The following is a 241,217-nucleotide window of genomic DNA, read 5'->3' as shown; positions in this document are numbered from 1 at the left end:
CTCATGCCATTTGTAGCAGAACTGGGCAGCCAGCACCCAAAGAGACCACACTATTTTTGTTTCTTTGGTCTGCATGCACGGAGGAAGAGGCAGACACAGAACACTTGAAGGGTTGCACCTATTACCAGTCAGATGTGACAAGAGATAGGGCAAATGAAAATTGACTGGAAGGGCAAGTGCGAATTGAGTCCTATGTTTTGTTACGAAGAAGAAGTTCTATTGCAAGTATTTGTCAACATCCTCTGAAAACGTTGAAGTTTTTTCTGTCAGTTGCACTGATGTTTGTTCTTTACAGGTACTACAATGCATCCAAATTCATTTTATGATCTTGCCAGCTGTGTTGCAGTACAGTGATAAGTTTTAGCCCCAGCAGATCTGCCTGGGGCAGGTTGTTGGGAAGTGGCTCAGGAAGAAAGTACTATGTCTGCATAATATCAGCGCATCAACCTCCACCATGTTCCAGTCCTTCAAAGAATGAAGTAATCCAGCTCTTTGATCAACTCATCAGCACTGCTGACAGAATTAGAAATAGCTACATTGTCGCACCCTTGGTCCATACCCAGAAGAATCATGATGCTGATTGGTAACTGCTCTTCAAAGCCTTCAGCTGTCGAATATGACAAAGTTCGATCCTCTTTGCTGTAGTATCCAATATCCATAGGCAGCTTCTGGAACTTTGGACCCCACACTGACATTGGACTTATACAACATTGAGAATAAAAAATGCCTCCTACCATGTATGGCTAACTAAGAGAATGTACGCCATTCTCTCAGATTATGACCTGGCTATGATCATACATTCCTTTATTTATTCCAGATCGTACTGTTGCAATGCAATATACCAGGGGTTTTCAATCTTTTTTCATTTGCGGACCCCTAAAAATTTCAAATGGTGTTGTGAACCCCTTTGGAAATCTTAGACATAGTCTGCGGACCTCCGCGGGTCTGTGGACCGCAGGTTGAAAACCACTGTTTTATGATAACGACAGCCTTTCGTGGACTCCTTACAGATAGTCTGCGGATCCTCAGGCATCCATGGACCACAGATTGAAAATCACTTCAGTATTTCATGGGTTGAAAACATTATCCTTGAAAATGCAGAAACTGGTGCAGAATGCAGCACCTATCTCTTCAACAAAATTGGCTGCCTAAGAGCATTTCATCCCTCTGTATCACTTGCCCCACTGCTTCCCTAAAGAGTATCCCACCTTTTGGGCCTTCGGTGACTCTTAATATCTCTGCTTCTCAAGAACAATGAAACCGTCTATCTTGAAGGTAAGGCTCATGTGCTTATCCACATAGCAGCTCACAACCAATTAGTATTTACAGAATGCTAAATTTTTTTTTACTTAACCTGCTCCCCACAGCTGAGATGGATGGTGAGGAAACATTGTGGCATTAAGTCATCTTGTATGGTTTTACTTTAGAAAGCCTCAGTAAACTATGGGGATGGCTATGGTGTAAAAACCTAAATAAAAAAGAATCATGTACCAACTTTGGCGCTGTGGTTGTTCTTTTTCCCCTTACGTGCTGAGAATAGTTAATCAGTGTTAGTGGTACCTCACATTAGTTCCCTGCAATTACAAGAGAAAAATTGCATCTTAGTTCTTCATATCTTTACCTCTGTGATTTGATTTGATATTCATTGGATTTGCTTCAGTCGGCTATATGAATCCTATTAATCAGTGAATAATTTGCTTCTTGCCTGTCAGTTGCTGCACTACACACTGCTGTTTTTACAGATTTGTAAAAGTGTTGTATTAAACATTTTGAGGCCTTTTGAGGTCTCTGCACAGCCATTTGGAATCGATGGAGAAAATTTCAGTTTCTGTTGAAGGAATGATCTGAAAAATGGAGTCTCTCTGTTATAATGACACAGTGAAACTTATTAAACAAACCATAAAAATGTATTACTATAAACCCATTTGCTTTGCATATGGCAAGTCTCAAAGGCAAGTGTCTGATACTAAATTGGGAATACGGGAATTATTTTACTGGATCAGACCAGTGGTCCATCTAGTCTGCTACATCCTGTCTTCAACTGTGACCAGTACCAGCTGTCTCAGAAGAAGGTGCAAAAAAACCCAAAGTGGGTATTTATGGACCATAACAGTTTTTTCCTACCCCTTCCCTCCACCCTCAGTTTAGTGATTGACATATGCTGAGAAGTGTGAGGATATGTATCCTTTCCAAACTTCATTTTTTAAAATCCTCTGTAATTGTAACTATTGATGTTTTCATTATTTGTATAAATGTCCAATCCTTTTTTGAATCCTGCGAAACTCTACATTTCAATATCTTGTGGCAATGATTTGTATAGGCTAGTTGTCTGTTTTGTAAAGCAGTATTGCATTATTCAAGAAGCTCAGTTTTGTTCTTTCTAACTCCAGTTTGTGGGCATTTCAATATGATGGCCAGCAAATTTAAGTGCAGAACCTAAGAGTGTTCCTTGTTCCCATTTTGGTACTTGTGCGTTTTTCATGGAAAGTGCTTAGTGCTATACAGAATCAAGAGGAAGATGCTGTTTCTGCCCTGTGACTCTTGGAGTCTAAACATGTCATTGAAATGCAGCCTCTTGCAGGATGGTTCTTGGCAGTGAAGATCATTGCTTATATACAAGTTCAAGACAGGCAAAGAAAAGTCTTATCCAACTGAAACTGCAAAATGTACTTGTTTATTTATTGTCTGGCAAAAATTGCTATTAGATAGTTAAGGATTAGGGCAGATCAGGTCTTAATATGTCCCTTTTTAAAGATGATACTTCTGCACCACAGCAGTGCATAGCATCATGCTATGGCATTGGTGCTCTGTTAAGTAAGAATCACTAATATCATTTCCTTTGACATCTGGATTTTCCTTGTATTTTTCCCATCCATGTACTCACCAATTCTGTGACCCTAACCAGATCAAATCTCTGCTAATACTAGTGCAGGCCTATACTTGCTATTCACTGCTTGAACACCATTTTTGGATTTTGACACCACTAGAACACTCCACACTTTCAAAAAGGAATAAAGTAATCCAACTCTTTGAACAGCTCATTGCCACTAATATGAGTTTGCAGTTTCTGGCAGAAATACAGAATAATTCTCTTAAGGCAGCTGCCCTGGTGGCAACAGTATTTTGTTTTCTTAAAGAGCAATTCCCAGTTAAGAGGACACCATTTTAATACTAATGCTACTATCCAGGGAACTACAGAAGGAATCATGCTACTGCACAGACCATTGATCTTGGAGGAGCTGCCATTGACTTGAGATAGTATCTGATTTTACTTTCTTCTCGAAGTTGACAGCTGTCAAGTTTCTGGCAAGGAAGCCCAACATGTGTAGGTTGGGGGGTTCTAAACTAAGAATTGTAAGATCCAGTGAGAATTATGTAATTCACTATACCTGGGTCTGAAAGTGGAAGCAACACACGGAAGGGTCATTGTGTGCGGAAGGTGATGGCCCACAACCTCAGCAAGTCAGACAACCAAGAATACATCATTCTTGTGCTCTTCTCCCTCCATTGGCTTCCCAGTTTGCCTCTGATGCTAATTCAAGACATTGGTCCTCAATTTGGGAGCCATCAGTAGTCCAGGATCTAGCCGTGAGAGCTCCGTGTAGCTTGAAAGCTTGTCTCTCTCACCAACAGAAGTTGGTCCAGTAAAACATATTTCTTCACCCACCTTGTGTCTTTTGATATCCTGAGACCGACATGACTACAACAACACCGCATATCTTCCATGATCATCCAAGACAATTTATGTTATCCTGGGGCAGTGCAACTAACAAAACCTAGGACAAGTGTGAGGACCAGAGATAAAGTGTACTCTGCTGAGGGAGCTCATCTGTGGAGTAAGCTATTAGTAGAAATTAGATTAAGCCAAATTTTGACCACATTTGGATCATGGTGCAAAACCCACCTGTGCTAAAGCTTTCCCACCATAGAGAAAAAAGTAGAGCTTGTTAGAACTGGGAAGGTTGAAGAGCAGAATTCTTTATGAATTCCATTCAAGACACCATTGCGCAGTTCTAATATAGTTTTTTAGCACTCCTCACCAATTCTGTCAGGAAACTGGAGTAGAAATAATTTTCTATTTTCCCATTTGCCAGTTCTCGCAGATGCTGAATTGAAGCTTTTGAGGCTTTTGTTGAATACACTGATGAATTCTGAAGATTTCTGATCAAGGTGAGTCACTTTCATTTCATAGTGGGATGACTTGTCTTTCATTCTTACCAGTGGAGTGTTCCTGTAAAAGGCGTACGCCCTTGAGGGCTTCTAAATATGGTGAAATGTCCTGGACCCACAGCCTGAAGGTTGAAATACTCTATTTATATACAGAGTGGATACATTATGAGAAGTTGCAATGCTGTTCCACCAAATAGATACACATATGTGTGTCATTCTCCTTTTCTTTGATATTTCTGGTACCAAGTTTCAGTCTGAGATGTTTTTTTCCAGTTTAAGTGGTTGGTGCTACATCATTGGTGCAGTCACATTTTACTGAGATATATATCATTACTTATAGCTGACTTGCATTGTTTGGAAAAGGAACATGCTCTTCAGTTTGTGGTTATGCTTAAACCTACACAAACCAGATAAGCATATGTACTGTTTCAAAACAAAAAAGTCAGTATGCTCAACTGAAAAAGGAAGAGAAACCAAGTGTATTGAAATGACACATATTTTCCTCATGCTTACTAGTTTTCCAGGCTTATTGAACCTTTAAATCGTTGGAATTGAGAATTGCATAAGGGTAAGCTAGAAGCTGATTGGAAAGAAGTGGCGCAAAGATCCTTTTTCATCATTTCTTATATACTTCTGATTTGTGGAAACCTGAAATGGAAGAGCATCCTTTTTTGGAGCAGACCTTTCTATAGAGAGTTGCTTATAGAAGATCATTCAAACTGTTTATCCATATTGCTTTTCTGCATTTGTGTAAAAGGAAGGCAAAGGATGTTTCATACTATTATTGAATGACTTGGATAAGGAAGTGTGTGAACAGATACCTGTCTAACTTACAGAATATTTTAAGATAGTCTTTGGGTATTTTTCTACATCTGATCACTACATAACATCGAGTTATATTTGCTCTAGAGATAATATCTATAGAATGCGATATTGTCATCCTATCATTTCACTCACCATCGAACTACCACTGTCTCTATAATGGAAATACAACAGCAGTGCTCTTGGACAGAGTTTTAGGAGGGGAAGTGAAGAACTCCTTATCCAAATGAAAACACAGGAAACCAGTTAGACTTGACCATAACTACCTGAGCTGGAATTTGTCTGGTTTGGCTCTGACTTACAGTCATCTTCAGTGAGTGAGGCATCAACTTCAGTAACTGGCTGCATATTTTTTCTTTGGAAACTCAAAACCATTCCCAGTATGGCAGTTGTATTAGACCCAACCAGTTTCACCTACAGGTTATGGTGCAGTTGGGCCAAATTTATATTAAAAACAATTGATGAAATCAGATGTTAAAGGTGATCTGAAAAGTTTTTTTTTAAAATTAAAAACTGTTTAAGAGCCCGGGTTATTAACAGAACATTGCAAAGAAAAACATATAAATGATGAACCTGAGAAGCTCTTTTCAGCCTAGACCTGGATACAGCATTCTGTTTCTTCTCCCAAGAGTTTACAACATTAACACACAAATGGGACATGGAAGACAAAACTGCATGTCTTACCCTGCTTCATGGTGTTAGTGGCTTCATCACCTGTAGAAGGTGAAGTGAAGAACTCTGAGTGTAAATCTTAACAGGTAGGTAAAGCAGGAGATGACTTTCAAATACTTAGCTTTTAAATCTATACATTGTGATAGTGACTTGGGATCCTAAACATAATATTTTAAACGATGTTTAAACAAATATTTTAATTCCATTTTGCCAAACCTAGTACATACAATAATATTGGAGAGTGTTTGACCAGTATCCCTCACCAAAGTGCTAATCTTTGCAATATAGTTTCTGCTATATTAGAATGCTTATGCTATTAGTAGAAACATGGAAGACCCAGTTTTACTGACAAATGCCTGGACTGCCTTAATTTAATATTCCTTTGTAGGTGCTCAAAACTTGTGCTGATATTCTTGTAGGTGTTTGTTGCTCTGTCTGGGACTGGGATTTGCCAGCTGGGTCAACTTGCTACTTTGAAGAAAACATGGACACAGCAAACCTGTGTTAGCAGAGTTCCTTTTAAGCTATTATTAGCATCATACAACAATCAAGACTTTTCAGATAATGGCAATCAGATTACTCTGAAGCTTAGATTTCAAGTTAAATAAATTGAAAAAACTCCCAAGAGCTTGAAATCATTTCCATTGTAATTACATTTTTGTGTCTTTTTATTGCTTAATAAAGAATGTGCCTCTTTAAACAGTTACCTTTTACCTCATGAAAGCAAAAACCTTCACTTTCTTATGGAAATTATTTCAGTGGATTCATATTGTAGCGGTTTCAAGTAGTACCCAGAGTCCCCAGTCAGGATTTGGGTTCTCATTGAGTTGCATGCTGCACAAACATATAAGAAGTCATGTCATATCGTCTGCCCCAAAGAGCTTTACATTCTGCTGATATAAGATCTGCTATTACTGACATCTAGTGGAGAGTTTCATTTAACTTAGTCATTTAACTTTAGTGGCAGCTGCTGATTTTGGATTTCCAGGATCCTCAGTTAAATCCTAGCAAGAAACAAATCTGATGAATTCCTCACTGGCTCTCTGACTATGCCTCCTCTTGGAAGGCATGATTTTCAAGTGTAATGAGTAAATATTCTTATAGAAAACCTTGAAGATCTTCCAGCTGGAGGTAAGAATGATATTGTGTTATGCAATTATGTGTAGGAATTGAGCTGTCCTATGTTTATTTGATAAGACAGAAAGGGAACTTCTCACCCTACTAACTTTCTGAGATGAAATTGGACAGGAACAGTGGGGTGAATTAGTAGTTGCCATTGCGTGAAGAATATTCTACAAGATTCAGATGGAGAGGTTTTCTTTTTACTTTTGCATTTTTGCTGCTTCTAATGTGTTCTAATGTCAGAAGGTAACATCTGTGGAGCTTTTTTCTTTTGTCATCTAGAGTAAGGAAAGTGCTCAACCATTGAGTTTTTTGCCAAAAGCAGAAGAAAGCCTTTCTGGCCTCTTGCTCTAATGGCCAGCTCTGTGAAGTGCTGGTGGGAGAAGGATGCGAAGATGGACACAATGAAAGTAGTAAATAGAACAGACATCCTGGCTGCTAGTGAGATGGATGCTGTAAAAACTTTAGAGTACCTGTTACAGTCAGAATGTAGAGAATTTTATCCAGGGTGTTTTGCTGAAGCCATTATTAAAGGAAGCATGACTTTGCGACAGGAAGAACTAATTCTTCAAGATTTGTGGAGACGAAAGGCTCCCTCTCAGTTAGGGAATCTTGTGACTTAAACTAAACGGGCCTGATCCTGGAGGGTGTTGTGTCCTCAACTTCCATTGAAGTCAATGGAAACTAGAGTGTTCAATGCCTCCCAAGATCAGACCTGAGATCTCCCACAAAGAAACAACTTCTCAGAGTTGAGGCAAGGACATGAACTGTCTGAATAGGTATAGTGCAAATACATCGAGGCCTTTTTATTTAGTATTTGCATAGTGCTAACAGTGTGGTATTCATTATATAGACACACGTGAATGCAAAGACCCTTCCCCCGAAGAGTTTATAATCTAAATATTCCTTTTCTAGGAATATAAAGTGTTTGAGAGCCTCTTCCCTTCTGGGAACTGGCTGGTGTGGGGAAAGGGGAAGTCCTCACGTGAACATAGAATAGAGGCTTCCTTGTTCTTACTTGCAGATCTATATACTGTACTAAATCAGATTTGGACTCATTGCAGCAGCCATGCTTCAACAGAGCTACAGAGAAACATCCTGTCACCTCTAACTCAGCAAGTTTGTGAGGCTGTTAAGGAAGATACTAAGATTCTGTATAGGCCACAATGCCCACAGTATATCGACAGCACTCAGATCTCCATTTCCTGTTGGTTGATGATATGCCTCTGGACATAAGGACATACGAATGAAAAGAAGCTAGCTACATCTGGACAAAATAGAGATGATGGAGGTTGGCAAAGAGAAAACTTTGAGAAACTGGCAGAATTTGTGACTCCCTTCAGCTGAGAATATCTGCCCACTCCATCTCCCAATTGTTGATGTTGTGCAGCCTTGGGTTCTTCTAGATTCATGTTTACTCTGGGAATCCCAGACAGCAGTGGTCAAAATAATCTTTTATCCTTTATAGCTGGCCAGAAGATTGGACCCTTTTTCATTGGATGAGGACCATAGCCATGAAAGATCCATGCTTTTGTTGCCTCCTGTGTAGACCTGTTACACAAAACTATACAGGGGTTAAACATGACGGCCACCCAGAAATTAAGGCTGGTACAACACATAGTGAGCCACCTTGCTAGGCAAGAAAGTGTGGGGCATATCTACACCATTGCTTTGCACTCTATCAAAGCAATGGTGTGATATGCTCAGAGTTGCTTATTGAACTCTGAATCCACTTCAAGGTCCTGATGTCATTTACAAAGTCATAATTGTCCTGGGATCTGTCTGTCTCAGGGACTTGTGTCTCACTGCGTGACAAAGAAGGGCAGCTGTGTTCAGCTGGGACGCTTCTGTTATTAGTCACAGTTATGATTATAGAGTTTTGGATGGAACTTCCTTGATGGAGGGCCCAGAGTGGTTGAGTAATCTTTTGCTGGAGATTATCTCCTTCAGGGCACACTGAGTCTTGCCTCCTTTAGGGTATTTTCTAAGACCCTTCTCTTCGCCCAGGCATGTCCCGATGGAATCTGACCCTTTTGGTGATAAGTTATGCAAGAGGAGAAAGTAGCAAGCTGTGTTTTATTGAGGATAATCTGTCCTCATTTATCACAGAGAAAGGAGACTTAATACATTTATTAATAAATCAACACAACTAATGTGGAGCCAACAAGTATAGCAGAGCTGATGGGATTACACTCGCACAAGAGCTCAGCTAAAATGCTTGCACCAGTTGGGTTCTCGTCCTATAGAGGACTTGATGCTGAATTATATTTGTACAGCGAAAATTCCTTCTGCATCAGTTCTGCCAACGGTGTATTTGAAACCTCTTGTTTGCATGGTGTTGAGTCTTTTCTGCCTGAGACTTGGCTTTGTTATTTACTCTGGGTTCCGCGTCTTCTGCACTAACAGAGGTTTTATCTTGACAGCTGACAGCTTAAGGAAAAGAACTTTATGTGCAGTTTCCTGCCTTTTTGCTGTGTATGTGATTTCTCCTTTTCAAGTATTCTGCAGTGTTTCCTTTACCTCATTTGCCAATCTCATTGTGCACCAGATTAGGACTCTGAGGAAACCTCTTTGCGAGGTTGAGGACCTACTCATCAGCCTAGATCCTACTCACAGGAGACATATAGAAAGTACCTTTTTCTTTACAAAAATGAGTCTGCCTTGACATTCCTTCTGTTGCCTGGTGTAGCACAAGACACTGTTGTGGTATATGAGTTGATGCTTCCCTTTCTATGTTTATCAGTTATGTATGTTATGTAAAATTCAATAAATAAAAGTGAGGTGTTGAAATCAGTTGTCTTTATGCTCAGTTCTCCAGCTGGATCTGTACAGCCCAATATGGATTGGGTCCTTCATCTGGCATTCACATTTTTCAACTATAGTTTGCTTGTTTCATTCCATGCTTTTATTTTCTTCAATTTGTTACAACATTAAATTGTATGAACATGGAGAGCATTGAGTTCCATATAGTGGAGTACATGTAGGCTGCCTGCAAGTGAGTCAAGGTATTATCGCAACGTTGTGCACTAATTAGTTGACCTTCTGTAATGTATAAGTAGCACTTTTCAATATTAGTGGATTTGTTGTTCCCTAACCTTGATGTATTAATCCTGCTCACAAAAAGAAAAAGCTTCCTGAAATACTTGCTGGGCTAGAAGTGAATTAGGTTCAGTTAAAGCCGTTAGAATCATAAAAGGCTTTGTATATTTACATATATGTACAGTATCTGATCTCCACCTTCCACAGCAAAGGTAATTTCAGTAAGACATCCACTAACTAGTGGCAAAATGAAGAACGGGAAATGCTAAAATAGACATGAGAAATTGCAGCACCATGAATGGCAGTCTCTCCAAGAGCAGGAATTGGATTTTATTGTGCTGAGTCTGGTTACATTTCTACTAATCATAATGTTACTTAATTGTGATAAGGATGTGCATTTTGCAAATGGGTGAATATTTAAAATGCCATTTATCAGTGGTCTCGTGGAGGAAAAATGTACAGTTGCAATTAGCCTGTGCTGAGAGAAACCCAGCTTTGTCTTTTGTGCAACTACGGCTCAAAAATCTTCTTACTACTGTCTATGCTTATTGACACACTGCCTTTGAGCCTGGTTTATTTAGAGAATTAGCTGCCCCTTCTCCAACAGCAATCACTTTGTGATTTTTCAAGCCTTGAATCACACAAAGGGTCTCCTTCCTGCATCACCTCTCATGGTATTTTAACAGGAAGCGGACATGCCCTGCACTCAGGAGAGGTCATAAGGGTAAGTGTCTTCAGTGATGCTTCCCACAGACCAGTTTTAAGTTTCATCTGTGTGTTGAGTTGTACCTAAAAATTAAAAAAGTCATTCCCTTCTGCATGTTCCGCATGGGATAGAGGAGTCTGCGTCTTAAAGCCACAAGTGTCAGTATGCAGTTAAGGTTAATGCTCACTGTAATGTTTGCATATTTGGGGCCATTGATCGTCCAAAGCCCACACTGTGATTGGGCATCTGGGTTGATAACACTCCTGTGCTCTAACTCCCAGTAATACAGAATTGGGACCTCATCATGAGCTGCAGGATCCTCCATACACCTAGTTCTGTTAAACCTGTGCTGAGGAGATGACAAGAGTCTGAGAATGCCACTGTAAAGGTTTCTGCACATCACCATAGCCCTTACCTCCATACAGATTCTCACTAGAGCTGGGTGCATTTTTTTTTTTTTAATAATAGGTTGTTTTTGTCAAAAGTATTTTTCAGTGCTCTAAAACTTTGTGAATGTAGGTAAAATTGGACAAATAGATTTTGCTGAGGGGAAGTCAAAATGTTTTGACTTTTTCATTTTGAAATGTTACATTTTGACTTTTCATTTCAGAACAGGATTTTGAATTCAAATTTGTGCAATTTTGTTTTTTAAAAAAACACAAAAAAGGATGAAAATCACTCAAATAGCTGAATTGAAACAAAATAATTAAAAGTTTGTTTAGAAACAACCCAAAACATTTCAGTCAATTGAAAATGATTTTTTTTAGTTTTTTGATTTGACAGATTTTGGAAAAAATCAATTTTGGTTCAAATCAAACTGGATTTTTTCCAAATTTTTCAGGTTCGGTCCTCAAACTGAAGAATCCATTATTTGCTCAGTTCTGGTCCTCACTGCTGCTTTGTGTTCTGGTTACATAGGGCAATTGCATGCAATTCTTTTATATGTGGAGCCTGATTCTGCTTTCACATTGTTCTTACCCAGGTGTAACCCCATTTACTTAAGTGGATTTCTGTGTGAAAAGCAAAATCAGGCTGTAATACCTGCATTTGTTCCCCCCCCCTTTAATACTAGGTCATTATTTTGTGACTCATAGAAAATTCCTTAATATCTTCAGCTCCTTCCCTGCATGTGTTCAGGGCACTGATTTCTTAGCCCAGAGTTTCATTTGGAGTGGTAATCCTGGTGAAAACCTATTGCAAACGGAAGACCGTTCAACAGTACACTGAGTATAAAAGCAGGGTTGAATTGACACCAAATATACCACAAAGGCTATAAACACAACCACTCCAGTGTGCTGAGCTGAGCTGCCACATTGTTAGCCAAGTGATCCTTGCAGCACTGGCCCAGTGGATGGGGGACTGCTTCAAGGTTGTGGTTTTACAGCAGACCTTCTGTGACATTAGACACACAGCGAGTGGCGGTGCTCTGCACTTAATGCAGTGGTCCCCAAACTTTTTTGGTCTGTGCCCCCTCTTACGTGGTCTGTGCCCCCTAGGAGCCAGGAACTGGTGGCCAAGGCCGGGGGCAGGGCAGAGTGGGGCTCAGTGGCACTCCTTCCCTGACCCCCATGGAGGCCAGCATGGGCCCCACCGTGCCCCCCTGAATATAGGGGGGCACATCCCACAGTTTGGGGACCACTGACCTAATGGGATGCGTAATGCACGTGTTCTAGCACCATTAGAAGGCAGAGGCAGCTGCTCCAAGAAGGGCCTCCAGTGCTGTTAGCCCCCAGATTCAACTGCTTCCATGGATCTTCAAAGGCACTGACTGCCTCTCATAGTTACTGCTCTGTGGCTGATTGTTGGCTGTGATAACCTGATAGAACAAGCAGTGCTGTTATCTGATTGTTGGCTGTGATAACCTGATAGAACAAGCAGTGCTGTTATCAGAGGTAAGGTCTTATGATGAGGAATATCCTTCTGTCCCTCTTCACAGAACCCTCAAGTCCTTTGAGGCGTCTCTCTTCTATTATTCATAGTGAAACAGATCTTTACAGTTGCATTTCACATTCATACCACAGTAAAACCAAAACTTGTCTTTGCCTAACAACTGGCTTTGTAATGGGAGGGTGAAGAAATGGTGGTTTAGCTGTGCAGCTCCATGGACTGCCATGTTTATAAATCCGTTACCTGCTGTATGTATGAAAGAGTTGGTGCAGAAAGACCTTTTAAACTGCAGGTGGGACGCTCCTGAGCTTTTGCTTTTTGGCTGTGGAAGCGAGTGAGGCACACTCCTTCTGGCCAAATTGAACAGCCCTGTTAATGAGAAGGAGCTGGCAACATGTCCTGGAAAACTCAGAAAAGAGAATCCTAAGTTTGTTTCAATCATTTATTAACCAGGGGACACTTGTATAAAACAGATTTCTTCAGAGCTTGGGCTGCTGCTGCTTGCTACTCATTCTAATTCTCACCTGTGACACCACAATCTTCTCCACAGTAGCTGCCTTGTGCTGTGCCATTCAGAGGATTATTCTTTCTTGTGGGGAATGGGCTCTTACTAAAGAATGAGGCACAAGCACCTTGTTCATCAGCACGGTAACTACAAGGACCTTATACTGTATATTGATCCACTTGCCCATTCAGAAGGGGAAGCATTGGCAGCCAACATCCTGACAACTTAGCTGATACAGAAGATATTAACACAAACAAATCTGATAAGAATCCTGGAGCCAAATGTTAACAGATGTGCATCCAGATAAGTGCTGGCATATGGGTAAGTATGGTAATGTTGTAGTTTATCTTCCATTAATAATTAGAGCTCCATAAAATTTCTGAAATAGAACATTTTTCACTAGATCAAATGCTCCTGCTTTGGCCAGGCTTTTGCAGCAGTAGCTTCCAGTGCCATCAACACAAGCGCTCAGTGAAAGGACCACTGTTCATTGAGAGAATGATTCCTATTTCCAGATGCTGCCTATGCACTGCTGCTCCTTTGGAAATGTAATTGTTCTCAATTTTAACAGCGGTTGATAAAACAGGTTCAGGTAACATGACTGCTTGTCCATTGTGGAGAACAGGGCACCTACATTTGTTCTAAACAAGTCTTGCAATTAGGTCGTTTACAGTCCTTCTAAAACTATTGCGTTTTAAAAGTGACGCAGTGTCCACTCTGACCAGCAGTCACTGGCACAGTTATGACTGGAAGCCAATTTGGAGTTCAGTAGTTAGAAATACATAGTCAGTTTGACATGGACTCAACAACAAATACATTGAAAGATGTGATTAATATATTGGGAATGGCAATATCTGATCTCTAAAAGCAGATCATGGCTATTACCCACTTGCTCTTACCACTGCAGTGCCCAAGAGCTTGCAGTGCACCCAAGGGTAATTTAGTGAACTGTTAAAATTTACATTTTAGTATTAACAGTACACCTAAAATTCCTTATAAACTTGGAAATGTTGCTGTAGTTCTCTTGAGGTGCAATCTGCCAGAACCTCAAAAGAGTAAATACATTCAGCTAATGCACTGAAAACCTCTTTGCTCACCAACTGCCAAAGCAGACGATGCCGATTCCATGCTGCTGGGCCTAAATCAGAGCGGCAGTCAATGACATTTGTAAAAATTAATCGGTTGAAACTCTCCTTTGTAGTATTCACCCAAGACAAGAGAGCACTGTATTTTCAAGACTATAGATTCATAATAACCATTAATTTTTTGTACCTCTGATTTATTTAATGTGTTTATTTAATAAACAGTTACAGTTGCTCTATTTAAAGTGCAGTTTCACAGCACAAGCTGTGGGAACATAATAAATATGCACATCTTTTGGACTGAACCCACTCCACTTGTGGCCTTGTATGTATGTCATATTGCTACAAAGATGGGCATATCTGTCCTTCCTACACCCAGTTGCCTTATTCATAGAATCCACAATTAGAGATGGAAAATGTTTACTGGATTATCTAGTCTTATTCGCCTTCTACTGCCTGGGGACCAATGCAGGATTGTTCCCTACAATATATTCTTCAGCATTTTGCCCAGTCTGGTTTTAAAAGTAACATGTAAACATTCATTTTTATAAGGCAATGTATGTTTTATGCTTAAAGATAAATAAATAAAATTTCTTTCTAAAACAATACTTAGTTTTGTCCTTTTTCGAGCTGCTGCTTCTTTCTGCTTCAGGCTTCACTTAAGCACGTATGGATCTTGTTTTCTTTTATGGGGTGTAACCTTGTGCCTTCTGTGATTGCCACAGGAAAAAAAAAGTGATCCTGGCAATTACAATTTGACTTTAATCACTACTAAACTAATGGAACAACTGTTAAGAAAAACAGTTCTCTTAGCACCTAGAGAATATATAGAAACATGAGCAATAAATAGCAGTGAGGGAATTGTTTTAAATAATAAATCATTCCACGTAAACTTGACTGTTCTGATTGATAGAAGTACAAAATTAGTGGAGAAAGGGAGAGCCATAGATGTAATTTAGACTTGTGAAGTGTTTGATATAGTCTCCATTTTATCTAAAAAAACAAAGTCAAGTTGGTGTGGATATGACCCTGAAATGGATTGAAAATTGTTTGAAAATTTACCAGTTGTTATTGGTAAATTGCAAAGTATTGAACTCAGGAGAGATGTGTGTATTAGTGTTGCAGGGATCAATATTAGGTCTGATCGTCCGTTAGGAATATGTTGAAGGTGACCTTGCCTAGGGAAAAGATTGTGATTGTGTCCTTCACCCTCCTATCCCCACCTCTTCTTGTTCTCCTTTATAATGTATAAAGGCCTTGAAAGAGGTTGTGTTTTTCTTTTCTTAGAAATATCAGGAATGTCAGATCCAAGTTTCCCAGGTTTTGATAGAGAATTCATTGTGGGGTTTCAGGGATGTGTGGATAGTGAGCTTTCTCAGCCCTTAATTAGCGATGAGAATATTTAATATTTAACAAAGAGAGCTTTTCTCCCAACTGCTTGTAGAACATTGGAGTTAAATAGCTATTACTATATATAAAGTTTTAAAGAATCTGAATAAAAATAATTTCCTTACTCAAAACATATTTTTCTTCCATGGTAATTGTAATGTCATAATTCTACCACCTTTATAGTTTTCTAGAGAGATTTCTCCAGAACCAAGATCTGAACTGCTAGTATTAACAACCAAGTCAAGCTTCCTCCTCTCCAGCTTTTTTCTTTCAAAAACACTTTCGGGTCTTCTGTGAATCATAAAGAAGAAAAAAAAAAAACTTTTTTTGGGGGGAAGGGGCGAGGCATTGTTGGTCACCTTTGCTGATGTAGAAGAGGTGCTAAATAGCACCATGGGCACACTAAAAATACTTGAATCAAATTAAAGTTACAGATATTATATTGTAGATTGACATGCACAAACACCACTGAGAGGAGTGAAACGATACACAGGTTAGAAATAAGATCTGGAAATAGGATTCAACCTGCTAACATGCAAACTAATACAGCTAGGAGAAGAGGAATGTAAAATGTGAGGGTGGGACTATCGTAAGTGTTGAGCCTTGTCTCAACTCTGCTTCCATCTGAAATCAACAGTAAAACTTCCACTGATTTCACTTGGAGCAGAGTTAGGCCAACGCTGAGTCCTTTTGAAAATCCTACCCTAGATATTCAATAGGAAGGAAATAATTGAAAAGAAACTTGATGAGTCTGAAATGCACTCTGGTAGCAAAAATGGATCACAGCAGTTTGATGCTGCATGTGCAGACGCATCATATTGAGGCAGAACGCAGATAAGTGTTTCTAGGCAACTTACCCATATATCTTTATTGTGTCATGGAAGATATTGGCAAAACCATGAACTTAAGCACCTTCTGAGCAAAGTGTAAAAGCCACTCCTTTAAAGAGCCTTCCCACAAACATGTTGTCACACAAGCCAAAGTCCAGACCCTGCTGCTTGGAGTGGAGAGAGAAATATATCTGAACTACTACTCTTTCTAGTGTAAGGTGCTCAGATATCAGAACAAGCAAACACTAAGAATTTAGAAGGATTATGTAACTGTGATGCAATGGCATCTGGAATACTGTGTTCATTTCCATTCTTGTTACCAAAAAGATACTGAGAAATCAGAGAAGAACAAAAAATGGTTAAGGGGTGGGAGGGAATTGCCTTACAAGAAAACATTCAGTAAAATAGGTATACATTGGCCAGTTAACAACAAAAATAGGGTGGGGAGGAATATATAACACTTGTGTGCAGGTGTTTGAAGAATGATCAACTGGGAGACAGAAGGAATTGTTTTTGATGGTCCCAGGTAGTGTAACAAGAAGAAATGGGATAAAATTGAGAGAGAGGAAATATAGGCAGGCTATCAGGAAACTTTGAATGAAGGTATATTAAATGGGAACAGCTGGAGTCAGTCACCCAATAAGAAATAATCCTAGTATAAAAGTTCCAGAGGGGTAGCCGTGTTAGTCTGTATACAGCAAAAACAACGAGAATCCTGTAGCACCTTAAAGACTAGCAAATTTCTGCAGGCATAAGCTTTCGTGGGCTGGAACACACTTCGTCAGATGCATGAAATGGAAATCACAGATAGGAGGTATATATACACATCCAAGGGTAAGAAACAACAATGGGGAGGGCAAGTGCTAACAAAGTCAGTTCAGTTAGAGTAGATGAGGCCTATTCACAACCGTTGATTAGAAGATGAGAATGTGTCAACAGTGACAATTACTACTTGTAATGAGAGAACCATTCCAAGTCCCTATTCAGACCCAGTCTGATTGTATCAAGTTTGCATATGAGCTCATTCACCTGCACATCTACTAATGTAATATATGCCATCATGTGCCAGCAATGCCCCTCTGCCATGTACATTGGCCAAACCAGACTGTCACTATGCAAAAGAATAAATGGACACAAATCAGACATAAAAAATGGTAACCTCCATAAGCCAGTAGGAGAGCACTTCAATCTCTCAGAACACTCTGTAGCTGACTTGAAAGTTACCATACTTCTACAAAAAAAACTTCAAAAACAGACTTCAGCAAAAAATGGCAGAGCTGTAACTCATATGCAAACTTGATACAATCTGGGTCTGACTGGGTCTGAATAGGGACTTGGAATGGTTCTCTCGTTACAAGAAGTAATTGTCACTGTTGACACATTCTTATCTTCTAATCAACGGTTGTGAATAGGCTTCATCTACTCTAACTGAACTGACTTTGTTAGCACTTGCCCTCCCCATTGTTGTTTCTTACCCTTGGATGTGTATATATACCTCCTATCTGTGATTTCCATTTCATGCATCTGATGAAGTGGGTTGCAGCCCATGAAAGCTTATGCCCACAGAAATTAGTTAGTCTTTAAGGTGCTACAATATTCTTCTTGTTTTTCCTAATATAAAAGGAATTACAATTGGAAATAGGGAACAAATTAGTCTCATATGCAGACAGTGTTATAGTATTTGTTATGAAGCCAGCTCACACACTACTAGACTTCCAAACGGGAATCTTAAAATTTGTCAAAGTCAGGATTTAAAATAAATGACAGATCAGAACTCCTGGATATAGATAAGGACTCTGATCTTCAGAAATATATAAAAGATTAATACAGATATAAATGAGTAATTACTTCAATAAAACACCTGGGAATAAACATTTCTAAAAGATGGCAAGACTTTTATTAATTATTCTATAATTCTATTAATTATATATATTAATTATATTAAATCAAAACATCTGGAAAATTAGCCAAAATACGAAATTTCATGGTTAGGCAAAACTGTGGCAGTTAAAATGAGCATCTTACCCATGAATTAACTTCCTTTTCTAAGCACTCCCAGTTTTAGTCGCAGGAAATCTCTTAGATCAATGACAATCCACCATAAATTCATTTGTGGAAATAAGAAACTCAGAGTTAATCTATCTTCTTTACAAAGGTCATAGCAAAATGGAGGATTGGCGCTACCAATCAGTAAGTAATATCATCAAGCTGGTCAGATCAGAAACCTGATGTACTGGATAACACCAAACCGTAATAAACACTGGGTAGAGAGGGAACACAGATATGGTAGTGTAATCAAACTCTACATGATCCTCATGCTAAAGAAATCCTATAGGCCAAAATCAATATAAACCATCCTTTTATGAAAGCATCAATAGAAACTTGGGTTAATTTATTTAGAAAGCTAAACCCATACCAATCACCACTAATGCCAATATAAGACAATAGAGCATTTAACCTCAATAAAAGCCTAGGAAGTTTTGATATTTGGGAAATTATATCAAAATTTGGCTAGCTATTTAGAGACCATACATTTAGGTCACTTGATGAAATACAACTTGCAAAAGATACCAACATTCCAGTATATCAGTACCTGCAATTGAGACATTTTTCAGCCCACCCCCACAAAAAGGCAAATCTAAGCAGAAAATTGATAATTTGAAAAACTACATCCATGAAACATTCATTCTATCCAAAATAATCTTTGTTACTTAGAGGAAATAACTGCATTCATGAAAAGATGGAAAGCTGACATGGGCATAGACACTAAAACTAAGGAATGGGAGACCATATGGAACAATGGTCCCCACACCTCAACAAACACATTAATAAAAGAAAAATACATTAAAAATCTTTATCAGTGGGACCTAACTCCTCTTAAAATTAAATGAAGTTATGCTACAGGGGCGGGCAAATGCTGGAGAGAGTGTAATGAAATGGGAGGATTTCTCCATATATGGTGGATATACCCAAAAATTCAGACACTTTGGAAAGCTGTTGGAAACTTCATGAGAGATTATAGGGTGTCAGCTGTCCAAGAACCCCTTTGTATTTTTATTAAATTGTTCTGAAAACTGCATTGTATAAAAGCCATAAAGAATTGATTAGTCTCCTAGAACTACTACAGATGCTAGAACTATAATACCAAAGTGGTGGAAGAGGAGTGACTCCTGTAAATCTACGGACTGGTATAAAATGTGGGCAATTCTGGTTCTAGAAAAGTGAACTCATCACATCAGACTTTTACAGGGGATAAGGAAAAAAGATAACTACTTGGAAATCTGGTGGAACTTTTTGGAGTTTGCTGGAAGAGGATCATCACCTGCCACCAAATCTGATTGTTTGAGAACCTGTTTTTTAATACTAAGGAAAGGAGAAACTCTTTGACAATAGTCAAAGTTAAACTCAAAATAAGGAAAATAGATAAGAAGAAGAAGGAAAGCTTAATATCGCATAGATTTTTGATAGGGCAACTAATAAACAGGTTATACCTCTAATTGTAAGAAAAACAGAAGTTAGCACCTAAACATGAGATGAAAGACTTTAACTGACTATCAACTGAAAAAACAGAAGAGGAAGACAAAGAGTAGAAAAGCATTAACCACAATATGTGATCAGTATCACAAAGTGGAAGAAAGTGACTGACAGCTGGGCTTGTCATTAGAACTTTAAGGACTTCCATAAGCCGATTTATAATAGTGTATTTGTGTAATACTAAGTTTATCTCTATTTAGTTTGTAAAACAAGACACAAGATTTCTTTTATAAAAGAGTGGATCTCTTAATAAATAAAATAAATGGGAACAGCTGATCTAAAGGAACTGGTAGAATCCTACTGGACAGCATTGGAAAATATGCTGAGCCCTCAAGGATGCATTAAATGACAGATTATGAGGGTCTGACATTTCTATAGTGTCTTTCATTTGGAAGGACGCTGAAGTGTTTTACAAACTTAAATTGATCTACAAACTTTACATATGGATCACTTCATCCTTCATTGAAATGCAGGCATCCTGAAATGGAATATGGCAGCTATCCTGCAGCATAGAACAGCTCTGCACACTAGGAGTAGAAAGGTAAATCTGATTGAGTTGGGAATCTTTTAGAGTAGCCAGTTCACTGCCAACAAATCTTGTTCATTATCTGGAGTAAAGCAAAAACAGAAAAGCTTTCATATCTGTAAAAGTTCCCTTCCAAGCTATTGCATTTCTCCAAGCTGGATGACTGGATTGTCTTGTCTAAGAGGAACCTCATCAAGCTTAAAATAGGATCTATAAGTAACACACTGGCTTAGTCCATGTGGTCACATTTCACTGTTTTGGCTGCCACTAAAAAAAGTAACAGCCTGGAGTTACTTGGTGGTGGTTTGTCTGTTTGGTTCTGACAGTTTGGCTGTGTTGTCTATGTAAGTGGTAACACATTTGCCATAAATACAATTAAGGTGTAAAGGGTCATACTGAAGAAATGTTCCCTGTGTTTTCTGTGTGCTATGTTTAATTAATGTAATAGCTATAGCTGGAATAAATGCAAAAGTAAAATAACTGTTGAATGATCTTTATGGCAGGTATCTGGATTTAATCAGCCTAGAAGCTGGGTTGGGAGTGGGTTGTCTGCTTAGATGTGGGGGATGTCTAATTTTTTAATTTTGATCTTCTTAAATTCTGGTTTTGAAGGAAACAGGACAAGACAACGCTGGACTCATCACAAGTGATGGTTATCGCCTTCTGATTATAATTTTTTAAAAATACCACAGACATTTGTATGCAGTATGAAATTGATTTTTAATAAAGCAAATTTACAATTAGCATGTTTAGTTGAGTGTATTCCCCAGAAAATTTTCCTGCTGGATTAATTACAAAGCACTAAAGTTACTAATGTAACTAACAAGATGTGTCAATTATCACCCTGATCACTTTATTGGTATGTCATATCCCTTTCCTACACACTTCGTCTGTTTGTCTTTTTAGTTAGAAAAAGTTTTGGGACAGGGACCCTTCGTTGTGCTGTGTTCGGAAAAGGTCTAGAACATTGTGGGCACTACTAGAATGTGAAGAATAATAGAAGTGGGGAATAAGATCAAGATATAAAGAGTAGTGTGTTTTGTGGTTCTTTGTGTCACTCAGGCCAGCCCCAACAGGGTACAAATGTGTGACGAACAGCACCTGTAGGGTCCTGATTAGGGAATTGGTATCCTCATCCTGCTGCTTTCCTTCTCTCATTTGGAAAACATGGAAGTCTGCCTCAGTGGAACTCAACCTCCCAGCCTTTGAGCTGCTGCAGACTGCAGTGCAACTTCTAGGCAGCACCGGAGGGGAGGAGAGAAAAATTAGAGCACTTTCTGGTTCTCTATGCTAGTGGCTGCATTGGACCCCAGAGCAGCTTAGAATCAGATGGGTGCAAAAGTGGTTAAAGACATCTTTGCTCCGTTAGCCCTAGACTGCACCTATCTGTGCTGTGCTGCACCTTGTGGAGCTGTAGTACAGAATCTCAGCCTGTGTCTTTAAAGACTGGAAGAAGGAGGGACAGTAGGAATTAGTGTATCTATCTGTTTAGGTACAGTACTTATATGGCCCTGTCCCTAGTATCTGAGCTCACAGTAACTGTTTCAGATAGGGTTAGATAGGGCTTTCCTCAAAGACTTCAAATTCTGAGGAATGACAGGTGAGAGAAGGACCTTTTCCAGAATTCCCTATAAAGAATATTTTCTTCACTCAGGTGAATCAATCCCCAGCATTTTGCAGAGTCCTATGGCAGGGAGGTGACCTAAGGTCTCTTGCTTCTAATGCTGATGGAGCTGAAGTGCTTTACATTGGTGATGCTCTTCAGCTGTAGGAGCGAGAGCGCTCCTGAGAGTTACTGCTCCGACATCATTTGGGTTAGTAACCACAGGGTTAGTCTTGGCTATTCCCCTCCCCTTCTAGCTAGTGGAAATGTCCCCTGGCCAGCTATTACACCAACAGGAAAGAGGAAGGGATAATCTAGGCTAGTGATCTGTAAAGGCCTTTCCTGGTCAAATGCTGAGGAAGTGGGTGGTCACCTCCAGAAAACAAGAGTTTAACAAACGATTGCAAAATCACACTGCTCCAGGCCAAGCGCTTTGGTATTTACTCATATTTAGATTGTCTATCATCCACTTCCACTTTTATGAGCATCTAAAAAAGGCATAATATCTTTAAGGCAGAGCATTTTATCCCAGCAAACATGGCAGGAAAGGGGCAGCTCAGTCATACAGGAGATGGCTTGCTTCAGTTGTTAGCCTCAAGAGAAATGAGAATTCTGAGCAATCTATTGAAGCAAGCAAGAGAGCCATTGCATAGGACATTCCCACCTGAGCATGGCAGGCTGGAAGCACTGGTCCACTGGTGGACCACTCAGCTTTGGTTGGCAGTTACCAACCTGATGTTATGAAGTGGATGGAGGAAGAAGCACCTGGGAAAGGTGAAGTCACTCGTGGGGAGTTGTAAAATGCTTGGTGTGGGGAGACAGCTTTGGAGGAGCATGCTGGGTGGCAACAAAGGGCAGCTTAGGCTGCTGCTGCTGAATTTACGATACTAGGCAGGATTCAGAGAGGTAGTTAAACTTGTGGCCAACTTTAAGCATGTGCATAGTCCCAATGACTTCAGATTAGGCATATGCTAAATTCCTTCCAGAGTGGGGGCTACTGTGGCAAAGATTGTTAAGACATGGGTGTTTTTCTACAAAAAGTCTCCATCTGTCATCCCAGCCTGCCTGAAATTGATCAAGGTTCAAGCAGAGTGGGGAGAGTGAGGTGGGATTTTTAATAGTTTTAAATATTTCTTATTGCAAAATATAATGTATGTTTTCTCAAAATTACCTTTTGGCATTTTTCCCCATTGGTTTGTTGTATCTTTTACCATGACAAGCCACCAGCTTTAATTATCTTTCAGCTCTAGAGACAGCTCTAGAAAGGGGATCACATGTCACTGATGTCTGGCATCCTGTTTAGTCTGATATAGTAATTTTGTGAAGTTCTCAGAGAGCGAGATCTGCCAGAGCTTTGGGGGAGAGATCTAGGGCTACACCTTTCTCTGTCTCTTCTAGAAGAGAGCCTCCATAGCTCTTGGATTGCATATGACGCTCCTGGAAATGAGAGTGGTGGGTGGAGAAGTGACCTGGATCCCAGGGTGTGCAATGATCGTAAGTCTTTATACGTTCCACACAAAAAGCTCTACTAAAAGAACATCGACTACACCCGCACATAGAATGAAACGGCTCACAGCGGTTTTCAGTATTACCCGGAATGCATATCTACACTTTAGACTGTTGGGAGATATGACCAATAACACTTGTTAGTGTCTACGAAACTACTATGTAGGTGTGATGATGGAACAGGCCTTTCACTTGGCTTAGTAAAAGGAGCATACATCTCAGCCTATCCCATCACAGAACAGAGGAGGTATAGTTTGATTTGGAAAAATCATGGATGAAGGACTAACAGACCCTAAATTACAACCATCTCAACAGCGCTGGAACAAAAGGGAACCAAGGAGCATCTCTTTTATCAGTTAGGGAGGTTAAACGTGGCACCAGGCTGTTAAGGACATTTATGCCAACAGAAATACAAGTCAGCGCAAAGAGAGCCGGAACTTGGAGCTTAGTGTCATGAATTCAGTGAGTTTCCACCCCTGGGCAAGTGGCTGATCAAGGATGGCATTACAGGACAAATATCCGTTGCATTCATGGCAACTGATCATGGGGCTCTGCTCAGGTCAGCTGTTCTGCCCGCACTCAAGTCTCCTGCGACAGCAAGGGAGCGAGTCATTGGTTAGCAACCTCTTCTGCTAGACTATTTAAAAAATGCACCCTAAAAAGTACACTCATAGGTATGGATCCACTGTGCAAAGACTAAGAGGCGCTCTTACAGGAGGCAGCTGGGGAACCAGGAAAGGGACCCGCCTTCTCTCATGCCACCCATCTCCTCCATATGTTTCATTATGAACTCCATTGTAGCAATTACTGTTTTGCATCTGTCACAGGGGCATGTTGATTGTCCGGTTGATATTTGATGCAAATATATATATATACTTCCAAAGAGATGGAAAAACAGAAATGCTGTTGAGTGTAGGACCTCGCTTCTCTTTGCCAAGAATCCTTTGCCCTTTATTAAGACTTAAGAATCCTTTGCAATTATCAAGAATCCTTTGCCCTATATTAAGACCCTCCATCAGGGGCCCTATGGGTCTAAGGCAAGAGGCCTCATTTGCTTTGAGCTACAGAGTGTAACAAATGACATAAAATACTGGCAGTTCAAGTATGGAATAGCTAGACCTCACCAGGAGGGAGGCCATGCTTCAGACCAGATTAGAAATAGTCATAATAAAGGGTGCTATTGCTGTTTTGTACTAGTAAAACAATACCCACAACACAGTCTGGGCTCAACAGCTACTTAACTCAGGCTAGCCTCTCTCTGATCAGGCTGCAGCATAACATAGTCTTAGGTCTCTTCCCATGCAGATTTAACTCTGGAGCAGTTCTTGGAGGCAGCTGGAAGATTTAAACACATCTGGGATGTCACTGTCCAGTTTTGAAATGATTTTGTAAATGGGTTTCTTCCAGGAGGGGTCAGAGTCCTTCCCTGCCCTGACAGCACTAAAGAACTCCCGCAGAGTCAAGCTAGCAACCTCAAGGAAGCGATCAGGGACCTGCAAACACAGAGAGAGGGAGACTTAGGAGAACATGCTATGCTGGGAGTCCCATGAGGATGGTCAGCGCTGCTGCACACTGCCACACATACACAAGAAGAGGGGTTTCTTCTGGCCTCCCCTTCCCCACCCCCTGGCAGAGACAGGTACTGGCAGCCTTCCCAGCCACCCCAGAGGTGGGTACTCAACTCCCCAGCCTCAGCAGCTGAACCTCTCCCCAATCTCCCCTCCCAGCTGGTCACTCAGGTTAGCAGGGTTGTTGATTCCCCCACTTAACCTAAGCTACTGTCCTGTATTGTTTTTACCAACTAGGACCCCATTTCATCCTCAGACAGCAAGGACAGAAATCTGCTGTAGTTCCCCCATTTAGGGGAGAGGGTATGTTTAGCCCTGCCCTACAGGAGGGTGGGTGAGCACCCATAATGTTCCCACATGAGCCCGTGATTCAGAGCTAAGAGGATGTACTATTCAGACTGCCCCCTCCAAGTCCATGGTAATTCCCACGAGATGGCAGGTTGACCCAGACAGAGTACATGAGGCACTGCCCAGAACCCTTCATATCTTCATAACTTTCAGGACAGTTAAAGCCTTTGCAAAGAAAGTCAGAGTTTCATCTGGGTACATGGGGGTGATAAGTCACTCCTGAGACTTGGACACTTGGCTACCATGGCGATGGGCACTGGACAGGAATATAGATAATCAGAGGGAGAGGTCTGATCAAGCAGAATAACACAAGATGGGGAACCAGGAAGTCCCAGTCCCAGTGACACAACTCCCTTCTGGGGCCTGGTGCAAGTCACGTACCATGGCTATATTTTGGATTCCCCATCTCTATAATGGGGCTAATGCCTGACTCACATTCCTCGAAGCTGGGAGGAGCAATCCATTGATATTTGTAAAGTTCTTTGAGGAGAACAAGTGTGAAAGGGCTGATTTCCCAGCAGTCTTTGCAATCAATGGGAACTGCGGGTTCCCAGTGCCTGTGAAAATCAGCCTATAACTGACTTGCCTGAAGTTGTCTTTTTACCATCAAGTCCCTAAATCAAACCATTACAAGCAGGTCTGAGCACACACTAAATTGAGCCCATCACATGTGCCAGAATTAAGGCTGCAGGCCCATAGGCCTGGTTTTTCTATTCTTTGTAATTATGGTCAGAAGCTGTTTTCCCCTCTCTCTCTGGGTTCTGTGATGGAAGCTAAGGGATGGCACTGATCCCAGCTTGCACACCTGATGGCTATATGCACTCTGGGCCACCGTGAAGTTTCCATCCTGATTGAGCTCAGTCTTACCTCAAAGTCATTCCCCTTGTTATAGTGCATGTTGAGGACCCGAAAGAGCTCAGAGTCCCTGGAAACCATCAGGTGCTTGGAAGCCATGACTTCCTCCAAGATGGCTTGTCGGGCAAACTTCTCCATCTGGATGTAGTAAAACTCACGGAAGTTGCTGAACCACTTGATGAGCTGGGAAGTGGTGCAGCGATTGAACTATGAAAGGACATCACCAGAGGAGCAAGGGTTAAACATACCCCTGTTCCCATCAGACACCACGAGAAGGAACCAGATTTCAGCAAAGAAAATAAGTGCAGAAATCTCAGACAGCAAAGATGTGAAAGAACTCATTCCAGCTTCCCCAAAAACACAACCACCCGCCCCCCAACAGTTCACATGAAGAATGACTGGGTGACATTCAGTGTTTGTCTGCCAACCGAGAAGGAAAGATTTTGTTTGCATTTTTCCTGCTTTCCCTCCCTCCTGCCCCCAAGAATTGCTGAAATGCTGCACTGCACCTGAGGTCAGGTTCTCCATGCAGGAGTTCAATATAGGAGGGTGCAAAATGAATCAGCAAGCTGGGAGGAAAGTACAGTCCAGATAATGTGTCAGATGGTGCCCAGGAATCTGAGCTTGCACTTTCCTTTGATCCATCAGCCCTGGCAAAAGCATCCCATCTAGCCATGTTCCATGTCCATTACACAGGGACAAGTGCATGCAGGGGTAGCTAGTAATGCTACAGACTCTCATCCCTACCCAGAGATTTTGAACATCCTTCCCTCCTTTTAGGTCTATCCCCCGTGTACACACGTGCTTTTTGAAGCAGCTGCTGTCCCTGTACCCACTCTATCGCTGGCAAGGTAGGGAGCGCCTAATGAGAAGACCATGCTGCTCAATAATCAGCCATTAGGGGCCACTGAAGCACATACAGGACCTACAACATTGTGATGCCTGTGCCCTTCTAGCATGAGAGAGTGTAACCCTGGCTCTTAGGCCAGTTACAGTGTTGCTACCTCAGGTGATTTTTTTTATCAATTGGGCGACTTTTGAAAGGCCTCAGCAACAAACATTCATGGCTCTGTGGCAGGCAGCTTTTTAGACTACAGTGCGACCCCGCAGTGCAGACCACAGGGGCGTGAATTGTAGCCCAGACATAAGTGCTGTGCTGTAACTTCCCTGTGTGGACGCCATGGGCACAAACTAAAAAGAACCTAGTTTGCCTTATGTAATCCTGCTTGAACAGGATTATGTTAACGCAAAGCGGGCGTCTTTTAGTTCACATCCGTAGCCTCCACATGGGGGAGTTATGCACAGCACGTCTATGCGAGTTGCGGTTCACACCCTCATAATCTGCACTGCAGGGCTTGTGTAGACAAACCCTTAGAGCCCTGCTGCTCCCCAATCCCTGTCTCTTTGCTGCCATCTGGTGGCCTTTTGAATGACCAGTTATCGGGGCACATGCACAACTGGACCAAATCCATCTCCCCCTGCCAGCAGAAGCCACGTGCCGCATGCACCTTTGGGAACAGAGCCCCACTGGCTGTGGCAAAGCAGGGCTCCTTTTTGGCTGTGGGATGTATCCAGTCAGGTGAGGAGGCAGCCAATGGAGAGGCGGGGATGGGGTATAAATCCAGAAGCAGCCCAAATACAAGTGAGCAGCAGCTGCTGCACAGCAACACCAACCATGATGATTGCTTTTGAAATGGCAAAAATTGGGGTTTTTTGAAGCAAAGTGTCATTTGGTGACTTTTGGGCTACGTCTCACATGCAGCTGGCAAACACTCAAGCGTTGAGGTTAGCAACACTCCGCGGAGCTGGGGTAAGCAGTTGTACCTGGACATCACCGAAGTAGGTTTTTAACAGAGTGGAGCTGGGGTAGCGAGTGAAGAAGAACATCAGTTTGGCCTTCTTCAGGTGGCCAGGGGTCAGCGCGTCCTGGATTTACCCTGGAGTCAAGGAAAAGTTTTTCCTGTTCACCTTCACATACAAATCATTGCATTTGCACAAGGCCATGCACTCCTGAGGGTGCCCCCAGGGCTCCTGTCTTTACCCGTGATACGTCTCCTCTGCACAGATGCCCCACTCTCTGCTGTGTGGTAATGAGGGTGATGGAGAAGGCCCTCTAATGATCTGACACCAATTGATTATCTGACTCCACTAGAGAACTCTCCTCCCCTTGAGCATCCCAGGAGAGTCTCAGCCAGCAGGAGCCCCCTGGCTGGCTGACAGTAGTGTGGACATTTGTGGAAAATCTGTTTTCAGTGCCCGGCACATGTGGCCACCCAAGATTTAAGAGGTGGCCTGAGAATGGGACTGGGAGCCAGGAACTCCTGGTTTCTATTCCCAGCTCTGTCACTGACATCCTCTCAGCCTGGGGAAAGTCACTCCACCTCTATGTCTCAGTAGCCCCCCCCCTGTGTAAAATAAAGACATCAATACCCATTTACTCTACTTCAGAAGGGAGTGGAATAATACGTTAATGTGTGTAAAGTGTTTTGGCATGTGATGTACATTGTATGTGCTGAGCATTCGCATCAAAATGGGCCTTGTGCTATTCCACTGGGCAGTTTTGCTGAAAATTAGATGTGTTCACTCTGGGTGGGCAGAAAGCTTCAGTCCCTGGGTCTGTCTTGGGGAGCATTGGTCACTAATGGATTCTCTGGTGGGTTCAGATGGGGAGGCTCCTGCAGGCTGAGCACTCAGATTTTACCACAATGAGGTTTCCCTTGGAGTCTTTCAAATGAGCAGTGTTAGCAAATAACACCACCTTCTAGTCAACCAGGGGTAGTAAAAGTGAGCTCTGAACAGAGTTCAGTACAGCCGTCCTGAATGGAAGGGAGGGAGCTTACGTATTAAGCCTTTATGAGAGTTCAGATCTGAGTCAGCTGGTCTCGTCTGCCCAGGCCCCTCTGCCAACACAATGTGAAAGGGGAGCATGATGCCCTATTTTCTCACAATAGTACATGAAACCCTGTTAGCTAATCAGCCCCTGTACTATCTCTTATTCATGCAGGTAGGTGAGGGGACAGCCTTCAGAGCAGCCACTTGTGCTTGAGGTTCTAACTGCTGGTCTTTGATGGTCACTAAAGGATATATGTGCTGAGGAGAAGGACATCCCATCCATCATAGTCTGCAGCTCTCCACATTCTGCCTTCCTGGCTGGAAGAAGAGACAAACTTTCCATTTCAGCAGAGTTAAGGGACATTGGATATGGCTGGTGTCTCATGACTGATGACTTCAGTTTGACGGCTCTCCAAGGTAGATCTTGAGAAGAGCTATCTGGAGAAGAGGCAATTCTGTGAGGGCTGCTGTTCCAATGGCCATTTTGACTGTACTCTAGTAACTGGCTAAGAATCTGTTTTTCTTGAACTTGAGAAGTCGTGACCAAGGGATGATTCATATTAGGTACATGGCAAGGTTTTCTAGCCATTTTTGAACTGACTGAGTGAGCATAAAAATCTGGAGACTTCTCCATGACTAGCGACATGGCCTCTGCCTGGGCTTCAGTCAGTGAGTTTACCAAATTTTGGGAGGAAGCCTCAGGCTGCCATTTTCTGTGGGAGTATTCCTCAGCGGTGAAATCCTCTCTTCTGCCGTCTGGCACTGCGACGGGGAGGCTGTTGTACAGCTGAGCCAGATGCCCTGATGACTTGAACAATATTTTTTTCAAAACTGTGTCCACAGCCTGAGATACCACCCTGGCTAGCTCATGCTTTAGTGTCTCAGAAAATGTTCTTTTTTCAGAAGAAAGTTCACCCAGATCACCCATTGTCTTGTCTTCCTCTGACACTCTGTGGCCTTCCATCTCGGAGATGCTTCTCCAGAGAAGAGCTCTGTGTCGGACACTGGTAGCAGCCGGAATGCTCTCATCCAGACTGTATCCACATTTCCCCGTCGGTAACTGCGTAGTCTTCTCCATTCCTTCTTGGCTTTGATCTGAATTATTGAACTCGTAAACTTGCAAGAACTTCTCCTGAAGCTGCCTCAACTGCTGCTGCAAAACTTGAAGCTGTTCCTTCAGTTGGTGGCACTCTTCTGCCTTAGTGCTGCGCCTGCCTCTTTCTGCCAGCTGTGATACCTGTGGGCTTTGTTGCTGGGGAAGCTTCTGCTTTCTCTTATTCTCCCTGTAGTTCTCTTTTCTTTTCTCCACAGGGTGTTCTCTGTCTCTTTCCTCACTGGTACCAAGTGCTGTAGGGTTTGGTGACAGGCTCATACCTCGGATAATGCTTTCCACTCTGGCCCTCTTAGCTCGTAAGTGTTCATTATAGAACTGGTCTGTGTCACTAAAACTGGACATTGGGGTGTAGCACAGAGGGGAGGCCAGGGTTTGCGTCCCTTCCCTAAAAGATGGGCAGTCCCTGGGTTCTTGGTGTGATTCTGTTGTCTGGGAGGAAGGGAAAAGGAAGTTTGGATCCAGTCCCCTGTTAGCTATTGTCTGGTTGAGGAGCTGTGATATGATGGACACACTGGAGGAAGAAAACAAAGAGTCTCTTTGGAGACAGGGCTCTTCTTTCTGCCCACCTGAGTGCCCTGAATTCGAGCTATCTCCATCCTGCTCAGAGACACTGCTCCCATTCATAGTTTTTTTCCCCACTCTTAAAGATAAGGAGCTGACACTCAACAGTTGCCACTCAGCAATTGTTTTGATGATGGTACATGTAATACAGGAACACCCTAGGACTTGGGGACTGCTGATTTGCCAGATGTTTTATGTTCCTGATGGCCACGGAGCTGGAGCTGAGAAAAGAGCAAAAAATGTTACCTAGTGAATTCTAAGATGTCAGCTCTCCATTTGTGTGGGACCAGAGCTTCCTCACTGATTCCTGTGACCTCCCTGTTCAGGACCCACCAGTGCTGAAAAGCCTCCAGGCAGTTCAAAATGTGTGAGCTTACCTGTTATGCAACACGGGACAGCACGAGCACACCTTCCTGGTGCTCAGAACAGTGCAAGGGCTCCCCATTCAATGTCTGATCATTCCTGGTTCTGGTCCTAAACTTCAAATAGTTTGGGCTCAGGTTCACTCTGCAGCCACAATGTTCTGTACTGGCTGGCCTACCCAGGAACAGCGCCACTGTCAGCAGAGCTTTCTAAGCAGCCAGTCTGTAGTTTTGAATGCTCTGTCCTTCCACAAGAGGTTAAAATGATCACAAATCTCATTGCTGCCTTCAAGACAAAACAAGGCTCAGTTCCTTGCCAGAGCTTCCCAATAAATAATAATAATAAATATGCTATGCACCCTTCCCCCTCATCCAGAGGAAGAGAAGCTTAGGCAATGTGTGCCATGTAAATGCCTAGAGACAGACAGAAATAAAGAACAGCACTGAATAGACCACATAGTGGACCCAGGGAATTCTGTAAGGCACTCAGATACACTGGGGATGAGTAAAGTATAAATATCCAGATAGATTTCAGATCCAAACTCTATTTCAATCAAGCATCAGCCTTGGTAGAGGTTCTCTAGGGTGTCCCTTAGCTCAGGAAGGGGAGCTCAGGGCTGTATCTTAGAAGTTCCTGAGCTTGAGTTGGGGGTTGTAAAAGATGGCACTTACGGATATGCTTCAGCTCAGATGGTCCTGGCTTTACTTTCACTGCAGAAAACCCCTTCTGAATCACTCTGAACGGAGAACTCTGATTGCTTCTCATGAGCTTCACATCTTTGAGTTTCAGTGGTCACTGGTGCTGTTGAATACATCCAGCATTCACTGCATCCCTATATCTCACAAGGTTTTCCTACATCTGGGGCTGTGGCAACTGGAGAACAGACAAGCGCCTAGTCTCTCTGTGGTGACCTCACTACTCCATCCTTCCCAGGGTCTGGGTATGTGAACACTAATGTTCAGAAAGTGATTCTATGAGGATTTTGCATGTGTTTGCACTATCCTCCACATAGTGTAAGCCAGGGGACTTTGCCTTTGCCTGAAACATACAGGAATTAGACATTCCATTCCACTGAACTTGAGTAGCCAACTCCTCAGTACAGCCATTAGGAGCATATAAACATATCTGAGGATGAGCACAGATGATGCCTGGTTCTGCCTGCATTGGGCACCTGAATGCACACACGGAGGGGCACAGCTGGTTTCTGGGTAAGATCACTGTCAGCACTGGGCACGTAGGCAATAGGCACACACACATGCAAGCAGGACTAGTACTTTGGTAAGAGGGGTCTGGCACACACAGACAGAGACCCAGGTACTTCTGAGCAACAGGCTCAGGGAGAAGCTGCAGAGCTGGCAGCGCTAGCCAAAGGTTTCAGAGATCCAGAAGCAGTGACTCTCTTTAATGTTGCCTCCAGTTATCAACGTACATTAGAACTAAGGAGTTAAAACAATGTTTGCGTTTTATTTCTAATGGGTTGTTGGGTTTTTTTAAGGAAAATGAAAGGAGTGGGGGGAGGGGGAGGAGGGATTAGATGTGCAGAGCATGAGCCATTGACCTGGCAGTTAGGAGTATAAGAACTGCCATGCCAGATCAAAGCAGTACTCCAGCCAGTCCAGTACCTGTCTCCGACGGTGGCTAGTACCAGATGGTCCCAGGAAGATGCAAGAAACCTCGTAACGGACAATTGTAGAGTAACCCACCCATAGAGCTTTTTCCTTCTAACCCTCGTCAGTTCATGGCAGGATTATATCACATTTAGCCGTTTTAAAATAATATTGAATATGTCCGTAGTTGTTGTTGTTATCCTCAGAAACATCTGATCCTTTTTGGAATATTACTAAGCTCTTCTTCTCAATGCTATATTGAGTCCCACAGGTTAATTATGCATTGTGTAAAATGTATGTCCTTTAATCAGTTGCCACCTGGTTGACTTTCAATTTCTCTGAACATCCCTTTGCTCTTATATTATGAGAAAGGGTAAATTGGAGTGCTGGATTTACCTTCTTTGGACCATGCATTATTTTGCACACCTCTAGCATATTGCCTCTCAGAATTGAACAGTCCTGTTTTTTCAATCTCTCTTTACACAGAATCTTTCTTTGCCTCTCATTATTTTTGTCACCATTCTGAGCCCCTTCTACTTCTGCTGTATCCCTTTGAGATAGGGTGACCAAAACTGAACAGCACTCCAGGGAAGAGCATACTGTTGATTTACATGCCTTTCCTTATGCAGGCTAACATTTTTATTTCTTTTTTAACTGCCACTGCACATTGAACAGAGGTTTTATTAAGCTCTCTACAATAACATCTTGGTCTTTTTCCTGAGGGTTTACAGTTAGTTTAGGACCTACCAGTGTGTGTGAGTAATTCAGATCATTACTTACTATGTGTCAAAAGTGAGTTTCATTTGCCATCATGCTACTCGTTCGCTCAGCTGTTGTTCTGAAGTTTTTCCCTGTCTTCCCCTAGACTTGACTGACCTAAATATTTTAGGGTCTGTCCACAGTGAAGCTGGGAGTGAGCTGTCCAGCACAGGTAGACAGACTTGTGCTAGCTGTGCTTGAGCTAACATGCTAAAATAGCAGTGTGGACTTTACCGCAGACACTCAGGCTAGCCACCCAAACTCAGACCCAGAGTAACTTCAGCCCCACTAGGGCAAGTCTGTCTATGCAAGCAGGGAGACTTGCTCCCAGCTGCAGTGTAGACACAGCCTTTGTGTTATCTGCAAATTTTGCCACTCCACTGTTCTCCCTCTTTTCCACATCATTAATAAATATATTAACCAGCACTGGCCCTAGTATGGAACTTTGGGAGACTTTTTGCCCTGCTGGAAATTGACCATTTAGTCCTTCTCTTTCCTTCCTGCCTTTTAGCCAGTTTCTAAGCAATCAATGAAAATACTTTGCCTGTCACCCCATGACTATTTAGTTTTCTTCACAACCTCTTGTGAGTGGCTTTGTCAAAGTTTTTTTTAAAGGTCTATGTAAGTTATAGCAACCATTTCTCTTTTCTCCCCCTGCTGTTTTGTAGACACACTCAGAAATCTGTGCGGCTTTACAGATTTTGTATTTTGTCTTCTATTTTGTCCCCATCATATGCTCATCTAGGCATTTTATCATTCTGTCTTTAATGATCATTTCAATCTGTTTACCTGGAACTGAAATAAGGGTCATTGGTCTAATTCCCAGGATCATCCCTAGCACCTTTTTTAAAGATAGATTCAATATTTGCTACTCCTCCAGTCCTCTGGTATAGCAGCCAATTATAATAAAGCCATATATAATTCCTATCTTTGCATATTTCAGCCACTTTTCTTGAGCTTTTTCAGACCACATGGATGTATGGCATATGTTCTGGTGCCTTGTTCTTTAATGGAGCAGAAGAACACCCTTCTTTTGGCACTTCATCCTCTCACAGTGCCTCATCTTTTTTTACCTAAAAAGGTAAAGTCAAGGATCTTACACACTCCTTAAACTGAAGCTGTCTTGCTTTAGACAAGGTGATAAGCTCCTTGTAAATAAATACATAGCAGTTGAGTTGGCCATACGCTTTTAACTTGTCCAAAAATACTAGAACCAGCTTTACACAGATAACCTGAGCTGCTAATGCCCCACAACGATTCAGAGAGTGGGACAAACTATTTCTCTCCCTCCTGACAAGCTCTTTACACCTCCTTGTCTTTCTTTGGAATGAGAGGTTTTGTAAATGTGCACAGCCACTTTTTAAACTTGTATCAGGGAACTGATGGAACAGAGCTGCACTCTGAGTCCCCTGTGCATCCCAGGAGTGCTAGGTAGGGAAACTGAGCATTTGCTGATTGGTCTTGAAGGGGCCCTTTCTGGCTGAGATGCCTTTTGGCTGAATTTTCATGATTTTCTTCAGTCTTTCTGTAGCCCATGCGGGGTCTGGCACACACAGCAGCCATTCCCCAATGAGCTATGCAAAACCAAAAAAATTAGCCTCAGAAAGAGCAGCGCTGGAGGGATGAGGCCACAGGCTGCATCTCCGTGGCCTGGCAGAATCCCTCCATTCACCCACATCAAGGGGCCCTAGGGGCAAGTTGAGGAACATTTTCAGAACCCTCCCTCCAAAGCATCTGCTCTTAGAAGCAGGATGTACTCTGCACCCTGCTTTCCATGGCAGATGGAGACATCTTGCTCACGCCCTTCTCATTCACACACACTGGATTCTTCAGCAAGGAACGCTTCTTCTTCAGGGCCCAGGGCAACTGTGCTGCAGATGGGCATCTCTTCCACTGCTGCTGTGGATGGACCCAGCTCACCTCCCTTCACTGAACACACCAGCTTTTCTCAGCCTCTAGGACACAGGCAGCCTCAAGGGCCAGGAGGACATGCTTCAGGAGAGGGGAGGGTCTCAGGTTAGTGCCCTCTACCTCTTGCAATGTCCAAGTCAGTGTTTGTGGCAGTGGAGGTCCTGCCCTTAGTTGTACATTAGCTCTTCAGTGAATTGCTCCTGCCATTTCACAGGCTGGGCCCTCAGCTCCTTCATCAGATTACTTAGTGGATGTTTGTAAAGCACTTGGGTATGCGCTGAGTGTTACTATTAACTACCCAGGCTCCTTTACAAAAAGGGAAAGGGGAGAAAAAAAGCCCATAGTGAGGGTTCTCAGAATGCAGCAGGCCACCTCACTAAGATCAGACACTCTCTCAACCTCCCCAGAACAGACACCCCACATGGCCAGACTACCCCCAACACCTCCTGAAAATAGTCTCCTTTCTACAGATTGTGCCCCAGACTTCCCCAACAAGCATTTGCAAACCTCCTCAAAAGAGCTAGGCTCTGCAAACCCTCCCCATATAAAGAGACTCCCCAAAACTGCCAGATTTCAATGAAAACCTTGAACAGGAACCAGCCTAGTGTCTCTCCTCCCCTGGCAGATAGTGCACTCACCTTGGTCCTCCTTTGTGGGAGGAGGGGGGTGCAGGCACCTGCAGGATACCCTGTGTTCCCAGAGTGGCTGGAGAGTGTGTCGAACAGGAAGAGGCACTGAAGCACTAGTGCTGGCACTGAAGAATCCTCTGAGCTTGGTCCCCCGCTGGGGGGATGGGGAGGCCAGTAGCAGCCAACCAGCTTCAAGGTGCTTCTGAATATGCAGATGAAAGAAGAGGTCAGGGTCAGAGCCAGGGAGCAGGGAGACCTTCCATCTGCAGCTGGGCCGCTCAGGTGCGCAGGAAGTCAGCTGTCTCAGAGGGTCTTAATGTGTGAAATCTGCTTTTCAGATTGGGCCGTGCCCAGTGGAAGGAGAGCTCTGTGCACTAACCCCTGGGTTCTAACTTGTTGCAGGTCAGGATATCTATGCATTGGCACGGCACAGCGGTGTATGGGGAGGCCAAGACAGGAGAAGCAGGAGCTGCCATGTATCAGGATCGAACGGTAGGAGCAAATCATTGAGGAAGGGGAAGCAGGACTGGAACTGTGGGCTCCTAGAGGAACCCCAGGGCTGTGGTGCTGAGTGATCACTCAGTGCTTAAGGAACTTGCAAGAGCTCTGCTTTATTCTGTAACCAGTACCAGCTGGCAGTGCATAATAATGAGCTTCATAGCATCCTGTTCAGACTCTCTATCTGAGAAGCTTAGCCCTGAATGGCACAGTCCCCAGTACCACAAGGGCCATTGTAGCCCAGTATTCCACCTCTGCCATGTCAGATCACACCGTCAATTCCTCTAGGCCAGTGTAATAGCTGCTGTGTTTCAGAGGAAGATGGAATCCCCCATATAACACCTGGTCAGGTATGCACTGCTGCACATGGGGAAAATGCCTTTCTGACCCCCATGATAATTATCTGACAATCCAAGATCCTAGAGAGAGCGCATAAGGACTCAGGAGCTTTGTGATAATACTGAGGTTGGCTGACAGCTTCTTTCTTGAGCCATGTGAGGAAGAGAAACAAGAGGCTGCCTCTCTGTCAGAAGAGTCCGAATGGAAAGGACTGTGTTTTCCTGCAAAGTTGAACACAGCAGAGCGTTGCACTGTCCTAGGAAAACCATAGTAATATGGAGACGGGAAGACAGCAACATCTTACAGGATTTTGGAGCTTGAATCTGGTTTGGGAACATGCTGTTCCTCAGTTGCTGTTGTCCTCACATCCATAATGATGGAGAAAGGGCTCATGAGTCTTGCTCACATGCTCAGGGTTTAACTGATTGCCATATTTGGGGTCAGGAGGGAATTTTCCCCCAGGGCAGATTGGCAAAAGCTCCGGGGGGGGGTTCGCCTTCTTCTGTAGCATGGGGCATGGCTCACTTGCTGGTGGATTCTCTGTACCTTAAAGTCTTTAAACCATGATTTGAGGACTTTAATAACTCAGTCATAGGTTAGAGGTTTATTATAGGAATGGGTGGATGAGGTTCTGTGGCCTGCATTGTGCAGGAGGTCAGACTAGATGATCATATTGGTCCCTTCTGAGTCTATGAGATAACAATGCAATTCTCTCACGTTAAGGCTTCCCCAGCAGAAGCAGGACCTGCAACAGCTAGTAAAGAGTCCTGGAAGAGAACACTGGCCATCTATGGATACTGGGGGAAGCTGAAATTCCAGATATCCTCAGAAATACATTGTAGTGACCCACCATTTCTAATGTGAGAGTCCAGCTCTGGTGACAATGGGAGATTTTGCTCTTTACTGCAGCTGGAGAAAGCTCTGAAGTGTACGTGACACCTAGGAAAGGAGTAATGTGTAAAGAACAATGGTACTTAGTATTTTACATCTTCAAAGCACTTTGCAATCAGTAACTTGAACTAATAGTTCACAGTAGCTGGTAGGTAAGTGTCTTCCTGCTCTCAGAACTGGATGTAAATATACTGTGGAAAATAATCTATCTGACCCCAGGAATGGACACCAAAGAGTGACCAAAGAGTCTTTCACCTCTCACTCATGGGGGAGTATGATTGATCAATAAAAGCTTTTTCAGATGATGTCAGGTTTGTATCTCGTTATCTTGCTGGAGGACTTTGATGTGGATTTTCCCTGGAACCAGACAGAATCCATCTGCTCAGCTGAATTAATCTATTACTCTTAATAAAATTCTTATTTTTCCAATTTGCCTCCAGATTCTTAAATTAGAGAGGTGCCTACCATGTGTGTTTTTTTCTTGGTAGCAGGCATCTTTTGTTAAGGGCAGCTGTTTTCTGGTGGTCTTGCTCAAGGACAGCAGCATTCCAGTGAAAATAATTGAAAATTTTCTAGGTGTGGAGCTTTATAGGCTCTATTTCCATTTTTTTTACAAGCCAGCAGTTTCAAAGCCTTGGAGATTGTATCTGATTGATTTTTTTCTCATCTTTTTCCTTTTAAAAATCCCTAGGAAATTCCTTGGAAAATTATATTGCGAGTGTTAAGGTTACTTAGTTAGACACTCAAAAGCTAGGAAATGCCTAAATTATGGTGGTACATGCAATCTCTCCCCTTTTGAGCAGATGCCTCATTACAATACAGTCTTTTATGCCACGATCACAGACTACAGCATGCTTTAGTTCAGGGATTCTCAAATTTGTAATAGAATTCACCACATGTTAAGAGGGAGACTTTTTCATGCATCTTTCTTCCCATTTGCAATTGTGCAGGTGACCTTCCCTCCCATTTCTAACCAGGTAACATCCCTATGGCAACTACAGCAAATTGTTTATATCAAATGTAATATCTAGAAAGTAATTTATTCTAGCTGTCTTTAGTGTGATTAGAGCACAGGATCTGGGAATCAGAATTCTTGGGTCCTGTTCCTAGCTAAAAGAGAGCGTGTGAGTCAGAGTCAGGGTCAAGGCTCCATTCCTTGCTCAGTCACTGACTCTCTGTGATGTTAGGCAAGTCACTTCACTTCTGAGTCTCAGTTTCCCCATTTGTAAAATTGAGATAATGTTTTTATAGGCCTTTGGGATCCTCCTAAAGAAAAGAAAGTACTTGTGGTTATAAATCATAAATATTTTCCTCTTCTCTAACTAAAATTGTTGTCCAGATTCTATTCTATTCTATTCAGGTTCTTATATCACTCTCATCTCTGTAGTATCTGAGTACCTTCCAGAAGTGCAGTGAGCTGAGTGACTAGCATCTATCGTGTGTTTCTTTCTTTCTCTCCTCTTCACTCCAGGGAGTAATTGTGTTGGGAATGCAAGGGTAGGGTATTTCTATTTGTATAATAAGGTAATAGAGGTACACTATGTGTGCTATGTGTTTATATTAGGAAAAGCAAGGTTGCAGAAATACTCATTGAACTCAGAATGGAAGGTGGTGAGATTTGTGATGGGTCTCAGTTGCTGTGGGAGTTTGTTCCATAGTCTTGGATTGGCCCCAGGAAGGCTCTGTCTCCTGCACAGACGACCTTTACCCTTACTTTGTTCAGTTCCATTATCCCTTGTCTTCCATCCTCCTAACTATAGCCTTCTCCTCTCTGACACGCATATTGCGCCCTTTGGTCCATTCAAATTATGACTGCTAAGATCACCGTCCTGGCCTGTCGCTGATCACAGCATCGCCATCTCTGTAAGGGCTCCCCTCATGTCACCCCGTCATGTTCTCACTTGAATGGCTCTGCCCTTCCCCTATTCATCCACCTGTGACCCTGATTATGACCCCAACCCCCCTCTGCTCCCCCAACCATGCCAGCCTCCTCCGCTTCTCACACAAACCGCTCCTTACATCCCCGCTGCCCTCCCTCAACTGATCCATCAGGCCCCTGCACGCCCCTCTGTCCAATCCTGCTCCCATCCCACTGCTGACACCAGGCCTGCGAGAACTCAGCCAGACAGGGGTGGCTGGGGTGGGGCCAGTTATTCATTGACACACGGAATCCCCCCACCCCCTGCGGGTGTCGCTCTGCTTCTCGGTGTGGGTGCTCGTCCGTGTGTGTCCAGCACCGGGGCCCTGCCCTGGGCATGGCTCTGCCCCCCGGCACCGCACCGCTGCCAGGCGACTAACAACAGGGTGACCCGGCACCACCTCAAGGGAGGGACCCATGGGGATAGTTCAGTCCCCACACCCCCTCGGCGTAGTTTAGTCCTCTCCCCATCCCCTTCTGCCCCCACCAGCTTAGCCCCTGTGGTTCAGTCCTGCGCCCCCTTTAGCGTAATTCAGTTTCTCTGTCCACCCCCCCTCCCCCGGCTCCGTGTTTGGTATGATCCCCTGTGCCTCCCCTTCCCCCCATCTGCACCCGCGGTTGGTCCGCCCCGGCCCGCTTCCGGCCTGCGCCGGGCCTGGTTCCGGTGTCTGCCCTCCTCCGGCTCCTCCCGCCGTCGCCGCCGCCGCGATGCTGCTCTTGTCCCGGTCCCGCTGTCTGAGCCGGGCGCTCCGCCGCTCGCTCGGCGCCCTCCGGCAGGTACCGCCCGAGGGGGCAGCAGGGGGTGACCCGTGGGCGCGGGACGGACGGACGGACGGGGGGCAGCGGCAGCGCCAAGGGCATCGGGACACGGGGCGAGTCACGGGCTCACCCCGCCCCCGGGCCGCCTCCTGGAGAGAAACCCCTGTGACCGCACCCCCCCCCCCCGCGGGCACCCCGGCCCGGCCCCACCCCACCGACCGCTCCCCGTGGGGCCCCGCGGGCACCCCGGCCCGGCCCCACCCCACCGACCGCTCCCCGTGGGGCCCCCGCAGGCTTCCTGCCGTGCCCACCGCCAGCCTCCGGGGAGCGTGATCCGCAGCCCCTCCCCTAGCTGGGCCTCCTGTCAGGGTCACTGCAGACAAGACAGAGGCGGGTTACAATCCCTTCCCCCACAAATCCCTCGGGGCGGGGGGGGAGCTGTCGGGGGACCGGCCCGGAATGAAGACTGGGGCTGGCGCAAGTCCCACACCCCAGCCCCCTGTTCACCTGCCAGTCTAAAGCAGGAGTCCTAAATGGCGAGGGGTATCTGTGCGCAGACCCAGCAGGGTGGGGCAGGTCCTGAGCATTGCCCTTTGGGCCACGTCAATCTCACCCTGATAGGGAGCTGAGAGGACAAATGCAGCGCAGGCTGACACAATCCTTGTGGCTCATATCGGGGGCAGGCAGCTGTTGCAGCTGTTACAAGCTGTGAATGCTGGAGGAGCCCTCCTGAGGAGGAGTTACAGGAACAGCTCTTTGTTCACAGGGGCAGTGCTGCTGTGTGGAGGTCATCCCACAAAGGCATAGCCTATGCAACTGTAAACACTTCCATAGCTGTCTGATACCAGGATTTTTTGATACTTGCTGATATCCGGCTCTCTCAATACAGATTCCCTTTGGTACACAGGTATTTCCCCTGGTTGTATCAGCTCTCTCTCTGGTTTCTATGTCTTCCATTGGTATTGTTACCCAGAGATGCTAGTAATTTCTACAGCACCTTAGGTGTGCATAACACTTTGCAGGCACACAAGGACTGATCTCTGCTCCAAAAGGAGTATTGTGGGAAGATTTGGTAAGGCAGGAGAAGTTGGCAAAATGTAAGTGGAAGTTTAGCAGAAGACAAGGGAGAGGCAATTGAATGCCACAGTACTGGGTAAGTAGTTAGGGCAGAGAGATGATAGTAAGGACGAGGCATTTGTACTTGATGTAGAACGAGCCAGGAAGTCCATAGATGGGGGATGTGTTTGGGGTCAGGGGTGAACAGAGCATTGGGCAAGGAAGATAATTTTGGTTAGTGGGTTGAATATACCAGAGAGGAGAGAAAGCCAAGGAGGTCAAGGAGGTGGTGGTCATCCAGACAAGAAAGAATAGGGACATAGAAGAAGAATATTGACATTGGGAGTAGGGAGGAAGAAGCAGATTTTGGAAATTCAGAGGGAGATGCACCAGGATTTGGTGGAAGTCTAATGTGAGGCGTGCTGGACCTCAAAGTTGTGGACTTGAATGACTCGGAGGATAGTGGAGTGGTCAGCAGAAACAGAGGAAGGGGAAGGAAAAGAGGTTTGGGTTTTGACATGAGGAAGAAATAGGATGTGCAGGAAGCGAAGTTGAAGAGTCAAGCAGCACCGTCGGGTTGGGGAAGAGAGAGATGAGCTATCAGCATAGGAATCATAGGAGTGTGCAAGTGGTGAGTGAGGGGGAAGAGGGGAAGAGGATTCATGACTGCCACTTGTGCACAACAGTGAGTAAAAACAGCCACTTTTGGAGTGGTTGAGCAGTTAGGTCCCCAGAAACTCACAGAGGAGAGAGTCTTAAGAAAGATAGTGTTGTATACAGCACTGAAGGCAGCAGAGTTCAAGGTGAATGAGACCTTTGGATTCATCCAGAAAAAGGTAATAAATTAATTAGTGGAGAGGTTGGCAACTGCATGTAGGGGATCAAAGAGGGAATTAAAGGACAAGTCAGTCTGCCAGTTTGGTAACCATATCTTCTATCTACTCAGTATTACTGTCTGTATCTCATCTTAGCACCTGTCTTTACCTACCTGATGCTATGTGTAATTACTGACTGTCGAAACCATTGAGTAAAGTGGAAGAGGTCTCTTGTGTGCAGCAATGAGTTGTGCTGGCACTGCCTGTTAATGCAATGACTTCTCTGCTGTAAGCAGCTTTTCTGCCGCTTCCTATGTGTGGGCTGCAGCCTTCCTAACAGAGCTGATTGCTGCTTCACTGGTTCCTCTCTTCTATGATCTCCCTGTCATGCCATTTCCAAAGCTGTCCATCCTTTAGATTCAGTCTAATGCAAGTTCCACTTGGGGCTATGAAACTGGTTTTGCCTTGCATGGTTCTGTTCTCTCAATGTTCATATCTGAACTGGAACTTTTTTCCAGAGTAGGAATGAGGAGATGGTAGAGAGAATTTGCAGACACACAACATGCCCATAGCCATCTAGGGGTTTATGTATTCCATAGAGAGGGGTTTCGAACGTGCTCTGGTGCGTGGCAGTTCCCTAAAGGGTAGGGTGTAGGAGGTGGGCCTCTGGTATCAGACAGATTGCAGCATGTTGAATGGTCTTGAGAAGTTATGTGGAGGTGGGGTGTAAGATTAAATAAATTGGTAGCTTGAATTGGGAAGGTATTAGTAAAATTTTGTTAGTGATTCACTCTTCCAAGTTAAGATTGGCTCTCTTAAGAGTCCCATTGTGCTAATATCAGCTTGCTAGATCTGAAGCTGTTGTTTCCTGTTCAGGCCCCTTCTTTCCTGTGAAGGGTGTGCCAGCATTAGTTGTTCGATCAGACATTAATGCCAAGTGCCCCCAAGAGTAGATACAGTCCCAGCAGATTTATTCTGGAAATGGGATGTTGCCTGTGAATGACTCCCCTACCAAACACACTCTGTTGGCTGTGTGCTCTGGAATACTACCCGAGGGACAGAAGCAAGAAAGCCCTAAGCAACTCAGGGCAGTGTATAGAGATCCTCAACATCTTGAATTAGAATGGCTTCCCGCCTCTGTCTTCACACAACGCATGGTCAACCTATGGAACTCATTGCCAGGGGATGTTGTGAAGGCCAAAACTCTAATAGGGCTCAAAAAAGAATTAGATAAGTTCATGGAGGACAGGTCCATCAGTGGCTGTTAGCCAAGATGGTCAGGGATGCAGCCCCATGCTCTCGGTGTTCCTAGACCCTGATTGCCAGAAGCTGGGACTGGATGACAGGGGGATGGATCACTGGATGGTTGCCTGTTTCATTCATTCCCTCTGAAGCACCTGGCATTTGCCACTGTCAGAAGACAGGATACTGGGCTAGATGGACCGTTGGTCTGTTTCTATGTTCTCTTCCCTCACTGTAAGGCCCTCTGCCTCTTACATAAGACTTCAGTTCTATAGAGTGGGGTTATAAAGCTGCACTAGAGCATTTTAGAATTTCCCTGAGTATAGGGCAGCTCTTAGAACACACACAGACTCAGCTCCCATGGAAAGTACTATCTGTGGGATTTGGTTTTCCATGGCCACCCATTGTAGCATGGGCTTCCCAAAGTCTACACTATAGTGAGCCGAATCATAGCAGTGCAAGGTCTCTGCAGGCACATATAGGAGCCTGTTGCACTTACAGAATCTGGGACAACACAACCTGTTCCTCCACAAAGATGCTGACTGGGATGCTAGGATTACCCCTGTCATAAAGTACCCCGAGAGACATCAGTGAGCAGAAGGGAGTTCACTTTGCTCAGTATATTAGATATTTATATGAATGTTTAGGGAGCCATGTAACATGAGGCTGTAAATCCATCAGGGAGTTCTCCTGACTAAACTGTGAAAGCTGCAGAGCTCCAGTCATCAAAACCCCCGACTGAGTTTCCTTGTATTACATTCTGCCAGTTTTTCACAGTATAAAATGTTCAATTTATATTCCATATTCTACAACGTGTCAGTTCCTGTGGATTTTGATGCATCTGTAATATCTCATTAATCCTGGCAGTTTGTGTTGTCTGATCTATAAGACTGTTCAGAAATATGTATATGTGATGCATAATGTCCAGGAGTCAGTGCCCAGTTATAGCTGATATCATGTATCTTGGTGAGGTTGAAGAGTTTCATCTGTAAACTCCCCTCTCCTTCAGAAGTTGATATTTAACTGAAATAGGGTTCTTTCATTCCCTTCCTTGACTAATGAGTAGTAGTGCTCTGAAGTACTGAGTAGCAGTCATCTCCCATCCCCGAGTTGGCTTCATTTGAGTGGTGGTTGAAGTGATCCTCGTGTATAGTTTGTAGGAGCTTTGGGGTGCTCCAGTTTGGAAGTCTCTATATAATTGTAAGTTACAATACTTAGTAAGGCCAGGATCTCATATAAGTGCACCTTGAAATTTGTTTTTGTTTTTAAAATAAAGTTGAACTGAGTTAGGAACGTTTTTCGTGGCTTCATGGGGATTAAATGGAAGATTACAAAGTATGAGATTCTGGCATCATTGAAGTCATTGGGAGTTTTGCCTTTGAATTCAGTGGGGCCAGAATTTCATCCAAAGGCTCCTTAACTAAAAATTAAAAAATGGGCACCAAAAATTGGAGCTGTTCAGGCTATGGGAGCCAACAATTTGGAGTTGCCACTTCCAGCAATTCTAACTTTGCTATCGGTTGCCTTATCATGCAATGGCAAATCTGAGGTGCTTGGGGCTTTTAGGAACCCATTCCTTGTCAAGCACCTCCAGGCATCCCTTTTCAAGGAAACAGCAGCAGAAGATGCAGGTGGAAGCCAAGGAATCTGAGTTTAATTTCTTGCTTCCCACACCCTTTTCTATGGAAAAGGATGTTGGAGTAGTGAAAACCAAAGGGGGCGGTATTTGAAAGATTGTTTAGTCACCTCTCTCGTAAACTAGAGTGTGCTGTAGTGTAATAACATGCTTACATATTGGGACATGTGAACTGTCTCCCACCTATTGGGTTCAGGCTATAGCCCGGAATGGGGAAAGCTTAGTCCCTTCTGGAGCTGGTTCTGCCCCTTGTTTGCAATTCTGATAGTGTCCCTCTTCTCTCTGACAGGGGAACTGTACTCTGGGGAGACGCTCTCTATCTGGTGAGTCTTCTGCTTGGGATTAACAACTTGTATTTTATTTCATTTCATAACTGCATAGGCAAAGGTAAGAGAAACTAACAAGAGCTTGACAATAGACATAAACTGGAGAAATCAGAGTCGGATATATCTTCAAAAATCATCATTAAGCCAGTTAATAAAGAAACAGTCAGTTACAAATTTAAATCAGAAGCGAAACAAACTATGTGTTTCCACAGGTGTCTGATGAGTTAGTATAAATCAGCGGTGTCAAACATACGGCCCGCCAACCTTTTTGGTCTGGCCCCTGGCGGCAGCGCGTGCTGCTGTGACATCTCGCAGCGTCGTACTCTTTGGGGATGTCGCACGCTGCCGCCAGAGGGTATGATGCTGCGAGATGTCACGATGTCGCGTGCTGCCACGAGATCTGTGTACTCTGGCAGCAGCGCATGGAGTGCTGTGTGCACGAGACACAGTGCTCCAAAAGTGCCTAGTATTTCGATTTATGGTATGTATGGCCCACTTGTAGTACATTTAATTCAAATCTGGCCCGCCATAGCAAATGGGTTTGACACCCCTGGTATAAATGATCACCAGTCCATTCAACTATGTTGAAGATTCCTAAAGGCTACAAGAGAACCAATCAGGCTGCAACTTTTGAAAAAGGTTCTGTTACAGAGAGATTGAGTGTAATACCTTAATAAGGTCATTGGAGATGAGGGTGGTGATCTTAAAGTTTACATTTTTTAAGAATCTAGTGTGAATAAGTTCCTCAGAGCTCTTCCTGTTGGCCTGAACTGGATCACAAAGAGCTCTTGCTCTGGGCCACACAGTCCGTGTCCACCCTTCCATTTTTCGAGTTCTGCTTTGACCGTCAGTTAAAGCTACTCAGTGTCTATAGTCATAAACCTCAAGCTTTTGATCTTTAAAGGTAATATGTATTTTAGCAGGAAACAGAATGTCAGAGTTGCAAGCTGCCTCCTCAGAATAATTTTCCAGTCAAATGATCTCTTCCTTCTGTATTTGCATAGCTCTGAGGAAATCAATATGTTATCAGATTGTTATACCAAGCCTCCTTAATCTAAAATAAGGCCACAATCTCAATTACCCAGTACCTCAGGAGAGAGAAAGGTCAAAATTCCAGTATGTGATAAAGGTTGCCTAGTCTTTGGCCCCAAACCACAGAGCATATGAACATGGTGGGGCCTACAGGTTTTAAGAAATGCTGAGAAATTATTCAGGAGGGAACAAACCTCCCCTCCAGTGCTTTTTCAGAAAGCAATTTTCTTGATGGGAGATTTTCCCTTCTGTGAGTCTCACAGGACCACAGGTTAAATTCAGTGCCTTCCATGTCTGGAACAGGGCCATAGGCTTTCCTGTGGGTGCCTCTTGGGGATTGAGGGGCCTCTTGTCCTATCCTTATTTGGAGCCCTCTGTTGCTAATACCAACATGTATGAAGTTTTAGCAGTCCCCAGGGAAAATCCTTGCCAGGGGGTATTTGGTTTAGTTTCTCTCTCTCTCTAGTTGGTCATTTCCTAAATTTTGTAGCTCTGGGGCAGCTGCTGGTTTATGTTGTGCCCTTTAAAATTGATCCAAAGGAGCTTAGATCCCAGAGCAGGAGTGTTTTTTCTTTCGTTAGAAATCTAAATGAAAACAAAGCTGCTGTTACACTCTGACAGGCTCTGAGTGGGGCAGCTGATATAGAGGTGCCTCTGTACAGCCTCCAACTGCACCCTCTCCCAGCTGCAGCCCCATGTTCAATCAAGATAGGCAGCAATGGCAATGGGCCTTGTTTAGGCTGTTAACATCTGAATAGATTCCACTGAGCATGCTCAGAAGGGTCTTTGAGTTGTTTCTAACCTTATAAACCCTCCCCTTTGTGGTGGTGTGTGGCTGGGTAGCTGCCTATAGGATAATGAGGTTTTCAGTTGAAGTGGTTTCTACCTTGCAGGTGTATCTCGGAGCCAGGGGCTGGCTTACACCAACAGCAGCAAGCTTGTGTAAGTATCCATGGAAAAGCTAAGGCCTGCTGCAGCATGTCAAAGGGAGGGGCTGCCCTAGCCCTGGTATCTGGTGGTGTCCGCTCTCATTGTCATAAACTCTTCTGCACATCATAGGGGCTCAGAGCTAGTCTCACCAAAATACATGCGCTCTGGCTTTTGTGGGCCAGGAATTGAGAATGTTACCTAAATATGTGCTGGTTAGATCTGACTATTGGGACATGGAAGAGAAAGGAATTAAGAGGCCAGTGGTGAGGGGGAGAGGATGATTAATTTATCTAACTGTCCATGTTCTTACTAGTACTGCACCTATCACTGTGGTATTTAGTGGTGGCCTCTCGGCAGGGACTTATTGGAAACACCTTGAGACAGATTCTCCTTGAGGAGAAGCAGGATGGTTCTGGAGTAAGTGATACTAGGACAAGGCCTGCACTGCTGGGGTGGTCTTGGTACTTCTTTCAGACACAACATGCCTCCCTCCCATGGGAGCCCACAGCATTACATCCTGGACCCTGTGTGTTGAATTTGTGTGGCCTGCATTACAAGAATCTGTGGTAGTGTTAGAGCATGTTCACTCTTGCTTCCCAAATGTATTAGCTCTTGATGGGAATGATACTTCTGCACCATCTCTTTAGAACACTTGGGATGTCTAACTTCCCTTGAAGGGAGATGTCAGAAGTGTCTGACTGCTGTGGCCGTCAGGCTGTCTGTGATAGTGTCTGTCTTGAAGCACCCCTTGTAGTGCTGATGCTCCTGAAGTAGAGACAAACAAATCATTATTGCATTAGCCAAGGGTCTGGGATTGGACTGCTGTCAGCTCTTTGTCAGCTTCTGAAGCCCCAAGACGTCTGTCTGCTGATCTGTTTAACACACCCGTTACTGGGGTACTTGTTTGGAATCAAATTCTGTAAATGCCTGTTGTCCCTGGACTTCTAGGCTCCCCAAAGGTAGCAGGCTGCTGAGTTTTCTTTGAGTGCTTAGAAGGGTCACTACAGCATAAACCAATATGTAAATGTCTCTTGGAGCAACTGTGTATGCATCATCAGGGCAGCTGAGTGGCCTTCGGAGAAATTGGAGCAAATCAGTGTGAATTCTGCACCTCACTCAGCTGTCCTTGGGAGGCCTGGGCTGACCACACACTGGGCTTTTTCATTCTGTGTTCATCTCTCTCTCTTTTTCCAGAGTAAACACCTCCAGTGTCTTCACCGTCCGTTGCTTCAGAATCACAGCAGTGTGCAGTAAGTAGCTAAGAGCCCGGAACCAATGGTGCTGGTTGGACTGCTCCCTTCTGACCGGAGTGCATGTGGCCCTGAGCCACAACTAAATCCACCTTTCCACCTGCTTCACTCTATCCTCCATGAGTGGGGGTTGGGTTTGTGCTCTTGGCCCTATTATAGTGTGTGGCTTTCTTGTGTTGTGTGTTACCAGCACTTTGTGACTTCCTGTGTATGGGAAAATCTCTTTCCTGTGTGTCTAGCTGTCAAACAGTATGTTGCTGGCCATCTTCCTCACTTAATCTGACAATCATTGGGCTGCCCCCTTTCCAGGCAATTCCCAGTGTCCAAAATTGAGAGGTGTTTAAGCGTGTGCATTGAACTCTGAATATGTGTGCTAGGCTCTCTCTCCCTCTCCCTCTCACAGGGGATGACATGATTACAGTTAACACGCCAGCATTTGCAGAATCAGTCACAGAGGGAGATGTCAGGTGGGAGAAAGGTAAGAAGTTGTTCCCTCCCTATTGGCTTTGCATTGCTGCTGCATTTTTTCCATGCTTCCATTGGGGTTTTCCATGCTTCCATGGGGCAGTCCTGGGGACAGTTCGTAGCTGATTGGCTGAAGTTCTGCTTCTTAACGTCTTTCAGCCTGGAGAGAATGAGGCAGCAGTGTGATAACTATATTTTCCGCTAGGGCAAGGAACTCTTGGCACTATCACTGCCTGTCTAAGGGCCACTCTGTCCATGGTGTAGAAGGATGAGACTGGAGAGAGAGACCTTAACTAGGATCAGGAAGATCCTGAATGTGTGCAGTAGATTTCTTCAGCTTAACACAAGAAAAGTCATGTGGGTCTAGTGAGAAAATTCTGGATTGCTGGGAGGCTGTGCTGTGGGTGGAAGGGGAGGCCAGAGCACAGTTCCATGCTCACAGTGGTTCTTGTATTGTTCAGCTGTTGGAGACACAGTGGCAGAGGATGAAGTAGTGTGTGAGATTGAAACAGACAAGGTAGGAGTGTTCCATGCTGGTCCCCTTCTGCTCCCTCTTCCCTGTCTCTGTTCCACAAATCTGCCTGTGCCCCCTGGTCCTTTCACAGTGCAAAACCTTCAGTTTAGTATAAATGCTGACTGTATCTTAAATTAGTGAAATCCTTGCTAGTTTCTCCTCTCTCTGGTACTTTGATGTTGCTGGTGTCTCCCAATGGGGGCTGCTATTTTGCTGATACTTCCCATCAAGGATTCCAGTCTACATAGCAGGACTCAGGACATCTGCTTCTGTTTAAATACAGGAGAAACCAGAGACTGTGGAGGGTAAGTTCAGATCTTAGAAAAATGGCTAGTTTGTTTGTCACTTCAGTTCTTAAATTACCCAGAATAATTTTTAAAAGAATTCTCCTCAAACACTTTTATTTTAAAGTGCTTGTTTTCCCCTGAATCCGTGGGAGCTGTGTTTCCTGTGTCATTGTCAGGAAGATAGCTTCCTGTACTTCAGCCCCATTTCATACTGTAATGAGGCAGAAGGATCAGGCTGTTATGCTGTTTGTTTCTGTTAAAGGCTCAAAATCACTGCAGTTTTTTTAAAAAGGTGAAAGGAGCAATGCAAAGCTCTGGTTCTCACCGTGGTGTGAAATCTAGGACACAGGATGTCTCCCTTCATGCCCCCTGTTATAGGTGGGGTTCTCCTACTTGGATATCTGTTCTCTTTCAATGGTCAGGAGGGATTTCACTCCTCTCCTTTCTGCAGACATCAGTGCAGGTTCCATCCCCAGCGGCTGGTGTGATTGAAGCCCTTCTAATACCCGATGGGGGGAAAGTGGAAGGAGGGACCCCTCTGTTCAAACTCAGGAAAACTGGAGGTAAGTCAGGAGAATATAATTAACGCAGAGTTTTCTGACTTTGTCAGCTCCCTGGAGATGGAGGGGGTGGACGTGAGACATTAGAATCCCTTTAGCATTCCCCACCCAAGAGCTCATAGCCAGATCTCTTTGGTATTCCGTCTCCTGGGCAGTGATAAGACCCATGCATTGGAGGGATAGAATGTGAGAATGTGCAGTGGCACTTTGAGGTGCATGCTGCATCTTGAGATGCACTCTGAAGGGGACAGACAGTACCATGGTTATTCTCTGAAGTGATGTCGCTCCTGGGTTCTCCAGGAAGGGAGAGTGGAAATAGAGGAGGACAATGAGGATGAGTAGAGGCATCCAGTGGAAATGGGGGGAGGGGTCCTCTGTTGTATGTGCATAGGCTGGAGATTAGTAGATTCTAGGTGAAAAGGAGAATAAGTGGAGAAAGAATGTGGATATACGATAAGGGTCGGTCTCCTGCAGGCATATGAGTAGTTACTGTCTCCCGTCTTTTAATACAAAACGACGAGCATTCAATTAGGTTAAAAGAAGCAGATTTAAATAGGATGAAAATATAATTAACATGTGGAACACTCTGCCCTGTGGTATAGGGGACTCTGAGCACTACTGTACCATAAATATTTGAGGCCTCAGCATCAGCCTGGGATCCATGTAGTTGTTCCTGAGCTGGAGGGAGCATCCTCTAGTTTTTATAATACTGAAATGCACTCCTAGGATTGTGAAGGGTTAATGTTGATAACCTGCCAGATGGGGCTTGTGAGGACAGGACAGAGTCTGCACAAGAGGCCCCTGGATATGGCCGTCTTCCATTCCAGACTGCAACTGTACTTGTAATTGTTATTCTTTTGTCTTTCAGCTGCCCCCGCCAAGGATAAACCAGCAGTGGCCCCTCCTGCTGCAGCTCCTGCACCAGAGCCGGTGGCTGCTGCCGTTGCTCCCCCGGCAGAGCCAATCCCCACTACAATGCCTCCAGTGCCCCCTGTGTCAAGACAGCCCATCGATACCAAACCTGGTGAGCTGCAGCCTGGCTCAGTGCTCTTTTTGCAAACCCTGCCTTTGGGTGGGAGAGGAAATAAAGTTAAGGGCAGCAAAGCAAATCTCAAAGGTTGAGGTGGAAGCTTCTTTGCTTTGCTGCCGTGTAAGCACCAGGCCTGAGATCTCCAGTTCAGCCATAATCACAAGCCACGGTTCACTTCTTTCATATCCTGTAGGCTGAATACGGAGCTCGGAGGGGTGCTATAATCAAGCTGTCGTTGACAAGGGCCTGGCTTACCCGATTTTAAGATCCCTTCTTGACATATGTATTCTCTGCTCTCAGTGTCTGCGGTGAAGCCGACTGCAGCTCCAGTGGCGGCTCCTGGTGTGGAGACAGGGGCCAGCAAAGGTGCCAGATCAGAGCATAGGGTAAGGTTCAGGGGACCAGGCTTCTCAAAGCGCCTTATTGGTGGGTAATGGAGGTGATGACTGGCTCCTGAGGAGCCTGTCTAAACTGTCTGGGTATGCTCATGCTCAGGTGTGTTGGGAGAGAATGTTCACACACAGATCAATTAGGGCTTGTAGTGGGTGGGGAAATGCTCTGGCCCAGGTGCTCCATAAGGGGCTAGGCTGTTTTGAGGGTGAGGTTAAGGAGGAGCCTGCTCTCAGGTTCCTTAGGGGCAAGGGCTTCTAGACAGGAAAAGGGAGTCTCAAGCTGTGATGTTTTGCCACTAGGTAATGGCTGAGCACAAGTGGCTTTGTGCTGCCCAAGTGTCCTCAGCAGAGATCAGGCAGTGCTGCTGCCAGGGCCGTAGGTGTAAAACCTCAGGGGAATGTGGCTGAGCTGCCCACAGAATAACTGGTCTCAGGAGCACTGGTCTGTGGCTTTCTCTGCCGGTTGCTGTTCTCACGCTAGCCCACCCACTTGCTCTGCCCCAGGAACTTTCCCTTCCGCAGAGCTTCAGGGGGGCACAGATCTGTGCCGCATTCTGCCTTTGTCATGATTCAGTTTTGTTTTTCTATCAAACCATTTCCTGAGTCGGGAAGCCTGTCTAGTGAGCTTGTGGCAGCTCTCTGGGCCCATTACACTACAGGTGATGGGTCCATCTCACCCTGCCTAGAGTGATCAAGTAAATAGCTCAGCCCAAGACACAGGCTGCTTATCAGGCAGGAGGACTGAGGGCCCAATGGTTTTCCTGTGCCCATCTCCCCTCTCTAGTAACCCCATGACTGCCCTTGCTCACTGTCTCTTCAATTCCAGGTGAAAATGAACAGGATGCGTCAGCGCATTGCTCAGCGCCTGAAAGAGGCTCAGAATACATGTGCCATGCTGACCACCTTCAATGAGATCGATATGAGGTGAGGATCATGCCTTCCCTTCTGCCCTAGCAGGGTGGGGCCTTTCCCCCAATGCACCCAAACCAGCAGCAAAGAGCTTGCTGAGCATGTTTGTTAGGCAATGTTACTTTGGGGCTCCTGTGGTCAGGTTTCTCATTGCAATCATCTGAGCAGTGTCTTCCAGGCCATCCTGATTTCCCAGTGTGACTAAAGGTCCTTGGGACTCCATGGGGTCTCTGCTGCTCACAGGTAACAGGAGCAACCTGGCACCTCTTTTGTGAAGTTCTTGATTGAGGACTGAGTAGTGCTGAGCTGAAAAAGCAGGAGGAGCTTATGTTCTGGCTCCTGGAGATATGAAGCAGTCTCCTGCTTCCTCTTAGCCCAAAAGGTAACTGCTGGGGAGACTGGAATGTGAGTCACCTCAGGACAAGTAAGGTCCAGGTAGCTCACCCTACAGGAGTGGCGTCCCACCAGCAGTGCCCTGCACTGTGAGCAGGCCTGGCATCTTCTGGAGCAGCTTTCCAAGATGGTCAGCTCCCTCCACTGTCTCTTTCATCTGGGTTGGTGGGGGTCTCTTGACTGGAGGCGAGTGCTTGCATGGGCCAACCACACTAATGGGCTTGGAGGGTGGGCAGCTTAGATTTCAGTGCATTAAGGGAAATTGTGCCCAAATTGAATTGCCCAGTGAAATCCTACTCTGCTTCTTAAGACAAAACATGTAAATATTTGGGGCTCAGAACGATAAGGTTGGCAAAATAGTCTTGATTGGAGGGGAAGTGCTGCAGCTTTATCTCCTCTCAGAGGCTAATCGAGGTGTCGCTTTACACTGGCCTCAGGCTCTTGTTGCAGCCAGTAATCTGGTTTGGATTGATTGCCCTTCTAGCTGTATGCCATGCTGCCCACTCGCAAGGGCCTACACTGAGGCCTCCTGCTCCCCAAGGGGGCTCAGCGTCTGAAAGGAGGAAGCCATAATGAGCAGGTTGCTCAGAAAACCTCCTCCTCGCTTCTGCAGCCCTTGTGTCTTGGGAGGCCCTAATGTCTTTGGGCAGTAATCCTAGCCCTAAACAAGGTTAGACTCAGGAAAACAAACATTCTAATCCCATTGAGTCTCCCACCCCCTGCTAAAACTGCCTCTGCAAAGGCACATGGTCTATGGAGGGGGCAGGGCAGGGGGGTGCAATTCCAAAGTATCTGGTCTTAGTCCAGAATGGGCAGAGCAGAGGCTATGCTGCTCAGTTCAATTTGTGTAATCGGTTTCTATGACTGGAACAGCTGTTTCCTATACCCTGATCCAGGATGAGCAGAGCCGACACTGTGCTGTGTGCTCAAGCCATCTCGATGGCATTTGGGGAAGGCCTGTTACCGAGGGGGATCAAAATCTCCCATGCATGCAGTCTGTCAGCACCAAGCAAGAGGGCCAGGTCTTGGAGCACCAACACGTGGGCTAGGGCACCAGAAACCAGCACTGAAGCTCCTTTTGTCCTGCTCAGCCACTGAGTCTTCTCTGTCCCTTCACCCCTGACACTCTGTGCTATCTGGTCCCCCATCCCCCAGTGATTGCAAGGCAGCCCCTGAAGAATCTCACAGTGCTGGTGATGCCAGAGACTCAGCTGTCTGTAACAAGCGCCCTGGAGCGCTGATAGATCTGGGGCACAGTACATTCCTGCCTGGCAATGCATCCTTGGAACTGCAGCAGATCTACGCTGCTTCATCTGGTTTTGCTGGATTTGTGGTTCTGGATTGAGTCCTAAAAGATCTTCTCTGGCAGATATCTTGAAACAAGCTAAAAGTTGCCCAGTCTGTGAAGCTTGGGGCACAATTTTTCAGCACATTTGGGATAGAAAATCATTTGTAGGTTTGCCAATTTGTTGCTGGTTTGTTGAACAGGAAATCTGTCATTTATGGCAGAAATGAGTAATCTCTTTTCCCCTTCACCCTCCATTCCTGGTGGTAATGGTTGTGGGTTTTTGCAGTAACATCCAGGAGATGAGAGCCCGGCACAGAGACGCTTTCCTGAAGAAGCACAACATGAAACTGGGCTTTATGTCAGCCTTTGTGAAAGCTGCAGCCTTTGCCTTGCAGGAGCAGCCCATCGTGAATGCAGGTGAGTGTGCCAGCCTATGTTACTAATGTGCAGCGTCAATGGGCTTCCTGAAGCATGTGCCAAGCCTGTAGGAGGCTAAAGGCTCCAGAGATCCATATATTCCCACATGTGAAAGGTGGGGAAGGGGGAGAGGGCTGAGTACCTATGGACCGCAATTAGCCTTGCTTTTTATGCAGGTAGGAACCAGCATGCTGGGAAGGTCCCTTCATAGTGACCCCCAACAAGAGCTTTCAGGATTCTGATGGCGGTGGGGGCCGTGTATATTAAGGTGTATCCCAACCCAGTGCTGCTCATCCAGAGAGAGAGACCCTACTGTATTTCATTGGAATGCCTATCCTATGAGGGAGGCAGGCCCTTAAGAGGTGTCTCCAGGGGATCAGTTGTACCTTTGAAGGGAGAGGATGGTGGAGGTGGAGATATGGATGTCCTGGGGAGTGAGCTCATCCTAGCCAGCTCCCCCTCTTTCCAGCCATCTTCACCTCTGTGCTGGTGCTTCCCCCGAAGAGGCAGTGGGACTTAACTCTCCCCTGGCACTACATTTAAAAGCACAGGCATTAGAGATGGGCAAGTGGTTGTTGCTCAGCAGCTACTTCTGGCCCTTCATGATTGCAGAGCCCTGGCTCTTGGGCTTTCTCTGTGTAATTCTGTCTGTTTTCCTCTCTGTCCTAGTGATTGATGACACAACCAAAGAGATGGTGTACAGGGACTATGTGGATATCAGCGTTGCAGTGGCGACTCCCAGGGTATGCCCTGTGGGCTCTTTACTTGGCCCACACTGCAGCCCAGGTTCTTACAGTTAGCAGAGCAAACTGAGCATGGCACTCTGGGGTGGCAGAAGCTACTCACATGAAACTCTGATGCCCCAGATTGGCTGCCCAGCACTGTCTGGTCCTTCAGTGAGAGAGCCGCTAGCCACTGACCCAGCTGGCAAGGGGCAAGGCCACCATATCTCTTGGTGGTTATTGGGAAAAGTTCAAGTTGGTGAGACCCTTGTGTCTTGACCTCACTGACACGAGCACACCGGGGAGTGGGGGAAGCAGTGTGTGTTCTGGCTTCATGTTTAGAGACCAATCTTCAACCCACCAAGCAGTGCAGATAGCTGCCTGCCCTGCAGTACTGAACTACTGTCTCTGTAAACCCTGAACAGCACCCAGGCGGATACCGCCACATCAGACATGGTTGGCCCTGAGCAGGGTTGCTGCATGCATCCAAGGTAGGGGGAAGGAGGGAGGAGAGGAGTCGCTCCCCAGGTCGGATGTTGGAGCTGCTGTTTCTAGTTTGGGAGGCAGGATGTTGCCTAACATTGAAGTTCTGGATTCTGCCTAGATTGGGGGCGGGGAGGGAGAGTAAATGGCGTGCTCGGTTCTTCATGTTCCCATCTCTCCTGTCCAGTTGTAACTATCTTTGCCTGAGACCCGGTTCCCTTTTGCTCAAGTGCATGTTTGCTGCTACATTTGAGTCTGACTGAGCTCTTTGCTCCCTCACAGGGTCTTGTGGTCCCTGTCATCAGGAATGTAGAAACCATGAACTTTGCTGACATTGAGCGAACCATCAGCGAGCTGGGAGAGAAGGTAACAGGAGCTGGAAACAAGACTGTAGGGTGTGTGCTGGCCACCTGGCTTTCTGAGCAGGGCGCAGAAGGAGGGGAATGAGCATCCAGCTCAATCCGTGGCAGAGGCAGCATTGATTTCTGGCAGGGACTGCTGGCTGTGCCCAAGTGGGTTCACACCGTGTAAGGTTCACCTTGGGCCCCTCTAACTTGCTGTTTGTCTTTAGGCATCATTTGTGCATTGTACTAGTGGCCAGCCCTATCTGTGACCACTCCTTATGGGATAGACCCCTCTAAGTCCTTCTCTGTTCAATCAGAGTCCAAAGCAGGCTAGGACTCCAGATGACCCCCTGCTCCCATTACCTCCTCTTAAGACCAGGGCTTGGTTACCTCTTCTGAGGCAGGTAATTCTCCAGTTCACAGGTTTATTGGAAATCAAGGCAAGAGAATCCTATCACAAATCAAATGATGGAACTTGGTGAAAGTAAAGGGTAAAATCTTACAAGTGCTCCTACTTCCTACTAGAGGAAGAAGAAAAGAACCTGCTCCTAACTTTAGTGACTGTCAGTCCCATGTGGTCTGTCAGTCTCATCATGGCTGTGATTCAGCAGATGGACCTCTCAGTATCTGAGACATGGAGCGGTTTAAAACTGGGACTATATCGAAAGGTTCCCGTATGGTTCAGTGTCTCCTCCCCACACTAGCTTCTCCTCTACTACCACAGCCTAATAACTTGTCACTGCCTCTCGGTCTCTGCATTCTCCCCTCCTCTTCACCCATGTGATGATCTTTCTTGGCTGAGGTGGTGTCAGCATCTTGCTAAACCCTAACATTTAAGGGACAGGGCCCATATTTTAAAGTAATCCAATCTAAACGGCTGCACTAGCAAACCTGAATTGGCAAGTGGAGTTCTTTCCAGCACCTGTTGCTTGTGGGGAGTTTTCAGAAGTGGCCACACACTACAAGTGTAGTGAGTGAGGAGCAAGAATCTCTGGTCTGAGCAGCTTTCTCAGACCCTGTTCTTCTTGTTTCAGGCCCGAAAGAATGAGCTGGCCATTGAGGACATGGATGGGGGCACCTTCACAATCAGCAACGGAGGGGTCTTTGGCTCCCTGTTTGGGACGCCCATCATCAACCCCCCCCAGTCGGCCATACTGGGCATGCATGGCATCTTTGACCGGCCTGTTGCTGTTGGAGGCAAAGTAGGTGCAGCTGCATGGAAGGTTCCAAAGGGCTGGGTTCAGTGTAGTTAGTTTGGCAGAGGTGAGGGGTCCAGCTGCAGGGGGACCCTGGTCATAGCTGCACAAGATGGGTAAAGGGAGCCCTCCTAGAAGGGTTTCCTCTTGCAAAGTTACTTACTGGGAAGGACACGATGGGACCTGTAAAGGGTCTGGGCAGATTGTGTTGGCGACTGTGCCAGTCCATGGTTTTAGGGAACAGACAAGCCCTCACCCCTCCGTGTTGGAGCAGTGAGTAGCACTGAAGAGTGCAGTGGCTTTCCTGGATCCCCTTAATGCTGTTGGGAGAAGGTGACTGCAGTCTTCATGCTGGACATCACCCGCACCTTCCTTTCCCCCCCCCCCCCCCCCAAAAAAAAAAAAAAAAAAAAAGCATGCCCTGGTACCTGGCACCACCCCGCCCAGAGCTCATGCTTAGTGTGACTGAAGTGAGGTGTGGAGCTGAGCCCAGTCAGCCTGCTGGTATCTCCTCTCCTGGAGAACCATATACAGCAATGCTGAGCAGGTGATTGTGCTATCCCCCTCCCTGGCATGCAGAGCAGGAACAGCTGGCTCTTTCTCAAGTGGTCTGGAAGCCAGTACAGGAGAGGCAGAGCTCAGCTCACGTGCTCAATTTCTCCCACTCAGGTTGAGGTGCGGCCCATGATGTATGTGGCGCTGACATATGATCACCGGCTGATTGATGGCAGAGAGGCAGTGACTTTCCTGCGCAAGATCAAGGCCGCAGTGGAGGATCCCCGTGTGCTGCTGCTGGACCTCTAGAGCACAGCCACAACCCACCCAGGGCAGGGACGCAGCACCAGCAGGGCAATATAGAACATTCAGGAACCAGCAGGGGTTCATTCCAGTCTCCTCCCCTCCCATGTGGCAGGAGGTGTGTTGGAGAGAACCCTGGAGTTAGCTCCTACCTCCTTTCCTGTTCTCTCACAAGATGGTTCAGTTTCTCCCTTGGGCTGTTATACATTGGGCAAACTACAAAATGGCATGGACTCTCCAGAACCACCTGTGTAGCCTTTTTCTCCTTCCCCACGTATCTGAGCACACCTCACCTCCAGCCTGACACACCGATGGGAGCAGGACCTGCCTGCTACTGTACTAGGGTGCCCTCCCCCTGCGGCTCATGTGCTAGTTCAGGTTTGCTTCACAGCATTGGGAGGGAGGAGAAAGGCTGTTGTGTGTCCCTGCTGCTTGAAAACACCCCATTCTCATTCACCCTGCAAAGCCAGCCTGGATTCCCCGAGGGGACTTTATAGCCGTGTTTGATCACACCCCTGCTCTCCCTGTTCTGGTGATTTCAGGGGAATGGGACACTTCCAGGGCTGTTTGCTTCCTCTGCTGTCTCTTGCTCCTCAGACTAGCAGCTGAGAGGCATCCATTAGAATTCAGGTGCTTTTTCCCCTCTCTTCCCAGGCAGCAAGGCAGAAATAGTAGCTCCTTCCCTCTTCTGTGTTGAGGTTTTGTTCACTTTCTCTGGCCTTGTCTACATGGAGTGAATGTCTGATGTCCAGCAGGGCCAGGTCAGCAACCTCTACCTGGGGAGGCAGCTCTTTTCCCTGCTGGGCCCTAGGAGCCACCCCTTGGTTTAGGCCACTACCTACCAGTAGTTAGGATAAGGAACAACCCCCTGCAGTTGTCTTTGAATTACAGCCCAATGCTGATGGGTGAAACCATTGGCTTCCTGTCCGCAATGTCCTGGCCTGCTCCCTGCTGTGAGACAGCTGGGCAAAGGGCCCGATCACTGTGTGTAACGTGCATCCTAGCCCAGGGCTGCTGGTGTGTGGGGGCATATCCTTAATACGATAGCGTGCACATTTATCGGTGAGTATGGGGCACTTCTAGTCCCTGCAGGATCTATTACTCACCCTCTACACAACTTGTAATTAAAGTATTTAACGCAATGGGTTTTAAAGAAATAAAAAAGGGAAAATGATCTAAACACAGGGTATATGGGGGTGGGGGAGGGGAGCAGGAGCATATATGTGCTGGCACTGGGTTTTGAACATGTGTCCCTGACTGGGTGCAAAAAACTAGCTGGAAGCACCAGGGGAAGAGCAGTCCTGACAGGGGAATCTCCTGCTGGGCCCTGCACCAGGGCATTTGCCACCAGTCTGATAATGGAAGTTAAGGCAAGATTTTTGTGACTGCATTCTCTGCACTAGGTCCCTCTCATGGCCTTTTTTGTCAAGGGAATAAATTCATTAACTCTGCAAGCCTGTTTTTGTCTTAGGGCTTAGATAGCTGTTGAGGAGGGGTGTATAGCTTGAAGTGTCCTCCTAAAATGGCTCCCTCCTCTCATGTAGTGGGGGCTTCTCTGATCGCTGGGTCAGATGTGCAGCTCTATTTGCCTGTCTGTAGCAGTATCAGCTCTGGTTTCTCATGCTATTGGTGTTACCTTAACTATCTTTGCTGATGTGGCAGGTTCAGAGCTTTGCCTGTTTCTCTGGTATGAACATGAGAAACATGGGTGATTAGTTTGGTTCCATGATGGTCTGTTAGGGGTCCAGGACACCTGTTTAGTCAGACCCCCCCTAACTAGACAGGAACTTGCACTGGGATATGGCTGGAGTGTCATTTTAGGCTGCAGATACAAAGATCTAATGTCAGAGAGAGGGATTATCTCCTTCCTACTCTGTGGCACTGGGACCACTACAGGTAGAAAACTGTTCCCTCTGACATCCCACTATTAGCAGGATATTGAAAACGACGGGGGTGTGGAGCCGGGTCTCAAAAGCAATGAGGGAGCTGGAGTTGTTGGTTTTAGAGGAAACTGAGAAGTGAATTTCTAGCATAGCACTGCCATTAATTTGCTAGTCGCAGGGTGCTCTGAGTGGATAGAGGAACATTTAGGTTTGCAGAGGAGGGTTAAAAAGAATAAAATGAAGAAATTAAAACCAGAAGCTGAATCTCAGGCATGGTGGGAAAGTGAGCATTATTGCCCAAGGGAGAAGCCCACGTAGTCAGAATATTAGAAAACAACTCCTGGCCCTGGACAAAATTGGTCAGTGCTGGATGAGTGACTAGCAGTTGCATTTACTTGCCCATTTCACAGCTATGAGACTGCAACAGCCTCTCGCCTGAAGGATCAAGTTGCATCTACAGCAGTGTTTCTCAATTAAATTTGGCCACGGAACCCTTTTGAACTCCATAAATAATTGCGGAACCCCCCCCCCAAACTCTTAGCAGTCTTCAAATGTCAAAATAAGCAAAGGTCAGCATTTCTCACTTAAATTACACTTACACTGGATACCCTCCACCGGAAAATCCGAGACGTCTTCCCTTTTTCGGCGGCGCAGAGAACAGCTGCTCTCGGAACCCTAATGTGTTCCCTCGGAACACCAATTGAGAAACACTGATCTACAGCAATAGCACCAAGGAGAGGGAACAAGCTCCTGTCTCCTGCCTATAGCCGACAGCACTCTCTGCTGTCAGGTCCTGGGATTCAAGCCTGCTGGCTTTTGTGATGCTTGTGCAGACTCAGGAAAGCTCATGTGCATTTGGAAAAATAGCCCTGAGGTGCAAAAAATATTTCTCCTTGTACGTAAAGGAAGAAAAAGCCATTGTGCTATTGAACATCTTCAGGGAGAGCGATGCTGGAACTGAACTGTCCATCTGGTTATGTTGCAAAAGGTTTCTAATATCACACTCCTGCTGCATGCACAGAATTAAAAACACAAGGGCAAACCCCAGCTGTGCATATGAATCCTGGGACAACATAGGCCCTGGGGTGGGGCGGGAGGGTCAATAAAGCCTTTGAATGAAGGAGGGAGTCAATTCTAGAGTTAAGGAACCTCCCCAAGTCCTAAAACCTTGCTGAGAATTTGACTCTTACCCAATCTCAGCTGCTGCTGTGATGACTCGAGCTCAAAAATGTCCCCCAGGTGCGCACACACAATAAAGTCTAGTATTGCCTTGCAGTGTGCAAGCCCACTTTGCACCCGCTGGATCTTTGCCATGGTCTCAGAGCAAAGACCTGTGCAGCATGTCCTGCAATGATCTAATCTAGATGCCACACTGGCCCAGAATACAGGTGTGAGAGCTGAATTGGAGCAAAAGGGTCACAGATATCAGACCAATCATGCTTAATAGCTGTAAGGAAGCACTTCTGGCCAACACTGCAGAGGGGGTGCAGCCAGCACCACCTCCAATCTTAGGGGCTTAGGAGGAGGGAGGATGAATCCCCTCAAGGTTGCAGGCAAAATCTTGTTTTATCCTTCTGCTCCCTCCCCTAATTAATGGTGTCACCTGTGTCTTAGGCAGTTTAAGGCTGAGCCCAGCATCAGCCAGGCACAGGGTAAGTGAAAACTGCAGCAGTTGTGGTTAATGCAAATTAAGACAGAGCAGTGTGGTATTAGCACCTCTGCCTAAGTGCTCTCAACTACAATATACCTTAAAAATGTATTGTACACGGGCACCTAAACCAACTCCTCACCTAAGGGGGAACAGCTGTGTGGGAAATGGCCTCACCACCCAAAACCCTGTAGGCAAAGCTTATTACGGAGCCAGTTTCTCACTCCAACCGCCCCTGCTAGCTCTGATGCCTGAAGCGGGGCTTTCATAGTTACAGCTGGTGCCCAAACTGCCCTGACACCTGTTCATAGGAGTGCTGCAGCCACAAAAACACTCTCGCTTTAGCAAAACTTGGCCCAGGCAATAAAAAAGTTGGGAGGCTGGCTGATCTGCCTGGCAGGTGCTCTCATGCACATTGCTGCAGAAGGGCTGCCATCCTGGAGGTCGTTGCCAGAAGCACTTAGAGCTCTGTTGGGCAGGGAGAGGGGGCCGGTTTTCTTTTGCATTCATCCTTTTCGTGCTGTCCCAGCCCAAGCCATGGTGCTATTCTAGTGACACTGCTCACTGAGACAGCAGTGAATCCCTGAAGAGCTGGCCAACTACTGGGAGAGCAGTGCGGCTGGGGCACTGTCTGTACCAGACAGGCAGGCACATGCACCCTCTCTTTTTCGTTAGCACACTGCTGGGCAGGCCGGTGGCCACACAGATAAGGCAGGCGGGGCAATTACTAAACTTCATTTCCTGCTTTTGGGTGGAAGCTCCCCCACCCATCCAGCTCACTGAAGAGGGGCAATCATTGAGGAGCTGGGGCAATGCAGAAGCTAGAACCAATCACCGGCACATCTGAGAGGGGAGTTAAGTCTAGCCTTTCTTTGGCAGAGGTAAGGGCAGTGCAGCTTCACTGCCACCTCCGCTGACTTCACTGCCAGCTGTTCCAGCTCCCAGGTGCCCAGGGCTGCAGGCCCTCTGGGGAGCCAGGGCTTGGAAACACAACCCCACCCCCACAGGGCAGTAAAAGGACTCACATAAGCAGCACACAGTCCATTGGTATGCAGCCGCTGCTTCAGCTGCCATTAGCCAGGCAGTGCCTGAGATCCGAGCAAAGTACCTCTCAAAGCAACCATGGAGCCCTTTGAGCTCCAAGTGCCACGCCTTAGGAATATAGCAGGAGGCCTGCAATCAGCTCATCAAAGGGAAATGAGTGTCTTCGGCTGCCACAAAAGAGGGATGAAAGAAGAAATGAACCCATGGCTCCCCAGCCCCCTTATTCAGCCCAGGGCGCAGCTGGCAGGGTTCTCAGTCACCACTCCAGCAGCTATTTACTTTAGAAAAGCCCATTCCACTCCCAGCCATCCACTCCCACTCTCCCCTGGGGTTTAGGAACCGCTCCCAACAAAGGAGCATGCAGGGTTCACTAGCAACCCAGATGCCACTAGGCTAGTGGGGAGTTCATGGGGCAGGTACTGCCACAACACGCAGCTCAAGCAAATGCAGAATGAGCACAGAGGCAAAGGGGGCACATGGTAACAATCCTTTGCCACCTCACCCCACCTGCTCCTATCGCCCTGCTGGGCCTCGGCCACCTCTGCAGCTGGCCCTTGCTTACTGGGCCAAGGACAGGAATAGCAGTGGGGCTGCTGAAGAGCAGGCTTGAGCTGCCAGAGGTCAGGGAACAGCCACTGCCTACCCCCTCACTTTGCCTTCCTCTCTCTCTCCCTGCACTGCATTATTCAGTGCTTTAAACACCTTGCCTGCTTTTGGCACTTGGCCAGTTTTTCCAAAATTAAATACCACCTGCAGGACCTGCCCCAGCCACAATGAGTCACCCTTGCCCACTAACCTCTTCCTGCCCAGGGCCTGGGAGCCCAGCAGGTTGGGAAGTCAGTAACCTTGGGGAAGAAGCACTGGTTGCAGGTACAGCAACATCTCCCTGAAAGGGGAGCTCAGGGAGAAGGTGCTGATGTTGCAGTAGCAGGTGTGGGCTGGGGGTGCAGAGCAGGCAAAAGGAAGGGGTGGAAGGACTGATGTCCAGGAAGGAATTAAAGGGGTTCAGTGAGCAGCTGCTGTTCTGCAAGGGACAGAAGTGCCATAGCCACAATGTCTTACAGAGGCAGAAAGCAGGAGAGCAGAATCCCCTTCTACCAACCCATGAAAACAGAGAAGGGCAGCAAGAAACTCATGGCACCAGAGACAGGAGAGGCGCAGGCATGATTGTTAAACAGACCTAAACAGAACCTTCTAAGTGCTCTCCCCTGACCTTGCAGCATGGCCTGCAGGGAATGGGAGGTTGGCCCAGCCTGGTCTGCAGGTGGGGGTGTGTGTCTCCTACTCTCATGTGCAATGGGGGGGGGGCGGAAGAGGGAGGAGAGGTCTTCATGCCAGGCCCAAGTCTCTCCTGACCCAGCCCCCCAGGCCTCGAGTTCCCATAGTCGTGTGGCAGAGGAGCTGGTGCCAAGGCCTGTGACCTCTGACCAGGTTTGTACCCAGCCCTAGGAGCCCCCGGGCCAAGGATCAGGGTCCTTACCTGGGATGGGAATCTGAGCTACGGCCCCTGGTGTGTAAATCAGAAACAAATGCCCACCTGGGTGAAGCTGTGTTTTATTGATTTCAGACATTCGCAGGGAGCAGGTGGGAGATCCCTGGGAGGGGCCAGGCCGTCATCCCCACCCCTCCCCCCAGAAGCCGTGGGCAGGTGCTACTAGTGCACATGCAGCTGGTGAGACACACAGAACACAACCCCAGCCCCCTCTCGTGGTAGCCATTGCAGGTGCACTAGTGAGCCATAAAGGGCTCAGGCAACAGCAGAGAGAAATGGGGAGAGAGTAACTAGGATATGGGGGATCCCCCATCGATAAGGGCAGGCAGAGCCAGGGAGCTGGTGGAGGCTCTGGGCAGAGAAGGCGTTGGACACTAACAGGGGGCCTGACCCAGTGGGAGATACTGCCCCTCTAGGCCCCTGGATGAGCAGGGGAGGCTCAATCATAGTTACAAAGATTGGCTTCCCACAGAAAACACCAGGCAGGGAGAGCCCCCCAGAGTCTGTGGGGCAGAAATACCCCAGGAAGTCCCTGGGACAGCAAGGGCAGCATGCTAAGGGGGCTCAGAGTTAGCCCCTTGGCACAGATACCTTCACCCCTGCAGGCATCAGTAACCTTTACCAGGGTTGGGTGAGAATGGGAGGACCTGGAGGAAGCAGGGCAGTGCCCCAGGCAGGAGGACCTGGAGGTGGAGGAAAGGGGGACAACATGACCTGCCCCGGCCTGGCCTGCTCCCTTGGAAATGCTACTGCCACACAAATGGACCTCCTCAGAATGACAGAGCTGCAAGTACCACCCAGGATCACAGGTCCCAGTGATCTAGTGGGATAATCTGCCTCCCCAGCAGGATCTGGGTCTCTCCCTGGGCCCCGCCCTGCTGGTCAGCAACTGCCCCCCCATGTGGCTCCATGACATCGTCCTTCACGCCTCACTGCTGTGTGTCTGTCTAGCCAACCAGCTTGTTCCACGGGACGGTACTGAAGAAAGGGTGGCTCTTCAGCTTGTTGACCCCCCCTCTTCCCGAGCCCAAGCGTCGCTTGGGATCAAACTGCAGCAGCTAGGAGGAAATGGACACAGTGATGAGATGGGGAGCAGCACAGCCCCAACCCCAGCAGGGGCAGGGAATGCCTGCAGGCTCCCTCATCCCTAATCCAGAGCCATGGCCCCTCCCCACTCACACCAGCTGGGCGTCCTCACCTCAGTGAGCAGCGATGCAGCAGGCAGGCTGAGCCTCTCCGGGAGGTGCAGCTGGGTGTGAGGGTGAATCCCCGAGGGGTGGCTCTGGGACAGTGACTGTGGGAGACAGACAGACAGACAGAGACAGTGAGGAGACCCCCTGTGCAGGGGGCTCTGTTCAGAGAGAAGAATGTCCTCTTGACACCCCATCTGCCCCTGCCTCTCCCCACGCTTCAGGGGGTAGCAGTCTCTTCCCCCCAGTATCCATCTCCCATAATTCAATGGGTCATTAGCTTCAGGGGAGCAGCCTCCAGATACCAAGATTCAGGTACAGGGAGTCAAATGCCCAGCCTGGAGCCTGATCTGCATCCCAGGACACTAGCACCACGATGCACACTCCCCTCCTAGGCCCCCCTCCCATGTGCACTGGGGCGCCAACACTAGGATTTCCTCCGTCCCCACATCTTCGCAAATCCTTGACATTGTGCTACCCCCTGCCTGTCACATGGGATGGGGAAACAGAGACCACTTACCCTTCCAGTCAGTAACTCGTACAGCAGAGACCCAAAGCTCCACCAGTCACAGGCCTCTGTCAGCTCAGAAATCCCACCCACTTCTGCAGAGAGAGCCAAAAGAAATTAAAGATCAAAATAGGAGGGAGATGCTGAAAGGCAACTGAGCGTCAGGCTCCCATGGGGGCTGGCTGCTGCTGCCCTTGGAAAAGATCAGGCAGAGGGGGAGATGCTGCTGGACAGATCTAAGTCTCTCACTGTATCTCAAGGAGGCATCTCTGCCCCACATGTGTATGGTAGAGGGAAGGAAAAGGCAGCAGACAGTTCCCTTACCTGGGGCACTGTACATATCTTCCAAGGCCTGGCTGCAGCACTGCGGTTCCACCTCTGTCCACTGGCCAAAGAAGGTGAGACGGATGTGACCTGTGAACCAGCACCAGGGTTGGGGGCAGGGAGGGAGGTCAGGACAAAAAAGTCACCCAATAATTGCAGCACGTGCCACACGCCCTGACCTTCTCCCTCCAGGCTCCCGTCCCCTACAAGGGGAGTTGGTGGGAAAAGCTGACCTCCCCTGCAGGACACGGCTGGGCTCAGAAATTCTGCACTGCCCTGAGCCCCAACAGAGCAACAGGCCCCAGAACACGTGAACACCCCCCCACACACACACACATGCACAGCAGGGGCTAGACTCCTCTGGGGAAGCAGCCCTGGAAGTGACAGGTCTGGCTGGAGCTAATGGAAGGGCTGGGTTGGAAGGGATCCAAGCAAGAGTAGCTGATGCAGGGTGGAGCTAGGAGAGAGGCTGAGGGGCCTGGGGTAAAGGGAATGGGTCATTTTTCCAGCTCCCTATTTCAAAGAGCCCTGCAAAGATTCACAGTTCATTCACTGCTCCTCTCCCCCCCACACCCATTAGCCCTGAGGGCTGTTAGCCTGAATGCCTCAGCTAATCTCAGCTTCCCCTGTGGGGGCTCAGAGGGTCTCCCAAGTAGCCCTCAGGGAACGGGATGAACGTGTTCCACATGGCTAACATTGCTGAGCAGCACAGGCAGCAGGCATCATAGGCCAGGGGAGGCTAAGCCTCCCCAAAGAGTCAGGCATGGCCCAGCCCACACTCCGCCCCGAGGCCCCTGCCCCCTCCTGCTGTATCCCACTCTGCCCTGTGGCCCCAGTCCAGGTGCTACTCCTCTTCCCACCCTTGCTCACCCTCTTCCCTGAAGCAGGCAGGGGCTGGGACTGGCTGCTCAGAGCTCCAGGGCTGGGGCTGGCCACCTGGGCCTGGACTCAGGACGACTGGGGCGTGGCTCCTCGGGCCGTGGTAGGGGGCTCCGGGCCGTGGTAGGGGGCTCAGAGCTCCAGCAGGGGAGAAGGGCCGAAGGGGCGGGACCTCAGGCAGAAGGGTGGTGCCAGGGGCTATCCCCCCAAACGGGGGTTCACGCGCTGCCCATGCCGAACAGCTTGTTCTGCCCCCACTGGAGCTCCGGGCGTCTCCAGGCACAGCTCAGGCTCATGCACAGCTGGGTGAGCACCTTTTCAAAACGCAAGAACAGGACACATGCAAGTTGCCACGTCCCGTGGAAAATATAAGTGGAAATCAAGCCTGAAAAAAGTGGAAACGCAAATAAACAAGCCCAATTTGCCCCCAGGCTTCTGTGGGGAGCTCCAGACCCTCTACCTGCCTTGGACTGGGGTGCCCAAGAGCAGCCCCTGGCCCATGTCCCCGCCCTCCAGGACGCGTCGTCCAGGGCTCTGAGGCTCCCTGGGCAGCTCTTACTATTGCCCATCTCTGGCTTCTTCTGGCCTGGGCAGGGCAGGGCCTCGTGGTGAGAGGGGGCTAAGGCCCACCTCAGTCCCCCCCCCAACTGGGAAATGGCTGGCACCACTCCTGAACCTTGGGCAGGCACAGAGCGGCACCGCAGGGAATCCGGGACAAATTCTGTTCCGGAGTCATTCAGCCCGGGAGCAGAACTTGGAGTGTACATTTTGGGACTGTCCTGCCCAACGAGGGACGGACGGTCCCCCTTTGCACAGCAGGCTGTAGCAGTCTTCTAAAAGCCCCTAAAGTCTTCTAGAGGCCTGGAGTAGAGGGGCGGGGTCTGTTTGGGCAGATGTTCAGACTTCAGAGAACGCAGAGAGATGCAGGGAGGGGGCAAACCATCCTGGAGTAGATCAGATGCCACAGGCCCCCTTGTTGAGGGGATAAAACCTCTCCCCATACTACAGCCTCAAGCAGCACCTACCAGCACCATCTAGCAGCAGGTTTCTGGGGTTGAGGTCCTGGCACAGCACCCCCTGTTGGTGGAGTCCCTCCAGAGCCAAGAGTATTTCTGCTGCCCACAGCCGGATGAGCTCCTCATTCACGGCCCAGGTCCCCTGGCCATCCCCTTGGAATGCCCGACTGGCTAGAGGCCCATGCTGTCCTGCGGTTGGAAGCTCTCTGTGCTGACCGTAGCCTGCTCCTTCTTGGGCTCTTGAGATGCTCCTCAAGGGCTCCTGCCCCCCAGAGCCAGACCTGTTGGACTCGTTGGAGCAGTGCAGGGTGGTTCCAGGATGCAGTTGCCTTTGTCCTGGGGGAGCCACTGGGGGCTGTGTGGGCTGAGCCCAGGGGGCTTCAGACACCTGGCATACCCGAGGTTCCACCTTCATTGGGTTGCCTCTTCCTATAGCCTTCAGGACTGCAGCAGGAGACTGGGGAAGCCTTTCACCAGTCAGTATCCTTGGGTCCTGCCGAGGAGCTTCCGTCTCTGATACACGGCTGACACCATCACTGCTGGTTAACAAGTCACATGATTGGAAGGCCACGCTCTGGTTGGTCAGATGACTGCATCCCTTTGCCATTGCCATGAAAACAGAATCAGTGACAGCAAACCGAATGTGTGTTGTACTTAAATCCTTCCCCTCAGTAACTCCCCTAGGGCCATTAGCAGGTCCAGTATGGAACCTGCAGGGTCTCTCTCGTCTAGGATCTGTTTGGGCAGATGATTGCACCCGAGGGGACGACTGGTCAGCAATTTCCAGTGGGTGGTGATTCGCAGAGATTGGGAGGTCAGAACCATTCTCCGGGCAGAAGCTGGGGCTCTGGCTGGACCAAGAGCCAGCCCCTGGCACCCGCTGCTCCTCACCATGGCCCCCCAGAGCTGAGCTGGGCTGCAGATGCAGGCTCCTGGAGCCATCGGAGGAACCTTGCTGTAAACGAGGCCTGGAGCGGAGATGAGACCAGAGTGTCCCCCCTGGAGAGTGAAGGGAAGACAGAGAGTTGGGGGGAGGAAAGCATTCCAGGTCACTGGCACAGATCTGACACCCCAGCCATCTGCTACCCTGACACCTGCATTCAGCAGGCTTCAGGCTCACATGCTGAGCAGTTTAAATTCACATGCTGAACAATTTCACCCTGAATCTCCTCTGGGCCCCATACTCACAGTGGGTTCCTCTCTACCCTTCCTTCTGGCCCCATCAGCAGATCGACACCACCTCTTCTTCCTCCCAGGGCCCAGTTCCACCTCCTCGAGCCCAACAGCTGTCTCCCTCCCAGATCTCAAACCCATCTTCACCCCTCCTCGTGTCCCATGATCCTCTCCTCTATCCTCCCTAGAAGGCCTTTATGGCCCCCAGGATAATGAAAATGAGGCGCTGTCAGAGACTGGAATGCCCAAGGAGGGGGTGCTGGAACAAATGAATAAATTATAGATCAGTGAGTCCCCATGCTTGGATGGCATTCACCCAGGAGTTTTCATTGTCAAGCATCTGCAGAAGTGGCTGAGTCGCTAACAAAAACCTGCATTAAAATCAGCTACTACATGAGTAACACAAGGGTAGCAAATATTGCACTTATGTGAAAGAGGCACTAGGATGACGATGGGAACTGCAGACCAGCAAGTGGCTTCTCCTGAAGCCAGTGGAGAACTTCCTTGGTGAAAAGGAACTTCTACCTGGCATAGTCACAAGCCCTGTGCCAGCCATCTCACTCCAGCACAGAAGATGGGGAGGGAAGGGTGGCAGAGGAAGGACAGAGCTATGCTGATCCCTAAGGGAACTTATGTCAGCATCGTAAGTTAGCGTCCCTTAAACTGCTCTATAACTCACGCTGAGGCAAGGCCAGCACACCATCAGAAAGACTTAACCAGCTCCCTGTTGCCTTCCACGCTCTATCTGCCAAGTCTGGATGATAATGATATGATGGAGGCAAACCACCAGAGCTTCTGCAAAGGAAAATCATGCCCCTCTAATCTACTGGATCAGTAAAATAACAGAGGAGAAAAGGAGAACAGGCTAATGTAGTTTACACAGGCTTTAAAAAAAAAAAAAAAAAACAACCTTCACAAAGCCGCTCCAAAGAGATTTGTTTCCTTAACAAATAGTCATGGGGTGAGAGTAAAGCTCTGTCCCTTTCTTAGCCCATTTCTAATCCCTGACAGAAAGCAAAGGACAGGACGGAAGTCAATTCTCAGCATGGCAAAAGAAAGTTTAAAGAGGCACCCCAAAGTGCGGTACTGTTCATTGTGCTTATAGCGCTCTGAGAGAGGGGCGAGCAGGGGAGTGGCAATGTTCACAGCTAATTATTTATGTAAGTGGAGACTAAAGACTGAGGAAATCCTGAGGGACCCAACAAAGCCAGGTGACAGGGCAGCACCATGGCAGATAGAATTCAGTGTTGACACAGCTGGATCATGCACACTGGAAGGAACAACCAGAATTACTCAGACTAGTAAAGAGTTGTAGCCACACAGGGAAAAGTTAGGCGCCATCACAGATAACGGAGTGACAATCTCTGCAGCGCTGGTCAATAAAACAAAGTGTCAAGATGCAAAAGGAATGGAACTGAAAATATTTCTGGCAGTAGGATAACGCTGTTTGTGAGCTCACTGCGTGGATGAAGGCAAGGACATGTGGTATTATGGGTTTCACCCAGACTGCAACTTTATAAACTAAGCTTCCCATTGGTGGACAGCCCAGCATAGTCCCTCACACCCCATTGATCCTTTGCCAATTCTTTGGGGTTCATCACCCTAGGAGGGCCTTTGGATGCCTCCACTTGCCTTTTGGGAGTGGAGGCGAAGAGGGGACCTCAACCCCCGGCTGGCACTGCCATCAAGCACATGGGCAGGGTGGTCCCCCTGGGGCAGTCTCCCAGGCCCTGTTTTGCATTTCCCCCCAGGGGGTTAGACACCATACCCCTACCTCATAAGGAGATGTCTTTGGGATGTCCACTATGTTACCTTTTTGGATCTGGAGCCTAAATTAGCAAGTTCCTGCATTGGGCACCTGCCAAAAATTGGGACGACTGAACAACTCACACATGGGTCCAAACTCTAACCTCTGGGAGGGGGAGAATTCCAGCCTCCAGTTGCCCAAAACCCAATCCGTAGGTTTGGCTACAAGGAAGGCAAAAAAAACCAAACCCAGCCAGCCTCCGCCAATCTGGTGGTATGGGGAAACATTCCTTCCCAGCCCCAAGGCAGAAACTAGCATAGCCCGCAGTGACCTAGGGAGGGTTGGCTGCTGGCAACCAGCAAACAGGAAGTGGCTCTGAGCACATGGCTCTTATCAGGGCTCCAAATCTCAGGCCAAACTGAGACCTCAAGCCGCCTCCAGAAGTCCTGTTGGGGCTGGAAATCTCACAGGACCCAGCCTGGCCTGTCCTCTTGCCTTCTCCCATCACAGGCACCACGAGAACACATTCCCCACTAGGCTTAGTTAGTTGTACACACCCTCATCTGGAGCGCCGGGCTCTGGTCACTCTCTTGCAGGCCAGAGATAGCAAAAAAAGAAGTGGGTTTCTGCCCATGAAAGCTTATGCCCAAATGAATGTGTTAGTCTTTAAGGTGCCACAGAACTCTCATTGTTTTGCTGAAAACTGATTAACATGGCTACCCGTCTGGAACTCAAAAAAAGAAGGGTTCAGAGATGGGAGTGCGAGTGATTGGAGGCCTGGGGTGACTTCCAGGCAATGAGACAGAACAACAATTTTGGACAGTTTAGTTTAAAGAGGACGTGAACAGGAGGGACATGATGCAAGTCTATAAACTAAGGAGCGGGCAGAGTCTGAGAGCAGGTAGTGGGATACAGAGCTGTGTGCATGCTCATCAGACAGTAAGAAGGGGCAACGGACATTAGGGAGAACCTGCCCCAAAAGATTATTTCAAAGTTTGTCCTCAACAGGGTTTCCTGCTCCTTCCTCAGATGCATTTGCTATTGGTCACCATAGGAGACTGGATACTAGACTAGACACGTGAATGGTCTGATCAGGACACCAATTTCTATGTTCCGATGAGCCTTGCCTCCATTTCCTCCCCCCCCGGGCTCCAAGAACCCAGCGGCCCTGCTTCCATCACATGGAGCCCCATTGCTACACCCAGGCCTCCACCAGCCTAATCTCTACCCTATGCTCAGCCACATGGATCCCAGATGCCTCTTACCTATTCTGCCAAACCCCCAATGCTGCTTGCTGGCTCCCTCTGCAGGGTCTCCAAGCCCTGCAGCATCAGCGTCACCAAGCGGAAGGAGCCTTTTATAATCGCTGCAAAACAATCCCACACAGTCCTAGCAAACGAGAGAGACTCACTCCAGATCAGGGCCAGGGAAAGGACAGGAAGAAAGCAGGGTCCTGGCTCTCACACTCACCCTGCACATGCTCCAGGTGGAGAAAGATGGAGTCCTCGCTCGCATAGTAGCGCAGTAACTTGGCCATAAAGGGGACTCCATGCGGGATGATCGTCTGCCGCTCACGGGTCTCCACGTGGGATTTGGGGAGGCTCTGCATGGGGAACATAGTGCCGGGAACTTTACAGCTCAGCAGTGTCACTGGATCCCTGGAGACTGGCCACCAACAGGGCAGAAGACTAGCTAGGAAAGACCACTGGTCTATTCCATTCTGACAAGCCCCTCATTCCACAGCTCTGCCAATGCAGGTTATTCCTGATCTGTGACCTCCAGCACTGTTCTAATGGTGGCCCCCACACATAGAGCTCTGCCCATCCGCTTCAATCCAGTTCTGCAGCACTCCTGCTACTCCAGTCCTCTCCATTTCTGGAGCGCCAAGTTGATGTCCCTCATTCTTACGCCACTGCCTCGAAGCTCTTTGTTATTACAGTCCTGGGCTTTCCATGAGCAGTGACAATCACGCCTAACGGTGCTGGACACGTGCCCTCAGGAGTTCCCAGACTCATGTCATTTGTGCTCCAATTCATGTGTGGACACAGACCCACATAGATGCAAGGCTTGGGTTCCACCAGTTCCATTGAACTGAGTTCCATTAGAGGGACAGTGGGAAGACAGCTCATGTCTGAGTGAACAAGGAGACTGAATTCCCCTCTCATTGTAGGAGATGACGGGGGAGGGAGAGTCATGCCAGAGCATGGGAGACTTTAGTAGGACATTGGATACTGCTATAAAATGTGTTTCTGCTGAACAGCACAAAACAGAGCTGAGGGAAATACGAGTATTTCCCATGGGAAATACTCCTCAGGTCAGGCTGGTATGGCCACCCCCTTCCAGTGTTCCCCCAAAGGAGAGGGAGATGGAGGAGCCAAGCGGTAGGAAACACCCACCTTAAGTATAAAGGTCCCCCCAGTGGCTGGATCCTGGACTAGCTGCACCTGCAAGCAACAGTGACAGCACAGATCAGAAACGGTGACCCGTCACCCCAAGTCCCATTTCAAGAGATTTGGCTCATTTTATTCTCAAAGTCACCTCTTTTCCTTATTATTTTTAATCGCTGAAATTTAGTTACCTCAACAATAGGTGCATAATGAGACAGGGATTACAGGAAGAGTTAGTTACACTGAAGTGGGGGAATCCCACAGCATTTTCAGCTTCCTGCATCATTATTTTATGTTCCCCGCTTTAAGTCTCTGTAACACATTTCATCCCACATTTGGGCCATGGCAGTGGAGAGTAGGTCTTAGCCCTGCCAGGGTGGGGAGAGGAAGGCAGAAGGGAACTAATATCACCCAAAATTCTGACCCTGCTTTACGGGGACAGGGGGAAGGAAGCGAATGCCTTCATTCCAAGGCCCTGACATGCGGAGGGTACAGGGAAACGAATGCCATCATCCAGACACCTTGACTTCTGCTGGGGACTATGGAACCTATAGGACATCCATCACCATAGCATCTAGACATCAGTTTATGGAAGTGAAACGTAGCTACCCTGGTTGGCATCAGGCCAAAGATGCTGGAACTAGGGGTGCTGCCACAGCCCCTGGCTTGAAGTGGTTTCCATCAGATACAGACTTCATATTTGGTTCAATGGTCTCCTCACCCCCACTACACAAATTGTTCCAGCACCCCTGGATCAGGCAAAAACACTGTGTTGTTTGCAAAGGTCTTGAGGCCTTGAATGGCCGTGAGTGGTCAGGACATTGGTTTTACTTCTCATCCAACAGTGCCCCTAGCAGCACAGCATGCCTCCTCACCCCATGGGGGTCAGTACCAGCTCAGAACAGAGAGCACCCTCCTCCCCTGCAAGTCACCAACACGGCTCTGTGCCTCCTGCCAAGGCACTGGGGCACTGCCTGTTCAGTCAGCGCTCAGCTCAGAGTGCCCCTTACGGAGTCACCTTTCCCACTCCCATCAGCACTCAGACTTTTCTTGCTGGGACAGGTGTAGGTGACCAGCTCCTTACCTTCTCAATCACCCCCACAACCTTCCAGCGCCTCAGGTTCTCCACAGCGGAGCTGAGCGTCCTGATCGGCCGAAAGCGAAGGCTGCTGTAACCCTGGAGTCAATGAGAAATGAGCATGAGAATCCTGGAGAGGCTCTTGTCCAGGGGTGCAGCTGGGAGGGGTCTCCCCTTTCACCTGGTAAAGCTGCCAACCTAAGAGTTCAGACGCCATCAGCGACGCACACCCAAAATGATGATAGTTTTAAAAAATAAACAAACAAACAAACAAACAAATGGACTCTGGTTTTGGTGAGTGTCTGAATTTCTGTGCCTGTAGGACGAAGCTCCCACCTCCAGGGGATGTAAGTTCAACCTTAAATGCACACACAGAACTGCAGGACTGTCCTTACCCTCTCCTAACCCTTGGGGTGGAGCAGTTGCCATTTTACCCGTCTCCATCCCCCGTTCACCCAGCTCCCGCCTTCGTCTCCTGCCCCAGCCTAGGCTATCACCGTGTCCCACCTAGCATCCTCCCACACTCTTCTCTCTGCTTGCCCCACAATCTTCTGTTCTCACGCTTTCCCTCCTTTTCTCCTGTTTGCTGCACCTCATACCCTCCCTCTCTGACCTCCCCAAAGTCTCTCCATCCCCCCAACAGTAGCCCTTCCTGCTCTCCCCACATTCTCCATCTTGTCTCACTGCTCTACACATTCATCGGACCTTCCACTCTAGATCTTAGCTCCTCACATGCCCTTTATCTCTACCCCATTGTTCTCATTCCCTGCCCCTCCACATTCCTCTACTTTGGCCACACCGCACAAGGTGACTGGGGGCTGCCATCTTAGCTGAGGACAGTCTTCCTTCAGTCCCATTTGGAACAAAGAGAAATGGAGGCCATTTTCACTGGTGGTAGGCATGGTGTCCATCTTAACTGAGGGTAGCCTGTGGCTTCAGCACTTCTGAAAACAAGGGATTGCAGCCTTTTTAATAGCAAGAAAATTGTGGCTCAAATAAACCACCTAAAAAAAATCAAATCCCAATAATGCCCTGGGCCATGGTCAGTCTGACAGCTCAGCCCTTCACCTCTGCAGCTGGGTGGGGTCAGCTCCCCTTCAGCCCCTCCCCCATAGATCCCATTAATATTCTGCAGCTGGGGCAGGACTTAATCTTGGTCTGGGCCCAGCCCATCCAACAAGGGCAGCCTTTGGGTCCATGCTGGGGCAGGAAGGGCCTGCAGGGCTCTGGGAGCTGATGGGTGATCTCCTTGGAGAACCTTGTTTTGAGTCAACTGTGACACAGTAGCCCCTCAACCTCTCTCCCACTGCCTTGGCCAGCACCACGGCAGAGACACACAACCCAGACCTGAGTTCATGCAGACTCATAAACAGGAGCTGCCATCCTACCGGTGCAGCTGCATCTGAGGGACTGCAATGCTGAGAGAGAGTTTAAGAACTATGCCAGTGCAGATAAGCCTTGTTACTGATTCAGGTTGGCTCCACTACAGTTGTTTTCAAGGCACTGCTGTGTGTCACGTGGGTCAAGAATAGCCACTCGTGGGTGCTCCAGACAGGGCCGCCCCAGGAAGCGGTCATTGAAAAAGAGCTTCTCTAAACCTTGTCCCGTGGTGACATTTGGCAGTTTAGATGCAGGGATACGGAGTCAGCCATCACTGAAGTTTCATTAGCCGAGTTACATCTCCCTCACCACTGGGCACTGTTCATCCTTTCCTGGACCAGGAGCCCAGTGTTATAGCCCGACTGGCACCTTTAGGATCTGTAGCCATGCAGATCCTAGCCCTCTCCCTGACACAACTGTCCCACATGCACCCCAGTCAGCCCCACACAGGGGATTGCATGAGCACCACACTTGCAGTTGGTATTGCACCCGAACTCTCAGCCAGGGGGTCCCGAGGAAGCCATTTCCCCAGTCCTGTCTCCTCACCGTGGCAGTGGAACTCTCATTTCCCAGCGTCCGCTGCAAGTGGCAGTTAAAGATCTCCTCAGCACGTTTCAGGTACTGTGTGATCTTCCGCTTCACGGCCTCGCGGCGCTCCTTATTGGGGTCGACTGCATGAGTGGGAGGGACACAGCCTTAGTCACCAGGGCAGCCCCTCACCACAGTCCCCACCCTCATGCCATGTCCCAGCACCATCTCCCCTCACGCCACGGCCTCCCCACAATGCTGCTCCCAACCACCTCAGCCAGTTACTTCTCTGTGCCCCAGGCCTTCAGCCACTGTCCTTTTCCTCATGCCCCCCTGCCTGACAGCTGGTGATTGACCCATTCCTATCATCCTGCCCACCCTTCCCCTGCCAGCTAGTCATGGTGTCAGCCCCACCTCTCCTGGCTGCTACATAGAGACCCAGAGAACTCCATCGTGAAGCCAGGCAGATTCACCTCCTCCTACATACTCCCGAGATGTGCACATACTCCCTGCATGCTGCCAAGCGCCCTGTCTCACCAACCACCAATTCCTAGTGTAGCCCCCACACAGCCACTGAGGACTGGTACCCCCCATCCTCTGTGCTCAGTGCACCCTAGCACCCCTGAACCTCACATGCTACCAAGTCTCATGTACCCTGCACGCCGCTGAGCAGCACGTCCACGCCATTCTTGTAGTGATTGAAAGCCTCCTCATAGTCCTCGCTCACATCCCGCTCCAGCGCCAGGTGGATCTGCTTTGCCGCATCCACCAGATAATCCCGCTTCCCAGTTCCATGAACATCAGGGCCCCCTGGAGAGACTCGGCTTCGAATCTGCTCGAGGTACATTCTGGCCTGGGAGAGCGCCCGGGAGCAGGATTCTGAGTCCAGGTGCTCAAGGGAGACTCTGCTCATGGCTTGGCCGCTCTCAGGGCATCCTCAGCAGCTCAGTCCCTGCAATCCTGGAACAGAGAGAGAGGGAAAGGCAGATGGGAAGGAAAATATAGCCCTGCAACACAGCACTGGGGAGGAGTTGGAGGGGGGATATAGAAGGGAAGGCACTGGCAAAGCTTGAGAGGGCACCAGGCGGGCTGAGCAATAGCAGGAGGCCTGCAGGTCAAGCCCTGCGCATTGGCAGACTGGCTGGTGGAGGAAACCAAGTCTGGAATAGCTGGTCAGGAGTGAAGCACTTTGGCAGAGCTATGTCGACCAGGACTGGAACAGCAGGACATTAGCAGAGCTAATCAGTCTGGGGTGCCAAGGATGAGAACAGCAGGGAAGGGGTGGCTGCAGGTTGGGAATAAGAGACATTCGCAGAGCTGTGCTGAGGCACCGCTGTTGCCTAAAAGAGGAAGCAAAAGGCCAAGAGAGACTATTTCTGGTCTCTCAGGCTGGGAACACAACCAGCCAGCAAGCAGGAAGTGGATCAGCAGCTGCAAGCTGCAGAATAGTGAGCCCAGCTCTAGCCCCAGAGCCTCCACATTGAGGAGCAGGGTTGACCATCCCTCCAACGGAGATGCAGCAAAGGGTCTCTACGGATCTCGACAATCAGGGCATTGGGGTCCTTCATGTGGATACCACCACGGCTGAACAGGCTAATCCAGGAGACTCAAACCAACACGGGTCACAACAGGTTGCTCCCGGCTGCCTGAGGTTAGCAGCATCCGTCACAAACACATGGTTGTGCCGGGCGGGTACCGGCAGGGCACTGCTGTGACGGAGGAAGCTCGCACTGCTGGAGTCCCAGCCGCTCTGGGCGGGCTGGGGGAGCTCACGCTGATGGTGGCATCTTCTCGTGGCGTCAGGAGGGCGCCGCTAGGGAGATGGGAGCCGGACGGGCAGCACCAAAGGGCCGCCCCGCTGCCGTAAGGGGGCAGCAGGAGACGCGGGCAGAGGAAGGGGCTCTGCAGCCGTCACTGGCACGGGGCTGGGGCAGCCCCGCATGGGGGGAGACTCGCCGCAGGCAGATCACATGCACGAGGAAGTGTACCTGGGAGAGACCTGAGCCTGGTCCCTGGCGGTGCGGGACCCACCGCACCCCACGGAGCCGCTACCCGCGCCCGACTGCGGGGGCTGGGGCCGGGCCAGGCGCGGAGCGAGGTGCGGGCTCCCCCAGCCGCTGCGGTTGGCTGCAGATGAGCTCATCGCCCTGCCTTCGGAGTAAAGCACCAATCCGCAGACGGCTCGGCCACCGGCCGCGTCTTAAAGAGGCAGCGTCGCGTCCGCCGGGGGACGGGGAGCTGGCCTGGGCCTGGGGCCTGAAGTCGCTCGGGGCCTGTGAGAGTCTGGATTAAAGGTCTAAGGGTCAAAAATTTGCCCTGGAAGTGGCGAAGGCAACAAGCTGCCTAGAACCAGCTGGGGCCGTGGGTGGATGAGAGGGGCAGGAGGGCGCAATGCAGCCAAAGGGGCAATTTCCCCACCACAACAGAGGAAAGAGACACTAGGGGAAAACGGGGCCGTTAATAAATCAGGAGGGGGAAGAAGCTCAGATTGTCACGGCTCCTGTCTGCTCCCATCCCCGGAATGTCTCAGGCTCCCCCCCCCGTGTGTCACGCACCAGGAATCAGGACCCCAAAATGTGTGCGATCCCAAGCCACCCACCGGCAGGAAATGTAAAGAAAGGTCGCTAGACAGCTGGGAATGGAGGGAGCCTGGACAGGGAGCAGAGAAGGAAAATACAGACACATACAGGTGAGTAGCCCTGGAGGATGGGCATCCTGTGTGCACAGAGACCAGGGTGAGTGGGCTGGTGTAGAAACCTTGATAAGACAGAGGCAGGGGGTTAAGGGAATTGACAAGCGAATTTACTGTGCCCCTGACAAGCAGTAGGATTAAAACAAGGATGATGAGAACACCCATCGTCACACTGGGTAGGACAGGAAATGTGTAAGGGCTACAGCCCCTCAGGCGGCAGGGCATACACCAGAACTGACAGGGTTAGGAAGCAACTTGACAGGTTATTCCATAACTGCCTTTTTTTTGGCACCTTCCTCTGAAGCATCTGGTTCTGGCCACTGTGAGCGACTGGACACTGCTCAGCTTTTGTGGGGGCAATTCCCATGCTCCTGTGTTTGAACTCTGAGGCATCAGCATATTAGAGGAGAGAAAACATGGGCCCAAATTCATCCCTCTGCCTGCACTAGATTGTATTCTGGTTTCCAAGGCCCTATGGGCCTTGCACAGTGGTGAATAGCTGGAATCTGGAGACAACTGTAGTGAAAGGAAATGGGTTATATCCCTTTAAGTGTGGTTATTTGGAATGGAACTGTGCCAGTGCGGTGTCACCATATTCTTAATGGTGTGTAGAGCTGAGTGCAAAGACACAACAGCAACCCAGATGCTTCCCTCCTATTCCCAGCCTGTTCTCCAGTGTCCCCGGTGCTGGGTGTTTCCATGGAGTGGGGGAGCTGGCTCTGAGGCTCCCACAGTCAACCTTCTGTGCTGAGGTGTTCCCTGAAGGGGGGGCTTACACCTGCCCTATGGTCCCTTTGCACCAGCGCTGTAGGGCAAGGGCTCCCAGTGGCTGCTCTTCATGAGAGGAAAAGTCTGCGGGAATAAGGCAGATAGGTGGCCTGTGTGGAGAAAGAGGTCGGGGAGGATCAGAGGAGAAAGTGGGGGGGTCAGTTAGAGCATGTCCTTGGTGAGGGATTTAGAATTAGGTTCCGAGCTGGGCAGGTGATGGGGAGAGCGCACCCTGGGCCAAGGGAACTATCTAGCTGCAGCAGGTGGGAACCCTGAGGGTTAAAGCCTCAGAAAAGGTGAAAGGGGTGAGTGGCCTGTGAGGTGACTGAGGATTTTAGCTTAGGAGAGGGATTGGTGAGTGCTGCCAAAGCTCCCTTAGGCCCTTGCTGAACAAAGTCACAAGGAACCCTCCAGGCTTTTAGGGGAGCTCCCAGCATGTGGAAGAGGAAATGCAGGGAACATGGCAGGAGCCCTGGCAGGATGTGCTGTAGGGAATGGGAGACAAGCACAGGATGTGGGGAAACTCCAGTCCCAGAAACAGGTGGAGAATGATGCTTCTCAGAGGGCAGCAGATAAGAAGAGGTGTTGGGGACATGAGATAAATGCATTCTCACAACTGCCTTCTGGATTTCTTTATGATAAGGTTTTATTCAAGAGGACTTGGCTTGAAAATTGCCAGGGTGCTGGGGTGTCATGGTTCCCTCTGTGATACAGAAGGCCTGGAGTTCTCTAGCCCACCCCATCCCACCCTGTGAGCTCCCACAGTGGATAGGTCCTAGGCCAGCCCTCCTCCCCACTCACTGCAGCTTCTCCATGTCTTTCATGGGCCAGGAGCTGGACAGACACCACAGCAGAGTCCCCACCTGGGACCAGGTTTTCTTCCTTCATGACAATGTGGTCCCCTCCACCAGCTGACAGCTTGGGGAAGAGTTGCTCTGCAAAGGTGGGGGTGGCATCACAAGACTCCTGTGGGTGACAACAGCAGGGAACGTTCCCAATGTGGCAGCCCCTGGGCTGGCACCTCCCCGAGGTTCTGCAATGTCCTGCTCCACCCTCAGCCCTTTGGCATACTCCTTTAGCTGCAGGGGCCACAAAACCATTCCCATGTTCGGCCGCACTTGTCCCCTGCTGTCTTCTCCTCCAGCGTTGAATGCAAAGTGAGCCTCATTATGCAGCTTTTCAGCCCTGAATCTGAGCCACTAATGTTAACTATGCAGAGATCCCTTGGAAGGCCCTTAAGGCAGGGGCAGGTCAAGCTGAGAAGCTGGGCAGAGGGGTGGCTGCCTCTCTTGCAGCTGAGTTTCCCTGGTCCTGGAGCTGCATCCCCGCAGGTGGATAAGCAAGAGTCCAGCTCATCCTCTCCTGCAAAAGTGCCTGTGTTCCTGTCCTGTCACTCGCCTCGCTGCTTCTTGTCTGCTCGGAGGGTCACAGCTCACAGGTTGCAAGCAGCCACAGGTCCCACAAGGTTCAGTCAAGAACGCAATTGGCTCATACGTACAGGCGGGTAAGAGGACTTGGTAATGAGTACAGGCACTGTGGTGCTGCCCTCTCCTGCTGAGATGGCTATCTGCGTGGAATGGCACATCTGCAAAGAGAGCACAGTACAGGGACAGCATGGAGAGTTAGAACAGGGATTGGTGCCAGCGGCCTTGGGCTCTATTCCTAGCTCTACTCCTGATTCTTTGAATGAGCTTGGGCAAGTCTGTTCCTCTCTGTGCCTCAGTTTCCCCACCTGTGAAGTGGGGGTAATGACACTGTCACCTCTCAGTGAGGCGGTGTTGGGGCCAGGGATCAGGAGGATTTAATGAATGTTTGTAAAGTATTTTTAGATCCCCAGAAAAGATGGAGAGACAGACCCAGGTCTGTATCAGCCCCTGTGTGTTGTGATGCAGCAGCTTCGTCAGGTGTGGGTGCATTGTCCCTGAACTCAACTTGTGCAGCAAGCTGCAACTAAAGAGACACTATTGGGAGAAACCTCTGGAAAGACCCACTCCCCCGGCCCCTCCTCCCACATTAATGCCCACTCACAGATCACAGTCTTTAGGTCTCTGCTTCTCTCGTCTCCTCTTGCCTCGGCCCTTGGGACTCCTCCTTCAAAAGGAAAGTGGAAAAAGAGGAGGCTGAATGGATGGGAGATGAGCCAGGGCTGAGGGTCCCAAACTCCAGAATCGCTGCTAATATCGCTTACCTTCCTGACTTCAGTGCATCCCGCCGAGGCCTGGAGGAGAAAGAGGAAAGAGTACAATGATCACACCCCACACGTGGCGTCTGCAGAGCCCCTAGGCAGTGGAGGAAGATGGGGTGCTACAGAAATACCAGAAAGCAGCTTAGACTCCACATGGTGGGGACCACATCCTGATTGACAGGCTGCCTGCCAGAACTCCCACGCTTGGGCTCCACCCCATTGCAATGATAAAATATCCTTATGCCAATGACATCAATGGCTTGTGGCAAAGGCACAGCAGGAAAGCATTTAATATATTGTAGCTTCTTTCAATCAGTGTGGCCCTGGAGACAAGGGGAGGAGCCAGGACACAGCACAGATAGGGAACCAGAGTGAGGTTTAGACATGAAGGCAAACATGTCCAAAACAGTGGCCATTGGTTTGGGGAATCCAAATTGACACCGCTTATGCTTGATTTGCTGAGGGGCTAACCACCCACAACTTCAGCAGGAGGCAAACGGAGCTGCAGTTGCTCCACACCTCTCAAAATCAGGCACCAGGTATCTCAATATGAACCCCTGACACTGAGGCACCTAAAACCAGAGACCACTTTTGAAAATTTGGGCCTTACTCACTCATTCTGCTGCCTGCAGCAGGTGCTTCTGGGCACGCTGGAAAACAACGCAGTTCTGGCATGGCCTCTCTATGTGAGAGGAGGCCATTAGAGGGCGCTGGAGAGCCACTTAGCAAGGGGTCAATGCTGGCCTGCCAAACCCAGAGCTGTGAGAGGATTTGAGGCCTTTCACCCTGGGCAGTGACGTTCCCTTGGAGTTTTTCCTGCTATTGGGTGCCTCCCTGTATGGTGGAGAAGAAGGAGCCTGGATGGTGCATACCTGCACTCGCACTGCCTGTGCTCAGTGAAGGACAGCTCCACGTAGGGCACCTGCCCCTCTGGCTTCATCTTCAGAAGCTGAAAGGGAACAAAGGTCATCCATGGAAAAGCTGGTTCCTCGTTCCCCTCCCCTCTGCTCCCTGCCAGGGCTGCAGGGCTGATCTCAGGCACCTCAGGTGGTGCTGCAGGAGGGCTGCAGGGTCAGAGTGCAGCCTCCTGAGGCCACAGGAAAGGAGAGAGGCTTCATCGTCCATCCCTACACCCCAAGATTTCCCACCCAAAGCATCCTTGGTCCCCACAACCTGGGTCCAGCAGATTCTGAAAACTTTGCTTTGCCTCTCCTTTTCTCCTGCTAGCCTGCCCCCCCCGCAACATCCTCGTCCTCTCCAGCTCCACAGACTTCTGATACCCCAGGGGAGCAGGGCTCTCGGGATGCCCAGGCAGTCACTAGCTGTAAATGGCGATGTGCGTGTGCCCAGCATCCCCGGAGACACCTCTGGTTTTGATGAGAGGGGCAGATTAAAAACCAGAACGGGAAAGGCAAGGATTCATTTCGCTGCCGCTTCAGGGCAGTGTCATCCTCGCCCCACCAGGGAGCACCACACAGCACAGGGACAACAGACGGCTCCCGTGTCGCTGGCGCACATGGATGCCCGCCCGGTGTAGGCTCTCTGGGTTTGTAACTGGAGGTTCCAAGCAGAGGAGACCTTTCAGCAAAAAAGACAAGTCATAAAAGGGAGACCAGCAAAGAGCCAGCGAGGGGGGCATTGTCCCAGCCCACACCCCCCCAGGGGAGAGGCACGGATGTGCCAAGAGCCTGCCTCAAGGTCTGGTGGAACCTCAGGAATGACTCCTGACAGATGCGGCTGGCTCGGACACGGGCTTCCTGTGGCCTGGGGAAGTCAGATAACTTCTCCGCGCCTTAGTTCCCCACGGCGGTGCGAAGTCCTGGCGTTGTAAGTTATACCATTTGTTATCTTAGCTGCCGGGTCCTTGTGCTGTGAGCTGAACCCATCTGGGCCATGTGAGGCAGGCTCTTACCTGCATGGTGACGTTGGCCGTCTCCACTGGGACACACTGCAGCGTCTCGTCTCCGCAGCAGCCGGTGCAGCGTTGCAGGGAGATGCAGGAAGGGCTGAACAGGTGCTCTACCTCGCTGGGGTACTCAGACACAATATCCACCAGCATCTCCAAGGGCCGACAGAAGCTGCGGCCCCAAACCTCCTGGAAGGGCAGGACTGGAAGAGACCCAAAGGTGAGGAGGCAGGCTGTAAGTTCATGCCTAGAAGATACCTGCTGACCGGCTTCCCCAAGCCATCAGTAAACAGTGGAGTCACTGGCTGAGTGAGTTCTGAATCTGGGAGTCCTGCCATGTGCCTGGCACAGGCATCAGAGCAAGCCCTGCTGTGTGCCCCAAAAGTTGCAGGCAGCTCCCAGCGTTATGAATCTCTCTCCAGTCCAGGCTAACAGATTTGTTTTTCTTCTCTTTGATCTGTCCCATCTGCTGCTCTCTTCCTGCCTCATCTGTCGTGTGCTGAGCTGGAGTCAGGATATTTTTCATCTCCAGACACTAATAAAAATCTCCCTTCATTATGGAGAAATGTGGCACCACTCCATAGATAAGACAGCAGTCCAATTTCTACTAAAAGCCCAATGCTGGCCCCTATCTAAAATTCACCAAGCAAATCTGAGCAGCCTTAAAACTAGAAATGAGGCCTGCAGTGGTGGTTGAATTTTTCTGGAAAATTTTGTGTCATTTGGACAAGGCAAGAGAGGATGGTGTCCTGATCTGGGACATCTCGAAAAATAGTGTTAATCATAGAAGCGGCCATACTGGATCAGAGCAGTGACCCAGCTAGGTCACTACCCTGTCTCTACACTGGCCAGTATCAGATAGATCAGAGGAAGAAAATCTGCTGGAGGCAGTTATGGGATAGCCAGCCACCCGGGGAAATTTCCTTCTAATCTCAAGTAGTTAGATGTTGGCTAATGCTCTGAAACATGAGGGTTTATAGTGCCCAAAACCCTTGTCGGGGGAGAAGCTGCCTTAGAGCTCAACTTGGAATTTGTCAGGCAACTGCAGTTCCAAAATACTTAACCTCCCCCACCCAGCTACCCGCCCCCCCATCCTCGGGGGTTGAACAAATCAATGCAGTTGAACTTTTTCACCTTTTAAAATGTTTTCAAATTAAACTGATGTAAAAGTCTAAATGAAAAGTCAAAGTGTTTGGCCTGAAAATGTCCAAACAAAACGTGTCACTTTTTCTGACTTTTTTTTTTTAACTGAAATAATTCAGCAAATTCAAAACAAATTCACAAAACGTTTTGGTCGAACTGGAGCTGCATTTTGCAGTGAAAAAAGTTTCATCCGACAAATTCTGCCCGGCTCTGATCCTGCTCTTTGCCAGAGAGAGGCTGCCCTGTTGAAGCTCAGCGGTTCCGACAGAGGGCTGGACTAGGGCAAGATAAGCACCTTCGAGGGAGAGATTAGTGTGGGTGTCTTGGGGGGGACTAACTTCCTGGGGGACAGGGGGACCATTTTGCCAACACATCTCCCATTTGTACTCCTCTCCTCCGCCTCCCCCCGAGTGGCTGATGATAGTCCCAGACTGACTCCCATCATCCATATCCTATCACTTTTCTCTGGAGCCTCCAGCCCCCTCCCCCAGGGCTGAATCCTCCTCTGGGGTTAGAGGACTGAGGGGATCCCCAGGCTCCTGGGCAGGGAGGAGGCGAGAAAGAATTCCAGGGCCCACAAGGGATCTAATATTCTCACACAAAACCAGCTGCAAACTCACCTTGCCCTCCTGAGGTGCTGCTTCCACTGGATCTGTCCCACTGCTAGGGAGAGAAATGTGGAGAGGTGAGTCACAGACCACTTAGGAAGAGACCCGGGGGAGTGAGCACAATGCAGAGATATCTTGGGGTATAATCCCCACATTCTTACCCATCTGCTTGCACCACCCACACCCCCACAGGACACTCGGCCCTTCCAGCTCAGATCTGTTGTAGAGCATTCGGGGGCACTTGCTGATGTATGTGGAGAAGGAGGAAGGCAACTGAGCTAGTAAATAACAGTGATAATAAATAGCATGTTTATAGCTCTTGTAATGCTAGCCTGCACAGCCAGTCCCCTGCACCATGCTGCCTTTCTGTTTTATATCCGGAAGAGTTCCCAAGTACTTTAGATCCACAAGGGATCATTTCACTCCCCACTTAATGCGACCACCTCTGGGGTGTGATGTGGCAGCTGTGTAACAGCACCCAGCAATGAAGTGAAGCAAATTTAGAACTACTGTGCAACACAACAGGGATCAACCTAGCCCTGGCTCCCAGGAGATGGGCCATAATTCACTGAACAACCACTGAGGAGGCTGCTTGAAGGTGAAGACTTTGTGGAACGTCAAGCTGCAGGGAGGTAGAATGTCATTTGACCGAGACACCCAGACTGACATCCAATCTAATGCAGCATGCCAGGGGATCTAATGACCGCACATGATCAGCACTTCAGTTTACATCTCATCCACCCGACACCTATCAGCGGGGTCCCCATCCTGCCATACTGGGGTCCAGGGGTCATTACTGACCCAGAAGGGAGCACGACACTCCAAAGGAGAGATCTCCCCCTATGGAATCACTAGCTCCCCTTCACCCCAGCTACCAGTTTTTATATCATAACCATCATGCTGCTGTCAGCACATCATCTTATGCCCTCCCGCCAGCTCACAACATATTGTCATCTGCCCCTATTGGACACATGTAGGGGCCATGTGTACTTAGCTATGAAGAGCCATGCGCACCTCGGCTTCGGTATAAATCCTAATTCCTCTATGCCATGCCCTGGGTTTCCCTTGGGGGCTCGGCTATCCAAGCACTGAGCAAGGCTACCCCACTATGATGGGACCACAGCACAAAGTGAGCTGGTTGCAGTGCAGGGAGTAGGAGAGGAACCCCCCCCAAAAAAAAAAAAAAAACAGCTGGCAGACACTCAGCAGAAGCAAAACACAGGGGTGTCAGCAGGGATGGACTTTTCTTCAGTGGTAAATGTTTATAACCCACAATCAAAGCAAATTAAAATAAACTTAGATAAGGGGGAATACCTCCCCACCACTTCCTGGGCTGAGCTTGGCTTCCTGCCACCCCTTGGCACCTAACCAGCTACTTGTATAGACTTTTCCCCAGAAGCTGTGCAAAGGAGGGGGCACTCATTCACTGGAGACCGGATGGTACCCCTGCACCATGTGACACCCGTTTGCAGTTATATTCTGCTGCCATGCTGGTCGCAGCGCGTGCCCGGGGACACAGCACGCAGGGAGTCTGGGGAAGTGATTCTCCCACTTCTTGTCTTTCAGCAGAAGGGAAACTCTCTGCTTTTGCTCCTGGGAGCATGGGGCTTTTCCATGGGATTTGCCAGGTTTAGATGGGTTCCTGGGGTCAAAGTTCACCAGGTGGCTCGAACCCCTGTCCCACACCTGCGGGGCTGCTCTCCTGGGACCTGGGCCTAGAGGCAGGTAATGAGCTTGGAGTTCTCTTAAGATGCTGTCAGCTAAATAACCAGTCTTTATACTGCCTGGAAGCCCAAGACCCACGGCAGCTTCCCTACAATAATGGCACTTCCCCTCTTCTCACAAGATGTGTCCTGGGAGTTTATTTTTCCTGGAAATTAGCTGGATCCAGCCTCATCCTCAGAGGGCACCTGAGACATTGACCTCCTTCTCCCCTCCCCTCCCCACGCACCCCCTTTCCCGCCAGCCAGCCCAGCAGTATCCCAGTCCTCCCCTTGTTCCTGTGCTCAGAGAGGTCTGGAGGAAATCAATCACCAGGGAGGGGTAGTAGTGTGGCAACAGAAGACCAGCTTCCCAAACTGATCCCCACACTACCTGTCCTGCAAAATACACAGCAGGAGGAATTCCGCAGCCATGCTCTAACCCCACAGTGATGCAAGCGGTGGTAGTGGGGCTTGGGACCATTGCAGCGGGATCCCAGAGGACTCCTCCACTGCTACTGTCCCTCTCTGCTCCCCCAGATCCATTACGTGGAGGACACGTGGGGGGGGGGTGCTAGAAGCTGGGGGTCCCTCACCTGCGTGGGTGATGCCTGCAGTGCAAGAGCCACAAGAAGCTGCAGGAAGCTGCCGAGAAGCTGCATCGCTGGTTTTGCCGCCTCAGTTTTGCCCCAGTGAAGAGTCCCGTGTCCCAGCTGAACCGCACATCCTGGCCCCGCGAGAGAGTCCGGGGCGGGGGAAATGAAGAGACAACCCGGCTGTGGCACTCCCGGGAGCCCTCGCTCTGGCCGCAGCCCAGGACGGCACCCGCGGCCCCGGGCGGAGCAGCTGAGTGCGGCGGGGGGTGAGAGTTCGAGTCCCCGAGGTGGCGCGAGACGAGGGGCGCTCAGCGGGGCCAGGGGCTCTCTGGTGGCTGAGAGGCAAGCCCAGGCTGTCTAGCCTCGGGAGCCTGCCGCCCCCGCTGTCCTGGCCAGCCTCAGCTCCTGCCCCGGCTGCTCTGGGGCACCTCCTGCGCCCGTGGGCTGCGCTCGGGCCATGTGAGCGCTGCCCTGCCCGCCCGGCAGCTCTTCCAGCAGCCGAGGGCTCCTCCCAAGTCCCTCCCCCTCCCCTTTTCTCTTCCTCTGAGACTGCCCCGGGCTGCTGCATCCTCTGGGCTTCGGAGCCCCGCGGCCTGCACCTGGCGGCTGGTTTCCTTCAGCCGTGCATCATCGGCCCGGCGTGTCCGTGCGCGCACGCAGGTGTCTGTGCGTGGGACCGCCCGGGGGCCGGTGGGACTGTGCCCGCTGAGGGCAGCGAGTGGTGTCACGCGATCGTGCAGGTGGGCGCGGGCCGAGCCTCACTCTGCTCTGCTCTGCGCATGGCCGGGCTGAGCGGATCTGGGGTTGCTGTCGTACAAACCACATCCCCTGGGACCCTCCGGCTAGGACTAGACCTTGGACAAGGGACCGTAGGAAAGAACCTGGCTTGGCTCTGGAGATGAGACCCCCGGGGCTGTTCAGCCTTTAGCAGCTAGGAGTCTCTCTGCTTCACCACCTGTTTGATGGGTGTGTCTGGCTCTCTCTTTCCCTACCCCTCTCTTTGTCCCGCCTGCTCTTTAGTGCAATGTTCAAGCCGAGAGATCGAGCTATCAAAAGTCAGGTTGAACCTAAACACCGCTTCCTGGGCCTTATGCCTTTACATGGGATTTCTCTTCAACTGGGTCTCACTGATAAACCTTTGTCTCTGGTGGTGCCTGGAGGCCTCCATCAGGATTGGGGCCATCTAGTGCAGGGTGCTGTACAAACACAGATACAGGCATGGTCCCGGCCTTGACAAACAATGTAAAGGTTCATTATACATTAATGCTCAAATAGCACCTGGATAACACACTGCAGAGTGGAATGTCCCAGACCAGGGGCTGTGCTATGGAACTCCACAATTTGCATGTTTTTAAAAATCTGAGACATTTGACACAGGGGTGGGTGTATTTAATGGTAACAATTGACCCTTCTCCTTGACAGCTGCCAAGTTATACCTGTCTTGTATGGGAAGCACAGAGAAAGCTGGGGAAGGACCCTCAGCCTTGGGCTGCTGGGCAGTCGCAGGGGCCAGAGGCACAGATTCCTGATTGCTCTGATGGAGCTCATTTAAGAGGCAACTGTGCAGAACGGCTGCCTTTATATACTGCATGAACCAGCCCTGGTAGCCATAATAAACAGAGGCTATGTCTATGCTGAGGAGCTGAGCTGACTATTTTGCTTCAGCTAGAAGAAAAATCAGAGTATTTAAATTTCCCAGAGATGTCGGGATATCTTAGTCAAGTGGGATGGTTTGCAGAGACATGTAGAGCTGACATGTCCTATGGCTGAAAGCTTCTCCATGCCCCAAAATGCCCGTATTCACCCTCCCTTTATTCAGCTCCCTCCTGCAGACTTCCTTCCTCCGCATGGCTTAGGAAGGCCACATCATGACTAGCTGCTGCCATAATATTTAAACAAAGCCCCAGGCTAGCACCATCCACTGGGTCTCCCAGTGCATCTTGTTATGTCTATTTATTTTTGTAAATGCCACAGGGCAGGGATTATGTCTTCTAGAGAGTCCAGCACATGGTCAGTGCTTAATAAATAATGAGAACCTGCTCAATTTTAAGCTAGCTGGAAAAGCCAGCTGTCTCCTTCCTCCAAAGCCCTTCCCTCCCCCACAATGTCTTTACAAAACACAAGTGTGTAAAACGGGACAGCGCCACTGACAGTACAATATGAGAAGCAGGACCCATCATGTCTACAGTGCAGAGATGGGAGCCGTATGTCATATGATTACAAATAGAATTTTCATGTAAGAACTACGACATTTACATTTCTCTTGGGCAGCTCTAGTTTTTCCTTTGGGCTTCTCAGCCTGCTTGCCAAGGGCTTTCAGCTGTGTCAAAACCAGAGGCAAAATTGGGGGGCGGGGGGGGGGTGGGGGAAGAAGTAGCAGTACTCTGCCAAGCTCTGCCCACAACATAAACTCCTCCCACCCCTATCAGCGCTATTGACCCATGTATTCTGCAACCCAGGCAGAAATTATTGCACTGGTGTGTGCACAATTCACATTTTCAAGGTCTTCTTTACAGTCGTAACTGCTTCCGAGTTACTTTTTATTGTTTTTTTGTCTTGAGAAGCTGGAGAACAAGAAAGCCGCTTGGAAGAGGTGTGTCAATACGCTGTACCACTGAGTACCAGCCCCATGCCAGCCCAGCCCAGGGCTGAAACCTGAGACTCATGGACTTCTCATTGCTTTTTCATGGAATCCCACTTCTGCTGGCACTTGCAAGGGGGGTTTCAGTTTCATTTTTAACCTAGGTTATCTAGCCAGCTACCTATGTTATGGGTCTGTCCATGTGCTTGTCTACACACAAACTTGCACTGAAATAACAAAGGTATGAATTAAATCCAATTTCATTATTTTGGTGCAAACTTGCAAAGAGACTGGCCCTATGGCTCCTCTCACCCTAGTGGCCTACTGCCAATCCGCTCCAAAACTGCTCTGGCCTCGCAAGCTTAGCTGCCTTGTGAGAGAAAAGCCTCTGAGAGTTTCAAACTCTAGTCCCTGGCAATCTATTGGATTTGTGAATGTTTTGTTTTGCTTTTGAACACACTGGAGGGTGAAATCTCAGGAGTAAGGAAGTGGTGGCTATTGGGCTGAGTCAGGGCTCCATTTATAAAAGTTTGGGAAATTAACTCTCCAGTCATCAGACATAATCCCGGACAACATCAGGAGCCAAACTCTGCTCTCCATATCCTGGTGTAAATCCAAAGGAACAACAAGGATGTTTATGGTCTCTCTGTAACCTGAAGTGTCTAGGCAAAGCTGCTGTTATGGCGGGGTAGGACAGATTTGGGTACCTGAAGGTAGCAGAATCCACAATGGAGCACTAGTACCAACCCCACACAATGGATTCCACACTCTAGGATACTAATGCCAGGATTCAGACATCTCTTGTCCTGCTAGGAAAAAGACTTGGCCCTCCACTGTGGTGACTAAGTGCTTCCACGTGGGGTCTAGTGCAGATGCAAGCCTTATCCTCCTGAGTCTTTGCACGAGAGAGCAAACATGATCCACTTGTGCTCTGAGGGGAACGAGAGGCCCCTGTGATGAGCTGGAATTCCTCAGCATTGAGCTGCATCTGGCTGCTTTGTGGGCTCATGTTCCCAGGGTGTTTGCGCCAGGCGCTGGAATGTGGCTCCAGCAGACGCGCATTCTTGTCAATAACAGACCAGGGCAGAGCCTGCTCTTCTGGTCTGTTCCATTTCAGCCCTGCCCCCGTTTGAGGGACAAGCCAGGAAAAGCACTTCCTATCCCAAGCCTGTACCTTCACAAGGACGTGCAGGAGACCGCGGTGGGGAGTCATTTGTCAGCAGCGCTCGCGTTTCATCTGAACCCTTCAGACATATCCCAGCTCATGGACTTGATCAACCTTCCCATTTCTGGCCTGGCAAATTGACAGATGACTGGTGTCACAGCTGTAGTCAAGCTCCCCCTTCAGGACACCTATCAAGCTGCTGCCCAACACCGTGGGCCCAGGCACTTCCCTTGGTCTGGGTAGGCTCCGGCACGGTCTCTTTCTTTGGCCTCTCAGGCACACTTCCTGGGCTCAGCCTGTCTGTTACCTCTTCACAGCATGGGACCTCACAGTCCAGCTGTCCTGGGCCCCACGGCCAGTGTTCACCCCTTCCAAGACACCCCTGTAGCTTATGAACACCCTTTCCCAGAGCTCCAACCCTGTGAGTGCTCTGGGTTACAGTTTAACCCCTCAGGGATACGTGATAGCTGAAGCCCATAACACACAGGGTTTGTAAAGGTTTCTAACAATCACTTCCGTCAGCACAAGAGAGATACAGACTGAGGTAAAACAACAATGCACCTGCACACTGTTCCCTGCCTCAGCTTCCTCGCCACTCTGGAGTGTTCTGTGGGATTTGATCAGCGTTCTCTAAGGAGTCCAGGATCCCCTTCATGGTGTCTCCTCTGAATCATGGCATGTCTCTCTCCTGCAGCCTGCTTCCTTCTTCATCAACTGGCCTCACAGTCAAAAAAACCCCTCTCTCCTATAAAAGCATGCCAGCCCCTTCAGTCTCTCACCGCCCCAAACATCCTTAGGCCATGTCTATATGTACAGTGCTGCAGCAGTGCAGCTGTATTAATACAGCCGCGCCGCTGCAGCATGTCTGGTGAAGATGCTCTATGCTGACAGGGAAGAGCATAAAAAACAACCTCTGTGCGTAGCAGAAGCTATGTTGGCGGGAGAAGCTCTCCCACCGACGAGCACGAATGTTGGTGTAACTTATGTTGCTTGGGGAGTGGAATATTCACTTCCCTGAGCAACATAAATTTTGCCAACATACACTGTAGTGTAGACTAAGGCCTTGTCTACACTAGCACTGATGTCAGCAAAACTTCTGTCACTCAGGAGTGTGAAAAACTCACAACCCTGAGCAACATAAGTTTTGCCAGCATAAGCACTTGTGTAGACAGTACTATGTGGGCGGGAGATGCTTTCCCACTGACACAGCTACCGCTGCTCATTTAGGTGGTTTTATGATGTTGGTGGGAGAGCTCTCTCAAAGTTAATGACTGCTTTTCTTTGGGCTGTAGCTTTTCTCAGACAGAATGAGTGAAAGAGTCAGGGATCTCAACAGCCCATGGCTGATTCACTGAGGCGATGGTTACAGTAGAGAGCTTACCGCAGGCAGCTGCAGCTGTGCTGCTATAAGATCTCTAGTGTAACAGATCTAAGCTGATGGGAGAGAGGTCTCCTATTGACTTAATGGGGCTTTGGCTACACTAGAAAGTTTTGGCAACACAAGTTACAGCAATGATCAAAAAGCGCTGTAATTACAACGCTTGTGCCTGTCCACACAGCACTCGTGCCACCGAAGTGCATCTACACTTGATGCTGTAGCATTGACAGTGAGCGCAGTGCACTGTGGGCAGCTAGCCCATTGTGCAACTCTCCAGCTTGTGCCGCTAGGAGCTGTGGGAAGGCGGAGAGGATTGCAGTGCATCATGGGTGTAGGCTCAACATCCCATGATGCAGTGATTTCTGTCCCATCATTCCATGGGTTTCTGACTGCATTTCGTGGCATTTTTCAACGGCCCCAGTTTCCTGAGCGCCCACCATCTCTATCTGAAAGGATGATCCTGCCCTGCTCTGCATTGTCGTTGTCAGAGTTCTGAACACATAGCAGCAGGTCATGCAGCATATCATGAGCTCCCAATTGGAACTGGAATCTGAGGTGCCTGACCTGCTGTGTGCCATGCAAACAAACAACGCCAGATTACTGTTTGCATTCACGGAGCATCTGCACATGGTGCACCGCTACTTTGGGGCACATGAAACAAGCACTGAATGGTAGGATCCCATCGTTATCCAGGTGTAGGATGATGAGCAGTGTCTTTGTAAACAGCACTGTGCCATGCTATGACAGCTAACCAGCTTGCACTGTGTATCAATATGGGCTGCAACCACCGTGTGCAAGAGACAAATAAAGATTGCTTAGGCTGCACAGAATATGTCTTAATTAAATAACAATTATTCACAACACCCATGAAAAACTGGGCTGGAGGGGAGAAAGCAGTGAAGGGCAGTGTGAGCTCTGACAGCTGGGTGAAAGCCCAGCTATCATTCTGGAAGCCGACTGAAAGGGTTGAGTGAATGGGGTACTGAGATGGGCTGGGAATTTGGTAGGAATGTGTGGGTGGAGTTTGGAGGGCATGGAAAGCAGTTCTGAATTGGCTGCAAGGTGGTGAGCACGCATGAATTCAGTCTGCAGCATTATGAGTGACTTTAGCAGCTCCGCTTGCTCCTCCATGGCTTCTATCATGCACTTGTGAGCTACTATCACTCACTCCTGGTTTTCCCACCTCTTCTGCCTATCAGTTTTCTGATTTTCAGATACAGTGTGTCTCCATGCCCTTTTTTCTTTTTTTTCTGCCTTAGAGGACTGGAGGAATTCTTGAAACATCTCCTCTTTGCTTCCCTGTAGTTATTTTCTTATCAGCCGCAGGCACATCTGTAGAAGCACAATAGAAGCACAATAAACAGTGAACAGAAACATGATTGTGACTGCATTAACAGCATTGATTTGTTACTGTAAAATACACCTCTTTCTCACTGTCCCCCGGCAAGCACACAGCTCGACGATCGTCCAGGGCATGGTGAGTTGTGCCCCGGGGGAGGAGGCACTCAAGCTGAAGAAAAGGTTCTGGATGGTTGTTTGGGGTATTGATGCTGGTAGATAGGGACAAAATTTCAAATTGTGCCACCATTTTCCACAGGTGGGGGCCATAGAAGCTGATCTCTCACTCCTGAGAGTAAGCAGGGATGCTAGGGTGCATCTCCTCCATGTGAGCAGCTTCAAGCCGGGTCCCTATGCTGCTCGCCTGTGTGCCGCTTTGGTCCCTGCACAAGTGATTGCTGATTGGCATGAGAAAGTTTCCTAGAATGGGGGAGGAAACAAAGAGCTCTGCAGAGGAATCTCCGGCAGAGGATTGGCGAGTACCTCCAGGAAAGTTTCCTAGAGATTTCTGGAGGATTCCCATTAAATCTCGGTGTGCATTAACACACTTTTCCACCACACTGCCTAAGCTGAACAGGGGAATGGGAAGCACATGCAAACACAGCTACTCTTGTGTATTTCTATCCCTTCAACCAACTGTATAATGCAACAACACAAAGGACAGCGGTACCTCATGTAACTGAGCAGCATCAGCTCAAAAAAATCACTTACCTGAGCTCCCCTCTCCTCCATCCTGCACTCCAGAACTGGAGGACTGGGACTGGCTCAAAGTCTCTGGTGTTGAGAAGAGGTCCTGGCTCCCCATGTCAGCAAACGACCCGGTCTCCTGCTCTGCATTGTCCTCCAACTCAACCTCCTCATCCACGACTTCTTTGTTGGGTCTGACTCTGGTTTCCGCTGCCTCCAGGCCCGGTATGGCCAGGAGGTATGCACAGGTCTCTTGGTGATGGAAGTGGGGTCACCACCAAGGATGGCTTCCAACTCTTTATAGAAGTGGCAAGTCTTTGACTCTGCATCAGAGAGAGATGGTTTGACTCACTAGCCTTTTAGTACCCCTGCCACAGCTCCTTGATTTTCGCATGGCACTGCAGCATGTCCTGTTCATAGCCTTTCTCTGCCATTAAACGAGAAATTTGACCATACGTATCAAAGTTCCTTTGGCTGGAGCAGAGCTGAGATTGCACAGCCTCCTCTCCGCAAATGCAGATCAGATCCAGAAGCTCCAGTGTGCTCCAAGTGGGAGAGCGTTTGGTGCATGGAGCCGCCATGGTCAGCTGGGAAGATGTGATGTGAGCTCTCCACGTGGACCAAGAAGGAAGTGGAATTAAAAAAAATCCCCGGAATTTAAAGAGGGAGAGGCAGATGGCTGCAGGGCAGCAGAGTTCAAACTGATAGCCAGAGCAGTCAGGATGGGCATTGTGGGACACTTCCTGGAGGCCATTTACAGTGACATAACCAAGCGCGGTGTCTACACTGATGCTTTGTCGCTAAAAGTTTGGCGCAAAAAGCTCTACGCTTCTCGTTGAGATGGTTTTATTTTGTTGCAAAATCAGGGGAGTTGGATCAGTGGGGGCAGGGATTGCAGTGTTTACACCACCACTGTTTTGGCGCAAAAAGCTGAGTTTGGTCAACAAAAGACTCTAGTATAGACCAGGCCTTAATCCACTTCCCAATAAGCAGTGTAGCTATGTCAGTGGGAGAAGTTCTCCTGCTGTCCACACTCGCATTTAGGTCAGTGTAACTTATGTCGCTCAGGGGGGTGGCTTATTTACACCCCTGAGTAACACAATATATGCTGACATAAGTGGTAGTGTAGATATAACCTCTGGAATTCAACGATGCACCAATTTCCTAGAAGTAACCAGATTCCCCATATCATCATAATGGGGAAATAAGGAAGACTATTAAAAAGCCAACACAGCCTGGATGAACAAGTGCCCTTCGGCTTTGTCACAGTGCAGAACATTATGGTACTCCATGCCAGTAGAGTTCAGTCTCCATGACTTGGCCACATACTCCCCAATGCCTCACAGACTGGCTGGCACAAAGCGTTGGGAATGGGAAATTGAGTCATCCACCTCTAGGGCAAGAGATGTACAAGGCTCAGGAGAAAGACAGGGGGCATAAAGGAAAGAGGAACATTTCCCCAGGTGCACGGTGTTTTCTACAGAGCAAAATCTGCCCAAGGTCTAAGGAATGCTATCACAGTGCTGGGGATGTGTGGAGCTTGATAATGATACAGCCTTCTATTCCATCCTCACCCCCTTTGTTTGATGTTCCTCTAGTTAGCTGTGGTGAAATCAAGCTGCGTAGTCCCCAGGAACAACTCCCATTCAACTGGCATTCTCCAGGATTGGGGAAGACCCTGCATACATCAGAATGTCCACAAAGGAAGAGAGAAAGAAAATAGCCCATCACAGGTGTCCCTTAGTGTCACCTGTTTATTAATATGTTGGAAGGTGTTAATGGCAGCCATCAAGCAGGAATCGGATTGCTAGACAATCATAGATTTTGTTAAAACTGAAAATTAATTCAGAGTAAATGGAAGAAGTAATTAAATGCCCCTTTATGTAGTGATAGCGGAAACAATAAAAGCCACCACTCAAGTCACTGGGCCTCATGGCAAGGCTTGAGCAAAACCTAGCCTACGGCGACTAAGAGGGTTTTCCCTGTGCCTGATTGCAAATGTTAAGGTTAGGGGATTGATTGGTTGCAGCTGTGTGTGTCTGTGTGTGGGAGAGGTGGAAAGCAGCAGAAAACAAGAGGCCAGTGAGAGAAACAGCTGTGAGCTTGACCCTGGGAGGAAGCCGAGAGACAGAGCTGCTTTGGGTCACAGAACTCACTGGAAAGGCAGACTTGGATTTCTGAGCAAGGAAACCACCTGCTGCTGATTGTTTCCATTGTGTTCAGGGAAGCAAGACTTTGTGTCTAGGCTTGCACCAAAGAAATAACTGACTTACCATCAATTTTTCTTTCTAACAAAAACAACCCAGCAAGGCCCCAAATATTGACTAACCACTCGGACCAAAAGGGTAACATTATTTATCAAGGGCCAGTTGTGTTCTTGGCCTTGCAGCTATAAAGAGACATGATCCATACCCCAAAGAACTTACAGTCTAATATGGACACTGACAACATGGTATATCCAATAGCCAAGACACTTGGGGATAGTGCAAGCATGAAGCAGCGATGGTGCTGGATGGCTTTTTGGAAGAAGCATGATTTTACATTTAATCTGTATATGGTGTTAAGTACAAGCGAAGCAGCTGCCATCCAGTTTCCTTTGTTAGCCAGTAACAGGTGAACAATGAGGGCTGGCGTAACAGGGGGTGTTGCTGCACAAGAGTGAGCTGCACTGTAGCAGGGCCCCGTGTGCTCCGTCTCTGCGTTTCATAAGGATTAAAACTATTCAGCACTGTGTGGAAAGCAAGTGCCCTCCAGGCAGCGATATCGCCAGCCCCTCCAATACCAGGGAACGTGTTACTTAGAACATTCCGGAGCCCCTTGCTGCAAATCCCTGTGGCGTCAAAGCTCCTTCCCCGGCCAGGTGCGGGGGGTGGGCGTGGGGGGAGTCTGTTTGCTAAGGAGGAGGCTGACAATAGGGGGAAGTGGGCTGTGTTGCGCATCCCTGTGAGCAGAGGCTGCTGTTGTTCTGTCAGCAGCAGCAGCAGGAAGCGGCGGGTGGTTAGTCATCCCTTGCTGCACGTGGCCGGAATGCTGCTGTTTATTTTTGTTGCTCGGGCGTGGATTAGGCCTGCCCTGGGGAGCGATAGCCTCACTGTAGGGCTGGCAAAGGGGGAGGAAAAGAGCTGCAGGCAGCTTGGTGCTGACCCATCTGGCCTGACAGCTGCTGGGCCTGTCCTCTGAGCAGCCTCTCCTACTCCCCCTCCCCATACAAATTGCCCATCTGACAGGGAGTGCTGGGCATGACATGCAGTGGACATGGTAACCCTGACACAGACCTAGGGGAAGTGAACTCTTCTTTGGGGAACCTTTGGGCCCTGGCTTCGAGGCCACCCTGTGGATTGTTTTAGATACGAGTCCTGGAGGATGGAAGGTGCCTAGTGAGGTGTCTGAGGCCCAGGGCAGGGGATCAGTGAAGAATCCCTCCTTGCAGGCATCATCCTCAAATGAGCATTTGCCTTATTGCTGCTGACCCTTCCTTCTGGAAAGCCCATCCCAGAATGAGAGCTAGCTTTCTCCTTCCTCCCGTCTACCCTTCCCACTCTCTCTTCCCTCACCATTTTGTGTTCCTTTCCCCCTGCTCTGGCACTGGCTTTGGTGGCGGCTGGGAGAGTGCTAAGTTGAAGAAGCGAGTTCTAGCCCTGGCTCTGGAGATTTATTTTCCTCCTACGCTCCTCTGCAATGGGTCCCACAGCGCCAGCCCTCTTACCCAGAGAGCCCAGGCTCCCCGTCGCATGAGCTTCATTCACCCTCCTGGTTGAGAGTATCATGAAGAACGTAGCTGCCAAGGAAGGCTGTTTCTCTCTATGAGAGACCTAGACCCAAATCCAGGTAGTGCCCTGCTGATGAACACTGAGACTTTGAGCTTGGCCCCATCTTCAATGTAGAGCGAGCAGTGCATGAGGGGGACGCACTTTCTGCCGTCACTGTTGGTGAGGAAGGGAGCTGCTCCAGTCTGTGTTTTCAATTCCAGCGTGCTCAGGACTCGGCTTTCAGCAGCATTTCTGGGCCTGAGGCAGGTGGCAGGAGGAGTTGAACTACATACACTGATGCCAAAGCCGTGGGCGGATGTCAGCTCTATTTTGATGAGCAGTGGGAAGAATAGACGGAGACCGGATAGATCCAGCCCAGCCATGGCACAGGCAGTACCAGGTAACCGTGGGAGCACAAACACAGAGCCGCCAGTACGTCTGCTGCCCCCAACACGTCCTGTCAGCCAAGGACAGCACACACGGCTCCTAAGCAAATCCCACATTGCCCCTCCTGCCTGGATAATAACAAGCTTTAGTTACTAAGGCAGATGTTCTCAAGAGCGCAAATCCCAGGGGCAGGTGTAACCATGGAGAGAGGCACCAACAGAATTGCATGGGAGCACCCAAGCAAATGAGGGTGTGCACAGGTAAGTCGTGGATCAGCAGGCGCAAGACAGGAGAAGCTGGTTTCTGCTGGGCATGTTGCTCTGGACCCAAAGAAACAGCAATAGCCTTGGCCTGGCTGTGTGAGGTGGCTCCTTCTTTCCTGGGCCTCACCATGGGCTGTGGAGGGGAATGGAGCCCAGAAACAAGAAGCCCCCTGGGAATTTCACTCAAACAGCTGCAGAGCGCTGTGCTTGGACGAAAATAAACAGCCGGCTCCAGACATCAGCCAGCCGAGCAGGGCTGTAACCATAAGGAGCGCAGAGTGAGGGGCCTGGAAAGGCCGTGCTTGTGCTGCCCGCCGCCGCTGTTTGGACAGCACAGGCAGAGCTAAGAACTCCAGAGGCCTATCCGGGAGGGCGGCTGTTACGCTGCACACTGAGGAGCAAATGGTAGCTGCCACCTGCAAGTGATAGCACACTGTGAGCTGAGCTGATCCCCTCCCCTGAGAATGGGGCTGGTCTGCTAAGGGGAGGGGAGCCCAACACGCCAGGACCAGAGCAGATCCCTAGTCCCCTTCCCTCAGGGACATTGCTATTATGCCCCCTACTCGGGGGGGAGGGGATGGCAGGAGGCGATTATCCATCAGTCTGCCCCACCTATTGTCCCCTCCCGAAACCTGGCCTTCCTGACACTGGGCACACATAGGCAGATGCTGTCAGGCACTCAGACTCGACTGCCAAACGCAGGCACCATCCACACCCAACTTAGTGTCTCTGGCTGCTTATCATGTGGACGCAGCTCTCTTGGCTTTAGCTGTCATAATATTGACCCAGAACGAAATAATAGGGAAGGCAGGATTCTGCCTTGCTCTGGCGTGAAAACATAGGAGGATCAGGGGAGCAGCAGGCTCCTACATTGTACAGACATGGGCAGGAGTCTGAGCTGCTTCCAAACACTACACCCTGTTGCCACTCCTGCTGATAAGAGGGTACTGTTGAACTACACAGGCAGAGTTTACCCAGATTCATCTTGGAACATATGTATCTCTAAGGCTTCATCCGAAAGAACTTTACAGGATGTGCAGACAGGGCCCCAGACAGGCATAGCTAACCCCCATCCAAACAGAGGTGGGACATGGCGACTGATGGATGTGCATATCACCACCACCTAGCACAGGAAGTGAAGGACAATCCAGTGTCCAAAATAAATTACAGGGAGCATTTAAGGATGATAATCATATGGAGCTGGAATCAGACCAGGATGCAGGTCAGACTATTAGGCAAAAAGTCATAGACTCTTTAGTGACCACAAACTGTCTTAGTTTTATGTCCCAACCAAAAGACAGTACCTCCAAAAGACAGTATATCCTATATCACCTGCTGGAGCCCTGAGTCAGTACCTACTCAGAGGGGCCATTCCCCCTACTGAGTCACCCGCCCACTTCATGAGCACCCAAGATTTTACTGGAGGGACGATCTCCCATCCAAGTACCAACCAAGTACCATCCAAGCCCAACAACTTGTAACTTATGAGCACTGACCATTGTGGCCGTAGGCCAGAATTATGCTGATATGAGTGCCTAGTGTCTTTTGACGTCACCCTTTCTTTCTTTCACCCCTCTAACAGGCTCACTTACCTACATGATGTTCAGTCACTTCCTCTGGTCTCATCATCTCTTCCTGTCCTGGCTGCCCCTGGCCTCCTTCCTGATGTTCTGTATATGGTCACTGAGCTTGTTACCCATCAACCATTTTTCAGGCCATGTGACAGGTACATATTGAAGCCGAATTGAATTCATTTTGCCCCAGGAGAAATTGCATCAAACACTTTTCTACATCCAGAGACACTGAGTCAGTCCTGCTGCCTTCCCTTTGTTCACATGCTTTGGGTGATGGAAAAGCAACCAAGTCTGCCTGGAAAATGTGTCCTTTACAAACCACACTTGTTTATGGTGCTCATGGTTCCATTGACCTCTAGATGGTTATGAAAGTGTTTTCTATTATTAACTATTCCATTGTTTTATTAGGGACAACAGTTTGATTTATGAAATGGTCATTGCCAGGATCACTCTTTCTATTCGACAATTGGTATCACATTTCCTTCTCTGTCCTCTGCCAGTACTTGTCTAGCTGGCCATGAACTTCCAATGTGCTATAACTGTCAATGCCTCAGTAGAGGGTATGTTCCTCAGACCCACTGATTGATATATGTTTGAATTGTCAAAATGTTCACTCACCTGCCTTTGATCACTAGCTCATTGTCTTCATTTTTCTGGATGGCCAGATTTTCAAAAATGAATTCAGAATCTGGGCCAATTTAGACTCATCATTGATTCCCCCTTCCTCGGTTATTAACTGACCTGCTTTCTTTCTGGCTCTTCTTCCCTCTAATATATGGGTAAAAGCACTTCAGATTCTCCTTAGCCTTTTGACAGCATTAACTGATTCTGCTTTTTCCCTGACATCATCCTCTTTCTGCAGTTTCAACACACTGTCTGTTCTTGTTGGTTTCTTCCCTCCATCTCTATGACAAGTTCTTTTTTTCAATTGTAAGCTATTTGAGATGCTCTCCTATGAAGCCACATTGTTGACCTTTGGTTTGCTCTCAGAGGAAATGGCATTTGTCACCCCTCCATTATGGCATCTTTTAGCCTTCTTCAGCCTTCTCCTATTCTGGTGGATTTTAATACTTCCTCCCAGTGCAACTTATTCATTAGATTTCTTAATTGCTCCCAGAAATGACTCTTGTACAGTAAGAGGTCTGGACATGTAGTGCTGTCCCTCCACCACTCCTGCCCTTTCTACCTATCCCATATCAGTTGTACCCCTCAATGTTGACAGTTCAGGTTGTTATTCCCACTAGATTCTAGCCTCCAGCATTTAGTGCCCCCTTCTGGTTCTTGCTGGTGCCCTATATCCTTGATGCTTGTGTACAGGTAAGTATGCTCCTCCTCTTCCTCTCATGCTGTGAATGGCTTATTCTTCTCATTGCCATTGGATGTTGGAAGCACATGTCTGGTAATGAGACTTCAACCTGCCCTCTCCAGCATTCCAGTCTCGTGTCCAGTCACTTTACAAGTCCTGCCAACTTGATGGTACTTGATCTTAGAGAGCTTCCGATCCAAACACTCTCTCATTACAGAAGGTTCCACCAATGCATTACTTCAAACCCTGCCCCCTCCTTCCCTGGCTGGTCTGCTCTCCAGTCTCCAGCTTTTCCTCACTTACACTGACACTGGAAAGGACTTGGAGAAACTGAATAGATTACATGTCACTCTTCCGCTTCCTTAACAGACACAGGCTCTGCTTCAAGCCTAAGTGGAGTGACTGTGCTTATCTCAGGAGATGAGCCAAAACCCTGCTCATTGAATCCCAAAGGCAATGGCCCGGAGAATTAGTATTCCAGTCTCCTGTGGCAGCCGGGCAGCTAGCTACCCCTCTGCTCCCCTTACCACACTCCAGTCTGCTGCCCTGTTTGTCTGCCATTCCTGGGATCTTCTTTGCGGCTGCAGTGACTGCCTCTGGTAGGCCTCCACACTGATTCGTGCACAGGCTGCAGGGGAGCACACGCAGGTTCTGTTGGGAGCACGAGGCAACCTCACCAACTTTGCTAATAAGGCTTTTCCCCACAGAATTTAGCAGGGAACGCCTTAGAGACTGGGTGGGAGGGAGGGAAGACCGAAAGGGTCTGGCATTGGGATGCAGAAAGGGGCAATTGTCACATGCAGAGAATCTGCGTCACACTCCAAGCTGTGGCTGCCCCCTCATTGGAAGCAAGACAGTTAGCGCTGGCTACGTAACTCCACTCCGTTCTGGAGACTTAGTCCATTTCCAGTCTCTCCAAGTCTCAGGGGCAGTGGGTGCAGATGTCCTTAGTTGCATTACCTTCCAAACTAATTGGCTGGGCTAGCTGTATGGCTGATGAGCTGCCAGGAGAGAATGGGATTTCAGTCTACTATAAACTATGTACTGGAGAAAATTACTTCCTCTCCCACACCCCTCACCCCATGCCCTGTGTTCCCTGCCCCACCCCATCCTCTCTTCTTCATGCCGCTTTCAATCTCCTCCTCCCCCTTTTGATATTCCTGGGCATTTCTTGCCTAACTCTGTCTGGGTCCTGGCAGCAGCTCCTCGCTAATGACAACCAGATGCTACTTGTCTCTCTCATCGTAATCCTTCCAGGCAGCCACAATCCAACACTTCCCTTCAGTTCCCTGAGGGCACCAGGCTCTGGCACGTCCCAGCCACGTTGGGGCCAAGGGTCTAAAAGCTCCTGAAATCCCCATTCAAGAGCTCTCCATTCATGAAACTGATGACGCAAATTCACACACTAGCTGTAGGGGGAGCTCCCAGCAACAGGGGCTGTAGGGAACAGGGCAGGGGAGCTCTTGGCTACCTCAGACCCAGCCACTGCCAGCAGGACTCTGAGAAGAAAATTGCCTGTAGTAACTGTGGGATTGAAGCAGGGGAATGTAAACAACTCAGGATCCACAAGGAGGTCATAACCTCAGAGTCCAGTTTCTCTTCCTCCTGCTCCCTCTGTCCTAATCTCTGTGGCTGCACTGTTTACTAGAGTGAAAAGTAAACAAAAAGGAAAACACTTAAGCAATGATTTTTGGCCGATACCCTGAGCCCTGGTCCCAGCTGCATGCACAGATGCACATAAGCACACAGACACAAGCATGCGCGCACACAGACAGGCATGCCCAAACAGGCACAAAGACAAGCAGAGACAGGTGCTCACATGCACAGGTAGAGACAGGCACTCCTAGAGGTGGATGCTCATTCTTGGAAGCCTTGCACCTCTTGTTGTTATTTACATTGCAGCAGTGCCTATGTGTCCCACTGTGCTAGGCGCTGTACACTGCCTGGGCACAGAACTGAAAGACTGTCCCTGACCTAAGACAAGAGACAGCAGATGGATGAAAGAAACAGGGGAAACACTAGGAAAGAATGACGAGGTGGGTGCGGTAATATCTTTTATTGAACCAGCGTCTGTTGGCGAGAGAGGCTAGCTTTTGAGCTGCACAGAACTGCTCCTCAGGTCTGGGAAAGGTGCTCAGAATGAGACAGAATTGGTCGGCACACGGGGTGGTGGTCTCAGCACAGCAGCTGCCCAACCCCCGTTGAGGTTTTTTTGTTATTTACTGCTGGGGAAGCAGCATTTTATGTTCACTTTGCACAGATGTAAATGCTAACACAAGGTACGAGGCACAGGGGAGTCCAGCCCACACACAGAGCTAGCCAGACGCTCCTGCACAGCAGGGCTGGAGTCATGCCGGAATGCTCCGGAACACCGGTCCAGCATTATTTTGTTTTTTTCTGTGCTCCGGTACTTCCAGTATTGTCACTTCTGGGTGATGGCTCTGGAAGGCTGTTGTGGCACTTCTTATTTTTAGGACTCAGTCACTGGTCCACAGATCTAGGCAAACATTCATCAACCTGCCCGAGCGGCTCTCTGAGCTTCTCCAGGCTAGCATATACCATACAGTGCATGGGGAGAACAGGGTCCAATCATGCATGGGCTGTAACTGCTGCTATAGCTGGCACAGAATGCGGGGAGTGCGGTGAGGTCAGCCATTCTCCATGGACATACGAAGGGAGCTGCTTAGCTAGGCTCATTCTGTGTAGAGCACTGAGTGGGGGTGGGGTGGGAGTGGAGCGCTTCAGAGAAACTCAAGATGCCTCCAGGAGAAGCCAGTCCTTTCCCCATAAGTCTCTCTCAGCCATCACCTGCCCTTGTAATGGAGCCCCATGAGGTGTATGAGCAAGGCTGACCATGCAGTCACTGCGCTGCCGAGTAGATCCCAGGTGCTAAGTTGGGCTCTCCTGGGGTTGCTAACTTCCCCCTTTCCCTGCACAGAACCCTCCAGGCGCATAGGAGCTCTTGGGGGGAAAGAGGTCTGCTGGAAAGTGGAACTGGGACTGGATGCTCTATCTGATTAACCATCTGCTCCCACGTTTCTGACACTCCCACACCCCAAGCAAGAATTGGTGTCATTGCCCAGCCACTCACCGGATGGGGATGGGCATGGAGCAAGCCGAGGCAGGTGTGGACTGGGCCTAATGAACAGCCCTGGGCATGGGGGCAGGGTGCCTGCTGAAAGCACCCAGCACAGGCCAGTGTGCTTTGGTTTTCACAAACTGATAGAACAGGGTACAGGGAAGGGTGCCTGGCAGGTAGTGGAGTGGGGTTGTGAAATATGCTGCTGCTACTGCCTGAGACATGGACTCTTAGCTCCAGCAACTGAAGGCAAAGAGCAACATTCTTGCTTTATCCTGGATAGGTTTTGGCTTTGCCAGCAAGAACAGTCAGGCTGCCAGGAACTGCTGCTTTCCCAGCCCATTTGCTTTGGCTCGAAGTTTCTAGAACATTGAATTGTCCAAAATAAACCCTGTATTCCTTCTCAGGACAGACTCCTCCTGTTCTGTGGTACAAACCCCGTGTTCCCTCCATCCGCTCTGCCTGCTGCTCGGCACAGACCTCATATTCTGCTTCAGTACAGGCACCTTGTGCTCTGTATCACAAATCACGTCTTCCCCCAGGTAGATGCCTCCTACTTTATCATACAAACCCCGTCTGTGCTTTGGGTCCTTTGCCTAGTTAGGGATGAATAACATTGCCCTTTCTCTCCCCAGGCCCAGTCACTGCCTGCACTTTGCATTACATGTCCCACCTATATTACTGCATGTCCTGCACATGGGGGACTTGGAAGTTACTGCACAGGGTGGGTTTCCCCGGTGAGAGGTGATTTGGGTCCCAGCACAGGCCACAATACGTGGGATCCACTTCCAAGAGTGGGCACCCATTCCCTTGTCCACTAGCTGTCCTGGTCTGCCTCCTCTCAAGTACAGTGGAAACTCAGAGTTACAAACACCAGAGCTACAAACGGACCAGTCAACCACCCACCTCATTTGGAACTGGAAGTACGCAATCAGGCAGCAGCAGAGACAAAAAAAAAAAAAAAGGCAAATACAGTACAGTGCCGTGTTAAATGTAAACTACTAAAAAAAATTAAGGGAAATTTTTTTTAAGAAAAAAGATTTGACAAGGTAAGCAAACTGTTCCTGTGCTTGTTTCATTTAAATTAAGATAGTTAAAAGCAGAATTTTTCTTCTGCATAGTAAAATTTCAAAGCTGCATGAAGTCAATGGTCAGTTGTAAACTTGTGAAAGAACAGCTATAATGTTTTGTTCAGAGTTATGCACAACCTCCCTTTCCAGGTGTTCGGAACTCCGAGGTCCTACTGTATCAGCCAGGTTCATATATCTGCATCCACCTCCATGATTCCTCCAGGGATGGGGGCCGGTGTGCCCCCTGCTGGCCAAGGCAGCTTGCTCCATAGGGAGGGTCTCTGATGGAAGCCTGTCACTTTTACGCTTTAATCTGCTGTGATGCTGGCAAACCAGGTGCCAGCTTATGCCACAATCTCTATGCCTTACTTGGACACTGACAAATAAATAGCTGGAATTAGTCTGGCTCACCTGTGTGTTAGTGTTGTTAAAATAAGTATTAAAGTTACAAAAATCTGCTTAATGTTTAGACTTTATTGAATGCTTGTAAGTTGCTGCCTGCATTAATGTCACTTATAACATCTATATCCCATACTGTAAGGTCATATCTGAGCATTTGCACTGTAATTCTCTGTAACTGTAAATCACAAGACAGGATAGCAGCATTAATGAGTGTGAAATACTAGTCTCCAATACAAGGTGTTATCTCCAGCCCAACAAAGAATGCCAACCAACATTGGATGAGCTATTGTGGAACATCAGAGGACAAAACACTTTAATTGCTCCCCCGCCCCATGAAGAGATGTGCACGTGAATTCCTCCCATCAGCTGAACTGACAGCTCAGAGAAGAGAGAAAGGGAATTAAAATCCCTGACAAGGAGAAACTGTATCTCTATGCTGCTTGGACTCTGGGAAAGCAAGGTTTTCTAGGTATAAGCAAGAGATCCCCAGCATTTAGTCTGGGTTAGCCCAAAGGAACATATAAAACTTCCTTATTATAGAAGCTTCTATTACCTTTTGAAACTTAAAACTGTAACTCATTTGTGTGTGTCTGTTTACCTGCTTTAATCTTGTAAATAACTCTGATTTCCTCTTCCTAATTATAAATCTTTGGATAGTTTATTACAGGGTTGGCTACAAGCATTGTCTTTGGTGTGAGACCTAAGGGGCAACTGACCTGGGGAAGTGACTGGTCCTTTGGGACTGGGAGTAACCTGAATATTGTTGGTGTATGGGATCATATATCACAAAGGCAGGCTTGCCTAGGTGATAAGATAGATTGGAGTACCCAGGGGACTGGCTGTGACTTCATGGTTATAGCGACTTAGAAGTTTACACTTGACAATTGATGAAATTTAAGTATAGAACTCACAACCAACTTGGGGCTTGTGCCCTGCTTCTTAAGTCTGCCCTGAGGTCAGTATTCATGCTCTTGAGCCACTGCAGGACAGCTTGACACCTGCAAATGCTCACCCTTTCCCCCCACTAACATAGGCTCCACATTTTTCAAAGGGCCTAGCTGGGAATCCCTGCTCAATCTTCCTTCTTCTGTGACTGAGCAGACCAATGCTACAGCACTCCCAGTCACTGGGGTGGGTGCAGCGATGGAAGCAGTGAGACCCCCTTTTCCTGTCTCACCTCTTCCCAGGGTGCCCGCTCCCACTAGTATGCTGGACTGTCCCTTCCAGTTCCTGTTCTAGCTATCTGGCAATTGAGAAGGGCTCTCTGGAAGTGGGATGGCAAAACTGAGAGGTGAAGGGGCTGGCTCAGAGCCAGCACAGCCTTGGTCAAGTCATTTCTCATCTGAAAAACAGGCATAGTGATCCTCACCTGCTACCCAGGGACCTCAGGAGGCCCCATTAATTAGCGTTAGTAATGTGCTCTGAGCTGCAATAAGAGAAGCTGTATCGCTATTATCTCTGTGTGGGGCAGGGGTTCTGGGACTGAGATGCAGCACCTCCTCCCTATCCCTTCTCCTCTCTGGCTCCCCAACTGAGGGACTTTTGGTTCTGAGGCCCCACTTACCCTCCCTGGGAACACACCAGATGGGTTTTCTCAGGCAGTTTGTACTGTAGCCATTTCTTCCCACTGCCCATCCCAGCTGAAATAACATCTAACCGCCTGAACCCAAAGCCTTGTTATTGCAGCAGAAAGTAGAGATACTGGGACTCAGAATGAATGAGGAAGGAGCAGTGAAAAAGACTGCAAGTGGCTCCAAGTAGTATAGCCTCCACAGGCCCAAGGGAAAGGGGCACAAGTCAGGCTGTCCCCACACTATGTCTGCACAAGCCTAGCCAGAGTCAGGCGGCAACAACTCAGGGGCTGGGAAGGCAGACTCAAGAGGAGACGGGCAGAGAGGGAAGTGACCTCAGGAATGTCTCACTCAGATGCTGCTGTTAGGAATCGTGGGATTGTTACTATTTCCATCAGGGGATACCATGGGGATTGTGGGTAAAGAAAACAGAACTCCTGAGAACTGGCAAGGCTGGGCTGTGGGCAGGAGATGTGAACCAGGGCCCTTCCTCCCACCTTCTTTCCAAATTAGCCCTGTGGAAGTCTTTGCCAATGGAGGTTCCCACAAGAGGGACACTCCCAATCTTTGTTCCAGGCAGCACTCCCCCAGTTCAGTTGTGGGGCAGGGGAAAGTCAGAATTCTTGGCTATAATCTGCCTTTGAGATGATGGTGAATATCACGTGGGCAATGGAAAAGGATAAACAGCTACATGCAGAATATCAGCCTCTGGAATTAAGGGATCCTAAAAAAGATTCTAAAAGGGGAGTGAGGGAAAATATCTAGCGTCCAACACGGCTTCTCCCTTCTTTCCCCAACCTGTCTTTTCTCTCCTCTGCTAAGCTGATACGAAACATCCATTCTGCTGTGCCCATAAGTGCTCTAATCTCGACCATGTGGAAGTGTCCCTCCCCACTATTGAGACCCTGAGACTAACCAACAGGTCCTAATCTGTCTCTAGGCCAGCCAGTGAATTAAACAGCACCAAGACACCACTTTGACTCACATTTTGTACATGCATAGATACATTAAATGTCAGTTTGCCCACAATCAGCCACACCTTCAATAGGACAGTTCAGTGTAGGGAGATGACAGTGCCCAGTATGTAAGGCCCCAACTACACCTGAGCAGTTACAACCCAGATCAAGAGTATGTGCTGCACATTGAGACCTGCAGACTTTGTGGAGCACTCCTCTGCACAAAGAGGAGGAGGGGGTCATAATGCCTTCCCTTTTATACCAATGAGCTAAGTCTCTCACCCTTGTGTCAGGCTGCAAACATGTTAGACAAAATGTGAGCACTTTGGGTTGGTGTAGGAGGGCACTCTTATGGAAGACTGGGGTTTATTCCCCCTCCACCTCTTCTGGGCATTTGGGGCTTTCTCCCTTACTCCTTCAGATGATTGGGACTCCTTCACCTCAAATCTATGGGCCTTTAGGGCCCATTCCCTTGCCACATCCCTGGGTCTTTGGGATTTGCTTCCTCACCTCATATTCATTATGTTACTTGGGCCTTGACCCCCACATACCCAAGGCGGGTGGGCTTGATTTGTACACCCTTATGTCCCAGGCACCTGCAGATCTCCCAACAGTCCCAGGTGTCATAGGACTGCTCCACTTTGACCCACAACCATGCCCTGTCCCAATGGAAATGGAACATTTCCCACATTCAGGGAGGTCCAAGGAGGGAGCCAGGGGCAATTTGCCCTTGGCCCCCAAACCAAGTGTCATTGCAGCCTGGGGTGCAGGGTCACAGCACCACTCAGGTTTGGTCTGTTCCTCTGCTGTCTCCATCAGGTCAGCCAGGCCAGCTGCCAGCATCATTGCACAACCACTCGTGCTAGGTCACAATATCCAGGGGCAGACAGGCCAGCACTGACTGGTGTGGCGTCCTGCTGTAGTGGCTTGAAATGTTGGGAGGTAGCTGCACCTGGGGCTTGCTTCACTGCTGCCCCCCCATCACTCCCCAATATCCCCAGGGACATAGAGCTCACTCTGCCCCACATGGCCTCCGTGAAGCTGCTAGCTCCACCCGCCCAGCCCCACCCCCCTGCAGAATGCAGATCCCGCCCAGCTGCAGTGGGAGCAGGGCCCTGGCTGGGGAGTGACGTTAGTAGCGGAAGGGTCAGGGGTCAGGGCCTGACCGCCGTCTAGACGGAAAACATTGCGCAAGCTCCCCCTCTCCACGCGCTGACGAACTCGGCGCTCGAGCTACTCTGCGATTGGCTTAACGGCCGGAGGTGGGCGGGAACTGCACGGCTCTCTCGGCCAATAGCAGTGGACAGAGGCGGAAGTGGTCCGACTCTGGCCAGGTCCGGGTGGAAGCCGGCGGTGCCGAAGCCGCGCGCACAGCTCCTCCGAGGCTCCCTTCGCTCAGTCCCGCCGCAGCCAAGATGCCGGGCGCGGCCGAGAAGGAGTCGGAGCAGATCGAGGCCTTCGTGGCGCGGCTGAAGCGGGGCGGGGCGCGGCTGAGCTCGGAGGAGGCGGCGCGGCAGACGGTGGGGCTGCTGCGGAAGATCGTGGCCCACGGGCGCTGGGGCAGCGCGGGTGAGGCGGGCGAGGGGCAGCGGCCGGTGGGGAACCCGTGGGGCGCGCTGGGGCCCTTGGCTGGGACCCCCCCGGGGTGCTGGTGTCCCCGCAGCCCGGCCCAGGCAGTGCGTCTCGGCCTGCGCCAGCTCCCTGCACCGGAGCGGCGGCCGGGCTCGTGTCCCCGGCGATGGGCGCCCCCCTCCCCCAGCCGCCCCGTTTCACTGCCAAGGGGCTTTCCCGAGCCGCAGCCCGGCTTCTCCCTCTCCGTGGGACTCGACGCCGCCCGGCCCGGCCCCAGATGCTGCCACCGCCTTTAGTTTCTGCCCAGCCACAGCCAGGCCCGCGGTTGCCTTGCGTAACGTAACCCCCGCCCCGCGGTTCATGGCACTCGCTCAGTGATTATTCCTCCGTCTGCCCTTCTCCCGTCCAGCCTGAAATCACGGCTCGCCCCGGGGGTTAGCTCTTTAGTGAGTCCCCCTCTCTCGCCTTGCCACGAAACACTTACGTTACATCAGAAAGTATCTTCTGCCCACCATGTCCCTGGATTTGGGATATTAAGAAGGTCTATACGGGGTCCGACCAATGGTCCATCTAGTCCCGTATCTTGTCTTCTGACAGTGACCAATGCCAGGTGCTTCCCAGGGAATGAACAGAATCCCCTGCTGCCCATTCCCAGTTTCTGGCAAACAGAGGCTAGGGGACACTTCAGAGCATGAATTGCATCCCTGCCCATCCTGGCTCATAGCCATTGATGGACCTGTTCTCCATTAACTTATCTAGTTCTTTTTTTAACCCTTGGCCATCACAACATCCTGTGGCAAAGAGTTCCACAGGTCGACTGTGTGCTGTGTGAAGAAATGCTTCCTTTTGTTTCTTTAAACCTGTTGCCTATTAATTTCATTTGGAGACACTATTAATCTCTCCTCATATAAAAGCTGTTCTATACCCCTAATAGTTTTTGTTGCCATTTTCTCTACCTTTTCCAATTCCAGTATTTTTTTTTTTTTTGAGATGGGGTGATCAGATATTCAAGATGTGGGCATACCATGGATTTATAAAGAGGCAATATGATATTTTCTATCTTATTTTATATCCCTTTCCTAATGATTCCAAACATTGTTGGCTTTTTTGACTGCTGCTGCTCAAGTGTTTTACTGTTTATGATCCTTTGAACAGTTTCTGGAATGTGTAACATCCAAACCACTTTGACTTAGTTTTTTGAGTTGGATTTAGTGATACGTTGAATGAAATATTTTAGTAAAAATCCCATGTCATCATCTCATCCACTCCCTTAGTAACATTATTTAAAAGCCCATCAAGTTTGGAATGATCGCTCCTTTATAGCCCACCTGAAAATGTTTTTTCGCTCATGGCTCTATTATTTTCTAGGTGCTAAGTTTTCTGTCTAAATACTTGTTTCATTATTTTAGTAGCAATTGAACCAGATGCAGGACTAGATGGGTTTTAAGATGGCATAGGGCCAGTGACTGTGGGATTACATGAGGCTATGGCCAGGACCTGCTCTTGGAAGGATAGATTTAAAAGTTTTATTGAAGATAATGTTTACAAAATAACAAAGGTAACCCATAAAGTTAAAGAGACAAAGTTATAAAACATCCAGGGATAGCATGCAGGTTATTGGGGGCACAGGGTGTGATTGGGAGTCAGGGGAGAACAACAAGGGTTAAGCTGCAGTGTCCTGGATGGGGGGTGATGGTGTGGGTGCTAAGAGATACAAGGGGATATAAGGGAATGGGGGAACATTACTAAGTATGTGGGTTACATTGGGGGTGTTTTAACAAACAGAGTAAATAAGTCAATACAGAGTGGTGTGTCCCTCATTGAGTCCGTCCTTTGTTTCAGGGGAGCTGATGGAGCTGATTCGGAAGGAGGGTTGGAGGATGACTGCAGCCCAGCCATCTGAGACCACTGTGGGAAATATGGTGCGGCGAGTGCTGAAGATCATTCGGGAGGAGTATGGCAGGTGAAGCTCTCCCTTCCCCTGCTGCCTGTGTGTATCCTTTTCAGTGACCTGGAGAAGATCTTCCTCACAGCATCATTTGGATCCTATATGGTGTCTTCTCCTTGCTGCTCCTGTGAGCCCCCTTCAGGTGTCTAAATGAGATGTCTGTCCTCTCTCTCCTCAAAGCTTTTCCTTCAAGGTTAAGCCCCTTTAATTCCTTTGTAGGAAGGTGTGTGGTCCTAAGGAGCCTTCTGGTTTCCCCACTAGCTGACAGCATTTCTTCTAGTATGTGTGACTGCTGTGTGAACCCTCCTGCTGCTGCAGAACTGTCTGTGCTCTGGCCCTGTGTTGCATGTATTGTTCTTCCCCACTTTCCTTGGAAAGAGCGTTCTGTTGAAGCAGCAGCCTTGAGCCAGGCTCTCTCATGTGCCTGCTGCAGCTTTCAAAGTTCTCTTTAACAAGGTAGAGTGTATTGGCAAAGCTTCAGGTAACTTTCTGCCACAGACAGCTCCTGGAGGCTGTTTGAGAAAGTGGGTGTGGCTTCCCTTATCTGACCCCAAATAAATAAAGCCCCTTACTTCTCTGCTCTGTGTGGACAACATAGCACAAAAGCAGCTTCTTCCATAGGCTGTCACCAGGCTAATTGTTTACTGGTGCTCCTTTCCTGTGTTCTCTCTCTAGGCTCCGTGGGCGCTGTGAGGAGAGTGACCAGCAGGAGTCACTGCACAAGCTTCTGACCTCTGGCGGGCTCAGCGAGGACTTCAGCACTCCCTATTTCCCACTCAGGGCTAATTTGATTGACGCTATAAGCGAGCTGCTGATAGAGCTGGGTAGGAGATGAACTAAGGCCATCCTATCACAGGTGGGGGAGAGGGCTGCTTGTGGAATTAGGGATGGGGAAGAACCAGTTCCCAGCTGGGATGGAGGGTGAGGCTCAGTTTTGCTGAATGTGTGTGTCCTGGGAGCAGCACACAGGGATCCCTTTCTGTGTGGTCCTGTGAGGAGAGTAGAACAGTGTAAAGTATGCACCTTCGGAAACGGGCAAGATTCATCCCCAGGCCCTTTGTGCTCAGGACTATGAAAGAATCTGAGCAGAGCCCTCTGTTGCTGAACATAAAGTATCTGCTGAGGTCGCATTTGCCTTGCCTTGCCTTCGTGCAAATGACTGAGATGGAGCCATGCTGTGCTCAGTACAGAGTCAGACCTTGGAGACAGAGTTCTGTCCTACAGGGAACAGAATTAAATATTTTCCCCTGCACTTCTTCCTGGCTGGCATTTTGCAAAGATTGTCTCTGCAGCCAAGGTGGTCTGCATGCTGCACCTGACAGTGGAAGGAGAGGTTGCTATAGTGTGCTGCCTCCAAAGCACTCGCTCTGCATGAGCCTCTCAAACTCCACTCTGCACATGGTACAGCATTCTGCTTCAGTTCTCCTTCCCAACAGGTCGTCATTATCTTCTACAACTTCTCCTAGAGACCATCTGTCCTCTTGAGGATCATACTGCTTGGCAACCCTCCTCCACATTCAGTGCTGGCAGGCTGTAACTTCCTCATGCATCTCCCATTCTGGCATCAAGAGCTAGTCTGTGGGCAGGGTGGCCACAGTGGCTGATACTGCTCCTTTCCTCTCCCCTTACGATGGGATTTCCAATATGCCTTATTTCCCTGGGCAGTTTGGGAGCCACAAGGCAAGCACAACCAGGCTCTAGCTTGGTCCCAGCTGGTGGAGGGATGGGCCTCTGACTCTCCTCTCACTGCTGGATGGCTTCCCTTGCAGAGAGCACCACGGATAACATTGCGACGCAGGCGCTGGAGCACATCCACTCTAACGAGGTGATCATGACCATTGGCTACTCTCGCACTGTTGAGGCCTTCCTCAAGGAGGCAGCACGCAAGCGGAAATTCCATGTCATCGTGGCAGAGTGTGCACCCTTCTGCCAGGTAGGACCCTGGTTGGCCATGTTCTCCAGGCTGTGCCTATGCAATGCTTTTATCTGCCTTTGGAGGAGCACGTGTAGAAATAACAGGTACATCTGCTCATCATGAAGGAATGGCCAGGCTGCCCCAGGAAGTGGTGTGGGATTGCTGGCTATGGCCAAGAAGTGAGGAAAGACACCTTACCTTCCCCACCAGTGATTTAGTAGGCAGCATACGTGCTATATCATTGGCAAGTTTCTGGCTCTGAGAAAATGTAGCTTCTGGCTTGAATTGAGTGTGTCTGGCACTGCACTGAATCCAGCTTAGGAACTTCCTTATCTGGTCCCTTTCAAGAGACTTATCAGATTCTCCCTCTTCTGCAGGGTCATGAAATGGCTGTCCGTCTGTCCAAAGAGGAGATTGAAACCACTGTCATGAGCGATGCAGCCATCTTTGCTGTCATGTCTCGAGTCAACAAGGTAGGTTTGTGGGGGACTGGTGCTCAGGCTTTATAGGGCCATCCATAGGCAGTATCAAGTGCGTTTGCTTCCCCGATCAAAGAACCCTAAGAGCTTGGAGAGAGGTGGCTAGAGCGGGTGTCTCAGGAGGGGTGTTAATATTTACACATTCTAGCACTTACTGTGCTGGGTACCATACAGACGTAGAAAGAGAACCCCTCCCCTGAAAAGCTTACAATTTAAAAAGACAAATAGGGGAGGGGGAACGGTACAGTCTACAAGCAGAGACCAGTGGGACTGGCCACACTGCGACTGCTCCACTGAGAGTCTCAACTTACTCCCAGCTGCCCTCTATCTGGGTGGCTGAACTTACAGGATGTATTAGGACAAACAGTGAGGCTGAGACAGGCATTTAGAGCCAAATGAGACAAAGGGTTGACTCCAGCTTTTTTTTCTTTTTCTTACAAACAAACAAACACCCAACCTGCCTATTCTCAGAGAGGGAAGCACTGCTCCCATAGTAGGCAGTATGTCCAGCCTTTGGCAGAGTGTCAGGAAATGGCTGCTGGATGTCTTCAGAGCTCTGATGGCTTTCCTCACTATCTTGTGGAGATGAGAATAAGGCACCACAGTCCTGCGATGAATGCCTGCTAGTCTTCTAACTTCCACTTGGCTGGTCCTGTTCTAGTTGGAGGAAAACTTTTGTGCAAAGCCAGTACCAGATGCAATGGATCCAGCAACCTGCGGCTGCTAGAATCCCAGCCTTTCCCTATCTGGCTAGTGTAATGTCCTCTTGATGTGATGTATATAAATGGTGGGAACCTGCAGCCCCTAACCCCAGCATGGTCTGAGCCAGTAGTCCAGGACATAGAACATAAGAACAGCCATATTGGGTCAAGACCAATGGTCTATCTATCCCAGTATCCTATCTTCTGACAGTGGCCAATGTTGGGTACTTCAGAGGGAATGAATAGAACAGGTGATCATCAAATGATCGAGCCTGTCAGCCATTCCTAGCCTCTGGCAAATATCAATCCCTGCCTATCCTGGATAACAGCCATTGATGGACCTATCCTTCATGATCTTACTTAGTCCTTTTTTAACCCTGTTATAGTCTTGGCCATCACAACATCCTCTTGCAAAGAGTTCTACAGGTTAACTGTGCATTGTGTGAAGAAATACTTCCTATTGTTCATTTTAAACCTGCTGCCTATTAATTTCATTTGGGGACCCCTAGTTCTTGTGTAATGAGAAGAAAGTAAATAAGGAAGTGTTATTTACTCCTTCACACCAGTCATGATTTTGTAGACCTCTACCATATCCCACTGAGTCGTCTCTTTTCCAAGCTGAAAACTCCCAGTCTTATTAATCTCTCCTCGTATGGAAGCTTTTCCAATCCCCTAATCATTTTAGTTGCCTTTCTGTACCTTTTTCAATTCCAATACATCTTTTTTTTTAGATGAGGCGACCAGATCTGCATCCAGTATTCAAGATGTGGGTGTACCATGGATTTATAAAGAGGCACTACAATATTTTCTGTCTTATTATCTATCCCTTTCCTAATGATTCTCAACATTGTGAGCTTTTTTTTGATTGTCGCTGCACATTGAGTGGATGTTTTCAGAGAACTACCCACAGTGACTCCAAGATGTCTTTCTTGAGTGGTAACAGCTAATTTAGACCCCATCATTTTAAATGTATAGTTGGGATTATATTTTCCAATGTGCATTACTTTGTGTTTATCAACATTGAATTTCATCTGCCATTTTGTTGCTCGGTCACCCAGTTTTGTGAGGTCCCTTTGTAACTCTTCGCAGTCTGCTTTGGACTTAACTATCTTGAGTTGTTTTGTATCATCTGCAAATCTTGTCACCTCACTATTTACCCCTTTTTCCAGATCATTTATGAATATGTTGAACAGTACTGGTCCCAGCACAAACCCCTGGGGAACACCACTATTTACCTCTCTGCATTCTGAAAAGTGACCATTTATTTCTACCCTTTGTTTCCTATCTTGTAACCAGTTACTGATCCAGGAAAGGACCTTCCCTCTTATCGCATGACTGCTTACTTTGCTTAAGAGCCTTTGGTGAGGGACCTTGTCAAAGGCTTTCTGAAAGTCTACATGCATTACATCCACTGGATCACCCTTGTCCACAGGCTTGTTGATCCTCTCAAAGAATTCTAGTAGATTGGTGAGGCATGATTTCCCTTTACAAAAACCATGTTGACTCTTCCCCAACAAATCACATTCATCTATGTGTGATAATTTTGTTCTTTACTATAGTTTCAACCAATTTGCCTGGTACTGAAGTTAAGCTTACTGGCCTGTAATTGCCTCTGGAGCCTTTTTAAAAAATTGGCATCACATTAGCTATCCTCCAGTCATCTGGTACAGAAGCTGCTTTAAATAATAGGTTACATACCATAGTTAGGAGTTCTGCAATTTCACATTTGAGTTTCTTCAGAACTCTTGGGTGGATACCATCTGGTCCTGATGACCAGAACTTGTTCCAAAACCACCTCTAATGCCACTTCAATCTGGAACAATTCATCAGATTTGTCACCTAAAATGAATGGCTCAGGTTTGCGAATCTCCTTCACATCCTCAGCCAATGCAAAGAATTCATTTAGTTTCTTCGCAATGGCCTCATCTTCCTTGAGTGCTCCTTTAGCATCTTGATCGTCCAGTATCCCCACTGGTTGTTTAGCAGGCTTCCTGCTTCTGATGTACTTAATTTTTTCTCTGTTACTGTTTGAGACTTTGGCTAAACCATTGCTCCTTGTTCTGTCATCTACTACCACTACTACCATCCTCCCTGGAATCCCCTTTCAGGTAGTTAAAGGCTATCAAATCCCTCCTCATTTTTGACTTGGAGCTCCTTTTCCTTACCTGTCTCAATTCATTGAAAGTGCTCTAATACTAATTTGTACTTGGAAGGTGATCATTGGTACGAAGACAATCTTGGCCAATGGTGCGTTAATCGCTGTAAGTGGGACTCATACCCTGGCACTGGCAGCTAAACACCACTCCACTCCCCTCATTGTCTGCGCGCCTATGTTCAAGCTTTCACCACAGGTAAGTGCAGCAACTTTGATTATAGCATCTGCTTTATCTTATGAAAAACAGAGGGATCTATATGACTCAGGAAAGTGAGGAATGGATAGCACTGACTGCCTAAAGTACAGGCTGGTGATCCTGTTAATGCATCTTGATCCTAACGTGAGGGTGGCCCCTCACCCCAATTGATGCACCACTGGGGATGTTAGTGGCTAAATGTTTAAATTGTAAGCAGCTGTCTTATCCTTTACTAATTAGTTTAAACGTTGCCCAAGGGGAGAGGGGAGGCTCCGAGCCCAGCACAGCTCCCTGCCATGTGAGAGCTGCCCAGCTGTGGCTCTGCATGCGCAGGGGGAGAGAGCCATGCTGGGCTTGTCTCCTCCCCACTGAATGAAAGCTGCCAGGACAGCTTCCCCTCCTCCCCCATCCCACAAGTGCAGAGCCGTAGGGGGGCAGCTCTTGCTTGGCAGGGAGGAGCTGAGCTCAGCCAGCTGTGGCTCAGTAAGCATGTGCCTGGGGGGAGTCGTGCTGCGCTTGGTGCCTCCCCACCGAGCCTAGCGTGTCTTCTCTCCCTTCCCCCCACCGTGTTAACTTCTATTATTAGAAGTTAAATGGATTATTAATTAAAGGAATTTTTACATCCCTGTGCACCACCTCCCAACACCTCTACTGATGCAGCTCGGGCCTTTGTTCTAGCCCAGACTGCTAGATATGCTGAAAGATTGGGTGATGGGCTCTTATGATGTAGACCAACATCCATTTCAGCCTGAGAGCTACCATACTCATTTCACTTAATTCAATGGAGATTTAACTCACATCTTCAGCGGCGGAAGGAGATGTCTTAGGACTTTCCTGCTCTGCTCCTTTGATGTTGTAATATGGATCCTGTCTCAAGTCACTAAAGAGCAGCTTGGGGCAGTTACGTCTCTCTCCTCTCTTGACTTACTAGGCTATCCTGCAGAGTGCCCACAATATAAGCAGGTATAAAGGAGCTACGAATGTATGGCTTGCCTGAGCCCCTTGCTCCACAGTTGCCATGCATATTCCAGGCTGAGGCTGCCGGTGATGGCTGTACACTCTACAGACCTAAGTTGTAAAGCATTCACTAGTGAGGTTTCCTCTGCTTAGTTCCTTCCAGCACTTCTGCCTCAGCTCTATGTGGGATAATGGGGATCGCTGCCTCTTCTGATCCTATTGCTCTTTCTTCCAGTTTCCTAATGAAGAGGATTCATTCCACAAGTTTGTGTCACCACAGCAAGTGCTGCCATTCACAGAAGGTACCAGTCCTCTTTTTGTGCAGGTTTTTTGAAAGGGTGGTGGCAGGAGCCAGGACCACCCCCCCCATCTTTCACATTTAAAGGCAGGATTAGCTTGTAACCAAGGGCAGGAAACCCTTTCCAGTGTCTTAAGTTCTGAAATGACTTTGACCAATGTCCTATTTTACATGTACTTGGCTGCTGGGAGGAACGGAACAAGGTTTCATCTGAACTCCATCCTTGCAGTTGTGTTCCTGCCCTCTGAAACACTCTTATATATGTAGTAATTTAAAAATAATCAAGGTTCTGGTCTTGACTGCCTGCTGTTGGGCAGCACAGAGGCAGAGAAACCAAACTAGTTTGTTTAGCTCTCAAGTGGTGTGACTTCTTGGAACATAACTCCAGAAATACTGTTTGGAGGATTATCACTGGCTGACATAAATTTATGTTCCTGCCATGAGGCTTCTGAGGCAAGGTTCCTGCGTGCAATTCTGGTCTCCCATGTTTAAAAAAGATTAATTCAGACTGGAACAGGTGCAGAGAAGGGCTACTAGGATGATCCTAGTAGGAGGAATGGAGAACCTACCTTACAAGAGGAGACTTAAGGAGCTTAAAGGCCTGGTCTACACTGCTGGTGAAATTTGGAAGCAGTTGACAGGAGTTCCACAAGCTACACAGAGTAGCTTGGGTAACTCCCGTCACTTTCGTAATTTCCATTTAGCGCGCTGTGTACACTGTGCTGTGCCGACGTACACGTTGACACAGCACTATGCTTTTTGGGGAGGTGGTTTTATTAAATCGACTTCTGGATTGATTGAGTGGGTCTTTACTTCTGCTCAGTCGATCCAGATAAATCAATCTGAGGGTGGCGAATTTGCCACCGTCATTGTAGACCATACCCAAAGACCAAGGGGGAGATAAGATTGCTCTCTAAATACATGAGGGGAACAAACACCAGGCAGTGAAAGGAGTTAAGCTAAGTGCCAGTGTTGGCACAAGAACAAATGGATATAAACTGGCCATCAACAAGTTTAGGCTTGAAATTAGAGAGTTTTGTAGTCATCGGAGGAGTGAAGTTTTGGAACAGCTTTCCAAGGGGAGTAGTAGGGGCAAAAACCCTAACTTGTTTCGAGACTGAGCTTGATGCATTTATGGAGGGGATGTTATAATGAGGTTGCCTGCAATGGCATATGGCCCACCCATGACTGCTGTTAACACACATCTCCAATGGCTGGAGATGGAGGGCACAGAGTTACTACAGTCAGTCTTTTCCCAGGTGGCTGGCTGGTGGGTCTGCTCAGAGACTAACTGATCACCATATTGGAGAGCAATTACACCTCCTTGCTCCCCTCCCCCAGATCAAACTGACAGAGACTGGGGCGTTGTCACCTTCCACAGCAGCATGGGGCACGGGTCACTTGCTGGTTTGAACTAGAATAAATGGTGGATTCTCTGCAAGGTGAAATCTTTTTAAATCAAGATTTGAGGACTTCAGTAACTCAGGCAGAGGTTGAGCCTATTGGAGGAGGGAGTGGTGAGGTTCTGGGGCCTGTGATATGTAGGAGATCAGACTAGATGATCGCAATGGTCCTTTGGGTCTTAAATTGTGAAAGTCCATCTTCAAAAAGATGGCAGCTCTGGTGTCTGTTTACCAACTTTCCAAATCCATGTTTCTGTGCAGCGGGACCCTGCAAGTGATCGGCTAAGGCAGTTTTGATTAAGGTGTTTTTTGTGGCATTTTGCAGGTTTTCCATCTGGGGTTTCTTCTGGTTAGCACCAGCAACAGCCATCAACAGGGGCAAGCTCTACCCTTCTTACCCAAGACTGTTCTCTTTACCCATAATTAATATAAAGCATGGTTGGGGTTGTCTTGAATCTTGTTCTGCCATCTCAGTGCTGGCTGTAGGGGTGGTGGGGTGAGGGTCCCACCTTGTGCTCCAAGTAGTGTATGGTGAAGCCAAGCTGCACATCTTGTGTATTGCTCATCTAATACTATGACTGTTTCCTTTTCAGGGGAGATCCTGTCAAAGATCAATGTTCACTGCCCAGTGTTTGACTATGTTCCCCCGGAGCTCATTACTCTCTTCATCTCCAACATTGGGGGCAATGCACCCTCCTACATCTATCGCCTTATGAGTGAGCTCTACCATCCTGATGACCATGAACTCAAAGCTCTACTGGCTTGAAGTGCCTCAGTGTGCAGACTCTACCTGCCTTGCTCTTTGGGAACATCAAGCAGCTAAATAAAGCCAGGCTCCAGAGATTGGGATGCTATCTTCAAAAGGAAGCACCTGTTTGGAGTGTAATGTTTCCACCCTAGCCAAGAACAGCAGTGAGCAAAGATCTAGGCCTGGCTTTGCTTGTATCACTAGTAGTACAAGCTACATGGAGCAGTTTTTAATTTGTTTGATTTTTGGAACATATTGCCATTCTTGTATATCTCCACAGAAGTTGTGATTTCATGATGGACAAGGTATAAAATGGAATTCTCTGCCACTAAGCTGTGTTACCTTAGAGTGTTACAATAAAGGCAGCTTGTAGTGGTCTCTGGTGTTTGGCTTATTTTCTACACAAAAATGAGATGCTCATTTTTCCAAAAGTAGCAGCATACTAGCCCCAGGAGTGAGCTGTCTTTATAGGAAGCTGGCTGTAGTTGCTTTGGTGGATGCACTGAAAGGCCTGCTATTACAAACCAAAGGTGTTAGAGTGCATTCTCTTTAGCTGTCTCTGGTAATATGACAACTATTTTAACAGTTCACAGCATCACAAATTAGGATAGGAAGTGAAATATTTCCCTCCCCTGGTTTTGTTTAAACTGTAAAACCTGCTGGGTCAGGATTCTTGCTTTTAAGTTAGGCACTTAAATCTTGTGTGTTACAGTAATGCCTATGAATAAGTAAATATAAACTTGTAACATGACCTCCTTCCTGGTATAGAAATAAACCCCAATCTAGCTCGAGCTGCAGGGTGAATTGAAGACTGGAGGCAGAATGGAATTAGGATGTGAAAAGGACTTCTTATTGCAAGAAGTGCTGTAGGATCATTAATGACCTCTTTCACAGTGAACTCATGTTTCAGTGAGAAGATAGGACCTGGCTATATTTTTGAGATTGCCCCTCTACCTGGAGAAAAGGACCAATGTGCTGTGACAGCTGCCCGTGGCCTGTGCTTACACCAATCAGACATGAGCCTGAGGAAAGAGTGTTGCTGGTTTATTAATAAATACTTAGCCCTCTACATTTTCAAAGCAAAGCACTGTAAATACATTAAAACACCCCTTGCCGTATGAGGAATCTGGCCATTCTCATAAGAAGGGAATTTAACAGGTGCAAGCGTGAGGCAATTTCTACCCTTGAATAGCCAAGTCTAGGCTCACACTATAATTTCTCAACATTGAAGCCTCTTTTCTGGGCCATAGGAGCCCTCTCCTACCACATTCCCAGGGATGGTCTCTGCTCCTCTGAAGGTCAGCCATCAAGGTAGGACTGCTGCTACCATCCTGGCTCAGGAGTTGGATCCATGCAGGAATGCTGCTTTCATGTTACTGGCTGGAAGGATGAGGGGTTGTGTGACATCAACACTCCTGGCAAGTCTGGTCAGCTCCCACTTCCATAGTGCTGTCCTTGTTTCCCAAATAGGTGCCAGGCTTGGGCCATCCTCCGCAGTTTAGCCAAATTAGGTTTAGGCTGGGGACAAAAGAGAATTAATTGATACAAAGTTTCATTAAGAGAAAAGGACTTTACTGAGCTCTATGGTTCTTTCCCCACACAGAAAGATGCTCAAGTGCTTTGTGAAATTTAATTTTAAGTGTTCTCTGTGACTTCCCTCAGGAGCCAGTTTCACACTCTGATGCAATGTTTTGGCAGCAGGGTGGATAAAAGTCAAGATTTTATTTTATCTAACATCAAATTTTTTTAAAATATACATCTTGCTAGTTCTTTACTTCTCATTGTAGTCTTCAGTTGCTGACATTGACATTTTGTAATTGATTCTTCCAATTAGTTTCCTCATTGGTAATAGAAGTTTAGATTGTACAGTCTCTTACTTAAAAGGCTCATTTTTTCTGAAAATGACAAGCCCAGGGTCTCGTTAACACACTTACTGTGAGAATACCACAGGCTCAAGCATAAAACTGATTAGCAAACTGACCTTCCTATATTTGCAACCACCACTACATTCTGATATATAGAACTGGCATTGAGTGAAGAAAGCTAAAAGGCTTTGGCAAATTATACTCTTCCAGCAGGGTTTGAAGTCAATGGGTCATGTGCTCATAAGTCACTTAAGTGCCTACATCTAGACATAAGAGCTTAACTTCAGGGTCCTTTTTTGAAATGTTTGGTCTGTGTGTATACAAAAACTTTAAAGTTTAAGTAACTTTTCATTGTTAACACTGAAGCAATTTTGTTTTGAAGAGAAAAGTTTAATAAAAATAAAATTTTAACCACAGGTGCTACAAACACTTAAGCATAAACTTAATTTTAAGCACTAGTAACCACCTTAAAGTAAATGGTGCTACTCTTGTGAGTAAAGTTACTCACCGGCTTAAGTGTTTCCAAGATCAGGGTCATACTATTCAATTTATTTTTTGTAAAATTCAAATACCCTATAAGAAGTGACATTTAAAAAAAAAAATCATTTATTACATATTTTCATCTAAAGTTGCAATAGTGTAAATTTTCAAATTAGTTTTACAAAACCTCTACCTGGTTTAAAAAAAACATTCCACCCTGACAAAATGTTCAGTCTAGATTTTTCCTTTCTTTATTTCACCCTATTCCTCTTGGCTGTAACTCATCCTATCTTTAGTAGATTTACCCGTTCAAGCACACAGAGCAAATGCACTGTATCAGGCAGCCATTTCCTAGGAAATCGAGTTATGAAAGAAGAGAAAAAAGCTACAGTACTGATCCTGCTGTGGTATGTCCCATGTACTGAACATATTTATGGAACAGCACACTTAGTAGGGAGCTTTAGACAGGTGCACTTTACCAGTTATTCCACCACCATTAGTTACCCCTTAGTCCAGCTAGACAGACTTCATTCTTATTCTCTTTTCATAAGTCTCCGCTGGTTCCCTGGCCATTTTTTGTTGCTCCTCTTTGAACTCCCTCCAGTTTGTTCTTAGATGAGTTTGTAACTGTTTCAATTGCACAGTGTTACGAATAGCGTGACTCCCTAAGAAAATACAGGACTGCTGAATAACCATTGCCAGTGGCTGCTTACCGAGTCTGTACAACTTCAGGAAGAAATAGTACAGGAAATGGAATGTTAACAGTAGGCAAATACGCAATACACCACGTAAGCAAAGTCTAAAATAGCATCTGGCCATGCCCTTTGTGCCCAATGAGTTGTATTCTCCATTTGTACACAATACTGTGGGGAATAATGGAGGAACAGGAACTATGGGTTTGTTTACACCACACACGGTCAGTGGTTATTTCAGTCAGGATACCTCTGTATTAAGTGGTGGATACAGACTGAGCTGTGTTTCTGGTTAGTATGAAATTTGGATGAAAAGGCTTAGCAAGATTTAAAGCATCGTCTCTCATAATCCACCTTGTGCTGCCTTTCCCCTCCCAGCACTTCACACTGTACCTGCTTTTCCTGCTGCAGGTGGTCTATGTCTGCAAGGGGGATCATGGAAGGTCTCCCATGAGCACACTGGAAAGGCAGTTGGCAAGAGGACAAAGCTTCAATAAGCCAGCAGCTCTCCTCCATAGTCAAGCAGTCATTAAACTTAATAGCTCCTGAAAAGAGAGGTGAATTATAGCACGTGCTGGCAAGAATTCAGCTCAGCTAACAAGCTCCCCGCTGGGAACTATGGACAGCACAGCAAGTTAATATGGGGAAGCTCCCACCTCCTCTCCCATCCTGAGACCACAAAACAGCAGCAGGGCCACAGTATACCAGGCTTGAGATTTAGCTCCAGTTAATCAGCCTTCCCCCAAGAAGCCTTCCTGGTACACAAACACTAGCTTCCCCACAGCCTAAGCCGCTTGGTCTGGTCTGGGGCTGCTGGATAGCAGGGCAACTATTTCCTTGCTTCCCACATGCTAGAATGGTTGCAGCACAAGGCACAGGAGCAGCTTCCTCGAGCTGAAAACAAGGCCACTCCACAAATGAGGAGCTACCAAAGCAGAGAAAGTTCCCACTCCATATGCTACTTAGAGATTGAATGCCACCTCAGTAATCATCAGCCCTTTCCCACACCTGGGCATGTAATGCAACCACAGCAAATCCAGGCAGGATATTAAGGTCTCTCTGGTACTTTAATAATCTTTATCTTTCCTAAACACCAGAGGGTGTGAGAATCTATGGTCTCATTTACTTCTCACCTTAGCAGCCTGTATCCTGCAGTTCAGAGATGGCACTTGGTCCTGCTCTTCTATCTAAAAGTGGCAGTCTGCCACTTGGAGACTCTAGTGATGTGCCATTGCAAATGATGCCACAAATCCACATTTGCCTTTTGGCCATGAGGGGGTTGCTAATGAAATATGCAACACATCTGCTGGCATGAAGGTGTTAGAATTACTGCAACCTGCATTTGTGAGATCTGCTTACCTTCTGGGCTTCTGAAAGCCATAACCCCTTGCGTGGCCCAGATGTTCATCATGGATCTAGAGAAAGAGCACTTCCAGGGTCTCCAGGACACCATACACTGGCATTTCTTCAACTTACCATTCGGGGCGGCCAAAAATGTGCTCTTTGAGAACAGGGTACTGCCCCAGGGCATTCCCCCTGCTCCCCACAGAACTGTTGAATTGGAAGGTCTAGAGCTCATGTGGATTGGTGCACATTAGGGCTCCATTTTGTCAGTGTCTCACATCTGAACAGGAATGTGGTTAACAGCCACACACAATGCAAATAGGGCAGCATGTTCTGTCCTTGGCAGAGCTCTCCAAAAATAGGGCAACTGCCTCTGACCACCCAATAGACACCTTGTCTCTAAAAAGTGAGACTCTTACAACTCTTCAAAGTGCCCTATTATGCCACAGCCCCAAAAAGTACATGGTGTAGAAATGGAAAGGTAGAGAAATTCAGCTCACTTACCATGGCATGCTTGGGAAGCCAGCACTTTTAGAAAGGTCAGTGGCAGTGTCCCTTGTGCACCTCCTGTGGTCTGCAATAGCTGAAAGTAGAAAGAGAACATGATCTAACTTTCCAGTGAGTATGAAAAGGAAAGAACAGTAACATTAGAGAAGCTACAGATAAGGAAGATCTAGTAGGGCCCATCTAGTCCACATCTCCCCACTGTTGATCCTTAAGAGTAGTGGATGAAATTCTCCCAGGCTTTGTCCAGTCTCAAGCAACAAGGCTTTCAATAGAGAGACTAACCCTGATCCACTTCAAAAGAAGAGCAATACTCACCTCAACTTGTTCTTGAATCAATTCCTGAAAAGCAAGAGGCAGAACAATCAATCACTTACTGTTTTTCCCCCCCTCACTTTTCCTATCTGCTGTCCAAATCAGCCCATATTTACTGTATCAGTTCCAAGTAACTTGCTGTGATAAATAACCAGGAAGGATGGGCCATGGCTGGAGCACTAGCCTAAGCAGTGGGAGATCCAGATTGAAGTCCCTGCTCTGCTATAGACTTCCTGTGTACCTTGGGCAAGTCATTTAGTTCCCCCTCTATAAAATGGGGATAGCACCTCACTACCTCACAGGGGTGTTGGTAGGATAAATACATTGAAGATTGAGAGTCTCAGGTACTACATAAGGGCCATGTAAGTACCACAGACAGAAGACCAGTTTGAAGTCACCCCCAGCAAAGTCCCAAACTTACTGCAACTTTTCATGACTGCAGTAAAAGGGCTAGCAACACACAATCTCCAGAATCTGTTTAAGTCCTAATCTTAAAGCCTCCCCCATCAGTTTGTTCAATTACAAGGCTAGTAAGAAAGAATGGTAGCTTACCCAGCAATGACTATGGTTGTAAAAGATGTGTTGTCCACATTGAACCAGTGCCCCATGAATGCAAGATTGGATTCTTTTGACTTGCAGTATTCATTGGTGCCACACCTTGGATGTGCTCATGCTCCTCTCCCTTTCCCACCAAGGGACATAAAGGGCACAGACTGGCCCAGCTGTCCCTCAGTTTCTTTGCCAGTACAGACCCTATGTGGTATAGGACTCTGTAGTAACTGAGAATGAGGGCAGGTAGTGGATGGCTTTTGGAATCTTTGTAGACAACACACCGTGAAGAACCACAGTTACTGTAAGTAAGCAACCACTGTTTTTTCTTTGAGTGATTGTCTGGCTGTATTCCACTTCTGGTGGCTAGCGAGCAGTGACCTCATTATCAGGAGGTGAGTGCTAGAAGTCCTGTTTAAATAATGATTTCAGGACACTTCCGCCAAAACCGGAATCAGATCTTGAGGCTTCATCTAAGGAATAGTGCAGGATGAAAGATTGGACTGATCTCGCAGGTAGCTTCACTGCAAATTCCTGGAATTGGTATGTGTTTCAGAGAAGCTCCAAAAGCTGCCTAAGCCCTAGTGGAGTTGGCTATAACCTGCACAGGTGAATCAAAGAACCATCACAAACCTCACCACCTTCTGCTCCAAGTGAGGCATATTTCTTTATCCTTTTCCTTTAACATATATACATAACACATATATTTAAAAAAAAACCCAAAACCCAACCTCCTAAAGCCCTTCCAACATGTGACCTTCTGCTGCACACACTTCTCTCCCTGAGTGGAAAAGAAAGAAAACATGTGACAGATATTTAGTCACATTGCTTAGTGTACTATTGGAAGGTGCTCAGATACTACAATGATAAATTCAGAATAAGAACCTTTATAGAATAGATATAATCTAGCTAACTCATGGCATGATTTAATACAATTAGGTACACAGTTAGAGTCTTTAGGTAGATGTTGCTTGACCCTTCACCATATCTTCAAAGGCTACAAACAGCTCAGTGGTGTTTTTGAAAGGTATTGTTCTGCCAAAATGACATAAAGAGCCCTAACTATAACAACAGCATGCAGTTTGGCTTACTCCTGGTTGGAGTGGGGCTCCAGAAAGAAAACTGGCAGATGAATCATCTCATTTAGATAAAAATTCAAGTCAATCTTTGGTAAAAATTTAGGATCATTACAAGAGGTAATTGCTTTGCTGACCCATTCTCACCTCCTACTCAATGACTGTCATTAGCCCTCAAGTACCGGGCTTTCATCCACCTCCCCCATTGTTCTCTATGCACTTGTATATCTATGTTTCCTATTTACTGTATCATTCTACCTCTGCATCTGACGAAGTGAGCTGAGTCTCACGAAAGCTTATGCCTACAAAAATTAAATTTGTTAGTCTTTAAAGTGCCACAGAACTCTTGTTGTTTTTTCTGTATATAGACTAAGACAGCTATCCCTCTGGAACTGCCACCACTGCCAGACATTTTGTGAATACACTTGGTGTCATGGACAGACCTGTATTGGTAATAGTTGGGCCCTACTATGATCCTCAGGCACTTTCTGTGGGTTGGATGGATAGCTCTATGGAAGAAAAAATGTTTAAGGTGGACTTCTCTCACTTTCTGTGTCCTACTGGAGAAGGGTCAACAGATTGAGCATCTATCAGGGATAGATAGTCCCTCTCCAGAACAAAAAGCCACTCTAAGTGCCAATTATTAAGTGGACTAGCTAAATCATAGGAGGAGCAAGTTTTGAATCCTGGGGATATCCTTTCAGCCATAATGGCTAAATCCTGGAACTGGGGAAGTCCCTAACATTAATAAGAAAGTTTTGTTTGTTTTTTATATATAGCCACTAGGTATAAAAAAGATACTAAACTAACTAACTATGTGCATGTATATATATTACACATATGATCAGTAAAGTCACACAGTGTGCAGAGAAGCAGATGCTACAGGGATTCTGTCTTGTTGCCACAGGAAGGAGGAAGGCACTGAGGGACAGTTGGGCCTACTATGTCCTTTATCGCAAAGACAGGCAGGGGGACGAGAGAGAAGAGAGGCATCAGGACATCCATGGCACAGGCATGGCCCTCTTGGCCACTGCTAGACAAAAGAGTCAGACTTCACTTGAACTTGGTATGTCAGAAGATACTGCTTTCTAATAGGGTGGATTGATTTAAATCAAAGTAATTTAAATCACTGATTTAAAATCAGCAAGCAGAAAATGCTGATTTAAAACATTTAAATAATTTATTTTCTTAAAGAAAACTTGATTCTTATTGGTTGATAACCATGAAAACATGTTGAACTGCAACTAAATATATCCTTTACACTAAATTTGGTGCTTCTTTCTGCTAACCTGGTGTATACACTACACTACACTACACACACACACACACACACACATTTATTTAAGCAATTATATAGCTTAACTTACATTTTTACTATGTTAGAAAATAGTGAATTATACATTTCTTATTTACTAGATGATGATGATGTTTTTTACTTGTGATTTTTGCCAAGCTCTACTTGCACGGAAATTCAAATTCAATTAAAAATGCAAAAACATAGTTTTATTTTAAAAATAAAATAAAATTCTATCTTAAATGTGCAGGATACATAAAATATGTTTAGCATAAAGTTTAGCAAAACATGTTTTAAATTTAACACTAACTGATTTATTTAAAAAAGGAAGTATCTGTAGCTAGTGAATTGAATTGATTGTTTCTGGTCACCATGTCCTTCAAGATTTAATAATTAGTAGATCTCATCTAGTTTTTATTCATAGATTGGAGGAAAAAATGCTTTTTTGATTTTTCAACTTCCAATTGGTTTCTAACTTTGAACTAACTAGTCACTGAACTGAACTAGTTGAATAAACTGAAATAAAAAAATATTCTCTCTGCACCTGCAGAAGAGGCTACTCCTGTCAAAAGCTGGTTTCACACTTCAACAAACTCTGGTTCAAGGTACTTAGCAAGTGACTTCTAGTTCAGTGGTTTGACATGGGAGCAAATATGTATGGCTTAATATTATTTTTATATTTAATTTAAATGATTTTAAAATATTGTAACAACTTTAGGCCTTAACATAGATTGTCTGTTTCAAATTTAATTTTAAATAGATTTATTTTTAAAAAACCCAACTATTTAATTTTAAAAAATCAATTTGTTTTACTTTAAAAAAAAACAAATAAACAAAAACACGATTTTTATCCACCCTGCTTAAGTAAGCAAGTTTGTTCATATTGCTAATATCATTTAGCATATGACAGATACAATGGGGAATAAGGGCAAATGGGCAAATAAGGGCATAAAACCAAATATTTATTCAAAAAAAGGGCTCCATTCAACAAGTCAAATCCAAACAGGCCTGTACTGGGGTGGTTGTTACACTTGTCTTGTAATTTAAGGTCTCCAAGTTTCCCACCTTACGTACAAGAAAATGGGTCAATTTTGAAGCCAATGGCATTCACAATCTGTTTTTGTTGTTGTTGGAGGGTTTTTTGCCCCAAGACGTCAGCAGTATCACCACTTTAATAAGGCCCCTTCCCTGTATATAAACGCAGTGTCTACACTGACACTATGTCGCCCTAACTACATCAACATAAGCCCTACACCCCTCACTGAGATGGTTTTATTATGTCGGCATAGCAGCGGCATTACATCAGTAAGAGGAGCATTTCATTGTGTACACCTCCACTGTTTTGTCAACAAAAGCTGACTTTTGTTGACAAAACTCTGTAGTATAGACCAGCCTTAATGCAATTAATAAGTAAACCTTTGATCTGTTTTGCCCTGCAGGGATAGAATAGCATTAGTAAGTCATGCTCCTTTCATTTTCAGAAGGAACTACTTTCTCACTTAAGATGAATGTACACCAACACAAGAAGCAGTCCTGAGGCCAAGTGACATGGATAAATAGTTCTGCTGAAAGCATAGCAAGGGCTCTCTTCAGCTTGCTCACTTAGCAGCCACTCTTCCAACATCCTGCAATATAAATATAGCGCACCATCACAGGGTAATTTGCTCAAGTTCCACATCTATGACTAACCTCTACAATGATTTTTGCCACAGGCTGTCTTTTCCGTCGTAATTCATTGGCCTCTCTCTCCATAAAACACAGAGGCACTTTCCCAACTAGAATCTGGGAGCTGTTGTTCTCTGGAAATGATAATTCAAGGCCTAACTCCTCCAGGCTTTTGTGGCAGCACCTGAGAAGAAAACTTCAGAAATGAGACATCAAAGCACTCTGTACCACATACCTACAGGATCAGTCCCAGATCTTCAGCACTCCCCACACAGAAGTTCCCCATCTCCTCCAACCCATATGATGGCAACTCAGGATTTCCCAGCAATGATTCTCTTTCAGTCCACATTCACCTCCATTCAGTTTGTGCAAAATGCTTGCTCCATGGCTCTGAGATCCCAGGAGTTCCCCTTATTGTACAATAGGAAGCAGTACACTTTTTTTATGTCTACAGTTCACTTTTCTTAAGATACACACAGGAAATTCAAGTAATACTGACCACAATATATTATATACATGCAATGTAAAATTATGATAAAGTACCCACATCACAATAGCCTGGAAAAGGTTAATGAGGTTGAGAAGGGGGCAATTAACCTGATAGACCATGCCTGAGGGAAATTAGGTTTGCTAAGGCCTTGGCTACGCCAGGAAATTAGGTTGGTATAATTATGTCACTCAGGGGTGTAAAAAACCATACCACTGAACAATGCAGTTAAATCGACCTAACTCTCCATGTAGACAATGTTAGGTCAACAGGAGAGTTCTCCCATTGACCTAGGTATCGCCTCTCAGGGAGGTGGAATAGCTATACCGATGGGAGAAGCCCTCACATCAGCATAGGTAGCATCTTCACTGAAGCACTGCAGTGGCGCTGCTGCAGCATTTTAAATGTAAACAAACCCTAAGCAACACCTGACTGATGATGGAGCCCAGCTGAGAAGGAACAGGTGGGGCTAGTATAAAGGTAGGAGGTTGGCAGAAGAAAAGGGCTGCAATGAGGAAGCTTGCAGTCACTCCCTAGGCATTAGAGGGAAAGTAGAAACCCTGGGGATTCAGGCCCTGCAGGAAGGGTTTATTCAGAAGAGTGGTGGAGCAGTGTCCTGAGCGAGGCAGAATAGGACAAGGCTCAGGGAAACAGCATCAAGGTGGGATGTTGCCGACATTGGCTGCTGATTACATGGTCCCTGAGCTGGAACCCAAAGTAGAGGGTGGGCCTGGGTTCCCCTACCAGCCACTGGGTAAAGTGACACAGTCTGGTCAGTGAATGGGAAGACTGCTGAGACAATTTGGATGGAGAAACTTTGATGCCCCAGAAGGGGGAAAACATGTAGTGAGCTGGCTGGAGAGCCAAGTCATGAAGAGAGAGCACCCTGAGACACAGAGAGAAAGAGGCTGCGGGGCATGAGGATGAGCTATAAAGGGGAAACTGGACCCAGAAGGAGCTAATTCCAAGAGCTGCCAGGAGGAGGTGTCCTAGCGGTGAGGTACCCTGTGACAAATATACATCATCATAAAGTTCAACATCCTCAGAGAGGAATCATACCAAAAACCAGAACTGTGACACTTTAAGTTTAGAAAGGAGAATTTTTTAAAGAGGAAGCTAGTCAAAGAGACCCTAATGTCAAGAACAAAGAAATAAAATCATTAGATTCTGCATGGAGGCTACTTATGTAACCATAATTGAATTACATAAGGAAAGCATACCCTGAAACAAGAAAGCAGGAGGCAAAAAAATATTCCACTGTGATTAAATGATAAGGGCTAAGAGGTTATTCAAGCCAAATGTGTATCTTTCCAAAAGAGGTTATCAAATTCTGGTAAAACCAATAGAAAGGAAGGATAACAGAGAATTTGAAGAGCCAATAGCCAAACACACAGAAACAAGTAATGGTATATTGTTTAAGTATATCAGAAGCAGCGAGGAGAGAATCAGAGGATCCACTGGACTACCAGATAGTATCAGGAACAGCTGAGGAGGATAAGGACATTTCAGGAAAGTTTAAGGATTTCCTTGCATCAGTCTTCGCTACAAAGTGTTGGGGAGATATCTATCCCAGACCTATTCTTTTCAAATAATAAAAATGCTGTCAGAGATTGAGATGCCAAGAGAGGAGTTACTGGAACAATCTGATAATTAAAGAGCAACAAGTCACAGGTATCAGATAACATTATAAAAATATTGCTCGAACATGCAGGAATGAAATCAGGAAGGCCAAAGCACAATTGGAGTTGCGGCTAGCAAGGGACGTGAAGGGGAACAAGAAGGGTTTCTACAGGTATGTTACCAATAAGAGGAAGATTAGGGAAAATGTGGGCCCCTTACAGAATGGGGGAGGCAATCTAGTGACAAAGGATGTGGAGAAAGCTGAGGTACTCAATACCTTTTTTGCCTCTGTCTTCACAGACAAGGTCAGCTCCCAGACTACTGCACTGGGTGGCACAGAATGGGAAGGAGGTGAACATTCCGCAGTGCTGAAGGAACAGGTCCAAGACTATTTAGAAAGACTGGACATACACAAGTCCATGGGGGCAGATGCAATGCACCCGAGGGTGTTGAGAGAGTTGGCTGATGTGATTTTAGAGCCATTGGCTATTATCTTTGAAAGCTCGTGGCAATTGGGGGAGGTCCCTGATGACTGGAAAAAAGCAAATATAGTGCCCATCTTCAAGAAAGGGAGGAAAGAGGATCCAGGGAACTACAGACTGGTCAGCTTCACCTCAATCCCTGGAAAAATCATGGAGCAGGTCCTCAAGGAATCCATTTTAAGGCACTTAGAAGAGAGGAAGGAACAGTCAACATGGATTCACCAAGGGAAAGTCATGTCTGACCAACCTGATTGTTTTCTATGAAGAGGTGACTGGCTCTGTGGATGTGGGGAAAGCGGTGGACGTGATATACCTTGACTTTAGCAAAGCTTTTGATACTGTCTCTCACAGTATTCTTATCAGCAAGTTAAAGAAGTATGGGTTGGATGAATGGACTATAAAATGGATAGAGAACTGGCTAGAGCATAGCGCTCAACGAGTAGTGATCAATGGCTCCATGTCTAGCTGGCAGCAGGTCACAAGCGGAGTGCCCCAGGGGTCGGTGCTGAGGCCGGTTTTGTTCAACATCTTCATTAATGATCTGGAGGATGGGGTAGATTGCACCCTCAGCAAGTTTGCGGATGACACTAAGCTGGGGGGAGTGGTAGATACCCTGGAAGGTAGGGATAGGATACAGAAGGACCTAAACAAACTGGAGGATTGGGCCACAAGAAATGTGATGAGGTTCAACAAGGACAAGTGCAGAATCCTGCACTTAGGACGGAAGAATCCCATGCACAGCTACAGACTGGGGACCAATGAGTTAGGCAGCAGTTCTGCAGAAAAGGACCTGGGGGTAACAGTGGATAAGAAGCTGGATATGAGTCAGCAGAGTGCCCTGATTGCCAAGAAAGCTAATAGAATATTGGGCTGCATTAGTAGGAGCATTGCCAGCAGATCGTGAGAAGTGATTATTCCCCTCTATTCAGCATTGGTGAGGCCGCATTTGGAGTAGTGTGTCCAGTTTTGGGCCCCCCACTACAAAAAGGATGAGGACAAGTTGGAGAGAGTCCAGCGGAGGGCAACAAAAATGATTAGGGGGCTGGAGCACAAGACTTATGAGGAGAGGCTGAAGGAACTAGGCTTGTTTAGTCTGCAGAAGAGAAGAATGAGGGGGATTTGATAGCAGCCTTTAACTACCTGAAAGGGGGTTCCAGGGAGGATGGAGTTAGGCTGTTCTCAGTGGTGGCAGATGACAGAACAAGGAGCAACAGTCTCAAGTTGCAGTGGGGGAGGTCTAGGTTGGACATTAGGAAACGTTTTTCACTAGGAGGGTGTTGAAGCACTGGAATTGGTTACCTAGGGAGGTGGTGGAATCTCCATCTTTAGAGGTTTTTAAGCTGCGGCTTGACAAAACCCTCGCTGGGATTATTTAGCTGAGGTGAGTCCTGCTTTGAGCAGGGGGTTGGACTAGATGACCTCCTGAGGTCCCTTCCAACTCTATGATTCTATAACATACACCCAAGAGTTCTGTCGGAACTTAAGAATCAAATGGCTGAAATATGCAAAAATATGTGCTCTCATTTTAATTAGCTATTATAGCAGTGGAATGGCAGGCAACAAGAAGCTTTACTTATCCTTAAAAAAAGGGCGCTAGGGATGATCCTGATAATCAGTTATACTTAAAAAAAAGAAATGTACAACTCCAAGAGAATCATGATTTGATGGGAAAAAACAAGCAGAGCTTCCAAAAAAGAAAATTGTTCCTCTCTAATCCACTACAATTCTTTAAATATGTAAGCAAAATAGTAGGTAAAAGAAAACTGGTTGACAGAATTTCTATGGGTTTTCAAAAAGACTCTGACACAGTCCCTCACAAAAGGCTAAAAACACAGTAAGTAACTATGGAGTGAGAGGTAAAGTTTTGTCATGGATTAGAAAGACAAAAAAACAAGGTAGCAATAAAAGCTCAGTTTTTAACATGACAAAAGTTATGCACTAGAACAAACATTTTACTAACAAACTGGAAAAGGTGGAAAGCGGTCAGGCAGCCAAATCTTCACAAGACACAAGATTATTTAGATTAGTTAAGATTAGAATGAAGTGTCTGGAATTTCAGAGGACTTAACAAAACTAGGAAAATGGGCAGCATTATGGGAGATGAAATTCAAATGACAAATGCAGGGTAACACACATTAGGAGGAGTAATTTGATATATTCAGATACTTTGTGAAATCTAAATTAATTGCAACCTCTAAGGAAAAAGACCTGGATGTCATTGTGACAGTTCAATGTAAACCTCTGTTCAGTGTGCAGTGGCAGCCAAAAAATCAAACAAAATGGTAGGATGTAGAAAGTATGAGACAGAAAATAATATGGAAAATGTTGTAATGTCATTGTATAAATCAATGGCACATCCTCACCTGGAATACTATGTTGTGTTCTGGTCACCCTATCTCAAAGCAGATATAACAAATAGAAGGAGTTCAGAGATAGGTGAAAAAAAATATTAATGTCTAGAAAAATTTCCCTATGAAGAAAGATTAAGAATATTGGGACTGGTAATTCAGATAAATCAGGCACTCCTATTTGCCCTCTTTCTTAATCTTCCTCTATGGACAGGTTATTCCATGGTTATCCATTATGTAGTTTCTTGTGCCTTCTACTGAAGCATTTGGCACTGGCCACTGTCAGGAAGAATGCTGGATTAGATGGACTACCAATATCATCTAGTATGGATATTCCTATGTTCCTAAGGAGTCCACCCAAGAAGGGCAGAAAAGTTCCCATTGACAAAGAAGTCTACTCTGAGAACAAAAAGAGAGAAGATCTTGTAACTGTAAATACCCATCCCACTTGAGTTCCTGCTCAGAGTGAAAGCAGAGATTTCTGAATAAACCTCTGATTAATGCTATATGTGTAAATAATCAAAACCAAATCTGAATGTAACCTAAATTCTTGCATGGAACAGAAGAATTCCTGACAGTAGCCAATCCACTATTCCAAAACATTTGGGAGATGTTTACTTCTTATTCTATGTAGTGGTTTCAGTTTCCGTCACCCAAGAGCAGAGAGACTCTTCCAACAATTCATCATATAAAATTCCCATACCCCTCTATTCTCCTCTCCTCACATTGTAGCCATTGGAACTCACTAAGTGTGCACATAAAGCAGAATGAAAACAACTCCAGCAATGGCTGTGGTTTCCAAAACAGCACACAGAGAGTAGATTCTCCTAGTTACTGGAGTCCTATCCAAGATATTGGAGCCACAGGCCATTACTAACCGTAAGAGTCTTCTCTGTTCCTCTGTTACCTCAATTTCCAATGGGGGACAGATGGTGGAGGACAGCAATTTCTTCTTGCCAGATTCTTCAGGCTGCTTCTCATAGGAATCTGTGGATAGAAATATTAGAAATACTGTCCTTAAAATATACAGGCAGGCTTACCCTCAGTGGCTGTATGGCTTGGCATGTAGCCCTCTATGCTTGAACTGAGAAGTGACCACGGAACTCTTCCTCCTGGGACTCATGGGGGACAGGGATAGTCATGGAAATGACAATCAGTGTCTGGGGAATACAGTTAATTCCACACTTGGATCCCTCACTCAATGCCAAAAAGGAGTATAGCAAAGGTTATTACAAGAGTTAGCTCAACTCATGAGATGGCCACTTGTTATTACAACAATCTGAAATAAGTGCACTGTGTCATGACCCTGTGGGTCTTAAACCTGGGTATGCAGGTTTCCTGATCAGCTGATGCCTTCCTGCTGTCACCCAGTGGCATGCTTATTTACCAACCCAAATAGAAAAATCATGAAACCTGAAGCTATGTCAGAGAGACCTCCCCTGGACTCTGATTGGAGGAACACCAGGACCTCTGATTGGTCAGGGCTTCCTATATAAACCGAAAGAGCGGCACAGGAAACTGTTTGCACAACTGGGCTCTACATGGCTGCTGTTTGGATCCTTTGCCCAGCCTTACAGATTCTGACCTGCCTGCCTGCCTGCCTGCCTGATTTCCGGTATACTGGCCTTGGCCTGACTTTTGGTGATCTTAATAGTGCCTGACCCTGTCTGGATTAGTGTAACCTGGCTCTTTCTTGATTTCCCATAAGATTAGGGTGACCATTTCTGTTTTGGCTGGGACGGTCCCTTTTTTAAGCCCTTTACTGGCTGGCCCAACTTTTTTTTGGCAAAAGTGGGCATTTGTCCCATTTGCTCTTGCCAACTTGATCAGTTAACAAATGACCACTTTTGTCAAAAAAGTGGGATACAGAGGAATGTGCAGGGGGTGGGCAGGGCTTGGGCAAGCAGCAATGCCAGCCCCAGCCCGATGTGGGTGGGTGGCAGGCAGTGCTTGAGCAATGACACCAGCTCTGCATGGGGAGGGCGGGGCAGGGCTTAGGCCAGCCCCATGCAGGGACGGGGGCTCAGGCGAGTGGCTTGGGCCAGCCCTGTGCAGGGAGGCCGGGGGCTGGTCCACTCAGGTGATCAGCTCAGGCCAGTCCCACGTCAGGGGTGGAGGAGGTGGGGGAAGGCTCAGGCTAGCCCCATGCAGTGTCAAGGCCCAGACACAGGTAGCCAGGTCGAGTGGTTAGCAACCTGGTTCAGGAGGATCCTTATGAAAGATCCTCCTGAACCAGGTTGCTAACCACTCAATCCGGCTACCTATGTCTTTAGCTGTTTTCACCAGTAGCCCAAAAGGAGCAATGTTTTTTCCTGGAATCCTCTCTGCATGGTCCTTTTTAATTAAAGAGAAGGTCAGTAATCTTTTAACTGCTCAATGGATGGGCACTGTGCTTTACAGAACTGTAGCCAAAATTTAGCCAGGTAAGAGAAAAGACTTATCCCTCTGCATACAGCTTCAGGTGACAATGTGGTGATTTTAGATTTCTCTTCTGAACATGATGTTTAGTTAAAAAACAAACCATGCTCTTTGTTCCATCATCCCATGCATTGGTCCACACTGCTGAACCTGATACTCTTATTGACATTAGCCTCATTTTCCTGACTTTATCTGTCCTGCCTGTCTTGTTAGCCCCTCATTACATCAGATCTATTTCAATTTGAAAGCTCCTGGGAGCATGGATCATTCTATCTGTTTTGAAAGGCACCTAATACACCTTTGAGTGCCAATATTACTACTACTACCAGATGCCTGTATGCCCTTAGGGGCCAATGACATGGGGAGAGTGGAAGATCCTATTGGGCCCTGCACACCTTGAGGAGATTTATATTTAAAATAATTTTGTTAGCATGCTGTCTCACGGGGCCTTTTCCCCCAGGAGACTGCTCTCTGTTGCACTGTGCTGGGGTAGTAAAGAGCTTTCTTTGAACCACTTGAATCCTCACCTGCAATAAGCTGCTCCAAGCGGATACGCTCATGGGCTGCATGCTGATCCACCAACACCAGCAGGTTTCCATCTAGAAGTGTAAGGAAGGAAGTTAAGAACAGGCACCTTCATACCAAACAACTGCACATGTTGGGAGGAGGAAGGAGCATTGCCCATCTCTCACCCAGAGGTCAGATTTAGCTGCTGGGGATCAGTCTATTTAACAGAACTAAATTCAGGAGGAAGTTGGGTTAACAGAAATTAAAACAACACAGAACTGAAATAAGTCATTTAAACCAGGGGTGGCCAGACTGAGGTTCAAGAGGCCATGTGAGAGAAGGAGGGGAGCTTTCTCGGGATACTGCTGCTGGGGTCCCTGGCGGGATTCTGACCAGGGACCTCTGGCTTCCCAGTCCGTTGCCCTAACCACTGCAACACGTGTCCGGGCCCTCGCTATTGTTGTCATGGGTTGGAGGTTGTTTTGAGAGGAGACAGTGAGGTGGGGACATGCGAGAGAAGAATGATGATGTCTTCAGCCAATTTCCTCTTCCCTCTATATTAATGATGATGTCGACGACAATCTGTTCCATTTTATTATGCAGATTAGATAAAAAACCAAGAAGCTACTGGTTTGGGGAGAATTTCTAGTAGCTAATTTCAGTATAGAAGATGAAATGAAGTCCAATATCTTTTGGTAATTTGAAATATAATGTGTATCTATAGCACCATCTATCACACAGCATCTGAGGAGCAGCATGAACAAAGTCCTTTAGCAATCTCCAAAATAAAGAGAGTAAAAAAATCTAGGAAATTCCAAGTAAAGGCCAGGACCATCCTTAATTCACTTTATCATGCTTTTTCTCTTGTCTCCCAACAGCAGAAGATAAGGACACAGTCCTGGCATTTGCTTTCGATTTCCTGGCTATTGTCAGATCCAAGTTAGATTCTTAATATTACTGAAACAGATGTTGCATTGTTATTTTGCATTTAGCAACATGGAACTGTAAGACCAAAAGAATACAATCCTGAAAAAAATTACATCTTCTAAACATGTTTCAGAATGCCAGGACAGTGTCTCATCTGCACTGAAACTGTACTTGAGGACTAGCTCAATCTAAATAATACTAATGGGCATTCTTACCTGCATCTGCATTCACTTTGCTCCTAGTGTTGATTAAACAAGCAATAAATTTACTGTCCACTTGGTGAAGAACCTGTAACATATTCAAAATGTTCATCATCCATTGGCAAAACCATTTTTAGAAGAGAAACATACAAAACTTTACAGAGAAACTCCTCTCCTCACCAACAGTTAATATTGGGACCACTGCATGAGTTTCACAGTGCAGTTCAACTTGAAGAAGTTAATGTAAAAATGAAACCTTCTGTCTTCCAGATCTCTTCCCCTGTGTTTCGGACAAATCTGTTGCCTTTAGAGACAAATTGTTTTACTCCCATTAGCTCTACACAGGTAACACAACTAAGAGAAAATAGCTGGATTCTAGTCCACCTTGTACATCAACACTATCTTTTTACTAAGTCCCAATCACTTATACCTCTACAAACGTATAGACAGCAATATGACTGCATGGGTGTAAATAGAAATATAGTTTGGCCTGCAGAACCTGTATTAGATTAGATTTGGGAGAAGGAAAGAACCCAGCTTGTCTCTCAGAGCCCAAGTTAAGAGTGCAAGGTTGGCAGATATTTATATTAGTTTTAAAATTTATGAGCAAAACATTTGATACAGAAGCACTAAGATACTTCTGGGTTTCATGTTTACCGTGCCATTTTTAGAGTCACTTTTCAGAGCAGAACCACACTAAGATTTAAAAGTCCTTACATGAGATTTGATTGCTATTGAAACTAATCAGCTGAAGGTCAGAATTTCTTAGGCAAATCTCTTTTGAAAATGTATGTCAAAGAATCTGAATTAACCAAATAGCTACAACTGCCTATCAAAATGTTATTTAGTGAAGTGCCAATGATAGTGCTTTAAATTACACAGTAGTGATAGCAGACCTACCTCTTGACTTAACTAGCTTTAAACTAAAGCAATTTGGGAACCACTCCTGTAGGTAACTGTTTACAGTCATCCAAGAGATGGTTTTGAGATATAGCTTGATATGCATAAATCTGTTGGTGTCTCTCACACAAACCAATAATGCTTTTCTTTGCAAATTAAAAGTATTATCTATTTCATTCCCTACATCTTTTTCACTCAGCGGAAACATTAGTAAATACTATTTGGCTAGTAGCAGTTGAAACATTGATGTTCACACAAAGCTGCTATCCAATTCTGATTGTACCTGCATTGAATTGATCATCTCCTTTGTGAAACGATAGGGATACAAGATATTATGAATTTTCACAGCCAGACTCCCAGCCTGGCCACTGCTCACATCAACAGCAACCTATGAAATAGATCAACACAGATAATTTACAAGATGCAGACTTAACTACTGAGCTTAAAGCCACAAAATCAAACTACCAGTTTGAGTAAGGCCATTCTGGAAAGGGGTCTCTCTGTACATTGGCTCCTCTAACAAGAACAGAACTAGCTCAAAATACTATCTCGTAATCCCTCTGGCTCCTCTCTCAGCACTCTCCCACATACAGTAGAACCTCAGAGTTATGAACACCAAAGTTATGAACTGACCAGTCAACCATACACCTCATTTGGAACTGGAAGTACCCAATCAGGCAGCAGTAGAAACCAAAAAAAATCCCCAAAACAATAAAGTACAGTACTGTGTTAAATGTAAACTACTAAAATAAATAAAGTGAAAGTTTAAAAAAAGATTTGACAAGGTAAGGAAACTGTTTCTGTGCTTGTTTCATTTAAATTAAGATAATTAAACGCAGCATTTTTCTTCTGCATAGTAAAGTTTTAAAGTAGAATTAAGTCAATGTTCAGTTGTAAATTTCTGAAAGAAAAATCATAACGTTTTGTTCAGTGTTACAAACAGCCTCCATTCCCGAGGTGTTTGTAACTCTGAGGTTCTACTATACTAAGAACTATTTCATTAGAAAATCTGACATTAGTTGTCAGCCTACACGTACACACTCAATGAGCTAAATATCCAGGAAAATGTATTATCTCAGAATGACTGATACTACAGCAGATGTTCTAAAGAATTGTTCTGCTTCAGAAACTCACCAGCAGGTGGTTTGCTACTGCATCTCTATTGTACACAAGTGGAAATATGTGTGAACATATTGCACATCCTGACTGAAACTGGATGCTTACTCACACTGATTAAAGATATTTCCCATGGCTTATAAAGGAAATCACTCTAAAAGCACCATAGATACAATGTGCAACATTGTTTCCCCCTCACACATTATGGTCCTACTAATGCTACAAACAACCCATATAAAAAACACAAGTGGGAGGGGAGTATTGCAAGAAACAGAATTTTATCCTAAGTCAAGGTGATTATTTTTGCAGTGTAGACACAGCCTACAATAACACTTTGGTTTCCAAATAACCAGGTACAGTATTCTTTAAGATCAGCCATAATACAAGTCACTTCTAATTTGCATAAACCCACAAAATGAACTCACATATAAACAATCTAGAAAAAGGTGCCACAGACAAGCCCTTTGGTATATGTACAACAGAATAAATATATACAACAGTTATAGTATTGCCATTTCAGTTAAAAAAATCAATATGAGGAAAATAAGATTGAAATGGCTCCCACTGAAACTCTAGAACATAATACCCACCTCTGGGCAGCGAGCAAATACAGGATTGTCCCACTCGGAAAACAAGGACTGGAGAGATTCCCCATCAGCATCTAAGAGAGAATGTATGTATAACACGGAGATTAAGAATGCCTAGAAAGAGTACCAACAGAAGGTGTACTCAGATTGTTCCTACCAAGATGGGCCCCTCTAGCTCACACTGCCTCGGTTTCTTTTTTTTGAAGGAAAGGGAGAAAAAGGGACAAGATAATAAGAGAATGAGAGACTGCTCCTTCCCTACTGACAAATAGTGGTAGGACTCTAGGCAGCTTCTTTGACTGCAATATGTATTACAGAATAACCAAACAAAACCTGGAAAGGAAAAGATGGATATACTCAGCTGCCCACTCCCTCTGGACAAAGCCACATACCAAAACATTGATTTAATCCTTTTTTGGGAAAGAGTCCCAAGGACTAAACTAATTTCTACACTCTCAGACTGGAATGTGAGGACAGATGAGGGGATTAGGTAATTGCTCTTTAAACTATTAGCATAATTTTATAGAGAATTGGGAACATCATCCTGTAAATAAATACTCCCTAATAGACTTCAACCATGAAGGATTTTTTCCCCTGATTTCACATACAAGATGACTCACACAGTCCCATTGTTAACAGACCCTGAGTAATTCTGGGTTCCTGTCAGGACAGCTGGTTTGTTTTTCACTGTACTCTATGTCCTGGCAAACTGACCCTACCTCTGAAATCCTGGCTTGCCAGAATCCTCTCTTCCCGAGGTCTAGGAAGGAAGGGTAGAACAAGTTCACTTCTAAAAGGATGGCACCTGCACTGAAACCCTAAACACAACAAAAATTTACTGCTGCAAATTTAACAGACACAAAGCTTCAAAAACCTCTACAGCACTGTTATTCATATTTTTATTAACTAAATCATGGTATTGTGCTCATTTCTAAACAAGCAAGGAAGATATTATTCCTGCCCCATGGAGCAAGAAGACTACAATGAAGAAATAATAATACAGCTACAGAGTGCTCTTGAATGATCAGAAGCTAGTCTGGGAAACTACATTTAAAATAAATTAATATGAGTATCAAACCTGACTTCTAATGTGGCTGGCTGGTGAAATACTTGCTGGCTTGGCAGAAGAAGTGTGTTTTAAGGAAGGACATGAGTGACGACTCAGACATTGAACACAGAAAGACGCATATTTGTAATACAGTACATTTCTATGCAAAATGCAGTGAAGATTAAACACACACAATGCATGGTTATATTGTGTCCTTCATGTGAAATATTACAAAATGCTTTACAAAGAGAAACTGACAGAAAAAGAGATACAGGGACAGATTTTTAAAGGTATTTAGGTGCCTTGTGGTATTTTCAAAATCACAAAGTGCCTCGCTCACATTGATTTGCATCTTTAAGCAACTAAATACCTTCAAAAATCTGACTCATAGTGTATACACTTCTTAAATTGGGCTCTTATCAGACTTCACAAACTAAATGAGGCCTGATTAGTATTTGGAAGACAGATCTTCAGGGAATACTCCAGTGCTGCAAAAAGAAGTGCTGGTGATTTAGGTGCTCTTCCATCCAAGTCAGTGCTGAACCCATAACCCAGCATGGTGTCTGTTGTTTGGAGATGAGACCAAGCTCTTGAGCACTTATGATTATTCTTTTTTATAAGACATAGGGTTGTCTTGGACAAATCATTTGAATTCCTGCTGCGGTTTCATATGGAGACAGGATTCTCCTTCACTTTCTATTCTAACTTGCTCTATAGTGTTGCTGTTAACATTGAGCTGCTGAATTCCTCTGTCCGATTTAGAGAAGGCTCCATTTCAGTGGTGGATGAAGAGATTCTGCTAAGTCAGTTTGTAGTGAACATGAGGATCCTTCTAGATAGGACATACATTTATGTAGTATATCATCATCATCTATTGTAGGCTATGCTTGAGGGAGTTGGGTATAGTGCCAATTATATCTATTCAGAAAGGAGAAAAACAAAATAATGGAGCAAAGGAAAATGTGGACTACACACAAGTGAGTATGCTTACATTCAGCTGAACTGGAAAGGTGGATTGGATTTAGAATTAGCCACAGACAGAGCACTACATGTTTAAAATTCTGAACATTCTTTGTGTTCTTTATTTATTCCATCATACCTGTGATCTCTGCAAGGTCCACATCTTGACCAATTTCCCACCATCAAAATATTGAATGAATTTCTATAGATGTGAAACTGATGAACAGTCACTGTTAATGCTCTTTAGTGAGAGTAATAGAGGTTCTCAAACCCTGGTGTAATTTGCCTCCTCTCTGACCTTGGTTACGTACATTAGTGCTGTGTTAGGGAGGGGTGGTGTACTCTGTACTATGATAGACATTAAAGAAGTTAATACTTTTAGGATGGCTGATACTACTGGAGCCCCTCCAAATCAGAGCTCCTTAAGAGTATGTTGCTGCTTTAATCAATCAAGATTATTTCCAAAATTACTGCAACTGAAATGGATTATTCTGAAAAGATAGAAAAGGCCTCAGTAAAACGTGCCAGGTCCCAAGATACCCATCCCTACCCTACCCTACATTCAGGAATGCCAGCACTGACAATCTACTGCAACTCACCTTAATACTTAGTATATTAATAAAGATCTTTCTTGCCTGGTAGAAAAATAAAAGTCACAGAGGCCACATAAGGGATCAGGATTAGCCCACCAACCTGTTCCAACCATCATAGATACTGGTTTATTAATCTAGACAACATGTTATGTGCATTATCAGGCACGGTTCCAGACAGAACCCATGTCCAGTTTCAAAAATATGCACTCAGAAGCACCTCTTCCCTAAGAGAGTTTGATATACTGGCAGTTACTGTTGCAAGAAATGGCCCCTTTTGCTCAGCAGAGCGTTCTGATAGAATCTATGGTAAGACATGCTTCTGATCAATGAATTGAGGAATGTATTTGAAAATAAAATTAAATAAAAATAAAAGCTGAAATTAAAACTTTGAATTTTGGAGTTTCCTGCTGACAACCACCATCTTACAAATGTAGTTTTGATACCAGCAGTACTAGAGAACTTGTTTATATTCTGTAGAAGTTTAGCATTTATCTTTTGATGTAAATCCAGTATAAGAGTTGAGCAAAGCCTGATTTTTTATAGGTTGATATAGGTCTTCTGTGTTATCAAAATGTCCTTGAAATACATGGCTGCCCATGGCAAGAGGTTCATAAATGCCATCATCTAGTACCCTTACTTTCAAATATGTCTCTCACTATATACGTGACAAAATGGTTCATGATCATGAGAATTTTCAGAACACTGCTGAGGGTGAAATGGAATGGTTATCTGTTAATCAGTATGCTATTTTCATACCTTTTTCAAAATACGAATCTATTGTACTATTTCCATATTGCCATCAACATTCTCCTGTTTCCTACAGAACTAATAATGTGAGACAGCATGAATTTCAATGTGTAAATTGCAGCCATTGTCATATAGAATATTTTATACTGCTAGGAGGACCCAAACTATTTGCATCACTCTTTCCTTGCAACAAAATTAAATATCATGTACTCACCATTCTGTAAGACAACATTCACAGCCATCGTAGTTACATCTTTAGTACAAGCAGCCTGAAGTTCTTCAGCTGGAGGAGTACTGTAGGTGCTTAGTCCAGTCATTTTATTGACATATATCATCTTACCCAATGAAACATCAAAATGTTGCATCCAGACAGAAGAACATGATATTGATTCCTCATTCTTTGGTTGAGCTACACTTGTAACATTTCCAGGTACTTCCAAACTACTTGAAAAGGTTATACTGGGAAGCTCAGTGGCTTTTGAAGTCTGCGTTGAAGATATATCCATAATATTTTCATCTTTACCGATGCCTTCTGAACAACTCTTTTTACTGTGTAATGCCAAACCACTGCTTGGGGTGGTCATGTACTTTCCATCTGTGTTGATGAGCAGTGACTGGTTGACAGTATTTTGCATGGTCCCTGCTCTTGTACTATACATTTTCCAGGGAGCATCCTGCTCATCAGAGGCAGAAGCTTGGATGCAATCATCTACCTCTGCTTCTTGTGAGGAGCTTTGACACATTTGATAAGAACTCTGCAAAAAATCATCATTTTGAGACAAACGATGTAATGTGTCATCTTTTCTGCTTAAATCTGTTTGGAATTGTCCATCAAGCTGTCTCACAACTTCTGTGGCTAAAACTTCCTTGTGGTCACCCTTCATTCTGGAGAGTTTAGAAGCTAGTGATCCCAGAGATCTACTGCTGCTTAGATCTTCTCTTCTAATTTGAGAGTAGTCAGTCAATGTCAAAGGACTCTCTCTCACACCAGGAGCTTTTCTGTTTAACAAAGTTTCTTTGCTGCAGAGCTGAGACCTCTCTAAGGAAAGGAGGCAACCAGGTTGGCAACTATTATTAGAATCAACATGTTCCAGAGCTGGAGTTTCACAAATGTTAACACATTCAAAATTGTGAGTCTGATTCTTTGAGGTGTCAAGATCAACTAGAGAACCAAGAATACCTGAGGGTTCAAATTCACTCCTCTTCTCTGCAACAGATATTGGTGGTGCACTCTTGACCTTCCCATAATGTCTTCTGAATCTCTCTAATGACCCCAACTGTATAGACAAGCTCAGCTTCTTATAGGCTCGGGGTCTGGGCTTAACAGATAAGTATGCCATTTGCCTTCTGTTGCTTGGATTATTTTCATCTTGAGGAAAACCCAAGGAAGTGTCAGGAAGCAATTCTCTAATGTGTGATGTTACACAGTCTCTTCTACCTCTTGCAGTAACGGAAGCTACCTCCTCATTCTTCTGGCCTGATACAGTCTCATTTTCATATGCTCTGCACACTTCTCTGTTGAGTAGTGTAGTATATTCTTTATTTAAACTACTAGAAATATCCTGAACATTTAGACTCTGAACTGAAAAACTCATCTTGTTTCCAAATATGTCCTTGGCACTTACAGGACCAGGTCTAGAATGCATGTTGAAGGAGCAATTCATTTCAGTTTGTTCATGTGGTGGCTGATTTTGCATCACATGAGTTATAAGGCCTGTGGAACACAACTTCAGTGGTACTGATCTAACAACCCTTCCTCCACCATCGTTATCTGACCCTTTATTTTTTCCACTGTTTTCTTTTATCACGTCACACATTCCCTTCAATGCCCTCCCCAAAAGAAGTTCTGGTCCATCAGTTGTATCTTCTACTCTCTCATGCTGCTCCTGAGTGACACCATTTCTGAAGGCAACAGTTATGCCACTTTTCTGAGCTGCTCTGTCCTCCTGTCTTCTTGAATCTTCCACACAATTCTCAGTACAACATGGCATTTCAGAACAACTGTCTATTTCTACTATTTCTGACCTGGACTGCCCACAGAGATTTTCTGCAGACTTGAGGCTCACAAACACCATTTTGGGAGTGTTGAAATCTTTTGGCTCTTGTTCTGAGATACCTGATTCTGAAATATCAGAAGTGATGCCACCTTGGTTGGGCAGAGAACTTGCTGTGTCAGCTGGTTCAGAAATGATCAGACCTGGGGAGACTTCCTTTACTGTAACATTATCATTTGAATCTATGGGATCTGAAGACTTTTCCTGAATAATCACTTTTCTTTTGACAGCTTTTGATTGCAAATTAAACATTTCATACGAATCTACAATATCATCACATGTTTTCTTAAAATTGTCTTGTATGCTTTTTTCTTTAGAGAGTGCAGGCTGTAGACCAATGGTCCTGTACAAACTAAAGCCATTGTCTTCATTAAATTCTTTTATGTCTTCACCAGACAGTTCAACAAATAAGTGTTCTCGCTTTAAAAATGTTTTAATTCCTTGCTCAATGCAAGCCAGAAGAGCATCCCAATTGCGGAATTCTATCAGAGTTTTTGCAGGTTCCAGACACACATCATATTCACAGTACTGACATTTCACATTAATAATGAAGATTCCATAGAGCTCTGGGCCACAACGATGACGAACAGGACTTGAACTCATTTGTCTGTTGGCAGGGCCACCTTTTGACTTGCAAATAACACTTTCTTTCCTTAATAAAAAGTCAATGAGTTTATGCAATCTTGTCTTTAAAACCAGTCTATTATTTACATACAAAAACTGCATATTCTTATTGTAATGCCCTTCAGAACTGATATAGCCACTTAGCTCAAACCCCGCAGACTTATAATTTATTTTTCGTAATTTCTGTGTCCTACTGAGTCCATAAATTTGACAAAAACGGGAACACATATCTTTTGTCTTGGGGAGCTGAAGCACCATAGAACAGGAAGTATCATTTCTTAAGGAGAAGGAGACAGAAGGATGCATGAGCGAAAGAGCCTCTACCTTCTGCCTCACCTTCTCAAATTCCAGCATGGGATCCAGGCACTTTCTCCTCACTGGTAACTGATAGAACAGGTTACACACAGTCACTGTTGTTCCACCACTTGGTCTAGTCAATTCAGCTTCACAGACTTCCAATGCTTTTCCATTCTTAAACAGTTTCATGAAGGTTTTCGCTGTCTTGTTGGTCTTGGATGAAATTTCTACTATGCTGGCCATACTTGCTATGCTGGCCAGAGCCTCCCCACGAAAACCGTGGAACTTCAGGCTCTCTAAATCCTCCACTGAGTTGCACTTACTAGTGAAATACCGGCTACCCACTTTATTTAGGTCCTCTCTCCCCATCCCAGAGCCATTGTCCACCACCTGGACTTTGAAGGTTTCCAGATCCACCCGAATGGCCACACATGTTGCTTTTGCATCAATGCCATTGAGGACAAGCTCCTCAACACACTGCCCCAGTGAGTTAATAGACACTCCAGAACGTAACCGGGCTCGCACGTCTTCTGCCAAACATTTGATCATGGCAAAAACAGAAAGGTGAGGAACCCAAGAAATTGCAGGAACATCATTCCTCCTCCTTCTTTGAAACAGTCCCCTGTAATAAACCAAGGCACAAAAAGTAAAAGCTCAGAGATTAAAAATCTCTTACATTTACTGTATAACAACAAGTTACCATTTTTAAAAGTTAATTTTGCCTCCATAAATGCCTTAATTTTTTCCTGGTATTCAGAGTGCTTTTCTATGCTCACTTTCCCTGCCCTGGCTATAACCAGGCATCAACCAGTGGCCCAAGGGATGAAAACTCAACAACCCCAGAATAAAAGCATCCCCATTTTCATGATCTTCATTAACACTATACTCCTTTCTCAAATCCCATACTTCCTAAAAGAAAATCTAAACACACTGAAGTCAAACACAAGCTATCAGTGACCTGCACAGGGAAAGCATCAGTTTCCTGTAACTTCAGCAATATATACTGAATGTCACCAAGAGCCGGGCTCAGAGCCCTCTTCACACCATTGTTACCCAAGAACATATTTTGCTGTTCTGCTTTCAAGTGGATTCAGGATGTCCGTCCCCACCATGGCCAACAGCATCTCCTCCTTGGAAACACTCCAACATACATCCAGCTGGGGTGATGCAGTTGCCATAAAAACCAGCTGGAGCAAAGGCTGACTGACTCAAAGGTAGTAGTGGGGTGTCAGATAAGTTGTTTCTATTTAAAAAATGAATTATTTTCTCAGCTTTCCTTTCTATTACGATTATTTGATACGATATGGTTTCATTCATCACCTGTTGGTATTTAGCTGGATGTACACTTTTCCCTTGAACCTCACATTTCTGGGTTAAGAGTAAAGGGGATTGGGGAAGCACAGCTCCCCCTCCTGCACTAAAAGCAGAGGGGAGTCCCTCTCCTTTCTCTTCCTTGAGGAGCAGCATTCCCTCTTAGCTCCCCTCCTCTTTGGCGGGTACTATGAGTGCTCCCCTTCCTATTTCAATCTACTCCAACCACGGCCCAGATCCCAGGATTTAGCCTCCTGACGGGTATCAGTGCAATCAGCTAGGCACTGTCCACGATACGACCTACAGGCTTTTAGATTTGGGCAGGCCTAGGGCTAGGCCCAGCACCTGCACAGGTTCACACTGAGATGGAGCTGCCACGCAGTTGCCCCATGAAGCCACAGGGTGCGAGAGTGGGCAGGTTACAGCTCTGGCTCTGTGCTGGGACAGTTTGGTGCCTGATCTCGCTAGGGCACTGCCCCAACAGCCGGGGAGGGAAGAGGTTCAGCCAGCCAAGGGGCCACGTCCGTCAAGGAGCCCACAGCCCCCTGCTGCAGCAGGGTGAGGGACCTAGGCCGGTCCAGCCCCGGCCAATGCCAAGCAGGGGCCTCCCAGCCTCTCTGCCACCAGCCCGGCTCGGCTCGGGGAGGCAGCGGCCGTTTGATGACTGAATTAAAATGTGTCCCCGCAGCCCCTTAACACCCTCAGAACCTGTCGAGAGGGGAGGGGCTCCTCCACACCAACGGCCGGGGCGCGAGAGAGACCGACCCGACCTCTGCGGCTTCCTTCTTCCTTGGCTCGCAAAGCAAGCACCCGTCCCGAACGGGGAGCCCCAGCAGCTCGCTGGAAGGGAAAGCGGGGAAAGGAGGAAACCCTAGACAGCCTCTGGTACATGCGCAGTGACGATCTTTGGGCAGAGGGAAGCCCCACAGCAGGCCGGAGGGGACTACAATTCCCAGCATACATTGCAACATGGTTCAGTGCGTGCTGGGAGTTGTAGTCTCCCCAGGGTTTTCTGAAGGGTGGCCCTTTCTGCCGCGTTTTGTCAATTGGGTGGTGACCACTGGCTCTTTTGAACTGGGCAAATTGTCAGTATTGTTCAGTGGTTCATGGCCAGGGTGTCAGCCCAAGGCTGCAGACTGATTTCCCTACCATCCCTTGTGAATGAAGCAGTGGTGCCTCAGGTGGAGCTGAACAGATGGCAGGCAGGTGGCATGGGAATCAGCTTCAGGGTTACATAACTGGAGCTGGTTTGGAGAATGGCATGGTGACTGATGCCATATAAATACCTAGGAAGCAGACAGCATGTTCCCTTGAGGGTGCAGATGGGTTGGAGGTCACTAGCTATATAGTTTGAGTGAGGCTCATTCCTCCTTCCTCTCCTTATATAACACTGACTGGAGGCCTAGCTTCCTCTATGCTGGCATGCCTCATAGGGTGGTAGGGTACCAAATCTCAGAGAGTGGGTAGCAGCACATGGGTTTTTCCACAGTGATCTGGGCTCACACAAAAGTAGCAGCAGGCAGGCCAAGTTTACTTTAAATGGGACAAAAAAATTGTGTTTCAGTATAACTGGATGAACTAATAACAGTAGCATATCATGATTGCACAGGGATATATGCCAAATAATAATATGGTATCCTTAAGAATCTGGTCCTATTTCAAAACCATAATGCCAGCTCCACCTATGAAATGAGTTGATAGGCCTACCTGCTTATAGCCAAGTGCCCACATGCCAAAAATACACAATTGGTTTTAATCAACCATTTTATTGGCAGTCTCAGTAGAGCCTAAAGACTGGGCTATACAGATTGAATTGTCCTCTCCCTTCTAGAGAATTAGCAAGGCATTGGACATGCTGTGCCACTACTCTACCAATTTGAGGGGACAGACAGAGGACTTCACCTGCCTATGGCTTTTGGTCTTGTACCAGCCCTATATTCAGTCACAAATTGTGAAAAACTCAAGCAGCAGTAGCAATATCCCCTGCTGGCTGTGTTGCTGCAGTACCACTAAAACTTTTCCCAGCTTGGCCAACTGTTACCCAAAAACATCAATGATCCTGGTGCAAAGTACACACAAGGCACCCAATAGAATAGAAACAGTCAAATACAGTCATTGCTGGATGGAAGATAAAACAGCTTAAAAAGACATCTGTTTCTGAGAATTGGAAATTTAAAAAATAAAGAGATGTAAATGATTCTTTAGCAGTATTTAGTATCAGAAGAAGCCAAAATTCCACGGTTCTGCCCTCCAAGGTTCCAAGGCTGGTTATGGGACTTCTGGGAAGTAAATGGGATGGGATACTATAACTGACTGTGTGTTCTCTTATGTATGTGCAAAATTAATTTGAATGGTTGCAAATAAATTCAGATATGAGAAGTTCGGTTTCCAAACAATCCCTTTATTAAAGGCAGTCATCCTCCATTCTGCCTGTTTCCTGCACATAACATTCAGGAAGGTTCAGGGTTAAACAGTACAACAGACAATAAATTAGAACAGTAACAAGATAAAACTAAGAACTCTCTTTATTTGGACACTATCTGATTGAAGAAGTCAGGTTGGTGGGGAGGTTTTTGAAAGGTGAACTCCCTTCTCAGTGCTTTTAGGCTTTCAATCTAGTTATTTCACAATGCTGAAGTTTTTGTACTCTAGTGCAACAATCTTCTTCTCATTGCGGAATTCTGCTCGCTTGATTTGGGATTTGGGGCTTCCTGTCTTCCTGAGCCATTCCTGTAGCTCCCGTACCTTGACAGTGGGGCCTTGGAGTTGTCCTTGCACAGTTCCATGTTCCGTGTTTTGGACCCAGCCAACCACCCCCAGCTTCTTACCCTCAGCCTAAGAAGGAAATGCAAGATAAAGATGCGATTAATCTGAATTGAAGGCAGACCACAGATTGATACTTTTATACAGGAATCAGTCCCCAGGGAGAACCATAGGAAAGCCATCTATAAGAGAGATCCCATGGAATAGCCAGGCAGAACGCACTTTGGAATTAATCCAGCTACCCTGTGTAACATCTTTACATTGAAAACAGGTCCTGCAGTACATCCCTTGAGTTACCCCTAGGGAATACAACCCAGGTGTCACTGGCAATATCAACAAAACACAGCTATGGATATAAAAGCCATGCTAGTGACTCAATAAACACTCTCTTGACTCACTCTCAGCTGAATAACTTACAAATGGCCCCGCAGCCTCACAAGAGCCTCTGAGACCTTTGACAGAAAGAATCTGTGATGGAGCCCATTAGAAGATCACAACAGAATGTTGGCTGACCAGGAAGAGGATAAGGTGACTCCACAAGATGGGAGGTTCCAAAAGGAAAAGACTTTGGCCTTGAATATTAATGTTTTTCATTAATGTACAAAATTAAGCTCAGGTTTTGTTCTTTAGGGGGGATAGCAATACCTAGACCACTCCCACAACAATACTCTTACTCTAGGAGATGGAATTTAATGGGCTGTAATTATTTAGTGAGGTAAGTCCTCAGCAAGTCACAACCCAACACCTGGACCAGCCCACTCCTCTCCTCTCCCCCAATAAGTGATGGATTCAAAAGGCAAGACTGGTGACACCTCCAGCTACTCCAAAGGGAAAACAAAACACAGACAGAAAAGCAGTAGGAGGAAACAGCAGCAGCTACAGAGCAGATGGGGCCAATGCCAAGTTGGGAGAGGCAGCTGAGGCCCAGTGTAGAGATTCAAATGCGGACAGAGCCTCCTGGGAGTACAGCACAAGTGCCTAGATCAAGGTGCCTGAGCTGAGCAGCCCCATCCTGCGCTGAGCTGCCAGCCTCGCCCTCTGCTCCAGCCCTTGCAGCAGACACACCTGGGTGTACTTGCGGAAGAACACTCCTTGGACCTTGCCAGAGACCTCATAGTCCACAGAGATGAAGCTGTCGCCCTCAGCCATGGGCGCGGGTGCCTGGGACAAAAACAAAGCGGCGACCATTAGCAGAGCCCCACGCGGGCAAAACGGGCTTCCCGCAGCGTCCCACCGAGGCTGCATTGCGGGGTTCGAGGCCGGGGACCCGCCTTATTTGGCGCCTATAACGTCCCACGACCCATGCCCAACGAGGAACTACTGAGCAGGCACCCCGGCCCCGGCCTTGCAGCCACTGCCACGCCGGGGGTCAGGGCTGCGCCTGCGCGCTGCCCTAAGCCGCTCGGCTCCAGGCCCCGCCGTGCCCAGGGGGCGGGGTCACACCGCCGCCAGTGCCAGTCCCGGCCGGGCCGGCGTCCCGGGCTCCGCCCCCCACTCGTCCCCATCACACACATCAATTCAGCAGCGGCCTCGCGAATAAAGCTGGAGGGCGGGTGGGCGGTCCCGCATCCGAACACTTACTTACTCCTGGCCCGGCCGGGTGGACTCACTAGCCGCGGGGGGCCCGCCGCCAAAGCAAGAACTACCGCGGCCCAACGGCTGCGGTCAACGGCAACTCCGGGCTTCACCGCCGCGCGGCCATAGAGCCCGCCGGGCATAGAGCGGCCCCGCCCCCCCGACCATAGAGTCGAGCTCCGCCGCGGAGCAGAGGTCACCAAGGTTGCAAACGCAATTCGGGTCGGCCCTCCCAAGAACCATAGAGAGCCGAATGCCAGAGAGGCCGACGTCAGCTGGAGGCTAGAGCGACCCCGGCGATAGCGTTGGCGCCCTGGCGCGCGCTGGTTTCCAGGCAACTGTAGTAAACAGTCAGTGCGCAGCGCAGCCGGAGGCCCAGGTGAGGGCGGCGGGTGGCGGCGTGTTTGCTTCCCCTGGGGTGCGCGAGGGCAGCACCCCGCCGCCCGTGGGGGACCTTTCCCGGGGCGGGAGGCAGGGCAGGGGGTTGCGGCTGGGCAGCCTCACTCGAGTCGCTCCCCGAGGTGCTGGGGGCCGGGGCGGGCGTTTCCCGTGGTGTCCGAGCGACTCCCGGGCACGAACGAGCGTCGCCTCCCCACCCCACTGCGAGGAAGGTCAGTGTTGCTTCCCTTTCGCTAGCATGGGGATAACGGGACCGGGACTTCCCCGCGAAAAGGCGGGAGGATCTTTACTCAGGTCCCAGCTCGGCCTCCCGTCGCTGAGCAAGCCGAGGCTCGTCTCTGTCTGACTGACAACGCTGCCTCTCTCTCGGTGTCTGCCTGGGGTGGCGACACGGAAATATCACACCGAGGAAGCCGATTTTCACTCTGTGCTGAGAGAAGTGCAATAAAGGAAACAATCAGCATCGACTGCACTTCTCAGGGGCTGTCAACATTCATTGGGCTTTAGCAACCTCCGGGGCTGTTTGTTAATATAACGGAAAGTGTGTGTGTGTATGTGAGAGAGAGAGATAACAATAAATGCTGTTTAATTTGACAGTGCCTGCAGACTTGCCCCACTCTCAGCATTATTTGCAACATGTCGCTTAGAGGATTTGGTGAGTGCTAACATCAGCAGAAGGTGATGGCCTCAATTTCCTGTTCTCAGGAATGGACATTTGATCACAAAAACAGGACCACAAACAGTGCTGTCTGACTTCAGAACCCAGCTGACCTCTTGCAGTAGTGTTTGAATTTAAAACAAAACAGATAGGGGCGCTGTAAATTAGAAGGTAAAACTGGGTTCTAACAAGATGTCTGAAGCTGTAGGTTACCCCAAACACTTGCCCACTCAGAACCCAATCAAGAGCTTCCTTCCTTATTGCTCATTTGATTCCTGTAATTGGCTAAATCACTGCTACTGCCAAAGTGCCTTTCCACCAATCAGCTGTTCAACTATTATTTTGAATTCAAATAAAAAACTTCTGTAAACTATAGAACTCCTGGTAGAACTCCTTGATGCTATGAAAGGAAGGGTGAATGTTTGATGTACCCTCACCCCATGAGGGTGCTACAGGTGTGATTTTAAGAGCACATGGTCACATGACTTCTTCAGAGCCAAGTGACCTTGAAGGGCACACCACCCCTGGTACCTACCTTAAACTTGTTGCAGTCTGGTGGACATGCCACTGGAATTCTAACAACCTCCTCAGCAGTTGGGGGTTAGACTACAATTAAATCAGCACAAAAAACCTACCACATGTTATGGAATCTTTTAAGACATGAACATTTCTCAGCCTACAGGGCCTCATCATCCCCTGCTGTACACTTAGTTTAGATTACATTCCTAAAGGCAATGGCTTTGCCTCTGGTTTGTAAAGCTCCATATACGCTTGTGATGGTGTATAATTGGCCTTGCTCTGTAGGAACCCCAAGTTTTCTGCTCAGGCTGTGTGAGGTTGGAAAGTATGCTGCAGGATCAGGGTAACCTACTTCTGGAGGTTTCTGTATGTCGACTCCACTTATAGCACATAAGAATCTGTTTTGGCAGAATCCGAAGGACACTTGCTTCTCTAGCTGGTGTTGCAAATTCTCAAGAGAGGAACCATGGGGGGAGTATACCAGATCTTGTTGGTCAACAGACTTCCCTGCTGGCTGAGCGCATTCCTGCTGCTGTCATAGCAAGACATGACACAGGCAGAGAAAGAAGCAATTTATTTCCAATTGCATTAGAGAACTGAACAGGTAAAACCGGCAGAGGCAGCAATGAGGCCCTGCAGCTCAGGGGAGGTTCACAGAGTGCAGAGTAATCACAAAATCTCTCCAAAGCTCCATTAATGTCCTTTGGACTGGACAGCCCCCTGCCTCTAGAGTATAGATTTTGGGGAGGACGCTCCAGCTTGGGCACAGACTTGTCTGTAATGATTTTGTTTTTGCCCCTCTGTTCTGCCACAGGCACTGAATGGCTCAACTGCAGCTGGCTGTGTGTCCACCTGTGGATTCTATGGTGGCAGCTCCTAGTCTTTCATTGACAGGGAAGGAGAGATACCATCCCAAGACTCTTGGGCACCAGTCCCGGCTAGAACACCTGAAGAACAACTTCCAGCAGCAGCTCCTGCGTGACAAGGAGGAAAAATTGAAGGGTCTCTGCCTCTGCAAAAGCCGGAGTTATTCCTGCTCTCTCTCTTCTGGGAGCAGCCAGCAGGATTCTGGACAGAGGGACTTCTTCTCTGCTGGACCCCATAGCAGGTATCTCACCAGCCAGGCCAGTACTTTGCCCTCTAAGTGGGCAGCCACACGGCGAGAAGGGGTGGACCGGTCCTACCTCCTGAAACCAGTCTTTCACCGCAAGGCTGGGAGTATTCCAGTGGTCAGCACAGGGCAGCTCAGGAGCCCGCCACCCATGGATGAACCTCCCAGCAGCAGATCTAGCTCAAAGAAGAAAGGGAGGTTACCAGCAGCCAGGGCTCAGCCAGCTGTAATGCCATCTCCTTTGGCAATAGAGCAGTCTAAGCAGTCAGCCACCGATCCAAGCAGGGCAGAGTTGGGCTTCATCCAAAGGCTAGAGGCAGCTGGGCACAGCCTGGAGGAGGAGATCCGGAGGAAGGAGGCCCTCCTCAGGGAGAAGTTGAGGAGAACAGAGGAGGAGCTCAGGAGAATTCTGAGAGAGAAGGAGCAGGTGGAGGTGGAAGAGAGAAAGGAGAGAGAGGGTCTGAGAATGCATGAGAAGAAAACAGCAGGGCTTTCTTGGGGGAACATTTCCAGGGCTACAGCCAGGCCCAGTGAGGGGGATTGTAATGGGGAGCAGTCTCCAGGGGGTTCCAAACCCATACCAAGCACGACCCACCTTCCCCCTTTGTTGGGCATAGAGAAACTCAAGAAGGGACGGCTGGTGGCCAGTAACAGCAAAATTCAAGACCACAGGTCTTTGGAGAGCATGGCCTCCTGCCCAAAGCTGGTCTTGAAAGCAAGCCATGGTCCACCTGAAGCATTCCCCTCAGAACGAGACTCTGCAGCAGAACTGTTGTACTCCCAGGCTCCTAGTGGTGGGGAGCAGGGGGAGCTAGAACAGTGTGGCTTCTGTGGGCGCAGGTTTCTCTGCATCCGGCTGGAGAAACACATGAATGTTTGCAGCAAGAGCCAGGGCTCCAAGAGGAAAGTATTTGACTCAAGCAGGGCCAGAGCCAGGGGCACGGAGCTGGAGCAGTATCAGCACTGGAAAGGCAAAGACACCGACCAGGTAACTCACACTCCCAGGCAACTGGCTGGGCTGGGGGTGGGTCAGTCCTTTCCCCTTGGCACCCTCTTTAAGAAGCATGGAGTTATACCTGTTTTAATAATACCTAGTATGCTCCTGACACTCCACTCAGGTCCACTGAAATATAACCACATTTAGAGGAAAGGCCAGCAATGGGCCCATGCACAGGACCCAGCATTAAAAGTTTTCAGGGATTTGGTTTAGGATACCAGTGCTTCCTGGAATAGTTTGGTCCTGGTCACCTGCTCTCCAAAATGATGAGAAGCCTATGAAAACTTGCTCATAGGGGAGGTTTCTTTCTAACTCTCCATTAGTGGGATTCCTACAGCCTTCCTCTGAAGTGTTTGGTACTGGCTGCTGTTGGAGACAGGATACTAGAGTAGATAGACACATTGCTGTGGTCTGGGATGGCAAGTACTTTGTCCCCAAGGGGGCCCTATAATTCTTCAGAGTAGACAGCACCTCTCTTTGAGGAGCTTGTCTAAAATGATCTCAGTCTTCTCTCCCACAAGAAAGTGAAGGGCTGGGATTGAAGTTTGGCCTTAGGAAAGTGAATGATTTTGGAGAGCCAGATCTCTCCAGGGGATGGGACTGTGTAGGGCAAATATGTGTATGTCCCTCCTATTCCCTATGAATGCATCCAGGCTGCTTGTGAGGAAACATGGTGTTGGGGTCTTTTGCAAACACTCACTTAGCTGAGGGAAACCCTAGCAGTGTGATCCTAGACACACACTGTGAGTGTGCTGCCATTTGGTTCCCTGTGCCCATATGATTGCCCCAGATATGCACTATTGACTGACGCACCCTCACCCCCACTGTGAAGAGCATCTGCCAGAGCAGAGGTGAGGTCCCAGCTGACTTCACCTTGGCCCTTTACACTGCAAGGGGACGAATCTCCTCCCAATGCAAGGGGCTCAACCCACTCCCACAGGGCCAGGGTGCGCCTATCGGTGGGCAACCTCTTATTGGGGGGATCTGCAGCATAATTGGGGCTGTATTGGCAGGCTAGAACCTGATCTAAAAGCCTTTTGGTAAAATAAACCAATGGCAATGGGAGCATCAACATCCCTTCTTCCCTCAGCCAAGCTCCAGCAGCCCCTTTGCTGTGCAACTGGGCCCCACTGCCCCCTTTAGATGGCTACTTTCCCCTGCTCCTCCTGTGGACTGAAGCCTTTCCTTGGCACTCACTGTCTCTCCACTGTCCCTCAAAGGGGTGGTACCAATCTGGGGGTTTGCTGCACTGGAGGGTGGGTTGAGGGGTGAGCATGAGGTTGGGCCCTCTATGAGAAGATTGTGAGTAAAGGCAGCATCTGGAGCCAGCCCAGTTGTAGCTCCTGCCAGCTGTACTAACCTCCCCTCCCCCTCTGTGCAGAATGAACCACCCAAGAAGAACAACTGGAGACAAAAGCATGAGTCTTTCATCCGGACCCTCCGCCAGGCCCGTGAGGTGCAGCACGTGATCTCCAAAGGGGGGAAGCTCTCAGACCTGCCCCCACTACCTCCTGTAGAGAACCCAGACTATGTCTCCTGCCCCCACTGCAGCCGCCGCTTTGCACCCAAGGTGGCAGAGAGACACATTCCCAAGTGCAAGACCATCAAGAACAGACCCCCACCCCCACCACAAAGGAGACGTTAAGGATGATCTACTGCAATGAATCCCAGCCCCCTCTCACAGCCTGGCTTCCACCCGAGGCAGCTGTGGGAGCTTTGTGTTCTCACCATCCCCCCTGCTGGCTGCTGACTTTTAAGATATCCCTATGTAAAGTGAGCGTGGCACTCAGGATCCATGAACAGAATACTAAAGTGCTTGTACTTTGTGCTGCAGTTTAGAGTGTGCAGATGGGTCCATGACAGCTTAGGCCACCAACATGCTACTGCTGATTCCAGTCCCTTCCCCAGCTCTTCACAAGGAGTTCCAGTTCTCTTGATTAAAGAGGTTGCTGGGTCTGGGTGTGAGTGAAAGGAGATTACTATGATGTCGATTGTATAGGGAACAGGGCATGTTGCTATAGGTTGTCAGGGGGACAGCAGCAAGGTAAGAACCAACCATCAAGCATAGGCTGGTCCTCAGAATCATAGTTAGCTGTGCTGAGCAGGTGGGAGGTTGAGGGCTCTTTGCTCTGATGTGAAATAGCACTGCCTGGGGCAGAGGTCATCCAGTTCTGTCAGTTGGAAAGAAGTCCTTTAGTTAAGCACCAGCGTGCTGAGCCTTGAACCAGCTGCACAAAAGCATCCCTCTGCTGGAGAGATCCAACTGAAATCTGTATGTTAGCAGCCTGATTGTGCCGAGGGAAGTGCCTGCTTGCAGAACTCCTAATAGCTAAACCCCTAGGGAATGGGCTGGGATTTTACTGTTGTTCAGCTGCAAATGCTGGCACAGGAAAGCCCCCAAAGATCAACTGTCCAGTTACACCTGCCAAGCCTATTTTGTTATAACCTTATGTGTGGCTATCTATAGGAAGAGGGGGTAGGAGGGATTTCCCTGTTCTTGCAGTAGAGAGGACTCTGCCTTGTGCAGGATGATACAGTAGTTTGGCTAAGTCAGAGAAGGTCGTTTCCTTGCAGAGAGAGAGGAGGGAGCTAAATGACCCTAGCAAAGTAGAACAATGTACAAACTACAGCTTTCCTTCCCTCTGTTTCTAACAGCGCCTGGGAGGCAGAATCTAGAACTGCTTCCCCCTCAGCTGCTTGTCATGCTCAGTCCTGCTTATTTTCTGTATTGTTTCTGAGCTGAACATTGAAAACAAGCAGGCAGGCTCATTCCATGCTTCTGCAATAGCCCCCAGGAGAATTTATTTAGATTGTTTCCACTGGAATTCAGGCAAATCCTGGGACTGTTTCTATTGGACTTTGGGTCAGTAACATTTTGCTTTTAAACATCCAAAAACCTTAATGGAGGGTCACATTTGACATACCATCTCTTTAATCAGAAGAGTAGATTTGGGAGGAAGACCCATAAAATGCTGCAGCACAAGAATTCCTCAGGGCAGAAAGCTTGCAGAGGCAGCCTCATAGAAGCAGCAGAGCTATGCACTACCAGTCACTGAGTATTTGGAGAGGAGTCTTTCAGCCCAGAAGTGCTTGTTCCTGCTTCAGCTGTGAAATGGTAAAGACTCCCAGAGCTGGACCAGGGCCTTTAGGCAACAGGGTGACTGTTAAAAAGGGATTACTTACCAAGTACAAAATTTGGACTCAGATGCAAGGTTCTTTCCAGCCTCAGTTTCAGTACTAACAAAGTCCTGGCAGGCAAGTCCCAAGCAGAGCAGCGATACCAATGGAAGAACAAAATTCATGAGAGGAGAAAATGAACAAAAAAGCCCAGTAGTTTTTTTTCCAAGGCCCATGGTGATCCAGCCCGAGCTCAGGACAGCCTGGGGAAGATACACAGGGGCCAGATTGAACTAGGCTTAGTCAGAGGTTGGATATGAGGACACAGTCCTTGACTGTGAGGTGTGGAATAGTCTCCCAAGGAAGTAGGAGAGCTCCTGCCCCCAGATAGTAGGCAAAGCCCATCTCTTGGGACATTGGTAGTACCCAAAGGCCCCAGTCAGGATTAAAGTTGCATGGTGCTGGCCACTGTGCAAACATGTAAGAACTTACAGCCTAAGAAGAAAAACCAGACAGGGTGGATGAAATGGGTTCAACATACATGCAGATTGATCGGGGGAGGCTGGGCTCATGGCTTAGTAACTCCATTTCTGGTTTTATTATGGGGTAGCAGTAAGGTGACAAAGGCAGGAGAGGAGGAGTAAATACCAAGAAGAGGGGGGAGTGGAAATACCTCTGAACTGATGGATAAATGAGTGTTTTAAATGAACTAAACATGAAACTAGTTAAGAAAATCAGTACAGTAACCCTTGTGTTTTTATATTAAATCCAATTTTACACCATCCTACCCTGTTCTCAGTGAGCTAAAGGCTTTTGGTGTCAACAATGCTGAGCTGCATCACAGAGGGCAGGAGTGGGAGGTTGGTAGAGGGTGGGGACAAGGGGGCTTTTTGCTCTTGGGAAGTACTTTGGGATTGTGGGATAAACACAGTCAATGGACATTTCTGCTAAAATGATGAGCAGATTGAATAGCCCAATGCTGACATTGAAGTTGTAGGCCCAATTGTCTGCTGGGGTTACACTACAGAAGCCAATGGAATTATGCCAGGAGATATTCTTGCTTGTTGTCTTTATGTTTCAGAGTTAACAATTGGCAGTTCACCCCTCTTGTTGTTGAGCTATTGTTTCAGTTTGTCTGCAGACTCAGGCAGGCACAAACACCACGGACTACCTGATTAAAACCTCCAGAGCAGCAAGGGAGAATCAGACAGTCTTTTTGTTCTGTGTTTGTACAGCACCTAGTACGAGACCCGATCCGTGACTGGTGTTCTTAAGTGCTATGGTAATGCAAAAATAAATCATAACTGGCAGCAGCACAGCTTGTCAAAACTGCTGAGCAGGTGACTGCGGGAGACTTAATATTCTAGTAAAAGCTGTTCTAAGAAAACCATGATCTTGTTCCTTTTGAGCCCACCTCTTCCTGCTGCTCATATCCCACATGGCACCATTTTGGAGCTGTTGTAAAAATGGCATCATCATCAGGAAGAGAAGCAGCAAGAAGAGAGCAGTTTGTCCAATGGAATACAGAGCCTCTTTTCATGTAGATGTCCCTAATAATGCAAAACTTGCCACTTTTTCACAGCAACGAACGTGCTCCTAAGATGAGTGTGTGCACACTTGTCCCACATCTCTTGGTGGAATGAGAGTGCAGGAGACCCTGCTCCAACAGGAACCTGCCCAGAGCTGATAATGTGCATATTCCCCCTCCCCTTCATGCAGAGTCAGGATACATTGAAGAATTAGTTTAAACATTTATTTAAACGGAAACTACAAACCACTCCACTCTTTAACCTTTCAAAGAAAGACAATGACAAACTAGTTATTCTGCCAGAGTGTCAGAGGAGGCATAAGTCGTGTTCCACTATAACAACTCAATAGCAATACTAGCAGGAGACTGACATATGGAGCTAGCAATGCAAGAAGGGGAGAAGTAAAATGGGTTTTGAAACTTCTCAAAGGCACTTCTGCTCCTTGCCCTTCACTTTCCTGCCCAAAACATAGTGCTGGGTTTAAACTGTTTTTTTGGTTGCATAGCTGGCTGGTGAGAAATCAGTGGTCTGCAATAGGCACAACTTGGATAGTGTGAATCCTCTAAGGCACATATGAGGTTGTGGAGAACAGGATACCCTCTGCCAGGGACCTGACTCTTCTACTACATCCAAGGGGAATTTAGTCTGTGCACCTAGCTTCCTAACTGTAGAGCATTGAGAAATAAGGATAGCAGTGCACTACAGGAGAGCGACTCCCATCAGCTTGGTGCTCGCTTATTGGGCATGACTCCAGCTCAGCTCTTCACTCCTTCTCAAAGCCATTGCTGCAACATGCCAGACTCCTTCACTTCCACTGCAGCAACAGAACTCTTATGCTGGGACTCCTAATCTGAGAACTGGCTCCAACCCATATGGGAGAAGAGAGGGCAGAATCATCAAGAGCAACCAAGCAACCCTTAAAATCCTGGCACTCAAGACCGTACATGGGGGCTCTCTCTCTCTCCTTCCCTCTTTACAACAGCCAGATTGATATCTAACTCTGCCCACGTTGCTGCCCAGAACAGACTGCATTTGATTCAGCTCTAGGATACCACAGTGATAGACACTAGAGAAGATCCTAAAAGCACTGATTCCAAGCAGGATGTTTTGGCATCTGTCCCCAGACAGAGGATTTCATCAGGAAAAAGTTTAGCACCCTTAAACAGTCCCCACAAGGGAGGAAAAGTCTAAGGCAGGTGAAACAGCTCTGATTGAAAGATTCAAGGCAACACTAGACAGACCACGGTGATGGGAACGGTTTTAGGGATAGAAATCATAGCCTCACGCCACTGCAAAGGAGGGGAGGACTCTGCTTCCTAGGGGCCCCACCTTGGGGAAAGGTGAGGGATTAGGTTCCCCCTAGAGGCCCTTCCCACCCCAAGATCCACCCCAAGTCAATCAGCTAAACAATTTAGAAAAGTCTATCTCATTCCCTACTAGGGATATGGGAAAGTCCTGAGTGTCAGGCCACTTCAAGTTCCTTGGGAGAAAGAACCTGGTGCTGCTAGAGAAGGGGGGAGCTTTGGACTGAGGCATAACCATTTACTGCCCTTGGGAAAGATACATTCTCTGTGTGCTGCATTAGAAACCCATGCTGAGAGGGCAGCTGTGCTCCCACTTTGTCAAAAACACTGGACGGAAAAAAAAATACTGACTAGGCTCACACCAACATCAAGACTGTGTGCCAGCCCATGGTGAGGGATAAGCAGAAGCAAAGCCAGGGGCAGCAATGGGCTTGTTCTGAGAAACCAGACATGACAGGAGGAGTTCTAGCACCCAAACCTAGCTGAACAGATGGAGCAGTAAGTGTGCCACAGCCTGAGATCCAGACACACCTCATCGGGTTAGGAAGCAGCTCGTCTAAACTCAAGAACCAGAGACCCTATCTCAAGCAGTTCCCTTTGCTACAACTGGAAACTACATCCGATTCATCGGTTTGTGCAGTGCTTGGAGGGTGAAAAGCACTAGCTGAGTGCCAGGCCCCCAGAATAAATCATTTAAACTCCGTCTCTAGAACCAGGGCACACCGCTATATGGCCAGAGGCTGCACCTCAAACCAGCAGCATGCTCCCTACCACCATCTCCTCACTGCCTCCAGAGCAAAACACATTCAAGGCTCTGTTTGCCCATGAGCAGAGTTGAGCTGTCCCCCAGGCTAGAGCTCTGTCCCTTGCCATAATGGCTGGGAGCAGCTCAGAGTTCTTCTCTCCTTTAAAGTGAAGGTGGTGTTAGGGTTCAGCCAGCTTCAGTACACAATGGTTCTCCTTCTCTCCCCTGGAGGTGCAGTGACTAATGCTGGGGTCCCAAGGGCAGCTCCCAGGAAGCAGTGAAACAACAAAAGGGCCACAAGCTGCTACTGGAGCCATCACTATGATGGGTCCAGGGTCGTCTTGCCTCAAGGGCAGGATTGACAGATGGCATACAGAGAGGAGCTGCTGCTGCCATAATCACTGAGCTGACCGTGGCCTGAAGCTCAGGGCCCTGCCCCTCTCAAAATTCACTCCTAGATCAGATCTAAAGGAAGTGTTTCCCACCAAAGGTACATGAGTGCTGCTCTGGAGCCTCCAGCCTCGCTCCTTGTCTGCAAGTGACCTGAAGCCAGGAAAACCGCTCTCTGCATTCAGTTAGTGTGCTGTGAAGTTGGATGGATCCCAGCAGGCTCAGGAGACTAGAGGCTGGTGCGGCACGAGTCCGTTCCCAGGAGACACCAGGAATCCGAATCCAACTCAGGTTTTGGATCCGTTTCCATCTCTTCTTTATCAGTCTGGGTTCCTTTGGAATGAGCCTGCAGCTGTCCAGACAAAACACTCAGTCACTCCCAGAACTCAGCTGCTGGCTACACCAGATGCAGCTTCTACCATCACGGAGAGACCAACTGTGGCAGTCCCATCCAGGGCACACTGCATCTAACTGGCTTCCCCCTTCTTGGGCAGGAGAAATACGAAGTGCCCCAGGCCCCTTACGGACTGAAGTGCCTGCCTCATAGCTATATTACTACTAAATTATTGCCATAGAGTGTCTCTGCAGCTGACTAAGAGCGAGAGGCACAAGGAATTCTTACCCTCTGGCTCTGTCCCCCATCTCCTGCTGTCTTAAGAGATTTGAGTTTGATTAAAAGCTCCTCCTTCTCTCCCCACCTTCCCCCAATCCAGCCAGATCCAGAATCAAAGTTCTTTACCCCCCTATCTTCCTGGGGCCATGGGAGTTCTCAGCCTGAATTAGTGGTTTGAATGTCACACCCAAGGGATGCTCTCACCTGCTGCATTCTCTCTGTCCCGCTGCAGAACCTTTGGAGCTGGGCACAGAGACGACTAGTTTCCTGCTGCAGCTTCTGTTGATCAGCCAGACACTGGAACACCAAGCCCTGCAGCCGCTCCACCTCAGCCTGCAGAGTGCTGCACACACAGGCTGCAGCTGGAGATGTTGCCTTCCCCTCCATACAGGGCAGGATGGGAGCCGAACAGGTTTGCTGCAGAGAGAGAGAGGGGGGAGTGAGTTTGCATGTGTGTGCAACATCCCAGGCCAGTGGCTGCCTGTGCCATGGTGAGAGACTAAGGATGGAAGCTGGCACCACAGCTGCTAATGTCGCAGACTTCTAAGCGCTAAGTGCTGGATCCTCAGATAGCCAGGTCAGCAAGATATTAACTCTTATATTACTCACTGCCAACTCCCCCGACCCCAAACTTGGACACACTTTCATCCCCTCTCCCTCTTTGCAGTTGGTGTCGCTACCTGCTTGTCACTCTAATTCCTTGCTGGTGCCACCACCACTCCAGCCTGATTTCTCAAAGGAGTTACAAATTAGCACATCCACTAGGGATGGGCAGCTCCTGGAAGAGGGCAGTCCTAGCAGCACTGTAAACTCCTGTATAATTTTCTGCCCTGTCCATGCTTCCCAGGTTCCTCCCTCCCACTGGAGTTTCCCAGCCTGGGGCTATATTTCCCCAGATGCATTAGCTACATTTTTCCTAAGGTGAAACTCATTTTATTTCCTACCTACATGTCTACTCTCTCTAGACCCCTTGAATTTCTCTCTCCTCACTTGTATTTGCAAGTCCTCCCAAGTTAGCATCAACTGTGAACATCATTAACATGCCCTTTCCCCTCTCATCCAGATCATCAATTAGTCAGACCCAATGGCCCCCACTAGACCTCCCCACAACTCAAACATTGCCATTTATAGTCCCATCAGCTCTCATCATTCATTGTGGGAGAGGTGATCTTAAGGTATACCATCCACATGTTACCTGGGGTTCTGTCTTGGGCTTGTTGAATTCAGCAGGGACATCCGAGGCCACTTTGAGTCCTTGCAATTCCTGGTAGGGAAGAGTCTCCTTTTCAGGCTCTGAAGAGGCTGTGCTCATAGGGAAGGGGCTGTCAGGCATGGGGATGAATTCAGCATTCTCTAGTTCCTGGACAGACACAGAAGCAGCATTGTATCAGAGGTTCCTCACACTCCCAAACACCCTGCATCTCTTCAGCCAAGGCACCAGCACCCTCTTGTGGTTGAAAACATGACTACGGCTTAAGGTCTTCTCACACAGCAGATCCTTTGCCTGAAGTCAGACTAGCAGGGAGACCCTCTCCTCTGTTCATTTGCCTGGCACTGCACTAGGTTCTCAGATCAGCGGTTCTCAACCACCGGTGGTACTTACGAGAAGGCTGGGTGGTGCACGAGCCGTACCGCGCCGCCAAATCCACCGCCGGAAGTGCCCTCCTACCCGCCCCTGCGAAACCTTGCTGCCGAAAAGGGGCAAACGGCGGAAGGGTTTCGGCGGAGGGCATTATTTCCCCCATGTAACCCGCCGCAAGTCCCTCCCCGCCGCCGCAAGTGCCCCCCCCTTTCTTTCCCGAGTGGTACTTGGGTCGGGTACAGTCAGGTCAAGTGGTTCTTGACCTGACTGTACCTGGCCCGAGTGGTACTCGGGGAAAAAAAGGTTGAGAACCTCTGTCTCAGATCATCACTGGGGTGAACTCCACATCATTTGCTGGTGTGGGCTGGTTAGCTAACAGGTCCCATTTGTGGGACCATTTAGGCATGCAGCAATTCTCCAAAAAGAGCCATACTTTTGGAGTTTAATGTACCCATCCTACACACATCCACATCATACATAAAATAAGCTTTTAAGTTATATATGTTTACACGAAGCATGATATGGAGCTATCAAGTGGTGCAGTAAGCCTGTAGGCAAAGTGAAACACTAGTACCCAAAAGAAAAAAAAAGTGTCATTTTCTGCACAGTTCCAGAGATACTGCAACATGACCATGACTACAGTTTTTACTATTTAAGTTAATTTCAACATCTTAATGTGGTGTTTATTGGTCAAAGCTACCAAATAATGTATTAGCAGATTTGTATTAGTTTTGCATTTTTTTCAGAAATGACTAAGCTGTTTAGCATGTGGCAAAAAAGATTAATATCAACATTTTGTAATATACTAACATGAAATATTTTCACATTGCATATTCTTAATTGTCAAAGTATCTCACAAGTGACTATAACAGTTTTTTATACTCTCGATTAAAGTTTGACCAGATCAGTCTCACACTGAAGGTTGTGCACCATTAGCAGCAGATTGCATATCTACAGTTTGTACTGCATAGTGGGCAAATATAAATGTATGTGAATTCCTAAGGTAAGTTATTGTACATACAATATAGCATCTAGTCTGCCTGGTAGAATGTTTTAATTTTTAATTGCCTATGCATGCAGTACTTGCCTTTGAAATATTCTAGAAACTAGCTTTTTAATTCAGTGACACTTATGCACAGGTCAGTATTAGCAATAGAGATGATAATACATAGTGTGATAGTATAAATATGCAAAAAACTATGGAAAAAGAAGTGGCCTAACAACAAGTAATGAAGACAAAGTCCACAAACAGGTCCTTGCATGTGCACTAAAGGATGAAGAGCATGTTACACCTCTTACCAGCCATGTCGTCAACAACATAACAAACCCATTTGACCCTGAATCACATCCAGAGGAGCTTATCAACATATCTGCTAGACTGTGTTTAAAATCAGATGTAGCAGCAGATGTTGGTGAAGAACTTGTGAGAGGCGCACCTGATTCTGACAGGACACATCTTCAGCCCAGTCAAGAAATCTGGCATCAAAACACTTGCTGACATGGCCAAAAAGACCAAATTTAAGTCTCCCAAAGGAGGGACAATCGCAGCAGTCATTAGTCCTGAAATTGTTTTCCGCAGAGCCTAGTCCTTAGCAAGATGCAGAGATGATGTTTCAATGGCAACTGTTCTTAATCATCCAACAGCACCGTGCTCATGTCCCACTTCCATGCTGATGGAACAATGAGAAGAACAGACAAAGCTGAATTAGGGCATCAGCTGGAAGCTCAGGCTGAAAGACTCCATAAGCTAAGAGCATGTTGCAAAGAAACCACAGTGTACATCGGAGATGCCATGGCTGTCATACAAATGATGGCTGGAGACAAATCCCACACATTTGATTAATTGCCTGCTGAGTACTAAAAGGATTTGACAAAGATAATTCTGTAATCAAAGTCTTTGACAGATATGACAGGAACTTTGTGAAAACTGCAGAAAGACAGTGCTGGACAGAATCTAAAGTTGAATGCAAGAAATACCAGGCAATCGGAGTATGCTCTGTGCTTCCATGGAAAAAGGTTCTAAATGTGATATCCAACAAGCGATCACTTGTAAAATCCATCTAGGAATACAGGGTTAAAAATGCACCTGAGAGTGTAGGAACACCCAACACAAACATTCTTTTTTGCTGAAGGCTTTTCCAGTGGTGAAGTAAGCAAAGTCCATCACCAGAAGAGGTTTTGAAGCAGTCCAAGACTTATACAGTACTCAGAGGAAAGTGACACAAGGATGCTTCTGCATGCTGTGTGCGCCAAAATGGCTTTTGGGTCTCTTGGTGTCACAGGAACCATAAGGTCACCTGATACAGAAATTTTGGTCCTTGCTGTTCACTGCTTTCCAAAACTGGAACACAGAGGTAATATATTGGCGCCATTACCATTACCAGCACAACTGACAAGCATTGCTTCATATTGTGCATGCAATTTGTGATGCATTCATCCTGATTTCTGCAACACACTTCCTGCTGTACATATATTAACAGGATGTGACTCTGCATCAGCCCTATTTAGTATTGGGAAAAAACTGTTTAATGTTGTCAAAACATAGATAGCTTACCACTTCAGACATCTTGCCAAATTGGGAAAGAGTGACTTTCTGCACCAAAGAAGTTGGTAGCAGTGCTGTCTAACCAGTGTGAGAAAGAAAAGGAGACCCACGGAGACCTGAATTGCTTACACCTCAATCTAGCCATCATAAAGAACAAGTCACTGGCCAAACTCCCACCACATAAGGACAGTTTTGAAAAGCACAACAAAAGAGCATCTTGGCAAACAGTTACTTGAATGTCCTAACATATTGGTAAACCAGATATTGGAACACTATTGCAACGCAGATGACAAACTACTTCCTGTTTTCTTCAACAAGGGCCCAATGGCATCTGAGCTTCTCCAAGACCTTATTTGTGGCTGTACCAGTAGAAGTTGCAGCACAATCCACTGCGTCTGTAATAAGAACAATCTTCCCTGCACAAAACTGTGTACAAGCCAAGGCAATGAAGATTATGGTTTCCATGCACACTCAGTAGAAATCATAATGATGACCAAGATGATGATAATGTTGACTAGAAATGTTACCAATGCTATTACATTTCAATGATACCTGTATGAATTTATTATTAGATTTTGTCTCACTCTTTAGATTGTTGTTGTGATGCTTTGGGTCACAAAGAAATCCAATTTTATGTCTTGCAATAATACCTAGAGTAATTAAACTAACAGAAATGAAAGCAAATATTTCAAAGTGGTCATTTTAATGTGTTGATGGTATCATTGTTTATCCCATTTCTATGGTAATGGCACCAACTGACAGCTCCATATTGTAGCTCATCTTAAAGTAGACATGATAAACTTTCAAATGATGTATGATGTGTGTGTGTGTGTAAATAGGGTACAGTAAGTGGACCAAACTGGTGGTGTCTGCTGCGTCTAATTCCAGGTACTACCACAGAACAATGAGTGCAGAGAAAAGTCAATCTGGTGAAGAGGGTGACTCCTGTGCCCTCTGATGGGGCAGAATAGAGGCTGCACAAACAGTTTGGAGAGAAGCCTCTCAGAGCTCTTCTTGCTGGGCCCTTAACTGTGATTCCAGACTCTGGGATTTTAGATGAATTCACAAGGCAGTCTGTTACCTTACGCAGCCAGCCAGGGCAGGAGCTGCTGTCAGCACTACTGTCTCCCATGGCCTCTGTGGCACTGATCCAGGCCCCCATTCCACGATCTGCTTCCATGGTTCCCCGAAAGCCTCCACTTGGATCAGGGGTCTCAGATTCCTGCTCAGTTTCCTCCTCCTCTCCTCCACCAGTTGTGCAGCTCTGAGCCACTGGTAGACAAGAAAGAGAAGCAACAACCTTACACATTTCACTGGCTTGCCAGTTCAGGGAATATAGCTGCTACTGGATCCCAGATGAGATAGAGAAAAGGGAAGAGGCGGTTATCCCCCTGGAAGCTACTTTTACTGCAGAACCCTGAGGGTGAGTATTTGCCTGGACATCATCTCCTTCTAGCTGATTAAGTAAATACCATGCAACCCTCCCCAAAAATGACCTTCTGCCACACATTCTTGCTTCCTGGTCCCATCTCTCCCCACCCAGAAGTCCCTGCAGTGACTCTCAGATAGGTAACCACCTCCTCATCCATCAAGCAGCCTCCTGTTACAGAAAGGGACACTGCTGACAAATGCCTGTAAAGATCAGATAGAAGAGTTGACTGCTTTCTCCCCACACACTATCCCCTTTCTTCATATCTGTAGCCACTCATCCAGTCCCACCTACTGCCGCAAAGTTTCCAGTCCAATCCTATCAGCCTGCCCTGCCTTCCTAAACCCTCATAAGAGAGTCCGTTTGAAAGGTCATTGCCACTTTGGTGAGAGTTATTGAACCACTGGCACCCCACGCTAAGCTGTCTAACTAGACACAGACCACACAGTGTCCAGCTCTCCCACCAACACGCCTCTGACCTCACTCTCCTTCAATCCATCCAAAATGTTTCTGCCAAAAGTGTAGGGTGGATTGATTTAAATCAAGGTGATTTGAATCATTGATTTACATCACCAAGAAAAAAATCATTGATTTAAATCAAGTTTCCCACTGATACTTCTTCACATATTTCTTAAACAATGGTGCAAATCTGATCACTAAAACATGATAATTTACAACTCAATACAGCATTTTACAACATCTAGGAGGGTATACTTTGTGTAATTTCTTAGATAACTTGATTTTTATTAAGAAAATAGTACATAATACTCATTACCTTTGTCAAGCTGCAGATGCAGCAGCAGTACATTAGGAATGGTAAGAACTAAATCACACACACAAACACAAAAGCACTTATATTTTATTAAACTATATCTTAAATGTTACATAAATGTTTCACATTTGCAATTGCAGCAGTCTCCTGAGTTGCCAGCTGACAGCTGTGCTTAAACTCCTTTTTTAATTTTCAAATTTTATTAACATTAACAGACAAGTCATCACAACACTAAACATACGCTGTCCTTAAAACTTCTACAACTAGCTCTCATCTTCCCCATTCCCACTGTCTTTTTTATTCATAGACAAATAGAAATGAGTTTTTCTGCTTTTTCAACTCCCAGTCGATTTCTTAGCTTTGAGTGAATAATACCAAACGATTAAAATATTCTCTCTGTGCCTGAGGAGGAAGCTACTGCTGTGAAAAGTTGGCTTAACAACTGAAGGAATTCTGTGTCAAGGTGCCTGGTTAATGATTTCCACCAATTTAGGGGGGTGATTTTGTTCAAATCATCATCAGTAAACATGTACTGTTTAAATGGTTCCACTCCAGCCCTGAAATTTATTATGACTGGCATAACTGAGGAGTGATTTTGAGATGCCAATGTCATGGCGGCATCATCTTCTTCAGAAGTTAGGCATCTACCTTTATATCTGGGGTTGAGAATGTCTCAAGAAAATGAGGTGGAGTTAGTGCTTGATCCATTCGCTTCTTTATTGCCTCCAGTTTAACTTTCTGGTGAGGTATTTCTTTCTTCAATGTCTCTTGAAGTGCCTTCCAAATTTCAACAGCATCAGCAACAATTTCTCTGAAGTTTTTAAGGCTATGGATATAGGCTTCAGTATACTGAGCATATCCTCTACATTCCTCTTTAATCCAATGTTAGATACTTGGATGAGATACTGCCATCTATTTTTATCAGTTTTCTTCACAAAGATTTATGAGACTAGGCCAGTTCTTAATAAATTGTTGAAAGCAATCAACCACAGAATTCCATAGAACATCTTGAGGGAGAATTAGTTTGGATCCTCCTGCTCCCTTCAGTGAAGCTGAAGCAAAATGGTTCTTACGGAAGTATTTTGTGACTTTAACAACATTTTCTTTTATTCCTGGAGAAAACGTACTTAAGTCTTTGGCTAAAAGATGCATTAAATGGGCATTGCAGCCGTATGTTATTAAGGAACATCCTTCCATTTCTTCTTCTAAGTATTGTCTCATCTTTGCCACATTTGCAACATTGTCTGTGACAAAACTGCACACGTGACAGCTAAATTTTTGTTCAGTTTATTACAGTTTTCACTGCCACTTCTTTTAAATATTCTGTTGGGTGGGCATTTCCTGGTGTATCTATTGTTTCTGAAAGATATGCAACCCCATCTTCTATTGTCACACAGACACATATTACTGGATCATTGTGTACATTGCTCCACCCATCAAGGCTTAACTGGCATATTTTCCTTCAGTATTTCTTGCACACTGTTCAAGTTCCTTCTCATACACTGTACCTAGCAACCTTCCATCAATGTCTGCTCTACCAGGTGGACTGTAGTCTGGTCATAAGGACTCAACAAAAAACACTTCATTGACATAGTTAACAATGCGAAAAGCAGAATTTGTGGCATAAATGAACTGAGCAATCTTTTCATCTATGGTGTCTTGTTGGTATTTGTTGGTCCTTACTACAAATCCATCCATGACGGAAGTTTCACTGGATGACTGAAATCTTTTGCTTGCTACTGATACTTTGTTGTCTGAAATACGTTTAGTTGCAGCACTGCTGCTAACAGTACCAACAGATAACCCGGAAGTTGTAGCAGTTAGACAGTCACAGTCAAAGTCTCTTATGCTTAAGTGGGATTCTGAAACAAAATTCAAAAATGATTTGGAATAGTCGTTCTTCAGTTCTTCTCACTCTATTATTCAGTTAATCATTTACATTTTTTTTAAGCAAGGATGCAGATCCGATTCCAAATTACCAAAAAAGCTAAGACTGACTGCATTTAGAGTGCACTTAGTTTTGAAGTAAGCCCCATAGAACTCACTGGCACTTCTGCTTTTTGAGAAGACAAGTATAGGATGGGGTTCCCTTGGGAAAACTGAGTTATGCTGAAGTAAAATAGGGAATAGATTTATGGCATCACCATTATGGTCTGTGGCCAAAATAAGGGGCATGTAATATGTAATGTAAAATAAGAAAATGACACCCAATGGCAACTCTAGATTTCTCTTACTGCAGCTTTCTGTACCGTATAGTTGAGTGATAGATTCTAAACCTAGTTAACTAATTAAACAAGCCATAAGGATTAGCTAAACTAAACTTTTTTTTCTAGCAACATCCAACATCGCAAACAGCTTGGGAATTTACTTGTTAAATCATACTTATACTAAAAGGCATAGAGACAGCCTTGAAGAATGATGCATTGCAAAGTGAATTATTTAAGTTACTAACCAGTTGATCCACATTGTTCTTCAGACATATCTACATCTTCATCCACATCATTTTCTCCCAATAAGCAGTTTTCATTATGATGTTTCATTCTTGCAACTAGGCCCTGCATCTCCTTCTTGCACTGCTTACACTTGACACATTTTCCTTTTTTACCCAGGGAAGGAATTTCTTCAAAATATTCCCAGATAGGATCTCTCTTACACCCAGGAGCCATGAGAGTTTTTCTGTGGCAAAAGTGTGGGGGAATATAGGAAGCTGTGTGTGTACTGAATAATGTCTTCCCTTTTTCTTTCCAGTACACTCCTGTTCCTTTCTACTCTGCCTCTGTCCTTTGTCTCTCTGTCTTTAAGACAGTGTCTTTAACTCCTTTGCCTTGCTTGGCCCAGCTCTACCACCACAAAAGCAGAAAACAACAATAATCCTACCCAGCCTGTGTCTTTCTTTGCACATGTAACTTTAGTCTGCTGAGAAACAGAAACTGAAAGCCCAGAACTTTCAAGAAGCAAGAGCTGGTAGTTAGGCTGGACAGACTAGAGCCATTCATTCATTTTTATGAGACTGTAAGTGTAGGGTTAGCATGTTTGTGATGAGATTTAATTGTAACTTATTTTTTAAAGGAGAGAAATTTAGTATTTTATTGATTTTAAAAAAATTAAAAATCTGATTTAAATAAAAAAATCAGATTTTTTTATTTTTAAAAAAAAATCGTTAATTTTTACCCACCCTGCAAAGGTGTCCCCTCCAGCAGCTGTCACCATATCACCTCCCCACTCACCTCCCTCTATTGATCTCCTCTTGCCTTCCACATCAAGTTCAAGCATCTCATCTTAAAGGCCCCACACAGCTCAGCTCCTGCCTCCATCTCTTCCTATTCCTCTCCCATGCTTTTGGATTCTTCCCCTTAGGCTTGGCCCTTCCTCATTTTGTGCACTAGTTGGTCTCCCTCTCTTTATTCAAAGCCCTTCACATTCTTCTTTGAGGCCTTTCAAAGACAGAAATGAAACCCTGTGACAGGACCGAGGTGCGTCCACTCACATGGGCCACGTCTGAAAAAACAGAGGTCTCAGTCTGTGCAGTTGGACAAATACCATAATTCACACCTAGATACCAAGGTAACCGGATAGGACAACAGTCACCACGCACAGACCAAGGACCTCCTTGTCTGCACTCTCCTGCCTAACTCAGTCTGTAAGCCTCCTGCTGGGCAGGGACTACAACACCGAATATACAGATGATGTTTACATTTCTGGTACTTGGTGCTCACATTTGTTACCTCTAGAGCCTGCTGCAAGGACCTAAGATCTTTGCTCTTCAGAAATTTCAGCTGCTCTAGTTTTCTCAGATCTCACACTTCTAGGGGGTTTGACTGGGTTGAAAGCTGGTTTGATTTACAAGGATAGTTTTGCTGGCACCTAAGCAGACAGTGTGTGTCATACTGTACTAATTGAGGAAAGTACCCTCCTTTCAGCATGCTCTTCACAGATACCAGAATGCTGGAGAGGAAGGCAGTCAGCTGGCCCCAGTAGGGAAGGAGACCAGGAAGCCCAGTGCAGGCAGGAAGCAATAAATGTAGGATGGGTAATGACAAGCTCTGAAAGCCCTTTGAAATGACCTGTGCTCATGTCTGAAGCTTTCCAGTGTGTCTCAGAGCTGCTGCTGCCCAGGAACCCCAGCTGTGACGTGACACACCTGGCTTTTATCCCCAGCTGGTTACTCACCCGTACCAATGGACAAGCCACTACTGTTGGATCGGATGGTTTTAGAATTCAGCACCTTTTCTGAGGAAAGAAGAAATATTCCTTCAGTAAATGGGCTCTAGCGAAGGTAGTACAAATCAAACCAGGACAAAGCCAGCGTTCCAGTACTGGGGCTGATGTGGACTCACCAGCGAGTTCCCCCAGAATGATCTTGACCCTCCCTCCCAGTAAGCCCATGTCAGTGAGTACTGAGCTATCACAACAACTGTCCTTGGAGCAGCCCGTCCATGAATCACACTCACCAACGATGAGAATGGTGTGCCAGCCTCGGCAGGACAGATCTGGAACGTGATGCAGGGACCCAAAAATGGGCCGAGGCCATGAAGTACAAATATCGGAGCCATGAGCTCTTTCTGTTGGTGTCATTGCCAGACGTCCATTCCCACCATTGCCCCAGGCAAAGATATGGTTATCTAGGGAAAAACTGATCCATTAGCCTAAACTTAGAAACACCTCATTTCTCTTCCGGGGCCCTGCCGTCCTGGACTCATTACAGACCTCACTCCTTTCCCATAACTACTCTGGTTCAAGACAGACGGGGCATCTAATCCACCTGCTCCCAGCCAGCCACTGGAGGGATAAAATTGTGTGTAGTGAAGTGTAGCAGCCAGTCTTCAGCTCAACGCTTAGCATTAGCTAAAGCTTTGGGCTGCCCTATCCCACTGATATGGCACCAATCCAGGAAAATTTGCCTATTCCAGTCATAGCCTTTCTGAGACTGACTGTGCCGGAGGTAACTGCAAAAACTACAGTCCTTCTCTGCTATCCTGATGGCAGATGATACAGGAAATGCTCCCACTGCTAGATGGGAGTCAAATGTCAAACTATTCTGCAGACCCAGCCCATAGGAGGAGTCCACTGCAGCCTCACAAATGCCCACTCACCGTCAGTAGCAGCTATGGTGAATTCATCTCCACATGAAACCCTGATCACCTGCTTACCCCCAAGGGGGCCTCCCAGCAGGTTAATTCCCAGATGCTTCTTATAGTCGCCAACACCCAGCTGTCCACATTTGTTGGAGCCAAAGGTCAGTAAGCGTCCCCGCTCTGACAGGAGGAATGAGGAGAGTCATGGTGGGTACCCAAAATGGAAAGCAAGTATGCATACAAAGAGAACTTGTAGCAACAGCCCCTGACTAAAAAGGACTCTGCTAAGAACCTGGTCATGCTGGTAGGGGGCTACTAGCCAGTGAGAATTGCTTCAGTCCAAGAAACTTCCCCCACCATTCAAATCTCTCTTTGCTTCCCACCTTTCACTCTGGATCCCATGATTCCTCCCAGTCCCTTAACTGAGGTGTCCTGGCAGGGGGAACCAAAGGCCTGAACAAGTTCTAAAGCGGAACCTCAGCTTTTCCAAGGTATTATCCTTTCCATGCACAAGCCTCCCCTTTCTTTAACACGGCTGACCCAAGCTCTGATATCGCTGCTGCTGAACAACATGAAATTCATGCCTGCGCCAGGAACTGACAGCCAGTGGCAAAGGGAGCTGAGACCCTATCTAAAACCTTCAATGCCCAAGGGTGAGCACTCAGCTCACAATCACTGGGTGGGGCTTCAGGAGCTTCTACTTCGCTCAGTGGAGCTGGAATGAAATGGAATAGAGCTGATTTAAAGGGCCAGACAACTGGTATCCTCACTAACTCTGAACACAGCATACAAGCCAGTGAAAGCATATCCCTTGGGAGTACAACTAGTTCCTCTAACTGGAAGTGGAGCCATTCCCCAACAGCACTTGCACTATGAATAGATCTCACCATCTATGGAAGCTGTGTGCGTCCTTCCTGGGGCAATGGTGCGGATCTTGTAGAAGGAGAGCTGCTTGGCCAGAGTAAGGGAAGTGGTGTAGGGAACTTCATAGTAGGTCTGAAGGAAGAGACCAGACAATCAGCTAAAGCCCAGAGCCAGCACCCCACGGGCACATACATCATGCACATTCACCAGCCAAGATCTGTCTATGCAGGTCTTGGGTAGAGGACAGTGCTGGGTCTGCCAGCCCTGCAAGGAGGCAGGCAATTCCTGCCAGGCTGATTCCACTTACATTGTACGAGTTCCCCAGATGCAGCTAACATGCTGTTTTACCACCACAGAAGTGAATTGAACCCCTGGCAGATGTGAGGCTGGGGAATGATTTGCCTCTCATTATACTAGCTGGTGCCTTGGGATTTCCCTTCCCCCTGGAGTTCTGAGCTGGGATCCAGTGGATGGATGTATCCCATGTGATGGATTCCTTGCCATTGTTGGGGGATCTCTGCTTCCCCATCTTCTAGGTAACCCTGGGATCAGGCACAGGAGCACCAGATGCACTCACATCATGGTTGATGATCCCTGATGTGCATTGGTTCAGGCCCAGTTTGTTGAACTCGTTGAGTCCACATGCCAGCACTTTGCCCGTTTGGGTCAGCAGGAAGGTGCCATCACAGCCACACTGGACTGAGACAATGTTCAAGGTCTTTGGAACATCCACCTAGATTGAAAACACAAATATCAGGAATTAAGACCTGGCAGCTACAGAGCAGAAACCAAGGACCAAACCCAAACCTAGAACATAGGAAATGCCTGACTGGATCAGAGCAGTGGCTCATCTAGTCTAGGACCTATTCCTGACAATGGCCCATATAAGCTGCTTCAGATGAATGTGAAAGAAATTTCGTAACAGAATAAACTGACCACAGGGAAGTTCTGTCTTCTGACAGTTAGTTTGGTTTTATGACCTGAAGCCCATCCATATAAACATATTATCCACTGAATCCTACCAAGCTTGTGACTTTAATGGTATTTTGTATTAGTAACTATTGTTATTGATATTCCAGAAGGGAAGTTACTTCTTAAACCAGTGGTCCCCAAACTGTGGGGCGCACCCTCCCCAAAAGGGGCACAGAGGAACATTCAGGGAGCACGCAGCAGGCAGAGGCCAGCCCCCACAGGGGGCAGGGAGGGAGCACCACCCAGCCTCTCTCCAGCTCCAGCTCCATTCCACCCCCAACTGCAGCTTTGCTCCGGCCTGAGCCCCAGCTCTACTTTGTCCCTAAGCCCTGCCATCATGCCCCCTTGACCCCCAGACCAACTCCACCACTAACCCTAGCTCCACCCCCATCCCCAGCTCTGCCTTCAGTTCAAGCGCCGCTGTTGATCCAACTGTGCAGTAATGGAGGGGGTCACGGGCAGACTCCATTACTGGTAAGGGGGGACGTGACAGGAAAAGTTTGGGCATCACTGTCTTAAGCACTTTCAGAATTTGGCTTTTATCCCCAAAGCATGTGTGTTTTTCTTGCTTCTGCATCTTCTTTCCTATTCGATGTAAACATCTGATTCTTTATTGAATTAGAACAACTGACAGCGAGGGTAGGGGAAGTAAGAACAAGTGTAATGATAAAGATCAGGGAATTATTTGTTTATCTATACAGCATCTTTATGGTAAGTGGAAGAAAATGATCACAGTAACATTTTAGCCATGCAAACAACTTGCTGGAGTTGTCTCACAGTCTTCTCTAGTATTGCCTGATCAACATAAGTTTGTGTAATCTGCAAAATTTACTACCTGTCTGTTCATCCACTTGTGCTGATCATTAATATACATACCAAGCAACACTTGGAGCCTCCATTTAACTTCTTGCCATGAGGAAAATTGATAAATTATTCTTATCCTTTGCTGTCTGTCTCTTAGCCGGTTTCTAATCCAGGATAGAACTTTACTTCACACTCCTTTTTGGGAGAGATTTTATACGAACTTTCAAATAATCTTTGACAAATTATATCAATTCATTTTCCTTTTGACATTATTTTGTGAAAGAAGGTTACAGAAGCACAATTTTCCTCTATCAGGGGCGTGGAATCTGATACTGACTAATAGTTCAGGAACCTCCTTTCCTATGGGGCTCTCTCATCAAGTTCAGCACTTGCTATTATTTGTCTGTGCAAGGAGGTCTCAGCAGTGAGACTGGCAGGAGGCACCCTAGTTTGGACATTTTGAGAGCTATATTTCCCTTCTCAGACAGACTGATAGCTGCCATTAGATCTAGGGCCAGTAATTGGTGAGGTGAACATGGGATCCTCAAAGCTCTGTTGTGTCTTGGGAAAAACAAACTCAAAGCAGCAAATTTTTGAAAACAGTGACTCATTTGGACCCGGATCAATGCCCAAGAGGCGTATCAGAAGGAGGCAGCTGGAGTTTTACCTTCTGAGGGGTGTAGTGATCCTCTTCTGAATCCAAACCCAGGCGCCCTGTGTCAGCAGAAAGACTACGGTGAGAAACAGTCATGCACAATCTTTCCAAGGCTGAGGAGCCTGTCCCTGGGAGATGGTCTTGTCCTTTCCCCACTCCTAGGAGAATCCCCCAAGGCCAGGAGCCTTGCTTCTTGGAAAACAGTGTTGCCTCCCATTCATCAGGGTAACCCTTCCAAAGACAAAGTACACTGCTTCAGCTCACAGGGAACCATCTGTCCCCAAGTCTGAGTGCCCTATTCCTGGGGAAATTACTGCCTCCCAACTTCCTACAGTAAAGTCTCAAAGGCTCATTCCTCATCTCAATCTAAGTTGGAAAGAAATTCTCATGAATGACTATGTGATTTTTGGACACAAGGTGTGCCTCAGGCAGCCCTCATCCATTCCCTGCTTTATATAACTGCATCATAGCCACCATCCCACCAGTTGAGAAGAAGAGTAAGTGTGCCTCCATTCCCGCTCAGAGCCACACTATGTCTGACCACCCTAGGCCTCCAAAGCTTGGACCAGGTTCCAGAAAGAGGACATGGCATGACTTCACATACCATACTCTCCACAGCCCCACGAGTAGACTTCTCTGTGTCTGGTCAGAACAGCCACGTGATTATCTCCACAGGAGACCTGCTCTACAGGGTTGCTGAGGAAGAAGTCCAGCTGCAGGGGGTCCAGGACCTCAGAGCCAAAAGCCTTGTCGACACCCATGCAGCCATAATAGTCTGAGCCAAAGGCATATACCTGGCCTTCATCTGCATGGAAGAAGGGGGAAACTCAGTCAGCACATGGACCTTGCATCAAGCTGTCTATTAACCTCCCATAAGGTGGCCAAAGGAGCCTGATCCCTGTGGGCACTCATCTTTAATATCGAGGAGCGGCCCCAGGAGACTATAAAGTCTTTGCCTGAAATGTAACCTGGTTGTTCATATTAACATGGATCCTTACATGCTGGGACTTGCAGGCCTCTTGTTTGAGAAGCTCAGAATAGGCCAAAGTGTAGCCTTTCCCCTGGTAAAGTTGCTCTGCTGATCTGGTCTTGGAGGCTGACTGGTCCACAGTGCAACAGACCATGGTTTCTCTTCATGCCACCCAATCAGTCTCTCACCTGTGATGCAAACGGTAAAGTCATCCCCACAGGAGACCTGGTGAATAGCCTTCCCCTGCAACTTCTCCACGCGTTTTGGCTGCCGGTAGGAAGCTTTGTCTCCATGCCCCAGCTGGCCATGCAGTTTCGTGCCCCCCTGCATATTCTGTAATACATAGAAGCCTGTTAAGGATGCTGTCCAGAGCTCAGGGACATACTGTCAGTATTTTTGAAGCCTCTGAGGATGAGGAGGGCAGGAGAAAACAGCAACAGAACATGGGAAAGAGTTTTAACTACCCTGTCCTAGGGAAGGGGCTGCTCTCTTAGTGGTACATAACTCCAAGCACCACTTAAATGCCACTTTGGGCTTTCAGGTAGCTTTATAGTTATGCACTAAGGAGGAGCAATCGGATTTCAAGCCACCAGCTGATGGCCACCCAGGTCAGGAAGGAATCCCTCTCCTTTCCCATGCCTACGCAAATGGATAGGTGCATTATATGGCTACGGCCCTGTGTAAATCTGTGATGCTGCAGAATACTCATTTCTGCAGAATAGTGCTCAAGGATCTCAGCTTTCATCATCATTATTACATACATTGCTAATGCTTATAGGTGCAAAGAAATCCTTAAGCATGTGAAGCATGTGTCACTGATGTAGCAATGTCTGCCTGAATCTGCAGACAGACTGAAACAATAGCTCTGAGAATTGTGAACTTCCCCATTCGTCTTGATGGGTTGTTGACGTTGAAACCTAAATATGACAATTAAAATGTCAACAGTGCTAATGATTTAACTGATGGTTTTAGTAGTGAATGTGTTTGTCCCACAGTCCCAAACTGCCTCTCTCCCCTAGAGACCTATCACCTATTCAATGAACAAAATTTCCTGTTCCTCCTCTTCCCTGCTGCAGTTATGTGTTATCAATACAAAAATCTGCAGAATAATGAAAATGTAGGAATGGGATGCATTTGTTTAGTTTGATACCAAAGCAACAGGAGAAACTCAATTATTTTAAAATCAATAGAAAACTCCATTTCTTCTATTCACATTGCTGCAGTCTCCCACTTGGTCACTGAAAGCAGGGGCCCTTGCTGTAGAACTTGGAACCAGCCTGCTGCAGAGTACTCAGAGTCCTACCTCTGTCCAGCTTTGCCATGGTTTCTACACTTGGCACATGACTTGTCTCTGAAAACTCTTCTCCAAAATTAGATGCAGGCCAATGGAATCATAGATGACCTCCACTGCACTTTGTGGTGGAGCATAGTTTCTCAACCTGTGGTACGTGTACCCCTGGGGGTACACGAGACACAGGTAGGGGGCACCTGGGGAAAAACTGAGTGAAGGGGAGGCGGGCGGCAGCTGCCGACTTCTGGTGAAGCCAGGCTGCAACAGCCTGCTTCCACCCAGTCCCAGCTGGGAGGCGGGCAGCAGCCACCACAGTCCCGGGAAGCCAGGCTGCAGCTGCCCACTTCCCGCCCTGTCACAGCTCCCAGCTGGGAAGCGAGCGGCAGCTGCCCGTTCTTGGGGGAGGCAGGCAGCAGCTGCCCACTTCCTGCCAGGTCCCAGCTCCGAGTTGGGAGGCAGGTGGCAGCCCCCAGCTTCCTGCCAGGTCCCAGCTCCCAGGTGGGTGCCTGGGGGCAGCCTCCTGAGTCTCGTGAGCTGGGTGGCAGCCACCCACACCCCAGCTCCAAGCTGAGGGACAGCCTCCAGGGCCCGGCTTGAAAATGGGCAGACGCCCCCTGCTCACATCCCTGGGTCCAAGCTAGCACGGAAGCCTCCTCTGCCCCAGTTCGGTTTGGGTGGCAGTTGCCCACCTCCCAGGCTGGCAGCCAGGCAGCAGCCGCCTGCAACTTGCCCAGGTGGCAGCCCCTCTCCCTGGCTCAAAGCCCTGTGCCCAGAAAACTTGTCAATTTCACTGCTCTAGTTGAGCAGTGAAACTGACAATTATGACTGCCCCAGATTTTAACAGTTACCCTCTTTTCCTGTGTCTCTCTCTCTCGCCCTCCTTCCCTGTCTCTCTCTCACCCCTTGTCCTCTCAAATCTATGGCAAAAAATTTGGCGCAGCGCTTTATATTCCCCAGCATTGGCAATCTGCTCAAAGCCTCCTAGCTTTGGCCAACATCACCTCTAGCCCAGGTACATACCTGAGTTGTGCACTCGTGGTGTAAAGGTGGTAACCCTACCCACACTAGATCTGACATCTGTCATATCACGGCCTTATATACTCAGCCCTTCTTCTAACATACGGCTCACAGTCTGTAAACAGAAAATCCCGTGGACTATTGAGTGTTGGGGTACTTATTAAAATCTTCAAAAGTTAGGGGGTACTTGCTACTTAAAAGGCTGAGAAACACTGTGGTGGGGGAGGGACTGGAAGGGTGCTTGGATCAGGGTATCATGCCCCAATCCCTAACTTACTACCCTTTGGTGTGCTGCAATTGTGGGTACATCAGCAGCACTTCAACACCTGACAACGGAACCTGCTTCCCACCACACACACTCACATATGCCACCAAAAATATATTATACTTGAGAGATTTATAGTAGCACTCAAGGGGCTGCCTCCAATCATCAGTGCCCCTACTTCATCCAATCCCCAAGTTTGCCTACATCTCATTTCTCTCCTTCCTGAGCTCCCATTCTCCTGTTTCTAGCAGACTGGTGAACCGACCTATGGCTGGATATTCTAGCTTTTAGATTTTCTATCCTTGGCCTCCCAGCCTTCCCAAGTTCTTTCTGCTTGGCTCACTTACCACCCAAGTGTAGAGCTCCTTCTCCACCGTGACCACAGCAAAGTGAGTGTTTCCAGCACACACCTGGCGGGCACTGCAGCCACTTTTGATGACATCCAGCTTCTGAGGGGTGGACTTCCCACCCCCCCAAACATACACCTCACTAGTGCGCGAAGTCACCACTGCAATTGGTGCCTCACTGACGGTGCTCGACCTGTATAAAACCCCCCAGAACACAAGTGCTGTTAGTATGAAGCTCTGGCCATTATCAACACTGTTCAACCCAAATCTTTCCTTCTGGTCCCCACACAGAGGAGAAGCTGGAAGATAATTGGATTGCTTGGGTCAGAGCTGTAGCATGTCACAAACATAAGTGTTTAAAAAAACAAACACAAAAATTGTTCTCTCTGCTCAGAGACTGTGAGGTCTGAAGTGTTATAAACATACTCAGAAGCACAGCCGAGTGAGCACTGCAGAGAAAGGAGTCTCCAACATTTACAAACCTTTGGGATTTCTGTGAACATTGACATGACAGTTCAGGTTTGTCAAATGTAAAGGCCTCACAAATACTCATGAAAAAGTGCTCAGGAAGTTAAAGATTCACAAACAACCATGCAAACATACAAAGGAAAACATGGCCATCTCATAATCTCCAGTTTCCCTCTTTAACAGTTTCAGCCATCCAATCAGGGAGCAAACACACACCACATAACTTAGATGACCAATCACAAAACGGAACCCACAGTCAAAGCAAGCAGTTTGTGAACACCACATGTACTGAAATAGGATCACACACAGAGCTCAGCCAACCCTTTCAAATAATTAATTTGAGAAAGTCAAACTGATAATTCACCAGCAGAAAAACAGCTACATTTATTGAGCAAATTATTTGCTACAAATTAGCTCATTAGCTGGCACTAGGAGAACTCATGCACACATCCTGTTTTATGAAAAACTGTCACAAAATTCAAATGAGTAGCCCAATTTCTCACTGGCAGCATAATGCCTGTGAGAAGTGATACTGTGTCCTGGAGTGAACACCACCACACCTCACCTCATTTTAAAAAATAAAGGGTACCTTTCTAGTCATCCTCATTTTTAAAAGCCTCAAAGTGAAAACTAATCTCTAGGAATGTGAGTTTGTCATGGGATTTATCTTAAAAACTATGAGTTATTCGTTGTAATTTTCTTTTGCAAGAGTATAGTCACTGTTCCACCTCTCCTCAATTAATTGTGCTCATCTCCTCACCACAACCATAGCTAACTTGAGTTACTGCTCCAACTGTTTTTTAGTTTTCTGAGCGTAAGACACACTTCATTAGGGCTGAGTTAGGGTTCAGAATTTATCACCCTCAAAAGACTGCTAACGAACTTTAAAAAAGTTGCACACTTAAAAGATCTTAAAAGATCAGAAAATACCAATGTTAGCTTTGCCCCCTTGTCCACACTCGCCCTACTCCCTTTACATTTCTAAAATGGGCCACAGAGCCACTAGTTCCCTTACACTACAAACTAACTGATAAACCACAACCCACCCACCATATATGGGCCAGTGATCAGACCATTCTGTAGTTCACCCAATTACCCATTGAGGTCAACATCTCCCATCTGACCCTCAATAGTGTAGACGCAACATCTCCCCCATTCCACTATGTCAGTGGTACCCAAACTTTTCCTGTTGCCTCCCCACCCCTTGCTTACCAGTAATGGAATCTGTCTGTGGCACCTCCTCCATTACTGCACAGTTGCTTCAGCAGTGGAGCTTGGACTGAAGGCAGAACTGGGGGCAGAACTGGGAATGGGGAAGGAGTTGGGGCTATAAGCAAAGTTGATCTGGGGCCCCAAGCGGGAATGAAGGTAGGCTGAGGGTGGAGCAAAGCTGGGTGGTACTCCTTCCCAGCCCCCCATGAGGGCTGGTCCAGGTCCCGCCGCACGCCCCCTCGAATGTTCCTCTGTGACCCACTATAGGGAGGCATGACCCTCAGTTTGGGGACCACTGCATTATGGCCTGAAGAGCCCAGTCTATACTGACAACCCTCCTTATTTGGGCTAGAAACCCACTGTAACTACCTCATTTTCCTTTCCAATGCCAGTCAGAGATCACACCCTCCAGATACAGGCCAGAGCCAACCCTCACACTGTCTATGGACCCCAGACTAACAGACAGCCAAGCATGTGTCGATGTCATCCTATCACCTCTCCATGGAGAAGGATGGGAGCTAGCAGATATAGGCCCTACACCCCCTTCCTTTCCCCTAAGTCACTCACCAAGTCCAGTGATGTAACAATGACATCTGACGGAACTGAGATGCACACAGGACACCTCCTGCTCTTCCGACCTGAGTCCTACATGCTGCTTCAGCATCAATTAGCAGCATGTTATTGGCCAATAATTATGGGGGCCCTTCAAGCGAATCAAAGAAGATTAGGGAGGAAGGGACCTCAGGAGGTCATCTAGTCCAACCCCCTACTCAAAGCAGCACCAACCCCAATTAAATCATCCCAGCCACGGCTTTGTCAAGCCAGGCCTTAAAAACCTCTAAGGATGAAGATTCCACCACCTCCCTAGGTAACCCATTCCAGTGCTTCATCACCCTCTAGTGAAAAAGTTTTTCCTAATATCCAACCTAGACCTCCCCACTGCAACTTGATGACTTATCTCAGAGACAGAATGATCCACCTAACACTCTCCCCACATTTAGTAGAGACCCCCACCTTCGTACTTGAGACAAGCCTGAAAGGAGGGAATTGAATAGCCTCATACACTGATTATCATGCAACTGTGGAATTCATTCGCTTAGCAAGGCAGGCTTCAGTTGTGGGTGACACCAAGTAAGAGTCTCCATCTATAGGTAGAGGGTAGTCAGGATAGAGGGGCAAAGTTAAGGCTGGTGTTGGAATTTGGAACCTTAATTGCACTTTCCCTGAGTTTCTACCATTTAAAGTTTTTCTAATGATAAACCCATTGAGGGTGTCATAGTTAATGCTCTCAGCAAAATTTCTATATGGGGAGCTATTCTCTACAAATCTCCCTTCAAATATATGCCCAAATCATTACCTTGGTCGTTTGGTTGGTCCATTAAGCAGTGTGACTTTGTCCTCCATCTCCCTGCCACAGGAAAAAAAAATACAGAAAATAGTAAAAACATATTACTATAGCCCAAAACATTTTACAGACTCCACAAACTAACAAACCATACACAGGGATTACTTTCCTTTCCAATGAAATGCTGCTCCCTCTCGGGGGGACCACAGCAGCTATTTAACACCCCATAGCAATACACACAATTAAGACAGAAGTAATGCACCAGAGAGCTAAAAAACTGTCAGAGAAATTAAGGGAGGTGAAAAGTATATACCAGAGCCAGAACTTGGCCAGGACGCTGAAGCTTACACCCTAACTTCTGTGAAAAGTGCCACTGGATCTTTAATGACCACAAGTGAACAGGATGTAGGTTTTAAATCTTATCCTAAAGATGGCATGTTCAGTAAGACAACACCCTGTTGCATCATTCTGGGGGTTGCCTACTAATGAAAAGCACTTAAAGCAGGGGAATAAGTCTACTACAACCAGGGTGGCCAAAGGGTAACTCAAACAGTCCAATAGCATGGCCCACAGCCCCCCTCATCCTACATGAAGGAGGAGTCCATGTAGGTTACATCTCAGCCAGGCCACTTAGAACACCATAAAGCAGTACATGTTGGGACTTGAATTCCAGTCTCTGTGGGCTGCCCCTCTCCACTGTAGCTGAGGGTGGGCAAATAGTCAAGCACAGCCCTCGGGCTCCTGATAAGTTGCCAACATGGTCTTTGGTGCAGCTAAGTGTGGGCACCCACTGAAATGAGGCATTTTCATTACAACTCTGCATGGACGGCTAAAGGGAAAAGTGCTGAACTGGGCTTGTTGCATGAGATGCAAGACAAAAAAAAGAGCATTTACAATGCCCTTACAAGTGCCTGAATGCTGCTGTGTGTTCCCAGAGGTCTAACTTGAATGTCAGTAGCCAGGGTCCATCTAAGAAGTCTCAGGGAAACATAACAGAGTTCTCAGTATATCAGCTGTTCGGGCAAAGAGGACAGATGGGCACTCCCTGGCCCCTATGCTTCCACAGATATGCAGTTTAATTAAAAGGCTCCATCCACCAAGACTTTGTCTTGCCAGAATAGCAGCAATCCACTCTCCTTTCTTGGAAGGGGTGAAGCCTATTTCAAGGCATGCCTCCTATCAGCCAGAAATCAGTCTAAGGGCTGAATTCAGGAAGCGTCAGAATTATTAGTTTGCAAAGAGCTCCAAGTTCTCTCCTGACCCCTACAGCCCATCTATGTTCAAGTTGAGAATATTTGGCTACCTCCTGCGTTCGCTGAGAAGAACATTTTCAAGCAGCTCATCGGCAGTTGGCCTCTTCTCAGGATCCTGAAAGAGGTGAGCAACAGGTCACTCCCTAAGGAAAGGGTCATTGTCTACAGTGAACTTTGGGATAAAATAGTTCATTCCAGCCCCCGCTGGCGTCCTTCCCTCATGCCCTGCTTGCCTTCAGAAAGGCAAAGGGCCAAAAATAAACGAACCAAAGGGCCATCACATATCTGGACAGCACAGGGTTAAATGCCAAATATTCCAACTGTGGACCCCCACACTCCAAAGATATGGGCTGTTTAACTGCCTCCAGAAGCACGTGCTATAATGGCAACAAGAACATTAAAGCCAAGAGGCACAGCCCAGAGAGTTGGAGGAGGACAGATTGTGCTGGGAGGATGCTTCCATCTCTACCGTGCTGACAGGCCTGCTGATGAATGTGAAAATCTTGGCCTCTAACCAAACCATAACATACAGCATCAGAGAAAATGTAGCAGCCCTCCCAAATCCTATGGAGTTGGAAAGGCATCCAGATAGGAAGCTTTCAGAAAACAAGAGGAAGCAGAGGTCACACTCACTGACACACCAGGTGACACAGCCAACTGCACATGGGAATCTGTCTGCATCTACATCCCCCACTCTGAAATACACACCTCACCAGTCACCCTCTGCTCTGGCACTGCAGGACTTAGGCAACTGGGCAGAGGATTTGAAGAGAAAATTAATCTTACCAACCTGATCAAGGCAGGAGTGCACCATCTGGATCAGCTCTAGGGAGTAGACACTGGAATCAACCTCCATGGCCCGATTCCCTTGTACAATCTTCACACACAGGTTTAGAGGATTCTAGGAAGGAAATAATGATCAGTTGTAATGGAGATGAGCTGGAGTATGCGCCCAGTAAGGAGAGATATTGAGGGCCTCTGATGTTTATCATCTCCCTCTCTGACTAGGTATTGGACATCTCTCCTCCTTTCAGTGCAGCTGTTGCTAGGTGCTGCAGCAACCTAGTCACAAAGGGCTTGGTGGCAACTCCAACCTTCTCCTCCAAATGAGCCAATGAAGGAGACAAGGGTGTGTAGGCCCAAAGCCTAATTCTGTTATATTGATTCTATGTGAAATACCCTTATTTTTTTCGATACATTACAAACCACCACAGCAGTTTCTGAGAGGCTTTACATTTTGGCCATGTAGGGCAATCCGTTCACTATTAATAGGTTTGTTTAAAACCACCATCTGTTTGTCTGAAACTAACATCTGGTCGTTAATTATCCTGTTTGTAAAGTTACCTAAGATCATCCTGTGAAACTGTTGCTATTTAAGTACATGTGTTTTAAAATCACTGTTTAAAGTAACATCAGCAAATGTTCTAAAACAAAAAAATTCATTATTAAATAATTGTATTTTGTAACAGTAGTAAATGTTTTAAATAAAAAAAATGTTATTGTTTCTGAAGGACACTTGCATCCTCCAGTTACAAGTTTTAAATAAATGTTAAAAAATTAGTATGTGTGTATGTAAAACTAAAAAACAACAAAAAAAAGCGCCAGCCTCAAATGTTTAAAAAAGTAAAAACTTTTACAATCCAAATGGCCAAAGAATGCCTACCCTAATAACTCTGGGGTCCACCTCAAAAAACAAAATAAACTGTAATAAACAACAACAATGGTCATGCTTGCAAAATATGAGTAATTAATAATCATACCAAAATGCAGCATAACAAAGCAAAACCCATAAAGTGGCATAAGAGCTTACCCCTATTTAAAAAAATAAATAAATAAAGACTAAGTTTGGTTCTACAATCATCCTCCAGGATTATCGGTTTGCACTGGCAGACCCCTGCTCCTTCCCTCTTGTTTTAGCCACCTGGCCAGTGGACTAACATGAGCAATTGAGGTTAGTAACTATATTTTATCTTTGTAGAACTGTGTGTGTGCACACACAAGTGTGCAAGCAATTGCTTTTTGAAATTTTTGCATTCACAATAAATGTGGCGTATTGCTGCCCTCCTGAATAAGATCCTGCTGTTTATTTTATAAGTATAACAGGAGGGCTTCTCCCTGCATGTCAGGTTCCATGAGTGCACAGAAGCTCCCCAGCAACTCCCCCACTCTGAAGATACCACACAGGTACTCATGTACTGGAAACTATGCATCACTGACAATGGAAAGTCAGAGAAGGGGAGTGATTTGACATGGCCCCAGAGCTGGTACAGAACATATCACAGCCAAACCATGCCAGCTGGCTGTCAGACTGCACTCCCCACATGTCCACACTACACTAACTGGCAGGTTTATCCACCCACAAGTGCCAGCCAAACATGCTCCCTACATGGCTGTGTGGTACCTCCCAGCTTGCCAGCCAGCCACACTCCTCATATAATCTAGCTGTGGAAAAAGACAACGTGATTAAATCCTAGGCATTCCAGAGATTACAAACTCTCAGAATAGGATTCTCTATTGTGACACTACCAGCATCAACCAAAAAAAAAAAAAAAAGTGGAGATGGGACTTGGTCATACAGCCAATTAATGAAATCTTGCTTTGGTCAAAAGGGAATGTTTCCTTTCAAACAATCTGCACTCCCTGTGTCTGCGAGATCCCAGACTGTGGGGAGGATCAGAAAGTATCAGCAAAGTGGGCAGGAAAAGTTTGCCCATATTATCTTCAGCCCTCAGATGCTCACTTCCATAAATACTCAAATTATCAATGGCCATGAAGAAAGAAAAAGTTAGAAAAGCTACAGGACAAGCACAGACATTGTGACAATAAAGAACAGCATATTCAATTTATCCCACAGTCTATGGAACTTACTGTAGCATCAAAGGTTCTCTTCAGGGTGAGAAGCTCGAAGACAACACAGCCCACAGCCCAGATATCAGATTTGAAGTTGTATTTCACCCCCTGGCACAGCTCTGGAGACATGTAGTATGGGGTTCCCACCAGCTAGGCAACAAAAGCAAAAAACCTTCAGACACATTCCACGCAGACCCTGGTTTCTGAAGTTTATCACCCATCATCATTATGGACCCATCAGTATTTCCATTGCAAATCCTAATTTTCTAGTGTTTATGGAAACCCTAGTTACTAAGATGCTCAGACTCTGATGTAGCACACAGTGGAAGTCACTACTTCAGGAGAGGGACCTATAGCCACTACCTCCCTCTTCACTACTTGCAGTTGAGGGCAAACTGGGCTACAAAGCAGGTGATGACAACACATCAGGCTCAGCCATCCATTTCTCCTCCCCCTCCCACCAAGTACTCTTGGGAAGGTGAGGGGCAAGGAATCTGGGAAAGCACATGAAAGCAGCTGCCAGCTCACAACTGGTGAGCAGCTCCGTCTGATTGTAGGATGTTAGCAGGACAAAAGCTGCTGTGTTTCAGAATGAAGAGGGAAGCATTCAGGATCAAGAAGCCGAAAAGCTGGCCTGAGTCACATCTGCAAGACCTTTGCTTCAGGACTGGACTTTCCTCACCAATAAAACATACATTTCAGTTAAATGCAGAAAACATCACGAAAGGCTGGGCTGGAAGAATGGGCAGTGATGTCACAAATGATATGGGCCCTTATTAGTCTTTGCTAGAATTTTACCAGAGGCCTATTGAGCACATTCAGAGGGCTATTTCAATCCCTTCTTACTTTTTCATCCACTATCCATTTTCCCTTAAACTGGATTATGCAACTCCATGAGCTGCAGTCACACAGTCAAATACCAACTTCAGCATGGCCAGCATATATTTATTTTCACCTTCGGAGAACTCAAAAGTGTCAGAATGAATTTTGCTCAAACTATCCACCAGCCAAAAAGGAGGGAGGAAGACACACCCCCACCCACATCCACCCTTTGGGCAAAGATCAAGCATGGAAATTCTCAGCACAAAAAGTGAATTTCTAGAAGTAATGAATGTGAGGAAAATGGGTCATAACTGAAATAGTTTTGCTATAGCAGGAGTTATCAGGACATAGTACAGTAACCCTAAATTCTCACTTGTTATGGAGCTGTGTAATAGTGCTGAAGTTCTGAAAGGAAGTTTGCAAATGAAGGAAGCATCTGTGTGCAGGACACAACAGCTGCATTAAATCTAACAATCATGCCTTAGGAGGAAAAAAGTGTGTGTTGGCAGGTGTCCTAACCTATAAAATCCTTAACAGTTTGGGAGATCAGAGTCATCTCCCATACAAGCCTACTAATCACCACAAGAACGATGGACCTGGGAGACCCACTGATAGCTATCAGCTGCTGACAGCAGAGCATCCTCAGCACCAGAATTCTGGCTGTTGAACTCCTTGCTAGAAGAGACTGTAGTAAATCCAAGCCTGACTGTGTTCAGACTAAAGTGTAAAATTCACCTTTTCAGTAAAGCTTTTCCCCAGGAACGCTATCATAAATAAGACTAATTTTTAAAAATTCCTGAACATATAAATGCACACACCATTGTTACCTAGGTCAAGAAAGAGAGAAAACACAATTTGTTCAGGACTCTCTTGCATCTCTATAATTTAGTTCAGATTCCAAAGTGACAGTTACCTTAGACATACCACAGATTAGATACTGGAGGGAGAAGAGGAGAGGTCCTTTAACAGAATTCTATTGGATGTTCCAGGACAAAGTGCTGCAAATACCTGTAATCTATTGCTGCTCTCCTCTCAACATCCTGGAACCAAGACATCTCCAAAAAAAGGACTTGTGACACAGAAAATACTGACATTTCCCAATGATAGCATTAAACTGTGAAATATTTTGTTACTCTAAAATGCTATCAATATAACTAGGATGCAGAGAAGAAAGGGAAGAACATGCACGGTAAACTAAGAGAAAACCACAATATCCTTGCTGCTCAGCACTCAGGAATGTCTATCAAACTGAAGAAGTGGAGGAAAAAATCTATCAGCTCAAAATGCAAACAAAATTAAATGGCAAAAAACTTGGTTAAAGCAGAGTTAAGGTTGTCCAGTCACAGCTCGTGCCCATCCAGAACATCGAGTTCAACGAAATTCCAATGTAAGCAAACCAGGAAATACAGCATTAACGTACATGCCCATGCAACCTTAACTCTGCCTCCCAAGAGTTCCCAACAGCAACTAGGAATTATTTGCATTCACTCCAGCTGCATTCACTGTATTAGGTATAGCTGTAATGAATGGTTGAGGGATTAGTTAGAGCAATTTGGAAGATCTGTGATTGTGATATAAGGTGATCTGGATGGACTATGCCTCTCTGGGTTGGGTGTGTGAGTGCAGTCACAGGAAAGAGGTGCATGTGTACCTTGACAGATCCAGTATGACTCATTTCAATGCTGTATTGTGTTGGTTATGTCAGTAGCAGGACACAGGGATCTTCTTGCCATGCGGGTTGTCAGACATTAGGTGGGAGATGAATGTGGTCTGTGAGTTTAATGAAGGGTAAATTAAAATAGTGTATGTGATGGTTTTATGTGCACCTGGGTGAAGGGTAGTAAAAAGGGTTGAAAGAATTAAAAATCTAATAGATGTGGTGTTCCTTCTGCAGAATAGGCTAACTGCATGAGCACAGAGGGAGCTTCTGTTCAGTATATTGCAAAGGCAGGGTGTAAGTATGTGTGTTATGGGCTTATTGGGGCATTATTCAAAGAGGGGGAAATTAAGTTTGCATAGGCATGCACCTTAACTGTTTTTCCTAATTTTCACAAGTTTGAATTTTGCTGAAGTCGATGTTCTGGAAGGGCATGAGCTGTCATTGGACAACCTTAAAATCTGTATTAACAAGCTTTTCTGCCATTTAATTTCCTAGTTTGTTTGTTTATTTATTTATTTATTTTTAACAGGAAGAGAATGGTCATTGGTAGGAATTAGCAATCATTTAGGTAGTTGTAATTATTATATAGGTGTGCAATTCAGACACTCGAGTGGACAGGTAATGATAATACCTAGCTCTTATACAGTGCTTTTTGTCAGTATATCTCAAAGAGGGAAACATCGTTATTTCCTTGTGCAGTGGGGGAAACTGAGACACTGAGACTTGAAGTGTCTTGACTAAAATCACTCAGCAGGCCATGGCAAAGTCAGGAATAGAGCCCAAGTTTTCTGAATCTTAGAACAGTGCCCTATCCAGTAAGTCACACCATTGCTACTGTCTCCCACCAGTACACTTTGTTGTATTGAAATAGGAAAATGGTCAAGCTCTGAAGTGTTTGGAGTGTAATTGCAAACAGAGACAGTTAGAGAGTTCTCAGACATGGTGTGTCCCAAGAACTTGTATTTTATTACATGGTGGTTACAGTGACTTTAAGCATGTGAGAGAAGACTGGTGTGACTCTCTCTTTCCCTCCAGCCCTCCTAATCCCTTCAACATATAGCTCCTCTTCTCCTCGCTCCATTTCCAATTCACCCTCCTGTTCCTGTCCCATTAAATCATTAGTATTTCAGAAGCCTGGTGTGCCCCCCAAAACACTGGTAGAATCTATGAACTTTAAGAAAAGATTTTTTCCCCTGGGGGGGAGGGGTCATATTTAGGGAACCCCTTAGGTAAATGACCCCAAATTTGGATCAAACCCTATCGTGCATCCCCGTAAGAAGCAGCAAATTTCAAGACAATATGGACAGACATGCAGATTTTGGAACTTAGGAAAATCATCCTTTAAACAGAAAAATCTTTATCCTAACTGTAGCAGAGCTGCCACTCCACTATAATATTTATTAAATTAATCATCAGCAACTGTTTTTCTACATGCAGATCCCCAACACAGGATAATCCTGAAAGCACAGGAGGCTCAGGGAGGTGTGAAGTGGCTCATTCATCTCAACATGATGGTCTCAGCTAAATGAGGACACGCCATGGAGATGAACATAGCCTGAAACAATAACTCTGAGATGTGTTAATTGCTCCATTCATATCAGTGGGTGTTTCCATCTCCCTGCCCCAGCACTGGAGAGTCTGCAATACACATCAAATAATTCTCAACTCCTCACCCGTGTCAAGTGTTCTTGGTGCTGTTCCCAGGTCCCCACCGACAAGCATAGGGCTTCTCCAGATACTGGCTCACATAGGGTATATCTACCCAGCAAAGAAAAACCTGTGGCTGGTCCGTACCAGCTGACTCGGACTCACAGGGCTTGGTATGCAGGACTGTTTCGCTGCTGTGTAGAATTCCAGGCTCAGGCTGGAGACCGGGATCTAGGATGCTCCAGCCTGAGCCTGAAACTCTACACTGCAATGAAACAGCCTCGCTGCTCAAGCTGGCTGGCATGGGTCAGCTCTGGGTTTCTCTCTGCTATGTAGACATACCTGTCAGGGTCAGAGAGATGGACTCAGACCCATCCCCCCCCGCCAAAGGGGCAAAAACCTCCAATTCACAGAATCATAGAACTGTAGGATTGGAAAGGATCTCAGGAAGTCATCTTGTCCAGTCTCCTGCAATTATGGCAGGACCAAACATTATCTAGACCAGTGGTTCTCAAAGTGGGGGGCTCAAGATGTATCTGGGGGGCACGGAGCAGGGGACAGAGCTGGTCCAGCTCCACGCTCCCTGGAGACAGAAGCAGCTGCCACCGCCGCCCACCTCCTGCAGCAGCAGCAGCCGCCCCCTGCCGTTGCCGGGCATGCTCCCCGCGCTGCTGCCCCCACTTCCTGTGCTGCTGCTGCTGCTCCCCATGTTGCTGCTGCTGTGCTCCCCGCTTCCCGTGCTGCAGGCCCTGTTTTTTTTCCTGAAAGGGGACGGTTCGGGGAAGGGGGAGCGCGATTGTTAGGGCCTACAGCACGGGAAACGCCCCCCTAACAATTGCATCCCCTTCCTCCAACCTTCTCCTTCAGGAAAAAAACAGGAAGCGCCTCGTTTTTTCTGAAAGGGGGGTGCAATTCAGGGGAAGGGGGAGCACGATTGTTAGACAAAAGTCCACGGGGAGGGAGAGGGGCTCCATTTAAAAAGTTTGAGAACCACTGATCTAGACCATCCCTGACAGGTGTTTGTCTAACCTGCTCCTAAAAATCTCCAATGATGGAGATTCCACAGCCTCCCTAGGCAATTTATTCCAATGCTTAATTACTCTTGACAGTTAGGAAGTTTTTCCTAACGTCCAACCTAAACTGCCCTTGCTGCAATTTAAGCCCATTGCTTTTTGTCCTATCCTCCGAGGCTAAGGAGAACATTTTTTTCTCCCTCTTCCTTGTGACAACCTTTTATGTACTTGTTATGTTCTCCCTCAGTCTTCTCTTCTCCAGACTAAACAAACCCAATTTTTTTAATCTTCCCTCACAGGTCATGTTATCTAGATCTTTAATAATTTTTGTTGCTCTTCTCTGGACTTCCTCTAATTTGTCCAGATCTTTCCTGAAATGTGGTGCCCAGAACTTGAAACAGTATTGCAATGAAGGCCTAATCAGCGCGAGTAGAGCGGAAGAATTACTTCTCATGTCTTGCTTACAATGCTCCTGCTAATATATCCCAGAATGATGTTTGCTTTTTTTGCAACACGTTGAATCATATTTAGCTTTTAATCCGCTATGATACCCAGGGCCCTTTCTGCAGTACTCTTTCCTAGGGAGTCATTTCCCATTTTGCATGAGTGCAACTGATTGTTCCTTCCTAAGTGGAGTACTTTGCATTTGTCCTTATTGAATTTTATCCTATTTACTTCAGACCATTTCTCCAGTTTGTCCAGATTTTGAATTTTCAAAGCACTTGCAACCCTCCCAGCATGGTATCATCCGCAAACTACATAAACTACATAAATTGGGATTGTGTGTTTGCAGACTATTTGAGCCTGAACATGAAAATGTAGGGACAGGGGCTAGGCACTATCAGAAAGGCAAACCCCTCCAGAATCTGACTCACATGAGGTCAGGGAAGTAGGATCAGACCGCATAGATGGGCAGTGGCCTCCCAGGACCTGGAACACATTCAGAAAGGCAAGGCCCTCCATATCCCAGCTCCAATGAAGGGCACATACATACAGAAGGGGAGAATGTAGGACTGACCAGCACCCCTCCTTTGTTCTCCTCCAGTCCTTTTGCCACTTATCCCTATGTCTCCTTTCCAGTGTCCCTCACCTGAGCACCCCAGCCCCTCTCACCTCCCCTATTTACCCATTCACCATAATCCCCCTCCATTTAATGCAGCCTCATACCCTTATCCCCCCTCCTCCACCCATTAAAATGCATCTCCCCTGACAGCAAGCATTCACGTCTATTTTTTTTTTTATTAAAACAAAAATACTTTGATTACATTGCCCTAAAATTGCTCTGCTACCATGTACTCACAGTCTCAGCCATGGAGTACTCAGAGTTCAGCTTCTTTGCCAACCCATAGTCTCCCATCTTAATCAGATTTGCCTTGGTTAGAAAGATATTTAACGTCTTTATATCTCTGGTGAGAAAAAGAGAGAGAAGAGTCACTATGAAGCTGAGGCACCTGAGTGTTTTTCAGCTCATCAGGATTTGGAGTGAACTTGCTGCCTTTCTTTTTCTGTTGGCCCTGAATAGCCCCTCTCCCTGCACCAGACTTGATTAGCATTTCTTCTTATATGGAATGTCCAGTGTTGAAGTCACTGACAAAGCTTCTCATCCCAGAGCAGTAATCACCTTAGCTGTGTTTTATCATACATGCACAAACAAAAATAGTCTAAAACATTCATCCTTCCGAGCTCAATGTACAGAGTGTTGTTCTTTCTCCTGTGAACCACAGTGAAGGCCATTAAAGGCAGTTTTATTTTTGCATTTTCAGAAATGGGCCACTCCCAGGCATCTGAGCTTATGGAAAATTCCTAACAACATAAAATAGTGTAAAAGCAACCCAACCCTAGAACTTAGCTGTTAAGCATAACATCCCTCTGCCTCACCCTTAGGCAAAGGCCTTAGGGTAAAGCTCATCTGTTTCCAAAGCCCTGAAGGTCAGGAGACTCCGTCAAGTATGAAGGAATGTGAATGCAGAGCTTTAAGTCCCTCGTTGAAAACATAGTGCCCCAGACACAATATTTTACATTTAGAGTTTTACAGATCAACATCAGCACCTGGAATTGTGAAGAAGCCACTGCAGTCCATGAAGCACTGGTGTGATGTGGTTAGCGCACACCAGTAATGATGCAGATCCACACACTGACCTGATGCTGGGATATTATTGCAGATGGGGACAGTGTTCTCCACTAGTGATTACCTCCAACCTACCTGGCTTAGGAAATAAATTTGTTTTGTGCTTCAAGTCAGAGGCTTACTCCCTTATTGACATTTACCTTTTTACTCAATAAATAGGCTCCAATGGCTACAGCATGGGCTATATACAGTAATTCCTTTCTAGTTCATTGTGCAAAATCAGCAATGCAGTTTTAACCTAAAGTCATGAGATGAGCTAGCATTTAATGCCAAAGCACCTAGTCATGCCTTGAGCAGGGAAGTTTCCCAAAAGAACATCAAAGAGGTTTAGGCAGATTTCCCCTCTCCCCATGCCTCTTCCTCACTAAGGGTATGCTGCTCCAGATGTAGGAGCAGAGAGATTTTCAAATGGGTTCTGCCTTCAGACACATGAATCCCACTTTCACCTGAGCTGTTACATAAGACACCTACCTGTGAAGGATTCCAGCTCTATGAATACAGCTCACGGCTGATGCAATCTGAAACAGGTACCACACCACCATCTGTAGAGGCAGGAAGAAAGGTCACGAGGCCCAAAAATAACACATAGCATTGTCCTAGGAAGCTATAGCAAGAGAATCTGGTGACCTTCAGCAAGGAATATCCTAGCTGGAGGCTCCTTTAGGGAAAGATCTTTTTCATTCTCCTGGGAATATCCCAATTTGGGGATCCTTACAAGAGGGACCCTCCACAAGATAATTTACATAAGTGATCTTCAAGGTACACTATGACAGATGCTATAGAAATTGGTTATTTACCAGTAAAAATAATTAGGAGTGTCAGGTAATGATCATCTGAGGGAATTTGGGATTGGGTGGGTCTTTGCAACCCCCAATTTGGAGCATTTTACCTTCACAAGATTCACAAATCCTTCAAGCTTATTTTATGAGCTGAGCAAGTGTGAGAATCTTAATACAAGGTGGGAAAGGGAAGCAGTAACAATGTGGACCTAATGAGAAAACAACAGTACAGGAACAAAGTATGGTCTAGGAAAAAGCCCACCCACCATCAGAGAGGTTCAAGAAGTAGTCAATGAATGAGACATATTTGGAATAGATCACATGGAAAGCCAAAACAGAGAGATGAGCAGAGTGATAGCCAGAAGGGAATGCAGAAAAGGAGATCTTAGAGCAAAATCTCAGCAGAGACGGTCAGGCAGCCACAATCACTGATTCTCTCTCCAATATTCCTTGCACAGTAAAATTGCCTAGAGATATTCATAGGTTGAAAGGAAAAGGTTTCCTGATTCCTCATAACTGCTTATGTCCAAAAGGAGAGGCAGGACTACAGCCCAAAGAATACAAGGACAGACCCCTGACAAGAACAGAGATGAGCTAATGCTATGGGAATGAGCATGGTATATATACCTAGATAACTAGATAGGTTCAAGTAGAGCTGAAACCAGCCCCACAGCTTTCCTTAAAGAGCCCAAATTACCTCTTCCTCAAACAGCTTGTCTTTCTGCCGCAGGATCTTGTCGTAGAGGTTTCCTCCTGCAATTACAAGTGTGAGAGAGAAGCACAACTTGGTTAGTGATGGTAAATGTTCTGTTAATGTATCATCGGGAATCCAGTTAGGAATTTACTGGATTGTTGCAGCTTCTTCAAAAGTAGCTCTCCCTCTGTGCTCTTCACTTAGACTCTGCAGTATCTCACACAAACAAGTTCTTCTTCAGAATGCACACCCCCTTCCCTCTAATAAGGACAATGGCACATCTAAGGCTAGAAAGAGATTGTTCTCTCTCAGTACCACCTTCAATTTGTTCTAAAAGATGTATATGAAAGAACAGCCAGTGCTTCTCAGACCTTTACATACCAGTGTTTTCTATAATGGGCAGACCTTTATACTCTGTACAGGAAATAAGCCTACACTGCCCTGCAGAGCACAGCAAAAAACACAAAATAAAATAAAAATAATTACAACCATTTCAGAAGTCCCCAAGAGCAGCAGAGATTATATCCCCATCTTCCCTGCCCATGCCAGCCCCATTATCTAGGTTTGTGATCGTCAAATGCCCCGATGAAAGATATACCATGTGGCTCTGGCAATCCAACTAGAGCAGAAGCCTTCATCAGTAATCACAGTCTCTCTCTTCAGGCTGCCTAGCAATTCCAGGAGGGTGAGTTGAAGATCAAGGAAAGCTAAAAGGAATGATGAACAAATGGACTGCAGAAAGCAGTGAGCAAGACTCCCCACCAAGCCAGCACCTTACTGGCAAGTCCCAAAGTCTCCTCTGATCACATCCTGCACCATTTTAGTCCTCAACTATCATCTACTCTTGTTCCAGTGGTGATTATCGTAGATGTAAGGGATGAAGGAACCTATTAGGCCCCCTTCTCCATTCCCATGGGGACAGCACAGAACATCCTGCAATACATTCTCCAAGGCTTTGTCAAGTCTTAGGTGTCCCAAGTGGTGGTGATGATGATGGAATTCCTTTACATCCTTTTACAACCCTTGACAGAGCTCCCTGTAAGGAAGATTTTCCAATATTCAATCTACATTTCCCTTTGCTTCGTATTTTCCCATTCTTCCTAGTCATACCCAGGCAGCATGCAAACCAGTTCCTCTCCCCACTTTGCATTCACACTTCTAAAGTATTTTAAAACAATGAATTTCCCCCTTTAGTAATTTAAATGCCAGGCCATTCATATTTAGCCCTTTTCTTTCTTCATAAATCAAACTACCTTTCCCCCCATTCCTCCTGTCCCCAACCCATCGTTGTTCTCTGAACTCCTTCCAGTGTACCTGCATCTTTTTAGCACAGAGCTGCCCAGAGATGAATGCCATATCTCAGGTACATCTCCATGGTCATACGTAGGGAGAAACTTTACCTCCCTGCTTAGTTATGCAAGGTCTCTGTACGTATGCAAGCTAAAAATCACATTCGCTTTTTTCTTTGTTATTGTCATATCAAATCATTGCAAATTCATGTTTAACTTGCTGCCCACTAATACATTGAGGGGTCTCTTGTTCACTCCTGCTTCCCAGGTTTTCCCCGCTCCCATCAATTATGATTCCAGTTATTTTCCATAAATGTATTAATTGGCATTCTTCCATGATGAATCTGGGTCTAGTCCCAGCTCTGCAACTATTACTGTCTGACCTTAGGCAAGCCACAACTTCCCTGTGTGTCAGCTTCCTCATCTGTAAAATGGGGATTTTATTTAATTATGTTTGTAAATCCCTTTAGGATCCCTAGAAGAGAGGGATGATTTAAATGAAAAGTATTACTAATATAATTTGGTTTAGTTATTTTCTGTCCATATCATGGTTTTGGATTTCCATAATGTATCTAACAGTGTCTAATGAAATCTTGCTTGAAAAATGAATATAAATTATCTTGGACTGAAACCTGGCTGAAGAACTGCAAACACAGAGCAACAATAAACTTCAAAAGCATCCCATTTCAGGAAATGTCTAGAGGGGCTGTGAGTAACTGAAGTAGGCATGGTCTTAACTAACATGTTCATTAGTTATCTGGAAGGAGGCAATGCATAAACATCTAATTAGTATAAACTGTGAATTTCAGTAATATGGAACCTACTGCCTATTCCAGAAATAAAACAAAGGGGCCCAGAGAAATGAATAACATCGGGCTGTATTTCATTTTCCCACTATTGCTGTCTTCAGGGCTCATAATATTTTCCCAACACTGACTAACCCAAACACTAAACTCATTTGTTAGGCCAAAATACACCTGTGCCTTAAACCACACACCCTCCTCCTGATCACACCTTGTTAGGCCCAAAGGTCTACTGCAGGCTGAATTCTGAGCACTCAACTAATACTGTCCCTTCCTATGCCAAATGCATCATTTAATGCTGGGTTGCCCTTAAATAAAACAATTGAGAGAGTAGGTTTGTGTGCAAGTGCATATACATGGTGGGGGGATATAGCCATGAATGCTGGCCAGCCCTTCTCTCTCCCCTCAAATAAATTTATACTGCCTTCAAACCAGTGCCTCTGTCAGAGTGCCAAGAGGCCTCATACATAGTGGTGGCAGGGGGCTGTTTCCTCCTTCCTAGACTGAATCCCCATCTCACCTAAAAACAAGAACAGTGGACCTGAGGAGCAGGGAGAGCCTAGTCAGCATGAAAACCAATGATAACAGGCTCCTTGCCTGCCACCCTACCAAAGGGCTTTTGTACAGGTGCCTCCTCTTGCCAATATACCTATAAGAAGAGAATGCTGTGTGTGAGGCACCTCCAAAAAGCTGTGCATGTGTGGAATCCTCACCCTTCCTGTGATGATGGTAGCAGCATGAGGGACCTTGCTGCCACAAACAATAATCTTCTACACAAGTAGCAGGGTAGTGTTGGTGGAAGCCCCCAAACACAGTCATCTGCTGGGGTGATTGGGCTCCCCCACCACAGTGCCCCTTACTTCAGGGAGTGGAGGCAGTAGCTCCACCCAGAGCTCTCTACTCCTAACAGTAGTAGCTGCACGTTCTCTCTTCTCCCAGCTGCCTTAACAGCACTGGTAGCCTGGCCCCTCACGCCTCCCAACATTGGCATCGGCTGACCACCGTACCCCCAAAATGGGATCAATCTCTCTTCAGACTTTGGAAGTTATTACATTGGTTAAAACTTGGCTCATGTTTGAAAGGTTCTCTCCACAACCATAATGGCTAGAAACTTTTTCCAATGGAAGATGTAGATTCTACAAAAGCTGATGGCACTTGCGCAGGAAAGGTTCCTGCTTACCCTGGGGACAGATGTATTTTCAAATGAGAAAGGACTCATTTAAAAAGGTACTGTTTCTTCTGCCTATATCCCTAAAACCGAGACATACCATGTTCTGGCAGGAAGATGGAGCAGACAACTTGATAGGAGGACAGTGGGGAAAGAGCTATGATTGTATGTACATGCTCAAGTATCGGAGATATATTTAGAGCTCTGTATTAACAATATCTCCACTTCTTTCAATGCTCCATCTGCTCACAATTCTCCAGAAACTGGTCAGTCTCTGGAACTGCCTAAATTGGTCACTTGGTTTCTCTCTTTGGCTCCCTGCAACAACAGACCCACAATATTCCCTTCATTAGCTGCACAACAAGATTTGGCTCTCTGCCTCTTTTATCTAGAAGATCAAGAAATACAGTTGATGCTCGAGCAGATTCTGCTTCAGAGCTGTGTGGTACCTCCCTTTTGCGGGTGGGAATGAGGATCTCACCATTACAATATTCCAGCTCGATCAGCAGTGTGGTGTTATCCATGAAATGATTGTAGTAGGCAATGATGTTGTCATGCTGCAACAGAGCAAGGATAACTATTTCATTCAAAGCATCACGACGCTCTTTTTCTGATAGTCGGGTCAGATCCACCTCCTTCCACACCACAAGTGAGTCATCCTGAAACACAAAGACTCTTAATTAAAACATATTGCTGGGAAAGGGAAAGAACAACATGTACCCTTGAGGCAGGAAATTAAAACTCCAAGAAAGGTAAACACACTTTCTACCTCTTAGAGATCTTAGGCAAAGTTTCTCCACAGAATTAATTTAAAGTTTCTCTATTCTGAGGCTAGAAATCAATATACTTAGCTGTTTTTTCTATCTGGCTAGCACGCTCTGATTTTAAAATAAATTAGGAACTTATCAAGGAAAGCATTATAGTGGTGTTGGAAGTTTTTTTGTTGGGTTTTTTTTGGTTGGTTGGTTGGGTGTTTTGGGCTTGAACAAACAAACATGCTGTGCATTCAACACTAAAACAATTCTGCTATAATCCATTATTTTCTCAACAAGCATTACTGTAGGGAATGGTGAAGGAGTATTGGCTCTCAGGAGCTCCTACCTACTCCAGCCCCAGTTTCTCCCAACAGAAGCTGGAGGAGCTACAGAGAATTTTAACAGTCTGCCCTTATGGACCTGCCCAATTGTGGATTTATACTGCCCATTCATTGGGTCATTCTTTCAATGCATTGGTAAAACATTGTTTGTCCCCAGCCATCCATGCTATGATACCTAGTTGTCTCCTTCTTCCAACAGAAGTAATAAATCCTAAAAACAATTTGGTAACTGGAGTCAAGTGTTTCTTTCTGCCAGCAACAAAAAATAAATGGAATTTAGATGGATTTAATTGAAAGGAGAAGAGAGAGCTCTGGCTTCTGTGGCTGAATTTTCACTGTTTTCTACTGAGACTGTGAACATACTAAAAGAGTTGCAATCAGCTCTGCAAGATGGCCTCACGTTTGTCTCAACCAATGAAAGCAGCAGAAAAGTTTGAGATTCATTAGTGCCAGGGATTCTTAATATCTCCGTTTGAAAATCTGAGAGACCAAAAGGCAAACAATCATCTAAGCAGCCCTAGCTAGACTCCAGCTTAAAAAACCATCACTCTAGATTAACATCTCCAGTCATCACTTGGGTCCTAACCTCCTATTTTGGGGGAGATAACGGAACAGGTTGTTTTAGGGCAAACCACCAACACCTCAATTCTTCAGCTTTCCTGTTTCTAACAGGTAGCTTTCAGGCCTGAAAGCTATGGCACAGAAATTGTACCGATACCCATGACAGAGAATATCTTCCTTACAATGGTAGGCACCCATGCTTATCAGATCTATGATACCATTGACCAGACAATGTAGCTGATGTGCATGCAGGGCCTGCAGAGGCATACGGCACAGTTTTGCAGTGGCTTAGCCTCTCTCTCAGAGATAACCTAGGGGCTATTGCTGAGGAACTACTCTCCTTTCCCAAGGGCTCTCTCATGTACCACAGGATGCATCCTGTCACTCCACCCGTTCAATGTGTGTATGAGGCTTCTCTGCAGGAGACAGAGGCTTTGGGCTGCGATATCACACATTATGCTGACAACGCTCAGCTCTACGGTCTATTTCATCTTCACACCACCATCCTCTGCCCTCCCAGTGCCCTACCGAGCTCGGAAGGCAGCAGGAAGTGACCTGCGGGAGGCTCAATCCCGGCTAAACTACAGCGATGCTAGTTAGCAGAAGCACTTGGGAGGGCTGTGGCCAGGCTCCGGTCCGGTCCGGTCCCCTCTGTGACTATCTAGGGTGGCAAGACGGTTTGCAGCAGCGGGGCTCGATCAGCTCCGAGCCCGAGCCCACCCCCGCGCCGGAGGCAGCAGCACTAGCGTTCAGGGCCAGGGTCCCTATTCGCAGCCACAGCTGAAGCGGCCGGAACCGCTCTCACCGGCGGGGGCCTGGCCCAAGCTAGCCATGCCCGGCCCGCGTCTGTCACCCCCAGAGCGCAATGGGCCGGCCGGGGCGGCCGCTCTCGGGCCGGGGGGGAGGCCCTAGTGCCGGGGGGCCGCTGCCGCGGGCGGTACCTCGGTCCGGCGGTAGAGGGTGGCCTCCCCGAAGGCGCCGCGGCCCAGGATGCGGATGGGGACGTAGTGCAGCTCCTCCTGCTCGGCGCCCAGGCTGGGGCCCGCGCGCGGCCCGGCCCGGCCCGAGGACTCGCTGCCGAAGTCGGAGCTGAGTGAGTCGCAGTGCCGCTCGTACTCGCCCAGCGACATGGCCCGGGCGCCTCGGCCGGCCCGCCGCGGGGCCGTGCAGCCGCAGGAGAGGGGCGGCCCCGCTCTCGGGCAGGGAGGGGGAAGAGGAGGGCCCCTCCCTCACCGGCCTCCCCCAGGCCCCGCAGCCCCGACAGGCTCCATGTTGGCTCCCGAGTCCCGGACTCCCGCACCACCCGGAACCGCTTCCGGCCGCGCCCGCGCCGCGGTGACCTGCGCGCTCCCGGCAGCTGGCCGGCGGGCACCCGCACGAGGGGAACGCGCCGGGGGCGGGGAGCAGGAGGAGCCCCTGATGCTGCTGCTGCTGCTGCTGCTGCTGCGGTCGGGTGGGGTCGGGACTCGGCAGCGGGACGGAGCATGCGGGGGGCGGGGCAGGGCTCTGTGACTAGGCAGCGAAGGGGGGCTGAGAGCTCCGTGGGTAGGTTTTTTTTCAGGGGGGGGGCTCTGTGGTACACGCCTACCGCGGGCGGGGGGAGGGGGTGCTGGAGTCCGGCTCCATTAGCCGCGCTGGCTGTGCTGTGACTGTCTCTTCCCCCGTCACTGCTTGTTCTGGGCCCCGGGGCTCCTCACTGGCACGTCCCATTGAGGGGGCCGCTTCTTCCGAGGGAGCCCGGCCAGGCACCAGTGGTGCTGTGGGGAGGCCTGGCCGGGCACGTGCTTAGCCGCCGGCCATTCATGTTTAAACGAGCCGCCCTCAGGCGGAATGAATGGCAATAGTAGCCCCCTAATGCCAGTGCCAAGAACGCCTCGCCCCGCGCGCTTGCTCGATGGGGGGGCCGGGGCCGGCTCGGCTCGGCGGAGGGAGGTGTAGGACTGTAGGGAAGCTCAGATCTCAGATGAGAAGCAGCCTTTAAAGGTAACTTGGACCAACGCTATTCTGGGCTTTGCAAATAGCGACCAGCAGAGGGAGCCTGGGCAGCAGCATGAGCCCAGTTCACTGTGCTTCTGCCGGCCCGCTCCAGTCAGAAATTGATGTCTGTGCTCTGGACTAGCCAGAGCTAAGGAGTCAGTCGGTGCCTTTCCTGGTTAGTGCAAATTAAAACTGGCTGCACTACTCAAGCATAGAATGGAAGGAGGGAGGATCAAGGAATGGTCTGAGTCGGAGAGGAGGGGGCATAACGTTATTTATGATTAGGTGATTTGTGATAGGTGTAATGTCATTTAAATTAAACAGATCACCCATTTAATAGTAAATGTGTTGCATCATTTTGTGTTACCCGAACTAATAGCCATGTCAAATCTTTCTCTACCCAACACAAAATAAACTTACTGTGAGCAGCCCCATAAATAATATTTAGACCCAGAATACCCCCTCATAAGGAAGTACTAATGATTTTAACCCAAGGTAGCTTATGTGTCCATAAAAATGTAAACAACCTATTTATTTATTATCTTGATACTTTGTTCCAAGAGAGCAGTAATTAAAGATCAGAAAATATGGATTAATGCCAGGAATATATTCATTTTTAGGATATTTGACCTTAACCACACAAAAGACTTTGGGAGTTCAAATGTAAATATCCCCAAAATAAATGAGGCAATGAAAGTCCTTTTAGCATTGTCTGTCACCCACTCTAAAAATAGAAAGGCTCTTTATTGCTCATTAGGATGTGACATGATTATGGTGCTGGCTACTACAGTTAGGGTTAAAGAGGGACTCAGCCTTTCCATTATTGACACTTTTTTTTAAGAGCAATAACTTGCCCATCAAAATTCATTTGCTGTGTGAGATAACTATTACCACATGAAATTTTTCTCTTCTGTTGGTCCTCTCCTTCAAAGCTAGGATCTTCTGGAAGGAAAAAATGGTAGTGCCACATTCTCAACTTCATAAATATAGGGTTTTACAGGAGTGTGTAAAAGCTCAGATATACTCTGTTGAGTTGGTCATTATCCTGCACTCCTTGACTCTGCATCATGAAGAAGGTATCTGGCAAAATGTAGACATTATAAGTGAGATTAATGGGTCTGGAGTGAGGAGCACGATACTGGAAGACAACTGGGAAATCAGTGGACCCCTTTTAAAAAAAAAATAGAGTAATTCTGTCCATTATTGTCCTGTAAATGTAATGCCTGTCCATAAAATGATGAACAAATAGAGAAGAAAATCACAAAACATGTCGGGCCTGGTTCTACCACCCTTACATTGAGCATTGCCTTACTCCACAAGTAGTTCTACTGAAATCCATGGGACTACTTGCATAGTAAGATACTACTCAATACAAGGAAGGATGGCAGAATCTGGCCTCTGGAGAATAATGGAACTATGCTTAAGAAGCAGTGGCGGTGAATACAGAATAAATCTTGTCAGACAGACCTGTTTGCTTTAAAAAAATAGCAAATAAGAGAAATTACTTACATTAGAACATGTTTGGATTTTGGTAAATCATTCCATGCTATGTCTCAAAATCTTAAGTGAAAGATTAATTCAAATTGATTTGGATCAAAGACTCATGTGGATTGATCAGTTGATAGAACAGTCTTACTTAATGTCTTCATTAATGATCTTCATGAGGGACAAGACACCACGTTAATGAAGTTCATAAACGTTACTAAATTGAAATGAAAAATGTCTAGAGATATTAGAAATATAGAACCAGAATGAGATTCAACTTGGGAAAATGTAGCTAATAATGATTCATCCGGAGGAAAACTATCCTAAAACCAGATACTCAATAGGAAGAAGAAATCTGGGAAGCAGGAATTGCTGAAAGAGACCAAAGAGATGAGAGTTTGCAGAAAAGCAGACAGGAATTGCAATGTGATATGGCTGAAGTTAGTTCCTCTCTATAAAGCAACATGGAACTTCTGGATGCTGTTTATACAAAATCACACTGGGTAGTTTGTACATGACTCCACAGATCAAGGGCAAAGATACCGCAAGGTGATGAAATATGGAAGGAAAATAAGACAGAGGAAATCACCAAGGTGAGATTAAATTTTGTGAGAACTGTTCAGTAACAGCTCTTCCTGTGTAACAATTCCCAGGAGGAAGTTATTCAACATCTAAATCACTAATATCAGAAAATGAAATAATACAGATCAAATGAGGCTTCACGGGGCCTCAAAAAAACAGCAGCTCTTACCGGCATCAGCTGTGTGTGTGACCCTAGCAGCCATGAGCATTGGGAATGCTACCCAGCTACCATTAGTCCCATGACAGAGACTGTTTGGGCAACACTGAAAATATAGGAGGCGAGCCAATGAACAGCTTAAAATGAAAGATGACGGTTGACCACTTGCAACATAGATGAATATAACCATTTTATTGTTGCAATAAAACCTCAGGATCAGCTGTTTCAAAGGTCATGGGAAGGGCCAACAGAGAGCATGAAACAAAGCACCAGTCATTGGTCATTTGAGAGCCACACAGCTAATCTGTTATAAACTGAATTAGAAACATTCTGCCCAATGTAATCATTCACTCGAATGCAAATTCTCACCAACCTGTAAAACACTTAAGTGTTTCAAATGACAAAACCGGTAACAGTCATCTATCCACTTCAGCTGACAAAAGGAGATGCACCAAGAGATAAGCAAATAGCTGTGCAACTTTTGTGAAAGCCTTAGGCCTGGTTTACACTTAAAAATTAGATCAACCAAGCTATGTCACTGAGGACTGTGAGAAATGTTGTACCCTGTCTGCTGTAGTTAAGCCAACCTATTTCCTCTGTAGGTGTGGCTAGATCAATGGGAGAATTCTTCTGTCAACCTAGCTACTGCCTCTTAGAAAGACAGATTCATTACATTGACAGAAAAACGCTGTCTGTCAATGCAGGAAGTGTCTATACTACAGCAGCAGCACCATAGCAGTTCTGCTTTAGCAGCTGTATTGTAGACATACCTTCTGTGTGGCTCGAAAGCTTGGACCTCTCACCAATAGAAATTGGTTCAATAAAAGATATTACCTCACCCACCTTGTCTCTCTAATGCTCTGAGAGTCAGATACCCCCCGCTACAATGCAAGCCTCAAAGGCTATGTCTTCACTACTAAAAGGTGTGTTTTTATATCGAGAATAGCTGTCATGATGTAAAATCCTAGCAAAGGCAAGTGGAGTTATACCTTGATATAGCTAGTGTAGGTTAACTCTAGACACCCCCCTCCTCCCTTACCTGGTCTTGACCTCCACTACTACATCAAGGCAAAAATCACAACAATATTCAGGTTACTCCCAGTGCTTTCTCTTCACTAGGATTTTACATTGGGATGGCTACACCAATGGATGAGCATCATGGTGCCTAGCTTCTAGATGCCTAGAAAATCTCAGGCATGCTACTGTGATCTACAAAGCCTGAGTAAGGTACCTAGGCTTCTATACAATGAATGGGGAGAGGTAGGTGCCTTAGAATGTGATCCACAAAGCCATCCCGATAGGCAGGGAGCAACCTAAGCTAGCCAAAAGGAGACACTGACAAGAGGAGAGTATGCTAAGCCCTGACCCCTCTCAGAGACAGGTCTTAATTACTAGATGCAGGGAAGTGCCTGTTTCTGTGATCCATGAACCAGGGGAAGATAGCTGTTTCACTGCCTAAATTGTGTTCCAGGGCCCAAGCCATAGATGAACTCAGAGGACATTTACTGGATTGGGCTCTTCATGGAAGTTCACATGCAACAAGGGGAGAGCAAAACCCCTCCCTTACAACATTTAGCGCAATGGAAAGGGTACTCACCCTGAATATGGAAGGCCCTCATTCAACTCTCTCCACTCTCCTCCTGAGCAGGAGAAAGGATTTGAACAGGGATCTGCCCCATCAGGTGAGTTCCCTAACCACTAGTCTATGGAGTCAGTATAACTCTTCTTTGGACCAATTAATGTGTTATACTGGCTGGAATGGCTCACAACCATGAGTGCCAACTTCAGGGCACACTGTCAAAAGGCAGGCAGAAACCCCAAACTGTTTGTATGTTCTATAATTAAGTTTCACCAACCCAGTAAAAATGTGAATTCCTTAAGCTCTACAACAGTCTTATCATAGAGTCACAGACAGTCTCTTTGGGCATTCCAGTTTATCTTGCCATCCGGGTAGGATGGACTATGTGATAGATCATTACTTTACACCAAAAATCACAACAATATTCAGGTTACTCTGAGTCCCAAAGGATCAGTCACTTACCCCAGGTCAGTTATACTCAGATCTCAAACCAAAGACAATATCTGTAGCCAATCTTGTAATAAACTAACAAAGATTTATTAACTAAGAAAAGAGTTATTTACAAAGTTAAAATGGGAAATATACATACACAAATGCTTTATTGTCTTAGATTTAAAAAGATAATATAAGTTTCTATAACAACTAACTTTATATATCCTTTAGTGCTGACCCAGGCCAAGCAGCATGGGGATTTCTTGCTTATATTTAGAAATCTTTGCTCCTCAGGGTCCAGGCAGCATAAAAGATCCAGATTCTCCTTATTGGGGATTTTTATCCCTCCTCACCCTTGAATCTAAGCTGCTGGTACAAGTACTCCTGCACATAACCTCTTCGTGGGTAGGTAGGGGGAGCAATTGACAAAGTCTTTGTTCCACAATGGCCCATTTGGATTTAATAGTCCTTCCTGATGGGCAGAAGATGATACCTCTTGGAGTAACCTGAGGGCTTGTCTACACTTACAGCACCTCTGTAATGCTTAATGAAGATGTTACCTACTCCGACAAGAAAGCTCCCCTTGGCATAGATACTTCACCTTTCTGAGGCATGCCACCAGCAGTGCAGGATCCATTTTGTGGGTTTGATTGAGCAGCAGTGAAGACTCACTCAATCAAAGCCAGAAGTCGACTCTGTAAATCCACCCCGACAAGTAGCGTAGCGCTGCGTTGACGGGAGGGCATTTCCTGTCAGTGCAGTGCAGTGGAGACACCACAGTAAGTAGATGTTAGGAAGTCGAAGGGAGATACGCAAGTTACTGTATGTAGCTTGCAAATCTCCCATAGACTGCTGCCGACATCCGCAGCCAGTGTAGACCAGACGTTAGAGGCAGTAGCTACATCGAGAGGAGAAGCTGTCCCATCGACATAATGCTGTTTACACCGGGAATTAGGTTGGTATAACTGGGTCACTCACAGGTGTGTATTTTCCACACCCCTGAGCCACATAGTTATACCAACATCAGTTTGTAGTGTAGACCAGAGCTAATATTTCACACCTGGTAATGCTTCTCCTCTGACTGTTGGAATTTACAGTTTTAACAAACATTTTCATAGTTAAGAGCAACCATTGATAACATGGGATACAGACATTATAAGTAGGATTAATACATGCAGCATCCTACAAGTGTTCCATAAAGTCTAAACATATTGTTTTAACTCTAATATCTATTTTGATAATGCTAACACACCGATAAGCAAAACTGGTTTCCAGATATGCATTTGTAAGGGTTCAGTGAGGCCAAGGGACCTTGGCCTGAGCTGGCTCCTGATCTGTCGGTATCACGTAATTGTAATTATTCAATTATTTAATTAAAGTGGAACAACTTAAATAGTAGAGATTGAGGGAGCCCCACAACAGAATATGCCATAGCATAGAGCTCTGGACACACACCAGCTGGCCAGTACTTAAAGTGCACTTAGAGCTCAAAATGCTTCACAGCAGGGCTAGGGTCCAGGCTCCAGAAACACTTCTGAAAGTTTGGCGGGGAGGGGGGCTTGTGTTGAGAGTTTCACAGTGTACTTTTTCAACAGAAAACACCCTTCCCTTCTACTGTGACTCCCATCTTCCACCCCAGCACTGGGAATACTGGAGATGTTGAGGGATAAATCTCCCAACATGCAGGACATGTAAATACCTCACTGTGCGTGTGCCCAGCAGAGTTTGCATGGATATGTATCCATATATTTGTGCAAACTGCAATATATGTACACATCAGGGGAACTCTGGGGGAATTTGAGGTGAAATCCTGGCCCCATGACATCTTCTGTTTATTTCAGTAGGGCCAGGATTTCACTTTTAGTCTCTTTATAGTGAAGGTTCTATTCTAAATCTCATTTTCACATATTCCCCCAGAACTCTGGAAACATTCTTGGCCTTGATATTTTTGCCACTACTCACAGACTGTAGTTTTCCCTTTTTCCTTTTAATGTATTTTATTATTTGTTTTAAGTTATAGGACTTTAAAAAAATTAGCCTTTAAAAATCTGGGTAAATGATTAATGTTTTACGTCTAATAAACTGCCTTGTCAGTAGCAAAAGCTGACAAAAATGACATTTTCACATATTAACATTTCTCTACATTTCTATCTCTATAAAAACACAAATAGGCTACTTTTAATGAGGAAAATATTGAAAATAAGTTTATTAGCATCCTTAATCAGTACTGTATATTTTTTAAAAGACAGACATGAACAAGTGATACTAAAGGATCACTAACAGGGCTTCAATGATTGTTGATATCTAGCTACATACACACTCCAAATTGTAAACTTAAGTAATTTATGCAACCTGTGTTCCAATTATTGGCAACTTTTCCCCTCACCATGTGGTTTGTTCCACCCCTCTCCCACTGCTTCATGTTCCAATTTAGACTGGAAATGATTCAGAGCAAGGACTTACATGTTTGTGCAATTACAAGCAGAATGGCACTTCAATCCTGATTGAAGCCTCTGGGCATTACGGTCATATAAACAAACTAATTTCTCCTCACAAAGGACAACATGTAAAATTTTCAAGATTGACACTCCATTGTTTAAAAATGTAGCTGTGAGAGGGGTTTGATGGGAAACACTCTGTTAACATGCACCTAAGGCTCCTAAGTTTTAAGTATGAGTCATTCATGTTTGTGGCATCTTGTGATATAGGATCATTGCTATAGTGAGACAACTTGTGATCTAGGGTCACTTACTGATTAATTGCTTATGTCAAGTATTTACGTTCTAGGCCTTAGTTAGTTTAGCTAAACTGTTGTCTTACAGGCCTCAGGCCTGTAGCTCTGTGTTACAACATTCATTAATACTTATAGTTCACCTCTATGTCCTAAATATATATGGTATCTTTTATCCTTGGCTATACAGGGAAAGCTATTAATCAAATGGACTCTGGCAAACACATAGAAAACTGGATGCACTGAATGAGCCCCCTGCTCCTCTCCTTTCCTCAGACCCATAACTCTGGCGCCCTTAGCCTGTGTCCCCTCCTAGCATGCTCAATCTATGCAGAGCGGTTTTGCTCGATGTCTGTCTCTACTCTTATGCAATAAAAATACTTGGGTATGAAGACTCGCACATAGAATATGTTGTGCAAAAGACTGCAGGGTGCTTGATTTTCCTCCCTGTAAGTTGCCACAAACTTCCTCAGCCAAAATCAAATTTGAAATGTTGATTCCTCACCATCTACCAGGATTTGAGTCTGATACAGGTTAATACTCTATGCCTTTCCCTTCATGTATAGAAACTATTGCATGTACTGGATCCAATAGAAGTGCATTACATTGTACCTGATGTAAGGAGTGTCCACTTAGAATGAAGAAAATGCTAGGACCCTCCAACACAAAGGTTTAAGTCCAGCATTTAATAGGTTCATAGAGGTTAAGTCCACAAAGGAATATTAAATCATCTGGTCTGACCTCCTGTATAAAATAGGCCATTACATTTCACCCAGTTACCTCCGTATTGAACCCAATAACTTATGTTTGGCTAAAGCATGCCTAGCATTTGCAGGAATCCAGGTAGAAATTGTAAATCCAGCAGAAAAATATAGGTGTTTTTAACATCTACAACCCATCTATGTGGAACTAGCAAACAGCGCAGAAATCCATGAAGCCTTTTCAGCATGAGGCTTTATTCACATTTATTCTTTCTATATATTATTTGTATTGTAGTAGCACCCAAAGGCCTCAACTGGGATCATACTAGCACTGTACAAGCACACAGGAAGAAATCTTCCCTGCCCTGAAGAGTTTAAAATCACATCAAACTTTATAGACTAAATTCTTTTCAGTACATAAAGACTTAGACACATACCCCTTTATGCACTGAAAATAATTAATCAGAAATCTCTTTCTGGCACCCAGTTTTATCCACATACAACTTTATAACTGAAATCAACTTAAGCTCCTAAAGTGTCTTCTGTTTCTTTCTTCTCTTCCCCACCGAAAAAAAAGAATTTTTCAGCTAAAAACTTTAGCTCAAAGTTAAGGTTGCCAGATAACCTAAGTATGCTAAAGCTATATGCCAGGTGTGTTAGTTAATAAAGTATGGAGATAATCTGTCAAGATAGTGCAGATACAGAACGTAAATCGTTAGGGATTTCTAATTTGCCTTCACTATAATGTCCAATTATAATATGAAAATTCACATTAAACAATCCAAATATCATACCTATCTTGATCCTTTTTTCTCATTGCTCGTTCTTTCTGTGCTAGGTTGACTAATACCATTTATTTAATATTTTTGGTATGGCAGGGAATTCCACAGTACGTTTTGCTTTCTGGCCCTCTTTCTCCTCTTCCCAATTCCCCTCTGAGGAGCAGAGAAAGGCCTCTAAAGAAATGAGTCCAGAAAGATAACAAAGATTGTTTTTATGGAGAAAAAAGGGAGAGAGCAGCTGGTTATGATACATTGTTACAGAGGGAAGCAGAGGGGAAAAAGCAGAGAGGGCCCTGAACTGCTGTGCTCTTCACAGGCTAGTAGGCTCCATTCTCTCCTTTTTACTCCCTTCCCTTCTCCTGTAAAAGATGCATCAGTCCCAGGTTTGCATGCCCTTCTTCCCCAAAAGCACTATTAGCTCCAGGGCAGTTAAGTTCCCACCCTCAGAGGCTTCTCTCTGCCCATTAAAGGTAGACGGAAAAAGGTGCAGAGCCTGAGGGCCATCTGGGCCTCAGGAAGGCAAGTGCGTTGGAGGCGTAGGTGGTAACAAAGGAAGTGAAAGGTAGGATCAGCCTAAACCAAGTGAATTGGGGAGTCCACCAACATTATCTGAATTTGGGGAACATTGGCAGGAACCATCCCTCTTTCTCCAAACCTTTTTTATCCCCTGAGATGGCCAGGTAGGGACCCACTACCCTTGTCTCTAACAGATTGCCAGATGGGTTTATTTGATTCACACAGCAAGAAAACATGCTTAACATGTTTTAGTTAAAAACCATTATCTACCATCAGTTACAGCACACAACAAAACACAGGTGTTCCACATTGTGGTTATTTACCACATATTTTGATGGCTTGTGGGAGATGTCTGATATGGTGAAGGATGTTAATTTCATAAAAACAAATAGAGCAGCTGCAGTAGGTATTCTGTATGGCACACAGAATTTGCCCTGACATAGGAAGAGAAATGGAATATGTGAGGATATATTTTAGTTTAAGCAATTTTAGATAAAATGTTTATGTACTGTCTAAATAAGGTAATAATGGGTAGTCATGTTCAGTTAGAATGGGTGGGTGGAAGAGGCCTGGCAATGTCTGTCTGATGCAATTTGCTTCAATAATTAGATCTACTGGTGATGTATTTGTCACAAGTAGAGATGGGCCCAGACCCAAATATCTGAGCAGCTCAGCTTCAGCCCATTGCTCAAAAGTGGAACCGAATTAACAAACCACATCAACACACTAAGAACCTTGAGGCAATTCAAACCCAAATCCAAACTATCCAGATAAGAGAACAGCTGTATGTAGTGATTATATACTTACATTTTTGCAGAGAAGTTACACTTTATCTGACAGTGCTGAGAATTTCCCTTCCTGAAATTTTGAACAGCAGTGCTGTCTACCTAGAGTTATTTATTATTATTCCAATAGCAGTCACAGGCCTGAGCCTTATTGTATCAGACACTGTATAAACACAGCACAAAGATGGTCACAAGCATTTAGAATCTGAGTACAGGATGAGAGGACCTAGACAAGTGCACCTGGAGCCAATGTTGAACGGTCTGGCAGCAATTCTGGTGATGGGTGCAGCATGCACACCAGAAAGTAAACTGCCATAAAAGTATGAATTTTATTGACTGCAACAGCACTTCACTGGAGAGAATGGAAGCTCTCCTGAAAACACAAGTCTGAAAATTGTTCCTCTTCTCCAGCAAAGCCAGGGGTGATCTAGAGAATGATGCAGCAGCAGTGGTTGTGAGGGGAGTTAGCAACTACTCATCTCGCCATGTGGGGCATCTAGGGAATGGTGCAGAAAGAGGTGCTTGCTTCCATACTACAGTTCCAGCATCTCCCAGCAAGAGGTACAGGAGCACAGCAGGAGAGCATGGCCTGAGCAGAATAAGGAAATTGCATAGTAGTCACTCCATTCAGTGCGTATTTGTCACGCACATGGGGCAAACCCATGTTTGGGATTTAAAGTTCCCTCTGTAGAACAGACCTGAAGTTAACCCAATTTCTCATCATGAATGGGAATTAATTTGGACTGTATGTCACAGAGAACCAACAATGAGATAGGGAGCCTTTCACCTCCAGAGCACCAGCCCTGGTCAGTTACCAGCTGAGAGTTATTTGGTGAAACCCTTTGATGGTCTCAGTCCAGTTGCATCACACAAGATGGCCCCCTCAGATCAGATGGCATAGTTAGTACAGAGGGAAAGGATTTAATAAACCCGAGACATTGTCCCTGTTAGAGGTGGTCATTCTAGGCCTGCGTGCTGTACCTCTTCTGCAGACTGAAGGCCTGCAATTTCCAGACCCCTTTCAGCAGCCCAGAATTCACTTGCATCCTTCAGATAAATTTAATTTACAAGCAATTACTGAGTTTAGAGTGGAGGAAACTACAAGACCCTTGACGTGCTGAGGCTTCCTGGGTTCCCTGGCTAGCGTGCCTGCAGTGAGGAGTGCAAGGAGTTAGTGGAAATGTGGCATGAAGTGGACAAAAGTCACACAATTCAGGAGGGTTATTTTTCCAGAGGAAACTTTATTTGAGAAAAATGACAAAATCCCCAGACCAATAATTACAGGTAATTCTGTACAAGTTCCCCCGGTCTGTTCCCCGGTTCTGCCACCACAAGAGCTAAGAGCAGAGACAGAGACTAAGCAACATCAATGTGACAGTGCAACAGTCATCCGGGTGCAATGCTAGCCTCACACTCTCATTTATGTAAGAGATCTCACGGTGCCAACTTAGTGAAGGGGTGAGCAAAAGTAGAGACAGACGACGCTTCCAAACATTCTTTTCATTCTCACCATTTTTAAACCTTAGCAGATCTCCTACAGGCTTCAGACTGTGGGAAGCTAAACTACCTGTAAGTATCTCTTCTAGCTCAGGCCTCACTGCTGTGGTGTTGTAACAGCTTCCAAGTGCTTAGAGGGATATAGCAGGTGGACCCTGGATTCTGAATAGAGCTATTAAAAAAGCAGAAATTGAAAGCAGTTTGGGTGCTTGCAGGTAGAACTAACAAGATCAGGATCTTGTAGGTGGGGCAGGGGGAAGAGGGAGTAGTGAGGAAAGAGCAGAGACTAAAAGATACAGGATTTCAGGACAAATGGTGCAAAACTCCAACATGTCTAACGGATTTAGAAAACAATGGAGGGACTTTCAATTTTCTCCTCTTCCCTCACGTCTGCCTCTGGGCTTCTTTTAATAGCAGAAGGATAAAATCAGACTAGAAAATATTTCATGAAATAATTTCAAAAAACACTAACACAGCTTTGTCTGAGTGGCAGGGAGACCTCTGGGCTGGAAGGACAAGGGATGTGTGACCAGGGGCTAGGCCCTGCTGGGAATTTTGCTCTAAGAGAATGCAAAGAAGATGGAAGAATTTTCATCATGCTGCCCAGAAACCACTGTGGGATAAGTCCAGGAAACGAACCTACCTGGTTTTCTCCAGCCTGGCCTGTTTAATCCAACACCATGCTGGAGGCAGTAGGACTACAAAAAGCCTCTTGCTCCATGCAGCACAGCTGCTCTCACCAGTTTATGGGAATCCCCAAGACATTTCTGTCACTGTCACACACTCTTGTCAACTCAAAAGTTCCTCAAGGGGTATATCCATGTTCCCACTGTGTACTGTACTCCAGCTCATCTGCACTCCCTCGGCTCCTCTGAATGCTAGCATGTAGGGCATCCCACACGACCCCAGAACACAAAGCAGGGAATGTCATGTACAGGGGCTGACGGTCCAGCCAGCTATACTCTGCATTAACTCTAGCAATGTCAGATGAGAAGAGGGCCTCAAAAAGTTCCCAACCTAAAATACCCCTGTCCCAAAGACAGGCCCAAATCTGTATCTGAGCAATGCCTTCTGCTTCCACACAAAGGTCCCTCAGTGACCAAGCACTTTCAGGGAACTGCTGCATCATTTCAGAAAGAGAGAAGGAAATCCAGGACAAACACACGGGGACAGGGTAGCGCTGACTCTGAATAGCTTCTTTGAGTCAGGCAGGCTTCTCCTCTCTAGGCTCAGCAATGTGTTGCCAAGCCTGTTAGCTCCCCTTCCTCCAAATCCAACCCTTAAAGGCCTGAATGCATTGACCCATCAAAGATTCCAGCTCCCACAGGAAACACCAAGGTTTATGACAGAGGCTAAAGCTCAGTGCCCCCTCCCTGCTGGTACTGGAACCCCTGTCACTGCACCAAGCTCCGTTTGCATAAGGGTTGGGTTCCAGCACATCAGAGCTTGGAGTTCCCCCATCCCCAAATTCTAGCTGCATAGCATCCAATGGCTTAGCCAGTTCAATTGGCTCAGAGTAACGTGACAGTCACAGACAGATGGGAGACATCTCCAAGCTTAGAATATAAAAGGAGAAAAGACAGCATGCAAAACCAACTGCAGCTGTCATAGAAACATACTTTTTATTTCATCACTGCCTTAGGAGTCCCCAAACCCACCAAAACCTCCCCCCCCCCCACCATCCAACAGGTGGTCAGAAGCCCCATGGTAGCCTCCAGTGCTTATACTCCCCTCCCCTCTCAGGGGACAGTTCCTCCAGAAAACCTCCAGTCAGCATATATATCTGCAAAATGGCTCTGGAGAGCCATGGCTGGGTCCCAGCGGTGTCCAGCTGGGTTTGAGATGAGGGGAAGGAAAATTGCCCCTTTACTCAATCAGCTTCTTGGCCTTGAAGAAGCGACGCAGATAGAAGACCTGCCAGGTGGCTAGCCCGATGAGACAGAACATGGAGAAGATGCTGAAGTACAGGACCCGGGTGTTGGTCGACTCTGAAACAGACAAACCTCAGATGCAAAGACGCTCAGATGCTCAGAGTCAGGATAGAGGAACCTCTTGAGGAGGGGAAGGTCTCCTAGAATTCATCTTCCCTCATCCCTGCAGAATTTCCATGGTGAAATTTCAGATTTGGGGGGACGGAGTGGGGGAGGGAACCAGGGACTGAGCAGATGCAGCACCAACATGAGGCTATTTGCCCATGGCAGAATCATGAGCATTGTGAGGTAGGGAAGGAACTGACTTCTAGAGAGGAGTGGTCCTCCTCCCAGAAGTTTAACGGTCTCTTGACAGTGTGCAGAACAGACAGCGACAACTGTAACTGCCTAATCTCCAAATTCTGTCCCATTAACCCAGATGTAGTGACAGTAGAGACCTTACAGCTGCAATCCTCCCTCGGGGTACATGGGTGCTTACCATTGGTGTCCCGCATCTCCTCCTCTCGCTTCTTCATGTAGGCAAAGTCATTGACAATGGACTCAGAGAGGTCCTCCAGGCGCCGCAGTTCCACCTCCAGGGGCTTCAACTTCTCCACCTTAGCAATCTGTTAAGGGGAGAATCAGTGAGTCACTGAGCTAGAAACAGCGGCCCTTACACGGGCCTAGGCAACCAGGCTAAGCCCATTCTTCATCTCATCAGATCTGGGGCATCTCTCCCTTAAGATGGTGCCCTCTGCAGGCCAGAAAACCACAGGCAACCCCAAAACAGTGATGTTCTCCACATTGTTACTCCATCCACCGCATCCACTCCCAGCAAGACACCTATACCTGCTCCTGCTCATGGCATGAACATTGCATGTGTGTGCATGGATGCATGTATTAAGCACATTCCCTTCCGAATCTCCCTTGTTCTAGTTCATTCACAGTTGGTTTCTGGGGTCTGGGCTAGTGGAGTCTGCCATGTGGCTGAAAGTTATAAGATAAGTTACAGATGCTTGTGAGTGGTGGTGGGATAGCTCCATGCCAAAGGCCTGCACTCAGGCCCTACCCACATGCTGCAGGAAGGGTAGAGAAAAAAGACACAGGAAATTCAGTCACAAAGCCTATCCTGGTACTGCAATAACTCCAGGGTTGAAAATTTAAACACACCAACTCAGAAAGTTCTAAATTCCCCTTCCCAGAATCAGTATAATTTGACTACATTGTACTTAAATCTCAGGCGTAAATGTAAGCACACGCAGTATGTGAACACGTTGCATACAGCGGGCTGCTGGGAACAGGGTGGATAAAAATTGTTTATTTTATTTTTTTTAATTTATATCTGATTTTTTTAAAATGTAAATACAGATTTATTTTTTAAAATACACCTATTTAAAATTAAATTTTAAATTATGACAACCTATATTAAGGCCTAAAGTTATTATCATCTATTAAAATAATTTAAATTAAATAAGAATATTAAGCAATACGTTTGCTGCCAAGTTGTAAAGAAAATCAAACCACCGAACGGATTGAAGACACTGGCTAGGCGGCACCAGGAGCCAGCTTTTGACTGCAGTAGCCTGTTCTGCAAGTGCAGAAAGAATATTTTCTTCATTTCAGGTCATTCACCTAGTACAATTCAGTGACCAACTCATTTGAAGGTAAGAAACTGATGGATATATATATATATATATATATATATATATATATATATATATATATATATAAAAAAAAAAAAAAAAAAAAAGCAGAAAAACTAGTTTTCCCTCTTCCAATCTATGAATAAAAAACTAGGCGTGAGAGGAGGAGATCTACTAGTTCTAAAATCCCGAAGGACATGGTGACCAGAAAACATCAATTCATTAGCTACAGGTAATATTTCCTTTGTTTAACAAATGAGTTAGATTTAAATGCAAAACATGTTTTCATAAACTTTTTTGTTATGTACCCAGAACATTTAAAATAATTTTAGTTAAATAATAAAAATTTAAAATTTAAAGTACTATTTGTGCATTTTTAACTGAATTTGAATTTTTATCCAAACAGAACCAGACAGAAATTAGAAGTAAAAACTTAATCATCTAGGAAATAAAAAAGGAATGATGCATTTCTTAACATAATAAAAATGTAAAAACCAAGAATCCAAAGAAATGTAAGTTAAGCTATATAATAATTGCTTAAACATATGTATAGATACAGTGTATCCTCCTGGTTAGCAAAAAAAGGTACCAAATTTAGTGTAAAGGCTATATTTATTTGCAAATCAGCATGTTTTAAAGGTTACCAATCAAGGAGAATCAAGCTTTCTTTAGGAAAATAACTAAAAAGTAAAAATGCAAAACATGCCTGCTGATTTAAATAATGATTAAAATCAGTGATTTAAATCAATCAGCTCTGGTTGGAAAGCAGACTACATTTCTTGTCTTTGCGAAGTTTAAATTCTCCACCCTAGTATAACAGTAACACAAGTTCCTGCCCTGAATTCACATAACTATGAGCAAGTGACCCACAATGTGGGGCAAAACCCCATCTCCCCAGAGGTAAGGCACTGGGAAATCCAGTATGAGAAGGCATGAGAATCTCTAGGGAACAGACCTGGAGGATCCCTATGCTCACAGATCGGCCTGAATGCTGTGCACTGTTCCTGCCAGAGTGACACACAATTACTTGCAGAAATAAATGGTCAGAGTGTATTCTATAGCTCAAGCTGTTTTTTGAGCAGCCAACAGGGGGAACTCAAAGCTTGGGAATTCTATAAGCAGTGGCTTTTAAAAAAAGTAGTAGTAAGACAGGGTGGATTTAAAAAGATATTTAGAATCAGACCAGTATTAGCTAACTGATCATTTCAGTAAAAGGCCTTATGCTTGCCCTGTGTGCCCTTGGAAGATTCCTGCCGCCATCTCCTCCTCCTCCTCCTCCTCAATTAATCCCCTTCCAATACGGGGCCTATAACACACAATCTTTCATAGTAGCTTTGGGTACTTTTACACTGCAATAAAAACCCTCAGTCCCAGGCTTCAGAGCTCGGGTCAACTGACTCAGGCTCAGGCTGTGGGGCTAAAAATTGCAGTGTAGAGGTTCAGGCTTGAAACCCCCAAAAGGGGGGGGTGGGTCTCAGAGCCCTGGCTCCAACCCGAGCCTGAACCTCTGCACTGCAATTTTTAGCCCTGCAGCCTGAGCTCCACGAACCCGGAGACAACTGACCAAGGCTCTGAGACTGGGTGCCACAGGCTTTTTAATGCAGTGGAGACATTCCCTCAGTGACTAAATCACTGGTCAGATGCCTAATGAAACAAGTCTGGAAGTGAGTGAGACTCAGATGACTTCCTTTAAGATGTTGCTCTCCACATACAGAACTGAAGGATGGCGAATATGAAGGCTCTGCTGGATAAAGCCTGGGCTTCTCACTGGGCCAGGCCTGCACACCCCTTTAGCCATACTTGATTGAAGGGGGTTAACGGGTCACTAAAGGGAGACCCGTTAATCCCCTGCAATCCTACTAATATGCCCAGGGCCTCTAGGCACCCACCTATCCATCATGATGTCACTATTCCATTATTACCAAGCCTGGCTGCTCTGAGGGCTTGTCTACGGCAGGGATTTTTCAATGGTGCAGTTACACGGGTGCAAACTCCTACCTAGTTGTGCGGCACTGGTGTGAAAGTGACTTGTACTGGTGCAGCTTAGCTGGTTTGAAACTGGAGTAAGCCACACCAATGCCAATCACTTTTTTACACTGGTGCAACCCATCTATAATTGGAACTTGCATTTTATCTGTGTGACCGACCCCCACTCCACCCTCCGTCCCCACAATCCTGCCCATCCACCCCACTCCTTCTCCCCCCCAAGACTTAAGCAGCCACTTATTTTTGAGGTAAGAATTTAATTTGATTCACAGTTAAAGGAAAACTGGAAGCTGAAGTTTTGTAGAAGGCCTTGATTGGCAGCATATTTCAACATGAGGGGCAGTAGAAGAGTCATTTGAATCCAGCTCTATGTAATTCACAAACTGCACACTAGGGGGCAATCCTTCCTCTGCCAGCTATGACCAAGCCCTTCTTCTTGTGTTGTGAATAGGTGGAGGTAATGTGTAGTGCTGAGAAAGGAAAGTGCAGAAGGGGCCCCAGATACTTGTGTGGGTACTGGGTGCCCAGCTTCTTCACCGGCCCTTGCTCTAGGCCAAGAAAAGTCCTCACAACAGGATATAGGAGCTGCTGAATCAGGGAGTTTCCCAAGTCTGGAAGCCCTATTTTCAGGTATTAGAATCATAGAAATGTAGGACTGGAAGAGACCTCAATACGTCATCTAGTCCAGTCCCCCGCACCAAGGCAGGGCTATTATCTAGACCCTCCCTGACAGGGGTTTGTCTAACCTGTTCTTAAAGATCTCCAACGATGGAGCGTCGCTAGGTAATTTGTTCCAATGCTTAGCTGCCCTTACTGTTAGAAAGTTTTTTCTAATGTCTAACCTCAATCTCCCTTGCTGCAATTTAAACTCATTGCTTCTTGTCCTGTTCTCAGTGGATAAGGAGAATAATTTATCACCCTCCTCTTTATAACAACTTTTTATGTACTTGAAAACTGTTATACGTCCCTCCCTCAGTCTTCTTTTCTCTAGACTAAATAAAAACAACTTTTTCAATCTTTCCTCTTATGTCATGTTTTCTAGACCTTTAATCATTTTTGTTGCTCTCTTCTGGACTTCTCCAATTTGTCCTCATCTTTCCTGAAGTGTGGTGCCCAGAACTGCACACAACACTCCAGCTGAGGTCATGGCAGTGCTGAGTCGGGTGGAAGAATTACTTCTCGTGTCTTGCTTACAACATTCCTGCTACTATTATGGGAATGCTGCTTCAAGCTCTATTTCAAGCCTGCCTGTTGTGGGATTAAGCAAGAGCCTTCTCCTCTGCCACTCCAGCTGCTAGCACCTCTCCTTGTCTCTCATCCTTTGGTTCCTCTCCTAAAACAAGTGAGGGATACAGAGCCGAGGAAGGGAGGATTCTGTATACTGAGTAAACACAGGGCTGTTGCAGGGCTCCCTCTCGGCCTTAATGCCAAGCTTTGCCAGTGGGGGGTGGTTAGGGATGCCTGCCCATCCACACTCTGCCTTGCATTCACCATGGGGTGGAAATCCTGGGGCAGACTCTTAGCCCAAGTCTATTTCGCAATGCCTAATCTCCAGGAGCATAATCTGACCTATACATAGATACAGTGAGCCAGCACTGTCCACTTCAGAGTGGATAGAAAGGAGGGGCAGTGACTTCTGCTTGTGGGAGAAGGGGAGCCTGCAACTCCTTTGGCTTTCTGTATGGGAACTGCCTCGGCCCAGCTGTGTGCATCAAGTTAAGGGCCTAACTTGCTTCCCAGCAGGGAAAAGGACGGTCTTGTGCTTGAGGTTCTGGACTGAGACTCGGGAGATCAAGATTCTTTTCCCGGCTCAGCTACAGGCTTCCTGAATGTTCTTTGGAAAGTCCCTTCTCCTCTCCATGCCTCCACTCCTCATCTGTAAAATGGGGATAATACTTCATTTCCCTACTTTATGGGACTAATGGGGGGATGGCAGGTCCACAGACCCTGGGGCAGAAGGGCTACCCAAATCTGGCTTCCTCCCCAGTCACACAGGCAAAGGCACTGCTGGAGCCAAACCAACCCAAAATCCAGTGGCATGTGTCCATGTGTGATCAGGGCAGCAAGGGGGGGTGAAGTCAGCTTTTAGCTCTACTCCCAGCACAAAGCCTCTCTCCAAAGTGGCCCAGTAGCAGGGATTTAAGAGGACAGGGGATGGATGTCTGTGAAGGAGTAGGCAAACACCATGCTGGACAACAAGGGGGCTCAGGCAGCTCCGCCCTGCCACACCTGCAAGGAATGAACAGGCTTAAAAGGGGAGCAGAGCAGCTCCCTTGTGGGCAGACCAGGGAAAAGAATAGACCTTCAGCTCCTGAGGAAAGGGCTGACTGAAGGCAGGAGCTTCGCAGACAACCACGGCCTGAATGCCCCTCCCTGAAGAGAGTACCAGATTTTGACACACATTGAATGGGAATCATTCCCCTCTACATCTTATTAACTCAGTTTATTTGCATTAATTCCCATTACTTTTTGTTTACAGACTACCACAGAAAGGGAGAGATTTTAAAGTGACTGGACAGAGCCCAAATTACAGAAAGAGGCAGCCCACTGAAAAGGCCTTAGCAGCCACCCAGCAGCAGACACCCAGCAGGGAGAGACCCGGTACGCCACGCCACAAAGAGGCACAAAGCAGTTGGTCCACTCCTTTACAGTGTCCTATGGCAAATTATTACCATAAGCACAAGTCTGAGGGGAAGGTAGCTCTGGGAGGGAGGCCAGGACAGCAGCACTTCCCCTCCCCAGTAACATTGCTGCAGACAACAGGTGAACCTTGCCAAACTGCAGCCAAGTCCTCGCCAATTTAGCGAATTAAGCTAAATAAGTAAGTGCCATCTGTAAAGCTACTGGAGAACGTCCACAGGAGGTTTGCACTGGTTCAACTACATCAGTTGTGAAACAGTGTGACTGTAGTTCAATGGGTTCAATCTGTGTGTGCAGACCAGCCCTCAGAGAACCAAAAGTTAGAGACTGCAGGAAACCCACGAGATCTGATTGCTCCACTACAGGGGCCCAGCCAGGATCAGCCTCGACAGTTTCTCTGTGTCGGACGTGTCCAGTCTCATTTGGCACATCCCCAGCAAGGAGGATTCCAACCCACTCCTGGGCAGATGATTCTATAGCTTCCGGCTCCCATGTTCAGGGCTCGTTTGCTGATATACAGCCTAATATTCTCCCTTTCTTGGGCCTGCTCTACATACAATTTTTCTACCTATTAACTATGTCAGTTAGGGATGTGAGGTTTTTTTGTTTTGTTTTGTTTAACTAAAATAGTCATACCAATAAAACTCCAGTGTGACAGTACCTCATGCGGTGTAGATTAATCCCCTTCCCAAACAGGAATAAGCTATACTAGTATCTTTGTACTGTATAACTGTGTCCACATTAGGAGGTTGTACCACTTTGGCGACACCAGTACATTTAAAGTAGTACAACTTGTATGCAGACACAAGACCTAAATTTCATCCCAACCCTCCTAGTTACACACCCATGTACCACCGTAAATAATTCATCACCATGCATCTTTCAAATACACACACTGTTACAGTCCCACCTAGACACATTTACCACTGATCACTGGTTTGCTCTTCTCTAAGTTCAGGATAATTTGTTAACCTCCAGGTAGTAGGTGCCCAGAACTGGCTGCAGTGTCCCAAGTGCAGTCAGCCCTTCCCGCTGTAAAGATGTGAGGTCTTTACCTACGTACCTCAGAACTGCACTAATCCTTTTTGCTGCCATCTCATACTGCCAACTCCTGCCTGATTTGCTGCCCATTCTACTCCCTGACTATTCCTGTGGCTTTCAGTTTTTATTACAACTGAATACATGCAAGAGCCTTCCCCAGCTTACAAATGGCCTTCCCAGGCACCAGCCCTGCAGGGGTACAAGCCGGAAAACACAAGCTTAGAAAAAACCTGGTTAACAGTTTACAAGAAAGCCACCAAACTTCACCCATCCCCCATACCAGCTAGTGATTGTCCCAACCACCAGGGAACTGATATCCCATGTCCAGGCTCCAAAACTGGAGCCCAGCCTGCAGCATGGAGCTAGGCCTTACATGAACAGCGAGACTCAGTCCTCATCCCCCATACTGCTCAACATGCCTCAGCACTTCAAGCCAACCTGCCGGTTTGTAGCTGTTCTGATTGCAATTGTCCCTGGAAAGGCAGCTGAGTCTCATGGGAAGGCTCTGGATCAGCACCTCTCATGGCTGTGAATGGAAATTATAGAACTTCACATTTAGGAGGATTTGCCTTTTCCCTCCATTACCCTCTGCTGTTGGGGCATTGAAAACTACTGGTATCAGCCTGTTGTTGACTCCAGTAACTAAACATAAAAGCCAAGTCATGCTGGCTGGTTGAGAAACTTACACATTGGACCTGAGTTAAAGCAGCAAGTTTTTTTAGATTTCCACCACGAGGCACTAATGGAAGCTCCCAGCTGCAGACAGGCTATCATCATGGCTGGGAAAGCAGTTTCCCATCACAAGCCCCCAGATCCAAACAGGGTATCACGTGAGTGCTAGGAAGAAGCTCCAAGGTACCGGCAGCAAGCAAGGGACATACCTCCTCATAGTTTGTTGCTTCCACTCCATGCTTCATGTCCAGGATCACGAGCTGGTCTGGCATTCGCCCCGTTCCTGGAAGTGCAATGAAAGGATTCATTGTGTGCAGCTCTCAAGCTGCCAGGAACTCACCAACCCTCCCACTGGAGAGAGACATACAAAACCCCTCCTCTGCGAGATTCCAGCCAGCTGCAGAGGCAGCACAGTGCTCCTTAAAAATCACAGGAGCTTCTGAATGAGCCCTGGCTGACGGAGGGACAGGCTCCCAGAGATAATGAGAACAAGCTGTAGCTAAGAGCATTGGGCACGCAGGACACAAGCCACTGCCAGGCACCAAGCCTGTTACAGTGTGCCCAAACTTTGAATAGGGCTTCCCAAGGCAGAGGAGACACAGTCACCTCCACTCAGCTGACAGGCTAGAGACACACAAAGGTTATAGCCAAAAGCCGCATCAGGGAGCAGGGTACTGCAAATATGGAGGGTGACAGCCAAAAAAAACAAGCCAGGGGAGCCTAAAGCCAACAGGCATGCAGGGCTACAGCCAACTACCACATCTGGGAGAGAGGAGGGGAAAAAGATCATAAGTATACAGGATTTTCCAGAGCATCTCATCTTTCAGCCACATCGCGCTGTCTGTTCCACCATACCACCCAACTAGGAAGTGTTCACAGATATGAGAGATACCGCCTGTCCAAATACACTGTAGCCTAAAAGAAGGTGCCTGGAAACCACAAGTTCTGATCTCACTTCTATTGATTGTGCACTTCAGAGTCCTTATCATGGAGCACAGTGAAGGCTTCCTTAGGAAATACTCAAGTATCATTCCCCCAATTTACAAATAAATTAAATGCAGTTGCACAAGGTCACATCAGGCAGAGCTCGGAATATATCCCAGATCTCTAATATAACAGGCACAAGCTACACTGTCTTTCAGAATGAATATGTCTAAGCTTTGTGTTTGCCTATCTTGTCTCTAACCAATTAGATCTAACCATTAGATAACACTTCCCTCCCAAAGCCGAGAACAAAATCCAGGATTCCTGCTCTCCAACACTCTACTGCTGCCTAGCACAAAGTTGTATAAACTCCCTGGCACTGTGTGTGTCTTGCATCCTCTTCCAGTGGCTGTTCCACACTGAGTATAAACTATTCCCCTAGCTCAAGGGAGAGATGTCTCTGCTGTGGATCTGAAGGCACAGGATTCAAACTTGGGGGGGGCGCCTTATGGTTACACAGGATGCATTTTTTTTCTAGTTTTTTTTTTTTTTTAAACAGCTCAATATAATTAACAGAGAAGAACCATCCTTAAAACACAATTAAAAACCATTATCATCTGCCAGTGACACCACCATACGCAACAAGCCCTGGTGGTTTCACATTTCAGCAACATGTCACCACCCATTTTGTTTATGTCATGCAGACAGATTTGGCAGCTGAGAGGTAGGGTGGGGAGCTGCAGCCAGACAAGAGCTTTCAATGCACACAGATCAGTGGGGTTTTTTTGCTTAATATTTAAATTACAGATGTTTGGTTGGGGTTTTGGGGCCCTCAGGCTGAGGTGAGGAGAGCGAGAAGCCTGGTGGACAGGGCAACAAACCTCAAAAGGTGAGATGAGGGGAGAGCCACCAAGCAGCAGAAAGAGAGAGAGAGCTGACGAATGTAAAAAGGGTGGGGAGCAGGCACTGTGAGGGGTTAACATTTTCAGGGACTTCCAGAGGGTGATCCCCTAGGGGGCTGCTGGGCCTGAGGCACAGGGTGGCTTCCTTTGGGTCGGTCCCAAGGACCTTCAATAACTCCCTGCTTCCTCTTGCAGCTAAGCAGTTGGTGGTGTCAAGAGGTGAAGTAAAATCCACAATCATGGGGTTTTAGGGACTGGGAGTCCTGATTTGCTCTGCCCAGCTACCACAAAGCCCTTTGCAAAGATGGAGCCTTTAACAAGCCACCCCAGAAGAGCTGCTGAAGCTACCTCCAAGTGGGAGGGAGTAGCTGGGCCTGTGGCAACTTCTCCGGGGTCCACAGAGCTACTAATGTGCCAGATCAAAGCAGAAACATGCAAGTTAAACTGCATCTCTCAGACGAAGCTGTTAAAGGTCTGCACTCCCCAAAGGAAGGTAGGAAGAGAAGAGGCTGCTCCAGACAGATGTGGTCTCTGCACTTCTGAGGAGGGGGCGCTGGGCAGAGACAGAAGGAGCTGACCCAGCGCCAGTCCCTCAGAGAATCTAGCTGACAGACGGGAAATGTGGCCAGCTCCCCAAACTGGCCTTAACAGTAATTCTGGCCTAAGCCTTGCAATGTGGCAGTTGTGAGACCAGGGCAAATGGATAAAGTTCAGCCCAGAGTCAGAATCCCCCCGCACCCTCCAACAGGGAACATGCTGCACATACCAGCCATTCCCTCTCAGGCATCAACTAGTGTGAGGAGAGGAGCACTGTGCGCAGAGCACCAGGTAAACGAGGGGCAAGACCCTCCCTGCCTGGGGGAGAAGGCAGGAAACAGCCTGCCATACTCCACCCACACTTAGAGGAGTTGCTAGGAGAGATCCCCGGGTCTGGCAAGCTGCCCTGTCCCAGATTCCGGGGCTCTGCCCAAGGAGATGATCTGCCACCTCTCACTTCCTCTTCCCTATTTCTGTGGCTGCGGGTTGAGAAATCCTAGCTGCTCAGAACCCACCTGGCCCAACGGCTCTGTGTGTTTCCTCCAGCAACAGTTCTGCTGCCCAGCTTGCCTGCCCAGTGAAGCCACGGCTTTGCTAGTAATGAGCTCCTCCCTGGCTGCAACCCCAGCTGGGGCTGCTCTGCTCACAGATGTCAAAGGGGTCCAGTAGGAAACCCCTTAACAGGGGTGCAGGGAGAATCAACCAGCTGAATTAGCTCAGCAAAATTCAATCAATTCCCCCAGAGCTGACATTCTAGAGGAGCCAGGACCTTCCTCTCCAAGAGAGGAGACCTCACAGCCCTGGACCAGGGCTCCCTACCCCAGTCACCCAGTCTCACAGTGCAGCTAACTAGCTTTAACACTCCCTTTGTACCCAGCTCTATGAGTGGGGAGATTTAAGTGGTTGTCCAACTTGCAATGTGCACTGTTTGGAAGGTCTCAGGCACTAGGCTCTGGAGCATGGGGAATAGGGATTCCTGATACTTCTGCAGAGCCGGGCACCCTCAAGTACAAGCCCCTCAGAGAGGACTCCAGGGACAAGTTCAGTTGAGCAGCTCCTGGGCACCCAACTTTGGAGTCACCTCAGTCACTGGAAAGTCTCTGAGTGAAGGCTGCACCTGGCTGTACTCTGCCCCCATCACTAAGGAAATCTCTAAAAGAAACCCACAGTGACACAAGGGAGCCTGAAAGCAGGCACTTAAGACCGTCAGAGAAGAACTGTGAGGGGCTGGGACCATGCTAGGAACTCTTGCTAGCAGCTGCAGGAGCATGAGTCTATGCTCCATTAGAGGAAGAAGCCTTGGAGCCATGACACACCAGACTGTGATTATGGAAGCTAAGAATGGGTGTGGGGGATCTGTTGGGAGACTTCCCAGGAAAAGTCAATGATGTGGGTGACTCACTAGGGGGCAGTCTCCCAGATGAGTCAGCATTGTCCCCAATACCCCAGAGTAATACTATGGGGATTGTGCTCCTGGAGAAGCCACCCTTTGAACAAGAAGTAAAAACAAAGTCCCAGTTTGGTCAGGATGTTGGTTATAACCCCGATTCTTATGCAACATAGGCACAGGATCTTCAGCATTACACAAGAATCGGAGTGTTACAACCTACAGCCTAACCAAATCCCAAGCCAGGTTATTGTCTGCCTCTGGAAAGCCCTCCATTTCAGCTAGTCTGAAACGTGGTGCAAAATAGCTCATCCATCCTACACCAAGATGCCTGCGTTTAGATAGAGGATGGAAGTGAAGCAATCTCTACGACCAGTCTGCAAAGCACTTTGGGATCCTTAGGATAAGGCATGAGAGGAAGGGGATCACAAAAGGGGAACCACTGCAGTAACGTTGAGAAGAGTTGAGCACCCCAAGTCTAAGTAAGGCTACAGCAGGGATCGAAGCCCATCCCAGACTGGGGATGGAACCCACTTGCCTGCTGGTTTTCAGGGTGTTTGTGCTGAACTTGATCCCAGCTACTCAGCAGAGTGTGACGCATTTGCCACTCTCTCACAGGAAATAGCAGCCCCAGTGCTCATTAGGCAACTGTCCCTGCAGCACGACAACAGGACTGACGTCCGGTTCACTTCCCCTTCCTTCTGTCAATGATCCCTCAAAGGAAGGGACACCCTGTGCAAGCAGAGGCCACTATCGTAGGGTGCTGCACACCCTCTGGGAAAGGGCTCCCAGCCTAGCGCAGGGTGCACCCAAGAGAGGGAACACACCCCACCACCAAAGAGGAAGAGAAAAAAGTGGGTTAAATGGAGAAGATGAAAGGGTGTCAGCCTACTCTGTGCTGCCTGAATTGAGACGTGGGGAGAGACATCGTGGGAACAGCAAAAGAGTCAGCTCTGCTCTCTTTAGACTTCTGGGATGCTCACCTCCTCCTACAGCCACTCTCACAATTCCCTGTCAGTGACACATTCCTCTTGTGCCTCAGCCTGAAGGATCCCAGAGCGCTCTGCAGACGAGCCACAAGGATCGTTTCACCCCCAACCCTAACGTAAGCGGCAGCTGTTCAGCACCGACAACACTAAACTCCTCATCCCAAAGGATCCCATTCCTCTCAGCCTGAAGAATGCTTTGCAAACTGGACTTTGAAACTGCTTCACCTCTACCTCTCACCCAACATACTCCACCAAGGACAAGAAAGAGGGAGTGCTGGGAGCAGCTGGCAGAGCCTTTCTGCACTCACCCACAGGGAGCTTGCTCTCGAAGCAAGCCTCGAACATGTCATAGTCTTCAGTGGTGAAGGCGAACTTGCCCTTAGTGGCATCCTCCTTGGAGTAGAGGATGTGTCCAGTTGAGTCAGTTATCTGTAGGAGAGACAGACAGCGAGAGTGGCTCAAGCACAGTCGCAGATAGGAGCACAGTCCCTCAATGACACATGGTCACACTTAAACTCTTCCTGGGCCTCTTTAGAGTTTGCTGCATTTTGCTTCCATTTCAATTCCTCTCCTCCACAGGCTAGCAAAAACTTTGGGCTTCTAAGATCTAATTTCACTGTTTCTCTGAATCCCTGTTTATTGCCTCCTTAGCTTCTCCTTATATGCTAGAATTGTAAATTCCCAAAGCAACACTCAGCAAAGCCCAGAGATACTCTGGCTCCTACAGCGAGAGGTAATGAGGGACAAACAGGACTGACAGAATTGCAGAAGGGGCACATGTGCTCCACTAGATGCCAAATGCCAATATGGCCTGAGCTGGGCAACATTTGGATGCCTAGGTCTGTAGAAGTGGCACTTCACACCACAGCTCAGAGGCAGGACTGCAGATCAGACAGACTTCATACATAGAAGGAGTAACTGCTAATTTGTGCTGATATCACAAAATGATTTCGGTTAGTCCTATCTAGAGAAGATGCTAACAAAGTTACATTAATTGACAGCACAATGGCAGGTGCCACTCAGGAAAGACATCACTGCGCACAGCTTAATTAAAACCTCTTCTCAGCATGCAGCAGTGTTTTAAAAAAAGCAAACAAATAGGCCAACTAAGGAATGGGATAGAAAAGATATTGAAGGTTTTAATGCCATTTTACAAATCAATGGTATGACCTTATGTGGAATATTATTCAGATATGATCGCCCTATCTCAAAAGATACACCAGAAATAAAGGGGGGTGGTGATGATTAGAGGTCTAGAAAGTCTTCCAAATGAAGACATTGAGACGTTTGGGACTAATTAAAGAGGAGATAAGAAAACATGAGGAGGCACACAAAACAGTCCATGAAATGGAAAGGCAACATATTTACAACTGATCAAAGGAAATACTTTCTCTATTAACACAACACCCAATTAACTCCCTGTCAAAGGATATCATTGAGGCCAAGAGCTTAGCAGAATTCAAAATAGGTTCTGCTCTTTATATGGATAATGAGAATAACCAGGTTCATGAGACAGTATAAAAATAATAAGGGACATAAACTGTTATGCTTCAATCATAGGCCATAACTGGCAGAAGGTTAGGAAAAAACTTCCTCTGTGGGCAGGTTATTCCATAGTTGTCTATTATGGGGTTTCTTGCACCTTCCTTGGAACCGTATGGTACTTGTCAGCATCAGAGACAGGATGCTAGACTAGATGGATCACTGCTCTGGTAATGCAGTTCCCATGCAGAGCTCCATCTTAATCCAAGCAGCTGAAAGACTACTGTATACTTGGTCAGCTTCTTGGTTAACCTACCTCGCATACCATTCACAAAACTACTATGATTAACCAAACTCAGATTATACAGGATGACACTGTTCTGAGTCTGCATGCTGGAGTCTGGTAGAAAAAGTAAAGAAAAGGGCCTACATTAAAGGATCCCTTGTATTTGGAGTACTGCCCTTTAAAGTTGACTGGGATTCTCACTGCTGTGCTTTGGGGGAAGCCCTGAGTGCTATCTTTCCATAGAAGAGGTTGTGCAGTACGCAGGCCTGAACCCTTTTTGCCCTGTCTCTAACGCTAGTGGTAGAGTGCAGAGAAGTAGCATTTCAGACAGTGCAGCTCTGCTGACTGCTTCCATCGGTATTGAATACTCATCACTCACTCAGCCAGACCCATTACCCATCAAGCTAGGCATGGGGGGAAAGCAGCTGATCACTCAGCCAACACTCTTGTGGAAGGATAGCTAACCTGAAAGGGATTCTTTTTAATGTTCAAACGTTATTTACAGTAATACCATCCCCTACAGATAAAGCATTGTTCTCTGTCTTGACAAACAGCCCATCAATTCCCCACACTGCCGGCTTGAACAATGAGACAGCTGCATGTGACCAGGCCCCAGCCAAACGTCATCCACCCAAAAGCATCCTCTGCAGCCAGCTGGCGCATTGTGCAGATTCCTCTGGAACAGAGAGTGCCACTGTTAGTGTTGGGATTTCACAAACACCAGCTCAGTGACAGCAATCATCCCTGAGTACAGCAAACAGTAACTACCAACCTCCTACACCCTGGTGGCCCAGTGCTGGGAGCCTGCTCTGACAACCTGACCTTCCAGTGCTGTGAGAAAGATGCCACCTGGAGACATCCCGTCCTAAACAAACTCTCCCGCACAAACACACCCAATGGAAGAGGAGGTCATACCTAACAGATGGGTTCGCATCCTTACCACACAGGGGTTGGCCACAGCACACCTACACGATCAGAGAAGGGGGCAAGCAATGCCACAGACTATTACCATGCCTGAAGTGCTGCAAGGGGGTGAGGATGATTTTTAACTCAAGCTTGTTAAACATTCTAAAAAAATATATCACACTACCCTCCGCCAGTGATACTAACCTTAATGCCTCAGAAGACAGCAAAGCCAGACTACAACCCTGGCACAAGAGTCAGTGCTGCATCAGGGCCCTTGCTGGTTTTTCTGGGGCACAAAAAAGTCTCAGACTATTGCTACATTAAACAGCTTAAGCGGCACCTGTAAGCTCTCTAGTGTAGCTGCTCTACACGGACAGGAGAGAGCTCTCCCATCAACTTAATTAACCCACCCCTGAAGGAAAAGCTCTCCAGCCGAGATAGTGCTGTCCACACCAGCGCTTAGGTCGGTGTAACTTATGTCGCTCAGGGGGTGGCTTATTCACACCCCTGAACAACATAAGTTATACCGACATAAGTGGTAGTGTAGACGTACCCTCAGAAGAGAAAGTGGAATGAGGTCTACAAAGGACAGGCAAGCAAAGAACCAGGACACTGGATCACTGTGTGAGACCAGACAGAGGGGAGAGCACAGAGTTCTATAAAGGTTGCAAATCACTAACCCTGCTTGTATAGGGCTTTATAATCCACCACACCACCATGAACTTTGTATAGCCATGTGTTATCAGAAAAAGGACTGCAGAAATATTTCAGAATTCTTAAGCCATTTTGTAGCCATCCTTCTTACAATGAATCCAACTGTCCAGAGCTGAGGCAGAGAGAGAGAAAGAGAGAGAGAATTTAGGCCAGACCTACAGTAAAAAGTTAGGATGACCCAGCTATGAAACCCAGGGGTCTGAAAAATCCATACCTCTGAGCGACACAGTTAAGCTGACCTAACCCCCAGCATAGACAGTGCTAGCTCAATGGAAGCTTCCTTCTGTCCACCTAACTGCCACTTCCCAGACAGACAGATTAATTAAAATGACAAAAGAACCCCTTCCATCACTGAAGCACTACAGTGGCACAGCTGCAGGGTTTAAGTATAAACACAGCCTAACATTTAATAAGAAATTAAAAATTATCTAAAAGAGCCTTTCTAGAAATAAAAATAGCATAAGTGCTGATATCTTGGAACCTTCCTGGGCTAAAGGTAGGTGTTGTGTCCCCCACCGTGAAGCAGGGAAACTTCCCTTTCCAATGGGATAATGCTCCTGTTTCTGGCCCCAAGGATTCATACGATATTGAACTTAAGTCTATCGCAGTACCAGGAAAATTTGTTGAAACTATAGTAAAGAACCAAATTATCAGACACATAGATATAAAAAATGATGGGGTCTAAATTAGCTGTTACCTCTCAAGGAAGAGATCTTGGAGTCATTGTAGATAGTTCTCTGAAAACATCTACTCAGTGTGCAGCAGCAGTCAAAAAAGCTAACAGAATGTTAGGAATCATCAGGAAAGGGATAGATAATAAGACAGATAATATCATATTGCCTCTTTATAAATCCATAGTATGCCCATATCTTGACTACTGTGTGCAGATCTGGTCACCCCATCTCAAAAAAGATATATTGGAATTGGAAAAGGTACAGAAAAGGGCAACTAAAATAATTAGGGGTATGGAGCAGCTTCCATATGAGACATTGATAAGACTGGAACTTTTCTGCTTGGAAAAGAGATGACTAAGGGGGGATCTGATAGAGGTCTACAAAATCATGACTGGTGTGAAGAAAGTAAATAAGGAAGTGTTATTTACTCCTTCTCATTACACAAGAACTAGGGGCCGCCAAATGAAATTTATAGGCAGCAGGTTTAAAACGAACAATAGGAAGTATTTCTTCACACAACGCACAGTCAACCCGTGGAACTCTTTGCCAGACGATGTTGTGAAGGCCAAGACTATAACAGGGTTAAAAAAGAACTAAATAAGATCATGGAGGATCGGTCTATCAATGGCTATTAGCCAGGATGGGCAGGGATGCAAAACCATGCTCTGAAGTGTCCCTAGCCTCTATCTGCCAGGTATCTGGCGTTGGCCACTGTTGGAGGACAGGAGGCTGGCTACCTGGACCATTGGTCTGACCCAGTATGGACGTTCTTATGTTCCTACGTTCACAGATTCTCACCCCTTCTGGATCTCAGGCACGGAAAATTAGGGGAGAAAATTCCACATGTAGGAAGAAAGAAAAAGTGTTTTTCTGGCAAATTGATTAAAAAAGTAATGCCACTGCTCAGGTGGAGGGGTGTGTGCTTGTGAGGTTAAAAGTGACCCAAAAGAGGACAAGTTGATGAGTGGAATGCAAGCAAGGCTGTCAAAGCTGCATTAAAAAGGTAGCTTATCACATGGATGATGTATGTGTACTATTCATGCATACATTGCTTGCCCTTAACCTTAGCTCCAACTACCCTTTCACATCCTCCTCATGCTCCTACTTCTGTTCTTTCTTCCTTGCATGGAATGCCCTCCAAGTGCCAGTGCACCAAACTGCCACCCTCGTCTCAGTAAATCTGCCTCTAACACCCTGAGCGATGGCAAGAAAGGCACAGTCTCCACATAACGTTATCTCCATGACCCTCTTCTCAATCTCTCCATCTTATGCACACCCAGAGTGAGTCTCAGTGTGGCCCTGTTTCCGTAACACTCTTCCCAGCTGTATTCCCACTGTGCCAGGTGAAATGTGAACCCCAACGTGGCCCTGGCTGTGACCCATCCCCCCAGTGTGCCATGTGCAGAGAGAGAACTCCAACGCAGCTCTGTTCTCGTGACCCATACCCCCAGCGTGCCACATGCAGACAGCAAGCCTGGCATCACTGGGTCGCTGTGACCTATCCCCCCACTGTGCAGAGAGTGAACCCCGACATGGCCCTGCGGCTGTGACCCATCCCCCCTCACTGAGCCCCATGTGCAGAGACTGAACCCCGACATGGCCCTGCGGCTGTGACCCATCCCCCCTCACTAAGCCCCATGTGCAGAGACTGAACCCCGACATGACCCTGCGGCTGTGACCCATCCCCCTCACTGAGCCCCATGTGCAGAGACTGAACCCCGACATGGCCCTGCGGCTGTGACCCATCCCCCCGCACTGAGCCCCGAGTGCAGAGCCTGAACCCACACATGGCCCTGCGGCTGTGAGCCATCCCCCTCACTGAGCCCCATGTGCAGAGACTGAACCCCGACATGGCCCTACGGCTGTGACCCATCCCCCCTCACTGAGCCCCATGTGCAGAGACTGAACCCCGACATGGCCCTGCGGCTGTGACCCATCCCCCCTCACTGAGCCCCATGGGCAGAGACTGAACCCCGACATGACCCTGCGGCTGTGACCCATCCCCCCTCACTGAGCCCCATGTGCATCGACTGAACCCCGACATGGCCCTGCGGCTGAGCTCCTGAGTGTCCGTGAGGACTGAGGGGGATGTGCCCTTCCCTCCGTGTGCCCCGCACAGCCCAGCTCAGGGCCGAGTCACCCCGCCCCACCTCCACCCGAGCAGGCCCGGCCTGACCCGGGGAATCGCTCCCTCGCCCGGACCCTCCGCGACGGGCCATGGGGCTTCACCCCACCCGGGCAGGGCCGCCCCGCTCCCCGCACCTTGAGGTTGGCGGACGGGCCGCTGGCCGCCCCCGGCGGGACCCCGATCTCGTACTCGCCGGTGACCAGCGTGTCGCGGTGGATCTCCTCCCGCAGGCACTTGCGGGCCTTGCCCGGCAGCTGGAAGGAGATGGGCCGCGCCGGTCCCAGCAGCAGCAGGAGCAGGGCCAGGGCCGGGCCGAGCCGGGGGCAGCCGGGCAGGGGCAGAGGCAGCGGCAGCGACATGGCGGCGGATCCGGTCCCCCACAGCAGGCCGCGCTGAGGCCGCGCTTCCTTTCCTCCCTCACCCCCCCCCCACCATGTGACCCGCCGCCGGCCCGCCTGCGTGGGGCGGGGGGGGAACGACACTTGTGCTGGGGAACTGGGGATCCAGTCCGGGGAGACGACAAAGCCGTGGGGATCAGGGTTTGTGGGGGGGAAGGGAAGCAGGGTATTAGGGAGAGCGCTCGGGGCGGGGGGCATTAGCAGTGTAGTGAGGTTAAAAGTTGAAGCTGCCAGTGTCCAGAGGATAAAATAGAGCAATGAGTCCCCCAGCCACCAACTAACTGCCTGACCCAAGGAGAGAGAGAAGACATGCAGGGTGGAAGGGTCACATCAAGTCCAGCCCCCTGCACAGTGGCAAGACCAAGTCAACCTAGACCATCCCTGATAGGTGTTTGTCCAACTCCAAACTGTTCTGAAAAGCCTCCACTGATGGGGATTCCACAGCCTCCGCTGGCAGCCCAGAGCTTAACTATCCTTGGAGTTAA

The 241,217-nt window shown here is 46.8% G+C and overlaps 11 protein-coding genes and 1 long non-coding RNA gene across 22 annotated transcripts; 4 read left to right on the top strand and 8 right to left on the bottom strand.

Moving 5' to 3' along the window:
• Positions 1-22,107: 22,107 nt before the first annotated feature.
• On the bottom strand, positions 22,108-28,090 carry LOC137143460 (prospero homeobox protein 2-like). The gene is made up of 3 exons (XM_067533241.1): positions 27,989-28,090; positions 26,177-26,371; positions 22,108-24,886 (listed from the first exon to the last, which is right to left on the bottom strand). Exons 1-3 carry the CDS (start codon positions 28,049-28,051, stop codon positions 24,701-24,703), a joined length of 444 nt encoding a protein of 147 aa, XP_067389342.1. The 5' UTR covers positions 28,052-28,090; the 3' UTR covers positions 22,108-24,700.
• Positions 28,091-29,017: 927 nt separating this feature from the next.
• On the bottom strand, positions 29,018-30,734 carry LOC137143452 (prospero homeobox protein 2-like). The gene has a single exon (XM_067533229.1). The coding sequence runs from the start codon at positions 30,732-30,734 to the stop codon at positions 29,157-29,159; it is 1,578 nt and encodes a 525-aa protein (XP_067389330.1). The 3' UTR covers positions 29,018-29,156.
• A 9,484-nt stretch (positions 30,735-40,218) lies between these two features.
• On the top strand, positions 40,219-60,311 carry DLST (dihydrolipoamide S-succinyltransferase). 2 transcript variants are annotated; one of them, XM_067533197.1, is made up of 15 exons: positions 40,219-40,363; positions 45,384-45,417; positions 47,346-47,394; positions 48,577-48,632; positions 49,036-49,110; positions 49,559-49,614; positions 50,350-50,461; positions 51,327-51,482; positions 51,789-51,874; positions 52,707-52,804; positions 54,757-54,887; positions 55,557-55,630; positions 56,375-56,458; positions 57,471-57,638; positions 58,302-60,311. In XM_067533197.1, the coding sequence occupies exons 1-15, from the start codon at positions 40,295-40,297 to the stop codon at positions 58,434-58,436; spliced, it is 1,383 nt and encodes a 460-aa protein (XP_067389298.1). In that variant the 5' UTR covers positions 40,219-40,294; the 3' UTR covers positions 58,437-60,311. The 2 variants fall into 2 exon arrangements, with proteins under 2 accessions (XP_067389298.1, XP_067389305.1); XM_067533204.1 differs by lacking the exon at positions 47,346-47,394 and having other exon boundaries at positions 40,263-40,363.
• Positions 60,312-63,733: 3,422 nt separating this feature from the next.
• Positions 63,734-78,823, bottom strand: RPS6KL1 (ribosomal protein S6 kinase like 1). Its single transcript, XM_067533162.1, has 11 exons — positions 78,696-78,823; positions 77,362-77,667; positions 76,726-76,850; positions 74,806-74,898; positions 73,731-73,778; positions 72,805-72,937; positions 68,424-69,413; positions 66,520-66,609; positions 66,208-66,290; positions 65,696-65,791; positions 63,734-65,555 (listed from the first exon to the last, which is right to left on the bottom strand). The coding sequence occupies exons 2-11, from the start codon at positions 77,618-77,620 to the stop codon at positions 65,445-65,447; spliced, it is 2,028 nt and encodes a 675-aa protein (XP_067389263.1). The 5' UTR covers positions 77,621-77,667; positions 78,696-78,823; the 3' UTR covers positions 63,734-65,444.
• Positions 78,824-79,094: 271 nt separating this feature from the next.
• Positions 79,095-82,669, top strand: LOC137143424 (uncharacterized). The gene is made up of 2 exons (XR_010917156.1): positions 79,095-79,396; positions 82,370-82,669. It is a non-coding gene; the product is annotated as an uncharacterized lncRNA (long non-coding RNA).
• On the bottom strand, positions 80,130-88,408 carry PGF (placental growth factor). Of its 2 annotated transcripts, XM_067533175.1 has the most exons (7): positions 88,306-88,408; positions 86,022-86,064; positions 84,265-84,461; positions 83,225-83,301; positions 82,356-82,385; positions 82,196-82,258; positions 80,130-81,752 (listed from the first exon to the last, which is right to left on the bottom strand). In XM_067533175.1, exons 1-7 carry the CDS (start codon positions 88,369-88,371, stop codon positions 81,731-81,733), a joined length of 498 nt encoding a protein of 165 aa, XP_067389276.1. In that variant the 5' UTR covers positions 88,372-88,408; the 3' UTR covers positions 80,130-81,730. The 2 variants fall into 2 exon arrangements, with proteins under 2 accessions (XP_067389276.1, XP_067389283.1); XM_067533182.1 differs by lacking the exons at positions 80,130-81,752; positions 82,196-82,258; positions 82,356-82,385 and adding an exon at positions 82,431-82,471.
• A 22,818-nt stretch (positions 88,409-111,226) lies between these two features.
• Positions 111,227-122,561, top strand: EIF2B2 (eukaryotic translation initiation factor 2B subunit beta). Its single transcript, XM_067533152.1, has 8 exons — positions 111,227-111,380; positions 113,226-113,346; positions 114,007-114,155; positions 115,101-115,264; positions 115,624-115,719; positions 118,640-118,777; positions 119,970-120,036; positions 122,029-122,561. The coding sequence occupies exons 1-8, from the start codon at positions 111,227-111,229 to the stop codon at positions 122,199-122,201; spliced, it is 1,062 nt and encodes a 353-aa protein (XP_067389253.1). The 3' UTR covers positions 122,202-122,561.
• A 650-nt stretch (positions 122,562-123,211) lies between these two features.
• Positions 123,212-151,978, bottom strand: MLH3 (mutL homolog 3). 3 transcript variants are annotated; one of them, XM_067533130.1, is made up of 13 exons: positions 151,964-151,978; positions 147,122-150,504; positions 144,279-144,377; positions 143,563-143,633; positions 142,140-142,244; positions 140,972-141,044; positions 139,850-139,921; positions 137,783-137,891; positions 131,992-132,151; positions 127,387-127,410; positions 127,069-127,147; positions 125,614-125,765; positions 123,212-123,701 (listed from the first exon to the last, which is right to left on the bottom strand). In XM_067533130.1, exons 2-13 carry the CDS (start codon positions 150,429-150,431, stop codon positions 123,612-123,614), a joined length of 4,344 nt encoding a protein of 1,447 aa, XP_067389231.1. In that variant the 5' UTR covers positions 150,432-150,504; positions 151,964-151,978; the 3' UTR covers positions 123,212-123,611. The 3 variants fall into 3 exon arrangements, with proteins under 3 accessions (XP_067389231.1, XP_067389240.1, XP_067389249.1); XM_067533139.1 differs by lacking the exon at positions 151,964-151,978 and adding an exon at positions 151,902-151,959; XM_067533148.1 differs by lacking the exons at positions 144,279-144,377; positions 151,964-151,978 and adding an exon at positions 151,203-151,877.
• A 1,595-nt stretch (positions 151,979-153,573) lies between these two features.
• ACYP1 (acylphosphatase 1) lies at positions 153,574-155,682 on the bottom strand. 3 transcript variants are annotated; one of them, XM_067533118.1, is made up of 3 exons: positions 155,542-155,682; positions 155,022-155,117; positions 153,574-154,028 (listed from the first exon to the last, which is right to left on the bottom strand). In XM_067533118.1, the coding sequence occupies exons 2-3, from the start codon at positions 155,103-155,105 to the stop codon at positions 153,813-153,815; spliced, it is 300 nt and encodes a 99-aa protein (XP_067389219.1). In that variant the 5' UTR covers positions 155,106-155,117; positions 155,542-155,682; the 3' UTR covers positions 153,574-153,812. The 3 variants fall into 3 exon arrangements, with proteins under 3 accessions (XP_067389219.1, XP_067389214.1, XP_067389213.1); XM_067533113.1 differs by having other exon boundaries at positions 155,538-155,678; XM_067533112.1 differs by lacking the exon at positions 155,542-155,682 and having other exon boundaries at positions 155,022-155,303.
• Positions 155,683-155,779: 97 nt separating this feature from the next.
• On the top strand, positions 155,780-163,158 carry ZC2HC1C (zinc finger C2HC-type containing 1C). Of its 2 annotated transcripts, none has more exons than XM_067533103.1 (3): positions 155,780-155,910; positions 157,922-159,206; positions 160,597-163,158. In XM_067533103.1, exons 2-3 carry the CDS (start codon positions 157,929-157,931, stop codon positions 160,858-160,860), a joined length of 1,542 nt encoding a protein of 513 aa, XP_067389204.1. In that variant the 5' UTR covers positions 155,780-155,910; positions 157,922-157,928; the 3' UTR covers positions 160,861-163,158. The 2 variants fall into 2 exon arrangements, with proteins under 2 accessions (XP_067389204.1, XP_067389193.1); XM_067533092.1 differs by lacking the exon at positions 155,780-155,910 and adding an exon at positions 156,052-156,142.
• Positions 163,159-164,071: 913 nt separating this feature from the next.
• On the bottom strand, positions 164,072-207,687 carry NEK9 (NIMA related kinase 9). 4 transcript variants are annotated; one of them, XM_067533060.1, is made up of 22 exons: positions 207,231-207,687; positions 205,114-205,291; positions 201,376-201,431; positions 200,371-200,441; positions 199,072-199,177; positions 192,648-192,779; positions 190,570-190,680; positions 189,830-189,894; positions 188,539-188,589; positions 185,502-185,694; positions 182,770-182,914; positions 182,216-182,416; positions 181,624-181,670; positions 179,758-179,913; positions 179,204-179,312; positions 178,335-178,496; positions 177,693-177,863; positions 177,412-177,471; positions 172,122-172,312; positions 168,109-168,273; positions 167,118-167,330; positions 164,072-166,652 (listed from the first exon to the last, which is right to left on the bottom strand). In XM_067533060.1, exons 1-22 carry the CDS (start codon positions 207,417-207,419, stop codon positions 166,530-166,532), a joined length of 2,895 nt encoding a protein of 964 aa, XP_067389161.1. In that variant the 5' UTR covers positions 207,420-207,687; the 3' UTR covers positions 164,072-166,529. The 4 variants fall into 4 exon arrangements, with proteins under 4 accessions (XP_067389161.1, XP_067389164.1, XP_067389171.1 ...); XM_067533063.1 differs by having other exon boundaries at positions 164,072-166,646; XM_067533070.1 differs by lacking the exon at positions 207,231-207,687 and adding an exon at positions 201,971-202,079 and having other exon boundaries at positions 205,114-205,226.
• An 11,550-nt stretch (positions 207,688-219,237) lies between these two features.
• Positions 219,238-240,758, bottom strand: TMED10 (transmembrane p24 trafficking protein 10). The gene is made up of 5 exons (XM_067533051.1): positions 240,469-240,758; positions 234,453-234,573; positions 229,615-229,688; positions 221,923-222,049; positions 219,238-221,501 (listed from the first exon to the last, which is right to left on the bottom strand). Exons 1-5 carry the CDS (start codon positions 240,691-240,693, stop codon positions 221,380-221,382), a joined length of 669 nt encoding a protein of 222 aa, XP_067389152.1. The 5' UTR covers positions 240,694-240,758; the 3' UTR covers positions 219,238-221,379.
• Positions 240,759-241,217: the final 459 nt, after the last annotated feature.

Source organism: Emydura macquarii, unplaced genomic scaffold (genome assembly GCF_026122565.2).
Source record: "Emydura macquarii macquarii isolate MOO-44397 ecotype Brisbane River unplaced genomic scaffold, CSIRO-AGI_Emac_v2 contig_374, whole genome shotgun sequence".
NCBI lineage: Eukaryota > Metazoa > Chordata > Testudines > Chelidae > Emydura > Emydura macquarii.
The sequence above is the reverse complement of the archived record's forward strand: the minus strand, read 5'-3'. Positions and strand labels throughout refer to the sequence as shown.

Bases quoted from the DNA above. Each gene is read 5' to 3' on its own strand.
- LOC137143460 (XM_067533241.1), bottom strand. From the start codon at position 28,051: ATGTTCTTCTTCACTCGCTACCCCAGCTCCACTCTGTTAAAAACCTAC. The intron at 26,372-27,988 runs GTACAACTGCTT...GTCCTTTCATAG, and splicing joins CCTACTTCGGTGATGTCCAG to TTCAATCGCTGCACCACTTC. The intron at 24,887-26,176 runs GTAAGACTGAGC...CTGTGTTTGCAG, and splicing joins ACAAGGGGAATGACTTTGAG to GTCCCTGATCGCTTCCTTGA.
- LOC137143452 (XM_067533229.1), bottom strand. From the start codon at position 30,734: ATGAATGGGAGCAGTGTCTCTGAGCAGGATGGAGATAGCTCGAATTCA.
- DLST (XM_067533197.1), top strand. From the start codon at position 40,295: ATGCTGCTCTTGTCCCGGTCCCGCTGTCTGAGCCGGGCGCTCCGCCGC. The intron at 40,364-45,383 runs GTACCGCCCGAG...TCTCTCTGACAG, and splicing joins CGCTCGGCGCCCTCCGGCAG to GGGAACTGTACTCTGGGGAG. The intron at 49,111-49,558 runs GTAAGAAGTTGT...TGTATTGTTCAG, and splicing joins AGATGTCAGGTGGGAGAAAG to CTGTTGGAGACACAGTGGCA.
- RPS6KL1 (XM_067533162.1), bottom strand. From the start codon at position 77,620: ATGAGCAGAGTCTCCCTTGAGCACCTGGACTCAGAATCCTGCTCCCGG. The intron at 72,938-73,730 runs GTGGGTGTTTCC...TTCCCCATGCAG, and splicing joins GGGGGACCTTTATACTTAAG to AGCCTCCCCAAATCCCACGT. The intron at 65,556-65,695 runs GTGAGGACGCCC...ATTTCCTCCTAG, and splicing joins CTGCATCGCTGCTCACTGAG to CTGCTGCAGTTTGATCCCAA.
- PGF (XM_067533175.1), bottom strand. From the start codon at position 88,371: ATGCAGCTTCTCGGCAGCTTCCTGCAGCTTCTTGTGGCTCTTGCACTG. The intron at 83,302-84,264 runs GTAAGAGCCTGC...GTTCCCTTTCAG, and splicing joins CGGCCAACGTCACCATGCAG to CTTCTGAAGATGAAGCCAGA. The intron at 82,259-82,355 runs GTAAGCGATATT...TTCCTTTTGAAG, and splicing joins GATGCACTGAAGTCAGGAAG to GAGGAGTCCCAAGGGCCGAG.
- EIF2B2 (XM_067533152.1), top strand. From the start codon at position 111,227: ATGCCGGGCGCGGCCGAGAAGGAGTCGGAGCAGATCGAGGCCTTCGTG. The intron at 114,156-115,100 runs GTAGGAGATGAA...CTTCCCTTGCAG, and splicing joins CGAGCTGCTGATAGAGCTGG to AGAGCACCACGGATAACATT. The intron at 120,037-122,028 runs GTACCAGTCCTC...TTTCCTTTTCAG, and splicing joins AGTGCTGCCATTCACAGAAG to GGGAGATCCTGTCAAAGATC.
- MLH3 (XM_067533130.1), bottom strand. From the start codon at position 150,431: ATGATCAAATGTTTGGCAGAAGACGTGCGAGCCCGGTTACGTTCTGGA. The intron at 142,245-143,562 runs GTGGGTATTATG...TCTATTTCATAG, and splicing joins TATTTGCTCGCTGCCCAGAG to GTTGCTGTTGATGTGAGCAG. The intron at 125,766-127,068 runs GTAAGTGAGCTG...CTCTCTTTTCAG, and splicing joins GGCTTCCCAAGCATGCCATG to GAGCTATTAAGTTTAATGAC.
- ACYP1 (XM_067533112.1), bottom strand. From the start codon at position 155,201: ATGCAGCCTCGGTGGGACGCTGCGGGAAGCCCGTTTTGCCCGCGTGGG. The intron at 154,029-155,021 runs GTGTGTCTGCTG...TTTCCTTCTTAG, and splicing joins TCTTCCGCAAGTACACCCAG to GCTGAGGGTAAGAAGCTGGG.
- ZC2HC1C (XM_067533103.1), top strand. From the start codon at position 157,929: ATGGCTCAACTGCAGCTGGCTGTGTGTCCACCTGTGGATTCTATGGTG. The intron at 159,207-160,596 runs GTAACTCACACT...CCCTCTGTGCAG, and splicing joins AAGGCAAAGACACCGACCAG to AATGAACCACCCAAGAAGAA.
- NEK9 (XM_067533060.1), bottom strand. From the start codon at position 207,419: ATGTCGCTGGGCGAGTACGAGCGGCACTGCGACTCACTCAGCTCCGAC. The intron at 192,780-199,071 runs GTGAGTACATGG...TTTGTTGCCTAG, and splicing joins AGTACTCCATGGCTGAGACT to CTGGTGGGAACCCCATACTA. The intron at 190,681-192,647 runs GTAAGTTCCATA...TTTCCTTCCTAG, and splicing joins AGAGAACCTTTGATGCTACA to AATCCTCTAAACCTGTGTGT.
- TMED10 (XM_067533051.1), bottom strand. From the start codon at position 240,693: ATGTCGCTGCCGCTGCCTCTGCCCCTGCCCGGCTGCCCCCGGCTCGGC. The intron at 222,050-229,614 runs GTATGTCCCTTG...TCCCCTTAACAG, and splicing joins AAGCAACAAACTATGAGGAG to ATTGCTAAGGTGGAGAAGTT. The intron at 221,502-221,922 runs GTAAGCACCCAT...TGTCTGTTTCAG, and splicing joins GGAGATGCGGGACACCAATG to AGTCGACCAACACCCGGGTC.